General features: G+C 44.4%; 2 protein-coding genes across 2 annotated transcripts; both read left to right on the top strand.

The window, feature by feature from the left end:
* Nucleotides 1-56,757: 56,757 nt before the first annotated feature.
* Nucleotides 56,758-159,612, top strand: LOC116453598 (protoheme IX farnesyltransferase, mitochondrial). The gene is made up of 7 exons (XM_032129222.1): nucleotides 56,758-56,868; nucleotides 57,996-58,120; nucleotides 59,592-59,916; nucleotides 67,306-67,430; nucleotides 124,960-125,030; nucleotides 143,220-143,452; nucleotides 157,311-159,612. Exons 1-7 carry the CDS (start codon nucleotides 56,826-56,828, stop codon nucleotides 157,751-157,753), a joined length of 1,365 nt encoding a protein of 454 aa, XP_031985113.1. The 5' UTR covers nucleotides 56,758-56,825; the 3' UTR covers nucleotides 157,754-159,612.
* Nucleotides 159,613-172,223: 12,611 nt separating this feature from the next.
* On the top strand, nucleotides 172,224-202,521 carry HS3ST3B1 (heparan sulfate-glucosamine 3-sulfotransferase 3B1). Its single transcript, XM_032129223.1, has 2 exons — nucleotides 172,224-172,826; nucleotides 198,329-202,521. Exons 1-2 carry the CDS (start codon nucleotides 172,384-172,386, stop codon nucleotides 198,945-198,947), a joined length of 1,062 nt encoding a protein of 353 aa, XP_031985114.1. The 5' UTR covers nucleotides 172,224-172,383; the 3' UTR covers nucleotides 198,948-202,521.
* Nucleotides 202,522-288,358: the final 85,837 nt, after the last annotated feature.

Raw genomic sequence — 288,358 nt, 5'->3', positions numbered from 1 at the left:
CGTCTGAGCGGTCAGGGAGTTGCAAATGCTCGGGCTTTTGGAGGAACTGGCACTGCCATATGCAGAGCGTTGGGATATCCAGGCTGACTCTGGCTGTCCTCAACATGCTTGGGGTAGTGATTTTCCCTCTCTCACCTACAATTAGCCTTCCCATGACTGCCACGACAGAGCCGGTTGCAAAGTGCTCTGAGAGCATCTGCTGAAAAGCATTGGATAAACGCACTGTAGAAACAGCACATACTTAAACCTTGCCCACCACCACTTCCCTGCTCCATGTAAATGTATATTTGGGGGAAGCGCATGTACAAATAAAAGCCAAACTGTGATACTGAGGTGCCTGCAGTGTGTTCTCCAGAGAAGAAATGTTTGAACAGTAACTTGGAAAGAAGAGGTTGGGAGCCTGCAGTGGGTTTGACCAGAGAGATGAGTCTGTTACTGGGAATATTGATTGTCTCAGAGGTTCAGTGTTGCCAGCCAATCTGCACATATGGTACATGCATAAGATTAAACATGACACCTCTGTCAAACGAATCCCTGGGTACCATTTAACTAACGCCTAAAGCAGCTGCTTTTGAAAGATTACCTTCAGGCACAGCCCACCCAGGCAGAACAAGATCATCACCTTAAGCACTTTCCAAGTTGCCGACAATTGGAAATTCTTGCCTTGTAGCAATATAATCGCACAATATTAGTGGAAGTTGAGAGGGCATTCAGCACCTGATTGTGCTCTCTGGCTCTGCGGGGGCTTCACTGGTTTTACTGATGTCTCCGTGTACAATCGCATGTCCCTGGGTATTTGGTGTCCTTGAGTCTCTGAGCTGCTGGCTTGAGATTCGGTTGTTGGTTTGCAAGTAGAACTTACTGTGAATCAAGATTTTGGGCTACTCTACGTTACTGTTTAAATAAAAATTGATCACCTTTTTATAGAATATTCTTATAATGACAACAGGAGAGGAATTAATTTCATTTCTCACTAGGAGCGATAGAGTGAATTAAGGATGTGTATCCCTGTTCAATAACGAGCAAGTTTTGTGTGAGCGCAAGAAACTTCTTCCCATACTGAGGATACTGTCAGTTTTCTTTTTTCTGACTTCTCCTCAGGCTTCTGCTTTCTAATTGTTAGTCAGCACACAGGAACAGGTGCCAACAGGGAGTAATAGCAGAAAATGTATGTTTCTTTTTGGCAAGGATATTTTTGTACCAGATCTCCTCTAGGATGGGGCAACACGCTTCAGCCCTCACTTCTCTGTAGCTGACAAGGGTAAGATGGGTAGGGGACAGAGCCATTTACTGTCCAGTTCATAGCTCCACTGTCACACAGCTGGGTAGCTGGAGACTGCTGTGTGTGCTGACCACAGGGATCAGCTGCTTGGGTCTCCATTTCTGAGCTTTGTGCATCCCTGTAACTGGAGGATGTGGGAGAGGCAGGGGGAGAGTATCCAGCCACCTCTCTGTTCTAGAAGTCACCTATTAAATTAATAACCTGTTTCATCTCTGTACATCCAATGCCTATCCCTCTATCTAATCTCTCCACCTCTTTTGGTAAATCATCCTTCTGTTGGAACTGCAGCGTTCTTCCTAGGAAAAGGGTGAGTGGTGATGGGTGGTAAACTGAAAGCAGAAAACAGATCACTCATGAGATGGCTATTAGTACATTTGCTATTAGAAGTCAGATGTTCCTTAGAAGTCCCTTAAACACTATATCCTGATTACAAGCTTGATAGCAATTCATGCTGTTTATGGTTCTTATTAAATGAATCTGCTTCTCAACACCAGTTTTGAGCTAATGGAAGACCATCCACGTGATGGAAAGTTCTGCTGTCTTAGACTCCGACTCCTCAACGTGGATCTCGCTAGGAGATCAGGGCTTACCCTGCAGAAGATTTATATGCACCCAAGAGCTTTAGGAGCATAAATCCTGTTGACCGATCAGCACAAACTCCACAATGTGCCAACGCCTTCGGCAGAACACAACAACCTGCCCCACATCTGTGGGCAGAGAGCTCATTTCGAAGGAGCTGGTGGCCATAAATCCTCTAAATACTTTCGAAAATCTTTTACAGAGTTGTTGAATGGACAAAACAGGTTTGTGGGCTGCAGGGAGCAGATGTATTCTGCACACATCAGAGGTGTATTGGCTGCATCGTGACCTCACGAAACTGCTGAAGCTGGCAGCTCTTCCCCTTTTTCTGGCATGGGTGCAGCTTAACGATAGATTCTAAGTTTGTTGAGCTACTGGAGTAAAACGCACAATAGGGCTGAAGATATATAGCTTCGGCAATTGCTTTGTGCCCTTTGCCTCCCCTGCAAGCTCCTGTCTTTTATCCTCCACCTGCTCCTGCCGCTCTCCTGCCACAGCTGGTGAGAACGGGGCCAGGTTTACGAAGGCATCACCTGACTGTGTCAGAAGTGACACATCCCAGCGCAATCTAGAGCTCCCTGTGTCCTGAGCCTCTGATGATTATATTTATATTCCAATCATGCTGAAAAACACAAACATAACTTCTGTCTGACCTTCTCTATTAAACCATGAGGACTTTTTTTCTGCTAGGATTTCTAATATCTTGACATACACCGTATTTTGTCTGGTGGCATTTCCCCTGCTGCTCTTCTTATTATTTCCGTGGCCAGGCTATGCATTGCAAAACTCTCAGCTTCAGCAAGGTTTAAGAGTGCCTTGAGAAGGTACCCACCTAATTCCTGCTCTTACCTTTTGTTTCTAAAATCAGGCACTTCTCATGAATTTTTCCTCTGTTTATGGAACTATGTTCAATATTATCAACAAAAACCCTTCAAAACACACTCATGCAAGGGAAAGTGGGTGTCTTTTGATCAGATTTTTCTGCACCCACATAAATGACTGGTGGCAGAGGGTGGTGGAGAGCCCACCCTAACCCTCCTCTTTCCTGCACTGATGTGCATTTGAAAACTGGTGTGAGTACATGCTGCTCTGTTACTGCTGGTTTCATCTATGTCTTCTCTTCTGGACTACTAAAGACCTCTTGACATCGTGCTGGTACAGGTCAGACTAGGTGCCGGCTTCTTCCTCGGTACAGCTGTTGTCCGGCCTCTGGGGCCCAGGGTTGAGCAGACATGCAGTGTTAATGAAGACATCTGTCTACATGAATATCACCATGCAAATGAGGCCTTGACCTGATTTCCTTTGGACTAGAAGAAATCTCAACACTAAAGTTTACCAGCTTTGCCCAGTATCTGAGGGGGAGGAAGGCAGTCTTTTTCTGGATTTGGGGGTTCCCATCCTGCACTGGCCTGGGCAGTCTCGTGTGAACTATGTTGTTTGTTGATTCTTGTAATTAGTCCCATTTTTTGAAGCTGGTGAAGTCATCAGCTTCCATTTGAATGTGTTACCTCTTCTGTTCAGATCAAACTCTTTTAGAAGCTATGCATAATTTATGGACTGGTTATACCCACTTCCGAAGAACAAACGAATGAGTGGAATTCCTTTGTAAGCTGGGTCATACATACACTAGCACCTCTATCAGAGTAGGAGGCATGAAACCTTCTCCTGATATAAACTGCTGTATTCAAGTTTGGCTGAGAAGCTATATTTGACCTTGCAGCTTATGCTGTCATATGTTGGGACGGTGCAAGTCGGGTAAGTAGTGGTGTTGCAGTGTTTTCTTGTATATGAGTGTATTCAGATACCACTGAACGTTATAGATAAGCCTGGCCTAAATTGCTGGTGCTGTTATGTCAGCAAAGAGCATGAAATGCCTGTCCTACCTAAGAGCGCTGTGCTGGCAGGGCTCCTGGTGCAGGGGAGGGATTCTAGCTCAGGTCTGTGCTGGGAACTCTGACTAGTGCACGCCTTGTCTGCTGCAATAACAAGAAAATTGCGTTTGCTCAAGCCTTTAATTAAACACTTAAATCAGGCTTTGGTAGGTTTGTTGCTTTTGCCTGTTTTCCTGAGGCAGGGGAGAGGGAGTGTGTTACTACACCTGGGGACTGCACTTGACAAAGTTAGCTTCTGAACCAGCCCAAACTGAGCACTTTTCCCCATCTGATGTTGCTCCGCTGCCAGCAGACTCTGCACTGCCCCAGAAGAGCCACAGCTATATGGGATGGGCTTCCCTACGCCACATACGCCTTCACACCGCAAGACAGTCGGAATGGGAGTTGCCTTTTCACACGGACCATCCTTTTGCATATCCTTTGCAGGAAAAGAGGATCCTTATCTGTGGTCTCACTGGCGGTGTCCAAAAGCCCTTTAGAAATTCATCCCTTCTAGAGTCTCTACAGGCTCTTCTGACTTTTGCATGGCCACTGCCCTCTGCAAGGTCCATTCCAGGAACGTTTCACTGCTCTGGACTACCATAGCCCTGTGGCTTGAGTGTTCCTCATGCATTTAAAATATCCTTTATGGCTGTTAGGAAAGAGAAAATTAAAGAGAATGGCACTTAAAGGACATCAAAGATACAAAGGGCCTCTTTATCCAAGAGACATCTCTGCATTTGGGGCAGTATTTTACCTGGTTAAATGGCTTCTTTTAGAGCCCTTAAGTACACCATTGTGCCAGCTAAGTATGGATTTTTAATTAAGCCCCCCCCCTCCTCCTCTCTTTTGCACATCACTATAATTTTAGAGGTTAAGAAATCCCCTTAATACCTAGTGAGAGGTTTAATGCTCTGTGCTGTTTAAAGAGCCCCCCAACCACTGTGCTGTATTAATAGCTCTGAGATTATAATTTTTACAGTCTTCTAGGACTGATGTCTGGTGTTAACATTTCACGATCATGTCAAAGGAACAGGGGGGGATGGGAGCTATACCTGTCAGCTGATGTTTTAACATGTGGCTTTAATCTTTTTAATTTACACACCTTCATAGGAAGAAAAAAACCAAACAAAACAAACCAACAAACACCTGGCAGAACTCAATACACAAGCCTTTTTTTTCCTGGGGAGGGTGAGTGGCTCCCACTGCTGCAGCGTGGATATTCCTCATTCACAGCAATGGAGCATCACTGCAGAGCCCCGTGTTAGGCCGTAGCCATGGGGGTCTGGGGATACCTCAGTGACAGATGAATGTGCAGCAGAAGATGACTTCAGATCTTTCTGTTTGTGTAATTCCTACATCAAGTTAAAATCTGAGTAAGGTTTCCATAGTATCAGGGTTGTATATTATTCTGGCCACGCGTGCATTTAGAAAAATACACAAAAACTGGCAGAGTACCATGTTTTGACAAACAAGACTGAAGACAGAATTCTGCTCTTGCTGTGGATGAGGTTTTGTGTCTAGGAGCACCATTGCTAGCTGTGGTCATGATCCAGGAGAGATGATTCTGCCATCCTGGGTCAGACTGGATCATCTCCTGCAGTGATTGGTAGTGGATGTTTAGGAAAAATAGAAGGGAGAGGGCATGTGTGTGGTGCTGCTTCAGAAACACTCTCTCACAAGCCTTTCCTGCCCAAACCCAAGGCTGCCCTTGCATCTGCCCCAGCCATTTCTCTGGTACTGCACTAATTAAGGCTGTCTCTTCTCTGCGTGTTGTGACATCCTGAGGTCAGTGATGAGTCCTTGAACCACGTGTGTACATTTCATGAGCAGTACATTTAATGAACAGTACATTTTCAAGCTGACCCAGCCAGTCTAGAAACTCGGTGCTTTGCTGCTGTCTCCACTTTTCAGTCATCACTGTGCAGATTTTTGCAGCAATGTGCCCTGGCAGCAGCCCTGGGGAGGGCAGGTAGCCCTGGACCTGAACACCATGTATTGGTCCTCTCCCTACAAAAATGAAGACTTGTATAAAATACATATTAATGCTGAAAAGCACCAGGGATTTGGGTTTTTGCCTTCCTCTTTACCCCTTAACCCCCTTGTGTACAAGGCCTTTGGGGTCTGGAGATGCACACCCTCATTTTGTGCCCTGCAGAAGCATCTCTGCTTTACTGTTCCCCTCCAGCTGGTCTGAAGTCGGACGGGTTCTGTCTGCTCATGCTGCAGACACCTCCACTTTGTTTTGTGGATGTCTTTAAAGCCTGAGTGTGTGCTTTGCTGGCAGAAGTTGGGCTGGGGCTGCAGCCACACACCCTGGCAGCAGTGGCAGCCCCTATGTCTCACCCCTGTGATCTGGGCTGCCGCTGACAAGAGCCTCCGCTTTGAAGGAGCATTCAAAGCCTCTCGGGGCCAGTCGGGAGATGACTTCAGACCTCTCCAGTTTACCACACAGCATTCGGTGGGCAAAGATCCTTTCATTAAAACTGATAGATGACACATTTTTGCAATATTTACAATTCAAAGTGTTCTTATCAAAGTGCTGGAAATTAGGATGTTGATGTGAGATAAGTGCTCCTTTCCCAGCGTTCGCACCAGAAGAGAGCGTGCAATCCGCTTTCCCTTTGTGTACCCCGTGTCAGTTGCAAGCATTTCTACATAGCTAATGCCTGTAGATAGATTTGCTGACTCCTAATGTCAGCAAATCCCACTGTGATTAGGCCTTGAGGTGACAAAACAAAACCTTGACTGTTACAAGATAGGTAGCTCAGTGCTGAGATAAAACCTAAAAATAAACCCCCGTAGCCTTTTAATGGAACTGAGCACAGCACAAAATAAATTTTTATAAGTTGTTAGGTCCTCGCAGCAAAAGGGAGAACTATAAAATCCTGTTTGATGGCTTTTTAATGGCAGTTGTTTCATTTAAAGCTTTTAGTGAAGCAGGTTACATGGCAAAAGCAGAATAATAAACAGTAAGAGAATGCATTCACCCTGTGAAATGACCACGATTAAACATTCAGCAGAAACTTGGGGATACCAGCTCCAGGTTGTCTGCTCAGGCTTCCATCCCCAGCTTTCCAAGGAGTACAGCTCTCATCCCTAGTCATGTCCCCCTGGTTCTGTCTTGACCTTCTCAGAATCATAGAATGGTGTAGATTGGAGGGGACCCTAAAAATCATCTTGATCCATCCCCCTGCCATGGACAGGGGCACCATCCACTACACCAAGCCCCATGCAACCTGCCCTTGAATGGGGCAGCCACAGCTTCTCTGGGCAACCTGCTCCACTGTCTTACCAACCTCATTGTAAAAATACTCTCTCTTTTATCTAATCTAAATCAACTCCCTTTTATTTTAAAGCCCTTACCACTTGTTCTGTCAAAACTTGCCCTTCACCTTGGTCCACTTTATAACTGTTTTCCTGCAAACAGTCTCCAGAGCTGAGATTTCTCTATGGGATATTGCCCCGTTGCAGCACAGTAAAACGGTCTCTCCCTGGTTTTGCTGAATCAAACAAGAGGTGCGTGAGGTGGGCTCAGCACCTTGATCTTCCTGATTCAGGTCTTGCTCTGGACTTGGCAGGTGAAATTCAAGCATCAGCAATAGCTGAACTAATAACAAACCTGCACGCAGGGATTTCTCACTCTGTGCAACCCTCATGCCTCCGATGTTGTGAAACCATGTGCCATGGAAAACATACACGGTTCGTACATGAGGAGACAACAGGCAAGGCAGGAACTGTCTCTTGCAGCCCAAACCCCCTCCAGCCAAAATGAAGGGTGGGGAAAGGAGTGGCTCCTCTGAGCATCTCCTGGTCACCAACAAGCAGCGTTGGGTGGTTGTGTTTTGCGTGTGGGAATCTCCAGCACTTGTCTGGGCTTTCCTCCTGCTCGCTGTGCTTTAGGTGCCAGTATGGTGGGGCCAGCTCAGTCTCCTGGGGTGATGCCAGGAAGAGGAGCCCTTCTGAGAGGGGGTTTGGAAATTCATGTTCCTCTCCATGTGAGCTGAAGTGGGCTTTGCACCTGGTTTGAAAGAGAAGACTGTGATGAGTCCAGCCCTTCTTCCAGCAGAAGACTGCTCTTGAACAGTTAAGGAATAATACTCTTTCACCGGGGCTTTGTTTAGAAATGGACTTGGCTTTGAAGATATCATAACACTGATACTGGATATAAAGAATGAGAAATGTCTGTGAATGCTTCCCTAAAATATTTATAAGTGATGTGCTGGAAACCCTACCCACCTCTCTTAACTATTCCCATCCCAGAGATGTCATAGGCAGCTTTGTCCTGGTGGTCACAGTCCAGCTGTCTCTGCTGGATGTCAGGGGAGGATCTTGGTGCAAAACATTTTCCTTACAGTCATCAGGAAATTCCTTCAGCTTGATTATAAATGTTGGACCTAAGCTTTTTGACAGCATCCTTTTAATAGAAACCAACCTTCTACCTGAGTCAAGTAACAATTTACTCTGGGTAGTTAATGCCATTGGAAATGCTTTCTTCTTTTTCTTTGTCTTTTTCTTTGAAGAAACAGAATATGAGAAGCAAATCCAAGCTCACATTTTCCATTGATCTCAGATCAGAGACACAAACAGCTGGGATTTTAATGTCACACTTTACAGCGATGTAATCAAACTGAATTTCTGAAATCAATTTCTTCATAACTGACCTTTCCAGATGAATGATATGTTGCTACACTGCTCCATAGACAATCATTTCCGATGGAAAGACTAACCATTCAGATCACTTTAATTAATCTTTCTCCATTCTGCACTCACCCAGTGGACTCACAGCAAAGTTTAGGAGGCAGCAGCTCAGCTGTTGAAACTCATCACCAAACCAGAGATCAGCGATCAGTACAGGGGAGAAAATGTCTTTCTAGGCAATACAGAAAGAATGTACATACACAAAGAATTCTTTTGAGTCTACCACCTTCTGTGCTGTCACCCTCTTTACCACCTGGCCACAGCCTCAGGACACAACCGTCTGCTGATGGTAGGGGAGTCATTCTCATAGGAATGGACAAGAAAGTGACAAACAGTGCTTGGTGGCCTCTTAACATGAGCGTGAGAGAAAAATGGATGAGCTGTGCAAACGAAATGCCATGTTTATGAAAAGTTGATTTTTAATAACTGGCTATGGAGGGTGGTCAGCAGCTGGAAACATATTACTGGGATCCTTACTATGTGTAAACACAAACCCGTAGTATGGATAAACAGTAACATCACACTGAATTTTCAGCCAAGAAGCTCCATTAACCCTTCAGAAACTACAGGCAGAGACAGTCTAGTCAAACAACCATTCGTCTCCTTTGGGCTGTCAGCAGAGGAGTCACCAAAGCTTGGGGTGCGCCAGCTGCTTGTCAAATGCAGTTTTTCACCCCAGCAATGCATCTTTTGCCTGATTTTTGCAGGCCTAACTTTGGAAATGCATTTAAGACCAGCAGTTTAGATGCGACGTGACTTTCCTCTGAGATCCCCAGAGATGGTGCCAAAAGTGCAATGTAAATAGTGATTTGGTAGAAAAGTGGATTGAGATCACCAACCTCCGTGACAAACCCCATTTCAGGGGACACCTGAAGACCACCACTGTAATTCCTCACTGGTCTTTCAGCTCATCCTGCTCCTGTAGGTAAATGCACACACATCAAAGTTCCTGCAGTGCCATCATTCTGAGCAAAACATCAAAGACAATAAAAGATCCCTCGGCACACAGGGCTGGGGTAGAGCAGAGTGCTGGGAAGAGCCTTGCAAGGTGTTGAAGGTTAGGGCTGACCTAGGATCACCCCTTCACTGATAGCTGTTAAGTGTTTTATACTGTCAACCTCTCTGCTTGATGAAATTCAGAAGTCCATGAAATTACACCCTGAATTAATCTGGTCCATTGCCAGGAGAGTTAACAAGTTGTAAGGTCCAAACTTTCTGTTACAAGTTGGTTGTGTTTTTCTTTTTGTATCCCTCATTACTGCCCAGGTAAGATGTAATGCAGCCAAAGGCATACAAACACAAACCCTTTTGACAGTAATTAAAAAAAAAAAAAAAAAAATAGAAATATATCTGACAATAAATTAGTGTCAACCAGCCAGGCTGTCTCCTTCAGAGGGAAGTTGAGGGGCTTTGAACTGCTGCTTTTGTATTGTGGTATCGGTGTTCAGAGGGTCCCTTTTGACATCGCAGCCTCTCATCTCTGAGTGAAACGACAAGCAGCTTGTCACCAGCTCTGCCAGACGCCACTGGGAGCAGTCACAGCACACTCCTCTGCCTTTGGAAATGCCAATCATGGCCGCGTCCTGTGTGGGGACTCACTTGTCACTCCCCTTCAAAGACACCAATCTCCCCGGGGATGACTCCAAGCACCCCTCATTGTGGAGGACGGGAAGGTAGGAGAAAACCAAGCTAGAAGAATTCTGGCTGTTCCTCACTGTCGTATAGAAAGTCACCTTTGCATTCTGCTTGGGGCAAGCCAAAAAGCCCTTTGCAAGCACAGAAATAGCTCCAGGGGGAAGGTGTCTACAGTAGGTTGTGGGATCCTCTGGTTGGTCCTCTGTGCGTGGTTTTCTCCGAGAAGGCAAAGGAGGTGTCTGCTGAAATTGGTGATGAGCCAGTGGAGAACTGGAGCTATTGGGTTTTGTGGAAAGGAAATGTCTTTTTAGGTCCTTGAGAAGCAGTCTGTTCCCTAAAGCCCTGGCTGTTCACTGGCAGCTGCTTTTCCTTTAAGTGGTGGTGAGAAAGGAGAGGTCTGATGTTCCTGTGAGTTAGATTACTCTGGGTGAACTCCTTTGTCATTCCTCGGCTCTGGTGCTGTGACAAGAGCTCTGCTTCAGGCAAGCCAGGGTTTTACTCCAAGGGTCGAAATTCTGGGGTGGGATGCAGTGCGAAAGGGGCAGGGGTTTGAAGCAGCAGTGGGTCCATACAGCTCTGTATGATGGCACATGTGATGCAGTGTGTGAACAAAGAGGGTGTGATGCACAAGGCTTGTCAGACCTCTGAATCCTTTAAAAAAAATGATAGCAAACAGATGGGGAATCTCCACTAGGTCCACTGCAGACAGCACCTCTGGAGAGATCCTCTATGAAGAGGCAGCTTCAGTCCACACCCTGCCAACAGGCCCTTAGTCCCTCTGCTTCTGGTGACTGAAGTGACCTTTCTCCGTGCCTACTTCTGAAGTCCTGCTGGGGGATGAAATATGCTGCTCGAGGGGAGGGTGCGTGGCAGTGGTCACAATAACAGTTTCAGAGCATGGCCGCATGCAGTGGGCATATCCACATCTGCGTCCTGTTTCTGGGTCCCTGGCTCTGCTGGATGACAACAGTGTTGCGCCAAGAGGGGTACAAAGGCCTTTATGTGCCAGGGTCGCAGGGAGGTTGTGGCGTGAACAGTAGGATAAAATGGAGAAGGTGAAATGGGACATGTATCACTGTTCGAACAGCAGAGAAGTGACCAAAGCCGGGGCAGAACCTGGATGTTCTGTGGTCCCATCCCGTCTGTGGCTCCATGTTCCCCTCTAGGCCAAATACTGTTCTGTCCCTACGAGAAACTAAGGGAAAGGTAGTAGTGGCTTACCAAAATATTTTGCATTCAGATGTCTTTCTTTGTTTTAACTATTTCACATACAGTCAAATAGACATCTCAGTTACTTAGGAGTAAATAAGCCATAAGTCAATTTGCATCAGTGGAATTGGATTTATACCAGTTCAGCTGAGATCAGGTGTGGCCTGTAATTTCAGGGATTTGAGAACCGAAATACTTTTTTTATGTTGGGTTTTTTTTAAGCTCCTCATTACACCAGTAGTGGGGTTTCTCTGCCCTTTACAAAGTACCTGGAATGAGGTCACATTTTTGCAAGCTTCTGCCAACATTTACTAAGAACAATAATCTAATACTCTTCTGCTCAACCAATCCCATTACCTGTAGATTCAGATGCAGAGCAAATCATGACCTTCGGAAGAACTGGCCATTTCATGTTCCTGGCAGTCCTGGTTTCCTTGTCAGGGATGACGAAGCTGGTGGGGCAGAGTCCTCCTGGGGTTAGCCCTCATCAACTCCTCAAGAAGCACTGTCAATCCATGTGATTTCTGTAAACCCTGGAGACAGGGTGTGTCACCTTCTCCAAACCCTGCCAGGGATGGATGCATGGCTCAGACTTTGGTCATGCTGATGGCAATCCAGGACAGCAGTGACAGTGGTAGAATTACCTGAGTTTTAAAGGGACCTATAAATGAGATCTGGGGGCAGGTTAGCCCATCTGCCAGGTGACCTGATCTGGCAAAGGATGAATCTCCTTTCCCAGGGTTGTCCTCATTTGAGACAGATCCCAACTCACTCGCCGTGCAGGAAGGGATGGGGCCACAGCACCTCCTGAGGAGGGAGTGACAGGAATGTGTACTTGGAGTAGGGGAAGCTGCACCTCACTTAAAGGTTATTGCTTAAATAGATTACCAAATCTCGAGTCCAGTGCTTGGGCTATTGTAGGAGTTGGTGGGATTTTTCTGCCCAAATGTGTTTTTTTTTTTTCTCTAACAAACTACTTACATTCATTTAAGAACTCCACAAAGCAGCCGGGGCTGTGTGTGCTGACAACTGACACAGGAAAATAAACTCCACATAAGCAATCACAGATCCCCTGAACCCTGAGAAAGGATCCCTTGACCTTGCCTGGTAGATAACTTTTTAGTTCAGGAGGAGCGGGGTCCAGTCTCCCTTCCAGCGGGTGTGTTTGGGGTGTTTAATTCTTGGAGCTCTGGATGCTCCTTGCAAATGTGCAGGCTTGGAGCTCTTGGAGTGTGATAAGGATTTGGCCTAGCTCAGTGCAGGGTGACACGATGGGAAATGGTCAGGTTTCCCACTCTTGCTGGTTGTGGATAGGAGCTCTGTGCTGAAGCCGTGTGCCAGGGGTGCCAGGGACAAGGCTGTCTCTGGCCATGCAGAGCAGGGCTGAGGTGTGTGTGGGCATAAGCAGGGCAAGACAGATGGAAATCAGGGAATGGCACGGTAGTGAGGTGTTTGTAGGCACCTATGGCTGCAGTCAACAGGCTTGAAATACTGATGCTGGTGCTTAGTTTTGACAGAAAAGGGCCAAACAAGTGGTCATGCATGTAGGTCCCCTCTCCAACCCGTGTTTGGCTTGGAGCAAAGGAAGCTGGAGGCTCAAGGAGGGCTGAGAGTTGCTTCTTGGTATTTGCTGCCACCGGTTAATAACACTGTTTCCTGGCAAAAAATCCCTCCAGCAGGCAGAGTGCCTGGAGGCGGCCAGGCAGCCTCCATGGCTCTCCTCCGATGGACACGAGCTGGAACAACAGGCACTGCTCCCAAAATAAAGAATGAGTTCCTTGGGACACCCACTGCATCCGTGTCAGTGCAAAGGGAAGTTGCTGCCAGTGCAGGAGCATGGAAAGAACAGCAAATGTGAAGGAAAACACAAGAAACAGCCCAGGCCAATGAGACAGAGCAGGACTGTGAGGCCCCCGCTGTGACACTGAGATGGAAGATGCTATAGTAATGCATGAATTGGAAATGTCCAGTTAGGAGACTTGACTCAAAGTCATTCTAGCAAGTCATTACTGCTGTTTTCTAAATCAGTGTTTCACTAGAAAAGAAATTAAAGACTGTCAAAGTGTACATACATACATTCAGTCCATACATTTTTTCAGCTATTTAGTCAAATATCATCTACTCTTCAGGGGAACATGTAAAGCTTTCACACTATGTTGTTATTACTGCGGCAGTAGTTATCAACAGCTGAAATCCTGACTAGGAAAAAAGCTTTAATTTTTGGGGGGTGAATTTGAGTAAGAAATCTCAAATTTAATTTAGGTAAAAATGCTGCGATATTTAAGGCAGGTTTCATACTTTGAGGTAGTTTTGATACTGGAGCACTGGGGATTAGCATAACTATGTTGATTTAATAAAACCAGTTTAAATGCTGACATCAGTTGCAGAACATCGCTTCCCTCCCCAGCCTGGCATCAGATAAGCTCCTGTTTTCCAACTCAGTGGACACGCTTTGCAAAGACTAGATGAAATGCTGGACTTAGGCCTCCCAACTAACCTTAGAGGAGAGTAAAATATAATTTACTTGTATTTAGCAGCAGCTGTTTTGACAGTGCATATTAAAGTGATCGGCAAATATGATAGCAATTTATCCCAAGTAGTAACTGCCAGGTGCTATTTTAGGTTCATAAAAATGTAGTTGCAAAATATCATAACACATCGAATGCAACTATTTTATGGTCTCATAAAAATAACACTGAGATGTGTTGTCCCATGGAGCGCGGGCGCTGCCTGCAGAGCCGGGGCCGTGCCTGTCGGGGCAGGAGTCTGGGCAGGCATCACTGCCCTCAATTGCAGCTTATTCCAAACTGCCTTTCCCTAATTGCAGGACGGGTTACCTTTCATGTCTCAGCATCCCATGGCTTCCAGCACCATGGTCGGACAATGGGGTTGGATTCCCCAGGACCTGTGGAGACTTAAATTGGAACCAGCAATGGCCCTAGACATGTAGCACAAAGGATGAATCTGGGAAAATTGCTGCCAAGGAACATTTTTCTCCTCTACCTAAGTTAAAAATACACTGAAGGTAGTGTAACCCTTTGGAGATGGGTAGTGTCGGCAGCAGCAAGAGTCACGTCTGAAGAGCTTGGAGCCCTCCTTAAAACTAAGAAATACTTAGGCTTGAGGAATTTCAAAATACCTCTCTTCAGTGCTCCCGACTGGCAGTGCTTCCTCCTTAGCAGAACTTGTGTCCAGACAAAGGGGAACTGTTGGGAGCGGGAGCTCAGCATCAGCCCCAGCGTCACCAGCAACAGCCACAACCGGTAATTAACCTAGGCTGCCGTGTAGCTGGCAGTGGTCTGTCAGCTGAGTACCTCCTCCAGAGTCTGTGTCCAGTACACAAATGCCTGTTTTTCCTTTCCACGCTCAATTTAGTGTTTAATGTAGTCACAAAGCAAAGGCTCATCCTCGCACTGCTGGGTGTGTGGCTTAATTGTATTTAGACCCAGCTCTGAGCAGGACAGACCTCATTAGAAATATTCCCTACAGGCTGGAAACCCTCATATGAGGTAGAACTGAAAGGAGCTGATGTGCAGCTATGGTGTTTGGGAGCTTCAGGCATTACCTTGCAGTTTGGGAAAGAAAGACATGAAAACCAGCAGCTCTTTCACAGGATGTGCCTGGAAGTGATGCAGATCAAAACAACTATTTTTAGGTGCAGTACTGTCTTTGCAACTAGGCCTTCCCAAGAACCTGTTCCCCACAGCCCCTGCTTTAGGGTGCAAAACTTGGCCCAGGGAGGAGTGAGGCCTTGATGGGTGGAAGAGGCTTTGATTCAGCCATAGCCTGGGGCTCTGGCTGCTCACACTTCTGGGCAGACCAGTGTGCCTTCCAGCATGGCTCCAGGAGACATGGGAGAGCAGCTCCTCCAGGAGAGGACATGCTTTTTGCCATAAGGCAAAAAACCCCAAGGGCAAATCTATCAGGAAAAAGCAGCATTACCTCCAGAGGTTTTTCATCCAAGTTTGTGTAGAGTGAATTTCGCCCAGCATAAGGTTAAATGGAACATTAGTTAAAAACATGGGGATCTGGGGATCACCTGAGTTTTAGGGGATGCAAACAAGAAGATGAAGCAATAAATATGTCGTTCAGGAAAATTTCTGAGCCTTTGTCTTGTTGTTGTCTCAATTCCTGAGCAAATCCACAAATCATCTCCTGTTTAAGGGAAAATCCTCCCCCACTGACCAGCCCTAAAGTATCAGGATAAATGTCAGCCTTAATTTTCAGTTGTCACTTGCAGGGAAATATCATCCCTCCATATTTCATAAATACAGGCTGAAGTTTGAAATCCCTGAGAAATGAAAACACTCTCAGCTTTTCATAACACCCAGGAATGGCTCAAGAAGAGCAGTAACTTGTCCAGCAGAAGGCAGGATGGCCTCCTTCACAGCTGGCTTGCTGTCGTTTATCCAGCAAAAGCTGTCCCACAGACAGGGAATATATTGTGCAATGCGCTCTGTTACTTGACATCCTGATAATGAAAATCTAATTAGTGTGAAAGTGTAGTTTGTTGGATCAGCTGGTTCAACAAACATCTTCACCCCAGTTTTACTCGAAACCAGGAGCAGGAGTGAGGATGAGGAACTCTCTCTGCTGCATTTCCCACTGCAGCAAGAAAATATACAGCCAGATCTCTGCAATAAGGCTGTTGCTTACAAGATTGCCAGACCATTTCTGCGAAGTACCTAAACAGCAGCTGCACATCCCAGCTGTGGAGCCAGATTTAACACACTCGAGGACGTTACGGAGTGGTTGGGACCTGGGGGTTTTGGCCATGTCCGTGTCTTGGTCCTTCAGGATACTCCCATGCCCTCTGTTCATCAAGGTTTTGATCTAAGTCTCTGTATAATGACTCCCAAGCAAGGGTGGAAGATACGACACTGTCCTTTTTAATGAGTGATGGGGCTCAAATTAATATTCAGAATATGAAAAGGAAGGACTCTTGAAAGAGTGTCTCATTATTTCTGATGTCAAATGCTTTACAGGAATACCCGAGATCAGAGAAGATTTGTGGGGAGTGGGTGCGAAGTCGGGTTTGTGAGTGAAACTGGGTCCTTCATCAGGGGTCTGAGTGGGGAGGTGATTAGCTGAGAGTGCATGGTGATCTCTCTGGGCTTTGATTAATTTGTTAATGAGCTTATGATAGCTGACGCCATGTCTGTCTCACGTGTCACCCTTGCTATGTGTCATTTATCCCTTGAAATTTAAATCAAGCAAAGATGCATTTTAACGTAATTTTGGACTTGGGGAGGCAGCTGTGGAAACAGTTAATTGTCACTGATTTTCACTGAAATTCTGGACTGATTCAAAGCTCAGAGCTTCTTCTTCCTTGACAACTTGCCAAAAGGGCCATAGCTTGATCCCTTGTATGAACTTCCCTGTTTTCCATTTGCAGCCATGTTTTGAGCTTTGCTGACCACAAATGCAGCATCTAGTTTCTTTTGCACCCAACGACAAGATGCATCTATGCCCTGATCCTGCAGGCATCGATCATATCTTGCCAACTTTGCTCATTAAATATTTCTACTGATTTCAGTGAGACTAATAATATCCAATGAAGTAGATACAATAATGTTTAAGTGTTTGGGACCTTAAATTGCATCTCTAAAATACCTTATTTCCCCAGAGATTTTTGAAAATAATGGATCAACTTTTTGAATGCTGCAAGCTCCGTGTAGATAGAGGCAGAAAGCCTCATGTTTGCAGACAAAAGCAATTTAAACTAAAATTGACCCAACAATACAAAAAGTGATTGGGTCAGTAGTCTGGCGAATAAGAAGGATGAGTTCACTCCACGGGCATTTACAGTGGATAATAAATTAGATTTGGCTGAAATATTTTGACCAGAGGGTAGTTTTTTGGGGTTTTTCTCAATCGTAACCAAAGTACTATGCAAAAACCTTTTAATTCAGAGCTTCAGGAGGATGAAACTTGGGTCCAGGTGATGTTTCAAAAAAACTGTGTATCTGGATAAGAAAAGGAAATGTAGTGCCAACTTACGGATAAAATTCTGGCTGAAGTTCAAAACCTCCTGTAAACTGCAAGTATTCTTTATATATACTCTAGTGATCATGTAACACTCATGAACAACAGACATAATTAGAAACATTTCAAGGCTTTGAAATTGCTTTGCTTCTGGAGGAAAATGGAACTGTTGTTGCAGTGTAATAGAGACTGAACCCCTGGGTCAGGACGCTGCCTGCATGACAAACAGGCAAAGTGGGGACGGGGGTTCTGCTCTAAAAAAGGCTTGTGAAAGAGACTCAGCTGCCTGTCAGCCAAAACTTCCTGGACCTCCTGGTTTAACTTCTGCATCCAGGTGAAAACAACTTGCAAAACCTCAAACTGTTTCACGAAATGGAAATAGAGGTTTCTGATCAGCTGCAGCTTTTTTTATTGTTCACAATATTAAGAAAAGTGGTAGATTGTCAAAAAGTTGACAGACTAAAAATATTTGTCACGTTTTAGTCTGCATTCATCCTGGAAACTGCTTAAATACCTCTTACCTGTCCAGGGATGTAAGGGGTGAATTGTAATGCAAAATATAAAGCCAGGATTTCACAAATAATGAATGTGGGTTGATAAGAACTATTCCATGCTTGTTGCAAAGAGTGTCTGAGAAATGGATCTTTTCATGAAATGGGGCTTGGTTATGTTCAGTTTAGGGAGGTGTGGTATGGGCTGAGTTAGGCACCAGCTGAGCAAGGCTTTGGGACTCTGCTGACCTATGGGATGATGTGGATCTGGCCCTTTCTCCACAGCTCCATCTCACCATCCTAACTCAGAGTGGGACATAGGCCTGCAGGGGCACAGCATGAATTAAGTGCTTCAAACACTGTGCAAACTGCAACAGAACGTGTTGGGTTTGCGTAACGGCTGTGTTTTCAGGAGTGGGGATCGGTCACAGGTTGGACTTGATGATGATGGAGGTCTTTTCCAACCAAAATGATCCTGTGATTCTGTGTTTACCAAACTGTTCAGCCTGCTTGAGTTGTGTTCTTCAAACCACTGCTAAACTTTGAATTCTCTTATTAAGGTCAAAATATACCAACAACTGAGAAACAGGTACTTTGGCAATAGATGGCAAATGCAGATGGTTCTAATCTGACTCTCTCAGTAAGTGAATGCAACCTGGCAAGAGTTTGTAATTGCAAACGCTGCCCAAGAGGGTTTATCTATGAACTATTGATTGGTAAGAAGTAGAAAAGGAGTGGATATAATGGTCAGCTCCAGGGAGCAGGTATTATGTGTGGTTCTTCAGCTGGGTGAAGGGAAGAGCCATCGATGTTCTTCCTCTGCAGGTAAACTCCCCAAACTCAGACCTGCACAATAAAGTCTACAGAAGAACTTTAAAACATCAGCATCAAAATTTAAAAAAAGTCTTTCCCGACATAAGTTTTTTTCATACGGGTGGATGCATGTTGTGAAACATTTTTTGTTACAGTATATGATTTGTAAGTATGGAACCTGACCTAGTGAAAGTAGTGAGATCAAAGAGGAGGCTGACTTTGATTTCAGCAGCCTTTGGAACTAACCATTACCTGATATTAATCTATCTGTGCATTTGTATTTGGTTAATGTAAAATTTTTACTTCAGTAGTCAGAAAGGTGGGTTTTTTTTCCTTGGAGCTTTCGGTTTTCATTTTCTTAAATATTTTTCACTGTATTTGAGTTCAGAAGAAAGGCCTTGGCAGCTCAGCCAGCGAGAGGATGATGTGAAGGCTTTGTCCCATTCAAAGCATATCTTGTGTTAGGTTTTGAGTTGTTTGTGCTCTGGTTGTTTCTGGATGCGTTGCCATCTCAGCAGGTGGATGCTCAAAGGTGGTGGATAAAATTCAGCTGTGTAGGGATGGGGTGAGGAAGGTCAAGGCGAAGCTGGAGCTGAACTTTGCAAGGGATACAAACAACAAAAGAAGGGCTTCTACAGGTATGTCAGCCAGAAAAGGAAGGTCAAAGAAGGTGTACCCCCCAATAAGCAAGGCTGGAAAACCAGTAACAAGGGATGCGGAGAAGGCTGAGCAATTATTTTGCCTCAGCCTTCACTTGTGACCTCTCTCCCCACACCTCTGGAGTGGATGGGCAGCAGGATGAGGACTGGGGGAGTAAAGTCTTTCTCACTGTAAGTGAAGATCAGGTTCATGACCACCAGACAAACCTGAACATACGTAAGTCTATGGGACTCCATGAGATGCATCCCAGAGTCCTGAGCGAATTGGCTGATGGAGTTGCTCAGCCACCCTCTGGGATATTGGAAAAGTCCTGTCAGTCAGGGGAAGTCCCAGGTGACTGGAAAAGGGGCAACATTGCACCCATCTTAAAAAAGGTAGAAAGGAGGACCGTGGGAACCACTGCCCTGTCAGCCTCACCTCTGTGCCCAGGAAGATCACGGAACAGACCCTCCTGCAAGTTTTGCTGAGGCACATGGAGGGCAGGGAGGTGATTTGGGACAGCTAGCATGGCTTCAGAAAGGGCAAGTCCTGCCTGACCAAACCATTGGCCTCCTATGATGGAGTAACTCCATCAGTGGACAGAGGATGCCACCCCTCTGGATTTCTCTAAGGCCTTTGACATAGTCCCCCATGACACCCTTCTATGTAAACTGGAGAGAGATGGGATCACCATTCTCTGATTCTGTTCTATGATTCTAAGCTGAGACCTCGTTGGTTCCGTGCAGAGGACACGTCCCATTGCCTACACATTGGCTAAAACCCCACTGACCTACAACTCTCGCAAATACCTTTTTCTCTTTCCTGCATCATTAGTCTGTGCTTAGGATTAACTAGAAAATTACTTGAGGCATCTTCCTGTTATTTCTAGTTTTCAGATCTTGACGGAACTGGGCAGTTAATAAATGCATGGACTTAAACTCAGCAGCCTGTAAAACCAAATACTACTGAAAGTTCTCAAGCCTTGAAGAAGAAAGTTTGATTTGGAAAGAGTTTTGACAAAGAGGTCATTGAACTGATTCCTGTGGTCCATATTTCACATGGAAAGCAATGAGAGTACCCTAGAGCTCTACACCCTGGAGCCGCAGTGATGCTCACAGGGTGTAGAGCTGCTCACATCCAAGAAGCATCACTGCTCATTGGTCAAGTCATATTCTAAATCTGAAATTTGGTGGTTATGGCAGATTTAAGCCAAAAACATCTCTCTGACAATTTGCACCAGATTTGGCCAAAACTACCTCTGGCCAAATACAAAGAACAAACTAAAATCTTCCATTTGGAAACTAAATATTCCAAATCTTCATTTGACAAATTTTTATAATAATTAAATTTACTTCTATTTATGTTTCTTTTAACAAAATCATTTCAGGTTGGGCAAAATGACCTAAATTGATTCTTCTTTCTGGTATTTCATTTCCGAGCAGCTCAAATACCATTATTTGAGAAAGGATTTGTTTAATACACTGAAACAGGAGTCACAGAGTTCTCTTTTGTGTCACAAGATGGGCTATAATAACCCATCTTCCAGTTAAACATCTGTAATTCACATCAGCACTAACCAAGTCAGGAAGTTCTTGCTGTCTCTGACTAACCTGTGCATTTCTCAGTAATTCTTCCTGCCTGTAAAGAAGTTACCAGCCCCAAAACTGCACTGCTCATCCTTCTCACTAGTCAGAACATAGTCTTACTAGTCTTGGCATAAAAACCAGGATTCAAACCTCTGGAGACAGTCTGAGATCTCAAGACATCTCCCTGAGGCCAGGCAGAGGCTAACTTGACCTTTGCCAAGAGTCAGGGCACGGGACTATGTATCTGTATTCATTATGGCATGGAGTAGGAGGTGGGGAGCACTGGTCATCCCAGTCCAATTCCTCCCTGCAGCGGTGGCAGAGGGGCTGCTCATGGCAGTGCTGTGTTTTCTGCAGCCACCCGGGCAGAAATCCCCCATCACTCTGTGGAATGGCACGGCGGTTTGGGAAGGCACATCTGGAGTTTTGTTACATACTAAATCAAGGCCATGGCAGGTGTGTAAAGCTGAGATTTCAGAGCCATTCAGACAGCTAATATATGTGGCAGTTGTTTATGCAAAGGAGTGACTGCTGAAATGAGGTCTGGAATGATTTGTTTTGGTTTTTAAATCCCCTGCTCTGAATTCATGTGGTATTTGTGCAGCCACAAGGGAACAACTGAGTAGAATTTTCTGAGATGTGCCACCTCCCTGCAGGAAAGTTGCTCTACAAATTCTTCTTTGAAGGCAGAAACGCTCTCGGTTTCTTCCCAAAGCCAGGTCACTTCTTCATGCTTTTCAAGAGGCAGGAAGAAGATGCAACGGGACTGAAATATTTTCAGGCAGAATTCTGGTAATGCATTCCCTTCAGGAAAGAAATTACATATTTGCAGGGTGAGCTGGTCATGGTCAGGCCAGCCCTCAATCACACTCCTAGTTCCATTCCCAAATGCCACCTTAGTTATTCTGTGTGTTCTGCAGCGACAGAAGCATTTTTGTGGTTGTTTTAAAAGCTAGGCAGACCAAGATGATGCCCTAGAGGCTGATCATCCTCTCTAGGAAGAGACCTCAACTCATATGGTGGTTGTTTGTCTTCAAGGAACATGAGTTGGGGCTGAGGGGATTTTGAAGATTGCTCTAATGAGAATGCACATCTGAGGATTTGCCTGGCATCTGCCTGGAGGCATCTGCTTTTCTGGCAGGCCACACTTAATCACATTTTCTGTGTTCTCCTTTTAAGAAGAAACAACTGAGACCAGCACGAACCGGCCACATTTCTGCTTTCCAGAGTCTGGTCCTGTGTTTGTGCCAGTGACGCTGCAGAAACCATGACAAGCTCTTGGCTTCATCAGTGTGGTCCTTACAAACCTCAAGAGTGAATGTCACTGTAAAGACAAGTGCAGCCATGAAAAGAGGAGGCAAACTAGGAACAACACAATTTAATAGTCTTGCATGCTCCTCTCCATCCGCCCCAACCTGTCTTTCCTTCCATAGCAATAGCAGCTGCTCCTGTAGGATTGCTTTGCTGTCTCTGTTCCCCTCACTGCCATAATGTGCGAAACCCACAGAGGATGAAACAGTAGCAGTGCTAAACTGGCAATTGAGAAGAAAACGGATTATTTCAAAAACTGTTACAGTGCTAAAACCATTGCTGGGTGACATCCTCGGAGCAGGCACGTGTTACACTGACCAAGGCATTCACCTGAACAGGTCTGTGCTGGAAATCGTCTGTGGGGTCATGCCTCAGAAGTGATGTGCAGAAGAGAGGTGGGAGTGTGGGTGTCCAGTGTGGGCTGCTCAGAAATGCCCTCTCTGTTTACTGCCTTCACTTCCATGACCTGCTTGTGTCTCACTCTGTGCGCATTAACAAACTGAATATTAGAAAATTCAAGAGGTAAAGACCACTGTACCTGCTCTAAATTGAAGCCGTAAAAGCAAACTGAAGCCCACATCAGCCAGTTCCAGATACAGAAATTCCCCATCCTTATTTTTGTGATCACCTCAGGAATACCATTCCCTGTGTGAAAGTGTGTGATTATTTCTGGAAAGAAAAGCTATCGAAGACTGAGTGCCAGCATTGGCTTCATTACAAATGCAGAAGGGAAACTGTCAAATAACCAGTTGTGTTTTCAGATGTACCACATGTGACTGGGGCCGTGTTAGAAAACATGATCCATCCCATGTAAATCACAATCCAGCGAACAAAAGTCCTATTTGTAAATTTGAATATTGGCAGCCAGCTTTCAAACTCTCTGTCTTGAAAATAGTTCTGTGATGCTTTGAGCAAGCACAGAAATGCAGTGGGACTCCGCCAGATTCCCTGGACCTTGCCAAGTTTTGACTCAAACCTTCTTTGCCTGCATAACTAGGAGAAAAACCAGAGTAAGGATCCCCAAACTTGGCCTGACACACACATGAAGCAAAATCTGGCTCTAGAAAAATTTATTCCAAACAATATAATCTGTCAGACTGACCATATACTGTAATTTACGAGTCACTCAATCACTTTTGTAAATTATTCCTGTTGATTTGCCCCTTTTGAGAACACACAAAAGGGAGAAACCCCGTAAGTTAATTGAATCACAGTTTTTATTATGTGGGTTTTGAAAACCTCATTAGGCCTCTTTTTTGTGGGCAAAAGGCTTAAGCAAAAAGCCAGAATACCATGTCCTGAGATAGCAGGACATCTAAGGAAACTATTTTTTATTTAGAGTTCTGAGGGAATACAAGCTGAGAATGCAAACTGAAAGAAGGGAAATTTAGGTCAAATAGAGGGAAAAAATCCTTCTCTGTGAGGGTGATGAGGCCCTGGCACAAGCTGCCCAGAGGAACTGTGGCTGCCCCATCCTGGAATGGTCCCAGGCCAGGCTGGATAGAGCTCGGAGAAACCTGGTCTGTGGCAGGGGGTGGAACTGGGTGAGCTTTAAGGTTCCTTCCAACCCAAACCATTCAGTGTTTCTGATTCTGATTTGAACGCAGTGATTTCACCACCCGCCTGCCATTGAAGGCCTCTCATGAAGGTCTGGTTTTACTCCAGAAAGGAACAAAAGTGAATTTTTATTCTTCAGTAAGCTGTCATCCTCTGGGCAAAGCTACTCATCAAAAGGAGGATTAATATGGGCAAGCCAGCACTGAGCCATGCAAGCATCACACCCCTAGCAACAAGGATAAAAGGGATCCTTCCTGAACACTAAATCACTTTCTAAAAATACAGCTGAAGCAGAAATCAGTGTTTTTTTCAGAGAGGCCCGTGATCTTGGATTCAGATTGCAGTGTGAAATGTGTAAGAATGCTGAGTCGTCACCCAAATTGCACCTTGCATGTAAACTTAAGCAAGTTGTTTTTTCTCTCCATGCTGGTATTTATGCATGGAACTCTTGAAAGATGCTAAAGTTTTCTATTTATATGCAAAATCCATTCATTCCAAACTCCAAATAATCTAATTTTGGAGATTTTTATCGAGCATAACTTTTTGGATTGTTATTTAGAGGTTTAAAATAAGTAGGCATGTATTTTTAATTGAGAATGTTAAGGAACACAAGGAAAAGGGGAAAGAAAGAGGGGGAAGTAGGGATAGAGTAGAAAAATCAAGCTATTAATAAAAGAAATCAGAATCTTTTCTGAATCCAGAAAGGAGCATTACAAAAACTTCAGCCGTGACGGTGTTATTTCCAAAATGCATCCAGTAGCACCTAGGGGCTCCAGTAACGCTTGCTGAAAGAGGCTGGGTTTCTTTACTGCTTGAGACCCTGAGTGCCAGGAGATTTTTTCTCTTCAGTCATTATTTGTGGTGTTTCTCTGGTTTTGAGTTTATCTAGGACAAATTGGAGAGCTCTTGAATAATGAAGTAATTGAAAATCAATCTTGAAATATCTTAGGACGATTTGATGGGCTTTTTATTTAATGAACTGCTTAAACAGATCATTGAGTAAGTTTCCTCCTGCAAGTTTCTTCCCCTTTCCTCTGGAGAATGTCACTATGGCCAAGGACAGGGTGCACGATGGACCCACGGTTTGTCCTTTCCTGGTAATGCCTTGACCTCCAGATAACAAAGTGTGTATTCATTTTATATTACAGAAATTCTTTTTATTGTCAGACTTTGATTTTGCCAGGATAAATATTTAGTTCCCGGTAAACCTGCCAAGACCTGGAGGCAAGTGTGCTTTTATGTCTTTTTGCATGTGCAATTGAGTTTGTGTAATAAATGCGGGTTATATTCTACTACTGAGGTGAAAGTGGCAGCCAAAATGCCACTTCTTACCCATTTCAGTGCCAGCCTTCCTCTCACAGGCAGGTAAGTTTCCCTGATGTTATGAAGTTCCACAAGGCACAGAGAAACCATCCCCAAAAAACTCCCACTAATCACTTTGAGATAAAGCTGAATTGAGTAACTGAGCTTTTCATCTGACATAAAAAGACCAGAAGCTTCATTTGAGACAAAAGCAAAAAGTTTAACAAGTTACATTGATCAAAGAGTTTTCAAAGGAACATTCAATTATATCTGCAACACCTAAATGGAAGGGTTGTTCTTTTACTTATTTATTTTGCAGTAAAGAGGGTTATTAGGTCTTGTTATCTCTTTTCACTTTAATGCATTCTGCTGAAACCCTCAGCAAAAAAAGTGAGCTTTGTGAACAACAAAACGACAAGTGAAAATGAAAGATTAAAATTAGTTCAAGGATAAAAAGGAGCATATATTTTACAGTCAAAATCTCCTGGTGTAAGCATTGATGCATTCAAATGAAGAGAACAGATCTTGATTACGATGCAACTCTGCCTTGCTGCACCGAGTGCCTGGCTGTGATCTTGCTGCAGACAACTGAAATGGCTTCAGAACTCTGACTTTGGAAAAAAAAAAAAACCAAACCCAAAAAAACCCCAGACCATACAAAAAGAGCTTACTGCTTCTGGAATCACCACGTGCATCAGATGAAAACCAAGAATGCTGCGCATGCTGGAACAAAACTGACAAGGGGAAACTGGGAATCATAGACTTGGGAAGCTGAGATTTTCCTGTCTGGGAAGATGCTGTATCCAGATGCCAAGTTATGGTTTAAAGTTACTGAGCATTTGTGGTGTGAAGGCTCTCAAGTTTTACAGCCCTTGGTCATAATCCTTTCCTGCCTCCAACCATATCCTTTTTTCCTTAGACTCATCTTATTAATTACATTTTTTTACTCTTAGAGCCTGATGCAAAGCCCAGGAAAATCAATGGAAAATTTTCTGTTGACTTAGCTGATCTGTGGTTTAGGCCCCAATAAGCTTTTAGTCTTTGCCTGAGATGATGCTTGCATGTTTTTGCCAGCACAAATGTGAGAGAAACTCCTTCCCTAAATAAATATATGAATTTTAAGTTTGTTCTTTGTCTCCCTCCTCTGAAGCCTGAAAAGAAAAAAATTATCTTACTCCAAACCAGAGCGCGCATATTCTGCCTTGCAGAGCCAAGTCTTCTCATACAACAGAGTTTAGAGCAGTGGCACAGGCACCCACAGCACCCACAGCAATTCCATAGCTGTTTTCTACCAGCCCATGTGGTTCCCTTGGACTCCTCCAGGTGCTGGAACACCTAAGCAAGGGCAACACAGCTGTTGAAGGGTCTGGAGCACAAGTCTCATGAGGAGCAGCTGAAGGAGGGCTGGGGGGCCTCAACCAGAAAACAAGGAGGCTCAGGGGGAACCTTCTCACACTCCACAACTCCCTGACAGGAGGGTGCAGCCAGGTGGGGTTGGGGCTCTGCTCCCACAGAACAAGGAACAGGACGAGGAAACAGCCTTGAGTTGTGCCAGGGGAGGGTTAGATTGGACATTAGGGAATTTTTTCTTACTGAAAGAGTGGTCAGTTATTGGCACAGGCTGCCCAGAGCAGTGGTGGAATCACCATTCCTGGAAGTGATCAAAAACCATTTAAATGTGGTAACTTGGGGACATGGTTCAGTGGTGGACTTGGCAGTGCTGGGTCAATGGTTGGATTCAATGATCTTAGACATCTTTTCCAGCCTAAATGGTTCCGTGGTTCTTTCCTGGAGGTGGAAATCCTCCAGGTGCTGGTCCTCTACCATTGCCAGTGGTGCAAAAGCATCCAGGATGTTCACAGAACCTCTCCTGCTCTATGTGTAAGATGAAACGTTCCACAGGGCACAAATACTGACCCGTTACTGTTTTTGGTGCTGGGTGAGGACAGCAGGTTCCTTGTGCCAAAACGTTCCTTCAAAGCTCTATGACATTTCAGGGAGCAGGAGAGCACTCCCCATACCACATTGTCCTTGCTTGATGAGGACACTGCATCCTGTGAGACGATAAACAAGCTCTCATGGTTTGGACTGTCCTCTCAGCTCACCGGAGGCCATGGCAGGTGGAAATATCACCCGTCAGATCACACACAGTGACAGCAATGAGGTTGCTGCTGTTAGCATGAGCTTGGGAGGAGATGACGTTGAGGAAATGGGACTAACAGCTGCATAACAGGGGAAAAGTGCTGCTCTCTGCATTGATAGTTACACCTGATTTAGCTACTGAAAGACGAAGGAGAAGCCATGAAGACGTTAAACCTCTTATCATCCTGATGGAGAGAAATTGAAAAGAAATAATCCCAGTTACTTGGCAGCAAATGGGTTTTTTAACTTCTAAAATGGTGTGTGTTTGAAGGCGATAGGGAAAGCAGCATTCGTCAGTGTTCGCCGCATCAAAAGACAAATTAATCCTTTGAAGAGAAGTAGCTTTTAGAAATCTCCCGCGTTAAACAATCTATCAGGAGACTGAGCTGTGGAGCCAGGCACTGGTCTCTGTGCAGCACAAGGACCTACAGGTGACACAGGTCCAGGTATGGCTGCCCTCCTGTGTCAGGGTTTGCTGGCTGAGCCTTACAAACCATGATGCAGCACCTACTTACAGGCTGTGTATTCCCTTCCAGCTCTATCTTAACTCCTTTCCTGCTACAGCACCCACAGGGCTTAGGGAGTAGAGCCTAGCTGAGGTGGTGTGAGGCATTTTGATGGCTCCCTCCCACCCCACCCCCTCCTCATCACAGTCCCACCAGACTTCTCATGGTTCTGCCACTTTCTCCCTTTGGCAGCTGGTCAGAAATCACTGTTAGCGACTTTGTAAATATTCTTTGAAAGACTTCAGTGAGTCACGTGTTGCAAAAGGCTCTCAATTTCCTCTAATAATAACGCTCCGCAAGACTAATACAATTTTCTGTCATGGAAACTGGTGTTCTGGCCTCGTTTTTTTTTTTTGCTAGGATGCTCTGGTTTTCCAATCTGCTGCTTCCTGTGAGACGCCTTCTCCCCTCCAGAGCATTCCTCTGAAAGGCAGCCTTTGAGCCACAGCAGCACGACACCCTCTTTCACACTAAAAATTAAATACGTGAGTGGTGTCTCTGCAGATGGGAAAGTAACATCAGATATTGTGTTAAGAGGAATGATGCAGAAATAGAAGATTTTGCTACCTACTTTCTCTTGCCTTCTGGAGGGCTCATAGATTCTTCAGGCATCTTTCAGTGCACTTATTAACCTCCTCAGGTACCTTGACAGCTGCACTTTGTCTAGTACAGAGCAGTAACAGATAACAATAAAAAGAAAACAGGTAACAATAAAATCTCCACACCACAAAATGAGCTCATGCAACCACTCCTTTGCTGGCAGGTAAACCCGGCAAATGTTTGAGATCCTGGCGTATGTCCACAGTGCATTGGATTTGCTGCGATTCCTCGTTGTTTTGATTTACCTACATCCAGGGATGGAGACTCCACCTCTTCCCGGGGCAGCCTGTTCCAATGCCTGACAACCCTTTCGGTGAAGGTGTTCTTTCTAATATCCAATCTAAACCACCCTGGCACAACTTGAGACCCTTTCCTCTTGTCCTATCGCTTGTTACTTGGGAGCAAACAAATGCCCTGGAGCCTTTGGTGATGCTGGGACACCCCACTGAGGCAAAGTTTGTGTCCCTGCTAGAGACATGTGTCCTCTGCTCAGGCAGGCACAGAGCAACCTCTTACAGCTCAGGGTGTCCTCACCCCTTGTTTGGCTCTATCTGATATCTGTCTGTAATTAGCACTCGAGTTTCAGATGATGAATAAACAGCTTTTTGTCCAAAGGGCTAGCAGTGAGGACAGAGATACTTCTGCGGTTTTTTTTCAGCCCCAACTCTAAATCTTGGCAAGGATAAAATATTCATTGTTTATCAGCTAAGTTTCCCTTTAGGTTGGAGCACAGGCAGTGGCTCCTCTTCCCATTTTACACGTGTGGACAGGGTGCACTGGAAAAGAGAGAGGCAGAATTAGATCCTGATCCCATGAATTCCAGGCTTCAACTTCCAGACAGCTTTGCCAAGCATGGATAACAGGATAAGATCACCCTTTTAGAAGAACTGGTGGGAGAAACTGATTTATCGGTTTTCTTAAGATAAGGTTGCCGACATGTTAAATCAGCTTTCCTTCTTTTGGGGGGGGGGGGGGCAGGGGAGGGACTATTACAAAAATTGAGGTCAAAACTGAAGCATGTCCCCTTGCTCTATTTCTCACTTACTATGCATTGGAGTGACACAGGAAAAAACCCCAGAGCTAGTGTCTCCAGCCTGGAAAGTCTGGGAAGCCCAGCCCTGGCAGTGCCAGAGAAGATTTGGGCACCATGTTTTTCCTGGGTCCATCCAGGCACACATACAGCTCTGCAGGAGCTCAGCAAACTGTCTGGTTCCTGGGGTTTGAAATATTCTTCCCCTGCTGCCAAGGAAGGGAAGAAAACAGCCCTTTGAAGAGGCTCTGAAACTCAAGTAGAGCGAGGGGGGGAACATTTACTTTAAAGTACAATAATGTTTAGGTTACAGACCCTAATCCCCGAGCCCTGTCCCAGCAGGGTGTCTCCGGGGGAAAGGGCTTTCGGAGCAAGTGTGACGCATGCAAAAGGCTCCCAGGGAAATGCTCTCACATTTTTTCGTACTAAGATATTTTAAAAAGCAAGAGCGAGATGGCCTGTGTGGGAAATACATTCTAACAGATGTGTAATATCACTAAAACTGACTCTAATATAATCTAAGATGCAGCTTTGTGTATTAATGCTTTGTTTATCTTTAAGCACAGATGGATATTTTTATTAGCATTATTTTGTTGATGCAACTTCTAGAAAGGTCAGTCCGGAGGGCAGATGTCTATGTGTAGACAAAGTGTTTATACTGGGGCAACTAATAAGAAAGGTGCAGCTTTTCTATGAAACTTCAATTAGAAAATTAAACCTTGTAAGCACAAGCAACTGGGATCTGCTGTTCAGTCCACATGGCCAATTAGAATGGGTCACAGAAGTCCTTCCTCCACAAACCCATCCTTTGGGTTGGGTGTCCTCGTCACCTTTGAGCTCTTCTCAGATCAACTCTGTCTTGTGTCAGTGGTGCGAGAGGAGGGCTGGCAGTGAAACGGGGTGCTGAAGGTGCTGGGGAGCCAGGGAAGGACAGTGGATACTGGCAGACGGATGGGTGCCCGGGGTCTTGGGTTATTGGGACCTGTGATTTTAGGGATGAATGTGGCTCTGCTGATGTACGGCCATGTGATGTGATGGGGCTGGGACTACATGGGGATGAAGGGACTTGGCTGAATGTTCACACTGGAAAGAAACAGTAGAACTGCTCTTAAACACAGGGCAAACCAGCTTTCTACATCCCCTGGTCTCTTCTGGAAATATAACTCATAATAAAATGTGCTGAAGACACTTGTATTAGCTCCAGACGCAGATTACTCGCTTTGCCAAGGATGGATAGCAGAGTCCAGACCCATTACAGTCTGGGATGGCTGCTCATTAAATTAGATTATCAGCTAGGGGCTGGTACTAGTTTCCTCAGAGTTCATTGTCCCTCTCTGAACAGATCACACCTGCTCGGTTGGAGCAGTGGGAGACACACTGAGCTTGGGGATCCTTTCTCCAAGCCCTGAGAAAAGCCCCCAGTGCTGGTGATGGAGGAGCACAATCCTGATTTTGGCTACTCTTAGTGTGGCTTTCTCCTCTGCAGTGTCCCTGGGATCTGGGACATGCCATAGCACCACCACATCTTCCCCTGTAAAGCTAGGACAGGAGGCAGTAACTCAGTTACAAGGGAAGGAAGAAGTGTGAGCTCTGTTTGTGTCATTCCATTGGCTGAAGGAGAAGGCAGATATCGCCCATTCTGAAGAGATTTTCCAGATTCTCCATTTTCTTTTACTGAGCAGAGGGGGAAAGCAGTGAGGTCTCGAGGCAGGACAGCTCTGAAGGGATCTTCTGCTTTCTTTAACCTGCCAAAGGGGCTTTGAAATTTTCCCCACCTGAGGTGCTGCTTCAGCTTAGGAGGTATCACAGCAACAACCCCTTGTAGCTGAGGGAAAGCTGAAGGGAAGCTGAAGGGAAGCCAACTGGAGCCTTCCAGACAGCTACAAATCCCAAAATGACCAAGCGTGAAGTTGTGTCTGGGCTGAGCTAGAATAGAAAAGGCACAAACTTCAGGAGCACACCAGCAACCAAGCAAACAAGCAATGGTGTTTGGCTCTTGAGAAGAAATTATTGCCCCCTCCCCATTCTTGATGCAGCTGCTTCCCAGACTGCCTGGCTGTCTGGGTCTCCCCCAAATCACCCAGCACTGAGGAAAGGTCAGGCTCTTGCCTCTCTTTTCTCCTGGCTCGAGTTCACTGTAATAGGACCTGCTTTGGAGAGCCAATTTGTTTCTAAGAGAGTACAATAATCATGGGACTCCAACCATGGGATACATCATGCATAGATCTAAAAGGAGTCAGGGATAGAAGTGTTAGTTTTCTGGGCATTTTCACTTCTCTGGCCCTCCCCCCCTGGAGGTCAACCAACTCTTCCACTGCAGTTCCCATGAAGCAAAATTTCAAACCAAAGGGAGGCTCAGACACCCTAACTCCAGTTCCAGTGGCTTTCTGCCACAGCCCAGTACTTGGCAGGGCATAATGGGATGGGAGAACCAGGAAAAAGGTGCCCTGATTGTTGCACCCTGGGGAGGCAATCTGGGGTGCCTAGAGTCCCCCCTTTTTGGCAGCACAAACAGTGAGAAAGAAGAAAGATGTGCCTCTCTAAAGAGGCAGAGGCCACAGAAGAAATCTCATTTAAGCTATCGCAGAGGCCGTAGCGTGACTCCGTAGCCCAGTTAGTGTTTGATTTTGGGGATTAAACTGTTTGGTTAGTTATGGAGAGCACGGGGCGGGGCATTCCGTCAGCTGCACGTCATTGGTGGAGAGCTCAAACAGAGCTGACATTCGCCATTGAGTCTGCTACTTTGTTTCCAAGTTAATTTGCGCTTTAAAATAAGGCTCACACAAGATTCTTGGTGTGCAGCCTGTCAGCAGGTTATTGCCCTGATCCAAAAAGCATAGGAAAAATGGACAAAACCAGCAGACACTGGAGGTTTGGAAAAAGGAGAGAATAATAGAGCGGGAACCTCCAGTCCTGTCCTGTGAGGAGGAGGTCCCACAGCATACCTGGTGCTGGTGTGGTTGATTCACAGCCAACCTCAGTTCAGAGGAGATGAGATGTGCAGATAGAGATTCACCCCTATCACTTAAAATGTTATGCTAGTCTCTCTCATTTAACTGGTCTATCAGGAGCACAGAGACTGCTTTTCAGGCATTGCCCCACGAAAGGCAGAGGCAGATTTGTTTTTTCAGTATCTCATTATACTGAGCATATTTTCTCATAGCTTTTCCTATCTTTGTATGATTTCTAGACTCAGAGTTAGCACCTTTCCTTAGTAGGGTGTTCCGGTTTTGGTTTTTTCTTTCTTTCATAGCTGCCTCAAAGCAGGCTGTCTTGGTTTCTAAAGTCCCAGATTTGTCCCCTTCCCAAAATCCTCTGAAAAGTCTGGTGGTCAAGTGGAGGCAGGGTTATTTTCTTTCTCTCATGTGAACATTCACAGCATCATAATCCCTTTTACAGGAAAACCAGAGCTATCGCAAACACATACAGGAGCTACAAACAGAAGTATATTTCTGCTGTCTTATCACAACTTTCTCAATCTTCACTGTTTGTGACTAAGACAGACTGATTTTGAATATGTGGTCCAAAACCAGTGGTTGAAATCTCCATTCAGAATAAAATAAAGAATCCTGATGTTTCTGGCTAGACATGAACTAGCTATAATGAAGCAGAACTGCTCACCCAAGCCTGCAGATAGCCTGGACCCAGAGCTATCATTCATGAATGCCTCATTCATTTCCACTCTGAAGCCTAAATATGGTATTTTAAGGAGGGATTTTATAGACAGTCAGTGTTAGTTTGGCACATTGCAAACTGAAAGTAAGCAACTGTTGGCCTGTGTAGGAAAGTGTGATAAAATGCTGAGTGCTCTAGAAGATTCCAGTTTCACGTGCCTGCCCTGGTGCAAAGCTAATTCTCTTGCACATGCAGAGTGTCCCTGTATCACAAAAGCACATCCTTCCATTTGGAGGCAAAACTGTTTATTTTCAGGTACCTCTAATTCTCCTTCTGTTAATTTTCTATTGGGAACCCCAAGCATGGGCAAACATCACTATTTCACCAGATGAGGCTGTTTCAGTGAAGGTGCATAATTACGTTCCCTCCTTCCCCACCACTGTCTCCTGCCATCCACAGGTGGCAAATGAAGCCAGCATCACTCACATGTTTTGCATCCATTTGCATCCTCTCCCACAAAGCTCTTACAAATGAAACTGTCAAGCCTTGCTGGCACCTTTCAGGATAAATGATGTAAATTGGGGGCTGTGTGAGGCAGTCTGTGCCCACTGTGCCATCCATGAGTGCCTCCAGCCTGAGGAATGTCTTTGCAAACATCTGTTGTAGTTTGAGGAGACATGGCAGAAGGGGGAGGGGGAAAACCCTCAATAATAGATGTTTTTGAAGTTTGGGGAAGCTCAGTGGGAGAGAGGAAGTAGGTTGGGGGAAATCAATGGAGAGAGGGAGACTATTTTGCCTGGCAGTCACTCATCACTCGAGCCAGGTGATTATTAATTATCTCCACGCATTCACACAAGTTGTTAGTTTTCTGGGTAAATGGGTCCTGTGCCTAGTCATCTAGGCATTTTTAAAGATGAATGAAGAATTACCCAGGATGAAGAGTCTGGAATGAGAAATAAATAACACCAAGAAGCTGATCGCTGCCCATCTGTTATAAAATTTCATTAGTTTTGACAGACTGTACATAAGCAATGAATGAATGCTAACTACACTTCCTTTCTGTCTGCTTTCACTCGTATTGCTTAGCTCAGAAAAAGAGCTGGCCAGACAAGCCTTGAAGATGAAAGGAGGTGCTGGATGATTCACTGGATTAGGATGATACTTAGAACAGGGATAGAAAGGGGTTAAATTTATTAGACTTACTTTGCCAAGAGAATTTTTCACTGGGCACCACTAAAAACGATAGATGTTGGTCTGTGGAGGTATCCCAGAGGATGGTTCTCCTCACAGCCCTGCAGAAGAATGAAGGAGCTGAGGAGACTTTATCATTTCAAAGCCAGATCTTTTGCTGGGGTAACACTTCCCCCAGGTTGAAAACATTGGAAAAACAAAGTCAGAGAGAAGGAGATGAGGATCCCAACCATACTTAGGTTTCATGATAGTGTGTTTCTATGTTCTTGGTCCATGCAAGAGCAGCTGTCCTGGAGCCCTGGCCTTTGTCATTTATGCTTCAGGTGAAAAGTAACAATAGATACCTGAGACTTTACTGAAATATCCATCACCCCTTCCTGTCAGAACTGCTCTTCATTTTGAGGCATGGAGGCAGATGAGACAAGTGAGGATTCTCCCACCTGCAGCTGTATGCAGAGCTGCTGCTACCCCTTGCATCTTTTAGGTCCTTAGCAATGAAATAAATATTACAATGTCTATAATAATGATATGGAATGGGATGTTTTGATCATATTAATTGCTCAGGCTGTTGCAGTACAGGATCACAAATCAGTGTTTCCCCAGTGACTGGCTCAGCCTCCCTGTGCACATTTAAACAGATGTGACCTTGATGAGCATAGATATAGGGGGCTTGAGGAGAGCTTGCAAGACAAATGAATGTGCTCTGGCAGATTTATGAGAAGTTATTCCTCAGTGTAGAAAAGTCTATCTACTTTCACCTAACTGCTCCTCCAAAAGTGACTTTTCCCATGTACAAAACATGAGCAATCTGCAGAGCTAGTGACAATGTCAAGAGGTCTTTAAGGAAAAATGTTTCCAGGGGGCTGGAGCAGAGAGGCAGCAAAGTGGAAACAGAGATGTGATTCATGCAGAACAAGGTGTCCTCATTCATTTATAGCACTTTGCTCTCCCCGTAAATGATATCCTGCTCGGACAATGTGGGTTTTTTCTTTTAATATGTCCCTGCATCAGAAGAGATCTTGCAACTGAGACTCTTTCACTTCATGTCACCTTCCGTCATGCCAAGAAAACCCGCAGGTTGAAAGGGGTGTCTGTAAACACATGTTTACTGAAACTACTGGTAAATCAGCCCCTGAGTCATCCTGTCCCACAGCTCTGTGTTTCAATTCTTCTTACTTTTGGGCAATAACATCAGGCTTTCACTAGTTCCTGATGAAATTAGCAACTAGAAACCCAAACACTGTGGGTATGTGTGAGAGAGAATGAGACAGGAGGTCTGCTTGTGACCAGGAAGAAAATGCTTTGCCTCTTTAACCTCCTGAAAAGAAAGAGCCAAAGTAAATCGGTAAATACAAATGACAGATATGCCTAAGAATAAGAGGCTTGTTGGCATATTTAAAAACTCCAATTAGCATCGCTGCTGCTGGCATGTGGGTTTTCCAGGAGCCCATCTGATTCTAAGGATGTGGAGATACCCTCAACGACTTATGAAGGTTCAAATGTTGAACAGGACCTGTTCTTCTGCCATGTTCCCCCTGGAGCCCCTGTCTCTGTGAGCCTCATGCAGCAGCATCTCACAACTTCAGAGCCCATCTTCTGGAGTCAAATCCAGATCAGTATATCCTCCTAAAGGTCAGTACTGATGTGGTCTCATAAACATTAAGGGGTCAGGAGGATTATCCAGGACTTCTGTGGACTCATTGCTGTTAGAACCACAGCATGGAAAAGCATCCCATCTGGACCTCAAAAATTCCAGTGATGGGAAAATCCACCTTAACTTCTGAAAATTCTTCCAATAATTAATTACAGTCACTGCTAGATATTTTTTTAAAAAATCATCTTGGTTATAGTCTATATTTTTATTTCAGCTTTCAGGCCATCTGAGGAGAGTATTGGTAAATGTCTCAGGATAACTCTGGTTGAGAAGATTTTCTACCACTACCAGGTCGAAAGAGAGGTCGAAACGAGTCATACCGGTCAGGTGACCTCCCACTGAGAGGCCTAATTAAGATGATGGATGGGGTTATAAAAGGTTAAGTCTCTGCAGGGAGAGGTAGCCCTCCTGGAGAGGGAAGCAGGGATTTTCTGGCTTGAGGGACTCTGGCACACGGCTTTGGATGGAGGGAGGCTGAGGTGTGGTTATCATGAAAGAAGGGGTCAGAACTGGATATATTTGTGAGGGGATGCAGCGAGGGCTTGTGCTAATGTACTGTGTGTCAGGAGAGAGAGAGAGGAATGGAGGATATGGGGCTGAGATTCAGCAAATGGGGCTGCCTGTGCTCCTAATTCATGGTGAGTCCTGCCTGCAGCTGCTGGGTAAAGGTGTTTCTATCTCAACACTTGAAAGCAGGGTACTTATGGCCAAGAGCAGCTGAAGGGCCTGCTCCGCTCCCCATCCCAGCTAGAGCACTCCCAGGGACACCGAGTGCTTCAGAGAGGGATGCAAGGACACAGAAAGAGTCCAGGCTGTTGATCACACGGATGTAGAAAACTCCCAAGGTTTGTAGACTGGAAACAAGACTGAAAAGAACTGCACTGATCTCACAAGGCAGGTGGGAGCAGCAGTTTCCCAGTGCATATGGTTTCTGTGGACTCTTGGTGCATGCTCACAGTACCTGAACACTTGCCCACGCTGGGCTGGCCCCAACCTCACTCTGCTAAGGCAGAGTAACAAAGGCAAGAGCAGAAAGGGAACTTCTTGCACTTCAGTGTAAAATAGCCTTGGGTTCTATGATAATACACATGGATTCTGCCTGCAATGGTTGCATCCAGGAGTCTCACAGCTGTGCCAGAAGGGAAATTCTTTCTAAATACTTCTGCAATTTGTTGACATGTACATTACCACTGTAAGAAGCAATATCCCTTCTAAATCCTTGTTTTCCCTCTCTTTACTGTACCATCTCGGGCTGATGTTGATTCACCTCACCTTTGATTTGAATCCTGGGCAGTTCATTCCCTTGATCTTGTGGAAGACTTCCCCATGCAGTAATTCCACCATGTAACCTTATCCAGTGTAACAGCTGATTCTGACTACTGCAAAAAGTAGACCAGCGAAACTCAAAAGAGGGGAGCACATTACGTGGGGTAGATTCATTAATTCCCCAGTTTTGTCTTTAAACTGAAAATATCCCTAATTGACACTTTCCCACTCACAACGAATATCTTCTCCCTGACAGGCTGCAGGTTCATCAAGTAGGGGTAGAGACAGAGTCTTTCCTTACGATCACTCTGCCTTCCATTAGTGAAAGTTTAATTATCAAAACAATCATTTGCCCAGTGTTGAAAAGCTGCGAGGAAAGAAAGAAAAGTCAATACATTTGACCTTGCTTCTGGGAGAGAAACTCTTGGGAGTCATTACAAGTCAACTGTGGAAGTAGCAACACACTGATTTTAATGGATGTGTCTGAAACAAATTCTTTCCAAGAGCCAACATTCTTCTGTCCTTCAACCCACACCTGAAGGAGCAGGGAATAGAGGTTGTCTGCCACAGAAAAAGTCCTTTGCTTCCTTGGTTATTTGAGAAGAGAGCAGAGGGATAAGTGGAAAGTAAATTATCCGACCTGCAGGGAAACAAAGTTCATCAGGATTTCCTCACAGTTGCAAAGACAGCAGCAGTATATTCAAATGTGGTTAAATGACACACTCATTTTTCTCACTTAGGTCATGGTTCTGGAAAACATTTTAGAAAAGCAATTCAGTATGTGCTGATGCTTAAACCTGGGTGTCAATCCCATGCAGACTAGTGAAACTCAAGCATGTGCTTTACAGATAAGCGTGGATCGACTGAAGTGCTGTCCTCATTAGGGCTGGTGTTTAAATGGCTCCCTGAGCTGGAGCCTCCAGCTTTGAAAAGGCTCTCCTATTCTTTGTGTGCAATGCAGAGAGAACTAACTAAATACTCACTTGTTTTCTATACCACTGACCAGAACCACCTCAAGTGCCAGGGCAGCAGACATACACAGGAAAATTGACTCTGATCATCCCTGGGGTCATTTAACTAAAACACACATTTCAGTGGAGCCAAGTATTCAGTGGAGCCAAGTGCTTTTCAACTCCCATGGTGTCAAAACAATTAGCAGATCACAGCAGCACTGATTCACTGGTGCTCCAAGAAAAGCATCTGGCCAACATATGGAAATTTAACAGAAGCACCGAATAACCTCCTTCTCTCACTGTCAGCTGCCTGCAGGACAACACAGTTCGGATGATTCTTATATCACGGGACAGGTTATGCAATTCAACTTAACCTTCTGAAAAGAGATCACTGCAGAATCCCAATTATGTATTGATATCACAAACCTGCTTTCCATGCATTACCCCTGTTAGAATTCAGAGAATATAAAATATCCTGAGTTGGAAGGAGCCCAAGAGGATCATCAAATCAAATTTATTTAGCAAGTCGGGGATTTAGATTTAGATTAGATATTTGGAAGAAATTCTCCCCTGCGAGGGAGCCCTGGCACAGGTTGCCCAGAGAAGCTGTGGCTGCCCCATCCCTGGAAGTGTTCAAAGCCAGGTTGGATGGGACTTGGAGCAACGTGGGATACTGGAAGGTGTCCCTGCCCATGGCAGGGGTTGGAACTGGATGGTCTTTAAGGTGTCTGCCAACCCAAACCATTCTGTGATGTTTCTAAATCCAAGACCTTCTGTCCATTTGCTATTGGTTACGTATCCCTATCCCACCTTGGCAATTCCAGAAAGTATAATTTGGTACTAAAGCAATCAGTACTCTTCCTGGCTGGTGGATGAAAGCATTGCTGTCAGATTGGAAAAACGCTACAACATGATAATGAGCCTGATCATTTAAAAGGCACAGGCAGGGAAGTAGTCCCTGTGTGGATGGCAGGTAGCTTTGAGACAGTTATGCATCTGACATTATCATATGGAAACAGGAGAAAAAAAAAAAAGGGGGATGTAGATGATGCTTAGTGTTCTCTGAGGCTCTTTCGTTAGGAAGGACTACAAACCCTGGTGGTAGGATGGTCAGTCTGTTTCCAGTTAATGTGCTTGTCCCCTTCAGTGGGACTTCCATGGGTTCATCAAAGAGATCCAAGGGCCCCAGTGCTGCTAGACAGGGGAGTCACCCCAGAGTTCCCTGTGTTTCCAGCAAAAGGTGTCAGATGGGGTAAATGGCAGCACCAAATACACTCTGTGTATGGTTCTGGAAATACTGTTCCCTCACAATGAAAAGAAAGAGGTATGTCATCTGCTTTGGTGTAGTGTATATTTCTTCGGATGCTTGAATTATGTTCTAGCATGGGTGGAGCAAACTCTGTGCACACCTTGCATCAACTGCTGGATGACTTGCCATGTTGTTCCCATCTCCAAAGGGGATGAAAGGCTGCCGGTGACCTCCGGCATCTCCCATCAAGCCACTTATGAAAAAGGCCAACCAAAGAGCAGATCTTGTCAGATAGATCATAAAAAGCTGAGCCCATCAGGAATAGGACACAGATGGATTTTCAGTTGATTATGAAAGTCCCATTCAGTCAGAAATGGATTTCATTAAACAAATGCATTTTTTACATAGCTTCAGACCTGGCTGAAAATGTTCCTCCTTATTTTATTATTGGCATTTATTACCACAGCTATTAGTTATGTTAATGCAATCTCAGTGGTATTTTCATTGAGTCCTAACAGACAGTTATTGTGTATACCACATAGCAAATGTGACCAGAAGGAATCTGACACAACCAACCCTTCCTTTGGAATCAATGTGGGATCCAAAACAAACCTCTGGTGATCCCAGCATCGCTGCCCAAGGAACCAGGCATCCTACAAATAAATACTGAATTGCAAATCTGTGGCTAATTGAGAATAAATCTGCTTCACCGGAAGTGGAAGAGAAAGCAGAGTTCAAGGCTGCTACTGAATTGGTGGCCAAATGCCAATACCATTCACTTTAGGGCAGTATAAAATCATTCATCTGACAGGCTGACCCTTGAGGCCGGGAAAATAAAGCCATATAACTATCCTCTAAGTCTTGCAATAGTAGTTCTATGCCCTGTTGAATGGCAGCCATCTCTCTCCATGGGCTATTCACTCGTGCAGGACCTCAGCAACACTTCCAAAATGCTGCTGCTATTCAGTGTTGTTGGTGGGTTTTATTTCCACACCTCTTTCCTGCATACTTCCTAGAGCTCCTTATTTACAGCCCGCAAGCTTCCTTGCTCACTTTCTCCATTTACATATTTTGCTTCACTCATATGCTTTTCAGACTGCTTTGGGTTTGGGTTTTTCGCTTCCTCCTCTCCCACACCGTGCCCTGCCCCACAGAAGCAGCATGTGCCCATTAGGTGCAGCTCACCAGCAGCAAATGAACTAGGTCATAAAACATGCATGGGGAGGAAAGTAATTATAAGATCATATGCCAAAACATTTCAGATCTGGATTTTTCTTTAAAAAGCCACACATGCAAGCACTGCAGTGCTATCTTTGCATGTAATTGCTATTTTTCTCCCCTCCATTGTCCTTGTGGTAGAACAACTGTCCTCCCATGGCTCTGGCATCTCTCAAGAGCATCCTGCATCATGTAGACATTGTTGTCTCTGGTAACCTCTGTGATCCTTCAGTGTTCCTTGAGTTTGGCACCAATCACTGGCACCAATCTGTCCTATTTCAAGACCTTTGTTTGACTCATTCATCATCGGTGCAATAATGTGATACCTTAAAGATGGTGCATGGTATGCTGAAAAAACCACTGACATTTCAATTGGGACACCTACATACATACGGGCCCTGTCTCGGATACCCACAGTCTTGTAGGACCCAGGTGAACCATTTAATCTTTCCCTTCACATAAATTTGTTAGCACATGAACATCGCATGTGTTCCTGAAGGGTCACTGAAAGGAAAGTAAGCTTGGGTTCTGCTGGTGCTCATCGTCAGGCCCCCTGCTACTCAGCCCTTCCTCTCTAAACTCCAAATAAAAAATCTTTGCATTATTTTCTTTTGTCCAAATTGTCCATCTAACATTAACATGGACAGACCTTTGAAGCCTTGGTACAGTACCTTGCCCAAAGGTGCCATGTAGGGCTATTGAGGCAACTTCAACATGAGCGACACTGTTTTCTTCTTCATCACCTTCTGTACAGACACCTTACATGTGTTCAAGGCATGAATTTAGGAGAAGAATTGATATTTCCATGTTAGAGATCAGAAAATTTGAGGTGCTGGAAGGGTCTTCCCCTGTATCAGCCATGACATGCCTGTGGCCATCAGAAATAGGACCAGAATAATTTATAGGACCACAAAATATTTCTTTACTGGGTGGGTGGTCAAATCCTGGAACAGGCTTCCCAGACAGGTGGTCAATGCTCCAAGCCTGTGAGTGTTTAAGAGGCATTACAGTGCCAACAGAGTCCATTCCTATGCAGCTCCCTGGGCCTGCTGTTCCAATTTTATCATTGCACCTCTGAAATACCCTCCAGATTTTGACACTCTCACTCTTCTCTACAATTCACTTCTGCTTCTACATCTACCTTTACAGCTGTAGGTTTTGCTGTTAATTTTTTGTGGGCACCAGGTCAGATTTATCTCTAACAGAAGGTGCCTGTTCCTGATCTGTCCTTAGGGCTCCTTGTGCCCTGCCTGTATTCAGGGCTTTACCTTGCTGTTTTCCAGAAGTGCAAATGTTACAGTGTTGGATCAGACTGGAATCTGTCTAGCCCTAGCATCCTGTCTGTCACTGAAGGCTTTGGAGTTGCAAAAAACCCCCAAATCAACATTTATAGGCCAGCAACCCCCATCCCCCCAGTCTCGCCAGCAATTAAGAGCACATGCAGGGGCTCTGTCCCGCTGCACTTCTATTTTTGCTCTGCAGTTCGCACTGGCTCTAGTTCAATTTTAAATTCTAATCCTTGGATACTAAGGATGCAGTACTTCTCTTTGACAAGATTTACTACTAATCTCTCTGATGTCTGTGACAAAGGACAGTTCCTCAACATTATCCCAAATGTTAAAATATTAATGAGGGAAGAGTTTGGCATCTGGCAAAGGCTGTCCGTGCTAGCACTGGAGATGGACTTAATGATCTCTGTGCCTTTGCTACTGCAAAATGAATATCTTACACAGGAGAGATTAGATAGACCTTTAATACACCTTTAATACATGACACCTTTAATAAAATATGGCCTCTATTTCTACAGATGTATTTAAAGTCATTTTAATCCTTCAGTGTTTTATGAAATAGCAAAGCTTTGAGTGAATCTATTTAGAATGGTCTCTAAGCACTGCAGTAGGGTTTTCTTTGACCCAGCTCCCATTTGTAATGTGCTCACTCTTTATATCATGTTTATATAGATATAATTTTTTTCCACCCAGATGACTTTTTGAAGTGAATGCCCATAAAAGGTACATGGTTGATAGCATGACACACCAAGAGTTTGGAAATGAGCTGCCTGTGGGAATCTTAAATCTCCACTTATGAGCTGAAACAAGCAGCCTGGTTTTCCTCTACTCTTGGCATCAGTGATCCCACCAAGCCCCGTCTCTGCCAGGTGTCACCTTGTACCAGGACACAGCCACTGTGGGCACAGACATCTTTGAAGAGAGACTGGCCACCACGAGACAGTGCTTGACCACTGTGACCACTCTCAGCCTGAATCAGTACCCAAAATGGTGCCTAGGAGAGCCTGGAGGCCTTGCCTTAGTATCTCTACTGGTTTCCCTGATTAGGGATGAAGACAAAGCTGCTGTTATTGAAAACTCTGCACACTCCATCCATTTGTACCCAGGGTTCAAAGGGGGAATGCAAGGCAAGGCAAACACTAGGTTCCTTCCAGCATCTCCCTGCTGACCCTAAAGTCAAGACATGCTTTTGGTGGCACTGTGCTTCCACTGATTCTGCTACAGTGCCAGTAAGGTGGATCCCTGCCCCTTGGGGAACACTGGCAACCTATTCTTGAACAGAATATAAACATTTCAGCCACTCACATAGAAAATTATGGCTCTGAAATGTCTCAATAAGCAAAGATGGGTCTGGAACAGAGAAGCTGCGGAGAGCAGCTGGCTGCTGAAGGCAACAGAGAAGCCCTCCTTGCCACAGGCATGATTAGCTCCATATCAACCACCTCCCTATCCACAGGTCTCCGTCATCCCCAGGCTGTGGCAGGAGAGCAGAGAGAGCGTTGGTGAGAAGGGTGCTCACCTGAGCTCTCTGAGCTCACTGCAGGGGGGTCAGGGCTTTTAAATTCAAGGGTTGTCCTTGTCACAGCTGGGGTCCTGGTACAGTTTTCAACTGCAGAAGTGGAAAGCCCCATGCTTCGGGGCAGGGAGTAGGAGGGGAAGGCATTTCCCTAGCAGGGATTAAGGAGAGGAGAGGTAAGAGTGAGGTCCTCAACCAGGAGATGGTGTGACTTCTCCCTCGAGGAGGTGGGGGCTGTGTTGTCCCCACAGTGCAGAATAGTACTGCATGGACACTCAGGGCTCAGCTCCATGGGCTGGCCTCAGTGACAAAACACTGACTCTGCAGCTCCACTGTGTATCACCAGGGGCTGCCTGTCCTGAGCCCCGAATCACAACCCTCCTCACCCGTCTGCCCACGCAATACTGGGCCAGGTGGACATCTGTGAATAATTGATCTTTTAGTTAATGGGTAATTCTGAAAAAAAGCCCTGTAAAAGCTCTGTGGCTTCAGCTGTGTTCCCAGAATTCAAACACTTCTTTATAGAAAAGGAACATAATGTGCCCGAAAACTTACATGAAGGATCGGGAATTTCTCATTTCCCTGCAGCTGGTCAGGAACATGGGAGATTAAGTTCAGTTCCCACAACTGCCTGATTACAATTTGAACTCTTTTCTCCTACAAAACAACTCCAACAAGCAGACCATTTATGCATGTTCAGGCAAGCTCCATCCATCCCATCAGTGCCACCAGTCCCACTTCATGCAAACCATTTACCTGGTCACTGAGACAAGGGCCAAAATGACGTGACTGACCCTGTGGGTCTCATGTTTTAGACTGCCCTAGGAGAGAGTTACACAGCACACGTTCCCCCTGACACACAGGACAGATGAGCTAGGGCTGCTCACACTGCCCTTGTGAGCAGTCCCAACCCTCAAGATGCTGGTAAACCAATACTCTGTTTCCCCCGCTCCTTTGAAGCCAGATTTGCATTTCACTAGCTTTTGTTACGGTGCCTAAAATGAGCTTTTTTTTCCTTTCCTAGAGGAAGCTGAATGGAGCATTGCACAGCCACACATTTTTTGTGGATTGGCTGAGAAGAAAAAGCTATAAAATCAGGCTTTGGTTACCTCCAGCCAAAGGCTTGGTTTTGAGTGCTGGGAGCTGCAGCTGTGCCTTCCTGCAGTCATAGGGCCCTGTGGAGCACTGGGCTTCAGTCCTAGAAAGAAGTGTGGTCCCCCTTGCACGTAAATTGGTCAAACCTTCAGTCTTTTCCCCCAAAAGAAGCATAGAATCACAGAATAGTTTGGGCTGGAAGCGGAAAAAAAAAGATCATCTTGTTCCAAACCCTCTGTCATGGACAAGGACACCTTCCACTAGACCAGGTTGCTTCAAGCCCTGTCTAACCTGGCCTTGGGACACTTTCAGGGATGGGGCAGCCACAGCCTCTCTGGGCAACCTGTGTCAGGGCCTCACCACCCTCCCAGGGAAGAATTTCTACCTAATACTCATTTAAATTTCTCCTCTTTTAGTTTAAAACTGTTTCCCCTTGCCTTATCACTAAAGCACAAGTGACATCTGATCCGCAAACACAGATGGCTTTATTAAAAAGAGCAGCTCCTGCCAGTAACATCACTCTTGTTTCTATAGTTTTTTGCAACATCTTAGGATAAAAATATATATATTTATTTATACGTGAGCTTATAGAGAGCTGCTTTATGTAGGCACAGCCTCAGTCTTTCAGGCCAGTTATGGCACAGCTGGTGTGTTGTAAACACCAGGGCAGTGGGTTAGCAGCTCTCCTCATAAAACCAGCTCAAAGCTTTTCCCTGTTGCTATGCTTTTAATTTCTCCATTCAGAGGCTGGTGAGATCAAAGGTGACCTGCACATGGAAACTTTTAATTAAACTACTGATGTAGAATCGAGTCATTTCTGGTGGAGGTTTAAGTAGTCTGTGGAAGAAGTGATGAGTTGTGGAAGAGGAAGGCAGCAAACTCCAGCCCTGGAATTTGTTCATTCATCAGTCATCCCAGGACTTGAAGATGATCCAATTGCATGCCAACAACATTGGCCATTCCTCACTAGAAATCAGTTGTAAAAAGTTTTTTTTAAAGAGCATTAATTAATCTTTTTTCTTTTTTTTCCCCCCTTTGCTGTGGATTTTCATCACCCCTAGTGAGAATTTTTGGGGAAATTGTTTTGTAAAGGCTATTTTCCAGGGGAGACAATTTCTTTTTTTCTATTAGAAATTCAGATCAGTCTTTTTAAAAATGAGTATCTAAAGTCAGGCTCCTAAACTCACAGCCTAATTTGCAAGTTGAACAAGAAAAGGACATTAAAGGAGCTCAGAAGTCCAAATATCACCCAGTTCTTGATGTGCATTGCCATGAACTCTGGAGTTCCCTGTTTTTATTACTCCGGCTTAGCCTTGACAATACAATAAACCATTGATAAATGGCTCCAGCCAGATCTTCTGAATTTTCTTTGTGACACTGACTCTACTGCAGAGACAGTATATCAGGTTACCACTTGGGGTTGGTGCTGTCTTACTTTATCTTCCTTATTCAGGGATAAATGGATCCATCAACCCTAAGGAACTACAGGATGTATTTGCGGGGAAATCTTTCACACACCTTCTCATCCCTGTGCAAATGACTGTGATGGGCTTTACACTGGTGGCTTTTCCCCACTGCAGCTCTACTGACCTCAGCAGAAGTGTCTTCTAATTTGCTCTATGGAGATCAGACCCTGCCTAAATTCACTGGCATTTTATGCCCCTATTAGTTGCTCATGGTCATCCAATGGGACATGAATTCTCTTTGTACATGAGGATACTCTCCACGTCAGGGGTTTGCATGTTCCTGGAGGTGCCAGCAAGGAGCACTTTCTGAGACTTCTGAATTTGGATTTCTTTCATATTGGCATGCAATGGAAGCTTTCCTAACACCTTGTATGGAAGTGGGAGCCATCTTCATCCCAGTCCACTCTACAGTTGAGAAGCAGTGAGTGGTCCCTCTCTGCTGCGCAGCAAAAGAGTTTTCCAGCCAGGAGACGGGACCACTTATCTATCTCCCATAGAAGCACCACCATAAAAAACTCTCACTCACAAAGGCATGGAAGAAATCAAATGTCACACACACACACTGTCTCCCGGCGCTGGCTCCTGGCCACGGGCATTCACATGGGGATGTGCCGTGCGAGACTGTGAGCTCTGCAGAGGCACTTACCTATTGCTGGGAGGTACTGAACTTTTATTTACTATTCTTTGTTCCTGTTTATATTCAAAAACCTCATAGCATTATTTCATTAAATGAGTAGTTGCTGCTCCTCAAAGAAAACATTTAATTTTCTACAGCAAGTGTGTGCTCCTAGCATACCCAGCCCCTCTGGTCACACACTCGCATGCTTGAACCCATTTTAACTTAGCTAAGGAACAGCTTTCTGTTCCTTCTGGAGCAGGAACTAATATTCTCTGGCTCTGGCTTGCAGCTTATCTTTGCACAGTAAAGAGAAATTCCGCAACTATCAGTTTGCTACCAGGATTTCTGAGCAGCCACAGGACACCTTGGCCTAATAGAAGGTCATCACGCTGAAAGGCCATTTGTTTAGGAAGGGACAAAATAATTCAGCAGGATGAGGAGTGGATCCAGAAGAGGAATCCAAAACTTTAGCAAACTGAAACCTTCCTGGCATTTCAGAAATACACAAAGCAAAAACAAAAGGCTGGATCTGCCAGAGCAGAGGTGGCTCGTGACTTGTGGTACCTGCACATGGGCTGGAGGGCTCTGCCAGCCCCTCTGTGACCCGGGACAACTCACCTAAGGAGGATTAACAAAGGCAATGCCATGAACTCAGCTCTGCGTGAGCGGTCAGTCATTAGAGGTGATTTTGAACTCCCCCCACAAACCCCTTCTTACTTTGCCCTGGTATACTGGGACAAAGATATTTCCCTTCTGGCTCATCTGTAGCTGTAAATGCTTTGGGATAGGGACTGTGTCCTGCTGTGTCAGTGCCACCCGCATCAGATCTGGGCCACCGTGAGGTCCGTGAGGACTGAACTAAATTACAGGATGGCTAATTAATACTAAATGACTGCAGTGGTTACAGTTCTGTGATAAAGGCGTAGGAGAATTAGATTTCAGACAGGCGATTTGGGGATTCTGGTGAACACTGTGTGCTGGGAAGGATAAACTTTTCTAAATAAAGGTGCGTGATGGTCCAGGAGAAAGTAGGACAGATGCAGAGCTGCTGTCTGCTAGCCCAAATCCCTGCAAGGGGAAGGGGCTACACTGCCAGTAGCCATTCCATTCCCATCCTTAGGGAGATTTTTATGTGGAGAGAGGCAAATGCAATGGCTAAGAAGCAGCAAAAAAAGGAGATGTTGGGGAAGTCAGAAACAGCACAAAGTTTTCTGGCAAGAAGGAGTGGATGCTGAAGCAAGCGCATGCCTTGCTAAGGAGGGGAGGTTTTCAGGGAGATGGCAAGGGCAGCCAGATGAGTGACTGCTCCCAGAGGCATCAGGAAGGTTTTTAGAAATACATCATGGGAACACAAAAGACAAGAGAGAAAGTAGCTCTGTCAATAAATAAGGAGAAAGATTAAATAAATGGTGACTGAAATGGCGGAGCAACTGAACTGTCTGTTTAAAAATCAGTCATTAACAAGAAAAATAAGGGAAAGCAGTGCTGTACAGACAATGACTTTGAAGTTCCTTTCTAGGAGCCTGGTAAGCTGTGGCACCTAGCAATCCTCCCTCTCTTAAAAAGTTAAAAAAAAGCTCTGATTAAATTCTTTATAGGACAAATCAGAAGGGTTTCTCTTCCCTACCCAGCTGTAGGGATTGGTTGTCCTGTCCTGATGTCATTTTCTGAGTATGCTTTGCACCCATGCTTGTGCAGTGATCCTGTGTTTATATCCTGCAGGGGGGGCCTCCAAGACCCTCTTTTGTGGTAGGGCACATTTGCTCTTACACTTTGTTCCTCTTTGAAGTCCTTCAGAAGCCCACCTGCGTCTCCTCCTTCTCCCTGAAACAGCAATTTCCTCATTGCCCAGGGGAAATGGTGCCATCACCATCGCTGGAAGTGTTCAAAAGTCATGTGAATGTGGCACTTTAGCATAAGGTTTAGTGGCATTTATGGTAGTGCTGAAGTAATGGTTGGACTTGATGCTCTTCAGATCTTTTCCAAATGAAATGATTCTGCGATTATGGAGGTGATGGGCTGGACTGCCTTTAATTGGAATAGGGATTGTTTCACTTCCCTGGAGATGCAGATATTCCAGACTATCTCCCGAGCTGGCTAATTAAGAACTCCTTATCTTCGCAATCCCCATCTCTCCAGGTCTCATGGGCATGTTTGTGTTACTGAAGCCTGTCTTACACTGACCCTTGTACTCTGCATCCATCTCTACACTAACACACATAGTTGGCAGGAGAGTCTTCATGAGCTAAATTATTATTTCTTACAGGCTGAAGCCCAGCATGATGTTTATGAGGATGATAATGATGGACCTTTGGAGGTTTCAGTGATGTGCTGTGACAACATCACAGTCAGGGTGGTGGGCTCCGTCCCACCACCACTGCAAGGAGCATAGTCAGACCCTCACTGGGGTCTCCTCTCTTACATCCCCTCCTTCAACCTCTGACTGATGTGAGCAGCCCCTGGAAAAACCTCACTAAGGGTGGAGGAAACCTGTCTTCTGTGCTTGGGCTCCTGTGTTTTGTGCTTGAAGTCATTTAATGTGAACAGTCCCTTCTCCATGCCCTTGCTCCCCATCTGTAAAGGGGCGATAACAGCACTTCCCTCTTCCCTTGGTTTTATCTGCTTGATTTTACTTATCTGTGGCCTGGGCTGCATCTTACACTGTATTTATAGATCACCTAATGCCATGTGATCTTGACCTTGGCTAGCGAGCTCAATTCAGCTAATATATAGTGAGAATAAAACAAACCCTGGCCAAAGTCAGAACATTCCCTCCCCGACACAGCCCACAGACACCAAACTTGGATTTGCAGTGCATTTCATGAGTACTGAAATGTACTTTAAAACACTGTCATGAAATAGACTGAAATAAGTTTAGAGGGGTTTTTTTTTATTATTTAGGAAGGGAAAGTTTATGATAAAAAGCTGAATTTATAGAGTAGTTTTAAAAGAACATTTATGAGGATTTTAAAAACCCAGAAAGCTTCCTTAATGCTGTAGTAATGAAGGTGCCTTAAGGGATTTAAGTTATGCAGTAGCCAAATTCAGGTCAGATTGCTAAAGTTGCTAATGTTAATGATACAACTCCTTCAAGTTTCTCTGTGTAACAAATTCATTTATTTCTGCACAAATAGAAAAGAATTGGTCAGTAAATACCAAAGGCAAACTGTTTGGACTGCATGGAAAATTACAAATGTCTCCTGAAGGTGAATATGTGAACCAAAAAGACCTGGGCCACAATCACATATAAATAAGTGCTGTTAGCCTGTTTTGAAAAGAAAGAGTACCTCGACAACATGCTGCAGGACTGGTTGATACTGGTGATGGCCAGACTGGTTTCACTCAGTCTCCGTATTTGGTACAAATAAGTGGAAAATAGTTTTTCCTTTATAAAAACCTTCGTCTTTGTTGTTCCACCTCTGACTGCTGTGATTGCCCACTGTGAAGTGTGGCTGTCCCCTTCCTGTCTCTTTCTCAGAGGTTCAGATAGGGCAACTCAGTGATTATTAGTTCTTAAAACCAGGGTCGTGATACATATGGGAAATGGTCTAATGGGCAGAGCACTGAGGGTTTTTCATGGTATTTTGGGTGAGTCTGAGCTTAATTTCCCTCTCTGTGTGACCAGGCCGATTACAATGAACTCAGAGCTCTGAGGCAAACGTGCTATGTCAGTTTTTCTTACTGCACAATCACCAGTCACTCCACATCGACAGGTACCACTTCATGTTCTGCTCACACACAAATTCAGTTGTTTTCATCAAGCTTGTCTCTTTCTAGTTTTAATGGACACTAAACCTGGTTGTATCCAGGCTCCATTTTTCTCCAAATAACCAACAAACCTCTGAATTTTTTTTTTTTTTTAAATTTTCCATCTTCTTCTTCCTCCCTCTTACACTTAGAAGGAATGGAGGACACTTTTGATGTCTTCAGTAGCTTCCTATACCGCTGTGCACTTTTCAGCCCAAATACTGTGTTTTATGTTTTGTGCTGCTCAGCACATAGGCTGGACACCAGTATGATGAAAACTTTGTGATTCATCACACTGATGAGGTAGGGTCCATCAGGTCCCTCCTTCCAGAATGTGGATAGTGAGTCACTTTGAGAAAATAGCTCTCAGGAAGCAATTTTGCAGGCTCTTGCTTTGTTTCAGTGGCCCACAAAACTACCATCCCCTTGTTCAGATGGGGATTTGGTGAGACCCTTTTCACAGAACAAGGCCTGGACATTCCATATTGCTTGTCATGGCACAAAACACAGCTTTTTACACCTTTTAAGAATCTTTAAATTATGGACTGATAGACCAGGCAGGGAAGAAATGTCAGCCTTGATCAGTGAATTAAAGCATTCAGCTGCATTTACTGTCTTACGTTTCTTTCCGCTAGGTCAGGCCAAGCAAAGCTGATGCTAATCAGTTGAAAGAACTGCAAATGTTTTGAAATACTGTGGATTAGGGAAAGTGCATGATTTGGGCAGTCATGAAATACTGTGCATAGATATAAATAAATATTGTTCCCAGCTCAGCCTCCGGCTAGTCTCCAACATGCCACAAATTCATCACAACCTGAACGGGGTAGTGTGTTAAGAAGTGCCTGACAGACTATGAAAACTTCCCAGGGGCTGCAGATGCTGTTGACCAACTACCCTTGTTTGCCAAAATTAACCCTTGGAATATGGCAGCACTGAGGGAACCAGCCCAGGGAAAATAAATCTGAATTTGATGTGTGCTAAGGCTTGTCTCTTTGGGGGTGTTCAGGAGATGAGGGTGGGTGTGAGTTACATCGAGCTTGTTTCAATGTCAATGTGATAGCTTCCAGAGTGAAATAAAGAGGCCTAGGTGGAAGAGAGCTCTCACCCTGATGAGAACAGCCCACCTTGTTATCTGCAGAGTAGAAGGGACAGACCTGTGATAGCTAAAACTTGACTTTTAAAAACTGTTCTGAATTACTGAGGATCTCAAAATGGCTTGTCTGTAGGCTGTCTCTTTCATCTCTTGCTATTTTTAATAGCCCATTATAAATCATTTTGATATGTTCATAAATGTTATCCTTTCTCCAAGATCTTTGCTATGGTTGTCAGCTGCTGAGGCTAATATGAGCATGGTTAGTTGGACTGGGATGTGAGAGCTTCAAAAAATGATTGCTTGGCTGAATGATTTGTAACAACTCTGCCCTAAATGTCCGTAAATAAGGAGAATGTGTATTCTGCTTTTCTATGATGAAGAAATCCTTGGAATCCTTTGTTTAAGCTGAAGAGAGTGTGCTGGACCTGGTTTGTCTCTCAGGATGATGTACCACATGGGCTCCAGTTGGAGTCAGTAGTATCCGCACATATTTTTGAAGGACGTGGACCCACTGCAGCAGCCAGAAGTCCAAACAGGCAGCCTCTGAATGATGTAACTTGCCTGCCACATAAACCCCCTCCCCTGCTGAGGGATTTCTGCACAATCTGACAACATCTCCATGAGACACTGTTCCATGGAGGCTCAAAGTCAATGGCGAAGATGCTCTACAACAACTCTGCTCCCTGGAGCAGGACTGCTCAACCGGCACCCCTGCAGCCTCCCCCATCTGTTATTCCAACCACAGGCTCTCCCTTTCCTGAGGACCTGGTGGGAACTGTCTGCAGGCAGATGAATTGTCCTGACCCTGCCAGCCTTCTACTGGAATCAGCTTGCTTAGGGGCTTGGATCTGCAGCCTGTGGGCCAGAAACAGCTTGTAGAGTTTGCAGTCAGTAGGGCACATATGGTATTTCTCTAAAAAAAGGAACTTGCCGTGTCTTGAATGTATTTTGTGAATGGAAACACAAGCAAGGCATTCATTTACTTTGCCCATGTAGCATCTCAGGCTGTAAGATGCTGGGGAAGGACACAGATTACTGCTAAGAGCAGTAGGGCTGAGGGGTCTGTGCTGCACCTCCTGTTATGAACTCTGGTCTGTTTCTCTTATGTGACATTTTTTTCCTCAGAACCTAAATTGATTCTCTCACAAATCAGAAACTAGAAAACATTCCTCCCTTCACAGCAAGGAGAAACACTGGAGTTTCTCACTCTTCTCCCACGAGGACTCGTCTAGTTTTACACCCAGGAGCAGGAGGGAAACGAGACAATCTTCCTCTCCCATCTCCCATTTGGGAAGGCTGTGCTCACTGGTGAGGTAGGTGTAAAGAAATTATTGCAAGGAAGTGCTGCTTCCCAGGGAATCCAGAACCCAATTAGGCAACAACTAACCAGCAAAGATGGAAAGGTGAAAGTGGAGTAAGATGATGAGTGATTATGTGACCCCAAAGCCTCCCACCACACTGTCACCCCGTAACATGCTTGGGCACAGGCTCAGCACTGACTCAGAGGAAAAGTGCCAGTGTCTGAGTCACCAGGACCATTTCTTTTGTACACCAGACTGTGCCAAGCCCCATCCAACCTGGCCTTGGATACTTCCTATGCTTCAATATTGGACTGATGTAAAAGCATCAGTGCATCACAATGCTGAATTGTAGAAAATCCCGGAAAACCCCAAATCCGTGGCATTACGAGTGACTCAAAGAACTACTTAACTGATCATCAGGATCACTGGGAGTCTCTCAGTGACAGAAGCTGTGACAAGCCCTGACTCAAGATCTCAGCAGGGGTGTAACTGAGGTGTTGAGCAGAGATCGTTGGCTCAATCTAGATGCCTTAAGCAGTCAATCAACTTTCTATCATTAGAGTTTGGCCTGGCCTTTAATACTTCCTTAGCTTTTTCTATCTGTTATTTCTGTGTTTCTGATATGTCCTAGTGCCCTTCACTTTGGACACCATTTCTTATTTTACATCCTGGGCCCCCAAAATTAAATACAGTTGAGCTTCACCAACCAATTGCTCTAAGCTCCAGCTTCACCCATGGTGGGTTACTAAACTAAACACCGGTCACCAGTTCTGAAATGATCTGCAAAGGCTACCACAATAACAGCAGGATGCCAACTTACTTATTTTGCACTTGGCTTTCAGAGTTCCTTATCTGAAAGTACATCAAGTCTCTGTGGAGCTCTAACATCAGTGCCACATTCTATGAAGTAAGAAAAACATAGTATTTTTACAGTTGGTCTTTAAATCATTTTCTGACAACAAATCAATCTTACAAGAAGCCTTGTTGTTGTTATGAGTAAAATTTTGAGATTAAAGTATAATAATAGTTTGCCACATCTACAAATTTGTCCTTCTGTGTATCAAACGATTGCATTCTGCTGCTGACACCTAATTATGCCCCACCAATCAGATTTATGATAGAGCTAATAGGAAAAAGGATCTTATAAAGCTGTTAATATGCGCTCCATGATTAACATTAATGACAGTTGTATGGTTAAATGCCCCTTGCATTGCCCTAAGAACAAACCTGTCGGTGCAAAGTTTATAACCAGGGGAAGCACCGTAGATGCTGAGCAACTGCCCATCTTGGCAACTAGCAAAATGTTGGAGATGCTTCAGGAATTGTTCTGACCCACAATGGTGCCCTTGGAGCCCCGTGACAAGAAATGAGTTTCCGGCAACCCTACCCCTGGTTCTGGGACAGAGGTACTGGGCTTTTGTGAACTAGACGGTGGGAGCTGAGTGGGGAGGATGCTGGGAGCTCCCTGCAAGGGCTGTGCTCTCCTTCTGTACTCTCTAATTCCTGCTGTTTTCTAGAGTACTTCATGGGGCCAGCTCCTGTGGAATCAGTGCGGTGCAGAGACAAACCTTCAGTAATGAGATCCAAAGCCTGTGGAGCCCTTTTGGGCTAAAATACAACTCTGACATTTGGATACCCGTGTCCACTAAAAATCCTAAAATTATTTTCTTTCTCTCTAGGAGTAGCTTTAGTGGTTCAACCCAAATGGGTATGTGACATTTTGTGTGCCCTAAATCCTGATTATTGTTTCACAAGGAGGTATTGCTCCATCTCGAGGTCCATGGATAGCATTCTCTTTAATTAGAAAACTAGTGTTATATCGCCTCTCTCCAGGGGTGCAATTTATTGACCAAGAGAAAGGCAATGAAAATCATTAAACCTTAAATCTCAGCCCTGACACTAAACACCTGACTACCTCAACCTTTTCCTCTCTGACCCAAACTGCCTTAAAACCAACCAACCATTCTGGCCCTCTATGCAACCCTTGTGTGTGTTTGCTGCGTGATGTTTGTTTTATTTTTGCAGGTGTAAATTTGAGGGCAAAAAAAAGGGCAAAAAGTAGAGATGCAAACAGGAACTGCAAAGTGATATATGCTCAGTGATGAAAACTCAGAGTAAAACTGGGTATTAACTGTAAGAAATGTGAAGTCCTAATTTCTCCCCAGCTCCCCAAATAGAAGGAGAGTGGAAATAAATGCTTTGAAGTAGGATATCCTTGGTGAATTAGAGTGAGTGTTTTCATTTTATCTTCCTAGTAATGATTTAAGATGACTTTTGCATGAATTTAAGCGCTATAAAGAAATGAAAGCCTGGGAGGAAGATGGTTCTGAGGAAGATTTCCATGATAAAATATTGAGAATGACTTTCAAAAGCATTTAAGTGACTTATAGCCTACATCTCCTGAACTTAAACTCTTAAGAGAAAACATTTTAAAGATGCCTGGGGGTGCAATTACGCCTTACAGCTGGAGCAGTCCTAACCATTCCCTTCCCTTTTTGTTCAGACTCTGGTCCAAGGCCCTTCCTCTGTGCTCTGCTTGAGCTTTCAACCTATCAGTGCTTGTGCAGGGCCAGTTCAAACAGTATAACCAGCAAAACTAGCAATTTCTCCCTTTCAGGTCAGTAAGTTAAATCAGCTTAACAAGGAACCCAGCCACCCCCAGAATATGTATGAGGGCGGGATGAGGTGACAGCTGCATCAGCTCTTCAATGTGACCCCCTGAAATGCATATTTTTACTAAATTCTATACCCAAGGAGTATAGAAATCAAACTTTCAGTTTAAAAAATGACTTTAGAAACGAAATACGGATTTTTAAATTTTTTTTTTTTTTTTTTAACAAGCATTTGGCACTTTAAAGCTCAGGTCCTTTTGGGAATGAGACTCCACAGCATTATAGAATTGATTCATATTTTATTAGCCCTCCCTTGGCTGTCTTACAAGCATTTTGCGATGTCCCCAAGCACTCCTGGTCACCTTCTTGCTGTGTCAGGTATCACATCCTGGCCACAGCTGTTCCCTGAGCCCAGGGATGCAGCAGAGGGAACAGCCCCAGTGCCTGGCAGAGGCCATGAGGATGCTACAGGCAGGCTCTGGGCACTTCCTCATGGGAAAGGTGACCAAGGTCCCCCATCTGGCCCCAGCTCTCACCTGAATGCTGTCCCCTGTTCCTGTACCCCAAAAATGACACCCTGGTTCTTCCCTCGGGGTCACTGATTGGTTTGCTGTGTGGGAAACTGCTCTGGCACTTGTTCTGCAGGAACAATCTCCCTGCAAGAACTGTTGTTCTTTGCCATAACAACTTTTTATAATAGAAGTCCTTAATTCAGTTTAGTTTTAGAAAATTTTTGTTTCATTGTTTGCTTCTCTGTGGAAAAGCTGTGCTGACCACACAGAGTGTATAACGGTCATTTATATTTTCATCTCAGTGTTGATGAGTCATCTCATGTTTTGAACTTGCACAACTGATCTTGTTTGTACGTACAAATTTTCTTCCTCATTATCTGGAGTGCTGTGTCCAGTTCTGGACTCCTCAGTAGAAGACAGACAAGCTACGGGAGAGGGTCCAGTGGAGGCCACAGAGATGATGAGGGGTCTGGAGCATCTCCGTATGAGGAGAGACTGGGGGAGCTGAGCCTGTTTAGTTTGGGGAAGACTGAGAGGGGATCTCATTAATGCATATAAATATCTCCAAGGGTGCCAAGAGGACGGCGCCAGACTCTTCTCAGTGGTGCCCAGTGACAGGACAAGGAGCAATAGCCATCAGCTGAAACACATGAAATTCCACCTCAACTTCTTTCCATGGAGGGTGGCCAGAGCACTGGAACAGCTGCCCAGGGAGGGCGTGGAGTCTTCCTCTCTGGAAACATTCCAAACCCACCTGGACGTGTTCCTGTGTCACCAGCTCTGGGTGATCCCTGCCTTGGCAGGGCGGGTTGGACCGGGTGATGTCCAGAGGTCCCTTCCAACACAAACGATTCTGTGATTCTGTTATTTTCGGTCCTTTATTTTGTACTGGTAGAGAGGTGAAAAACATGCCTTTTGACACTTACCACGCCACTTTTATATATTAGCCTGGGGAATTTCAAACTTCGGTATAAAACACTCACTAGCTCGGGGGACAGCCACTCCTCACTGGAGCGCAGCGCTGACAGACCTCCGGTATGGTCTCGACACGACCGCCCCTCGCGTCGGGACAGCCCCGCAATGGCCGCTCCGCCTCCACGGTAGCGCCGACCCGGAAAGCGTTTGGAGGTCGCGACGGGAACATGGCGGCGCCCAGGCGGTGAGGGGAGAGCGGCGCAGCAGCCGCGGCCATGAGCGCCGCCCGCCGCTGCCGCCCGCCCCGGGCGCTCGCAGGTACCGCGGAGCCGGGGGCGGGAGGGCAGGTGTGCGGGCAGGGCCGGGGCGGCCCGGGGCTGCTCTGTGGAGCGATCCCCGGAGCCTGCACGGCCATGTGTGTGCGTGTCCTCGTGTGCGGGGCGTCCCCGTGTGCCACACTGCGCTGCGTCCTCCACGTGTTTGACTTTGGTGGTGTCCTATGGCAGCTGCTTCCTCTCAATGCTGTTTTGACAAGATAGTCTTGTTGACAGTGTGTATAGGAGTGGGACAGTACTATTCTACGATACTTCATCACCACGGCTGCGGGAGCTCAAGCAGCTCTCAAGTTCAGGGTGGGATTATTGGGGTGTCCTGTGAAGGGCCAGGAATTGGACTTGATGATCCTTGTGGGTCTCTTCCAGCTCAGGATAGTCTGTGAAAATGCATCTTATGGAGCTCAGGAATTTGAAAGAAACACCCAAAATTATTAGGACATGTCTACGGTTCAGTTTTTGGGCCCCTCGGGATAAAAAAGAAAAGGAGGGGTTGGAATGTGTCCAGGGAAGGGAACGGAGCTGGAGAAGGGTCTGGAACACCAGAGGGAGCTGAGGGGCCTCAGCCTGAAGAAAAGGGGGCTCAGGGGAACTTCCCACTCTCCACACTTCCCTGACAGGAGGGTGCAGCCAGGTGGGGGTCGGGCTCTGCTTGCAGGGAACAAAGGGCAGGACTAGAGGAAATGGCCACAAGCTGTGTCAGGGGAGGTTTAGATTGGATATTAGGGAAATTTTCTTCACTGAAGGGGTGGTCAGGCACTGGTACAAGCTGCCCAGGGCAGTGACGGAATCACCATCCCTGGAAGGGTTCAAAAAACATGTGGATGTGGTACTTAGGGACATGGTTCAGTGGTGGACCTGGAAGTGCTAGGTTAATATTCAGACTTGATCTTAAAGATATTTTCCATCTTTAATGATCCCAGGATTCTGCACTGTCAGGTCTTTTACCTGGAGCAGCAAACATTTTCCCTCACCTGACCCTGGTTCCCATTTGTTGGGGTGTCCTGTGTCACAGCTGACAACAGACACTGTAGTCTCAATTAGAAGCAAAGTCAGTGGCAGAGAAGAAACTGGAATCTACTGTTATCTTTTTTCTTGTTTTCCGTTAAACAGGATTATTTGTTTGGCGTCTGAGGAACACTGGCGTACGGCAGATTCCATACCGGTTTGTGCACCTTTACCATATAGCCAACGACAGGTTGATTACCTTTCAGTACTTTAACTTTCTCAAACGAATGGTAAGTCAAGGAGTGTATTTATCCCATGTTTCTTGTTCATCCCATGTGATAAATCAAAATGGAGATTAGTTGATAAAAGTAAGATTTTTCTTATCAGCCAAACTCAAGGCAATTCTAAGCGTCTCCATTTTTCACGCAATCAGGGTTAAAGCACTTGGTATTCTAAAACCTCTGAGGCTGGAGGAAACCTTTTGCAGCAAGGACAGCACCTTGTGCTGCAAAGTCTCCTCTGCTTGACATTAAAAATTATTTCAAGTGCCTTGAAATAGGGCACTCATCTCCTGTTGAAAAACATGATATAAAATTATTTTAAAATCATGATTTATAAAAATGCTAATAAAGGCACATCTTGGCAAGCTGTCATAGAAGTGGTAGATGGAACTCACTCGTGGAGGTGGTGTGTTCTGAGTTAATCAGTTTGAGTCAAAATTCCTGAGCTCGTTAAGTTAATGGGTTACATTTACAGTGTACTGTTAGTTTGAGGTATTAAAAGAGCTGTAATTATCATTCAAACCCTTGAAATTGCATCTTCTTCTTTGACCAGTTGTATCACACGTAAGTGGATGGTAGTAATTTTCTTAAAATTGTATGGCTGATTTGATCTGTATCCACATCACTCATTCAGAGTTGCAGACCACTCGTCCTTACTGTAATTATTACTGATTACTTGAAATCAGGATTGGTTGAAAGTTCTGTCTTTTTATGCCTCTGGTACTTGAAATATATAGAATATTTTGGGGAAGAAAATATGAAGGAGAATCTAAATGCTCTTATTCTGTGTTTATTCTGAGAGCTCTAAACGAGAGCAAACAACTGTCTCCTAATTTGTTGTTCAATATATGTTCCTTTGAAATTTGTTGTCTAATTAATTAACATAAAGTTTGGCATAAGTAATAGTAGACTAATGTGGGAGATGATTATATCATAGGTGATAGATTGTATTTTCTGGCATGTTTTTAATTTTTTCATTTCTTAAAGATGCACAACTTTAGTACTTAACATTTGGAAACTGAAGTTGTGTGGGCATTTGTATATTTCTCTGTTTAAAGATGAATTTTGTTTGGTCAAAGGTTGGACTCAATGATCTTGGAGGTCGTTCCAACCTTTATTATTCTGCGACTTGATTAGTTGTAAGCCAAGTTGTATTACCTGGTGGTTTTGCATATGAACAAAGAGTTCGCTGTTGTAGCTATGGGGGAGGAAGTAAACTTACTCAAATGGGATTCTCTAAGCTTAAGTAAACATTATTGATTCAGCTGTGAGTTGTAAAGCTGCTTTTGTAGTATCTAGGCCAACTTCAGATGCCTTTCTGTGTGTGAAATAAGTGTCTGAAATTCAGACTAACTCAGTTGTGTTATAGAAGTAGTTCTCCTAACAAGAATAAAATAGCAATAATATTGTTGGTGCTAATAAAGTGAAATGGACAGAAATATCTTTAACTATTTGTTTTAACATTTCTCATTGTATGTAGTATGTAACACAGTACAACAAAGACCTCAGCCAACGAGCCAAACCCATGTCCGATTCAGTTGTGTCTCCCTTTCACGAGCTTCAGCAATTGGATCAGGAAAAAAAGGTTGTACGCAAAATTAGCCCAGTTTCACCTGTCCATCAGTCGTGGTCTGAGACATCAAGCAGAAATGAGTTGAGAGAAATTAAATCAGCTGCAGAAACTGAAGACTCAGTCATACCAGTGGGAGCCAAATCCAAAGAAGATAGACAATGGAAAGAAATGAAGCTACGGCTGGATGATTTGCCCGGAATTTTGGCACGCTTGTCCAAAATCAAGCTTACAGGTATTACTGGTCATTTTTTCTCATTTCTCTGCATTCTGCTTGATGGCAGAATTCTTTGTAATCTTACTGGTACGGCTTAGGTTTGCATGTGATAATTCCCACTTTACTGGTGCTAAGTTGGATCAATTTCATCAAGTATGTGCTAGGAAAATTGTTTTATGGAAGCATTTAATAGTTTTCCCATTAAATTTGTTTAAAAACAATGAGAGGAGCTTGCATCCTGTTGTCAGCTAGTTTTTGGGAAGTAAGCAAGCATTAGTACACAAGCTACAGTGAAACTGGATAAGGAAGTGAATTTACAAATAATGTGTTCAGTATTTGAAGTTGTCTTGCTTAAGTTTAGCAGTGTTCTGTCTTATTTATATACCTTTCATTGCAGTACTGCTGGTTGTGAAATTAGCACTAGAAGTCCTAACATAAGCTAATCCAAATAGTTTCCTATGTTAGAAAGGAAAATGTTTTGAGTCTGACCAATTGAGTTTTATAAATGAAGATATAATTTACTTTTCAGTCAGTTGTCTCTTCAAATCAGCAATTTGTTAAGCAATTGCCTTGCAGCCTTAACTACATTTTGTCTTGTCCTGGTAGTAATACTCAACAATTACAAGTTATTCCTTTGCCAATAGGTAGTGCTATATATACTTTTATTTCTGAGGAGCCTCTAATGATCTGACCAAAGCCTTCCATCTTGTCTATGGGATAAAGTCCGAGAAGGGAAATGTAATTTCCCAAGTCCCTGCCTGGGTGCTCTCCAGTGGGTCAAATGAACTCCTGATAACAAGACTCTTCTTTGCCATAAAAATTTGTTGTAATGAATGTCCTGAATTCAGTTTACTTTTAAAAGCTTTTTTATCTTCCAATATGTAAGTTTTCATTGTTATTCTGTGGAAAACTGACCACATAGAGTGTATAATGGTGATTTACATTTTCAGCTCAGTGTGACGATACATCTTGTGTTTTGGATTTGGCACAACTGATCTTGTTTGCGCATCCAAATTTTTTTCCTCGTTGTTTTTAGAAAGCCTGAGGGCATTTATTTTGTGCTGGTAAAGAGTTTGGTGAGATGAAAACATGTCTTTTGATACTTTACTATGTCACATTAACATATTAGCCTTGGAAATTTCAAACTCAGGTTGTATAGCACAGTCAGCAATTATCAGGATTATTTGCAGCAACTTTGTGGTACATACAGCCTCAATTACTACCTCGTGTTTCTTTCTGCATTATATAGGTTTTGCCTTTTTCTCTCCCATGCTGTTCAGTTTTAATAATACTTTGTTTGTGTTGGGCTCACCATGGGTAACTTGGAAATGCTGTGTGAACAATTAGATCTGGCACATTTTCATTGAGATGATTTTATTGAAATGTCTTTTATGTGAAATTGAATGCTGTGCTAGCTGTTGAAGTAGAACTAAATTTAAAAATTTCACTAGATCCAGAAATGAAAACGTACAATGCTATGATTAAGGGACCAGAGAGAGAAAATTGACTATTGTTGAAAGCGCTTGAAATGGTTTTTCATGTTTCCTGATGGATATGCTCAGTGCTCGTACCACATCTCAGTGTTACTGGTAGTCCTTGAAATCGGAGTTTCAACGACTTCAGCAAGACACAAGAGTGTCATTTTCAAGAGAAAACAATTTCATGTGATACTTTTTTGCGTGGTCTCGGAGTTGCTGCAAAACTCTTCAACAGTTCCTGGTAGGCTCTTTTAACTAGGCAAGCACCACTCTGGATTTAAAATAGGGTATAGAAGGCAAAGGTTAGGGAATTTCATTCCCTTCAGGACTATTTTTTTGTATGAAAATGCCTTTTAAGATGTAAGCTTAACTGCTAATTTCTAAACAGCTGTACAATTATTAATCCAGCTTGCAAGCTTGTTGGGAAAGGGACTGTGATTTTAGCATATCTCTGTCTCTGCTGTTCTTAGAAGAGTTCTTGATCCAAGGTAAGTGTGGTAAACTTTACCTCTTGAACAGGTATAGAGAGATACAGAAAAAATCTTAACCTCTTTTCTCGTTGTGATCTTCATGTGTTTGGTGTGCAGATTTTTTGGAAGTGGAAAGTGTAAAAGAGTAAGTTGGATGAAGAGGGCTTTGTAGGAGGGGAGTTCTGTTGTTGGTCTTTATTGGTCATGGGATAGTGTAGGAGATGAGCAGGAATAACACTGTGTGTAATATGAGGAGCAAGGAAAATTTTTTCCAACTTGTGTAATCATTTATACAAATTTTATACTCTGTAAAGAGTATGGTGTTGTAGTTCTTTGATTTTATTTTTTTTAAAGAAGAATAAATTCTCCGAGGTCAGTTTTTAAGTTGCAAATGTCATACAACTTAGTTCCTTTCGCCCATGAAGTTCTGATAGATCTCATATCCTGTATATTTCTTTTGGCAGACTCTTTATTTATACTTTTTAGAGTATGAAATAACAAGAAAGCAAACTCTGTGTTATGCTAAAATGGGACTTCCTTATGCTCTATTCTTTTCCCACTGCTGATGGAAAGAGATTTTTTGTTTGTAGTATGAACTGTACTTCACCTTGGAAAGGAAATGAGTTTTGCTATTTCCATACCCTCCTGCTTCATGTAAACTGCAGCTTTTGTGACTCTGCCATTAGAAGCTCTGCCTTAAAAACAGGAATAGATTTTGTTTATATTCTTTCGCCATAGAAAACAATTAGGGAACTTTTAATTACATGTCACATAATCTACCTTTTTGGGTTCAATTTCCATCCATTCCTGTCTCTGTTGTGTTTTATGTTGGCTGCTCTCTGAACAGCTGTATCCTACCATCCAGGCGCTTGGAAAGCTAATGCATCCATCTGGCAGGTTTTCAGAATTATAAATGCATTGTTTTCAACTTGATCCTGAAGTTGATGTGTAACTGAAAATAGGAGAGAGACGAGGGAAGGTATGGGAATAGGAAGAAATTCTAGTGATTTATAACGCACACACACTAAGAATTTCACGTTGTCTCGTCTTCTTAAAATTAACTTCAAGTTTAGATTTAAGTAATGTTTACAGATTACAGATGAAAACTCAGATGAGCTGTATGTAAAACCACAGGAAAATCAAAGTTCAGTTTTTAGTTTGGGCAAACTGATGAAAGCATGATACGAAAAATGCCGAGTATTCCCTTAGATATCTCTCTAGGGTTTGTGAACATTTCCTCTTTGTTGCTCCTGTAGCTTGTTGGTCTTTCTGTGAGGACAAGCAGCTAAATTGGAACAGGCTGTCCCATCCCTGGAAGTGTTCGAGGCCAGGTTTCATGGGGCTTGGAGCAACCTGGGATAATGGAAGTTGTCTGCGCATGGCAGGGGGTTGGAAGTAGATGATCTTCAAAGTCCCTTCCAACCCAAACCATTCAGTGATTCTATGATTCTGTGATGTACAGCAGCCTATGTATTTAAGAAAACACTGAACATGGCACTCAGTGCTCTGGTCTGATTGACAAGGTGGTGATCAGTCAAAGATTGGACTTGATGATCTTGGAGGTCTTTTCCAACCTAATTAACCTAATCTGTGATTACATAGCACCTGTCTGAGAACTGGATCAACATGTGTGGACAAATATGATAATTTCTGAACATTTTAAGTTTTGAAGACTAAACTAGAATTTTTTTTCATATGTCTTGTTATAAGGAAATAATTCTGTTGTATGTACTAGGAAGCAGCTGGAATTTATTGGATGTATTGCTTCTGTATGGATTTGTGTCTGTGCAATAGTGATCCTCTAGCACAAATGTGCTGAACTGAAAATCAGAAGCCTGAGATATTTGGTACTGATTGAACATGTGATTGTGAACATCCTGCTTCATCTTTGTTTGTTGTGTATTGGTGACATGAAGATGATGAAGATCCAGTTTGGCATAATGACTGTTGAGTGTTACCAAACTGCAGCAATGACTAAATAAGGGGCCTGTGTTGCGTTTGTAGGCTAAAAGTCTGGTAACAGCTGCTGTAGTAAAAAAATGCATTTGCTTTAGTGGAGTTCCAGTATGTTCCCACTTGATTCTGGAATAATGGCATTTATTCTTTAAATTGTACCTTCAGTATAGCCAGAAACCTTGACAAAGATTTATTGGTAGTTATTGTTCTGATTATTAATAGTCTACATTTATTATCAGTTCTAAATATATTTCATAGACTTGTCAAGGTGGTTCTTCTTTTGTGTTTATTAAACCAGTAACTATTACCCCTTCAGAGAAACAAAAGCTGAATAGTGGTAGCTTTCTGGCAATTTGTTTTCCATGCTACAAGAAAAATAATGAAATAAAAATAAACCATTATTACAGTTCGTTTTTAGCAAAGTATTTTTAAATTGTTTGACGGTAAGAAGAGGTTGTCTGCTCTCTTTGTAATATTGCACTTGAATTTTGCATGATTTGATGCAGACTTGTTTCAAATCCCAAATTTAAGTTTGCTTCGGGAGCTTGGCCCTTATTAGTGTGCAGGTTATAATCTGTATCAAAACTTTGATGTGTCCAAACAAACCTGAGCTTACAAAGGGCATGTTGGTCAGGTGTGTAGCACTAATACTGCTGCTACAGTTGGCTTTCCAGAAACCAAAGTGTGAAAACTTGGGAAGGAATATTTCTTCAGCTTTTGGCAAAGTCCTTTCCTTTAAGAAATAAATATTAAATATTTGCGGTAAAGCAGTGAAATTGTTTCTTAAAAAAAAGTACAAATATATTTGTTTTTGTCCTTCCTTATGTACTGATATATCACCAGTACAGGAGTGGAAGGGAATTCTAGAGCATGATTGATTTGCTTTGGCTTTCTGTGCTTTTATTTTGGCTTGGCTACTTTTTAATAGTAGGTAAACAAAATACGGCATAGTGATTCACATGCTATGAATACAAAGGATTTATAAAGGCAGATCACGTTGTGATGAAGTGGAAAAGGAATGTAAAGAACACACTAAACTTTTGGACTGTGTTTTTATGCCAGAAACATTATAATTCACTCTTTGTCACCAATCCAAATTAGCATTTTTTCATCTACATTGAAATGGGAGACAAATGTCCCCTGTTAATTTTTGTTAAAGCTAAAAACGTTTAAAAGACTGAAAATAAGGCTTAGGCTGAGATCATAAGTTTAAATATTGGCTTCTTTTTGAAGAACATGTATAATGCTAGCTCTCATCAACAAGTCTTGAAAGGATCGATTCCATTTACTATGCAATAAGGTGAAGTTAACTTGGCCCCTAAAGCACTAAGCTAACAGGGATTAAAAAGCAAACAGAGTCAGTGACCTCACTCCCTTGATGTGATCTCAATTAAATATACTTTTCCTCCATAAGGGAAGTTGAAGAGTAAATTATTGCTTCCACAGTTAAAGAAAATAAACTTCCCAATCCAAAGGGAGCATTTTCCTGTTTACTGCTAATGTGTTGTATTGGGATATCTGGGTGATGAGGGAAGCAGGGGATGCCTGGTGTACAAACCCTGCCCAAACAAGGAAAAATACCTGCTTTAATGGGATATGGGAGAGGATGTACTGCACCCTTTTTAAATGAGATCCTGGTAAGTCACGTTAAAATGAGTGGCTAAAATTAATCTGGAGAAATCAATGGGGACTTTAATTAGTGCTGTAGCTGTACAGTGTTAGAATTTCTTTGGGGTCAGGGTAGCGGTAATGTTACACTGACTGTTTGCCAATCCATTCCACCTTTCTTCTCCAGTAAATGAGTTGGTGTTTTCTCATAATAAATTGGTGTAAAGTGCTCTCTAAGGTAAGTTTTAATTAAATTCTTGTCTAGAAGCGAGCATGTGATTTATTATGCAAAAAAAAAAAAAAAAGAATGTAATCACTCTTGGAAATACAAATGCCACTGTTCACTGTCATTTTCAGTGCATTTTTTTAACTCTCACGGTTGTACCAAAGCATTTCGTGGTTTTTTTTGCATTACTGAGGAGGATCCAAGAGTTTGGAAACTAACACGGTGTTGTATTTATATAATAAATAAGATCCAGTCTTTCAGAATTATCAGTACCTTCATGTTCATTTGTCTGGGGAGGCAGCAGAATCTGTGGTTGTTTCAGAGCTGCTCAGTCACAGCTCTGTCACAGATCTGCTGTATTGTAGAATTAGCCTGTGAATCCGTAATGAGCCTAAATAATTAAAGCTTATTTTAATATTGTGCGTGTTACTATAATCCTATTCAGTCATCAATGGATTTTAATACTTAGAGAAGAGTTTTGATGAGCAGCAGGTTTTCTCCACTGTGTTTTTAGGAGTAAATCCTAAGGGTCTTATGCAGGCGCAGTTCTTGAAATGAGCACTTTGTATGTGCATCCTTGCTGGCAGGTCTCTGCCATGACATTTAGTTTTTTGTCTCAAGAAATGCTGCTTAATAGATAATCCAGGTATTTTCAGTTAGCAAAGATTACTTATTTGTCATTTAACTTCAGACAAAAAGGAGACTTTGTATGAATCAGGAAGATAAGAACATTTCGATGCTTTGATTTAAGCTAGCTGAGGTCTGAAATGTGTAACTACATGCAGAATATAATTAAAATACTTTCTGTTTAATAAATATTAATTTCAGATTGTAAGGCTCAAGGTCATGAGCAAGATATTACATAAGTGTGCTGACTTCTATAGTATAAGAAATTTGTCACATACTATTTCTTGACGAAAGTGAGGTTTGTGAGACCTATTATTTGGCTAATTACAATATTAGGATTGAAACATGGGTAATTCTTATTTTAAGGATGTGGTTTGCAGTACTGTACTAAAGTTACAATTTTGGGTGACAAACCTGAAATGGATTTTTATGAACCCACTCAAATTTTGAAACCATTAAGTGTCATGGGGTCTCTGTGATGATGTGATTGTACTTTCAGCCCAAAGTGTGCGTGTCAGATAAGAGCGATGGGAACAGAGATTGTGCAGTGAAATTACTGTAGCTGCATGCCCCAAGTCTCTTTTTGACTCTGCACTGCTTAAATTCCTGCTATAATTTGATATAAAGCATGTATCTCAGTTTGGGATTTTTTCATACTGGTTTTCTTCTGCGTTTGCAGTAACATGTGAGTTACTGGAACAAATACTTGTCGGGGGTGTGTTGTGTGGGGCAGTTTGGTCCTGTAGCAAATCCATAAAGTAGGGAATACAGAGATACAATTGTATCCTCATGTCTTCTGCTAATGTGCTGCTGCTTTTGGGTTTCTTATTTCATCCCTGGTAGTTCTCCTTCTCATTTTTGATATCGTTATGTAGTGTTGGTTTTAACTGTCCCCAGTTCCTGGAGCTACTTTGAACCATAAAAATAGCATAAAGTTAACCTGCACAAGAGTCTTTCGGGGTTTGAAAGCCGTAACTCTAGTGTTATGTACAAAGATGGTTTCTTGTTGATGCTTTGAACTGTGCTCTCCCTTGTGTTGCAGCTCTGGTCGTCAGCACTGCGTCCGCTGGCTTTGCCATGGCCCCGGTCCCTTTTGAGCTCACCTGTTTCCTGCTTGCGTCCCTTGGAACTGGCCTGGCATCCTGTGCTGCCAACTCCATCAATCAGGTCAGTCCATCTCTTCATCCGTACAGCAAACTGGTGTGTCGTCCTGGCTTCTGGAGCACTGCCAGGAGTGTGACTGGATGACCGGGAGTGCCTTGCCTTCAGCTGCTGTTTGAGCTCTGAGCTGCTAAAACTGACACCACAAAAGCAATACATGCCTGAGAATTCAAGTGGAGTTGCTAGGCACAGTGTGTTTACGTAGAATGGAGTTGATGAGGTTTTAAGCTTCCCAATAATAATGTTTATCTTTGTAATACCCAAGCCTGGGTCTCTGGAAATGACATAGGAAGAACTGGCAGTGGGGCTCCAGTCTTATGGGCTGGATTCTTTGGTTGTGTTGTCGTATGACCTTGTTGAATCTGTCTTAAGAGTGGCTCAGAGCCACTCTAAACATCTGTAGTGGGACTTCAGTGGGGTTTTGTCCAGGCTGGGATCATGGTATCTCCTGCACATCTGCAGAATGTACTGAGAACCTCCATTGTATGGAGGTTGTTCCATGCCAAACACGTTCCAGGTGCCTGCACTTGAGCTTCCCTGCATGTGTCAACAGCCTGTGGAGCTTGATAATGATCTTGGCTCTCCTACACTCAACCGTGAAGCATAGTGGCTCTTGGGCTCTCCCTACATCCCAAAGGAAAGCCTAACTAGTGAACAGGTAATAACACTTGTGGCGCTGAACGGGGTTGCAAAGTGTAGTAGCCATGGTCACTTTCAGTTGTAAGCGTGGCCTGGAAAAAGAAGGAGCGGCAGCAGTCCGCGTTTGACAGCACTTCATGGTTTCAGCAATCACTTGTTAGTCCTGGGACTCCACTAGTGGAGATTGCCTGTGATCTGCACCCTGGAGTCACCTTGGTTGAGTTGGGCCCTTTGATGTCTATACCGTGTAACACCTCAGTTGTAGACATGTGATGTCATTTTTGAGATTGCACCCATCAGTACACGTTTTGCTCAGCATGAAGTAAGTCCTGTTTACTGTTTGTACAGGGTTTAGAGTTTGTTTTCAGTGAGCTTAAAACTGGGGCAGGCAGCTAACTCTGTTTTCTCTGCAAAATGGGAAGGATGATGCATGATTTTTAATTACTTGGAAATGTTTAGGTAGCCTATCTAACTTGGAAACAGATGGATAGCCTTGAAAAATAATTTTGAGTAAGTCCTGTTTTTTTCTGAAGAATACATTTAGTTATCATGTACATATTTTTCACACAAAGGCTGAGTAGAAAGGCTGTCATAACTGAGGTGAAGTTTTGTTGGATTTTGATACAATTTTAGATGCATCCTTTTTTCCTCCCTTTTTTCCTTTACTACCTTTTTAATAATAAAAATTAAATTTATGGGTTATCCTTTGAAATATTTACTGTTATACATACCTTCACTTTTGGTTTGGATACTACCGGACTACGAGAATTAGTGATTGCTTATTTAGAGACTCCTGTGCAACTTGTCTTGAGATTTTGCTAGATCTTCCAAGAGCTGACATTCACACACGAATAACTGGTTTTCTCTGTCTTCAGCTTCCATGTGTTGCTCGTTGTATTTTGTCCCAAAAGTAGCTACTTTTTAAACCCTTGAATTACTCAGGAGTGCAGGAATTCTCTGCTGTAATTTGGAGTTGGACACTTGGGATAGGAAAGGGGAGTTAGGAGGAGTGCAGTAACTTTGTGCTGGGGGTCGTAATTCACTCTTTACTCACTGCAAGTTACTCCAGCCTCACAGTGTGTCAAACTGCCTTTCACGATTTTAGCTGAACACTTTAAATTTTCACCCTTGCTCATGTTGAGCCACTTGCCGATGTAGAAAGACCTTGAAGGTAGATTACGCCTGCTGAAAAAAACCAAAGGAGCAGAGTTGGTAATGAAGCAAAAGGAGAGAGCTGTGTTTAGGGATCTGTTGCTTATCAGTGGATCCTTTCAGTCGTTGAGTGTCCTTTTCCCAGTGTTACTGTGTCTGAATTGGCTGGGAATTTAATTTTCCATAAATACTTTAGGCTTGGGTATCTGTCTCGACCTTTGGGAAGGAGCACATTTGACTTGGAACTTCCTTTATTGCTACTTTGCTCTGTCCATTGCTCCCCATACGCATCCACTTCTCTGGCAGCTCATGACTCATGTTTCCCCTGTTGCTCCTCGCTATCCCTTAAGGACCTTTTTATATGATAACTGTCTTTCCGCTTCCCATATTGCTATAAATCTGTACATCTTTAAGGGCAACTCATCTTTCCCACTCCTCATTTCCCTGATAAATCTATGTGCACAATTTACAATCCCTACATATGTTGCGGGAAGGTGAGGTGTGAATTGTGTAAGATTCTTCCCTGTGATTTAGGACAGGATGTGAAGAGTCTGGTCCTGTGATCTGTAAAATTCATGGAAGTATTGATAGAAACTTGTAACTGGTCAGGTTCTGAGGTTTGAGGGTTTTTTTCCTTTTTTTTTTTCCTTCTCTCAACTACTTGATTTTAGCAATCTGGTAGGAGCTGAGATGGTTTTACCCACAGTGAATTGAGCTGAATTAAGTATTTAAGTTGACTTAAGTACTGGGGCAGGAGCCAGGCCTGTGCTAAGTAATACACAGACACCAAGACATTGTGTTCTATTTCTTTACAAAGTTGGTCTGAAACAATCTTCTAATTACCACTTTCTCCTTGTTTTCAGATGGTTGTGTATCATACTTTAAACTTACTTTTTCCTGGCTGCAAGAGCCAGAAAGTTACAAAAATGTGCCTAAGTGGAGATTCTTGCCCCACTTTCATTGTTTTTACAAGAAAGCAATAAAAAAACCTGATGCAAATCGACAACTCTGTATTTTTTCATTGTTTATAGAAGTAGAGTCTGGATATTTATCCAGGTGTGTGTTTAGAAAAAGGTTTCACAATCCACAAAGTCTGAATTCTAGCAGTGCTTTCCAAGGCAAGTAGAACATACTTTGATGACGATTTTGTGAAATTGGGTAATGATTTTTAAGGAGCTTACGACTTACTGTTTTGTGACTTGAGAGTGAAAGAGTTGTGTTGGAAAATACAGACAAAAAAATACAAAAGGGAAATGAGGTGCCTGCAGTACAGCAAGGTCATTCAAGAAACATTTGTTTAGAAAGTGTCAAGAAAAGTATCTTTGAATAATTTATGTCAGAGAGAAGTTTTAGAGAAACAGACTCAGGCTGGTGGAAAATGTTATGAATTCTGGGGATCTGGATAAATATCAGAGGGTCCTTGGGTTTTCTCATGGAGTGTGTTGGGTCTGTGGGCTGTGAGGGAGGAAACTCCTGCGGGAAGGTGCCAGGGAACAGATAGTGTTTTATTTCTCTTGTCCTCCACCAGCATTTCTGCCTCTGCCTCACTCCTTCCTATCACAATACTTCAGAGTTGTACCTCACACCTAATCCAGCATTGCAGTGGCTCCCAGAGCCAGTGCTCCCTGGTTCTCTTCCACATCATCCAACACCACGTTATGTCCTCCAGCCCTTCGGAATTGTACTACAACATGTCACCACTTCTCAATCCCACCTGCTAAAACTCCTTTCGTCTTTTTTTCCCTCTCTTTCTAATGGCATTCTTTATTTTTTCCATCATTGTAGTAACTTAAAATTATTTTGGACAAGTGTTCTTTATTGGTATTCTGTCTTTTGAAAATAACCATTATTTTACAGTGGGTTTTAATAAAAAAAAATTTTAAAAAATCTCTTAATGCATTTACCAAGGACTGGATTGAGACACATTGTGTCTATAACATTACTAAGCTAGCCAAAACCTCCAGAAAATCTCATAGGAAGAGATCAGTCATATTAGTCGCAGTTGTGGTAAGGAAATGGAAATATATTCTGGGTTTCACCTTGTAAACACTGTGTGTTAATCTTGAATCAAACAAATAAATGCTCCTAGTGTATAATTTTCATACTGTCTGCTTTCCTGACTCTTTCAGTGTTGTGTATTGGTATGGATACACAAGAAGGTATTTTACCTTAGTGCTGTTCCTTACAGGTTACAAATGAATTAAATAAACCCCTGGTTTTCTGATTAGTAAAGACTAATTTTGTAACTTCTTTTTTCCCATACTCCAGGCTGTCATAGAAATGGAGTGGGAGAAAATCATATTAAGTTTGTTGATAATCTTTTGCTTTTTCATAGCTCTGGTTTTTGATGATTTTTGAAAGCTCACTCAAGTTTCAAGGAGTGGAGGCTTACATTTATATTAGAGAGAAAACATGTCATTTTTGAGACTTCTGAGATAGTCACCTCTGATTTATGGTGAGGGAGATAAAACATGAAGAGATGTTTACAACACAATACACGGCATTAAAATGTTAAAGGAATCATGTGCACATTTTATGTGTCACGTACGTTCTTCTCTAACTGCAGCTAGGTTAAAAAGTGGGAGAGAATTATAAAGATGAAAGCAGGATGTTTAAAGTGGTTTGAATTTAGTAATCAAGAGATAAAATTATGTGCTTGGGATTGACTGATGGTACCTTGACAAGGAAGTACACTGGGCTGAATGTCTTAGCTGAAGTTAGAGAGCTGAAAATGAGGAATACAGTAAATATATTAACCAGCATTAGAGAACAAATATGAGTTAACATCCCTGTCCCTTCAGGGTCTGATCTGATGGCTGTGTTTTGCTCTTAAAGTCTCATCCTCTCTTGACGGTGGTGATTCCTTAGAAGTGTAGCTGTAAGGAGTGGGAGGGATGGGTTGGTGTTAAAATAATGGCGTGAAATTTGGGGTTTGAGTTCAGTTACCAGCCCATGGAACCTGTATATGATCTTTGGTGTAAGACGAACTGTGAAGGTCATTTGGGTGCTGCACCAGGCTGAATAAAGTTAAAACAGAGCAGCCTCTCCTCTAGTTGTCAGTCCACTTACTGGATTATCCTCATTGAAAAAAATTGTCTTCCTTTTATTTGATCTAAATCTATTGTCTTTGGAGTTTTAACACCATCACCCCTTGTCCTGTCACAACAGGCTTTGTTAAAAAAGTCTGTCCTCATCTTACAAGTCTTTTTTAAGTATTGAAAGGCTGCAAAGAGCCTTCTCTTCTCCAGGTGAACACCCTGTCCTTTCCTAGCCTGTCTCCAGAGCAGAGGTGCTCCCTTGGAGCATTTCCATGGCCTTCTCTGGACTTGCTCCAGCAGGAGCTCCACATCTTTCCTGTTCTGGGACCCCAGAGCTGGAGGCAGCTTGGCAGGTGGTGTCTCACCTGAGCAGAGGAGAGGGGCAGAATCTTCCCCTTGACCTGCTGCCCACAAAAAAAAAAAAAAAAAAAAAAAAAAAAAAAAAAAAAAAAAAAAAAAAAATTAAGAACTCTGTTACAAGGATAGGAAAAAACCCACCACCCCAAGGGTTAAAGTAATGCATAGGAAGTGGTGGCTAGTGATAGATTCCTGGGTTATTGATGAAGTGGAAAATAAAACTAGCAGAATCCAGGTAGTCCCTCTGTCCCCTTTCTCTTTAATCCCAGTAAAGAAAAAAGAGAACAGCAATAGTTCTGTTCCCAAAACCAGCTGTGTTTTTGGTGTTATCTTCATGCCTAAACTTTTCCTACCAAAGAAGTGTTTTATCAAATGTCCATGGAGTGGGAACTTGTTATTCTGATGCTAATGTTGTTAATATGCTCTGCTTCAAGTTGGAGGAGCTGACCTCTGTCAGATCATGCAACCCACCTCCACTCAGTGCAGGAGAGTTTTGCCAAGTAAACTCCTCAAAGTTCTTTCTTGCCCACTTTCGAAATCTCTGAAAATTTTTTTATTTTGCTCCTTCCCCTCACAGATAACTGTGCTGTCATGTTGGAATGAGAGAACTCATTTTAAATGCCAACAAGATTTGCTCCCTACAATGTATCTAAAAATGATATAGTTGAATAATTGAAGTGATTTAGAAAGAGTCTAAAATGACTTTCCAAGGTTTTGGCTTTCCAGATCAAAATAATTCATGCCTAGCTGATACCACCTTTCCCCTCCTGCATCTGGAATGATCCCACTGGCAGGTGCTTACCCTTTTCCTGAGAATGGTGAGTGTCAATCAGTCAGGCCACACTCCAGGTTGCTCGTTTGGGATTCACACCTGATGCATCTCTGTCTCTCTCTGAAGTCCCTTTGTTTTGACTGAACAGATCTGCCTGCAGCAGCCGCTTGGCCTTTCATCTGCCCCCCCTGCCTTCCCACCAGCGATCAAACAACTGGCAGGAGGGGTTATTAAAACCTGGTGTTGAACTCTGTACTTCAGGACTGTCAGTGGCAGAGGCAGCCTGGGATGTAATTTACAGTGGATAATAAATATAAGAAAAGTGCAACACTGGAAGTCTATCTTGTGCTCTAAAGTGTGTTGATATATGCTGCGTTGATATTTTAACTGCTAGGCAGCCTTCATTAGTGGTCATTGAAGATCGTAACTTACGGCTCCAACAGATGATTCATAATTGCAACAGTTGGATCAAGTTAGCGTGGTGGAATCATTGATATGGAGCAGGATGGGCTCAGCTTGTGAGGATGCATTTCATGAGCAGTGAAAATGATGAGCACTAATGAGAACCAACCTCTGAAGGGACTGATAAATTTTAAATGCAAAGATTATCTTTGCAAAGCATGAATTATTTGACCTACAAGTGAAGCCTGATAAAGGGTCTTGGAAAAATACTATAAATTAATGCATATCATTGTTGATATGCATTAATATATAGTTGATATTGAAAGAAATTCTCTTTGCTCGCATGCATGTTGTGTGAGTATGGCAGGCAAAGAGTCTTAAAGTAGAGGGATTCACGTAACCCTTAGGGACTTAGACCCAAGTCACCACTGTGATGTTCAGCAAAGACAATGAAAACAAGTGTAATGACACCTTTGCTACTACTTTCCCACCCTCTGTGGCTCTCACTATTAGCATAAAGCTTCAGATTCTAGGAGAGTTTAAGTCAAAATGTTTTGATTTGATTCTTACTCTTATGTTGCATCTCATATATATTAAAATCCAACAAAGACATAAATAGTGGATAAAAAAATGAATTTAATGTTGTGCCCCTTTTTTATGGATCATCCTGCTTCCTGATTTGATAAAGACATGTTTTCTGTGGATGCACAAAGTAAGCATGTGCCGTTGTTAACAGGGCAGTTGGTATTGGGTACTTGCTTTCTCTCCCTGCTGCATTTGTTGATGAGCAGCTGATTTCCTAAAGGAACGCCAGCAAGGTGGTAGGGTGATAAAGGGGAATTTTGGAGATGTCAGTATGTCAGTGTGGGGACTGCAGTCCCCTTTGTCCTGCTAGGACCAAGGGAGACGGCCTCATGGTCCTCTGTTTTCTTTCTAGCTGAAACTGTCCTTTGATTTGCACAGGCATTGGTAGTAGACATGGGCTGGGAGTGAAGACAGATTCCTGTTTTTCTGAAGTACCAATGTGATGGACAGCAGCTTTCAGGTGGCAACCACAGAAGCCCCTTAACTTCTGTGCATACAGAGATCCTCAAGATGATGCACTTGGATGCAGCAGGAAGTTTTGTCTCATTAGCACCCCACTTACAGGTTCTGTGGAAATACTGGGTGCAAGCAAGGTAGGGGGTAAGAAAGAAATAATTTACCAAGTGATGAATTGTCAGGAATACTTCAGTGGTGTGGGGGTGCCTTTAGATCTGATGCCAGATTTCCCCCAGAAACCCTGATCACAGGCAGAACAAAGGAATTTTGAAGGGCTGAAATGGTGGAATGTGAAGAGAGGACTAGACAAAAGGGAAAACTTAGTACTTAAGATTTATCTGGCCTTTTGATCCATGTGGGTATTGCCTTTCTAAGCTTAGAAAAGGAAAAGTGAAAATAACTATTATTTTTTGTTAGTCTTTAAATACATGTTTTGACATTTCCAAATAGCTCCAAATTCCTTCAGCAGTGCAAGTATTAAGTTCTAACCTTATTAGATAAGTAGTGAAATGTCACTTTCTTTTTGTAATTTAAATGGTGCCATATTCAACCTGTTCATTGCCTTGAATTAGACTCCTGACAGTTTCAGAAACAGCAATACAGGACCTTGTGTACTGTGCTGTATGAAAAATAGCAACAATGTGGCGAAGGGTTTGGGAAAATTATTTCCTGGTTCCCTGAAACAGCTTACCGATACCATTTCTTTAGGGAATAGCTCATTGAAACACAAATACAGAGCATTCTTGCAGTCCTTTTCCTTTTGAATTATTTTAGAGTTCTCTTCAAATTTCCATTGTTAAAAAATACTACATAAATGCTACCAGTTCAGATTCTACTTTGTCGTCTTAGCATTGGAAAAGATTTATGTGCAGTAAAATGGAGTAAAAGTCCGCTTGCTTTAATTTTCCATGACTGTTGTCGCTGTTAAGATAAAGTTTCATTCCACTTTGACTTTTGACTTTGTTCCACACTCTGGTTGTCAACTGCCTGCGAAGAGTTGACTTACCTAGGAGAGAGCTCATTGTGCTTTGCTGCAAGCCTTGGCTGGAGCAAGCACTCAAATGCTCTTGTTTGTATGGGCTGCAAGAAGTTCAGTTATCTTGTGTGGCTTTTGACTTGTTTTTTCCAAAGCTGCAAGGTTTTACAGGAAAGTGTAGTGCAATGTTGGCTTTTCTGACCTGATCTGCCACAGCTTGGGACAGGCAGGTATCCCAAGGGAATCATCCCTTTCTCTGCTGTAGCTTGTAATGGAGAGAAGAAAGAAGAGGTGCCTCTAGGTTATGAGAAAAGGGACAGGGAGGGTCTTGGCACACCTTTTCCTAGGAAAGAGTGAAAGAGCAAATGGTATGAATGTTCCCCACTGAAAGGGGAAGGGTTCTTTCTTGTGCAGTTGCTGGGACTGCTGGAACTGTGAGACTAAAGAAACGAAACTCTTGTTTTCTAAGGGTCTTTCATGTGAGGAAACTCGAGTGACCATTTCAGTTTTCTGTAGGGATCTGGTGTATATGTGGGTAAATGTCTCTGTAGCTCATGTAGTAATCATAGAATCATAGATTCATAGAATATCCTGAGTTGGAAGGGACCCATCAGGATCATGGAGTCCTGTACAGGTGTGTTGGTTTTGCACAGCCTGGTTTTTGGTAGCGGGGGGGGCCACAGAGGTGGCTTCTGTAAGAAGCTGCTGGAAGCTTCCACTGTGTCCAGCACAGCCAATCCCTGGTGGTTGTAAAGATGTACATGCCATGGGCCAAGCCTGGGCTAATTAGAGATGATAGTAACTCCTCTGTGATAACATATTTAAGAAGGAAATCAAAACCAAGTGGGGCACAAGGTTTTTTTTTCTAGCCAGAGAAGGAGAGGAGGTGAGAACATGTGGGGGAAACAACATGGAGACACCAAGGTCAGTGGAGAAGGAGGGGGAGGAGGTGCTCTGGGCGCCAGAGCCGATATTCCTCTGCAGGCTGTGGTGAGGACCATGGTGAAGCAGCTGTGCCCCTGCAGCCCATGGGGATCCACGGGGGATGCAGAGGTCCACTTGCAGCCTGTGGGGGAGGTGCCCACACCGGAGTGGGTGGATGCCTGGAGGAGGCTGTGATCCAGTGGAAGACCTGGTGGACTGGCAGGGCCCTTGCTTCCAGGTTGGAGCAGCCTGCCTTTGCAGGACTGCACCCTGTGGAAGAGTGACCCATGCCACAGCAGTTTGGGAGGACTGTTTGCCCATGGGAGGGACTCATGTCACAAGAGTTTTGGGAGGACTGCTGCTCATGAGATTGGACCCGTGTTGGAGAAGTTCACGGAGAACTGTCTCCCATGGGAGGAACCCCATGGTCTCACAGGGGAAGGACTCCTCTCCCTGAGCAGTGGAAGAAAACCTCGGGTGACGAACTGACCAAACCCCCCACACCCTGTCTCCCTGCACTGTTGGTGGGAAGGAGGAAGGGGTTGAGGGAAGAAAAGGTGTTTTTTAAGGGTTTATTTTACTTGTCATTATCCTCCTCTGATTTTGTTAGTAATAAATTCACTTTGTACCTCTAAATTGAGCCTGTTTTGCCCTGGGAGTGTTTTCTCCCGGTCCTTATCTCAGCTCATGAAGCCTTCATGAAATTTCTCTCTCCTCTGCCCAGCTGTGGCAGGGGAGGGTGAGTGAGTGACTCTCGTGGGTGGCCGGAGTTTGGCCACTGTCAAACTGTGACAACAGGACACCCCAACAATCCCATCCTGTGCCTGAGAGCTTTGTCCAAATGCTCCTTGAGCTCTGGCAGCCTTGAGGCTGTGACTATTCCCTGGGGAGCCTGTTCAGTGCTTGACCACCCTCTGGAAGAAAAACTTTTTCCAAATATCCAACCTAAACCTCCCCTGACTCAGAAAGTGTGATGACACTGTAGTATGAAGTACTTAATTATTCCAATTCTTCTTTCTTCTGACACATTGATCCTTTTTTATCTTCATACAGAATTTCACTGTCCTAGTAGTTTGGCACAGGTATCACAGTGATATAATTATTTTGATTTTTCCTTCGAATGCCATAAACAGTTCGTTGGAAAAGCCTTTCTAGGATTGTCAGGGTGGCGGGTCATGGAGAGCGTGATAAGGTACTCTCTGACAGAAGGGATGCACTGATGGGTGGGTTTGGTTCCAGTGTGGAAAACTCCCTGGCATATCCAATACCAGTTGTCCGCTCCTGTGCCAGTGCTCATTTAAACATTTTTGAAGGCACTGTAACAGGTCCTTGAGGTAGAGTCTGTGAGTCACAGCAGATACAGGTAACAGAGGAGCCTTCCCTTCATGTCTGTGGTGGTAGCACTGAATTTTCTTATTTATTATCTGTATTGCAATACAGGCTTGAGTGTCTGGTGGTTTTCCAGCATAAGAAGGTAATGAGGTGTGTCCTGCAGAGTTTGCAGTCTGGGAAGTTATAGAGTGTGAAAGTATGTGGGTTTGCCTCTAAAAGCCAAAACACTTCTGTGAGTCACACACTTCAGTTTTTCAGGGGAGCATGGAGAGAAGATTGAAAACTGAATTGATTAGTCTGTAAAAATCAAAGAAGGTAGTTATTGTTGTGAGAGATGTAGTCTTGAATGGAAACAAGCTGCTTTAAGCATGTAAAAACTCAAGGACCATCCATCTTCTTTCTGGACATGACTTAACCTTGGAAGTGTGGCAGGAAGTATTAAGATTTGTCAAAGCTTGTGAGTGTTGGTATAGCTACTGACTAGTGCAGCTGAGAGTTGAAAATCAACACACGTCACATCCTACAAGAAACAAGAAACTCACTGAGAGTTGATTTAAGCTGATTAATATTCTTACTCATAGAATGCTTTTTAATTTTTCCCCATATTGCTGCTCACAGATTGGGTTGGATGTTGCTTGAGGCACTAGTAAGGTATGTTGATTCTTGGATTCATGCCTGCACTGTGCAGGGGCTTTCCAATATGTGGTCTGCCTAATTTATGGTAGGATGAGCACACGTGGCATGTGCAACATCCATGTTGCCAACTCCTGGGGCATTTGTCAGTTGTCCTAAAAAGATCTCTTTACCCACAGTTGCTAACAGTTGGATTTTTTGTTTTAAAATTCATCATTCATGACACATTCTTTGGGAAGGTATAGATTTTATATGTATAGATACATATACAGACATATATATATATATGTATATATGTTACTCCATAATTTCTTAGATTCTGGTGGGAAATGGCCGTCTAAATTGCACCAAAAAATTCAGCAGCATCCCCAGTGGGATTATAACACTGGTATGAATAGAAAGATGTAGTAAATTTTTTTAGAAAAATTTTATTTGTAGTGTTGAATAGCCATTTGCCATTAAGTGACTTTTTAAGAGGATTCTAAGCGTAAGCTGTTTAATGAACAAGTAAACCAGAGCTCTGGGCAGTAATCCATTTCTTCTGGCTTTTATGAGATCTGTATGGAAACTGAAGGAGGAGGTTAGTTTTCAATACCAAAATCATTAGGTACATCATCCAGATTAAAAAGCACACGGCATGTTGGAAGTATCGTTAAAGTAGGACAAGAAATAAAATGGGACACATGAATGGAGATATAAGAGTTATAGCAGCTTAATAATATAAGCTTTGACTTTAAACCAGATGTGTCTGCAAATCTTGGAGGTTTGGTATTCTCAGGTCACTAAAGGCTAACTGCCTGGATCTGTATAGATTATGTAAATTTTTGAAGTAAACCAGACTTCTAGAAGATGAAAATCTGTCCCTATAATTCTCCTTTTAAGACTTCTTACTTATTACAGTCGAGATTTATGTTGGTGCTCCCAACAGAGACATGACAATCCATTGTAACTTCCGAGAGTACTATGAAGGTGCTGGCATTTGAGAGCAGGCTGGATAGTTCGGCCTCAAACTCATTTTTATGTTCTGAAATTAGATACTTTTAAAAATAATAACCTTTTACAGGCTGCTTAAAGACTTGGAATGCCTTGTGTTTGTTAAAGGGCATTAAAAGCAAAATACTATCTTTGAAGGGCATCCATTATAAAAGTGCTTATCTGAAATGGTCTTAGGCAGCAAGGGAGCAGAATTGGGAATAGAAAATAAAGTTGCAGTGAAGGGAGGTCTCTGCTGTGTTTCCCTTGCTGCTTGTGCTGGTTACAGCCCGATTACCAAAGTTTTTCTACCATTATTCTTGGCCTCTTCCTGGCAGCGGGAGTGTGCAGCAGAGCCAGCCCTGCTTCAGGCAGGCTCCTTCTGCTCAGCTGAGTTTTCCTCAATGAGGAAAGTTCCCGTTGGCATAAAGGTGAGTAGCAGAGCCGTGTGTGGAAGGGACAAATGGAGAATATCACCTGGCAGAGTTCCAGCCGTAACAGGGAGACGTTGAACTGTGATCTGTGTGTTGAGTTCACATTCTTCATCCCTGATTAAAGTCTTCAGGGCAAGGACCACTCCTGGTGGAAATCATTCGTGCCTCCCCTGTAAAATGACAGTTGACTTCAACTCCCTACTGATCTGGATGTTTCTAAAGTTTCTTTTGAAGTGAGGCCAAGAGGTGATGCAGAGGCTTATGAGCAGAGCAAGTTTTGTAGGGAGATTTAAAGTATTTTATTAGAATTACTGCTGGAGTCAGAAAAAAATGGATAACCTATAAAGCACAAACTTCCTTCAAGTTGTCATGCAGATGTGATTCCATAGCTCTGGTCATATCTAGGATTAACTTGGAGTAGAGTTGGAGTAGAGTTGGTTTTATGCCAGAGTTGTGTAAGAATAAATCAGTGGTATTATTACAATACCATAATTAGTTTCCAGGTAGCATTAAGTAGGTGACAGTGAAGCAGAATGTCATGAAGGTCTGTAAAAACACAACTGACTGGGAGAAGATGTTTAGGAGATGGTTATTTAGTGTCTCTTGAAAACAGGAATGAGAACATTTAGCAAAAGGCAAGTTAGAAATGAACAAAAGAGTGTGGTTGGGCACTGAACAGGCTCCCCAGGGAATGGTCACAGCTCCGCGGCCGCCAGAGCTCCAGGAGTGTTTGGACAACATTCTCAGGTTCAGAGTGGAATTGTTGGGGTGTTTGTGCAGAGCCAGGACTCCATGATCCTTGTGGGTCCCTTCTGACTCGGGGTATTCTGTGATTGTGATTCTTCAGACAGTGTGCAGTTGCAGTGCGACTCCTCAGTCTGAGAGATTTGGATGTTCAAGGTTTTGGTGATGGTTCTCATGTCTCATTTGATGTCTTTGGGATTGGCTTTGTTTATTTTTCAGTTTCATTACTGACCACTTGAATGACATTGAGACATAAAATCCAAACGCAGGATCTACAAAAAAATCCCAACCAACCAAAAACTGAACCCCCCAACAAATCCCACCCCTAACACACTGCTACTGAAAATTAAAGGTAGTAGACAGCAAATTGCTTTTCTGTCCAAAAGTCCAGCCGTTGGATTCACTTGACTCTTAAAATCTTTGCTTCTGCTGCTGTCACTGCTAACCTTTTGTTAGGTTAGCTTGGAAAGCTGTAATCTTTCTTTTTAAGTCTGGATTTTGCTGCAAGTGCTTGGGTGGGTTTTTTCTGTCTCTTCTGTTACAGGTTGTGCAACTTCTGTGGGGTTTTTTGTGGTTAAAAAGAGAGGTAGGAAAGGCTGGTTTTAAGTATTTGTCCCAAAGAGAGAAATAGAATAAAGAGCAAGTGCCTAACTGCTTTGGAATGAAACATACTTATCACAAAGGGCTCTTTATGTTGCTGGAGAATGTGAAGAAGTGGTGCTTGGGGATGCTTTTGGAAGATCTGCCCTTTTCAGTGGGATCTAGAGCAGAACGATGAGTAGAAATGGTTGGTTACGTCTAAAAGTAGGCTTTCTCCCTGCTTTGTGTTTAATTCTCTGTTACTGCTGAGGATATCAAATTTAACCTAGCTTCAGGCAGTCGTGATAGAAGCTTCCCCCTTGCTGCTTTGCCACTCTTTCCAAGAAGAGCTCTCCATAGGGGCCAAAATTGCGGAGTATTTCCTTAAGCCACTCTCTCCATGGATCAGTGTCTGTTCTGGTGCTGCTTTGGTGATACAGAGTCCATGTGTAAGTGTGACTGCCTGTAACACTTCCAAAGAAACCCCTTTAAATAAGTTATCCCATGACCTATTCATTGTATAGTTCTGGTGACTTCGGATTTGCAACACAAGTGCAGAAGCCGTTTTCTTCTGTCTCCAGACACTGGAGATATACTAGACACATGTCCTTGGATATGTTTTTTTAAATGCCTGTGAGTTCTGTGTGAGCATTCTTTCTGCAGGCAACAGTCATTGTATTTCAGAAAGCGGCATTAATTGTGATAATGTAGCATAGAGCTCCTCTTTGTGAAATTCAAGTCTTTTTAACATCACCACCTTCAAAGACAATAAAAATTCCAGTCTACGTTTATCTATTCCCATGTGAGGAGTTACTGCAGTGTATATTGTATCACTCCATATGAAATTCTTCTGCTTAATAGTCTCATTTATACACAGTTGTCTGAGGTCAGTTTTCCATTTTGCAGTTGTCAAACAGCTGTCAAATTAAGAGACCAGATCCTGAAGTTCATTTACATTTTATGCCATTCTTTGGGTGCCTGTTTCATATCTTAATATAACTAATGATTTATCTACATATCTTAGTCTTCTTTCTGCACTTGTTTTTCAAAGATGTTCACATCCTCTCTTTCTTCAAGAGCAGCCCTTAAAATAAAACTTGTGTAACATTTCATTTGGTGAGGCTTAGTTATACAGTGAAAGGAAGACTGTTCTGTATCTTCAGTGCAGGCAATGAAAATGAAAACAGTTTAAATTCTGCCTCATATTAATGATAATTTGAATTTTGAACTGAGAAACAGAACAATAAAAAAAGTTTTGAAATGTGCTGCTAGAAATTACAGAAGAGAAAATCTCCATTTCATTCATTTATTGTTGGTTTTGGCTAGTAATAAGCCCAGCTATTGATTTTCCCCTTTTAACTTTAGATTTCTTGTTCTTCAATAGGAAACCAAAATAAAAAGAGCTTTGTTCAGAAATCATCTTTGTAGTAAAACGTATTCATTTTTCATCATGGGGAATATCAAAGGCTATCACATGAGTGAGAACACAGAGACTAAATTGAATACTATTTGTGGTTTTGTAGTATGATTCTTACATCGGTGAGTTCCAAGCATAAATTTATATGGTGAAGATTTAGGGGTTGTTTTCTTATTTTTTTCCACTGGTGTAATGATCAAAGGAATATCTCTATACATGCCATTGATGTCTTACTACAAAGTACTTAAATAGCCCAAGGTAGCCATCTACTTTATAAAAATTCCTTAAAGACAGGTAGGACCCTTGGGCGTTAAATGTATACTTTTGAGCTCGGTGTGTTGTCAGGGGAGGAAGGCAAGAGAGATTCTGTTACAGGCCTCAGCAGTTCTCTGTAGCGCTGAGATTTAAAGGGCTCTTTTAAAATGTTGCCTTAAATTATGGTCACTGGGGGAAGTTTGTCTGGGATATGCTGGGCTAGAGAATGTTCCTGTGCCATTTCAACGTCATTCACTAACATATTCAAGCAGTGTAACTTGATTAACTCTTTCCAGGTTTGGGGGGAAACATTCTCGTCTACACATATGTATTTGTAGCTGCTTTGCATTCTGGAAAGAGATCGCTTCAAGGCTGTCAATCCTCCTTTGTGACAGTCTCCTCAAGACCCTGTGCTTTGCTAAGGAAAGGGAAACAATATCCGTGCTATTTGCTGCATTTCATAGGCAGTTATTAGTCTTTTCAGTTGATGGGATCCGCATTGAGATTGTAATAAAACACAAGTCAATGTGAAATTGGATGCAGACTAGGAGAGAAGATACAACCAAGTGAAAATTAATGACAGATGTAAAAGTTATTGGTAATAACGTGGTCATCTTTTTACAATCTTTTTCCAAACTATATTTTTATTTCAGCAGATGTCACTTGAAATCTTCAGGGTAAATCAACTCTTTGATTTTGATTATGATCTTCAATACTGAAAGTCGCCTAATTGTAATGGGTTTCAACTTATTTATGAACAGGTTTTTACATTTGAGGGCAGCTGCTGAGTTGTTCTGAACGGCAGGATGCAGAGTACTCCAGTGACTGTCTGTAAGTCTCTTTCAATGGCTTCAGGTACCACTAGTGTTAACTGCAGAGTCCACAGAGCATCTCTGAAGCTGGGGATCTGTCGTTGTCACAGTTGGGACATGGGGAGTGGTAGGGCTAATTTGCCTTGTGTTCCCTAAGGAAAATTTGGGAAAGCTTAACCTTTGGTGCTTGTTCAGCGCTGAGCATAAACAGCACTTCTACAGGCAACTGCAAAAAGCCTTCCCCACTTGTTTTAAATTATAAGCAAGCTTTGTTTTCTTAGTTTCTCACTTAAGAAAGACCATCCCAGAGATGGTCAAGCCAAAGGGCTGTCTCGTGCAAGGATTCTCTCTTCAGCAGTATTCATGGATGACCCTCTGTCTCAGACCCATTTGGTCTTCTCATTAATCTCCTCCTGGCCCTGTTGCCTATTGGCAGCACTGGGAGGAGGATGCTGGACTTGGGAGTTCCTAGGAGCTGAGACTTTCTTCTTGTCCTCCATGAAGTATAACTGGGTAGCTCCCACCCACTCCCTGGGTGCCTGCAGGGATGGTGGGAATTCCTGGAGAGTGAGAGCCTGGAAAAGGCTGGTCGGTGCCTCCAGCCCTTCCCCACTTCTGCACTGTTGAAGTTCCTTCTCCTTTTCATTGTTCCTTGAGCTTACCCTGGAACACTTGTTTGGAGTGGAGATGGAAAAGGGTATTTTTCTTCAGAAGGTGAAATTTCCTAACAAAATTACATGGTAGTGGAAACTTACCCTTAAGATGTGTACAGACATGAGGGGATAAGTCTCCAGCAGACTTTCCAGCAGGTTTTGTGTCAGAGACAATGACGGTGTCTGTATCTGCGTAAACTTCCCTCCATGGATTTGTCCAATTCCCCTTTGTAGCACTGGGGGAGGCAATGGCCACTCACCTCCCTGTTGGTTCTCTATGCCTTTTATGATTTTATGGACATCTCTTGTATTCTTCCTCTCTTGTCCTTTTCCAAGCTGAGGAAAGCTGCTCCATCTTGGTTTTCCTATATGGAGCTGTTCTGTACCTGCGATTGTCTTCATCTTTGCTTGGTTTGTGAGCTTCTCTTTGGGAAAGAGGGACCCAAACTGCATCCCCAGAGGATGAAGGCCCGGATACAGGACGATTTATACAGTGGTTGTGTATGTGTAGGGCAGCATCCCTCCCTCAGCAGGCACATCCATGTGTACACACATGCACACACACACACTGTTATTGAGTACAACTGAGAACAGCAAATTTGATTAACCAAATCCTTAAGATAATTAAAATGTAATCAGATCTCTTGGGACAGCAGTCAATCACAGCAATCAAGTGTCTCTGGTACAGTGCCTCTAGCTTTTGTTTTTCTTTTCTTTTTAAAAATAATTTCTGAATAGTGTCTGACTCTTCCACAGACCCATCTACTCCTACCTTCTGGTGACCTCCAGGAAAAAAGTTGGAGTTGATTGGTTTCTTTTTCATGGGTAACAGAACATTGACATTTATACCTACACACCAGTTTCTGCCTCTCAGTTGGTATCTAAGGTACTTCTGGAATTCTTCACTATCAGCTTCCACCTTTAAAGGTCTGGAATTTCTTATGTGTCACAGAAGCATTTAGGACCATTGTTCAAACCTGTAGTTTATGCATTAGGAACCATATATTTTAAAGTTAGGCATGAGTTACACACCTAGATAGCTCACGCTCTCGATGTGATCATGCCGGTAAGAGATCTGATTTACACAGGCTGAGCATGTGCAGTTTGTGCTGAGCTTAAGCAGAGCCAGCTGGGAGGTGTGAGCCCAAGTCTGCTGCAGAAGATACGGATAACTTCAGGCAGCCTTACCCTTATGAGGGTGTTCCTTGCTTTTGCTGCTCAAAAGTGACTGAAATGTTGGTTTTGACATGTGGGAATAGTGATTTTATTTCTTTTTTTAAATCACTGCTGTGAAGTCAGATGTTCAGCTGCTGTGTGGAGGGAGGGAGGGAGGTTCAGCAGGTTTCAGTGTGGTGATTTCAACCCATCATCTAAGGGATCCAAAATGTGCTCCATGTGACTGGCTCAAAGAATGGCTTCACTTTTTCTTGGTCCTTAGCGCCCGTTCCAGAATGTTTTTTATTTGGTGGAGGAAATACGCCCATTTTAGCTGCCTTCCAGAGTGTTACTGCTCTCACCCCATCTTTCTCACCCCTGTGTTGACTTCTCTCATGAGGCTCAAAGAGAAAGTGTCTCTCTCCTCCTATGCCCAACTCAGCTGAGCAGTTGCATCTGTTTCAGATCTGGTGTGCTCAGAAACTCATCCCTTTTTTTCTTCTCCCCAAACTATATAATTTGTCTCAATAAAACATTTTTGGTTTTTTTCTGTCTGCTATTCTGTAGTAGCCTGGAGGCAAAGAGAATTTTAGAAATGTGTCCTAGCTACCTTGTACTGTTGTGCCTCCTATACATGGTTTACCATGTTTGTGTTCACCATACCCTTTTATCTCTTTATTTACCCCAAATGGACCCAAAACTGAAGCTGAATCAGTGTCAGGATAATGTGTGAACCAATGGACCAGCCATGTTCCAGGTGAAAAATTACATTGGTGACCCTGCTGACAGAGCAAAATAATGAAGGCATCAAAAAAGTTTAGACATGTTAGATAGATTGGCTCTATTTGTTATGGTTAATTACTGAAATTAAAGGTATTAGAAAGGCAGGAACATTTTTCTCTCATGATTCATTTGGTTTGGCCCTGAAAATCCATACTACAAACTGGATGCTGATAAATTATTTTTGCACAGATCATAAAATTAACAGTAAATTTATATTAAAAGATATTAATTAGAGTATTAAAATGTTATTTTTATGGCATATTAGGTAGAATTATTTTAGTGTAAATGGTTTATTTCAAGAAAGGTGTGAAATTGATAAATAAATCTACTCTGTTCCAGTGCTAAACATATGAAATGTAATCTTCTTGAGTCTTACATTCGCAGGCCCACATCCTTGTGTTTGGAGTAGGATGTAGGTGCTACTAATGTGTGTAACAGGTGCATGTAATTTAGCTGTGGAACTAGTCAAAATACCTTTAATCAGTTAATGTTAAGTCAAACCATATGTGTCCAGGCTGTTTTTCTCGTGCTCTCCCATCGGTGCTTTTGTGGCTCAGTGTCGTGCAGGATCCAGCAGTGGGATGGAGGAAGGACCCGGTTGCTGAAATGTTAATCTTTGTGCTCCAAAGTAACAGCTGCAGGTACTGGAAGTGCACAGTGATCTGTTTCAACTTTTCTGCTTTTATGTAGGCATTGGTTTGGGAAACTGCAGGGGTTGTGAGTGGTGCCCTGAGCAGCACAGACAAAGACCAGCGTGTTCCTGGGACTGTTAAAGACACTTCGGCATCAGCCTGTGTGAGAAACATAGCTGAGACTTGAATGTGGAGAGAACAGGGTGTTTGTATGGTCAGTCGCTTTCAACACCAAGTTTCTGGGATATTTTGAAACAGATGCAGTGAAAACAAAGCATAAATATCATGGAAGATGGGACTGCTCACCATACAGGCTTTTCCTGCAGTGGAAATGTGTAGCAACCAGAACTTCACTGCTTATCCAAGGCATGGATATGTTTTTATGCATGTAAAAGGCAAGTTGCTTTCTCACTCTGGAATATTAGTTTTGCCAAAGACCATTTGAACTGGGACAGAAACAGATTTTCTGTTTCTGGAGTACCGTGAGCATCTGGCAGCACTGAGCAGTAAGTGGGTTTAGTTTGTCTTTCTGCAGTAGGTGGACTTTTGCTTTAAATTGTTTGCAAGGATTTAATTTTTCAGGCACTGTGTTTGGCGTGTATATTCCCTGTTAGCTGGTGCTGCTGGAGGAGAGGTGTTCAATGGGGTTGTCTGTCTGGGTGGTCCTTCCAAAGCTGTAATCAACGTACACACAGCGGATCTTGTCAGCGTGGGGCTCAGCGCCACAGATTTATCATGTAAGAGAGCACCAGCCAGAGTGTGCGGCCAAGGAGCTGTTCAAGGATCCTGTATACAATTAATAAAACTAACTTCTGAAGCGGCCTTTTTCTTTCATTTTATTAAAACAATTGGGACCATCAGGTTTTCCCTTTGAAGTTTAATTTTAAGTGCATTGGCTGTGCTAGTGGCCTATATTTCTGCATATCTCAGATTCAAAAAAATCAGATGGTAAATTTACTCCTGAGACATTTGTAGAATTTGTTTTCTGGAAAGCTAACCTTAATTAACATTTAGCTTCATCTTTAGAGTCTCCTCAGCGATAAGTTGCAAGCAAATGCACACAAATAAAAAGTTTCTTTGACAGATATATAAAATAGCCATGGTACTAAGTACAGTATTAAATACAAAAATACTGTCAAAATAATTTTGAAGGCCATTTTTATATTTTTTAAAACCCTTTTACTTACAGTAAGTATCTTCAAGTCATTAATTTAATGACTTAATCTTTTTTCTGCTAATGCAGTCTAAAAAGCAAATGTTGGTTACCATTATTAAACTGTTTTTAGGAAAACTAACTTGGGGAGCTAGAGAAAATATATTAGGTGGCACACTTAGGCAGAGTCAGAGAGACACAAAACCATAAAATAATTTTGATTAAAAAATTACAGGAAAATAGCTTTAGTTGCTGGCTTTAGTAAAGGAAAAAAAAAGCCAGTGCAGCAGAAAATAAGGCAGAACTGTACTACAGGGAGTGTGTGCAAGAATATTGGCATTTCTTTTATGCCCCGTGTGAAAAGATTTCATCTTTATTCTCTGCCCTCTGAGAAGACTTCAGCTCTAATGTTCTGGGTAGCAGAAGACGTCTGCTCTACTTTCAGCTTTTAAAGCACGGTCAGCACTTAAGTTGGGTAGACAGCAGCACTAATCATGTTAAGCACAGTCTCCAAAGGCCGGGGAATGCCGAATTAATGCATTGTTTTAGGGTGCCGGGGCTGGGGCGCAGGGCAGGGTGTGCAGCTCCCTGCCAGCGCCGGCCCAGTCTAGAGCTCCCTAAATCTTGTTGGTTACACCTCCAGCAGGAGCCAAGCCGTCAAGGAGCCCCCATTCAAGTGTTTGCCACGCCGGGCTCTGGGGTAGTAAATGCTAATTTGGTGTCAGTTAGAAAAATGCCAGTGATGAGGTGCTGCCATTAATCAGAGGTGCTGCTGTTGATTCCTGGCTAGGTGGGCTTTTTCCCACTCCCTGTATTTTGTGCATCTCTCACCACTTTGCTTGTTCAATTTTAAGCAACTTCAGTGCATTTTGCTATTTCATCTCCATTTTAGATGTTACCCCAAGTTTACTTTAAGCAGTATGTCCTTTAATCACCTAATGCAATAAATTGTTGTATGCCCTCTGTTCAACCATTAAATGTCAGTAGAACCCTTGGATCCGAGTGTTTATGGTTGTTTTTTGAAATCAAAATTTAACATTCTAGAATTGAATGTTAAAAATTTGTGGCAGACTGTGCTACATGAACATGGGGGTACTTTACTGATAAATTTACTCCAAAGTGAATCCTAGTGTAAACTTTCATCCCCAACTTAACTTTCAAAAGGTGTAAAATGTATGTCGCAGATACGTGGTGCAGTCTGGCATTTTTGATTTTCTTTTCTTTTTTTTTTTTTTTCTTTTTTTTACATTCCTGTGACAACATTGTTTCTCCAAGTTAGCCAAGTGTTAACCTCAAAAATGTTAGTTTATGGGCAGTGTTGCCCTCATAAAACAAAAATGAATGGATAACACTTTAAAGAAAGTCTGCAGAGGAAAAGGAGTTTGAAATAACATTCTGCTCTGGCTTTCTTGACTAATTTAAACTACTGTTATATTTTTGGTTAAAGGTTAATGTTCCTTTAATTGGCCTTTTAATCAGACATCTGTGTTTGGCTGGGGGCGATCGCATCAAACAACATGCCCTTAGCATTCCCGTTTCTCCCTAGAAGTCTCGTGGGATTCTCCAGCCTTTCTGAAGTGTGCTATCTGAACTAATTGCCTCCATGCCTGGAACAGCTTTCTGCCACCAAATAGGAAAATATTTTAGAAACTAGATAAATTCTAGCATTGACTTTTAAATCCTTTGAATAGCACGTGTCTGAGCTTTCAGATGCTCTTTGGAATGATTTGGAGAGGGGGAGTATAAAAGAAACTACTTCGAATTAGCAAAACGAGATTTTAATAAAAAAAGTAAGCTGTTTGATTGTATCGTGTGAAAGGTCTGAGAAAAGGATTGATTTTTTTTGATATTTGAAGTTTATTTATGCCTTGTGTAGTGCTATGCTTTATCTCTTGCATAGACTAGTGTGTTAGTTCATTGTATTCACATTTGCTTTAGCCGAAGTCTGTTTGGACAGAAATCAGTGGTAGATTTATGCTGCCTTTAGCAGGCATAGGATTGATCCTGCAGAGCTAAATATGAATATTTTTATGTGCTACTAGAAAGCAGGAGGACAGTGAACCTCAAAAGGAGACATCTCCTAATGAAAGTATATTTAATTCATCCACCCATTGGCATCACTGCAAACATGGGAATGGCTTTGATTTTAAAATTGGAGTAATCAAAAGTACTCGGAGACAGTCAACTTAATTTGATTTTTTTAATTTTTTTTTTTTTAGATCTCTGAATACTGATGTGCTTGGTGTGTAGCCAATTTCGGTTTCCCATTGAGAAGCATGTACTGCATTTTCCATTTGATTGTGTAGGCCTTTCTTACATTAGTAGGGAACAGAGATAAGTTGGAAAAGAAAGGAAATGTTAGCAGGCAGTGTCAGTGATTTCGTAATGCCTGAAATAACTTCTAATTGATTTAATGCTATTTATCTGTTACAGAATAATAATCTCTCTGTAGCATAATTAAAACGTGAATTAAATCACTGGTTTTCCAAGAAGATGAAAAACTTGTGAAAACTGTGTGTTAATTGCTGGAAATAGAGCTTTTAGTCATAAAAAAGTATTTTGGGGTGCCTGTATTTTTATGCCTGGTAAACACCAAGCGCTTCCTGGTTTTGAAAACTTGAACGGATCTGCTTTGTCTCACAGATTTACGATTTGCATTATGCTTATGCTCTGCATTTCTTATAGGAATAATGATACATTTATTCTAGTGAATATGGGGCCTGTAAAATGAACAGTTTTCTTCAATGCAGTAAATAATAATAGGGAGAAAGATGCAAATCAAATACCTGCTCTAAAGCTCTTAAAATTTTCGTCCCCAGTAACGTGGACAAATACAGCTGTTTGTGAGTGTTTATGCCCACATGGAAAAATCTTCTTTGTGCCCTGGAATGATGTGGGGCTGTGATTTCATCCTACGTGTTTTTTCTGTCCATGGCATCACGTGCCTGACAGTGGCTGGAAGTCCTGCTCTGGGTTAGTTTATTACCAATCCACTACTGTGTAGTGTCTGATTTTTCTCCAGTGCCAGAACAGCCTCCAGGAAGCCACATGAAAGTTCAGTTCTCCTTCCCACGAGTGTTCTTAATTTATTCCAAAGTCACATTTCTAATAGTGGTCTAAAGCTCCGGCGCTGTGTGTGGTTTTGGAATTACAGCAGCAAACCACAAAGACAAAAAGCTCCCAGCCCAGATCCTGTAGTTCCTGGATGTAAAGCTGACTGGCTTCCCTCATTTTCTACAGTGGAGGAGTTTAAAAGGATTCTGTCAAAATAACTTAGGATCACAATCTAGGTTGTGGAGTGTGGTGGAAGAAGTGATTTCCTGAATAGTTTGGAAAACTTGGTTAAATAGCTGTTGTAAGTCGCTGGGGTGTATTGTCTACTATTACCTGCGCTGTAGATGTGCAGAGGTTTGTGGAGGTGCCCAGACTCCTATTGCTGTCTGGAGCTGGGAGGGTGCATATTTTGCTTGCACAAGCTGGATCTGGGCTAGAGCTTGTTTCAAACTGAGAAAACTGCCCTGGCTCCAAAATCCAGAATGAGAAAAGTCAAGGCTTCTGGCAGTGTTTTCCCTGTTTGTGTTAAAATACCCAATCATGTTCTACACACACTGCCAGAAACGCTCTGCTGAGTATTTAATGTCTGGGGTTTCTCAGTACATTTTAAAACTAAAGGTACATTTCAAGATTATTTTTTTGAAATTAACAGTTACTCCTTCAGGGAAAGTTTACTGCTTAAACTTCATCCTGGGCTGCTGGAAAGCCTCCAATTGCTGCAACAGGTAGCATGACTTTATGGTTTCAGCAGTGATTTGCATTCAGCAGTGAGAAGTAGAAGTTGTTACCTGATCAGGAGAACTTGGCACGTAGGACACAACACAGTTAGAAAACTCTTATGAAGATTTTATTTTTATAGTCTTAAATTTATTTTTATTAATAAGTTAATTTTAGAAGTGCTTTTTTTTCATGTATACAGTGGCTAAGTACAGAGCTGTACTTAGCAGATGAACTTTGTTTTCTCTTGGCATGGTACCTGATGCTGACACTGCTGTGATCCCCGTGGAGCCCACACTGAGGGTATGCAGCCCTCAGAATTTGTCCTCCCCCATCCCAGATCTCTCTTGCTGAGCTTGCGACAAGGCAGACACCAGTGTCAGGATGGGTTCAGAGATATTTTGCTCTAGCAATGTGAAATGTTGAATCCATTCTTGTGTTTTTTTCTTGAGCAGCCCCTTCTCCTTTCGTGGCAGCACTGACATCTGTGCAAACCAGCCTTTCTTGTGTGCACTCTGATAGCAGTCACTGATTTAAATCTCTGAGTGAGCTCTGGAGGATCAAAATCATGAACTGGCTGGGTTAGAATACCAAAGCTGTTGCCCTGCAGGGTGATGATGCCTGTGTCCTACACCTCCAGTGTCGTGGCAGGGCTGGGGGCCTGGGGCACAGGAAATATGTGCCGAGGAACGCCAGGCTGCGGGCAAGGGGGAACGTGAGCAAGACACACTTCTGTGGGCAATTATCCTGCTGTTGGGTGGTGTCAGCTTTTAATTCAAGTTAACAGGGTTCTTGCATGACAGTTGCAAAGTTATATTTAGACCACACTGGCATATATTGCTTACAGGACTTTATTTTTCTATTCTAATTTATAGAAGTGCTCATCTTCACATATGGTAACATTTTCTCATTTTCCAGTAATATAGCAGTTTTGACTGTTGTATTATACAGGATATTATGGATTATGTATTAGTCAGTACTTTTCATAAGACTTAGAATTTCTGCACTGATTCTGACTATTTTGGATGGTTATTTTGAACAGTCTTTGTGTGTGTTCTTGAGGCTGCTGGGAGGGACAGATTACAGCAAACCCTTAAATCATAGGTAGCTCCACACAGAATGAAGTGCACGGCTTCAAATTAACCATGTTAATTGTCAGCTTCAGAAGAGAAAGTCCCTTCGTCTGTGCTCAGACTTCTTTTATAAAGTTCGTTTTCTTATGTGAGCAATAGTATTTTAATGCATAAAAGACACACCAAAGTATTTATCATTCAGGCTTCTGTGGTTTTGCTTTGCTGGGTGCTTGCTGAAAAAAGACTGAATTTTAGATGAGAGCTGGGTACTGACACACATTTCTTTATAACAGCCGTGGTGTAGGATTAAAAAGACCACCTTGTTTATATCCTTACATCAGCTCAGTTTATTCAATCCTTGTGTTTTAATTTACAAATATTTAGGAATTCAGTCATTTAATCGCAGTGGAGGAACAGAGAAATTCTGAAAATGGTTTAAAGGGGATTTTAAGGGAGCAGGATGTGTCTGTGTAAATATTTGGGTATGTGTCATTGGAGGTCCATACGTGTGGGATACAGGACCTGGTTTCCATTTGGTTTCAGGTGAAGACACATTCACCTGCCTACTGAAGGACCAGAATGCTGGTGGCTGTTCATCCTCTTTCCTTCATATCAAGTCTTCTAAGGGATTGTCTGGACTGGGAAACTGAATCCCATCTGGAACATATTTTAGACTTTAGGGCTGTGCAGGCAGAGTCAGTCATGACTGACTGGAAGAGTGATGGTGGCAGGAGTTGGGGTCCATCAGCATGTGGTCCCTGGAGCCTGTCCCAAATTCTCACGTATTGTGCCAGCATGAACTTTACCCACCCATTTTACAAAGTGAGAATATTAAATATCTTGGGGTTTATTGCAAAACTTTTCAAAGCAACCTTGAAGTTTCATGGGTATGGTTCAACACTGAAGTCCAGAATGGCCAGTGACAAATTTCAAACAAATCCTTTAGAAAACCTTGCCATTTTAAGTAACTTCTACTGGTTTTTTTGCTTTTTCCCTTCACTCTTTTTCACACCCTGGCTTGATGTCTCTGGGCTGTGGACAGTGAAACTTCTACATCTGCTTTGTGTAAATTCTAGTGAGAAAATTAATCTATTTATGGGAAAACTCTGCAGAGATAATGTGTAGGGAATGGTGAAGTTAATGTTTATTTAGTTTGCATTTTAATAATTGCTTTAAGAATGAGTTTGCTTCAGATTTTAAAGAACTTCATAAACTAAGCTCACATCCTCTTGGCAAGGAGGCAATTATCTAGATTGTGCTCCTCATCATAGAGTGGGTTTTTTCCCTTGTTGGTTTTTTTTTCCTCATTTGGGAAGAATTATTTGTTAAGGATGAAATTGCATTTAAGCTGACAAATGTTTCTAAGAATTAGATTAAAACATGTGTGAATGTAAGTTAGGTTTTTGAAGAAGATGGCATTATAGCATTTTTAATTAATGTGAAAGATGCATCCTATAACTTAGAATGCTGTGTGGAGACTTCAGGTTCTGACATCTGTAAAATATACAGAAATGACATTTAATCAACCTCAGCTCTATTCTGTATAAACGTATATCTAGAAAATGGGTTTTGTTCTTCTGCAGCCATAGGCTGGGAGGTGGTGGTGTTTTTGCAGTCTCCTGCTAAAGGTTTATAAGAAGTAAGATTTGAACATGACGGGTCTTGCTTTGAGCAGTCCTATGGTGAGCAACCACAGCTCTTGTATTTCCCATTGATTCAGTAGTGTCAAGATCAGTTAAGCAGAACAACTGAATTTTCAGAGTTCTGACCTAGCATTGGATGCCCAACTTCCACACCTCCACCAGACAGGAGCCTTTTCCATACTCGGTCTGTGGTCCATTGAAAATTGGAGATGGAAATCCTGGGCTTCAGGGAGCTTGGAAAGCATTTCCTTTGTCATGCCCCATCATGTGTGTGCAGGCAAGTGTGAGCTGAAGGTTTCTGAGAGGGAGTAGTGTTGAAGAATTATTTCTTGGCTCTCCAGCAATGGAGATAAAAAGCCAGTTCCTCTCCCAGACATGGTTTCCAAGCACAGTGGGGCTCTGCAGGGAGGCTGGGTTTGCTTTGTGTGTGCCACAGATGAGTTCAGCCCTGGAAAAGGGATGCTGTTGCACCCAGGAAGACATCGAGTTTGTGGAACCCCTTGGTGCTGTACCTAGAGGTGAGTTTAAAAAACTCAACAAACTTAAAGCTCTGAAAACCAGCTCTAAATATAATCGCCTGCGGCTTAAGCATGGAAGGGTATGTTCTCAGGGGCAATTGGATGGTTGAAGTAATTTTGCATTCCTAGGGTGTAAAATGTGCAGTGCTGAGGGAACTGCGCTGCTTTGCAGAGGAAAGAAGAGTGGCTTTTTCATCATTCAGGAGGAAAAGGTTTGTCTAAAATCCAGATAATTATGTTCGTCAGCTACTAGCATTTCATAATTTAAAAGTTTAATGTTATAACTGTGACCTGGATAAAAGAGAAGAGTTTGAGTCACAGAGCTGCTGTGGCAGCCCTGGTTTGTCAGCCCAGATGTGTTTGTCACACCTGAAATAACGCATGGCCATGCCTGAACCTCTCTGCAATTTTAGGTACAAGTATTTTAATCACAGCTAATATGCTGTTGTGCTTCAATTACTCTCCTTGGAAGCTTCTGTTACTGCTCTGGGGTAATAAGGAATTTTTATCTCCATTCCTGAAGTAATACATTGATGACATTAAATGGGGGCATATGAGTAACTCACCTATTCAACAATATTTTTTAATCACTGAAATCTCAATTTTTGCAATCAATCCTCTTATCCTTTCTTTCTGTTGGATTGATGGAGCTGTTACTTTGGGGACTGGAAGTGGAGGAGTTATCTTTTAGGTAGACAAGTGATTGATTTTAGGCATTAGACATTGGCCGTGATGTTGTAAACATTTACCTTTTCCTACTTCTACTTCGAAGTGACCTAAAGGCTTGCCCAAACAGGTTAGTTGCCTCAAAAAGCTACTAAAAACATCTTTATACTTTCTTTGCCATACTATTTTTAAAGCAGGGTGGCTGGGCAGTTGTCTATCTGGAGTAACCTTTCCTCCTCACCATATGTGCATAACTCTCATTATACTTGGAAGAGAACTACATGTGCATTGAGGAGAAAAATAGGTCCCAAGTGTCAGAGCTGTCAGGAATTTTTTCTTCCACTACGTTGCTTTGCTTTCTTTCTACCTACAGGAACTTTGCAGTTTTTGCACCTTGTTATCCGCTGCCTGTCAAATGTCACATTTTCTAATTCCTTGTTCTCAGAGCTGCCGTGGTGCCGCGAAGGTTTCAGGAGGATTACTCAGGCATATGTGTGTTGCTCTAAAAAAACTGCACCACAACACAGAATTTCAGCTGTAATAGTAGAGAGAGAAGTCAGGAACACAGCAAATACAACATTATAATTTGGTCTTTCCTATTCTGAAATAGCACACCTTTCTGATGCCTGCCTGACACCGAACGTGAACAGCAGAGCTTCACTCCCTTCTCCCCTTTGTTTAAAAATGTGACACAGAAAAATCTAAGCTATAAATAAGAATCTAATCATCTCTCCTAGATTGTTTTAAGAGCTATTTTAAACATTCATATAAATAAAAACCAAGCTGGTGTTTATTCAGCATCTTTACCCTCATAAGAACATTGGGGTCTTTTTCAGAGAACCATGCATTTGTGGAGGCAAGTAGAGATAAGTTTCAAAAAAAATATTTGACTTGGTGAGGATCTAGATTCAGTAGGAAAAACGAAGCTTGACAGAAGAGGAGATACATGTTTCTGTGGGTGGGGGTTCAGTAAGAGCATTTTGTAATGCACAGAATTTTAAATTATTTTTACAATAAATGTGGATTAGTTTTTTAAAAGAAATGTGAGTTGTGGAAATCAGAGCTTTCCTTCTGTTGTCAGTTTGCTCCATTCTGCTTAAAACTTTTGTTAATATGTCTGACACAACTTTCATATTTTTCTCTCTCTCGCTTTCTTTGTTTTCTCTTGCTTTTCTTTGGGGAAGATAAAATAGGAATGGTTAAGAAAACATATAATATTGATAACTGTTCGTGTTGCTCAGGAGAGTTAAATAACATTGGTTGTAGTGCTGTTCACTCTGGTGACCTTGTTAGACAAAAATGCAGTGGTTACTTCTAAAATTTCTTTATCTGGTTTTGCTGATTTGACTTCAGATTTTTGGGACCTAGGTGATGGACATGAAAGTCTTTCTTTCATCTGTAGCTGTGATTGCCTGAGGAGAGGTGAAACCACCATATTTTCAGTTAAATCCACTATGTGACTTGTAAAGGAATTCCTCTCATTTGGAATGGGAGATACTAGTAAAAAACCAATCAGTTCTTAGTAGTGTTATCCAGGGTTCGGACTTGATTCGGGATGGGGTATAAGCTGTTGTGTATTAAATGAGTTTTGAGCTCTGTGTTAGTATGACTTAATCCTGCCTTTTGTGTCTGTTTTAACACTAAGCTTTTACACTGACCGCTCAGCTTCAAAATAATTTCCAAAATGTGGCTGTAATTTTACTGGGGAGAGCAGTGAAGGTCCTGCTTTCGATGGCGAGATTGTCTAGACCTGCCCATATGTGTGCTGCTGGCAGTGCTGGTGCCCATTTCTAGCAATAAACACCTGCTAAATTAACAGCATAAATTTAACTTCTGGATTTCTGCAAGGAATCGATGGCAGCACAGCTTTGTGTTGTATAAACACACTATTCCTGGAGAAGCTGAGGTTCCTTGGGTAGCAAGCAGGGTGAGGAGCACCATTCCGGATAGTGAGATGGCTGCAGGCAATCAAGGTAACAGAAAAATCAATACAATTTCTGACCCTTAATCATGGTTTGCAAAGATGAGAGGTCCCCCCAGTGTAAAAGTGCTAATTGCTGCAGAGAGAGACTATATTACTGTTTTGCAAGTAAGCTGTATTGAGAGGGGAGTAAATCTAGCAGGAGATTTTATGGAAACGCAGCAATTTTATACATACAGATTTGCTTGTTTGTTTTTTTGTTTGGGTTTTTTTTTGTATGATAGTGTTGTAAGACTGTATCTTTTCAGTGCTGAGGACTTGTCAGCCAGGTCACGGCCGAGGGTAACCCTGCCTGCAGAAAACAGCTCTGCTTGCTCATCTGTGAGTGCTTGCAGGATAGAGCTCCACGAAGGTAGTATCTTTGAGCCACTGTTAGATCCCATCAAGTTTTATTGGTTTTTATTAAGAAGTTAAATATGCGTGTTACTCACCCATGCTCTTATATGTGCGATTTCCTTTAGGTTTTACTATCCATTGTTTATTCTGCTGTTTTACGAACACCTAGAAAACCCAAACATATCTTTTTATGTTTGATTCCCAAAAGTTTGCATAACAAACTAGATAATGAATAAAATGGCTTAAGCTACCTTCCCAGTCTGGCTAATATGAGATTATTTCTATTGGTTTTCACTAATACAAGACTTGAAAATTATAGTTTCTGTATCTCAGAGTGAAAAAGCCAATGGTGTAACTTCAGCAGTGCCTTTCCTGTCAGCTGTTTTTCTACTTCTCCCTTTTCTATCAAGGCATGGCTTAAGAAATTAGAGGAAGAAAGCATGGATGTGAGGGGGCATAAACGTTTGCTACGTCAGTGATATCTGTAAAATTTATAATCTTGAAAAATCAATGCAATTCAATGCAGAAATATTATCAGATTACAAGCAAAATTATTTTACTGAGGGGAAAATTACTACTGCTGTCTTTTCTAAGCAGTGATTGAAAACTGTGAGCGAAGTTTAATATTGAGACTTGGGTTCTTAGAGTGTACAAAGCGCTTGAAATCAAGAGTTTTTGTTGCCTGCAGTTGAATCATCTGTCAAGCAGCTTTAGATGAGTTAAATCAAAAGCCAAATCCTATATTGCAGTGTAATTTAATTAGAATTGTAAATAATTTGGTCAAAATTATAATTCATTACCAGCTCATTAGTGTATGTGCTTGAATGAAAAATGTTTTTAGCTCAAGTTTTTTTAAGTAAACCAAACCCTTTCTGTGGAGCAAGAGCTCTGGGAATTCCATTAGCTAACAGGAGAATTTTGTTCTGTATCTGCTCTGTCAGCAACTTGCAGCATTTCTCAAAAAGATGTGAAAATCTACTGTTCCTGTTAACATCTGCCACTTAATGTTTCACATGTTCTGCTGTGTTACAAATAATTCATTATATCTGTATATTTTTATTTCACTGTAATGATTGTATACAGGGGATTATACTGGGAAGGTGCTATATGGTGCAGAAGTGGAGGGGGTTTGGGTTTCTAGGGTTTGTAATAGTGTTGTAAGGCATAAATCCCGATCCAAGTGGAGCCCAGAGTGATATTTTAATTTACTTTTGAACTGATATTTTAATTGATTCCTGTTACCTTTGAATTCTTTTATAAAAGATCATAAATATTGATAACTCTTTGTTCTACATAATTTCATTGGCAGCCTGTAACTGTTTCCAGTTGACTACAAGAAAGAATTGCTTCCTGTGTAAGCTGCTGTGGTTTTCCCACATTATTTCTTGCAATGGCCAGTTTTTTCTTTGGGGTGTTTCATGTTTCCCTTTTTAGCTTGAAACCAAGGTTTAAAATTATTGCAGTTCCTACAACTGAAAAATTGCATTCATCCTTTTCCCTCGCCTCATAAAACTTTTTAAGAAACCACAAAGACTTGGCCAGGAACTTGGAAATGATAAAATTCATTGCAAGATTAGTGAATTTATCCAAATCTACATGTTGATTTTTAATACTCCTAAATTAGATCCATCTTCTCATATTTACAAAGAGAAATCTCCTTCCCCACCAAAGCCTTGGGTGTAAATCACTTTCCATCCGTCTGGCCAACACCTGATCGCACATGCCATCACCAGGAAGGTTTCAGCACTGTTCTTTATTATTTAATGATTGAAATACTTTTTTTACCTGCTCCCAGGGGCCAGAAGATTTATAATCCTTCGGGGACCTCTGGAGCTGCAATATTTCCTTTCACAGTTGCTCCTACTCCGATTGCGAATGGTACTTGCAGGGTAACTAATATTATTTCCTCCTCCTACACTTTCCTGTTCCTGAAGCCATCAGATAACTGTTTGTTTGCTCCTATGTGCTCTTGCAAGGCACTCTACAACTCCAGTTTCTCAACTGACTAGATTTCATGTGCTTCCATTTGAGGGAAATGCCAGCAGGGATTGGGTTTAGAGATCATGCTCCCTCTTTATCCTAAAATCTTTGTTTCCTGTGCCTTCCTCTATTGCAAAGGATGTGTAGGAAATAGCTGTCCAAAGTATCCTTGAAAAATGTCATAGAGTAAAACAAAAATCACTAGCAAATTGTCCTTATAGATGAGATTTTTTAGTATCTTGTATGTGATACTGGAAATTTTATGAGTCTTTCTTCGCTGCAGTTGAAAATTTGGAATCTGATGAGCACAATTATAACTGTATTGTATTATTTTCTTTAGTGAAATACCTACAGAGCTTTGCATTAAGTAATCTTCAGCACTTGAATCAAATAATAGTGCTTTTCTCTCACTGTAGTGCCTGCAAATAATATACTAAAAATATTTGCAGCAGCTTCTGGACACAGTCATCAAATATTTTAGCAATCCTCTGAAGATTCCTGTTGCTTAACATTACATGCTCTTTGCATTTTTCTAAAGTCTTTCAAAATGAGAAAGAAAAAAAATAAAATGGAGAAAATATGAAGAAAAGTAATATACAGTATTATGTTCAACTTGGAGATTATCTCTGAGTGAAGCATCATCCCTTGGAAAACTTCATGAGATCAATGAAATTATGCAGAGTTGAACATCTTAGGTGAAGCACTTAAGGAAAATAAGTGCCAAAGAAGTCTTTGTTTCAGCTGAACAAGTGATGAAATGTCCTTTAAAATATCTTTTAACACTCATCTCAGTGGTTGAACACCAAAATGTTATCCATAAGCTGAGACTGTTTTGAATACACAGGAGTGGCTATAAGAGTGTGTGGTACTTCAGGATGGGGGAAACTGTGTGTCTGTAATAAGGAAAACAATTCAACATTGTATTTTGTATATCATAACTATATCATGTTTTCTTGAAGGAATGAGTTTTCACAAAAATTTAATCAGTTTTCCCTTCTGCATCATCAAGAAGCATTATTGTTAGAATCCTGAATCTCGTGCTGGTTTACTCTTCTTTTTAGTTCACTTTTCAAACTTGAGTGGTAGTGCACATAAACTTCATTTATTTTTAGTATTTTATCACTCTCAAAATCTGTTCTGTTCTCCTTCCTTCCATGTTGTGACACTGATCCAACCTAAACCTCGCTCTTGTGGTTTTTTAAATTTGATTTGGATTTGAAAAACTGGAGTCCTAAATATTGTTGTGAGTAACTGGATGACATAAAAAGCATAACTTATTAAGCAATACCCTTCCTTATTTCGTTACACTAATATATAGGATTTAATGCATTTTTTCCTGTGTATTTTTTTCCAGAGCTTATAAATTTAAGTGTTAGTATGTGGTACAGACTCAATTTCCTCATAGCTTTTATGGATTTAATTACATTTCGGCTTAATTTGGTTTAAAAAACCCTGGTTTCCTCACTTGTGGAAACAGAGGATAATCAATTTTTTGCAGTTTCTGCTCCTTGTCCAAACTACCGTGGTGCACAAGGACACTTCCGAAAATCTCACTGAGTCTTTAACCTGGTGCTTTTGACTGTCTTCATCATAGCAGAGGATAGGGGCAGAGACCCAGCAGCATGTAGCCAGAGCATGAGACACACATGGCTGAAAGCAGCTTCTCCAGTTCCAGCAGAATTGTTTGAATCAAATATTTGGAATCTTGAATGTGGAAACAGGTCCCCAAATTTTTCAGATCATGATTTGCTTTATTTGGGAATGGCAGGGAAAGGGCTGCTGCAGCTCGGGTGGGGCTGTTGGGTTGGGAAGTGCAAATGCCAGTACTCCCCTTGAAAAGCTGAATTCAGTTTTGTTTGTCTGATTTGTTGTTTTATTTAACTTCTTTTCCAATCCATTATGAGAATCTGAAAAGTTTTATATTGTTCTGTTAGTGTAGCTCAGATCTTGAACTGTCTATGAAAACTCACGGATTCTTGAAGTTGTTTTGTGTGTTGGATTTCAGTAAACTGTTGCTGCTGCTGCTAATTCTGTTGGTTGTTTTAGGCAGTGTTTGTATTTTAATTCTTATACATGGTATTAAATAAAAAGTGGTTATGCCTTATTTTAAGGCACTAAAAAGCTCAGCATGTGACCCCAAGATCTGATCCATGCCAGTGGCACCAGGACTTGTGTCTCCCCTCCTTGGGCAGGTCCCACTGCAAGTGGAACAACCTTCCCCTGCCCTCCCTCTTCTTTTCCCATCATTCTGGAAGATGACAACACACAACCGACTCTTTCAAAACACAGAAGCTGTTCTGATACCACGTCACATAATTTCACAGGGATTTTTTCTTTCTTCTTTTCCTCCTTTTTTTTTTGAGAAACAGGCATCAAGTGTAGTACACCGGCCAACCGGAATACTGGGAAAATACTCCGTCCTATCCATTATGCATGGCAAGTGTCCTTCATGCTGTGGGACACATCAGCAATTTCAGACCTTTCAGCAGCTCCTCCTGTGGTCTCAGTCCTGCCCGTCTGTCACACAGGCTGCCAAGGTTGCCCCATCTCTCTATCATTTGATATGGGCTGAGAATGACAGGCAGGGGAGCAAGGGCAGCCACAGGCGGGCGGTGGGACTCTGAGTACAGCTGCCGAAAGCTGTCAGGATCTTGCCAGCTCATCCCCTAAATGAAGATCTTCCATTATGATCCTTCTCCATAGCTGGAGACTTTTCCAAATTCACTACGTGCTTTTCCAGAAGCCCTGAATGGAAGTTGCTGTTTGTAGGGATGAAAATGGCAGAGATTTTCCCTTCTGTGCCTTCGGCATTCAAAGGCATCTTAGCCCTGTCTCATTCCCACACACCCTGGCATTGTTCAAAGCCACCTTTATGTGTCCCTTTAGATCGCGTTACCACAGTTTGCTTTTCCATTGTTTATTTCGTGCCATCTCTTGTGTTCTGGAAAGCTTCCCCAGTGCTATTGGACAGCCACACTCTTTCTCTTTTCCCCCGTCTCCCCTGATCTCCCCAGATTCCCTTTTCTCAAAGCACAATTTGAAGTGAGACATAACATTCCCCCATATTCTGCTCCCGTTTTGGCTTACCCTGTTTTTCCTATTAGGGCAAAGCCCTCCTCCTCCTTTTTAATAACAAACAGAATGCTGACAATTACAAACCTTTCCATGTTGCCAAGAGTCACGGGATTAGTTTATAAACCACTCTGTCAAAAAATAGAAATTAAAAAAAGCAGTTTGTGTTGATATAGCATTAGAAATATATATTATTATTTACGTCATAATCCAAGGCAGTAGTAGCTGGCTCCCAGTCTGCAGTTTCCTTTTAAGCTTATGATAAAGGCACAGGACTTTTGAGTTGGAAAAAAAACAAGGAAAGGCCCCCAAAATACCCAGCCTACATGGTGTGCTGGGAGTGTTAGTGGGGCACCCCATAACAGCCTGGCAGGGTGGACCCAGACCTCACATACCCATTAAAAGAGATATCTTGTCCCAAGACATTTATTCATTAAACTGTGTTTATCCTGCCTCCCCTACTCACCCTGCAGACTAAGCTACTACACAAGTAGTCCTATTTTTAATAGGAATGTTCATAAATAAATTAGCCTCAGGGGAGGATGGGGAAGAGGTTACATCTGCGGTTATAGATGAAACAGCTCCACGAGGCCAGGATGATGTTATTTACTGCTTGGTTCTGTATTACTGCTTACTGCTTTGAAATGCACAAAAGTCGCAACAACTTCAGCACTGAGGGTGGCTTGTTTTGCAGCTGGAAATCCTGATTTAAAATAGCGTCAGTACACAATCCTGCATTTTGCTGGAAAACGGGCACTTGGTTGAGCCTTTTTCTTCCCTGGGTGCCCCAAGGAGGTAATGCATGTGCTGATGATAAACCCAACAGGTGCCAGGGTTGGTGGGTACTGGAGCCAGTTGGCTTTGTGCCGGCAGCACACAGTGGCTATATTGTGTCCCTAGGTTTTTGTGTGCTTCCATGTCCTTGTGAGGGATGGTATAAACCAGTTGAAATACATACTTAAACTCCTGAGGGATTAAGTGTGTTTCCTTTGCTTTACAGTTCAGAATTTTACAGTTTCTTTGTTTGGGGGTTCTCAGATTGCTTAATGATTTTTTTTCTCCTCGTTTTGCCCAGATGTGTATAATAGCAGTATTTGAACCTTACTAGGTTTGCCAATTTTATTACTCAACATATGGTATATCCTTTTATTTTTGTCTAGTATATCATTCTTCTGCTGAGAAATCCCTTGGTACAGGCTTTTTCCTTACTATTCTTCAGTGGTTCAGTTTGTAACTTGTCTGTACTCCAAAATTCAGCTTTTTGCTAGTGATTCGAGGAGACAAAATGGCAGATGTTTTGCTTCTGTCTGAAAAGTATTGTTTAAGCTGTCATTTACTGGAAGTACCATGGTCAGTTATTGTTAAAAGAGCCCTTTTTCCCACCTCCCTGAGAAGCTATTGCTCTCTGATAGAGGAGAAGCGCCAGGAGAAGGCCTGAGATGATGTAGGTGCTGCATCAGCCCAGGAGCACGGGTCGCATCCCAAGCCCACGAGTGGCTCCTCTGCGTGTCTGCCATTGGGTGTGCTGGAGAGCCCAAACTTCCTAGTAAGGAGGATGAGCCCACAGGGGTCTGCTCAGCCAAGGCTAGTGGTGTTTCAGGTGCACCTTCAGCCCCAGCCTGGATTCTGCAGAGGTTTGGGGAATCAGTGTTTATTTCCACTTCTAAAGCATTCCCAAACTCAGACTCTTACCTGCTCTTCTCTTGGCCGTATGGGGGGGGCTAGAAAGGCAACTCACATGGGCAAGTTGGTTTCCCTTTATATGAAGATACATTCATTGCTCTAAGCATTATATCTGTGCTTATGAGCACATAATAGTCCATCCAAATCCCTGCATGGGTGGCTCATCCTTACGTATTTATTCTGTATTTATAGTGACCAGCATTTGCAGAGAATGTGAGCGGGGATTGTTTTCCTGGTAGGCTTGGGAGCGGATTCTTTTGAGGTTTACATCTCTATAACTCAATTAAATGGCATTAGGATAGACTAACATCAGCTGAGTTCTCTGCCCGGAGTATAGTTCTTAATAATGATGGTTTTACAAGTGATTTTTCTTCATAAAATTTTATTAGTGTTTTCTTCTGAGTGGTTTCCTAAGCTTTTCTTCCTTTGTAGCAAAGTCCGTGTGTGCAAGAGAGTTCAGACTAAGAACATTTTATTTGAATCAGAGACTCAGAATAATTTGTAGTCTACTGAAACTATCCCCAATGTCCTATTTGCATGGTAACTCTTGGGTAAGCTTCCCAATTCAGTTGTAAAGGCACAAATCACTTGAATTCTATCATTTGTTTCCCACGCAATGAGAGTAACACATGGCTTTCTCTTGGCAAATCATTAGTGTTTGTATCTGAGTTTGGAAATTTTAAGTTGCTGTCTGGTGCTAATTGCTAATAATAATAATAGCAACTTCTTAGGTAATCTTCATCTTCAATAATGAGAAATAAAAATTATTTTCTTAAATCATTCCTGATATTCACAGTGGAGTGGTTGTCTTGTTGTTATATGCCTTGAGAAAAGGAATTAAATTCTGCAGCTACCAAAAATGTCAGTCGTGTATCAGACAGGAAGACCCAGTTAGAAAAATCCTTTTCTTTTCAATTTCTATAAAGAATAGACAGAACGAGTTGTGTTTTGCCATTAAAATATCTATTTTTCAAACCACTAATAATATCTGGCTCCCCTTGGCTGGAATTCAACTGTTGACTTCCCAACAAGTCCAGTTATTTGGGAGCTGATGCCCAAACCACTGAGCTGTCATCCAAGTGTAATTAATTCCTAACCTTTCACCATGATTAGGTTGGCTGAGCTTTTGGTTGCCATACTGGGGTTATCCCATTGGTGATTCCTACTGGGATGTCTGCTTTCTCTTCCTGCAGTTACTCCCACAGCAGACACTCGAGGTTAGGATTTTTGCCAGACTTTTCTTTCCTACAGGCATTTAAATTAGTAACTGTGAATGAGGGTGAATACTGAAGATGGGCTTAGCCACAGAGACAAGTGGTGGGGAGCTGGGTGGCTTTTTTTTTAGCTGTATTTCAGGGCAATGTGTTGTTGAGGCAGAACACTGGAGTCCAAAGTGTATTTTAAAATCAAATAGGCCTTTCACAAAGGCGCCATGCTGGGGCAGTGTAACAGCGTGAGTGTGAAATGTGGGGTTTGTAGGAGTGATAAGTAAGACAGAGCAGGATCAGCTGTTTCCTTCACTAAAACCTTGCATTGAAACTCCTCCTTAAGCTTCTTGCTCAATGTTCCTGCCATTTATTACTAATAATGCTTAGATCTCCTGTGCCCTATGGCAAGTCCAGAATGATTGGTTTCCTCTCCTCGATATACCTTTGGATAAGAGGGCTTTATCTAGTGCTGAGGGTTTTTTCCACTTTTTACATATTTCCTTGTGATGACTGACTGACTGACTGTCAACTTGTATAATTGGTAAAAACTTCTGAAGAATATCCAAGAAGATCATCCTCTCTTCATCATTTAATTTTTATGATGGGACAGTGTGCTGGGAGCCTGGAGTAATCCTGACCAGTGCTTTCCCCATCTCTTCTGGTTATACAGCAGACATTGCAAAGTTCTCAGTGGATTTATGTCTCCCAAAATCCAGCTTTCCTTCTGATTTTCAGTAATCTCACAGCCACTGCAGTCCCCCAAAGGTTGCTCAGTAATGGACATTTACGGGAACATTCTCAAAAGTAACAGAAAACTTGCAAGGTCCTGGAAATGCCTTTGGGTTTTGCCATAATTCAGTGTGCCATTAGCAGCTCGCTTTTTATTTACTAATACCACCCCGTTTACACATACTTGTGTGGCTGTGCATTAAAATACATGTCTTTCCAAACAATGACAAACCAGGAAAATAATTGAGAGTTAGATAGTTTCATGAAACTTTCGAGCTTGGGAGGCATGAGGATTTTTTTCCAGCCGCAGGCAGAATCGTTTTGAGGCACTGGGGTAATTTAGATTAAGAGGTGATGCTTGGCCTCAATGAGTTCTGGATTTAAATAGGTAAGTGTGGGAATGAAAAAATAAGAACATGAAATGACTTCTTCAGGAACACTCTGTGGGCTATTAATACCCGACCTAGGTTAAAAGCCAGGTTTTTGCTTTTTAGTTCAGAGTTTTATCTACTCTTGGATCAAGCCTGAAGGTTTCTCAGGCAGAAGGAACAGAAAAGGAAAAAAAATCTCCTTGTCTTTGAGCATGACTGTGCAGTAGTGTGAAAAAGGCAAATGCAATCTTGACTCAAGCAAGGCATTTCCATGGAGGCTGGGAACCATTAATGCCATTAGCAGATAGTCATCTGTAAAACTGCACTATTCTGGTCTCCCATATGCAAGAAAAATTAATTCAAATGGGAACAGGTGCTGAAAAGGACTTGCTGGGATGTGGGAGGGAGCGAGGAGACAGACTTACAAGAGGTGACTGAAAGAGCTTGGCTTGTGTGGCCTGGTAGGACAAAAGCTGGTGTGGATCTGACTGCTCCGTAAATATATCCAAGGGTACGTACTAGGAGGGAAAGGACCTTGCTGTGGCTGGAATGCAGTGTTGGCAAAAGAATTAGTGGGCTGAAATTAGCTAAATTTAGGCTGGAAATGAGACGAAGGTTTCCAGTTGTCATAAACTTCTTAGCGATTTATGAACCAGTGATCCATTGTGTATCACATAGTTCCCTGTGCTCCAGGGGCAGTGCAGCCCCATCCCCTTATTTAGCACTTTGTTCACCCCCTATTTGTTCAGCCTCCACAAGATGGTTGAGTAACCTGCTCAAGTTTCACACCCAGCCGTTTAAAACAAAAAACTCCCATAAAACCTAGCCTGTTGTCTTGTCTTTTGATGAAATTACCAAAAAAGTGTGAGTGTTGTTTAATAGGTCTGTTATTTGCCTGTTTATTCCTCTAATAAAGACTCATTCCATTTGGAAATCTAGTTTTTGGTAATTTTTTCCCTATGAGTGGCCCTGAACTGAATTTAAAATGTGATATATTGGCATCATGCAGAGCAATAGCTATTTGAAACAGCTAAAACCTGTCATGTTTCTTCAGTCCAAAGAGCTGATGCACCTGCCTGTACCAAGAGAATTAACTAGATAAAACCTGGGAGCTTGGAGAAGCTTTTCTTGAGCCCCTTTCTTGTGCTCGAGGTTTTGGGGTTTGCACATCTTCCAGATCATCACAACTGCTGTGTTTGAGAAACCCTGTTCCCTGTCATAGCTCAAAGCTACTGTCTCATCCATGCCCAGGGTGTCCCTGGTGCCTCCTTCGCAGGTGCAGCAGCTGCTGCTTGCAGAGACCTGCGTGATTGATGGTGCCACCTAATTTTAAATTGCAATTGAAGTCTATTAGAATCAACTAATCAGAATGAAAGTTGGTTTTTGTTGGCTTTTATTACTCATTTCACTTTGTCCGTATTAGTTACAGGCATAACGTGATTGCTGCTCTGCTTTGCTGATACGTGGCATTCCCAAGGGATCCCCTTCTCTAAAATCTAGATTTCTCTTCACGGCTTGACAGGTTGCTGTTACAGCCATAGAATGCTTTTTAATACTTTATAGTTCTCAGTGTAAAAAAACTTGATGTTGTTTTCATAGGTGAGGGTAACATAAATGTTAAAGTGCCTCCTGTTACTTGATATTTAATTATGAAAGCATCCACTGGAAAAATAGTATGAGCCTGGTGTAATCAGCACTGGGGCAGACCTGCTAATCTTTTCATTTGGTCTAGACATCAAGGATGCTTTGTACTAGTCTGGCTGTAGCCTGATAATCTAAGACCTTCTGGACTAAAAGTTTCGTGACTCTTTATGAAGGGAAAAACTCCTCCGTAAAACCCCTTAGGTTTGCGTATTCCTCTTTCAGCTGATAAATGCCTGTTTGATTAGTTCATGGAAAAGGTATTTGGATGAATCTGACCATGGAGGCAGCTTGGCTCTGTGTTAGTGCCTTGATGTCTGGGAGAGCAGCAGCCCCTGGGTGTCAGGACAAGGGTGCTGCTCCTTCTTCTCATGGCTCTTTGAACTCTGATAATTCTGATTAAACAGCATTTCCATGTTACTTAGAAAATATTTTTTTAATTAGTTAAAGAGATCCACAATTCCTGGCAATCGTTTGGAAGTGACAAATATGTTTCCTTACTCTTTTCTCATCTTTCTGTTGTTAAATAGCAACTATTCTTCTTGTTACCTATTTTAAATCAATTTAAAGAGTCTAAATAAACACCAAAATAATTGCCAACAGTCTGTTTTCCAAAACCTATCCACATACTTACTTCTCATGTATCACAGTCCAGTTTTAATCTGTAACATAGTTTATGTCAGACCTCTGCATCTTTAATTAAGGAGTGGGTGGGAGGGCAGCAGCCGGAACCCCCTTCACCTGTAAGATGCATTGGGAAAGTCATTCAGGGTCGAAACAAAGAAATTCTGTCTCAGCAGTGGCCAAAACTGAGTGCCTGAGGAGGAGTATCAGAACATAAATGAGGTCTTGTATTTTTGATGAGTATTTTAGTTCTTTGCATGGAAAAATTTACATTTTATCTGGCCTGGAAGAATTCCAGTGCTGTCTAAAGAAAAATCGCTGTCTGAATGAAACCACTGTCTGGTCTGGCACAGCACTGGGAAGCGCTGGTGCGGCTCATCCTTGGGGAAGTGGTGATGACGTGAGTGCTGGGATGGGCGAAGGACGATGTGCCTGGACTCGCCTTTGCTGGGGCAGGAGCAGGAGCAGCTCCTGGTGTGCCCGTGCCGGTTGTGCTGACCTGCCCCAGCCAGTTTGTATTGAGATAAAACCCAAGTCCCCTGTAATCTGATGTTACCTTAGAAATAGATAACTGTAATATTAAGGAAATACAAGCTGGGAATGCGCAGTGGGATTACTTTTTGTCCTCTGGATAAGAAGGCAAAGCCTGGCTGTGGCATTTCTGCAAATCTGTCACCATGGACTGTGCCCAGTGTGGAAATCCAGGCGAGGGAAGAGTTGGAATCTTGCAAGGTTCAGACAGAGCTGTGTTGCCAACCTTGCTGGTTCAGACTTGGTTTGATTTTGTGCTGCTTTCCTGTAGTACCATGGCTTGGTGACAGTGGAAATACCAGTGTTCTGTGTTCAGAGAATTCTGTGTTTGTTGTTCTGTGTTCAGAGATTTTCAGGGAAGGTGCGGATACACATCTCCTGCGCTCCCGGTCTCCCAATAGAGTATCTTCTGTAAAATGCAGATCATAATCTACTTTTTTGTGGGGAGGAAAGACAAGAGGATACAGCAAAATTAAATAATGGTGGTTTTTTTTGCCTTTGCCATGTTTTGTCATGGAGTCAAGCAGGAGAAACAGCCCTTCTGAAATATATCTATATAGAGATGGTGGAGCCCTGGCGCACATTTCCCAGAGAGGTTGTGGACTTGCCAGCCCTGGAAGTGTCCAAGGCCAGGCTGGATGGGTTTTGGAGCAACCTTGTCTAGAGGTAGGTGTCCCTACCCATGGTAGGGTGTTGGAACAAGATGGGCTTTAAGGTTCCTTCCAAACTATGCTATGATTCTACAATTATGTATCTGTAAATATGGTTTGTTTTGGAGACTATAACTTCTTGGAGCAACATTATCTTTCTTTAGTCAAAGGCTGTGTTTGCTGAGAACCAAGTGGTGCTGTCTAATGGGATAGTTAACTAAGGTGAGGTTTGACTGAAGTACTCTGGAATGAGAGGAGAAACACCTCACGGAAAGGCTTGGGGCTTGACTAGGTCTTTCTGCGACATCTCACTATTTGCAGGCCACTGTGCCTTTCTCTTCTCTTTAAACTTACCAGATCTCAGTGCTAGATTATCTCCCTGCCAGCTTTTAGAAGCTCAGCTTAGCTGTCAGCAGCTTGTCTGCTAATAGGCACAACTGTTCTCCATCAAGGCTGTCTGAGCAAAGCATCTGGAAGTGTGGAAATTTGAAAGAAATATCACTGGTGAAACCCAATGGAGAAAACCTGTGCAGGTTGGGAGAGGGAGCTGCCAAACTATAAATATTTATCTACTAAATGCATATGCTGGTGTGTAAATGAAGTGCTTGTAAAGCCTATGAACAATCTTTCAAACCTGCCTTGGGTATGGTTTAGTTTAGAAAATATATTTTAAACCTTTATTTGTATGAGCATATGTTTAGAGAGACAGTGCCAAGGAGTGTGACAGGGACGAGTGTCCAGCATTCCACTGGGACAAGGCACTTGGTGCAAAGTTCCTTTTTCCTCATGGCACTTTTTTTTTTTTTTTCCCCTACTTGCTAGTCCTGGGACCACAGTTGGAGCTATTTGTGTAATTTCTGATTTTTTTTCAAAACTGGAATTTTTTTACATAGTGAAACTGAGAGTTTTACCTCAACTTTTTAGACAAGCGCCCAAGGGTAGAGCTAATAAAAAGATTGTATTTACTAAATTACAAAATTCTGTCAGTTATTTTCATGATTTGTTCCGTGTTTAAATGACTTGTAAAATGCACTTAGATTTCTTTCTAATTTTAATACTTCAATTAAAGAAGTGAGTGGGCTGAACATTGCCTTCTGCAGCAGTTCTGGTAATATAAATATCTGTGCCTAGATATTTATAATTTTCAATGATTATTTAAATTTATTTATTCCTTTTTTTTTTTTTCCCAGTACAACATGCAGATATGGTAACCATGTGCTTTGATTGTTTTATTTTGTGCTTCCTCTATAAATCTTAGTTCATAAGGAGCATTACTGAATGCTGAATGTTGCAGTTCATTTCACCACTTAATATTTAACGATTATCATGTAAGAGCGTCTTGGGACTTGTCTACACAGGAACTACAATGTATTTAAATGGAGGGATACGTTTAAGGACTTGCCTACATAGGGAAATTAATTTGAATTTTAATAGGATGTGAATTTTTTAAGCATTATTGTTTTTTTCTTGGGACGTCTTTTATGGGTACTTTTATTTTGGAGTAAGAACTTCTTGTTACAAGCTTGTTTTGGAATTGCAAAGTTAGTGTTTCTCAGGTATCTGCACACACTTTCCTCACTGAAGAACTTGAAATCTGGTCAAAAGTAGATGTTTCACCATATATTTTTGGTCATAGAAATATGGCAATATTTATTTGAGTTTCAGATTGTAATGATTTTTTTTCTTTTTTAAATTTCAAGAGTTTCCATTAGAGTAAGTGATTTGATATTGCAGTCCTTTTTTCAGAGCACCTAATAGCTTTTTATGTTTTGATTTTCGTATGATTTTCCTTTTCCATAGGTACATATATGTGTTGGGTGGCATGACATGGATCTGGGCTTGGAGATAAGCAAATAAAATTCTTTATTTTATCCTCTACTTGTCAGCAATGATCAGTGGAACCTTGATGCTGGACTTCCAGTCCTTTGTTTTCTTCTTCTTACACAGAGTCCCAGAATGGTTTGGGTTGGAACGGACAATAAAGCTCATCCAGTTCTACCCCCTGCCCTGGGCAGGGACACTTTTTGCTATCCCAGGTTGCTCCAAGCCCTGTCCAACCTGGCCTTGGACACTTTCAGGGATGGGGCAGCCGCAGCTTCTCTGGGCAATCTGTTGTAGAGCCTCCCCACGCTCACAGGGGAGAATTTTTCCTAATATCCCGTGTAAGCCTGCCCTGTGGCAGTGGGAAGCCATTTCCCCTTGTCCTGTCACTCCAAGCCCTTGGAGGAAGTCCCTGTCTTTCTTTGTGTATGTATTCTTACTTGCCTAAATAAAGGTTTTGTTGCAGGATGAGATACTATAATGCACTTCCATTACCACAAAAAGACTTTTCATGATTCTGGGTTTAGTTTCATGGAAGGTGAATACAAAACTCCCATGGTGCAGTCTGGCTTTAATGCCTTGCATGAAGTGCCTCAGTCAAATGTCCTGTTGAATCCAGATGATTTTTTCCTTTTTTTTCTTGTGGTTGAACAAAGCGCTAGTCCCAACCATCCAGCTGTAGCAAGACCCATGTAGTCAAAGCTTCCACATCCCTATGGTGGCACCAACAGGAAGGAGTTGGAAATAGTACCCCCAGAAGCTCTTGGATGGATGGATGGATGGATGGATGGATGGATGGATGGATACTGGCACCCAGGGGAAATCAGGCCACTGAGGTGCAGGGTTGGTTATTTTTTTTCCCAATAGATACTCAGAAAACTTCATATTGGACTAACACTTAGCAAACAAAGGTGACATTTGAGGCACCTGGAAGACAAATGTGAGAAGAGTGGCATTTCCGTGTCAATATTAAAAACTGCTGGGAGTTCACTGCTCTGGTAATATCCATGGCATGAGCTGCAGGAGCTTGAGCCCTTTGGCTGGGCAGGGAGTTCCTGCTTTAATAACCTTTTTCTTGTGTGCAGTTTTGGACACTTGCTTTGATGTGGAGAAGTGCTGCTGCAGCAGCACTTGTGAGCAAGAAGCTGCAGTGGGGCTGAAGGGGACAAAAGCTACCCCAGGTTTCATGTGGAAAGCACCAGTTTATTCCAACATATTGATGTTCATGCAGTGCTTAGAACAAGTCTTGCTTATATGTCATTATGTTTCTTATTATGCTTTTAAGAATAGCCTTCTAAGATAATCATCCTGTTTCATCCATATCTTTGACCGCCTTTTGGCAAAAACCTTCCTGTTGCCAGAAGTCAGATTAAAATTAATGTTGTTTAAGCTTCTAAGGCTTTTGAAAGGATCACTGGCACAAAATAAATAAATTTACCAAGTGAATAGGTCATTATACCTTAAAAAGAGGGGAGGTAATTTGATTTGGTGTCTTAATTGGTTTCCAAGCTAAAATTAATAGTGTGTGGAATCCCTCTTAGTAACATGACTCAGAACTATTTATTTTTCAACTCCTCTTTTAACTCTAGCTGAGATTGATGGGTGTGTTATCTTAGCATTTGGGAGATGCGAGCAGTACTGGAATGACAAACATTTCTCGACAGCTTTAGAAAGATGGATGGTGTGATGCCCCTGCAACAGGTTTGGGTGTTTGTGCTTTCCAATGGGTCATCGTGAGACTCTTGCTTCACTTTCATTCTTAATGAAGGGGAAGGAAGGGTGAGACCTAATTATGAGTTTGAGATGTCTTTGTAATGTGACTTCTCAGTTTACAGGTTTGTCATCCAGGCCTCAACAGGAGAGCGTAGTGATGGTCATCCCCAGTTCATGGTCCAGTTTGTGCATTTTGCTTTTAGAAAAGAAGATGGTTACTGGATTTTACTGCAAAGCTGGTGCTAAGTGGTTAGTTGCACCTTGGATATTTGTTGTTATATTGTACCTTGTTACTTTATTTGGCAGTTCTACACTTTCTGTATAAATTCATGTTTTAATGAAGAAAAATCCCTTACCAAAACTAACCTGCTATGGGCAAAATCTTTAGGCTTAACCAGAATCTTTATACATAGATACTTATGAGCATCTCTCCCATGTCTTTTGATCTGCAGAGTTGTGATAGCCTTAGGAGGAGAGAATGCCTTAAAAATACCACACATGTGGTCTGCCACATCAAAGATCTGTGAAATTAGTAAGAGAAAAAAGATGTTATTAATATATTGATAGCTTTCTGGTAAGTTCTGTACAGGTGGAAGAGAGTGATTTCTTTTAATTTGCTTTATTGCCAAGATTTAGAACTAAATAAAACCATTGTCATACAAATGAAGTTGCAACATTGCACTTATCAATGTGCCTGTGGTCTAACAATTATAACTCTTTAGTATATTAGAAACTGGGCTCCTTTTGGCTCTGAGAGCACACAGTGGAGGGGAGCAATGAGGCTATTCTGCCAGTGCAGTGTAAATCCTGAAATGCCCCACAGGGTTCCCTTGCTCTTTTTAGACATTGGAACAACAGGAGAAAGTTGGGTTTAAATTTTGTTGTAAACTCTCTCCTATAGACTTGATCGATTCCCTAAGTGTGCTGTATATAAAAATGTGACTTGAAGCTCTCCCTCATATAATCTGATATTTAAAAGGAATAATTCCTGAGGGATGGTTTTATTAGGAGGTTTGAGCTATGGGTCAGTGGAGCAGGTCAGCTCGGTGACATTTGGACAATGTTAGCATGCTGTATTGCTCAGGCGCGTTGGTAAAGGCCTATGCCACTTCACACCCTGGTTCACATTTAAACTTTTTTACTGACTCTGTTACAGCATTCCTGCATTTCATCCATTGTGGGCTTTGGGAGTTTGAGGTTTTTAATATTTTGGCCAGAAGGAGCTGTAGATTTTGATTTTGCCAAATATGGCCAGACCAATGCAAATTCTCTTTCACAGGTGCCAGGAACTTCAAGTATGAAAATTAATTTATTTCCCAAACTAAAAGATATTTTGAACAAGCAGTTTATATGCTTGCATCTACAGAAATAACCCCTGCCTCCCCAAAAGCAGGCAAGCCTGCTTCTGTATGTATGATGCTACTTTTGTCTGTCTTGTAAGAAGAAAAGCCTCACTAATAGAGTATGTCAGCCATGAGCTGTTAAAACCAACGCACCTCCGTGTAATATAAGAGAAGAGTTTATGGATTAATATTGAGGTTCCTGGCAGGAAGCACACTGCGGTGGATTAGTATTCTTACAGTTTGAGTGACAATTTATAAAAAGGTGATTAAAATAACCTGGATCTGGGACACATGGGTTGGAGCTAGGAGATGTGTGGAAATGATTTAAATCTCAGCTTCCTACTTCCCTGCTCTAATCTCCTGGTCAAGAGCAGAGCACAGCGAGGCTGCTTGATTTTATAGCTCTCTAGTAGTCACAGGGGACTGAAAAGCAGCTGATAATGATGGTCTGGAGGGCTCTTGAGTGACCTGCTCCTTCTGCAACTGCCCCGGCTAAAGCCAGGAGCTCAGGATCCTGCTGTAGTTACTAGGGAGAAATAAAGGCTTCACAGCTCCTGCCTCTCTTCTCACTCCTCTGGAGGAGATTTGTGTCTCCTGGTTGACTCTGGATCTCCTGCTTGACTTAAGCACTGCATTGAGCAGCAGAAATACTTCTCCAAGAGTTCCTGAGTAACAACTTTATTCTTCCACAGGAATTTGTCTAAGCCATCTTCAGTATCAGATTTTATCTCCAGTATTGCTCAAAGCAGCTGCACTGTGTCCAGAGGACCTGGCCTGGTGTATTTTAGGACATACAGTAACTTAAACCAGATACTGACCTTGTGCAACTCCTATCTTCAGCAAGGAGATTGTTATTTGAAGTTTTGTTTGTTTTTTAAATTATACATTGCACTCATGGCATGCTGGCTTCATGACAAATATGATTTAATGCAAAGGAATCTCTTGAAGAAAACGTCTTTGCAAAGTGATTCAGGGGGTATTTTGGTAAGGCATAAAGGTGGTATTTTTCTTCAATCCTAATAATGGTTCCTAAAATACCTAGTAATAAAATAGTTCCTGAAGAAGCCATGTTACAGATGTCAGATGCCTCTGACATATATTTAATGATGATAATTCATCATTAAAAACATGCAGGGGTAGGGAACAGATGTGGGGTGATCAGAGCTCAGTTGTTGAAGTGTGTGTGGGGAGGTGAAGTTTTCCTTTCTTATTCCGGGGCAGCACAACATGGATGAATGTTGCTTCATTGCCTTGTCTCTGTGACCCTGGAGAGAAAGAGCACTTTAACCCCTCGGTGGGAGATGCACCATTATGCTGCCGTTTCTCTCCTGGGTTCCATGATTCACCAGCACAGAGGTGGAAGCTGAGTAACAGCTTCATCCTTTTCTTCTCCTCTTTTTGTGTCCAGGGTGACCTGACCCAGTGACACAGATCAAGAAATGGAAAGATCCAGAGGGAAATTAGCTGATTTTTGGCCAGATGAGGTAATTCTGTGGGTGCAGTTGGTTGGGTCAGCACAGGGGAAGGGCATGAGGTGTTTACCTAACTAAAACACATTTTTTAGCCATTTTCATTTTAAGATGAAAAGGAAGATCCCGACAGCAACAAAACCCAAAAGGATGGGAAGATATTCAGTGCAGCATGTCCTGCACTTGGAAATTGCCTCCTTTGATCAAGGAGCCCAAAAGCATTGATGGGCAAGTGTCCTCCTGGAAGAGGGGCCAAAGGAAGGCTTGGAGTAAGGAGCTTTGTTTGTGGATGCATTAATTGTGTGCTAAATAAATAGGGCTTGGTGGTGGTAAATTATTATTAGAAGTCTTTGGCAGCTGGCCAGAAAGCAGTGTTCCTTCCCATGGCAGTTACTTCTCTGGGGTGGATCACATGAGGTGAGCCTGTCTGTGGTATCCAGTTTTCATTTCCCCTGAAGCCATGGCTGACCTCTGTGTGGCCTTGGGAATACACTACTTAGGTGGCTCACTAAGTCAGCAGTTTTCAAGATTAAACAGCTTGTGAGGGCCTGGTTTTATTTTTATTATTATTTCATTTTTGTTACACTATCTTCTAGCAAAATATGATTTTAGTGAGAAGATCCAGGCTCATTGGCGGTCACTTGACCTGTTTCTCATTTACTAAACCAGGAGATTCATGTCTTTTCTCCCATTTCAAGCCTTGGACATTAGGTGCATTGAAAAAATGAGGTTAAATGAGCTGTTTTTTCCTGCACTGGTACTAGAAAACTTGATTCAAAGATGAAGACAAGAAAAATTTTTTATGTGGAGTAAAGTAGATAAAGAATTCTGGTGCAAATGCCATGTTATTTAACTTGTGAAGTTATTCATACACTGAAGATGACATGTACTCCTTAACTATTGTTAATTCCTTGCTCCCTGCAGCAGGCTCGGACACATGCAGTCCCAGGGTCTTTCCTTCGACCCTCGCTCCTCTTCCCCAGGTGAGTGCTACAAGCACATACACACCTGCCGAGCCAGTGGTTTATCCAGCTGGCTTCCCTAATTACCAGCAGTGTATTTCAGGATGTGTCCGTCATCCTCTCCTCTATCCCAACCCCTCACTGCTGTGACAAGCCCCACAGATGCAGCAGCAGCATTAGGAACATGTTGCTGTGACACTCCACATTATCACAGCTGTGAGCTTTTCAAGCTCCTTGTAGTGGCACTTGTGGTATCAGCAAAGGATCTTGTTCGGCCAAAGCGTTGAGAAAGGGGCCCAAGCTGCAAGAGCTCAGTGACCACTTGTTTTGTTGTTCAGAGCCACTAAAAGGCTTTGGATGAGCTGAAAACAAACACAGAGCACTGTGCCAGGCATGCTGGCAGCTCCAGCCGCTGCTGCCAGTTCAGGATACTGAAATACTAACTGCCACGTAAAGCCTAAAAAATGCCCCATTCTGGGGACAGTGAGTGTCTCTGGGAATCCGTGGAAATCCATACTTGTGAGTGGTCAAGAGAAAAACATCATCACCTCTTGAGCACTTAAAAGCAGAGCTGGCACAAGAGGTTGTTAGTCCAACAGGTCCAATGGGTGCAAACCAATGCGTCTGCCTTCTCCATCCTGAAAATCTCTAAAGTCACAAATATCAACATTTCCTAGAAATTCCCTCCTGTTCTATTCCGTATACAGAGCAATGGGCTTTTAAATGCTGGCTAATAAGAGGAATGTGTCTTTTGTGGGGAAAAAAACGTAATAAACTGTGTCAGATCCTTTACATGGCAGACCTTTCCAGTTTTGTGGGACATGACAGTCTGGGGTTTAGCTGCCCTCCTCAATCTGTAAGTAACGTTGTTTGGGCTTGCATCAATCTTGTTTTTAATTAGAATCCTCTTTGAGATGGAAAATATTAAAGCAGATCTATAGTAAGACTGGGAACTCCAGAGCCAGAGGGTTTTCAGATACTGCCTTAAAAAAAAAAAAAGAGAAAAAGCTATTTTTCTAATCCCTAAAATATTTGCCTTGCTTTATTTTCATATCTTGAAGACAAACAGGTGCTGTGTGCCCTTTATGATTCTCAAATATACAATCTCCAAGCCAGCAGTCTCCAAAGCCTTCCCTTGTTTGTACAATTAGTGTGGGATTTTCAGAATCACTCAGTGTTGGTCTGTCTCTGCTCTCATTGAAGTCAAACTGCCATTGACTTCAGTGAGAATCGTGTTAGATCAGCACAAGTGTTTTTGAAAATCCTTCCCTCCACTTTTTTTTAGTCACATCTGTGTACAATTGAGTAAAAAGACCTTTGTAATATGCTTTAATTATTCTTTGTCGTTTTCATATAAAAGTGATTGAAAGGAAACTAGAAGGAAACCTATAATAGTAATCTTGACTTTGATCTTATTTACCATGTATTATATGTTCTGTTTTTCTTCTCCATTTATGTGATTATATATTACTTTATGACAATGTAAGATAAATCACTGAAAACATGAGGAGTAGAAATAATTAGGTAATACAGGGGGGAAGAACAGTCTCAGAGGAAGGTACTTGACACTTCGTGGTCTGGTGGGTTTCCAGTGTTGCTTAAAGCAACTTTCCTTTGGCTTCATGGGAAGACCAGGAGACTTCATGTGAAAGGCTAACGCTGAAACCTGATGAATTTGGAGGCTGCATGGCCAGCTGCGAGGAATGGCTTTCTGGATGTCACCTTCCCAGGAAACCGCAGGTTATTGCCCAGGTATGCACAGTCTGCTCTGCCACTGTGCTTTCCACACAGTTTTGGTCCACCTGCTCCTCCTTGGTTCATGCACCTTTTCAGTTTCCAGCATGTGTTTCAGTGGTGTTTCTGGTTAACTGTTTGCTCTTGGGCAATACCAAAGAAAACCAAAGAGAATCAGAGCTTTCTGTACCTTAGGGGAATTGGGAAAACTCCAGAAACACCTAATTCAACAAGATCGGTATTTTCAAGACTTGCCCTATACAGCCCAGCTTACCTCTGGCTGTAGATATTCAGTGAAGTGCTGTAGTGAGGCATCCAGCTGTAGTGGTTTTTATTTATATCATAATAATACTTGCTTGGGTCTGTAGCAAGAGATTTTAGCTGAGATGGGGCTTTGGCTCATCTTTTGTAGCTTTTGTAGCTCATCTCCACGTCCCTATGCGGTATAAAGCAGGGAGGATTTTGGACCCCAGAGGGAGGAGGTGACTGCTTCACTCATTAGTGCTGAAGATTTACCTGAACTGCCCTTACAGGATGCTTTTAAGAGAGCACATGGAAGCCTGCTTGGATTCAGGGATGGTTTTGCAATGGGAGGACCTCAGAGTTATGTTAAATTAAATTGTCTTTTAATGGCAGGGTTCCATTCCATCTTTAGGCTCCTGGGATTATCGGTTCTGCTGTAAATGTGTGTTTAGCATTAGAGTAAAATGTTCTGTCAGTACATGGCACACTGGTTGCCTGTTTCAGCTGCTGCTGTTTCCACCACATGTCACTGATTAGAGCTGGGCCTGGCCAGTGGCCAGGCTGGCGCTTGATACACTTGAAATCCAAAGTGGTCTATGAGAGATGTTTATTAGCTGAAGTGTAGCAGATCTGTTTGATAAACTCTGTGGCATGTTGTTCCTCTTAGTGCACTCTGTCAGTGTTTTTATGTGAACAGGAGTAAAGGTGTTGGACTGTTTGTAATTCAGTAGATGCAATCTCTCCTGCATGACCATGGATGGCAAATGTACTATGTGCTCAGGGCTCCGCTGGCCTAATTAACTGAAAATCGTCAGGCCACTGTCTTGGGAAACTTAATAGGTGGTCTTGGTGTTCAACACCCAGAGGGTGGTTGGGGCACTGACCAGGCGCCCCAGGGAATGGTCACAGCCCCAAGGCTGCCGTAGCTCAAGGAGTGTTAGGACAATGCTCTCATGCACAGAGAGGGATTGGTGGGGTGTCTGTGCAGAGGCAGGAGTTGGACTTGATAATCGTTGTGGGTCCCGTCCCACTCAGGAGATTCAGTGATTCTGTGAACTGATGGAAGGAGCGGAAATCGCCTGCAGAGGCACTGGACACGCTCTTGTCTTTCCCTACCATTAATCCTCAAAGTGCTGGCATAGTGTAATCTGCATCTGCAAGGTGTTGTTACGGAAATCTTGGTGTAGTCTTAATCAAATTATTAGTCTGTGAGCCCTCCGGAAGGTCTGAGTGCTCAGCTGTCCTCTGCAGGCACTGCTGGTTCCGAGAGGTAGCTTTAAATTAAATGTTCTTTAACATTTCACTTCTAAACGAAGTGGAAACCAATGTGAAGAAGCTGAAGGACAGAAAGCCCATGGGCATAAACAGCTCTGAGCAGTAATGTGACAGCTATGCTAGGAATTGTGACATATTTAAGATATAATTACTGTATATTAATGAGATGAGATCTGCACAAAAAGCATGATGAGCCTGCCAGAGAAATAAACCACAGAGTACTGGCTGGCCTGATTTATTTTTTTTTCCATCATCATGTTTTAAATGTTCATGCATACTGATTAAAATTTAGGTTAAGCTCTTGAGAGCTGTTGCCAAGTTTGTCACTCAGGGCCTTTTAGATGCTGTAGATTTAACCCTCAGTCTGCCCTTTTGGTGGCCCAGAATCAGTTTCCCAGATACTGAGGGCGCATAATATTTTGTCATGTCCAACTGAACCGATGCATTCAGACTTCCTGAAGAAAAAGCCTCTTGAGTGCTTCTAAAATATTTATTTATCTAGGATTCATCTTACTGAATTTACTGTTTACTGAAATAGGCAGGACTTTGTTGGCCTGGCATGAGATAATATGTTTGACTTCACTCTTTCATTCCTGTGGAATGATATTTGAGATGCATGTCTTTCTAAATTTTTTCTAGAATATCAGGGGAAAATAATTTCAAATGGAGAATTTTGCTGAACATCTGGGAGCAAAATGGGAAAAGTTTGATAAATGACATCTTGCTGACATGTAATAGCAACTAGCTCAAGTGAAGGAATCTAGGGCATTGCAAGTAAAAGGATTTTTTTAAACTGTAGTTCAGTTGGAAATACAGCGCCATGCTGTATACATACACTTGGACGGTAACAGATGATTCCAATTGTCAGATTTAAAAAAGCGAAAAAATTCAGTCTTAAGTCATGCAGTAATCTTAATTTCAGGAGCAGCCGTGTCTGTATACAATAGACACAGACATTTTTTGACTACTTAAGTCAGCAGAGGAGATTCTTGTTCAAAATTTATATTCTGTTCAGAGGTTGATTACTGTATTAAATATATGGAAATATTTGATACACTAAGCATGGCATCATCAGCTTGTATTGATAACCCAACTGCATACGTATAAATTCTTTCAGATGTTGGCTATCCAACTGTTCTTCATTTTAGCCATTTTATGTCTGAGACACATTGAGTTTAAAACTTAAACCTTATTTTGATTTTATCCATTGCACACAGATACCTTTATGCATAAGCTTAAATGCTGTCAAATAAGCCAAAATCTCCTCTCATGCACAAGTTTAAACTGGAAGTAACTCAAAGCAGTCAAACCTTTGTGAGTAGAAGTAAGACTTGTGACTTATGAAAAAAAGTAATTGTAGCCCAAATATTTTCTGGAGAACAGACTTTAGCCATATAGAGTTTTTCCCTTGTATTGCTCTACCAGTCTGATGTCAAATGGCATTTTTTCTTCATTTGCTGTAATCATCTCTGAAATATAGCAGTGAAACAAACCATTAGCAAAACACCGAGCTGTCAGAGGCAATCACTGGTTTCAGATCCAAATGGGGCGCTTTTCCTGCTCCAAAGAAACTTGTGTCTGTATCCTATAGAGGTTCTTTGTGAAACATCCAAAACTTCCAGGTTAGTGGTGTAGTTGAGAAGATCTGACCTGTCCTTCCAGCATGACGTGGGGGGCAAGGACCCCTCAGTGCTTTTCTTCCAAACCAACATCTTCACCAGCTCCGATGGTTGTTGGGAGTGACCCTGAGCACTGCACATCAGCTGTAGCAAATAGTGGATGACAAATTCCCTGTCAGCTGCCTAAAAATCACTGTAGGAGCTGCCCAGTGCTGTGCCACAGAGTTCAGGCAAAGCAGAAGACGTATGAACAGCCTTCCTTCCTTCCTTCCTGCCTTCCTTTCTTCCTTTGTTCCTGCCTGCCTTCCTCCCTCTCTCCCTCCCTCATACCTCTTGGCTGAGCAGCCTGAGTTTGCTTTAGGAATATCAATAATAAAGTTGGAAGGCAGAGATTTCCAGTTGTTATATAGTCGTTATGTGAAGGTAATAGATGGGAAAGGTAGTTCCTGAAACTCCATGTGCCTGGAAATGGAGCAGCTTTCCCTTGATGTGCATCTGGAGCGCTCTGACAGGTTCCTACTGCTCCCATGGTCTCTGTCCACTGGCGTTCCCATTGGAGTGCTCAGTAAATAGCAGGACCAGTAACATGGCACTGTCAAAATGAAAATGTTTGTTAATTGAGTCTTTTGTAGCATAAAATGTTAAATCAACTTGCTTGAATAGATTTTATCATGTAGTCATTTATCGTATGATCACCTAAAATCTGTCTGCAGTTTGGCTGCACTGAGCTTACTGTCAGTGTGACTGTTCGGAATTATGGTTTGTTATGGTACTTTTCCTGCATATCCACTAAAATTGGGATCCTACCCCAAAACCTCAGACATAACATCACTAGAAAATACTCATTCTGTAAATACATCCTACTCTTTCTGTAAGCAAATCTCTGCTTATTACTTGTATTATTGTTTTGCACACATAAAACTGATTGGCTTTAGATTTGCGTGGATGGCAAAGTACATTCAGCTTTTCCAGTAATATTCTTATAAAACAGATCCTGCAGAAGCCTGAAGGAATTCTGAGTGGGCAGATAGTACTGCCTGAATTTTCCCATAGGCCATGTCTGAAGTCAAATTGGGTTGTGACATTAAATAACACCATATGGTGTGTTCACTCCCTCCTGCTCCAGCTGGAGGCTTAGAGCTGTTCCAGTAGCGTTTTGCAAGAGTTGATTGATTTTGGGGTGGGTTATAGATTCTGGCAAGGTAGATGATCTTCGAAAAAACCGTAGTGTTTGTCTTTTAAAGACTAGAAGTGCAACATTTGCAATGACAGTCTGTATTAATATAAAACTGGGGTCAGGGAGCTGGGGGGGCTCAGCCTGGAGCAAAGGAGGCTCAGGAGGGACCTTCTGGCTCTCCACAACTCCCTGACAGGAGGGGGCAGCCAGGTGGGGGTCTGGCTCTGCTCCCAGGGAGCAAGGGACAGGATGAGACGAAACCGCCTCAGCTTGTGCCAGGGGAGGTTTAGGTTGGGCATTAGGGAAAATTTCTTCATTGAAAGGCTTGTTGGGCATTGGAAGGGGCCACCCAGGGAAGGTGGTGGGGTCACCATACCTGGAAGCGTTCAGAAAACCTGACATTCTCAAGTGGCACTTGAGAATGTAGTTTAATGGTGAGCACAGTGGTGGTGCCGGTTGGACTGGATGATCCTGAAGATCTTTTCCAATCGTAATGATTCCATGATTTCCATGTATGTGTATGTAAATGTTAATTGTGTATGTCTAAAAGCTGTGTCAGACCTGTTGAGAAAAGAACTTGGAATCAAACTGTACTTCAAATGATGAACTTTTGGAGTCTTGTAGAAACTATTTTTGTCCTCTGGGTGGTTTTCTTTCTAAGGGCCTGCCAAAAGCATCAATGCAGACTATCAAAGCTCCATAAAACCCATTTACCATTTTTGTTGTATCCTTGAACCTTCAAAAACAGAGATTAAAGCACCTGCAAAGGCAGACAGGACATTCCACGCATGGCATGTTTTCCGGTATCCTTTAATTCTCATTCTTCCTTTCTTTTTTTAAATTGCAGTTCTTTGAGGTTCCGTTTGATTCAAATATGAACAGGACTAAAAACAGACCACTGGTGCGAGGACAGATCAGGTAAGGCAATGCACACCTGCTCTGGCTAAGGAGGAATAGACCTTTTATCTATTTCCAAGTTTCTCTCCCTCTTCAGATGACAAAAAATAGCACTTTTGAGACAAAACGCTTGAGAAAGAAATGCACCTCTCTGTTCCTTGCTATTTCTTCATGTTTATAATTTTTGTGTGAGGAGTTTGGGTACTCAGCTGTAAAATACTGAATTTTTCAATACAATAGAATTTCCCCTCACCTTACACATTTCTTCATGTGTTATGACTACGTGCATGGTGTGGCAGCATGCAGTTATGTTCCACTGAACTTTTGTTTTGTAATAATAAATCTTAAAAGTTTCCCATTTAAGAACAAATACAAAAATGTGTGTTGCTTCTTTTGCTTCTACATGTTTAGCTGGGTGAGAACTCACAACTGTGGCATCTTAGGAAATTAACTGAAAAATTTGTCATCATCCATAAGTAAATTCCTCCCCCCACCATAAAAAAAGTCCTGTATTAGCATAGGAAATTCCTTAAAAAAAAAGTCCTCCATTCCCTCTGTTTTCTTGATTATGTATCAGTTCAGTTTCTTAAAGGCTGTTCGGCAGCTAAAACAGCAAAGTGAAAAAGAACATCAACAAAAACCCTCTAACTTATTTGCAAACTGAAACTGAAGGCCCAATTCATAAATGATTCAACAAACAATTTTAGTATTGCATTTCCATGATTTGTGCCAAAGAGTATTTATAATAAAATTATGTTTTCCCTTAGGCTTCTGCGAACAGTTGGTCCTATTCATTTCTGTGTTTTATCCATTCACCTTTGGAGGACTGAAAAAAACATGATAGATGAAATTACAAGAAAATTGAGACAAAATAGTCAAGTGAACCTTGGGGGTAAATTCACTCGTGTGGTAAATAGTTAGAGCACTTCAATAAACTTGTTCTGATTTGTTCTCAAAGGTAGTGCTAATTGCAGATTCCCAAGTTGAGTTAATTTTATTTAAAAACATATTTTAGGGACCACTGCAGTGAGGGCATCTGTTGGATATACAGTAAGTCAGGCTTAATTGTGTGATTTAGGGGACCTGCACTTCTGCCTCCCTTGCATGTGGTCCTTAGGCCCTGGGAGAAGGAACGCTTATTAGGAAGAAAAATGATGGGGGGGATTTTTAAAAATTATTTTTTATTTTTATTTTATTTTATTATTATATACCGTTTTGTCATCGCCTGCTAGCATGGCTTGCAGTGCTTCTGGAGTCAAAGATATAACTAGGAAGCTTTCTGTCAACTTTTGATTCAGAGAAAGCAATTTATTGTATGTTTCCTGTGTCCTTAAATGAACTTCACTGTCATCTGAATGCACCACAGATTGGCAAAAACCGTATTTAATGGATTTTCTTACTTCCCCCCCTTTCATATTTGCTTTCACCACAAAATGGGAATGTTGGGGACATTGAGCAATCACTCACCAATCTATCTACCTGCCTGTCAACAGCTAATTTAAAGTTCTTTAAAGTGTCACTTCCCTTGAATAATGCTGCTCTCGCTCTCTGCAGACCATGGAACACGTAGACCTTGACTGGGGTTATTTCTTCTGCAGTGTGCCAGGGGAGAATAATCCAGTGCAAGTGATCTAACCTTGTTGTATTTTGCCACATATTTCCTGGTGTTCCTCGAACTCTTTCCGTCCTGGCTGGTTAAATAAAACTGTAAATGATTATGCTAAAACAAGTCAAAACCGGATGAGACAGGGATGGATAAATAGCACATAAGAGACTGGTGTCTTGGAAAGAATCCAGAGTGTTTGGGGAGTTCTTGCCCAAAATTTGTCTGACATTTGAGTTGTGACATTTTCTTCTCTTCAACTGCTTCATTTAATGAAACATTTGCTGCTTTTTTAATTCTGCTGTGTTACAACATCTGTGCTATCCAGTGCAAATAAGGCATCATTTTCTAATCCATCTTCATTTGCAGTTTGTAAATACATTCTCTTCTTGCTTTCCTTGCCTTTTATTTATTTGGCATAGTCGTTGTTACAGAACTGGACAATATGGGTAGCAGTTTTTGTCCTGAGCTTGAGATTCCTTTTGAGAAGGCTGTTAACTTTCCATCTGGTTGGCTCTGCACCTCTTGGAAGGGCTTTTGGTGGTGGTTTTGATGTGACTCCTGCCCACTGAAAACTGCACTGAGGCCAGTGAGAGTTTTTCTAGAGGCTGTGCCATCACAAACAGAAATCTTACAAACTTTGAACGTAGACCAGAATCAAACTGGTAACCCCAGTGAGAGGTTCTTGGAGTTACTGAGTCATGCAGTCCCTGGATGAGCTGGTGTCTCCATTTTAAGTAAGAGAATTCACAGAGCTGGCTCATTAGGAAATGTTAAGCTTTTGTAGAGAAACTATTCCTGTGTATTTTGCTTTGTGGCCTCCATTTGCAGCTTCAGCCCCCAGTTTGTTTAGGGTTAAGACCAGCTGTCCGTTCTAAGTGATCTTGCTTCAACATTTCTCCCCTTTCTTTCTGCCTGAAACTTTGAGAAAACACCACAAGTTCATCTCAGGGGTTCATTTCCCTGCGTACACATTCATGTGGTTCCCAAACCCTCACATGTCACCCTTTTCTATGAGTTGCTGAGGACTTCCAGTTTCCTTTGGCATTGATGAGGAATCTCAGTAGCTTTCAAAGAAAGGCTCTTTGGCCAGGGCTGCGCTATGGGGCGTGGAGGTCTGGCTGGAGACAGTATTGTTCTTTTACTGGTGGCATTCAAGAACTGTCTCAGTTGGGCAGCTTTGGCCTGTCCATCGCTCTCTGTGAGCCAGGAGCCAGTTCTGCAAAGATCTCTGGAAGGATGTGATTTGGAAAAGTAATTTTCCTCCATCCTTTGTGAAGTCTCTGTATTGCATCATCTTGATGACTGGGACAATTACTTAGGGATGCAGTGTGCCCCTGCTTTATATTTTGTATATCTGGGCTGGACAATCCATAAAGGCAACAACACAGAAGGATTCTGCAGAGCTGGGGCTGCTGAACATAGGGACAAGAGCACATTTACCTTATTTGCCAGCCCCCAAACCCACCTCTGGTGCCCCCAGAGAATCTTCTGACGCTGAGATTTGGGAGATTTGTGACAAACACCACCTGATAGTTCATTGACTTCTTGCTTTACAATGTTCTATTTAATTTGTAAAGCTCTGAAAAAATGTTCTCTTTGAGCAATGAGACGTAACCATCCTTATTCTCTATTCAGAGAGTAATCAGAGACATCCTGTTGCAAAAACAACCCGAGTAGACCCAAACACAGCATGCCACTGAGCGCCATCCATCATCCTGCCTGCCCATATGTCCTCCTCCCTCCTCTGACCCCTGAAGTCTTGTTTGGAAATACAAACAGCTTGAGAAGTTCTTTATACTTGGGCTGCAGTGTTAAACTCATTGAGCATATTTGTGTTCTGCATTATAGTAACAGCTGATGCTGGTTTTACTTCTATGAATTGGTTTTGTGTCATGGACGAGGAAAAATTTAATGTGCTCACACAATCTTAGATTCATCTAAAGTGGCAGCAGCTTTTCCTGATTTCCTGTTGGGTATGATTTATTCCCTTGCTTTTTAAGGTAATGGATTTAATTTTCCTGCAGATTAATTTAAATAAATCTCTGGTATGAGCTGCTGTGGGAGATCAAACTCAAGGGTGACAAGTGTCCTGCTCTGTTATGTTGTGCAAAGTGATAGGTTTTATCACCCTTTACCCAGAACTGCACACACTCCTTCTAAAAAGTGCCTGTTTTATGAACTTAGAGTACTGCTGGATCTGCTGTGCTAATCAGTCATAAAAGTCTTCATAGTTGTACAAGAATAGTTTTTCATCTTAAAAGAAAAAAAGACCTTGAACAGTATGTTCTGAATAACCAATTCACAGCCGTGTAGACATTGTTCAATTCTGCTCCTGCGGTAATTTGCAACTTAGAGCTATTTTCTGTACCCAGTCCTTTGGCTTTGGCCTTAGCAGTGGCTGCCTGGAAGTGGGGTTGGGGCTTCTCCTTCGCTTACCTGGACCACGAAGCATTGTACAGGCAGTTTTGGAGGATGGTCCAGGCTGAAAGGGGCCCTGGGAGAGTTAAGACCCATCTCCTGCTCACAGCAGAGTCAGCTCTGAGGTCAGACGTGGTTGCTCCAGGTCTTGTCTCAAAACCCTTCAGTATAATGGCTTCAAACTGTGAAAGAGTAGATTTAGATTAGATTTTAGGAAGAAATTCTTCCCTGTGAGGGTGGGGAGGCCCAGGCCCAGGTTGCCCAGAGAAGCTGTGACTGCCCCATCCCTGGAAGTGTCTAAGACCATGTTGGATAGGGCTTGGAGCAACCTGGGTTAGTGGAAGGTGTCCCTGCCCATGGCAGGCGGGTGGGAAGAGTTGAGCTTTATGGTCCTTTCCAATCCAAACCATTCTGGGATTCTAGGATAAGACTAACATGCTGTGAAATTTATTGTTACTCTCCTTATGCAGATTATTTGCACTCAAGCTACTTTTCTGTACACATTTAAGAAGTTTAAGTCTATTAAAATGGCAGAAGCGGCACAACACAGCTAATGCCTTGAATGCTTCAACAGAAATAAATCTTTGTGTCTTTTAGAGAATATTTTTTCCAAGAAGCCCATTAACCTCTTCCCTTAGCAATGCCCAAGGAGCTGTGTTCTGTGAGCTTTCCACTTCTCATGTTCACAGATGATGGTTACTGCAGTTAATGGAGGCAGTAACACTTCTGCTTACTGGTATTTCTGAGTGGAGTGTTGACTCAGTTTAAACTGCAAGCCAAACTATTGAAGCATCAGACCAAAAAGGGCTCCTTTGCTAGTATTGTTTCTCACCAATGGCTTGTATTTGTGAGTTGTAGTTATAGTTGCAGATATGCAAGTTTGGATGTTCATGAACTAATAGAAAACTGCAACATGTGAAACTTTATTTATTCAAAAACACATTGTGACTCAAGACTAGTTCTATGTAAAACTGAGTTTTTCCACTCTGTTGCCTGTAGCAGACCTACTATTACAAGTGTAACAAAACCAGTCCATGCTGAAAAAATGTGTGCATTTTAAAACAAAATTCCTCCTGTGATCACTGTGGATAACTCAGGGTAATTAGCTTCATTCTTAGCTTCTTAACACTAATGTAAATCAGGAACATTCCTGGTAATGTTAGTGGAGCTGCAGGGATATAAGTGAGGGAAAATCCATGTCCTGGGCTTTCACTGAGACCTGCATTAAGTGTTTTGCTAGCCCTGGTTAAGCCAGAGGTTTAGAACCTCCCCCCGGGTCTTGCTACAACTTTGGGTCCCATTTAGAGCTTAGCCCCTGCTTAGCTGGTGGCTCTGCTCCTTTGGGTGGCCATTTCAGACAGGTTACATTCTACTTAAGTTAAAACAAATAAAACAAAAACTCCATAAATCTACAGTTCTTTAAGAATAATCATTTTTAAGAGATCAGATGCTCATTCCCTCCAGGGGAACATTCTGATACTTTGTTTAGAAAATACCTCATTTTACAGGGACTGCCCTGAGATCTTTTTGAATGATAAAAATGTTTCTTTTTTCAGTGGGAGGCTTTCCTCTTGTTTAAACAGGGCACAATTCAAAGCAGACACCATCATGGCAGCCTTTTCAAGAATTTCTTATCCTGCTTGTATTCAGGCTTTATTATTTGAAAACAAGTAAATGCATTCCTTCCCCACCACCACCCTCCTGCCTTCATTTTTTTTTTTTCCCCACCCTGTGTTTTCCAGGAGCTGTCGTTGACTGTGTTTGGTAAACAAGAAATTTAAAAGGCAGCTTTAGATTTTTGACATGTACAATTGCTTGTAAAAATGTAGTTCTTGCCTTTTGAACAGGGGGCTATTTTAAATTTTTTTTTCTGGCATGGCCATGTCACAGAGAGGTTGGGGGGGAGAAACCTTGGGGCTAAAACATAGTTTAATGAGAATAAAACCCACATCAAAGGATGGTCTAATGGAATGATATAATGCTTACTGTGTCTCTTTCCCAAAGGGGATATGGATGACAGTACTTATATTTCAATTATCTATTCACTGCCTGCATGGGATGTTGATTAAATGGTTCTAAGGTATTAGAGGCCTTTTGTAGAATGCACAGAAAAATGGTGATACTGCACATTATCCTCAGATCAAAATGTGTGTTAGGAGGAAATTACATAGCTCTAACTACGTATATATTTTGTTTCTTAGGGCAATAAAGAGGGTTGTTTTATTAACTCCACATTTGAATTTGTTTCAGTTGAAATGAAGCAGTCTCTGGTTCTCAGCTCACTCCTGCCCGAGCCTCATTCTGCCACAGCTCAACACAGACATTCCTTTGCAGGCAGCTCTGTTTGGTAAATACAAATCCTGCAGAAACACTTGACCCCTCATGCCTTGCAGCTTTTCAGCTCAACCTATGGGTCTTTACCCCCAAATTATTTATCCAAATATTTAATTGCTTGCGGGGCAGTTGGTAAATCGGAGTCCATTGTGCCTTGCCTCCCATTAGGAAACATCCCAGATGCTCACGTATAAAGCAGGAGTCACGGTGCATTTTGCTAAATAGCTGCTCCATCTGCTTGGGGAGAACGCTGCAGAGAAGTGATACGGGCTCCTAATGGAGTTGTCTTATCCTCTCATGTCAGCTCCTCGCCGGGGGGTAGAGCTGCGGGAGCTGGAGGGAACCAAGCCTTTGTGCACTAATCCTGCCATCTTTGCGTCTAATATGAATGGGCCTCTTGGACATTGATTGTAGCCATTGCCTCTTTCCTTCTTTAATTGACTAGTGACGAGTTATTTTCTCCAAAGGTGATGTTAAAGTGAGTTTTTACAAACAAACAATATTTAAGATCGAAGCCCAAGATCCTTTCCCCGGCTTAGAGGCAGTGTTCTCCTGATGGCTCTCCCTCCCATTTCTGTCAAACATTTCAGGTTCATGTTTGTAAATTCTGGCTTAATGCAGTCAAAAGCCCAACACTTAGTTCCCTGTATTAGTATTGAACCATATCTGGTTTAACCACAACAGCATCATCATTCACCCTGTGCCAAGTGGTGTAGGAAATGTCACTGCTCAACAAGTCCATTATGGAGCTGCCTCTGATTAGAAGCTGCTATACCTTGAGATCTGTTTACAGTGAGTCATGTTAGAAGTGCATTTCTCTCTGTGAAGGACAGAGTTTGTCATGTCTCATACAAGTTATAACTTACATGTTATCAGCTTCGCAAGTCAGATATAAAAGAGGTTTTTCTTGTGCTTTAATTAGCTGTGTGAACACAGATGCTTGTTCTCTGGTCTCTATGACTAGAAAAGCTGCATTCCTGAGGCTGAGATACGTGGAAAACTGCTTTGATGTGTTTTATTTAGTTCTTTTTGCTAGGAACATAAAATCACCAGGAATACAAAATTATAAATCGTGCTGGAAAGGAGACACGGTGACTCCTGTTGCTGCCTGTGTGACAATAACTATGTTCTATTCATGCACTTTGATGGTGTATGAAGGGTTTTTCTTTTTGTTTTTCCACTAAAAAAACCCGTAACTCCAGATGGTAACTGTAGATAATGTACCTCAATAATAATACAGGAATCCCAAAATACAGGCATCCTCATCCTCTTCACCTCTGAGATGAGACTTGGCAGCTAAGAGTTTGCTATAGAGTGTTCCCATGCTGTGGCTGTCAAAGGCATGTTTGCAATGGTGCAGGGGAATCTGCAGATGGGCAGAAAGAATCTGGCTGAACTTGGAATTTGTCAGGCTCAATCTGCTCCATTGCTCTTCCACTGGCTGGTGTCCAGAGACTGGTCCTCTTCCCATGGCAGATCTTTGCTTCTTATCCTGCTCTCTTTGGCTGTAAGGAATAACTTAATTCCTTAATTTTCATTGCTCCTGGAAAGGTATTTAGAAGCAGTGTTCCTGTGCTGAGATGACTTGACTATCTTCTCTCTTTCAGTTTTTGAGGAGCAGGTTGATAAATACTCTAGAATGTCAGTTTTCTCTGTCTGAATGGAATTGAGATCTGGCCTGAGACTTCTTTACCCACTGCTTTCCAAATGGGAGGGCTCAGCAGAAGCACATGTTAGATTTAATCGTTCTAAATCACAGAAAAATGTTTCTGGAGAAACCAAATTATCCATCCTGTTAGTCAGGTGGTATCTGGCTCTTAAAGAGAAAACTGAAATTTTGAAGTAGAATGAATGGATCACTTAACTGCCGTGCTCTAAGGTTAGGTTAAAGAGGAGGATTTAGTTTAAATATTATGGGGGACATTTTTCAGATTTACTGTAGGTTTGTCTTGTAAGCACTTTAAAAAAATATTTACATTTTCATGACTGCAGGGAAGCTGTGAATGTTATTATTCACCCTTTCACTCCTACCTAACAAAGCCATATACCACAAGCATGTTGACGCTCCACAGGGTTGCTGAGGGTTGTTATGATTAACATTCTGGTGTGGATGTCAAGTGTATAAGAGCATAAACATTTTGTAAGTATAGGTCCTTTTCATTTGTAATTCTTTGCTTCCAAGTGAAGTGATGAAGCCCAATTGGAGTGTCTGCTTCATAACAAAGGGCAGCATAAAAGTTTTCGTTTTGTCTGAACTGCAAGTCTCCCCTTGGTGCACTGAGCTGTCTCATCCCACCTGGGCTCAGACCTCAGGTCAGGCTCATGAAACCATGAAAAAACAGATCCTGATATCATTTGCAGGGAGTTAAACTGGTAAAAATGAGAGCAGGACATGTGGAAGAGAAAGCTCGATGCTAAGGGTGGGACTCTTGAACTCTCCTTCCTTGGCTGAGTTGAAATTCTTGCATCACCTTAGCATCCACATGGCGCCTTTGTGGAAACCTTCAGCAAAATCAATCAAGCCAATTTTGATTTACTCAAGCATAAAAAAGAGAGATATGTCCCTTTCAGGATCAAATGATTGTTTTATATCAGCCGTGTTGTTTATGATAGTTTTAAAGCACCTCGGTCTGGGAGGGGAGACAGAACATCTGCAGCTTGGGTTCTTGAGGAGTGAGAGAAACAAATTGCCCCCACTTTGGATAAAACACAGTGTTGATTATACTTTTATACAATGATACACAGCCGTGGCAGGGCGGCCTGGGCTCCATGCTTGGTCTGTTTCTTTTTTGGGAGAGAAATGAATTGACACAGACAGGCATTGTTTTATCCTAGTCTGTGTTTATTTACGCTAAATACACTTCTGAGCAAGTATATTTGATGGCAAAGCCAGAGCTGGTGGCAATTGAGAGGCAAAGCTCAAAAAGGCAACTAACTCCATGATGAGACTTAGCCAGCGATACGTGTTTATCCATCACTGAACTCCCTTTATGCCAGTTTCTCACTGTATGACATTCCTTGGGAGATTTAGACATCACTCATTGCATCCTTCCCTGTTTCCCTGTGGATGGTCCAGCTGTCATTCAAAGTCACGTCCAGGTTGATGCTGATGGGCCTGGCTGGGCCTTGTGGACAAAGGAAAGGTATTAGGGGTGATTCCTTTCAGAGAGGTTGGAATTTTAAAGAGGTTTATTTGAGGATCAAGTCTATAAACTCTTTTTCTGCAGACACAATTGCTGTGGTGTTTAAGTGTACTTAAATTCTACCCGTTAACCCAGCTCCTTAGATGTTTTGGGAGCACTTACCAGTCTCATACTTCCTCTTAATGCTGAATTCTTCCTCAGCTCAGATTTTATGTTACACGTGAGGTTTGGAGTTTTTCCATTATTTTCCTTTTTTTTTTTTTGGCACATTTAGGGAAAAGTACTGTCTAGTCTGAGATTAGCAACATCTTTATCATAGTCATTACCAGAAATCAAATCACAAAAAAGGCACAAAACCACAAGTGAACAGAATTGCAACAAGTGTATTCTGGCAGTCTTAAAAATTGTGGTACACCCAGTTAAAGGGGATTTGATATAAAATTCAATATTTGTAGTACATGTAGAGTCTGATCTGCCACAGCAACATGTTTTTGGGAATGAAATACCAGACACTGACATAATGTAGATACTTCTTCTTAAACTGTGAAGACGAAATAAAATAATTCATTAAGAAAAAAAAGACTTGACAAAGCTCCCCATTTGCTTGTCTGTCTTCAGTGCTAAATGATAGACAAGCTGTATTCTGATACTTGCAATTGATGGAGAAAAATTGAATTCCCAATTAAAAGTGTAATTTAGTTTCACGTTTTAGTTCTAAAGTGCGTCATCCTTCATCCCTTCTCATGACGCATGGACTTTCTTGCATGACTGAAAGAGAATAAATGGATATCTATTAAGATCTTTCTCAACATTTTCTCCCTTATAATAGTACCATTTTAGCTCATTGATACATATTGTTCAGTTTAATATAATTCTGGTACTTTGGAAGTTTAAGCTTCAGTCAGCAGGTTCTTGGGCTTTTCATAATATTCAGCCACAATGTACCTGTAGAAGAGAATATCAAAAGTGAGAGTATGAATTGCTTGTGTTAAGTAAAGCTTCTGATGATGCTGAATCAGAAATATGTGAAAGAAATAGAGGTCTGGCAGTATTTCCATTCTGCCAGTGTCACAGCTATTTTTTTTTCCTTTTAATTGGAAAAAATATCTTTCCTTGAGACTAATCCAATCTGTAATTGAAAGTTGTAGTTGAATGTAAAACCATTTTGCTTTGAGTCCTTAAAAACTGCAGCCTCAAAACTGTGCTAATTAGGGGTCATGATGTATTACAGAGTCCCAGAATGGTTTGTGTTGGCAGGGACCTTAAAGACCATCTAATTCCAACCCCTCTGCCATGGACAGGGGTGCCACCCACTAGATCAGGTCATCATGTAACCACTTTAATTCAGAATCTTACATCTGAATGTGGATGTTTTTTCTATCAGGTATACCCTCAGTCTGGCTGTAGAGCTCTTTGGGAGTTTTATCTAATGTTTTTTGTAAAAAAAAATTGAATAATTTTAGTAAAGTCATCAGCAATGAAGCTACTGATCCACGCAGTGTTGTTACAGTTCTAGCTCCCATTAGTAGTGTTGTTATTACGATAGAACTTTTACAGCTGACAGTGGTCATGAAGATGGTTTTTATTACTAAATATATAAATACACAGCCTGAAAGGGTTTGTGTGGAAAGTTAAAATTTCATTTCAGACTTGGTAGCTTGCCATCATTCAGCATTCTGCCATGATTACTGATTTCTTTTGAATGCTCTGGGCCTTACCTCAAACATAGAAACTGTATGAGGGGATTTTTTAATCTTCCGTCAGAAGTGATTTCAGGGATGCTACCATTGCTATCTGGGGCAAAATGTGCCTTTTCCAGCCTTCTGGCTCCTTTCTCACAGTCAGCTGAGTTGGCGGCACTTGTGCCAGCAGACGACCCCCTTGCCAGTTCCAGGCATCTGTCCATCAGGGGGAGCAGGCTTGGAAATTACACAAATGCAGTCCAGATGTGTGCTTGAAGGAGATGGGCCTGCATCTCCGTTACCTCAGCTGTGGGAGCAGGAAGGCTTCTTGCAGTCTTCGTAACATCCTTGGCTCCTTTTGTCTCTTCCAGATGGGATGGGATTGCCTGCTCTAACTCCTGAGGTTGATGGCCCTCCCTGATTTTTCTGGTGGATCTCTAAAAGCTGCTGAGCAGAGTTCAGCAGTTCTTGGGTACTGATCTTAAAGAAAATAAATGTAAGTTTAAAAAAATACTTTTGGCTGATGCTCCTCCCTCTGAGGGAGGTGATCAAGCCATAGCTCAGTTCTGTAGGACAGTCATGGTGACCACAGGCGCAGCTCCTGTCCTGGGACTTGTTTTTGGCAACTCTTAATATTGCCTGGCTGCAAGAATTGAGAAGATGCCAGGAGACGAGCAAAAGTAAATCAGCAGCTAGGGAGAAGTATGGTTTTCTGCATGGGTATAGGTGGAAATCTCCATGGATGTCTTCCCGCCTTCATGACTGTGGGCGTCAGCAGCCACGGAAACAGTCAAAAGGGTGGTACTTTAACTTCTGTTTGTGTAGCCTCTCATCGCTGTTGGAAAAAGGTGAAACCTTCAGACTGATGCTTTTGTCTGAGTTTGTAAGTGGCATCAGAAGCCTTAGGAATTTATTACTGACATGGAAAAAATTAGGAAAAAGAGGAAGGGGGTTCCTCCAGCAACTTTCTACTGACAAGTAGTCTGGGGACATTTTTAGTACCTAGAGATTCCAGAAATAATAAGCAACTTATGATGCTTCCTCCTGAAATCTGATTTTAATTATGGTTTTGGAACAGCACTGGACTCAGCCTGTGATGGTGAAATGTAGTTGCAGATGAGGATCACACTTGTTTTCTTTGTCTGCCAAAATACCTTATCTTGAGCTCCCGCTATTTTCAGCCCATCTGTGCAGGAACCTAGTTCAGGCTGTCCCTCTTCTTATTACAACAAATTGTTTTGACACTATATGCAGATGGAATTTGGGCCCACAGTAGCAATACTGAAATTATTCTGAGCCATCTGTCTCACCTCTATTGTCTCAGCATTGTTTACTTGCCACTGTGGAAGATGCTGAAGTCAGGGATAATTTAGTACTATTTCTGTGGGTGAGTGAGGGGAGGAAGCACAGTGGTCTTGCTGAACCTGTGTCTTGGATGACACAGAAAACTCACCAAAACCCATACCCAGTTTTTGTCTTGTAGAAAAGTAGGTAAATTGCAGTTTAAAGGGCAGAGTCTGTGCAGAGTATTTGCTGTTACTCAAATCCCACACAGAAGAACACAAGGATATGTATTTGACTTCATTTGGATATGGAAATTGATCTAAATAAAGTTTCTTCTCTTCCCACCCTCCTTCCTTGTCCCACAAGCCCATGCCTGGATTCTTCCTTCACCATCCCTGCTCTGCTTATTTTAGAGCATTACCCTGCATTTGGCATAGCAGATCCATGGTCTTGTGGCCTGAGGGACAGTTGTCAATAATAATGAGATCTAATACAGAATAATCAGCTGGGAATTTAAATGTTCCAATCCATTAAGGTACTCCAGGCATGCTGCAGCTAAACAAAAGAGCATTGTTGTTTGGAGTTTTTTTAGTTTATCCTTTTAGAAGTGAGTGATGTGTCTATGAAAGGTTTTTGACGGACAGGGAGAAGACAGGATTTATTGCCTTTTGTATTAGGCTTTGAATCTAATTTTCAAATATACACACTTATACTTCACCTGCTTTTATGTAAATATGTTTGGCGTGCCCAGTTTCCCGTTAACACATGGTCACAAGTTAAGTTTCTGATGTATTTACATAACATCTGAACATGAATTGCATACAACTGCTGATTGTATGAATGCATGTTTTCAGGTTTCATATGGACTTTGTGTCATCATTTGTATGGGAGTGTCAATCTATTCACAGGAATAGGTTGAAGCATGAGATGCTGATACAGGAATTTTCCATATTTTTAAGTATTGATAGGTTTTAAGAGGGAATTGTGTCTTGCTCTTTGTTGTTTTTTTTTTTTTGTTTTTTTTTTAATTTGTTAAACTTTTGCCCATTTTTAACACCATTTTTTAGATTGTAGTTCAAACTCTACTTTGACAGTCGTCTTCACAAAATGTTTTGGCAAAGACAGCACAGAAAAGCCTGTGTAAGTAGTCCCACTGTTGATCATTACAGATATGAAGCTTGCTAATGCTGCTGTGAGATAGGTAAGATACTACATTAATTTTATAGATGGGCAAATGCTTTAATTTGTTTTCGCCTCTTAATTTTTCCGAGTAAGGCTGAGAGTCAGTAAGTACTATTATCCATGGTTCCAGAGCCTGTTAAATATATTTATTTCTTGCACGTGTGTGTAAGCTCATTATTTATGTATAACCAGAACATCTGTAAGTGGCAACTAGTTTAGGGGTTATGTTATTGCACATGAATTAAAATATGCTGCTGCATTGTCCAAAGTCTCCTCGCTCCTCAGGATGAGGGTCCACATGGATGTCTCATGGTCATGTGTGTAGGAGATACCTGAATAGCACCCATGTGGAATTTCTCCTGCCTGTTCCCATTGCCTCCAGCAGCTCTGGGCTGTCCTTGAGCAAGCCTCACCAGCCTAACCAGCAGCATCTCTCCAGAGCTGAATGAAGAGAACGTGGTCCTCATCTTCCTCCTGCTTCTTGTTCTCCCCTTGGATGTTCTCAGTGAAGTGCGACTGGGGTGGGGGCTGTCTTGGGTGAACTCTCTGGGAAAGAAATGACAACACAGTTCCTTTGGATCAGGAAAAGTTTGATTATTCACTAGTCAAGCTGAAATTCTCAAAAGCTTTTAGTTGAAGATGGATGTCTTTTAGCACTTTTATTAGGCGGATTTTGGCATATTTGCTGTCAGTAGAGGAGAGAACAGGGACGAGGCATAACTACCAGGTTTTGGTTTGCCTTTCGGAGGTGCCCTTTGTGGTGACATACTGGGTATTTTAGAGTTGAAATTTGAAGAGAACTCATTTGGCACTTCTAGTATTTTTCCAAAGCCTGATTTTAATCAGCCAAATAACTGAAACCAACTCCTCCCAAGAATCCATCATAAAACCTAGTTTCTTACTCGAGATGTTTGCTTTCTGAGATAGCACAGTTTTCCAATGGAAGATTGCCTTTTTTTTCCCATGGGAGCGATTCCGTCAGCAAACATGAATGCCCAAGTGAAATGAGGCGTATGTACCAGCATCTGTCACCAGCCTGGGCTTACTGCATGGGATGGTTTAAGGATGAAGGAAACCATCAGAGACCCCTCAGCCACTTTCGAGCACCATGTGAAAATTCCCTGGCGTTGGGTTACCCAGGGCTGATATGGGCTGCATGGTAGTGTGAGGCTGTAGTGGAAGGAGCTGTGTGAGCATTAGGTGGTGGGCTAAATCAGTGTCACGGCCTTTCTCCTGCTCCAGGACGAGATGCTGGTCTCCTATGGTTCCTTGGTGAGATGTGGGCAGCCTGGCAATGGAGAGTGCATCAGGTGAGCAAGCATCACCCCATGTACCTGAGTACTGACAGACAACATGAGCATGGACATGCACACTGGTCCCTAGAATACATAAACTAGTAGAAATCAGAATACCCCTTGAACTGCTGTGCTTTAAGCCTAGGCTCAGTCTTGTCTTAAAATCTACAGTGTCACTGAAGCAGAAAGAGCATCACCAGTGACTGAAATCTCTCTACATGTTCATCAAGTATTTTCTTCTTCCCAGTGAGGAGTTGCTTATCCTTCTCCTAAACCTTATAAACATGACAAGTTGACATGAGAGTGAGTTGAATTCTCCTCTACCTCATGTCTCACCATGAAACAAAAGTTCTGATTTCTGATTGCAGTGTCTTTGTGATGCCAAATAGTATTTTAAGAGGCAGAAATAACAAAGCTGAGTCATCAGATCACAGTTTGACTTTCTAATCTCAGTTGGAGTTTTAGGAGCAGGCCTTTGTTAAGTCAGACAATTACTCTTCTTTGTTGAGGAAACACTAGAGAGAAGTAGAAAAAGTGAAGTAGTTCAGCTGCTTAAGAGGAACCACCCCATTGACTTTATGCCCTCTCCTGAGAGCATTAGGATGATTACAGATGCTGATCAAACTGCCTCAGATTGCCCAGAGAAGTTGTGGCTGCCCTACCCCTGGAAGTGTTCAAGGCCAGGTTGGATGGGTCTTGGAGCAACCTGGTTTAGTGGAACATGTCCCTGCCTTTCGGGTAGAGGTTGAAACAAGATGGGCTTTAATGTCCTCTCAGCACAAACCATTCTGTGATTCTGTGATTACGTACTGTGCCTCCAGGAACTTCCCTTAAAGAGGAGAGGCAAAAAGGAAGAAACTAAAACAAAAATGTGTTCTCATCCACCAGGATCGCATCAACTCTTCTGAAAGTCTCAGCCACATAATTTCACCCTTCCCTTTTGATAAAGCCTTATTTCTTAAAAGTATTTTTCTGGTCCATTGGTTGGAAATGAAGGCAGCAGACACTGGAGATCAGGGCTGGCATTGAGGGCTGTCGGTGCTGCAGGGAAGCAGCGTGGGAGAGAGGCAAAACAGGGTTCATACGTGGAGGAAGGCTTTACGCTCCCACCCTTTGCCTTCCTGTCTGAGAAGAGACATGAAGGGCTGGTGCCTGCTCATGGTGGGTAGTGTTCATTTGGATTGGAGACATGTAGATAAGTCTTCACTCCTGATTAGTGAGAAAAGTGCTCGTTGCATTAGATCAAACTGTGCCTTCATTTATGTCTGTGAGCCCTGCAGGGCGGATGTGGGCAGCCCGGCCTCATAGGGTCACACTGGTCTTTTGTCACCTCAAGAGTGAGTATTGTGTGAATCTGGTGTTTACTGTCTGACTGTGTTTTATTCAAGAATCAGTCAAGATAGATTTGTTTAACCAAGCCCAGTCAGGCTTTCACTACAGAGGGGCAACATCTACAAAGTACTCCAGCATTTGTGGTCGGCATTGGGACCATTTGCAGTACGCAGTGTGTTTTGGTGCCTTTCTGCAAAGGAGCACCAGAGGCTGCAGAACCACGGGGCACAGTTCCGTATGGCTCCTTTCCTGAAAACAGCCTTAAATTTTATACATCTCTTTGTCAGTGAAAGGCAATGAAAGGGACGTACCCTCCCTCTGCTCCTGCTGTATTGGTTACACCAGGGCTGGTAACGCTGAGCAGAAAGGTGCTCTGTGCACACTGCATTACCTAAAATCTGTTGATGGTTTGGAAAAGCTGGATAAAATGACTTAGTCAATTTAATTTAAATTGAAGGCAGATCTTTAGCATAAGATTTGCTCATTTTAGTTCTTCCAGGTATTTAGGATCTCTGTACTATACTGGCCTAACAAACATCTTAAATATCAAAATTTGAGTAGCAGGATTTTTTGCTGATAAAACTCCCATAAAATTCATCCCCACCAGCAAATTTTTCTTATGAGGATTGGAGCAGTGCTTGCAAGACGTATTTTAGGGTTAAGGATTTGGCCAGAGGGCAGAGTGGATTGTAGAACACAAAGGCTGCATGGTTTTCAATTAGACAAAAGGGGTAAAGCTAAACTCCACGCAGAGACCTTCGTTGCAAGCACACGTATTTTCTGGTCTTACATGGATGACTACAAGTGTGTATTTAGCCACATGGGTTATTAAATACAACTCATTTAATGGCATTTTCTTCCCTTCCAGAGGTTGCCCACACCACATTATTTCTTAGAGGCTTTTAGTTCTCTCTTCGTGTTACACCAAACGCCTCAAACAAGCACACGAGAGGAGATCCCCACCAGCAGCAAACTTGTTGATCTGGCACAAGGAATCACAACTAAAGCTTCCTTAGCGTTGCATTATCATGCAGCCTGTCAAGTGTGGTTCTGGTAGCCAGACAAAAACTCCTTGTTCATCCTATTTGGATGTTTGTTGTGGAATTTATTAGAAGAAGTTTACATAGCTCCAGCCACTTTCTGACAGATCTTAATATGAGTTTCCAACCTTCCCAGAGCTCTCAGCTGATGCGCAGTAGAAAGCCACAGAGATAATTTGCGTATCTCTTGTTTGCTGCTTTCGACCAAACCTAAAATACCTTCAGTTAATTTCAGTCGTGCTTACAAGATAATCAGTTTTGGTTCTGCTGCCAGCATTGTTTTGGTGTGCTCTCCCTACTCAGTACAGTGCATCAGATAAATGGGGGTGTAGAACATTCAGACTTTTTTTCAGTAAAGTCAAAGAATACTTTATTCCTACTGATGTAATTTTAAAATGACTGAATGTACTCTTTCTCATAAATGCTTCCTAATTTTGTGTCTAACCCTGTTGTGTTTCAAAGGATCCCTTGGATAACTGCAATCAGTGAAAAATCTGACAAACTGCAACCATTTTAATTTACTCTAAACTCTGAGTGCTTTCTCCAGAGGTTTATATTTACTAAAATTAAAATGAAGGAGGAAGATCTGCCGAAAGCACCAGTTCTCCATAAGGGAGAAGAGTTCTCCATTACCTACAGAGTTTGGATTTCTTTGGTGAACACTGTGATCACAAGTTTAAGAATCACCTCCGATGCAGAGCTGTAGCAAGGTTGTCTTAACATTTTGGAAAGGCTTTTGTTAGGGTGGGGGCTCAAACAGGAAAATTTGGGATGGCTGAGTAAAACAATAACAAAAATTCAATCGTAACTTTGCGGCAGAGACCGAAGGAAAGGGACGACAGCCATTCTCTAAGACCAGCTCCTGCTCAGCATGTGCCACATGTCTCCCCACAGCCCCCTGCTCGCTGTCTGCTTTGCTGCCTCCTGTGGAGTCCCAGGAATTGCCCTGCTCACGCTGGGAGTGAACCCTCTCACCGGGGCCTTGGGAGCCTTCAACATCTTCCTCTACACGTGCTGTTACACACCCCTGAAGAGAATGAGCATTGCCAACACGTGGGTGGGAGCTGTTGTCGGGGCCATTCCCCCCATCATGGGCTGGACTGCAGCTACTGGGAGTCTGGATGCTGGTGAGTATAAAACCCTTTCATCAGGACAAGTGATTGTCAGGGTAACTAAAAAAAAACCTACTCAAAAGGCAGTAAACTTAGTTTGTTACGCTTGTTGACCTGACCAGGCCACGTTGGACATGGCTTGCAGCAGCCTGGTTTAGTTGCAGGTGTCCCTGCCCATGGCAGAGGGTGGAAAGAGATGATCTTTAAGGTCCTTTCCAACCCAAACCGTTCTGTAATCCTGTGGTAGGGCTTCAAAAGCATCTAATTCTGCTAACATTCTCTTTACACAGGGGTATTTCAGGGCAAACGAGCTGATAAAGCAGCAGGTCCTATGGAATATGTGTTTTGACCATCCTAAAAAAAAATCCAGAAGGAAAATAGCATCTTTGGTGTTCACATAGGAGAAAATGTTACATAATTTCAGGATTCAAACCATGTTCAGGATTAAAATCCTATCCAGTAAGATCCAACTTGAAAGAAACTTTCAGCTGGAAAATTCCCAGATGTGTTTTACTGTCTTTCCACAAGCCAGAAAATATCCTGGGAAGATTAATTTATTGGTGTATTTCTTAATTACCCATTGCTAAATTCTAAGCTATAAATGCTCCTTTCCCCCCCTCCTTGAAAAGCAAACGAAGACTTCTATTTTAGTAACTGTAAACCATTTTTACATCCCTTGTAAAACACTGATCTCTTCAGCTGCTCAACTCTGACACAATCAGGGCTTGTTTTTCCTGCCAGCTAGAAACTTAAGAATCAAAGTGGCTCCACAAACTTATAGTCTGAAGCAACTAATGAAGTGCAATTAATAGGTCTGTTAAGAATTGTTTTAGTGCACACTCATCCCACAGGGGGGTTGAATAATACTTTCAACAACAAGGCTTTTAACCAGAAATTACCAGAATTTGTGCAAAATCTGTTCTTTATGCGCTTCCTAATAAAAGTCAGCCTGAGTTGGCTTTGTGTCCACATGTTCCCACACAGATCTAAACCAGAGCAAGGATGGATGGCATTGGGGGGGGGGGGGGGGGGGGGAGGAGGAGGGGGTGTTTCAGTGTGTGCTGCTTCTGTACAAATATTTGCTTCTCTGAAAGTTACTTAGACCTAGAAATTAATGTAAGCGTATGTATAGTGTCTTAGTTAGGGAGCGCATAACAAACATTGTTAGCAGCTCTGTACTTTAGAAGAGAAGAGGGAACATGACAAAAAAGGCATTGAGGGGCTGGAGCGTATCCAGGGAAGGGAATGGAGCTGGGAAAGGGTCTGGAGCACCAGGAGCAGCTGAGGGAGCTGGGGGGACTCAGCCTGGAGAAGAGGAGGCTTGGGGGGACCTTCTGGCTCTGCACAACTCCCTGACAGGAGGGGACAGCCAGGTGGGGGTTCGGCTCTGCTCCCAGGGAACAAGTGACAGGATGAGAGGAAACAGCCTCAAGTTGTGCCAGGAGAAGTTTGGACTGGATATTAGGGAAAAAAATTTCTTCACTGAAAGGGTGGTCAGGGATTGGAACAGACTGTCCAGGGCAGTAGTGGAGTCACCATTCCTGGAACTGTTCAAAAAACGTGTGGATGTGATACTTGAGGACATGCTTTAGTGGTGAACATGGTGGTGGTGGTGGGGTGATGGATGGACTTGATCTGAAAGGACATTTCCAATCTTAACGATTCTGTAATTCTATAGAATTAAATAAAAACAAAATGTGTATTTTTAAGACCCTTATCATTCTGGCTGCAGATGCTTAGACCTTGGATCTAACATTGTTTAGAGATTTTTGTGTTGGTTTTGCCACTTTATTGCAGAGTTGGTGTCTGAGGATGACTCTCATGGGCCTGTGCTTCACCTGCACAGTTCAGCCTGGAGGAGCTGGAGCGCAGAGCTGCATGTGTCCAAAAGCCCTTGCTGTAAAGGCCAGTGAAAGCCCAGCATGTTAAGCTGGCACTGATTGTCATTAATTTGTCAACTTGCTCTTTGAGACCTATTTCGCAAAGAGCAAAACTGTCCCTGTACAGCAGCAGAGAGGGCAGCAGGGAGCCCCACTGGCCCAAGTAAGCTCTTCTTCTCTAATTTGCAGCTAAAATGTTGGTATTTGTCCCTGTGCCAGCTCTGTTGTGGAGGGGATGATCCCTGGCAATGATGCCACCAGTGGAAGATGATAACTTTAAACCACCCAAGCAGACTTTGTCAGAACACGATAATCTGGTGCATAACCAGTGTGTTTTGGGCAGCTAAAACGTTTTATGATCACCTCCCAGTCTGTGTCAGGGAGGCCAGGCAACTTATTTAATAGAGAAAGAAATGTTATTGAGCTGATACTGGTGTTTGTAATGAAGCATACCTGGGGAGAGTCCTGAAAACAGGGACTGGAATGTAATACTTTAGTGCATTTCAGTATTAAATGAAAACAACAAAAAAACCCCAACACAAACCCTACAAACACTTTTACAGAGAAAAGAAATAACTAGAAGAAAAGAATGGCATTGTAGACTATGATTTTCAGTGTTAAACATTCTACTTTTGCAAATAAGAGAGTTCAGCCCCTGGCAGCATCGTGTCCACGTGGAATACGGGTGCGCATCCATACACAACCTGCAGACCTGCGTCCCTTCCCTAACCAGCCTGGTCTCAGTTGTTGAACTCATTAATCACGTGTAATTAGTGCGGAGACTTAACCTAGTTTTAGGTAGAGGTGTGAAAATGCCTTTGCACCTCATTTTAAAAAAATCATTCTACTCAATAACAAAGAGGAATGTGAAGGAAGGGAGGCAGGAAACTAATGAGAAGGGAAGTTCTCACCGCTAAAGTGGTGGCCTTTTGAGTTTACATTTTCCTGTGGATTTTCTCTCCTTGTAATCTTCTCACAGCAGCCACATTGTTGTACATGTTTCTGGTTGTAGGGAAAACAATATTTTGTAGCCCTTTCATTACTGTTTGTGGGGGGACCCAAGTGTTAAACTGTTGTGTTTAACAGTTTGGACAGTCATGTCCACTCTGTTCAGGAGTTCCATGACATGGATGCTATGAGATATCTTGTGCTTGGGAGAGTTGGAGATGGTCCTTAGACAGCTGAAGATGGTTCCTCGTTTCCAATTCTGAAGCTAATAACGAAGTATCTCAGAGTGGAGCAGCCCTAGTTTTAATTTTGTCTCATTTTGTTTATGACTTTCTTATCTCAAAGATGAATACCTTGGCAGTTTCTTGCACAAGAACAAATACTGTGTAGTTGCAGATGGAAATCTGGGACCTTTGTATTTCCAGTGATGCAAACACTTGCCTGTAATTTATAGAACAATCATAGAATCATAGAATGACTTGGGTTCATAAGGAACCTTAAGGACCATCTGTCCCACCCCCTGCCTTGGCAGGGACAACCTTCGACTAGACCAGGTGGCTGCAAGCCTCATCCAGCCTGGCCTTGGACACTTCCAGGGATCCAGGGCAGCCGCAGGTGTTCTGGGCACCCTGTGCCAGGGCCTCACTGCCTCTGAGCAGTTTCCTACACTACACATCTTTGCAGATCTTGTGGTACTTCCCAGGAATGCTTGCTTCCATTTCTGCCCCCCTTCTAACTTCTGTGTAGGTAACTTCTGTGCTCCTAAGCCTGATTGAACATCCTGCCCCCCAACCCTGGATTTTGTGCCAGCGTAATTTAGGGAACACCTCCCATTTCAAAAGTGAAAGATAAGGTTATCTCTGGGAAGATGTGGAATTCTTTGTTGTGGGTTTGGGGAGGGGGTTGTGTTTTTTTAATGGCAGCTGTTTGAAACTTATGAAAGATGGAGGATGTTAACATTTCCTTGCTGGGGGAGTGAGTGCAGGTGAGACCGTCAGAAGTGTATGATAAATGTCATTTATCACATGGCTATCACTGCCACGTATCTGGGGTATTTATGCAGAACTTAACTGCCAGCCTGTGATTTGCAGTAACATGTTTGCTTCCTTGAAAGCAGATTTCATTGCTCCTTTGTGGGACTACTTGTTTCTGAAGAGATTTGTTTATCTAGTAAATCAAGACACCTTCAAATTGTTTTACAAAGGAAGGACTAGCAGGAAAATAATGGCATTCACTTAAAACCTTAAGTGATAGCAGAGAGACAGGAGAGAGGTCAAACTCCTCTGTGCCAGATCTTTCCTCCTGTATGGGATCCACACGCAGGAGAGCTCCTGGCTCTGCCACGATGCTGCTGAGCTTGTGCACAGGGATCCTTAGGAAGAAACAGAGCTGTTTATTTTGGTGTGTAAGAGGCACAGTGTATATATGCTTTAAATTACCCTCACACTGCTGTTCTCTCTCCCCAGACTAATATCCATTTAAACTTGTTATTTCTAGTTAACAGGAAAACTGAGTCTGGAGTAAATGTCTTCAAATGCCACAGCCTCTTTTTTTTGCCTTACACATTTTCATAGAATCCTAGAATGGTTAGGGACCTTATAGATTATCTTGTTCCAACCCCCTGCCGTGGGCAGGGGCACCTTCCATTAGACCAGGTTGCTCCAAGCCCCATCCAACCTGGCCTTGGACACTTTCAGGGATGGGGCAGCCACAGCTTCTCTGGGCAACCTGTGCCAGGGCCTCACCACCCTCACAGGGAAGAATTTGTTCCTAATACCAAATCTAAATTTCCCCTCTTACAGTTTGAACCCATTCCCTCTTGTCCTGTCGCTACAGTTCCTGATGCAGAGTCATTCTCAGACGTCTTTGTAGCCCCTTCAGGTCCCGGAAGGTGCTGTGAGGTCTCCACACAACCTTCTCTTCTCCAGGGTGAACAGCCCCAATTCTCTCAGCCTGTCCCCATTGGGAAGATGCTTCAGTCTCTTTATCAACTTTGAGGACTCCTTTGGACTTGCTCCAACAGTCCCATTTCCTTCTTATGTTGGGGGCCCAAGAACTTTTGTACTTCTTCCACTGACCATGCTCTGCTCAGGTGCTGAAGGCTGGATCCTGCCGGCAAGCAGGATCAGTGTCGCGGGGCAGAGCAATTTGGTGCCACGGAGTTCATACAAACCACCCAGTGAGATGGAAGTGACAAGCAGGGCTCCTCAACCTAATGTGCTTATCAGCTAAAGGGATTTATTCTGAATAGGTGGTGGTGGCAGAGCAGATAAGGGCCCTGACAGTGCAGCAGACATTGCAGAGCCGTGGTGGCCCAGGAGCCATAGGTATTACTGCACCAAAGAATGTTTATCTCAAGAGACTGTTTACTTTATCTCAGATGCTCCACTCCTGGTCTCATTTCCCTGAAAGACATCTTGTACTGATTTTCATTCATTTTCAGAAATTTAAATAATTCCTGGGGCTATGGAATTTATAGACTCGGTATCAATTGTAATCATGTGGAGGCTGATTTTTAAATTGCCTTTACTTTGTAATTCAAATTGTGTTGTATGGTAGACATTAATTATGTCAGCCAGCATCTATATACAAAAGGGGATTTAAAAACGGGCAGTTCTTATCAGCTAGTGACATTTGGCAGATGGATGGTTTCAGTAACAAAAAAAAGGAGAATAGGATAGAGGGGGGGCCTGTGCCCAACCTGTCATGGCTGGAGTCTCTCATACCTTCCCTGGTGTAGCACTTGTCTGCCAGTAGGAGGGAGAGCAAAACAACAACTTAATTGTATGCAAAATAAGCTTGGAGGTCTTTGTGTCTCTTCCAGTTAAGCACTTGGAGCTTTCAAAGCCCCTTGATGTGGGAGCAGGTCTGGGAGCCAGCCGCCAGAGCAGGGCAACTCCAGCGTCCTGCTGCCGGAGCAGAGGACGCTCCTGCTATAAACTCCCACTGGTAAACTCAGCTTTTCAGGGTTTCACTTCCCAGATGAAAGGGCAGAATTTGTGGTCTGTTCCAGAGGAAATGGAGATATTCATGTCACTGACATATGAGACTTGAAGCTGGGGGCCCAGGAGTATGCTTTGTGGGGGTAAAAACTGTAAAAAATGAGGTAGAGGGACAATACTAGTGAGCAGCTGGTCTGAATTTAGGACAAAAGCCAGTGGGCTATTTTTTTCTTCCTTTCCATCTTCATAAGAGACAAAAGAAATGGCAGTTCGACTGCTGGGGCACCTGGGGTTCACAGGCAGCGTGCCCTTTGCCTGGTTTTCTACCCTGTGTGTGGCTGATGGGGCAGCCCCATGCCCCTGGGTGTGAAACACAACACTCACAGAGAAATCAGGACAGGGGGGTCTGCAGGAGGGGCTCCCACCCTTGGGCTAGTGGGAGCCCTGCCAGAGCCTGGACGAGGTGGCTGACGAGGAGCCCCTGCATGGCTCTGCAGGTTTGCAATCCTCTGCTGAGTCTGGTCCTTTGGTAAATACTTCCTAAACATATTTGCAGAAGAGTGTATTTTCATCTTACTCAACAGGCTCTTCTTTTATGGCATCTGTTGCTGGGGTTAGCTAAGGTGAGTTATGTATGGCGTTGTTTTCTCAGCCTTGCCTGTGTAATGAAAGGTGTTTCCCTGTGAGGCTTTTGGCTGCAATAATCTGTTGTGTGTCACACAAGAAGTGCGCATGCCTGTGTGTATCCATACACCCACAGCTTTTCTCCATGTGGCGAGCGTACCTGAGGACATCTGGCTTCCTTCTGTTAAAGGCAGAACCAGGAACACTCTCTCGAGGTGAAAAACTCCACAGCCAACTTCATTTCCTATTCCTGGTGGACACTGAGGATCCTTTTGTTTTGCAGACAAGCCAAACACATGGCCAACTCCCCTTCCCTTTCAGTGCTGTCGCAGAGGAGTCTATTGCAGCCCTTAGACGCTCCTGTTCCACAGGCCTTCTGTGCCACCCTTCAAAAGAAGCAGCTATTGAAACCCCTGACCATGAAGCTTTTGAGTTTTCCAGTGTTTTCCTCCTCGCCCTTGGTTTCCATGACGGTGTAACCTTGGAGGGGCACAGTGCGGGCTGGCCTGTGCATCCCACGCTGACAGCCGGGACCATTGTCCCAGCCCAGGGACCTTGTGCAGAGCTTTAGAAGTGATACTTTCCCTTTTTCCCCTCAAGGCTGCTTTGCTGCTCCTGCGGCATGCAGCAGAAGCAGTAGCATCTGCTTTTGTTTGCCAGTGGAAGCAGAAGTGCTGGTTGTTGTCTTGCTGTGGTGCTGATGCGGGCAAAGTAGAGGGGAATTGCATCAGTTTGGTTTAGGTTAGTGTCTAGGTAATTCCCAAATGTCTTTGTGTTTGAGAAGGCTTCATAATTGCAAATTAGGATGTAAATTTTGACGAGCTAATCCTGTTCTTAATCCTAAAGACAGTGGGAAGAATTAAGTAGCTGGTAACATTTCTCCTCAGGAGGGATGGTATCAGGACAGTATCTTGAACAATTGTAACCGGAGGTCAGTTGATTTAACAATCAGTTTCCATCACTGAAACAAACTGAAGCACAGGCAGTAATGATTGTACCTTCCAGCTCTCCTTCACAAACAGAAAATGCAACCAAGAGCTGAACAAACCAGTCCTTATGGATCAGGACACCACTGTGAATCTTTGTACCAATACCCCCAAATAATCCTTAAAGATTACATTGAACCTGAACTAGGCTTTGACAAAATTTTAAAATCTTTCTTTCTTTACCCCCATAATTGCTCACAGAAATCTCCAGGGAAGACTACTGTGTTAAACTTGTGAATGAACACAAAATAAAAGACAGAAAATAAAAGTTTTGGACAGGTATCCTCTGCACTTTTTGCGAATATGTAAATCCTGTAAAACTCATACAGGACTGTGGTGAAAAGTTTGGGACTGGTTATGTTAAAATTTCTTGTGGAAAAGGCAGCCTGAGACAGCACGATTGTTCACAAGCAGGTGGATACAGCTGGACCAAGTCAAATCTCTGATCTCTAATCTACCTTGTCTGGATTAAAGAGGAGTAATTTGTTCAACATCTTTTAAGGGAAGAGAGCCAGTTGTGCGCTATCAAGTAAAACGGTGTGTGGCTGTTTCCTGACTACGATCCATTAAGAGGCTGAGCTTACACTGCCAAAGCCTTCCCCTCCTTACAGCAGCCAAACTCGTACCCGTTTCCTAGAGACAAAAGGCCAGTGCTTTTCTCTCATAAGTCAGAGCTACCAACGTCTGGAAATAATTTTAAAATTCTTTCACATTATTCAAGGCAGAAGACTTACTAAAATTGTGCTTTAAGCAAAACAACATTCTTAGGTTGCCAAGGCAGTAAACACCAGCTTTGGGAAATGCAGTTAAGATTTCAGCATCTGTTTTGGAGCTGATATTTAACTATTCCATGTTTATTTTAATGGCTGGTTGGCCACTTCCCAGTTATACATGCAGCACAAGCAAAGACAGAAGGAGCGAGTCTGTTCTTGAACTGATGCTACAGGTTAGCTCCCATTCCTTATTGTTTTTGTTTTATTGATTAGGTGAATAGGTGTTTGTCCTGCCCGGAACCTGAACGTGATCTGAGAGGTTTGCAGAACTCTGTGCAGTGGGAAAGCACTGTGTGTTCTTTACAGAACAATGAGAAGGGCAAGAGGGGAGCACACATTGTTCCTCTGCAGTGTGTTTTCAGGAACACGGTGTTGATACAGCAGTCCCTGTAGAAAATCTGGGACATGTTTGTCCTGACTTGTGTGGACAGGCCCATGTTCACCTGCCTGCCCAGGCTAGTCGGACTCTAGCTGACCCTGCTCCTGAGGCAGGAGCTTCCACCAACACACACTGTGCTCCAGCCTGTGCCCTCCTGTAGCTCAAGTCCTTTTCTTCCCTGGAGAAATTTGTCTTCAGAAATTTTTTTGAGAGTTTCAATTGGACCATCCCAAACTGTTGTGTCTCACTTAAGGCAGACAGCTGAAATAATTATCTGTGGGTGAAACCATCGCAGTGGCTCCATGTGCCAACTGAACAGGTGTAAAGCTCTTTGATGATGAAAGGTATTGCCAGCATGAAAGAGGCATATTTCAGATCATTACTTAAGAGAGTGGCATCCTCAGCATGAGACAGTCAGGCAGAATTCAAACATTATTTCTGCCCTTTAGTGGTTAAGAAGGTAGGTTTGCAGTCCTCAGGTTGCTTGGTTTGCTCAGAAAGAGTTATGCTGGCACTGATAACTCAGCAGCTGCATGTACTTACTCTTTCTTGAATAGATGTTGTATGGACTTGAACACTATCCTTTGTGGGACGTGAGAAGTTTGAGGAATTGACATCTGCATCTGGAGCTTTTCATTGCTGTGGCACTGATGTTACTGTGAGCCCAGGGTGGGCAGGACAAGGAGCTGTTGCTGCCTGAATGCTCTGCTCTCCTCTCCTCTCCGGATGTTAACCAGTGGTCAGAGCTCATGGTCTGCAAGGACTTACACCCTAAAAACCATTTTCCAGCCTCCTGCTCTTGGGGGCTCTTCCTACCCAAGGATTTCGTCTGGCTCTTGCACTGACATTGCTCTCTCACCTGAGATTTAGACCATTCAGCAAATGAGATCTTCATAAATTGCTCTAGAAGGAACAAACCATGAAATTTTAATCAAGATTTCTAAAAAGCCACATGGCCTTCTTGACACTTTAAAGAGCAGAACTTCAGAGGGGTGTGCTTCTTGCTCTTGTAATTCTGAAAATTAGACTGTCAGCTGCTGTAGTTTGCAAACACAAAGTTACTAGCTGCTTTTGGAAGTCTCATCTCACAATTATTTCCAAGTCTTACCCAAATTTATTGAACTGTCAGACATCCAAGCAGTTGCTGAATGACTGTGGAATTTAGTGTCCTGTTTGTTTTAGGAAAAATGCAATTTATAAAGCTTCAGTATTTCACTAGATAAAAATATATTTACAGAAAAAAGGAACCATTTTCTACCTTCTTCAATGCCAGTTGACATTTTTGCTTTATCTTAGATATTAAAATAAAATAAAAATCTCAGCTTGTTCTTGTTTATTAAAAAGGAGGTCTATTTCTATTTAAATAAATCACAAAGAAGAATTTAAGAAAAGAAATAATAGCTTAACCTTAAAATTCGTGAGGAATGATAAAACCTGTTATCTTGAGCTCCGTGGGTGCTTTAGGACCTACCTGGTTCTCTGCAGTCCTGGAACTTCTGAGATTATTTAAGACAGTGAAAAGAGATGAAAGAATAGGAACTCAGGAAGAAAATATTTTATTCCTATTTTGCATACATGAGTGAAAGAGTTCTGGAGACCTGGGCCCTGTTTTCCTTAGTTGACTTCATTTTCTCCAAAATCAAACAGGACTGATCTGACAAGTTACTGGGATTTCTAAGTGTCTGCTGGATCTGTCCCAGGCTCTCACACTTGGAGAGAAGAATTGGTCATAAACGGGCTCAATTGCAGCAATTAAAAATTTGGCCAAAAAGGCCTAGGAGTTTGGGATACCCATGAGCCAGCCAGGTACTTGTGGTCCTGCAATTTATGAACTATTGCAAAAAGCAGAGAGATGTGAGTTCCTGTCAATCTGCCTGTTCTCAGATTTCCACAAGCTGTGGAGGAGCCAAGAGACCCCAAGGTGCTGGATGTCCCTCGGTGTCCCTGGGTGTCCCTTGGGTGCTGGCTGTCTCACGCTGCCCAAGCAATGACTCTGTTCCGACAACCAGCTTTGCTTTTGTGAACCCTGCACCAGGTCCACATGTTCCAGTTGGGAACAACCTCGTCTGATGTTCACTTAATTATAAACTCTGTAGAGAAAAGGGAGATTTGCAGTGATTTAACTGAGTTCCCAAACTGTTGGGAACGGCACAGAGGCCATAGAGTAGACTCAGCTCTGTTTGGAAACAGATTTGTCTCCAGAGTTCATCTCGCTGTAATATTGCTTAAAAACACTGCTGACTTAATTATGACATAGTTAACATTCATCTAGTAATTAATGAGTATTACAATGTCTCCTCTGGGCTTGACAGGATTCCTACTGTGAGCTCATTTGATGCTGAACTGTACTATACTATGTGCCGTGCTTTGCAAGTCATCAGTCTTATGTGACACTTAAAATTCTCTGACAACCCGACAATCTCCGCCTGGGCCAAGGAAATTACAGGATGTCCCAGCACATGGGAACCTAACAAAAAGATTGGGTCAGTTAAAGTCCTCATAATGGGCTATTAAATAGTTTCACTGTTCAGCTTCTCTGTAAAATTTCAATTATCTCAATGGTTGTAATGTAATCAAAGTAATTAAATTCCAAAGGCTTGCATGTAAAAACCAGAGCTTTGTAAATGGGAATCCAGCCTCAAGTATTTTAGTTGGTCTGTTTGTGTTTAAAAGTTTCTCCAGATGACTTTTTTTTAATGGTGTCATAGTAAGGGAACTGTTAAGGGGCTTTGTGTGTTTGAGGTTTAGGGTGTATTTTGAGCTTGGCTGCACACAACATTTGAACAACTGAATAAGCAAAACCTGTGTTAGAGCCGAAACACAGGGATGCGGACACAGGTCTGGAGCTGTGGGAAGCAGGGACAGGCTCTGCTCCACGTCTTAGGCCCTGGCTTCATCTGCTTAGGTGTCCTCAGCTGATGGATAATTGTAGCTTACCTTTACCTGAATTCTGACAATGACAAGCTATAGTGTCTCTAAAGCACTTCAGATGTGATACTTGAAAAATACTGCTCTCTTAGGTGCAGCACATTTAGGATCTTGCCTCCGTTAATGTGTTTTACAAGAATAGGAAAAAGCTAAAGAGTGACTTATGACAAGAACATTTCCCCATTGTTTCTCCTGGTGTGGGGAGAACTGCTCCTTCAGTATGTTTAATTCTGGTTTATTTCAGCAGAGCTGCTCCCTCAGGTTTCAGCAGAACTGAAACAAATACTGTTCTGTTAGGACCAAAAGGACTTTTCTGGCCATGATATTCTGAAATGATTGGTAATTTTGGGGTACATCATTTTCAACTGTCTTAAAAGGTTCCAATTGAGAAAAGGTGCTAATACCCGCATCCAAAAAATCAACTTTAGAAGGACTGAATAGCTGGATTTGAAGCATTTTGGGCCATAGACCAGGAAATTGAGTGACCTAATTTGTGGCCTTCCAGTACCAGGAGGGGCCTAAAAGAAACATGGAGAGAGACTATTTACAAGGGTCTGGAGTCACAAGGGGGAATGGCTTCACACTGACAGAGAGCAGGTTTAGATTAGATGTGAGGAAGAAATCCTTCCCTGTGAGGGTGGTGAGGCCCTGGCACAGGGTGCCCAGAGCAGCTGTGGCTGCCCCATCCCTGGAAGTGTCCAAGGCCAGGTTGGACAGAGCTTGAAGCAACCCGGTCTAATAGAAGGTGCCCCTGCTCATGGCAGGGAATGAAATGAGATGATCTACAAGGTCCCTTCCAAACCATTCTGTGATTCCATGAAATCACCTGGAATCCATGACAGACAATGTTGTTCTGAAAGCTGCACACCTAAGGTAAGTGTGTCTATCTCTGTACTTCAGGTAATCAAGTTCGAGAGGTGCACACTCACCTCAAGGAGTATTTGTTACTCATCCAAAAAAGCAATGAGATGGGTCTTTTACACCACTACTGGATTTATAAGCCACTGGAAACCTGCGTGAAGTCTAATGGAGAGTTCCTTCACTGGTGGTAAGATACAGGAAAAAAGGCAATTTGGCAAACTGAGATTATTATTAGTTGCATGACAGCACCAGTGGGAGTTGTGCTGTTAGAGACAACAACTAGGCATGCACAGCTTCAAGGAATAGATGGAGAGGAGATCTGAACCATGAAGCTGTTCAGAGGACACAGTGATTTGGGCTTTTTCAGAGTTGCTGGGGAAGAATTGAGTGTTTGGGGAAGAATTTAAATACCTTAACCTGTTTGCAGATGAGTGTTGCTGTTTCTCTCAGGTCATTAAGAAAATGCTGGATGCGTGGCTCCAGTTGGAGAAGAAGTTTCCATAGAGAATGAGCTCATGGAGGCAGGGAGATACAAAGAAAGCGTTAATGTGAGAGCAGAGGGTTTGGGAACTGGGGAAACAAAAGGAAAACCCAGGAATGCTCATAACATTGCAACAGCCTTGGGGGATTTTTTTGTGTCTTCAGATAAAATTAGTTTAGGGAGTTTGGTCTGAGGGCTTCCTGGAGGTTCACTGAAATTAGCACATGAGCTGCTTCTGCTTCAGTAAACGCTGTAATGTGTCCCAGGAAGAGCTGTAGAAATGTGGTGCTTCCATAGCTCCTTTTTGAGTGTAAAAGGAGTTAATTGGTGTGAATAGAGTTACTTGATCAAACTGATTAGAAGTTTCTTTGGTTTGAAGGAGTAAGTTCTCCATCTCCTGTTAGTACATTAACAGCTTCTGCTGGTTCTGTCCCCTGCCCAGGTCCATGATGGAGCTTGTCCCATACTGGGAGCAGTTCCCTCCCTCCCTCATGCAATGGGCAGACAGAGGGCTTGGCCTTGCTTCAGCCTACCAGGGTGTGGTGTTTCCCCAGGTCTCAGGAGCAGCAGCTTGTCCTCCTTTTCCTCTGTCACTGAGCCAGGCTCCCTGTGTCTGGTTGATGTGACACTGCTCTGCCCACTGGCTTTTTTTCTTCTCTGGACGCACCAAATCAGGAACCTGAGAGTAGAATCTAGAGGCTCCCAGGAAAACAGTCTCTTGTCCAATTTTGCTTCATTTCCACCAATCTTCCCTCAGATAGAGACAGTTGGTGCAGGAACCAATTAGCAGTAGCTCATTAGAAGGAAGCGACTTGCCGAAATGCTTTTCAAATTAAGTGCTCCAAAACCAGGCAAACCACCGTGCTCCAACCCCATGTGAATGCTATGAAAACCAGAGGTTCCTTATCTTACAGGGCTGCCCTATCCCTGTACAGAGCAGTGTCACCAGTGTGCGGTGTCACTGGTGTCACAGGTGGGTAGCACTGCCCGCCTGCAAACAGGGCGTGACAGCTGAGGTCTGTGTGTGCCACTTCCTGCAGGGACCCTCTAACACTCTCTCTCCCCCTGCAGGTGCATTACTGTTAGGAGGGATCCTCTATTCCTGGCAGTTCCCTCACTTCAATGCCCTGAGCTGGGGTCTGCGGGAAGATTACTCCCGAGGAGGATACTGTATGATGTCTGTCACTCACCCGGGGCTGTGCAGGCGGGTGGCTCTGCGTCACTGCTTGGCCTTAATTGGACTCTCAACGGTGGCTCCTGTCCTCGACATCACCACGTGGACTTTCCCCATCATTTCGCTCCCTATCAACCTCTACATCTCCTACCTCGGCTTTCGGTTCTACAGGGACGCCGACCGCAGCAGCTCCAGGAAGCTCTTCTTTTGCAGTCTGTGGCACTTGCCAATGCTGCTGCTTGTCATGTTCACCTGCAAGAAATCGCTCCTGGAGAAGGAAGACAAAGGTGACCTACAGGGGAGAAGTCGTGAGAGGGCTATGGAAATTAGATTGCCTTAAATGTCAATACCTGTCATCCTTGTGACACATCAGGTAGTATATTTTAGTAATTGCAAGGGGGGATCCTTTGGGAATCTGTTCTAAGAGGAATCATTTGTGCTTAGCGACCACTTCATGTGATAATTTTCTATTTTCTTTTGACAGGGAATAGTCAGGAGACCTTAAAACATTCAGGGCCTTAGGCCCCTTAACTCATCACAGATTATGATTTAGCCTATGCCAGGAGCACATCATTTTGGGATGGCCTTCCAAAGTCCCCATGAGTCACAGCCTCTTTTCTCACGAGTAGTTGAGGTAGTTAAGTTAGGAAGTCGCATGCGCACACGTGCCGCTGTCAGCCCTGGCAGCCTTGGTGAAGCCATCAGGAAGTGACCAATGAATGATTTCTCACCCTTCTCCCCAAGCACGCCTTCCTTTAATTTAAACTTTGGGCACATGAAAGGGTGAACTCTTCTTCTCTCAATCTGTGCTGTACCTGTACTGGTATTACACCAAAGCCTTCCGTTTTAGGGGCTTTTTTCAATCAGCTGCTCTTCCCAAGGTTCCCATTCACCTCAGTAGATTTTTAGCTCTCATACACCTGGCACAGTGCTAAAGGAGCGAAGAAAACTCTCTTTCAGCACAACACACACAAGCATTTAAACAGCTCTCCTGTAGTGTATCCCTTGGACACACTGAGCCATTCTACTGTATTTCCGTCACAGGGAACTTCTGACTCCCAAGTGATTTTACGTCATTAGTGTTTGAGCCCTGTGTGTCAGATCTTCAGCTGGTAAAAATCACCATTATTGTTTATGGCAGAGAGGCTGTGAATTGTGGAGGAGGTGAGAAGCATATGCCAGAGTCAGGTGGTTGTAAGGCTTTTCCATGTTAATGTGTCTTGTGCCAGCCCATTCAGTCTCAGCATCCTTAGACAAGCTCTGGACTGGCATCAAAAGCTTGAGCTATGTTTAATGTCACAGTGTGAGTGGTGGCTCAGAAAGGCTTCACCTTGGGGGTGATTAATAGGTAAGGAAACACATTTTACAGAAAAAGAGCTGGGGATTTTAATCTAACATAATGTTCACTTGCTGATGCAGCCAGTGTCTCTCCAAAGCAATTATTGTGGATGGTCTCCTGAGGAAAGTGCATTATCCCTGTTAACTGATATGCTGAAGAACATTTCTGGTCACAGTCTAACATGCTTGTGATCCTGCTGCTCAGCTGTGGCTCGCCCTCATCCTGCCTGGAGCTGGCTGTGACCTGCTGGGGTGCTCCCAAACACAGCAGCATCGGAGGCAGAGACAGCGATAGTTTATTGTGGTAGTGCCTGTTATGACTTGATGTGTTTTCATGCCAAGAAAACATATCAAGTCAAAATTTCTTTCCCATGTGGAGAGGGACTGGGCAGCAGGATGAGCACTGATCCAAAGATACAGCAATACCTGAAAAGGAAGACACTGTCTTGAGCTTGATCTCAAATAAAGCCCTTCAGGAAACGTCACAAATCTGCCACCAGAGGTGTATCACACTGACATAAAACCTTCCCTGGCTGCTCTCATGATCCAAGCCTGGCTCCTGGTCTCAGTTATGCTGGTGTAAATCAGGAGTGACACGGTTTAACCTCTGTTTTCTGGCAGAGGTGCTCGCAGGAGCAGGGCCACCTGTTTCCATGGCTCTTAAATGATTGGCTGCAAGATTTGGTGACATGAGTGATTGCAGGTGACAAGATGGAGCTCCCTCACTGACAGACTCCACTGTGCTCAAGTTACTGTGGGCGACACTTTGTGGAACTGTATAGAAACTGTGCAACTCCTGAATTTGTTTTAAAAATGCATCCAGTCTTCTCTGCAATAAAGTGCATACTGTCCAAAAAGAGATGAGTGCTCCAAATCTGTTTTAAACTATTCACTTCTTGTTGAAACTCTGGTCGGGTTCAGTTAATTGCAAAAGTATTTGATAGTTTTGGGGCACTTCTCACAGCAACAATGTTTTTGACCACTGCAAGAGCAAGGACAGCTTGTGAAATGCTGATTTATTGTGCAAGCAGCACACTGAAAATAAATTGCGTGTGAGTGGAAAGGGCTTGTGCGAAACCAAAGAATTTGGTCAACCTTTAGGTGGGAGACGAACCTGAAAAGAGCAGATGGCTCATAAAAAACCACAGATTTTCCTCCCAGAGGCAGAAAGTGGTGCTGACGCAGGAGGGTTGTGGGTTTCTCCTAAGTCATTATGGAGCCAGGCTTCAGATGGCCTGCAATTCCTGGGTGCTGCTGAGGAATTCCATTCTGATTAAAGGTCTCAAGGACATGCCTGTGGTTGTGTCCTGAAGAGAGTCAGCTTCATTTCTTGGGCCAAAATGTGTAGCATTCACGGGGTTTAGGGCTGGATGGGAGCTTTGTAATCATCACTGAATGTCTGCAAAATGCAGGTCACTGGGTTGCACCATTATTTCCACACCCAGTGGGTCTGCCCTTGAGGGAAAGCATGGCTTTAGAATCAGTGGATCTGGGATTTAAATGTAAGATTATACCTTATTTAAATTTCTTATTTAAAAAGAAATGCTTTCTTTACCTAGAAAGTGTTCTCTGCTCTGCTGCACGTTGGCCATGTGTCAGGTGTGGATGAAACCATCTGCTGCCATTTTACTGCCTTTAGGAGATTTTGCTGTTGCATGTGCTTTGAAAATAGACATCTTCCCAAACTGAAGACTTGGTGGCAGACGGATATTGAAGTAGGTGCTCTCAGGTCTGTTTTTCAATATTGCTGGTGCCACTATGGAAAATTAAAAATCCTGAACTGTCTGCCGTCACCCAAGGATGTTTGTGGTCCCTGTGACCCTCCAGGGGGTACTAATGCCAGCCATCCCCCCCCTCCAGCACTGCTGTTACTGCTGCAGGGAAAGAGGCAGGTGAGGTGCATGAGGTGCCTTGTTGGGATGGATTTGCACAGGAGATAAACCCGGGCTTTCTGCATCTCTGTGCTGGGCTGTGCAAACATCAGGCTTTGAGGGCTCCTTGAACCTGGAACAGCAGTTCCTGCATGGAATTGCAATGTTGTTTTTTCCTTATCCCATTTGGATAACTTGAATATGGTTGTTCACCACTCTTTATCCTGGTTACTCAGGAACTCCCCATGAACTGGCCCTGCAGAATCACAGAATGGTTTGGGTTGAAAGGAGCCTTAAAGACCACATTGTTCCAACCCCCGGCCATGGAATACCTGCTCTTTATGTGGTAGTGAAAAAAATAGCAGTGTTGTGCTGTGTCCCTCCTAGCCCTAGGTCTGCTGGTAGCTGAGAGGGTCCCATCTCGGTGTTGCTGTCACAGGAGGCAGCTCTGCACCACCAGAAGCCTGGACTGAAGCTCATGGAGAAATCTGAACCAGCGACTCAAGATGATGAAGCCAGGTTTTGTCTATTTGGACTTGAAACCTTTTGTGTGGTTTTGTGGATGAAACAGTAGCCCTAAGGCTCAGGGAATCTTCATTCTTTCCAGATCTCTGTAGAAGAAATGCACCAGCTGTTAAATAGGGATGGAAATACTTCTTGTTGGAGGAGGGAACAGCTCATGTCTCTGTCAGCCCATGCCCATTGTTCTGAACAGCCTGGCAGGGTGAGTGCTGGGTAAGGCTTTGAAGAGTTGCAGGGGGACTGGGGTCTCCCCTCCTCTCTCCTTTGCCCTGACATTCAGCAGATCACGGAGCACACCACTCGCAGGGTGGTGTGGGGAACTGGGCTACATGACTGGGAGTTGCCCTGAGCTCTCAGGTTCACAAGGAGCCCCAGGTCTTGTATGAACTGTGTGTGGTACCCGAGCAGGGCAAGCATCCTGGTACCCCTGCCAGGGAGGCATGCCAGCACAGCAGGCAGTTGGTGGAACAAAGTGCTCTGCTCTTTGTTCCAGCATGAGTGAGGAAACCCAATCCCTGGGCTCACAGCGTTTTCCTTCTCATTTCCCCCAATGGGCTTTTTTTTTCACATTTCCTGGATCAATCTCTGATATAATCTGCCCCAGCAGAGTCACACATTCACACTCTCCTGGCTCCAGCAGCATTTCCCACTCAGCCAGGCCACGGCATTTCAGGGCTTACACAAAACACACGTCCTTTTCAGTTCTGAGGGTCCCAGGAGAGTAGGAATGGAAACAGTGATACTGTTAGAAATCATTGTCATTACAGATAGAAAGCATGTTGTCCCAGTTGCTCTCCAGAGGTGATTAGATATTCCCTCTTCCTTGGAAGTTCAGGGTATCTACAGAACACTTTCCTATTATAGAGATATCAGCACTATTTCCTACAAGCAGCTCTGCTGGAGGTGGTAATTCTAGGTGCTCCATTGCAGGCTGTCCCCAAAGGCATTTTGAGTCATGGAATTTCTTAACCAGGCAAAGAGCCAGTCCCGGTGAGGGCACATGGGATGCAGGATGCCACTTGTGCTGCCCATGGGACCTTGAGTCAGTTACTTGCCTCTTGGTGCTGCAATTTCTTCTTCCTGTTGTGGCAAGGTCAGTGCTGCAGGGCAGGGCTTGACCCCCAGGGGTACATGTCCAGCACTTGGCCTCGCCCAAGGTAAGTCAGAGTCTGATTCTAATGTTCATCATCTCCCAAACAGCTTGGGGTTAGTTTGGAGTCAAAGGTCACACCTGTGTTGCAAGTTCAGAAGTGTCATCGGTGATGACCCTCCTCCATGAGATCCCTCAGACTGTGCCCTTCTGGGTGATTCCTGCAATGGTTTTTAGTCCCCTCTGAAATAAAAGTGCTACAGGCTTCTGTGGCTCCAACAGGAGGTCTAGTGAGCTTCAGAGCTGCCTTCGAACCCTTCTGTTCACAGAATCCCAGAGTAGCTGGGGTTGGGAGGGACCTCTGGGGATCATCTCATCCAGTGCCCTGCCAAGGCAGGGTCACCCAGAGCAGGTGACAGAAATGTGTCCAGGTGGGTTTGGAATGTCTCCAGACAGGGAGACTCCACACCTTGTCTGGGAAGCTGTTCCAGTGTTCTGCCACCCTCTGTGGAAGTAAGTTCTTTTTCATGTTGAAGTGGAACTTCTTGTGTTTTAGTTAATGGCCACTGCTCCTTGTGCTGTCACTGGGCTCCACTGGCTCCATCCTCCATCACCTCTGCTTTTCTGCTTCCAGACTTTACCTGTTTGCACTGAAGATTTTCCAGCCTGGGTCAGCACCTTGGGCTACTTTCCAGTATTTCAAAAAAGTACAGTTCATCTGTTTCACAGAACAGGGTTGGCAAAACGAGCTGTTTTCCCACAATGTGGAGATGTTTTCCTGCCGTTCCTAACCAGCTCTGGCACCCCCAGGCCTTGGAGCGAGAACTGACAATTTGGCAGCGGGCTCAGGCTGGCGCATTAAACCATTCTGGGAAGGTGCTGGGTGTTTCTCCCAGTGCCTGAAGGGTCGTGGCTCTCAGATGCTTGTTTGAGCATTGCTGACCCTTCCTAAGAGATGCTTTGCATGTGGTGGGCATAGACAGTCCTGGGGAGGTGGTAAGGAGCTGCTGCCATGGCCCATGAGCTTTGGGAGAGCACAAAGACTTAAAAAAGGGTGCTAGAAAGGAGGGTGCCTGGCCCTCACCACTAGTGCTGGAACAGCTCTAAATTCATGCTTGTATTCCCATTTTTCTAGGACACTTGACTCTGTCTTGCCCACTGAGGGACTGAGGTACCTAAAGGGAGGTTTCCTTGTGTCTCCGAAGTGTGGGCAGCCCCCAGGACTGGGGCTGTTTTGTGGTTGAGGTTTTTCCCTTGCTTTTGCTGTTCCAGATGCATCCCATGGTCCTTTCTGCCCCCTGCTCCCCTTTGTAACACTTTCTATTCTAATTAGAGATTCCCTTTCATACATTTTTTTCATTGAATACGTGCTGTAACACGCACTGCCTGTGCCCCTCAGAACTGCGGCTGTAGCTGGACTCTGTTCTTCAAGGGAAATACAGACTTTGGGGAATTGCCCTGGGTGATTGGAAACAGCAGGGATCTGATCTCCCACACTGACCAAACTGTCCCTAACTGGGACCACTGGGGACATCTTGCCCATCTTCCTCACCCAAAAAGCAAGTAGAGGGAAGAGGGAAAGAGTCATACCTGCAGGTAGGATGCACAGAGACCAGACCATGGTGCTGGGGGATCTCCCAGCCTGGCAGGATGGGCTCCAACACTGAACGCCTTCTGGCACAGAATTGGATACACAGCACTCAAAGCTCATTTGCAAAGAAGTGTCTGGCCCAGAGACCCATCTTTTGTTTTTTTTAACCAAGGAGAAAGATCAAGATTTTTGCTGCTGAGAAAAGCTGGGAGATGTTTGGGGTTTTGTTTATTTTTTAAATTTTTTTTGGCCATGGAGAGGAGACACTGTATCAAAGTTTAAACAGAGATGCCAACAAGGTAATTAAGGCATTTCTGCAGTGCTTCCAGGGGAGCTGCTGGATGGCATCCAGACCTGGGAAAGGAACAGCCTGAGTTTATCAGGTTAATTCCAAGGTTTGGATGGATATTTGTGCTGCAGAGCTGCCAAGGCCATCCCTGCACTGAACCACTCCCAGCAGCACCAAAGGGAAACTCAGGCATGCCAGGGGGAAGCAGGGTGGCTGGGGCCACGTTGTCACCCAGCAGCAGAGAGGAATATTATTTAGATCTCTTCTGTCTCATCTGATTGCTCTGACCTGGTTGTTACATTGCACTTGGCTTTCAACGGGAGCAAGGACTGGCAGGAGCTGTCAATATGTTGGGAGTGAGGCTGATTAACCCTCCTCACTTCGAAAATGAGCATTGGGAAGAGTGTAGTGCAACCATCTGCAGGCAGATGTTCCCATGCTGTCTCTTCACTGTGCTACTCAGAGCTCTGCACAGAGTGCAGGTCTGTCCCCACCCTGGACCCCATGGACCTTGGCCAGGCCAGGCAGTGCCTCCGCGGCTGCCAATAGATGACAAACGCTTCTGGTTTGGGGTGGGAGGGGGTCTGTCCTCTGTGGTGTAATTGCTGCCCGGCAGGTCTGGTCCCCAGGAGTCACCCAGCACTGCATCCCACGCTCCTGCTGGGAGCAGCATCGCTGGGCTTCCTGCAGGGCTTGCTCCGTGGGGGTGTTTGGGAGGTGCCCGTGGGTGAGATGAGCCCCCAGGCTGGAAGAAGTGCAGCTGAACGAGGTACCTGCAGACCTGAGCCTTGGTGACGTCTGTCTCTGGAGCCGTGACTGTGCCAGAGACGCTGTCGGACTCCACAGCTCAGAGCTCTGGAGACTGTCCAGCGCCGCCCGCTGCTTGTATGCCTTTCTTTCAGTGGGGACTGCAGGAAGGCCGTACTGGACAGATGGCCAGAGGGACAGGGATTGCTCCGCGCGGCTGCCGGGATGTGCGGGCCGAGTCTCGCTTGGCCGCGGTGGCGGGAACTCCCTCTGTTGACTTCTCCCGAAGTTGCATCCCTTCATCCAGTGGTGTCCCTGGCTTTGGTAGTAAGTAGCACCTTCCGTAATGTCTGTAGCCCTTACTAAACCACAGACCGGACTGATTATTGCTGCTTTTGTAGCCTTTGCAGAGCTGTTTTTATTTATAATTGCACCCCGCTGGTGTGTTCATAATGATTTTCCCAGCTGCATCCCATGCGGTCCGGTGCTGCAAAGCCACATTTTCATAGTAGCTGTTGTTGCTTTTAATCACTTGTTATTTGGATGATGTATTAATAGCAGTATCTCTGTGAAGCTTTAGAGTGTTTTCTTTTTCAAAACATTTACAATAAAAGCTAAGTGTTAGCCCTAATAAAACCTGTTTCCTTTGGCTACCTCCTCCAGCAATGAATCCAATTAACTGAGTGCTTAGTGGAGAGCCCGTCTCACCCTGTCCTGTCCCACCTCCACCCTAGAGCCTCTCCTGAATTTCTGATTAAAAGGTGTTTAGGACCCCAGTGGGAATTGGAGGGGTGTGAACTTGTAATTGCCCATGTGCAGACTGTAGGAGGCTGTAATAATCCCACCTATACTTTGCAGATGTTCATTTATGCCTTGTGATTCTCCTAAACCCCAAATAACCCATCACACCGTATTTCCCAGAAAGGAAGGATGATGAGGCTGGGTGGTTTGATGCTCTTGAGATGAGAAAGCACTAGTGAGAACAGAAATAAAACCAGAGCAGGCTGTTGCCTCCTGAGAATCCTGAGCCTGTGAGTGGGGAGGAGTGGGGTGATGTTCTTTATTTTAGCCATTTATGGGGGAAACAACTCCCCAGCAAAACCTGTCTTTGCTGGAAGTGGTTTAAATGGAGCACTAAACTCACTGGGGCTTGTGCCTTTAATTTCATTCAGAAGGCGACGCTGAATGGACTTCTCACCCACTTCAAAAGGCTGTGGCAGTGTGTCCACTGTGGTGCGGGTCATTCATGGACACTACAGGAGATGTGAAAACATCTGCTACATCCATGCCTGCTCCTTTCAGTACAGTTACTCCCCTTGCTAATAATTGTCTGTGTTCTGTCATCTAGAAAGGGACTTTGTGTTCCGTCCAGGTATTCTAATGCTAATTTGTTTAGTTAAAAAGAAGAGGCTAAACAGATGTGAACCATTTGGTTAGGTTGTAGTTCATTTGTTAGGAAGTGCAAAGGATTCTTGGCAGGGTATTAAATATTACCTTGGCTGATCACAAACACTTCATATTTCAAGAGAGGAAGGGAGGTAGGGACTGCACTCCATAAATCAGCCTTTTCAAAGAGACAGAAAAAGGCAAACATTTGATAAATCTGTGTCATTATACTTAGAGATCAAAGGGGGTTTTACATATGTATTTATGCAACTGGCAACCTAGGAGACAGTAATAACAAACATAGATCTCTGACAGCTTTACAAAAATAAAAATTAGCCTGTTCTAATCTGTAATTATCTGGGAACTGTGCGAGGTAGGAGGTTACTCACACTAGAGCTTTGCTAATGCTGAGACGGTGAGCAAATGTTAAGTCATTCATAAATACATTAGGAAGTTCCGTGGGCAAGGGGTTGCCAAAGCCACTGGGTGGTAGCAGGGCAGGGCCACTGCATCTGCAGCCCTGGTTTTATCCACAGAGCCCAGATTAGGCAGGCAGGGGTTACCAGAGCCAGAGGTCACCAGGGAAAGCAGCGTTTCCCTACGTGCCTTGATGAAAATCATTCCTTTATGATGAAAATATATAATGATGGAAATATAAAATGATGGAAATATATAGTGATGAAAATCATTCCTTGATGATTTTCCAGAAAATTATCTATGAGGAATCTACCTGAAGGATCCCTGAAGGCAGGAAGATTTCCATCTGGGGGCTCTCTGCTGCTTGCCAGTGAGCTCCATGTCTGGTACCTTCCATAGCCCCACATGGCATTGTTGGCCTGGATGAACCCTCCCACTATTCCCAATGGCTGGTCCATTCTATACAGCTCAGTAAGTACAGGACTGGAGCCAGAGGCTCAGGAAAGTCAGGGAAGAAGCCTGAGAAGACCCTAGAAGGGTTTTGCAAACAGCAGAAGTAAGAGGAGGACTAATGGGGGCTGCAGTGGGTATTGCTTTAATCCAGGGCAGAATTTAGCAGAAGAATTGAAACTTCTCCAAAGCAGCAAGGGCCATTGCATCACACAACAAGGAGAAATCCAGTTGTGTTAAAATAATTTCATGGACAAAGCAATGCAGCCACAGAAATTAGAGATGGAGAACTAGCATTATGTCATCTCTCCTTTCCTTCTGGCCAGTCGCTGGGCTGATTTCCTATTCTCTTGTGCTGGTTTAAAATGACTTCAGCAACTTGGTTTCTGCTCATTCCCATGGGAAACTTCCACAGTCTATAGATTTCGCTGGTAGGAAACTCTTCTTGACAGTCAGACTATATTTTCCTTTACTCAATTCCATCACATCACTCCTACTTACACCTCCTTGGAGCACCCTAAATGCTCTTCTCCATTGAAGTCAGTGCAGTTAAGCGAGCAGTAAATTTGGTATGTGGCACTTGGAGAAATAGATATTAAAACCCCAGGGATGAATTAGGGAGCAAGGGGAGGGAGGGCAGTGGGGGAAAGGAAATGGTTTCAAGTTAAGAGAAACAAGATCTCCTCTTACATCTGTATAGCGGTGCTGCCCGTGGCCCTGGTGGGAGCATGCCCAGGACAACGCAGAGGGACACTGTGAGAGGCAACGATGTCCCTTGGATGTCCCTGGGATGTCCCTGGTTGGTGGTGGGGTTACGAAGCCACAGCTGAGGGCTCTAAGGCATTATGTGGCACTTGGACTTGGGTGCAGAGGGGTTGCATAAAGCCCCGGGCACTTGCCTTGCCAGTGGCTGAGCTGTTTTGAGTCCCAGTGATGGTACCTGCAGTCACCCCGTGGCCTGTCTCCCCCGGGGTGGCCCAGTCCCACCATTTGGCTGTTTGCAGCTGGGATGGCCACTGCCTCTACTAGTCCAGCAATCCTGGTCCAAGAACACTCACTGCAAGCTGCATATCTATGGGTTAAAGCACATGTGTTTCTCAGGACAAAACCCCAAATGTCCTCATGCCTTTCTCCCAGCTCTTACCTCACTATTGTGACATTAAGACAAGTCCAGCAGATGTGTGCAGTGGTGGAGAGAAGGCTGTTGACAGACACACAAGATTTATCTGTCGGTGATCCTCATCTTCTGTGTGCTCTGGAACAGCACAGGATACGCTGCACAGGACGTGTGGCAGAGGTGAGGGGAGGAGACAGCAATAAGGATTTCCTAGGGTGGGAAAAAGTGGAATAAGGAAGTGCAGGACTTCTCTTCCTGGGGCCCTGCAAGGGGGAGAGAGGGCTGAGACAGTTCCGTGACTGAGGAACATCTCAGAGTATTGCAATAAGGACAAAATCCCATTATAGATACATATGGATGGATGAGGAACGCAGAAGTCTCACACCAAAGCCCTGCCTCTCAGGGTTCTGGGTGCTGTATGTTCCCAAAAAGGGGGTGGTGGTGGCTGGTCACCTCCTCTCCGGCCAGGTCACTGTACAGCAGAGCACTCCAGGGTTACACGCTCTAGAATGCCTCATTTTCCCATGATCATGATTAACATCATGAAATGGTGAATTACTTTTCTCAAAACAGAACTTTAACCATGTCAGGCAAACTGCATCCTGTCTGGATTGGGACCAAGAGCACATTAACTTGATTTTGGGTACTTGCTCCTATTTATCACCCCATCAGGCTTGTTCCTGCAGACCTCTGAAGAGCTGGGTGTGAAGCCTTCATCTTTCAGAAGAAGGAGCGTTTCAGAAATGGCCTCTTCAGTGTCAGAAAAATAACATTTGCTGAAAGGACATAACAGATTTTCTGATTGGAAATAGAGAAAGCAACAAAGTGAAACTCAGCATCCCAACAGGACTGGAGAAGCAGTGGAAACTGCTGCCTTGTGTCCAACTCCAAGAAAATACTGGAAAGCACATGGCTGCATCTGTAGGACACATGGCCTGGGAAGAGTCACCCAGAGTGGATGTTGGTGAGGTGAGCCAACAGACCTCACTCTTCCTCTCTCCTCACTGTGGATTTGATCACAGGATCACAGAACAGTTTGGATTGGAAAGGCCATTAAAGATCATCTTGTTCCAACCCCCTGCTATGGGCAGGGACATCTTCTGCTAGACCAGGTTGCTCCAAGCCCCATCCAACCTGGCCTTGAACACTTCCAGGACTGGGAAATCCACAGCTTCTCAGCAGTGCTCCACTAAGTGCTACTGTGACCTCTTGTCAGGAGCTGCACCTTCCCAGTGCCATCTGTGTAATCAAAAATCATCAAGAAAGAGGATATGGAGACTGTACTGATGCAGCTCAATTAGTTACTGATTAACCAGCCAGCAAGACAGCCACTGCTCTGATCCCAGGGCACAGAGCAAACCCAGCCGTGCATTTCTGGTTGTACCCATTCCTTTCCAACTCTGTTTCTTCAAAATATTTCTTGCCCTGTGCCCCGCTCCGTGGCCACAGCACACATGCTCCTCCCGCAACTGCTGCATGGGGCACGTTAAGCAAATTTCAGGAGCCAAGAGCAAGTGTTGAGCCGAGCTGGAGCCCTGCTCTTGAGATGGCAGCAGGAATGGAGGAGACCTATGTCCTGCCAAGCAGTGGTGTGGGCTCCTGCTGGAGGCAGTGGGTCAGTCTGGAGGATGGAGCCACAGTTGGTTCCCAACCCACTGGTCGAAACCTCTCTCATGCACACTCCTCATTCCAGGGAGAGCCCAGCCCTCCTCCTGACCTACCTTAGCATGGATGCTTTTTCTGATCACTTACCCATTTGCCATTCCTTGGGAGAAAACTCCTGCCATCCAACTGTTGAAGATACAATTACAGTAAAACCTGTCTTGGGGCTATTTTTCTTAAAAAGCCAATCCAGTTTTTACAAGCTACAGCTGACATATATTAAAAGCTTAAACCAAACTTTCTGTGACATTTTGTTGATGTTATCCTGGCTGGTGCTGGTGGATGTAAGGAACAAGGAGAATTATTTCATCTGAAGGGTTTCCCTGTTAGCTCATGGGTGTAGGAACGTGCAGTGCAGCAATCAGTGTGTGGAAGCAGCAGATTTTCTATTTGGAATTGTACAAAACACCAAGTGCAGAGGTGAGTAAGCCTGGGTGCAGGAGAGGCACCCGTGGAATGATTGGTGCCTACAGCTGTGATTCATGCAATGCCTGGAATTGTCCTCTTTAATTCTCTTCACAGTTTCCCATCTGGGGAAGCTGGCAGAGCTTTGCCAGCACACAGAGGGAAACTGGAAAGCAATTCCTCCTTCCTTCTGCCACAGCTTGGCGCCTCCATCTCTGCTTGATTTGGGATCACCCTTCACACCACAGAGCCCAGCAGTGCCACCTATTTTATCTCACAGCAGAGAAATGGTGGAATTGTTGGCTGTTGACTCTGTAGCAGAAGTACAAAAGTTCTCCTTGTGTCATCCCAAAATCTACTTTGCAAATACCTGGTCCTGGGGAGAATGGGGACGAGTGACACCGGTACTGATGGAGATCTGGGTGGCCCAAGCTCTGTGTTAACCCACTGAGTATCTTTTACAGAAGTCATACACCTCTCACGGTCTTATTTCCCCTCTTCAATCTGCTTGGTTTAATTAGTTTGTAAACTCCAGTTTGTAGTTTCAGATTATTTTACAAGATTCTCACACCACAGCCAGTGTGATGGAAGCAGTTCACTTTTGCATAACAGGGCAGGAATTGATGTAAAGTTGATATATGAATAAGTCAGGATAGTGCTGTTGCTTCTGACACACAAAATTAAGGCTCTTCATGCTGAAAAGATTCTCCTCTTGTTTGGGGGAAAATTTAAAAATAAAGGGGTTTCAGCAAAACCTCACTCTCCCCTCAAAGCAAAAGTGCTCTGAAAGCAGAAAATTCTGTACAAAAATCTATACATCTTTTAATAAAAACATGGTAGAAAAGTAGCCCAAATGCATTGGAGTGGTAAGTTACATGATTGCGGGGAGAATAGCAGCTAAAGCACTTCCATGGAATGTGCAAAATCTGCCTCCCTGGAGAACGCTGGAGTGATCTTGTCCTGGAAAGGAGGGTCCCACAGCTAATGGTGTTGCGGGAAGGATCTCCTCAGACAGATGCTCTTAATTTGCCTTTCAGGACCTGTTGTATTGGGTTTGGTTTCTGTGCGTTACTCCCATAATGTGGACCATGGCAAATCTCACCAGGAATTTTTACAGGCAGCGATTTCAGAAGATACAGCGTGACAGAAGGTGCAGCTGATTGAAAAGCCGACTCATCAAAAGAACAGGCAAAGCGTAGTGTCACAGAATAGTTTAGGTTGGAATGGACCAACCTTTAACAAGGTCATATAGTCCAGCCCCCTGCCATGGGCAGGGACACCTTTCACTAGACCAGGTTGCTCCAAGCCCCATCCACCCTGGCCTTGAATGTTTCCAAGGATAGGCCATCCACACCTTGTCTGGGCAACCCAAGCCAGTGTTCTATCACTCTCATTGTAAAAAAATTCTCCCTAATATCTAATCTAACCCTGCCGTCTGTCAGTTTAACACCATTATCCCTTGACTGTGCTAAAAGGTTTGTCCCCACCCTTTTTATAATCCCCCTTTAGGTACTGAAAGACCACAATAAAGTCTTCCTGGGGAGTTTGCCGTCCAAGTATTTGGGGGATAAAGAGGAGAAAAAAAATGACTGAGATGCCCCCAACACCATGATGCCCCCAGTGCCTGGCCCCCAGCTGGCGATTCCCTGCAGTCGTAGGGGGACAAGGCATGGGAAATCCAAGCCTGGAAGTGGATGTCCAGCACACGAACCCCTGCGGGAGCCGCAGCGACCTCCCGACCACGGCGGGCGACGGAGCCGCTGCCCGACGGAGCGGCCCCGCCCCCCCGCGCCATCAGCCAATAAGCGCGCCCGCTGCCCCCTTGGCCCCGCCTCCCTCATTATGCGCGAGCCCGCGGCTGTGATAGGCTGAGGGCGCTGCCCGTCCCCCGGGCTCGCGCCCCGCCCCGCTGCTGCCTTTGCCTGCGCTGCCGGCGGCGGGAGACGGCGCCGGGCGGGTGGCAGCGCCGGGCACTCGGCGGCGATGGGGCCGTGCTGAGGCTCCGCGGGTACCCATGAGGCGCCGGGCAGAGCCGAGCCGAGCCGGGCGGGCTCCAGTCATGTATCCCGGTGCGCCCGCGGGCACATGGGGCAGCGCTTGAATCGCTGCCTCGATGTCCCCGTCGCGTTGCCGCCGCTGAGGCGGAGGCTGCTGCTGCTCTTCATCATGCTCTTCCTCTGGCTCTATATGTTCTACTCGTGCGCCGGCTCCTGCGCCGGGCTGGCGGCCCGCGGGTCACCCGCGCCGCCCCGCGCCGCTCCGCCGCTGCCCCCGCTGCTGCCGGGGGAGCCGGGCGAGGAGAGCAGCCTGGAGGAGCAGCGGGCAGCGCCCGACGCCGGCAGCCCCATCTCCAGCTTCTTCAACGGCTCCGGTACCAAGCGGCTGCCGCAGGCCATCATCATCGGCGTGAAGAAGGGGGGAACGCGGGCGCTGCTGGAGTTCCTGCGGGTGCACCCCGACGTGCGCGCCGTCGGCGCCGAGCCCCACTTCTTCGACCGCAACTACGAGCGGGGACTCGCCTGGTACAGGTACGGGCCGGGCTGGGGCGGGCAGCGGCCCCGCGGCGGGACGGGACTGAGAGGGGTCCCCGCCGTCCTGCCCGCCCCGGTGTGGGAGTGCGGTCGCCCCGGGCTCCGGAGCAGGTTGTGGAGCGCCTAGGGCGAAGAATAAATGTTCCGCTAAATGCTTTCCCCCGAAAACACAACCTCTAAAAATATAATAAACCCAGCGCGCAACTTGCGCTCCCCGTTAGCCCAGGCGGCGGCGGGGCGTCTGCAGGTTTTACACGAACCAAATAATATTTAATCTGTATATAAAGGTTAAACATTAATTTATATTTTTAAACACTCTTATTCCGCTGTACTTCCATATCTTTTGCTGGAGCGTTTATTTTTCCTCCAGCTCAGGGTGTTGCTGAGGGATGACCGGTGTGTCTCCCGGGTCTGCATGGGCTGGCGGGCGGTGCGCTCAGCGACCGTATACTTGCGGGGTTTTTGACCTGTTTGGTTTTGGGTTTTTTTAACCCATTGGGGTGGGATTTAACCCGTGTTTTGGGGGTTTTTTCCCCCCCTTTTTTGGGGGGGGCGAGGTGGGGAGGGTTTACCCGTTTGGGAATTTTTTTGACCAGTTTGGGAATTTTTGGATGCGTTTGGAGGGGGTTTGACCCGTTTCGGGAGCGCGGCGGCAGCTGAGACTGGCAGGCGGCAGCTCCACTTTCCAGATAAAACTTTCTCACTCGCTCCCTGCGTTCCGTCTCCGTTAACTTTCTCCTACCCCGTAATCATCTCTGGAGCTGATCGATTGCCCGAGGTCGCGATCGCCAGCCCGGCGCTGGATTGCGGGAGCGGTGTGTAGTGTAGTGGGTAACGGGCGCGTCGGGAATGGGATGAACCCTTGGACTGGGAGAAAATTATAAATTTCTGGCTTGCATCCTGTAAGGATGGATGTAATTCTAAGTGATTTTGCGAGGAGCAGCGCGGTGCGGGATGTCTGGATGCGGGTGGGCTCGGCGGAGCGGGCGGCGGTGGGCGCGGAGGAGAAGCGCGATCGGACGCCGAGCGAGGGCGGCCCCCATTTCGGTACCTTTCTCACCCTTTTCCGATTGAAGTTCCTTTATCGGGAGTATTTTGAATATGTCTTTCTACTGAGTGTTTACAGGAATACTAAAGTAGCAGGGACGGAAACTTTGAAGCTAGATGGGAGCTGTGAAGTTACGAATTGTAACCTCTTTGTAGTCTTGAAACTCCCACCCAGCAAGTCCGATTATGTTTATGTCTCTTTTTTTAATGTGGCCATCCCTCAGCAGCTAGTGAAATGAGTGCAGGATAAGATCTGATGAGGAGGAAGTAATTTTTGAAAGCTGTTTCGTTTTAGGAAATTCTGTCATCTCGGTGGAGGATGTAGCATGTTGTCCCACAGCAGCCCGAACGAAAACTTTGTAAATTCAGCTGAGTTTAAAAAAGTATTAATCTCGCATTTTGAAGGGGAACTTGCATATAACAGAGCAGAAAACCTGTCAGGATTTATTAGCAAAATGGTGTTGTATGTGTTGAACTCTGTTTTTAATTAGGAACCTAAATTAGACCATAAAATGGTTGATTAATCTTTTACAAGTAAGAGGTGGAAGGGGAGAAGGAGAGAATAATGCTATTGATTGAGTTCATCTGTTATCCCAGATATAGTGGGTGAAAGCCAATATTTAAAGGATACACATTATTTTTAAATTTGGAGAACAGGTATCAAAGTTGTGTTTAACTTCCTAAAGTTTCGCCTTATCAGCTGCTGAATTTTGAGCAGTGCGGGCCCTATCCCTGCAAACACACTATAGTTTTTCACTAGTATCTTTGCAAAAGGGCTGTTTTAGCTGAAATCTGACAAATCTTGAGGTCTGAATGTAGATGCTCTGAAGCAGCAAGAGTAAGTGATGCTGGAAGTCTTGAAATCAGTTGTGTGTGATTCACCCCGAAGATGGGAGTTTGTCTGGCTCTCTGTGGGACTGGGACCTGGGTCAATTAAGGAGGACTAAATAATGCAAAATACTTGGGGGAGGATAAAAACCAGCAGACAAGTTGTTATATATTGTGCATTATTTCTAACTTAATTAAAATTAGATGCAGAAGTTTGTTCCTAAACATTTTGTCATTAGAAGTCAGTTCCTATATAGTAGTAACTCCAAGCTCTTGCTGACTTCAGTGAATCTTGGCTTCTCAGCACTCCTCAAGAACATGCTTATTTCTCCCAGACCTAATGAAGCTTCTATTTATTATCTTAGTATCAATAAGGAGATGTGTTTATATTTTCTTGTTAGTGGTTCAATACAGTTGGATTTAAGATGCCATAAAAGGTGCGTGGTGTCAGCATCATGCAGTGAGCTGGGCAAGCCTCATCTCTGCTTTTCAGATGCTTATGCTCAAATCAACTGAATTTTTGAACTAGGGGAGTTACTGTGTCCTCAGCACCCGGAGTGCAGTGTAAATCAAATTGCCTGGCTTTGACAAGATGAAGATAGAATTTTTGACCCATGTCTCATTTAAAGTGTATTTTAGCTAACAGGCTAAATTTGTTTGTATTTGTTAGGAGTTTTTGTTTGTTTAAGTTGTTCCTGCCATCCAAAATCTTCATTTTCAGATTTTCAAGATGCAGAGTCATCACAGATTTACTTGTTTAGCTTGATGAATTCTTATTTTTGGGAGTGTTTGTGATTAATCCTGTTTAACTACTTATTTCTGCCTGAAGTTTTCATCTATCAAAAATAACTTCAGAAGGAGGGAACACAAACTTGTTCCTTGCTCCATGTTCTGTCAAGTGAAATGAAATCTGTTGGTTTGTTTCCTTTGTGTGGAATGCAGAACAGCATCAAGCGGGCTGAGTACCATTCCTGAAAACAGGAAAAATTAAATGCTTTTCTTCAATAGTGAGATAACTAAACTTTGGTGGAAATAACTTCTGTACGTACATTGCATGGTTTCCCCCCTGTAATGACTACAGCATGTTAACTGCTTCCAGTGAAAATACGTACCATGACAGAAGAGAAATGGGATCCAGCCACTATTGCAAACTAATTTTATGAAGTGCCTTGAATTTTTGGGTAGTAGAGAAGTTCCCTCTTTGAGGCAGTAGGGAGTTCAGCTCCGCAGCCTGTGTGCATGTGTCTGGCTGAGCAGCCTGCAGGGATGTCGTTCTTCTCTTTGGGGTTTACTGTAGGGCTTGGTGGGGAGGAAAGAAGTGTTTCTTGCAAACCTAGAAAATCAGCTGTTGAATTTATTTTATTATTTCCTTCATTTGATTCAACAATGATGCATTTTGAAATACCCTAAGGACTTGAAAGCCTGTTGCCCTATAAATAATGTAAGAAAAAAAGATTTTCATTAGCGTTATGTGTTTTGGGTTTTTTCTTTTTTTATTATTATTTTACAGCCCAGTGGGCTGTAATGCCCAGTCCCTCCTGCCTTGGGCTGGGCGTTGCCAGCCCTACTCAACATCACTGATTTATATTTTGAGTCTGTAGCTCTCTGCTAGGACCCCCTGTGCCGTGGTGCCGACTGTAACTGTGACAGCAGGGCTAGGCTGAGCTCCTCTGACTCTAGCAGTGCATCAGGGAGACCTCTTGTCCTTTTTTTCTTCTTTTTTCTTACAGAAAATTCTTAAAATGCTGGTGCTTTGTCTTCCCACTGCTGCTAAGTTGCCTTAATTCATTCTCCTTGCTGAGACTGGGTAATTTGGATCAGCAGGATCAGGCCCCGTGGTCTGGTGGTGTGTGATAAACTGTTTCAAATATGCCTTTCTCAGACTCCCAAATTGCTTGGACCTTAGTGTGCAAAGTGCTTCTTGACAGCAATTCCTGAATTGGGAGAAACGTTCTTATTTTTTTTATATTTCCCCATGAGCCTCCTTTTTTTTCCCCAAGGAATGCATGGGGGTACAAGCTGGTGCTTGCAATTGGCCAGGCTGGGAGCAAGGGAAGAATAAGGAAATGATGGGTAAAAGTTCAGGGTGAAAGCCATGATGAACCAAATCTTGAGCAAGGCAGAATTTTGCCCCTGTGTTTGGCCATTCTCTATAATCTCAACTTTAGTGAATGTTTAATACCTGCTTGCTTAATTGCCTCCCCAGCATGGGATGGACCGGGCAGCACGGACAGAACCAGGTGCTTGAAATGTGTTGTTTTCCGCTGAGTGTCACACGGTTTGTTGGCCCCAGGAAGTTTGGGAACAGGCCTGATGCTCCCGACTGGACTTTGGGTGCAAATGACTGCATCTGAGCAAAGACCGGCTCCTACAGCACATTCCCGTGAGTTGTGCTGGGTCAGAACTAGCATCTCCTAAAGCACAGTTGCGTTCTCTGGAAAGGTTTTGCCAAACAATTTTGGTATTGAGATTTTCTTTTCTTGATGTGAAAAAAATTTTAAAACTCAACTGTTGACCTTGCATTGCATTGTGCTTAAGCAAGTGGGGACTTTTAACAGTCCCCTCAGAATGTGCATGGAGTTCAGTGCCCCCTTGGCCACTGCAGCAACTCCCTATGACATGTCCTGAGCTGCTGAGTAACGCTGGGAGGAAAATGGCCCCCAAAAAGAAGGGCTGGGCTGCTATAATCAGTCAGCAAGGCCCTTATGTTTGCATGGGATCATTCCTTTAGATCTGAGGAGGGTTGAGTTGTTCAAACAGATGGCAAAGATTATTCGTGTTGCTGGGGTTTCAGTGCACTGCTCTGTTTCAAGCATGTTGCCCGGTATGACGCACGTGACAAGTTCTTCCCAGCACGACGCTAGGGGGGGATGACATTGTCTGTTGTGATCAGGTTTCATGGCCTCACCTGTTGAGCTGCTGAACTTTTCAAAGTTGACCAAGCGTTGGGGGTGACGGATGCGGATGGTGGATCTGCCTGGCTAATCGCGTTAACGCAGGACCGCGCAGCTTGCTGGGGAGCACTGTGCTCCTTGGCATGAAAATGATGGGAATGAAAACCCACAGGCTCAGCTCCGGGTTTGGCATTTATTATTTTTTTCTTTTCAAGTGGGCCATGGCAGGTGTCTGTAACACACACTGAACGTTGGATATCTCAAGGCCCTTCCAGGCAAGGCTTTATTTTTAAAAGCATCCAGCAAGCCCTGGGTACAGTGGCTATAGGAACTGTACCCGAACCACTGTTCTTTGGAGCTGTATTTCCAACCTGCCTGATGGTAGGACTGTCCTGTATTCAGGCCTCTCTTGCTGAGCTTCTCTGTTCACTTGAGCCTGAGTTTGGGGCTATTTATCCATCCCAGCAGGGAAGAAGTCTTAATTTAATGATCATTCAGCGTGGGATTCATGTCTCCTGGTGCTGTGACCATGGGTGACCAATGGGTTCAGGGGATAATGAATGAGCTAGGGCTACGTGGGACAGGTAACATATGGGTTCAAAGAACAACAAATAGTGGGACATATCTCAGTGGTGGAATTAGTGGGTCAGAGGCTATCGGCTACTACTTATCACCATGTGGTGTGTGAAGACGGGCTGGAGAGGCTTCTTCCTTGGTTTGTGTGAAATAGTTGACTGAGTGCTGTGCTGGGTCCTGACTTGCTGCTGATGACTGTACTGGGGCTTGCCCTCACCCTTGCAATTCCAGATCTTTCAGCAGCTCGCTGTGTATTTAATTAGCTTGCGAGAAACACCATGTGCTTTTTAAAGGTGCTCAGCCCAGCAGCAGCCAGAAGGCAATGGAGTAAATGGACCTTATCTTAACTTTCTTAATAGAAACAAGGGATCCTGTGACGAAACACTGATTATCAGCAGGCTCAGAGGAAAGGTGGGGTGAATTCAGGACAGGCATTTACTGGTGGTCTAACTTTGCCATCAGGGAGTTGCTCCCAGTCTGGAGGTGGCTGGAAGGTGCGCAGAGACAAATGGAGAAGGGCATCACGTTGTGCCATGGGTCAGATGAGGGGAAGAAATGGAGGTCAGGAGCACAGTCCCTCTGTCTCCACCTAGGGAGAGCAGGGTCTGCTTGACTGGCATGTGCAGCGTACCTTAGTCCATTCATAGTAGTGATCCAAGTGAAACAACCTCTCCTGGTGCCACGCTGGCTTTGAGCTTTCCCCATGGTGGTTTTCCTCTTTGGAATAGCACCGAATGAGGAGGAAAATGAACTCAGTGATGGTGATTTAGCATGTGGTGCCCTTGTACTGGGAAGGTCCAGAGGTGAGGAGGGACTTGTGGGAGCTGTGAGCTGGCTTGCTTGGCTGCCTGACTTTTCTTCCTGTCTCTGTGGCCACGGGAATTATTCAGAGAGGACCAAAAACTTGGGTGTTTGGGACTTTAGATGATGTTGGTGGGAATGTTAGAGGAAAAAAGGTGTACAGGTGCTGCTGGCAGATCTCACACTGATTTCTAGTAAATGAGGAATTCCATTTTAAAAATTTTTCTGTCAAGATATGTGAGCATGGCAGTGCCCTGCTACGTGGTGGCTAGGGGAACTTTATTTAGAGAAAAATAATTCCAAGTTCTGCTAAATGCCTTACATCTGTGTTAACCTCCTTGGAAACGCCCTGGAACTAGCCTGCTTCTACAGCAGTTTTGTTTTCTCCTCTCCACACAGAAAATGGAGGGAGGAAGAACATCTCTACAGGGGGATGGCATGACCTAGCCCTGGCATCAAGGGAGTCATGGCTCTATTTGGCAGCAGGTCTGACCCAGAGCTTAACTTGCAGCCTGTCTGGGATGCAGTCGTGTGGCTGACCCTGCCCTCGATGTGGCTTGTACAGTGTCACCCATGGAGCCTGGCTTTGCTATCCCTGTGCTGGTGGGGGTCATCCTTCCTTGTTCTGGTCTTGTTGTGAGTGTTGTGCTGCTAAAATTCCATAGGTCAGAGCTGTAATTTGGCCAGTCTTTTCTGCTGGTACTGCTGGGGATTTCTGCGAATCTACCAGTGAGCAGTTGTAACCTTTCCCTGAAACTGGCACAGACTTTGCATTCCTGGCAGTGCAGCAGGCAGCTCTTCCAGAAGAAAGGGAGAATTATTGTATGCGGTCTTTCATCTTATATGCCAATGTATAACGTTATAGGCAGATGGGTACATTTGATAGATCCTTCCTAAAAATGATTGCAAGGCCAAATCCTGTGTTGCCACAACAGTACTGAGCATGACTGTATTCTGCTACACCATTTCCCTTTAAAAAATACACTTTTCCACGTGGGAAGTTAGCTCTGATTAGGAGATGGGCCTTCAGCAGCATGTGGTGACAGAGACTGAACCAGGTCCCCAAACGTGACTGTGTTTAATGCAGTCCAAAACCCTTCTTAGGGAAGGGCTCCAGGATCAGACCCTCAGTGTGTATCCGTGTGACTGTGCAGGAAGTGTCCCCACAGAAACCAAAATCCATTGCAATTATTAACTTCAATAACGCAGCTTGACAAGCTTTATATTAAAGCCCTGAGCTCTCAGCCTCTTTCAATTATCAAACGTGAACTTGTGTTAAAGCTTGAAAGTCTTGAAACTTGAAAACTTAAAACTTCAAGTGTAGGTGAGTGGCACAGGGAGGCATAGGCAATCTTTGGAAAAGTGCTCATTTAGTGAAAGGGCAATTGACTATGAGCAACACACTGCACAGGAGTTAAGCTGCAGTAGTACTTTTGATTCAGAATGGGGTCCAGGGACTGCGGTGGCTGAGCAGGCTCAGAGCATGGATCCTCCTGTCACTAGGGGGAGGACGAAACCCCAGCGTCTTCCTCATAAAGTGCTTTGCTGCTTCACCGAGCTATTAAATATTTGTTTAAAAACTGGCAAGGCCTGCAGCTTTGGCATGCCTTCAGTTTGTTTTTCTAAAGGTGTATTAGACTTGGAAGGAAATCAGGAGGTGTTGGAGTAAACAGGAGGTGTGGCCCAGCCCTTTGGTCCTGGAGTGACTGTACACAGTCCTCAGCTGGTTTGTACACAGGGCTGGGAATGCTGTTGCTAAATGTGAATTGCAGAGAGACCCCGTGACTGTGCTGTGCCCTGTGTCGCTGTGTGTTGGAACAAATGTGATGCCTTACACTGAGGTGCTGTGCCTCTGCTCTGAACCTCCTGCACACACCTCTGCCACATTTAGTGAATTGTGCCAAATCGGAGCCAGTCTCCAGAGTGCTGGGGGGTTCCCATCTTCCTCAAGTGGGTTAGAATAGGACAAGCTCATGAAGGTCTCACCTGGGACCAGTGGGGCAGTGGTAGATGTCTGGGTGTCTCTGAGCATCCCTGGGCTCCTGCTCTGACTTCACTATGGCTGGACCAACAAAAGTGAGCTGCAAAAAGCCAGGCAGCCTGGGCATTGCCCCTTCTTGAGGACATGCTTAGCAAAGCCCATCTCCTTCCTTTTTCCCAGTACAATGCACTGAACTTGTTGCAACTTAACACAAAGCTTGTAACTTTTTTTTTTCCCCCTTTTAATTTCCCTCTTGAGCTGGTCGGGTAACTAATGAGCCTTGAGCTGTCTGCACAGCATGTGAAAAAGCAGAGGGAATAGCTAAGGCAGGGTGTTGAGCCGGGAAGGAAGCCTAGGGAGAAGATATCAGCCTTGCCAAAGCAGAAGTGGAATAGCCGGTTAGGGTTTCAACCTGGGTTTGCTGCAAGCCGAGAGGGGCCGGGAGCTGCTGTCTGCTCCGAAGCCTGGTAATTACAGACTGGCGCTGCCCGAACAGCCGGACGCGCAGGAGGAGCCACCAGCCCCACGCGGGTGTCCAGGCACACACCGGAGCCTTGGCCGGCTGCCCTGGCTGCACTGCCACTGCTGCCTCCTCCTAGAGATGATTTCAAGGTCAAACTGCTCAGTGCAGTATAATAATTAATTAGGCTATATATAAACAGAAAGCTCATGTGGTCCTAAATCAGATTAAGAGCCCGTGAGTTTCCTCTTCTCCGCCTTCCTCCCCACAGTCTTCCTCTTCTGGGCTTCCTCTGTGGGTGAGCCCTGCAGTTGTTGCAGGCTTGGCTATTCCAGCAGGGCTCACCAGTTGGGCTAAGCAGCTGCACAGCTGGGTTGGAGCCCAAAAATGATAGGGGCAGAGCAATGCCTGCTCTGCCTAACCCAGTTCCCCCATCAAACCCTCTCCTCCTGGTGCTGGAGGACAGGGCACATGCCAAATCTCTGCCCTCCCAGAGTGAATCACTTTACTCAGTGGTGGTGCCTGATGCTGGGAATAGCCCTGTGCTGGGAATAGCTGCTGGCATTTGCCTTCAGTAACAGCGATTCCAAAGTTCCTATTGCTTTAAGGCTCAGTATAGCAAGAGCTAAGCTGGACAGCCAGTTCCCCGTCATGGGGAACATGGAGAAGCTACAGTGTGGGGTTCAAAACTTCCCCGAAGGTACGTTTGTGTGGTGTTTGCAGAATGGGGGGCAGGGGGGAAATAAGCTGGGCTGTGTTTCCTGGAAGAGCTACAGAAATTTAAGTTTGTAATGAAGCTTGGAACTAAACCCAAACAATTGCTTGACTTGTGACTCCTGGGGAGCTGAGGTTTGTATGGTCTCAAAATCGATAATGCTCTTTTATTTATTTTCTCATGTATCTATCTAAAGCTGGTCAAAACTCTCTCCAAATTCCAAATGTAAAAATCTAGGGATAATGTTTATTTAAGCTCTGTGTTATTTTCAATGTAGCTGCAGAAACATCTTAGGGAAAATTAAAAATCAGATTTCTTAATCAAGCATAAATGATTGTGTGCTGTCGAAGCAGTTGGAGAAGAGCAGAGCAGCTTCCAGCTCTTCCAGATCAGCCCACATGGCCATGTGCATGCCCTGAACCCATCAGCAAAGTCTGATCCTTGGTTTTGCACAGGGAAATCTTTGAAAACCAAAGAGACCCCGTGTCCGGCTCCAGGGGCAGTGGGGGGAATGAGCATCGTCACTGCCCATGTTCGCTCCGGACCCTCTTCTGCTGCTGCCTAGGCCATCTCCTCATGCACATCCAGTTGATTGAGGGCCACCACCAGGAGTGAGGACTGGTGGAGGAGATGCCCAAGGTGATGGGCTCCATGTGAGAGGTTGCATTTTGGTAGTGCAGGTTGTCCATCTCCAGCTCCCTGGCTCTCCAAGGCAGAGCTGGCTTTTCTCACTTTTCAAGCACCAGGCTGCATCTACATCCAGGGGATAGAGGCAGAGAGAAAAGACTTTGTGAGGCTCACAATGGAGTCCCAGATCGGTTCAGCCTGGGTCAGAAGGGGTTGGGCTGTCTCTTTGAGAACCCAAGGGTGTAGAGATCAAAGGTGTGGGTGAGTCAATTACAATTCACATTTGGTTCATCCATATGTTTGGGTATTTGAAAAGCTTCAATGGTCACCCATTTTATATCTCTTATGCCCATTGATTTGTTAATCTGACACTTGGTTTAATCTGAATAACAATAGCTGTCATTCAGAGTCTTCAGTGTTCAGGGAAAAGTCATTTCACTTGGGTTGTGATCTAAGGCCTTGGCAGACTGGCCCATGGTGCTCTTTATGTAGAAGGGCTTGAAGGACTTGGGGATAATTCAGCCCCATGGCTGGCTCTGGAAGGAAATTGGCTCTGAATGAACGAAAGCAGGGTGGGATGCTGGAGGTTGCTGATGGGCTTTGGCACGTGTAGTTTTGCTCATAAGGTCCTTCCTGGTTGCCATCATAGCCATGGACCTGCCATTGCAGTGTGTGGGGTGTGAGGAGATGGCAGGGTTACACACAAAGACAACCCAAGCTGTCAGAAGTGGGAAGCAGGCAAGAGCCCTCTTAAATACTGCCTGAGTGCTCTGGACTAGATCAAATCATTGGTATGGCCATGTGAAGTCTCTAATTATGTGAATACCTTTTTAATGAGAAGCAGTGCCTTGCATCTGTTGCACTTGCAGCAGAGCATCTCCACCAGCTGAGCCTGCTCTTTAAAGAGCTCTTGGCTGGATTTCATTGACTGTTTATGACCACACCATGATCCCAGGTAATGACTGGGCAGAAAGGCAGTCTGCAGACAGACCTGCTCCTTCATGTTTCCCTAATTGGCACCTATCTGCCTTCTTCACTGGGAATTTCTCCCCTTCCCAAGGCTGGTTTGGTTCCTTCTGCTCTACTCCAAGTCCTGCAGTGTCACTGGGGACCCAGGGATGTGATGGCACCACAAACCTGCAGCCTGATTGCCTCAATGGGCGTGCTGGGTTTTTGTCCTGGAAATTAATTGTATTTTCTGCCTTTGATGTTTGATGTGAGGTTTCAAAGGGAGGGGAAAGTCAGGAGCTTCATCCTGGCCTGACTAGAGATGTTGGCAGAAAAAATCTCATTCTGGACAAATGGACTCACTGCCCTGGTCTGTTTACCATGGAGAGATCTTAATTTCCAGTGCCACTCCTTTATGAGTGCAAATCACAAATCCATCAACAAATGAGTTGAGGTGACAATCCCATTTGTGTTAAAATGCATTTGGGGATCAGTACTGAGAGGATCACCGGTGTATTAATTTGCCAGGCCTTTTGTTCCAGTTGGTGGCAAAATTAGCTCATCCCAATGAGGGTCACATTGACCTGGCCAGTGCCCAGATTACTGACGGTTCAGGTTGTGGTTGGTGCCACCCCTCCCTTCTGAGAAGGAACCAGGAGACTTTCAGAAGTTAATTAGGTGGCTCAACTGGGAATAAAGTCTGAATCAATTTTAAATTCTTGAGCCACTCAATGAGATGCTGAGGGTAACGAGCGGCTAGTGAGTACCGGACATGCTTGGTTGGTTGAGCACCTTCCTGGTTTTCCTCGATGGGTTTGTTCTTCCCTGCTGTTACTGGCCACTGGTAAGGCCCTCTGATGGTCAGAGGGGCATCCCCTTCCCTTTACCACAGCTGAGGAGCAGCCTCAGTGCTGTATAGTTTCCAGGCTGGTTTGGGTGTTGCTGAAGAGGCAGGTGGAGTCGCGCAGCTGAGGTTTGGCAGCACCTTGTCGGCACTGCTTGGCCTGTGGATCATGTGTACATGATCAGAAAGGGCAGAAAAAACCATAACTTTCTTTTTTCATCATGAAAATGGAAAGCTGGCTGTTTTCTGAGCTGTTGTTTCAAAGGTCGCTGCTGTTCAGGTGGTGCTGGATGCCCATTGGATCCCTTTAAGTGCAGAAAGTGAATTCCTGGAGATCCTACATGGCTTTTTTGAAGAACTGTAGATGTAAATGTGTCTCAAGGTTTGTTTCAAGCCTGGCCTGACCCTGGCCACCCTGTGAGATACCTTCCCACATGCTATGGAAGAGCTAGTGGTCTCTGGTTCAGATGTGACGTGGAAGATGTTCCAGGGGCTGTCAGTGCACAAAGGAAAGTGCTGCTTGGGTGAATAAAGAAGTGTCCCTGCTCCCCTCCCTTCTTTGTTATGTCCATGGTGAGGAAGAGGAGCAGGAGCAAAGCTGCCGCCAGTCCCATTTTGGGATTCTAACTCAGCACAGTGGTTTAAGCCTGACTTTAGCATGTCTTGCCCCCAGGGTAGACAAATCACTGGGAATACTCCCCCAGCATTGGTTATGATCTGAAGGGTGAGAGCTGGGGTATCGCTCAGGTCTCCAAAGTTTATCAGGAGGCTTTTTTCTCTAATCATGGCTGTAAAGCCCCAGAGCAGGAAGGCTGGGCTTAATTAGGAGAAATGTGTGTCAAGGTGGCAAACTAAGTCCTCCCTGTGCAAATGCTGGGCCACTCATGGAGGTGTTTAACAAAGGGCAACATTATCAGTGTAACTCATTACCTGCCTGTGCAGGCACACAGATTAGGGCATTTGTTTCTGTGTTGGGGAAAATGCAAAAGGCCTCTCAGCAGGGCTGTGATTTATGAAGGTTGCATTAGTGGAACATGGTCCTACCCATATCTTGCTGGAGTGACTGTTGACTTGTATGTAACCCTTTAGGGGTTGGTTCTTTGCTATGTGGGTTGGGGTTTTTTTCCCCACCTTCTGGCAGAGTTGGAGCAGGTGAAATGTGGTGGCTTGGCAGTGCCCCAGAGGAGAAGCAAAGCCTGGGAAGTTCATCTCCTTGTAGTGCCTTCCTGGGTAGAAATTTGTCAGGTGTTTCTGAGTGTCAGCTGAGGTGGACCAGGGTTGGCCACTCACATTCAGCTGCTTTTTGGTGGCTCGAGAGAGGCTGCTGCCATGGTCACTGTGTGGTTACTTAACCAGAAAGTTAATTTGTGACTGCATGCCATAAAAATATATACCCATATAGCTGGTATGGACCCCCACCCTAGAATGGCCCAAACCAGCTGGTTGTTTTTTTTTTTTCTTGAACTGACTCCTTTTCTGGGAGACTGGCGAAAGTTCCCTATTGCAGCATGGCTACAGAAACAGTGTGGCAGTGTGTTGCTGCCACAGAGATGACTGGAGGGTGTGAGATGTGACCATCTCTCCTGCATTGATTACACCAGATGTGCCCTTTGGGTCCAAGTCGAGGTGTGCCCTGCTTGCTGGGCTCACCACCTCCAACATACAGCAAAGCAAGTCACTGGAGCAGGGCCTGGAAGAGGAGGTACTGTAGGGATGAGGTTGGGGGGATAACCTCCTGTGGGCTACCTGGATTAGGAATGGTTCCTAGTGTCCTAGCCAGGGGCAGGAGCCCCAGAGTGTTCTGGTGTCACAGGTGGGATAAGCCAGGAAGATGTTCTGCTCCATGTGCAGTGGCGGGTAGTTTAGCCCTTGGATGAGTTGTGGTGCTACTTGGTTTGGCCATCTATTTCCTGAAACACCTGGTGCTTCTGGGAGAGCAGCAGAAAGCCAACTGGCTGTACTCTTTCTGCAGTGCCAGCTCTGTGTGTCTCAATACCCACTTCTGCCTCCCCCAAATCCCAGAGCCTCATATCTCTGGGGCTTAACCTGATGATATTGCTCCCTTTGCTGCAAGGAAGCATTTTCCCAAGACATAGGAGGAAGAGAGATGTCTTAAAGACCTGTGAGGAGCAGTGCCTGGGGTGGTTTAACACCTTTGAGAGCATTAGCGCTGTTGCTACAATTAAGAGAGCAAATTCTTGGGTGTGGGCGCTGTTTGGGGCTAAGGACTCGACAGTTGAACATACCACCAATACTGGCTGGTGCTCCTGCCGCATTAGTGATTTGTGCCTGAGCCTTGGTGACAGGGGAGGGGTGAGAGGGAAGAGGCTGTGGTGTGAGCAGTGGGCATTGGTGCCTCTTGGAGGTGCCTGGGTGGTTGCTGCAAGGCAAGAAAGCTTATAGCAAGGTGTGGGCTTTGTTTGGAACTTGTGGGAACAGCCCAGTTGTTCTCCTGATGGAGTTGAAGCCAAACCCCTGAGATCAGAGTCTCTGTATTAGTGTGGACTGTGTTAGTCCCACATCCTCTGCCACAGGAGACCCTCCTGTCATCTAGGTACCAGGGATGTGTTTTGGATGTCCCACCATTATGATTTCTTCATCTGCTTTTAAGCCTCTTCCAAGCCAGGCTTCCCTTGCTCAGGCCTACTCTGAGCTAGCAAAAGCCTTGAAAGTGCTGTGGAGGTTTTGTCTTTTTTATTTCTCTCCACAATTAAGCCAGTAACTCCAGACCCTGACTCTCTTTGCTGGTTTTTTTCTGGACAAGGACATTCTGTGCTTGCAGGTGCTGACCCAGTCCAGATACTGGTTTCAGCTTCCCATGAGGGCAGGATTGGCGCTACCTAAGTAAAGCGGAGTTCAAGAATTCACATCTCTGGTACAAGGATGTGTTGAACCAGCACTCTTCAAGAGCTTTGTCTTGCAATGAATCCATAAGTGGATCTATCAAATCTTTGTATAGTAGGAGACTAGTACACATAATGTTAACTCTAGGCTATAAATTCTTGAGGAAGGAGAAGTTGCTGGTCTTTCTGGTTGCAAAAGAGTAAGACGCAGAGGCAGTCCAGAGAATTTATTTTTTACCAGGAATGAGTTGTAAGCACGGAAATCTCTCCCGATGCCTAAAATTCTTCCTCTTTCCTCCCTTTCAGGCTGTTGTCTATTTAATTTATTGAGAAAAATGTTTCTACTTCTTTGCGATAAACTGTTGCACATTGTGACGGTAATCGTGGCTTGTTCCAAGCCTGCAAATGGTGCATCTCTGGAGTAGTTGCTGATTTCCCAGAGTGAGCAGAGTTGAGCTGCCTGCTTTTGGTGGAAGGGCTGAGGACTCACACTGGTGGCCTCCAGGTGCCAGAAGAGAGGGAAGAGGATTACACTGGTGCAACTGAGGCACTCCTGCAGGGATAAATTCCTGTTAAACACTCTAACGGGGTGTACAAAGAGGTGACATGGAGCAGGAATAAAACACACAGTTTGGTGTAGACAGTTGGCGTTGCGATCTGCTGATAAAGGGTCTTTAGTCCCAGTTTGCCAGTTAGCTCAGTCATGTTTCCTGCTGAGTTCAGGGTTTTTTCCCCCCTTTAAATCATGAGTTTCACAGAACTTCCCTCTCCCTGCTCTGCGTTTAAACAAAACCAGTCTTCTTGTCCTTTTTGGGCGAAACGGAGACAGATTAGAGTAATCTCACATGACTTGACCAGTGGGCAGCACAGCCCAGTGATGCTGGGCAATATTCTAAAGAACTCACCCATAAACAGCAATTAGCTTTTAATTGTGGCAGTGCCGCCGGCCCGAGGCTGCAGGAACAGCACCGGGTGCTCTTTGTCGCTGGAGCGGCACTCGGGGGGACTCTCGGCCATGAAAGGGGAGCGGGGGTGACTGAGAGGAATAAGATGCTCATTTCAGCCCCACCCCCTTACTGCGCTCAAAAGCTCTTACTTTCAGAGCAAAGCACTATTGAAGCGTCGGGACAATGGAGCCCAAATCCTGCTGGGGGAAGGGAGATGCTGGCAATTGCATCTTTTGTTGCTTTTCCTTATTTTCCTTGCCGATGGCCTCCCCCATCCCACCCCTCCAAGAAATCCACATAGATGCTCGCTAGATGATAATGCAATCACTTTCTTGGGACCTTGCTAATAGGATTATAATTATTACTGGAGATGAACTGGAGTGAATAGAATATTTACCACTTCATCTTAAATTATTGTAAATCCCTCCAAAGCAGCCCTTTGATATGTAAAGTGCTGCTCCTCTGCCCCCAGTGAAGATAATTATTTAGTGGAAGTTCAGAGCTTTTAAGTATGAGTAAGGGGAGTAGAAAGAGGCTTCCATGTTTACATAAAGAGGAGGGCCTGTGTAATGAACTGGGGACATTGATTAATATCTTGCCTGGCTCCAGCAAAGGAGGAGGGAAGGTTCTTGCTTAGCAGTTGTAACATCTTGCGCTGTTATTTGGGGAAGAGGTGAAAAAATAATTGGAAATTTGGCCCTTCATAACCCAAAGAAAGCTCCACATCCCTGCAGCTTGTGTTCAGTTGGTGCATGATCTACCCAGTGACAGTAGCAACATTTTAGGTTTGTTCTGTATGGCTGGAGGAATTTCTATTTGAGGAATGACCAAGTAGCCTGGGAGTCCTCAGCCTGGCAAAGAGCTTTCCTAGGGGAAGGTATGGTAGACTTGCCAGACTTGGAGCTAGGCTGGAAATGGAGGGAGGGATGGACTGGTGTGATGGTGCAAGGACTGGGGCTATGGTGTAGGGGCAGGGACTGGTGAAAATGGGCAAAGCAAGGAGCCTGGATGGGCTGTGCATGCCGAGGTTCAGGAGGAATCATAGAACGGCCTGGGTTGGAAGAGACCTTGAATATCCTCTCATGTCATCCCCCTGCAGGGATATCATCCACTAGACCAGATTTCTCAGGGCCCCATCCAACCTGGCCTTGAACACTTACAGGAATGGAGCAGCCACCTAGACACAGGGTTGGAAGAGAGATCAACTGAGGATTATTAGGTGTATGGAGTGCATCAGGCAAAAGAGAGCCTTTGGAGCTGAATTTGGATGGAGGCTGGGAAAGCAGTAGGGGAGCAGTGTGCTGCTTGCCCCATTCTTTCTCTGCCCTTTCCCTTCTCTGGCCAGGGCTGGAGATCCCCAGGAGAGGAGAGGGCCACAAGGAGAGGACTGCACCCTGTGGGCACATCCATGTGAGCATCTGCAAGGAGGATGCACTTCTCCCAAGTTTCCAAGGTGGTCTCAGCTCCTTGAACCCTTCCTCCCAGAGGCTGCCCTGCATGGAGCATCAGCTCAGGTGGGAAGGGGGATCGCTCCAATCAGCCACCTCCAAGACAACTTTTATGCCTTTGCATCCTTTGCTAAGGAATGGGCGTGTGCCAGGAGTGATGGTGACATCACCCATCAGCCTCCCAGGAGTCTTTGTGGAACCGGGCTTCTTTATTGTGCTTCCTGGTGAAAGCATAAGCCTGTCCTGTGCAGACAAGACTCCCACCAAGTGTTTCTGCTGATCAAAGTTATTGCTTCCCTGTAGGTTGCAGCTATGTGGTACACCATATATGGCACTTCAATACAGAAGGCAGAAGCCCTGTGAGGGATAGCACACAATATATTTGTTATGAGACTGCTTCTAATTAACCCATTTAATCTCATGTGGTAGGGGAAGCATTTGGGTGAGAGATGGGTTTTGGCTGGCACAGGGTGGGAGGCTGCCTTTGCAGCAGAGGTTGGTGGAGCTCATTACACCCATTGCTGTTCTCGGAGGCACAAACCCTCCAGGTTTTGTGCATGGATCAGGCCCTGATTTATCCAGGTTGATGCTTGGATGCTTCTGCAAACTGTCTGCTCAGCTCTGTGGCTGGGTTAGCTCCCCATTTCCCAGCGTAGAGAGGGTCAAACCTCTGTGGTGGCTCCTAGGTCTGATTTCAATGCAGTGACTTTTGAAGAGGTGGATAAAGTCTTTTATTAAAAAAAAAAAAAAATCCTAAACCCTGGTATTTGCAGCAGCATATTGCCCCCTCCTTGAGGCACTGCTTGCTTTGATTTGCCAGGGATGTTTGGTGCATCCCAGCTGTGCCACATGGAGTGGGGACGAAAGGGCCATCTGCCCATGCCCTGCATCTCCCCGAACCTTTGATGGGGGTTTTTATCTGCATCAAAGGAGCTTAGAACAGACTCCACAGCCAGACCAGAGCCTGTTCCTGTGGGGTACATGGTGATGCCGCCTGTGGCCACCGGCTCTTTGGTCCCATTGAAGTCCCAGAGCACCTTCATGATGGGGACTTTTCACACACCATTACCATCCTCTCCCTCCTTTAATCCCCAAAACTCCCCAAGAAGTGAAGGGCACCTAACAGATTAGGGGGCAGGGAGCAAGGAGAGTGAGAAAAACATTAATTTTGGGCAGACATTTTTTTTTCCTCCTTTCCCTCCTCCTTCATCTACTCCTTCCTCACCCCCAAAGTTCATTAATTCCCATCATCTGGTTTGTGTAATCGTCGTGGCGAGTGTTTGACGGAGCTGGATAGGGTTACATCCATTTCAAAAAGGCCGAGGCTGGTTCCCAGCCATTCCCTTTTATTGTTGTATAATTTGCCAACCCAAACAACAGACGCCTGCTCGAGAGAAAGGCACACGTGTTGCTCTTACCACTGGTCATAAAAAGAGGAGAGACTGCCTGCTACTGTGCAGGTCTGTGGTGCAACAGCAGCTGAAGTCAAGGAAAATTTTGGTAAGATGATGTATCAAATAATAAAAGCAGCAAGCACTCACAGCCCCAAAGAGGAATTTGCGATTGTTTCTTTTCTCTCTGTTTCTTCCTCTTCCTCCATTTCCCTCATTCCCCCATCCCATTGCTGCCACCAGAAAGCAGAGTCAAAGCCAAGAAGGTAATTTTGAAGCCAGTTGACCTGCATGCAGGTGGCAAGGTTAGTGATGCAATTAAAACGCTTTATTACTTTAACAGTCTTTCCCGGAGCTGGTCAGGTTCTTGCTTTTAAGGAGTATTGCTGGGATTCGATGGTTTTGTGATCAGCCATGTAGGGGAAAGGGCCTGGTAGGGTTGGGATGGGACCAGTGTGGTGGCCTCAGGAGCTGAGCTGGTGATGCTTTGGGGTTTTGATTACCAGAGCATCTCTGAGCTCTTGCTCATGGTCAGGTGCCACTATGGGGCTACAACTGTGTGGTTTTAATCCAGCCCTTACCTGTGGTTTTAATCCAGCTCTGACCTGTACATTTCTTCTGCTTTCTGACAGCAACCTGCTGCCTCAGAAACTGGGAACAACTGGGTATCGTCCTGGCAGAGGGGGTGAGCTGTAAGGCAAAGTTGCCACCCATGGAGGCACCACCCACATCATTCCCTGGGTGTCTCTTTTTCAAGATATTAGAATTAGCTCACTTGGCCTAAATTTATTTATTGAGATGGGGAGGAGAGAAAAGGCAGAGAAGCAGCAGGAATTAGAGTGAGAATTGGCTGTTGCAGTAAAGCAAGCCCTCCTTAAAAATGTTTGACTTAAAGTGACAGATGGACAGATAGACTGTGGTGTGAAATGAACCCTTTGGCTTTGGTGGGATCCTGACTGAAGCAAAGCTGAACAGGACCATGCTGGGATGAGAACAGGATACCAAACTGCCCCTGGGATGGGGACAAGAGAGAGGGAGATGCAGCAGGCTGGAAAGCATTGACTTCTGAGGGGATGCAGCTTTAATCTGCCTCATCTTCTGCACTTGGTTCCTCAGAGCTGTTCCAAGTGGGCACCACTGGGCCTGTTTGTTTTCCAACCTGTAAATTAAAAATGCAACAAAAATCATAAATTCATCACGTGCATTGAATTGTACCATGTTCTGAGTTGTTCTGGCTCTACTTTAGCTTGGTGTCATCTTGGGTTTTCAAACCCCCTGTCATTACTCCGGAGGCTAAAAAATCTGTTTTCACCTAGAATGGGAGAAGAACTTTGGTGTTTACCTTTTGTATTTCTATTCACCTTCTCACCATAACTTTTCAGTCTAATTTATGCAGTTTCTTGGACAGCCTTTTGGGAGGATTTGGGGGCCGTTTCCCCAGAAAAATATCAGATTGTCAAAATTTGGTTTTCTGAAAAGGAGTCACTTTTTGTCTTCTTTAAACATCAGTGAGGAATAGGGTAGAAACTGGCCAGAAATAGGTTAGTTGCTCAGTGTGTGCAGTGCGGGGCTGCAAAGCAAATTGTTCTGGATTACAGACCTGAATTTGGCATGGATGTGGCTGATGTCCAAAATAGTTTGACTTGTTTTTTCTCCCATTTCCCATATTTTCCTTGCTTCTAGGGAATGGCTGGGGGGGGGAAAGTCTAGAAATTCTGCACTGAAGGTGGTTCTTGCTGTATTTGCTGGCAGAGCTGCTGTGGGGACTGCTGTGAGTGCTCCCCAGCCTCCATCTCATAGCTGCATCCAGGTGCTGTGGTGTTTTAACGTGACCATAACAGCACTTCTCTTGCTTTTTCAACACCCTGTACACAGCTGTCCATCTCCTCCGGGAGAGTTTTGTCACCTTTGCTGAGGTAAACTGAGGAATCACAGAGGATTGAGGAAGAAGTGGGTTGGTGTGGAACAGAGCGGTTTGAGACTGGAAGGTGCCATTGCTGCAGCTGCATCACAGGACAACCCCATTTTAAGATTTACTTGAGGGACTCATTACTTGAATTTGTTGGAGCAGGGGGACCATCTCCCAGATTGATGCTGGGTGGCTCCAGGTGCTGGATAGGAATATATCCAGCACAAAACCTTCCTCGGAAAGGAAAGCTCACTTGCCCAGCTCTGGGGCAGCCGCATACCTGAGTGTGCTGGGTCTTGGCTGGGCAGGCTGACAGTGACCCCCGCCACGGGCAGACGGTTGTGTCTGAAGCCCCTCAGGCTTAGCCCTGCCATGGGCTCCGGCAGAGTGGGAGAGTTTATCCCAGCAGGTGTTTGCCATGGCAGGAGGTGCGTGGGGGGACCAACAGACGTCCCCGGGGATAAAACCAGCCACCACTGCTGTGCTCTGCCCTGCACTGGTCTGTCCTACCTGTGGCAAATAATGCAGCAACAGGTTGTGGGGGTCCCCTTGCCCCCCTGACTGCTCGCCTGTTCCTCCTTGAGAAGTAGCAGCAGATTAGCCTGGAGCCCCTCTGTGCAGACAAAAGCTGCCACAAAGGGCATTAGGCTTCAGGATTGGATTACCATGTGGCCACCTGTCATCCCCACTTTGTAAATTTATCTCACTCTGGGTCCGGTTTTCACATTGGAGAAGTTTGCACTTAAAAAACCCCCATAAAATGCCCTGCCCAGTGCCTCTCCAAGCAGCAGCCTGGCTGAGTTCATTTTAGTATCCCTTCTTATTCCAGGCTTCAGAGCTGTGTGGGGCTGGGGATTAGGGCTGTTTGAATGAAGAGAGCCTTTATTACATTAGTTTAAGTGGTTAATAGGTAAAGTAGGCCAATCCATCTTTAGACTAAGCCTATCACTTCACCTATGAAGGGTGCAGACTTCACCAAGGAAATGTTCATTAAAGGAAAAGCTTTTCCTCTGTCCCTCTTGACATGTTAATAGCTCAGGGTTAGGGGCTTGCTCTTCGCCTGTGCAAAATTCATAGCTGTGCTCACACAGCAGCTCCCTCCCCTTGCTGGGACCCCGTTGCTGGCAGCTCTGCCATAGTCAGCAGCGCTGAGCCCCTCCAGTGCTTTGCTGGCTGGGCTGGGTGGGGAATAAAGGATGCTGGGAGTCTGCTGGTGTTCCTCATCCTCACTTCCTTCTTCCACGCTCAAGAAGCAGGTGCCTCATCCCTTCCCAAGCAGGGAAGTGGCGAGGAAGTTCAGATGGCAGGTAGAGGCAGTGCTTTGGTGCTGGGACTCTCTGCTGTGGGATGTTCTCAAGGCCAGAAGTATTTGTGGGTTTGAAAGGATTAGACAGTTCATAGTCGCTATGAAGTGGGATGATTTGGATGCAGATGCTGTCTCCAGAGGTCTTTGAACTCCAGGTTGCCAGAAGGCAGGAGGATAACAAGGCAGGAGGGATGGCTTGCCAAGCTTTTCATGCTATATTTTCTACTACAGTTTCCGCTATGGCCGTCAGTGGTGTCTCCATCCAGCCCTGGGGCTCAGCTGAGCTCCCTGTTTCCCACAGCCTGATTCCCTCTGTCATCTCCCTTTGCTCTCCCCTACGGACAGCAGTGGTAGCTGCACCTCTGCCTTTCTCACCTTGTGCCAGACAGTGCTGGCAGGAGCTGCCCATGTCTCCACGGTGCCTGTGAATCCTCCATGGAAACAGAGGCTCCCCAGTGGCCACAAGCTGTTCTGGGGTGATCTGTATCCACCCCTGAGCTGACAACGGGTTTCTGCTGGACCCTACTCCTTTCTCCCAAGGGGCTGCATCCTGCCAGGGCATCATGGTCTCTCACCATCACAGCTCCTCTTTCCCCTCCCAAAGCAGCAGCTGTAGTTTAGCATAGCCCTTGCTGTCTTGGAGCCCCAGGAGCAGATATATTTGGCTCTGGATCTGGTCCTCCTTCCACCAAAACGTATGTCCAGTGTGTTGTATTGGAGCTGCAGTACTCTGCTGGGCCAAATTGCCCTTCTCCCGCTGTGGCTTGAATGGGAATAAATTCTTCTTGGTGACTTTTCCACCACTGTGAGTTCAGACTAGCCAGTGTACCCGTTCCTTCTGTCCCTGAGGCTCTGCTGTCTCTGGCTGCCAGCATGATGGATGGTGCCTCTGTGGGAGATTATGGAAACCATGGGAAAGCTCCTCACAACTCACATGCTGATGCAATAAAATTTTGCTTTCCTGGATGTGGTGTTGTCAGAGGCTCAAACCACATCCATGGGCCACAATATTTTGCTTCACTTGCAGCTGTCTTCCTTTCATGCAGCCACTTCACAAACAAAGCAGAGTCTGAGATAATCTTGAGGGTCTTAGTTTTGGGCTATGCCTGGCACCTATGGGGGTACAATGAAGGGAGAACAGGAGCAAGGGCCTGAGGGCTGTTTTTGTTGGATCCAGGTCTTGTACATGGGTTGAAGGTTCTGTTTCTACCTCTGCTCACCTCAGCCTGTGTTGGCCAACCTGAGGGCAGTAGGTGTGTCAATGTGCCTTGTTCTGCTTTGCTTGCTGTGATGGGTCACCAGCAAAATGTTCTTAAATTGCCAAGAATTCAGGCCCTCTCCAAAAATAACAATCTGGGAGGTTTAGACCCGCCCAGAACTGAGTGCTTTCAGCCACAAATGCAGTTCAGGAGATAAACTGCTCTGAAAAGGGACTGACACCAGGCCAGTGGCTGCCTCTTGGGTAAAGAGTTGCTCCCTGCTTTCTTCCACTTATAGTGTGCTCCTCTGTATTTGCTGAAATGCTAATTAGGAACCTGTGTTTCCCAACTGGATCAACTGACTTGGCACTCCATCCCCAGCAATTTCCTCCTGTTTCACAGCCCAGCCCTACCCAATGCCTTTCTTGTGCAAGGAGGGGAAAAATAAACCTTGCATCATTCCCAGGAGACTGATAAATACTGACTGTAGTAGTCCTGGAGGACAAACCAGTCCCAAAATGCAGGGCCCCATATAACCAGCAATCCAATGAACATGACCTAAAGCTGAAGGACTTCAGTGCAGTGCGGGCAACCTGAGAGTGTTTTGGGAAGCTTTCGCCTCTTTAGGCAGGTCCCAAGCCATTAAGGACTTCATGGGTGGAAAACGACCTCTTAAATCAAGCTGAAAAGCAGTTGGTGGCCAGTGCAGGATGTAGAACTTGGGTTTAATGCAGCCATAAAAGGAGACACCACTTAATGAGCAAATGTCAAAATCCACATCAGCCCACGATAAATTTAAGAGTTGCTCTGAGTGTTATTGACTGGCCCTATTCTGTGACAGCATTATGGGGTTTCAGAGTTGGCCAGAAAGGTGAAGGATTAGTCAGAGTTTTATTCTGGTTGCTGTTCTTGGCACACACTGGCTCCTGCCTTCCAGAAGCTCTCACATCCCAGGTATCTGGTAGACCAGCGTGATTTTTATCTGCATGTGAAACTCCACTTGTGTGGACTTGAAATCCCAGCCTTCAGGGTTGCCATCATGCCTGGGCATGACTGGAGGTTTTCATAAGCTGATATCCTCTTCCTCCGCAGTCCAGCTTGTCCATCACCACTTCTCCCAGAGTCCCATGCAGGGACAGGGACTGTCTCCCATCTTGGGACTATGGAGAAGGGGCTTTATGGGCAGCCTCCAGGCAGAGCTCACCTGTGGGATGGAGGAGCAGCCCCTGCGTGCCCCTTGCCTGTAAACGCATTGCACAAAGGTAATGCTGGAAGCTGATGAAGTAAAATACCAGGTACAGTGTGAGCTCACCAGTATTTGCATAAATAGCTACTGACCAAATTTCGTAGACATGGGACGATTTTTGATGCAAACAGACCTCTCATTCCTGGGTCCCCTGTTACTTGCCCTCAGAACACATTGGTCAGTTTTCTTCCCTTGAGTTCTTAATCAGGGCAACCATTGGCTTTAGCACAAATTATCAGTGGCTGTTTCAATTGCAAGAGCCCTGGTGATCTTTGCTGTGGAAGCATAAAAGTAGTGAGGGAGGAGATGGCTGTTGGGAACAGCCTCCCTGCAGTGTTGTATGGCTGAGGGAAGCACAGCTTCAGGCTTGCAGGTCACACACTGGCTGCTTACTTCTCTGTGCTGGGTGGATGCTTTGAAAACTTAATCAAGTTTTATAGCTTTAATTTCGTGCCTGACTCCCCTTTTGCCTTTTCTTTTCAACTGTCTCACAACCCAGAGCAAATGAGTCCATTTGGGCTATAAAGGAAAAGAACTGGCAAACAGTCTAAAATATTTTAGCTTGCCTAGTGAATGACAGGAGAAAATGACTCTTCCTGCTTCATGCCACTTCCATCATTTCTGCAAGCTCCCTCATGCTTTCCTATGTGATTAATTAGAAATAGCCAGGGAATAAGGTGGTGTTGCTGAAAGCTTTAAGTTTTAAAAGTACTTTGTGAAAGTATGTCCTGCCCATGGTTGTGTTCTCCATGGTTGTATTCCACATCCTGACCTGCTGTAACCTGTGGGGCGGTGCTGGGATCCTCATTGTCTCCTGGACTGGGATGTGCTGAAGATGCCACTGGCAGCTCTTGATGCTCTGTCTAGTTCATGTGAGGGAACAAAGTGATAGGGAATAGTAAAGCAGGGGCTGAAACTGGGTGCAAGAGGACACCTGTGAGTGAAGTCCTGCTGTTGGCAAGCCAGGGAAAAATTGCACCCTCTTGCCTGAACTGGGAAAAGATTTGCATTTGGGATGCTGAGGGAAAGTGAGGTAGATGTGCTCCAGTGAGCTGCTGCTTTTCTGCTATACCATCCTCTCATTCCCATGGGGAAATGAGCTCTAGATTGGGGCTGAGGTCTCAGTGGTGTTGACATGAGCCAGGACAGCCACCTGGTGCAGCTCAGGATCCATCCTGACCAGTCTGGAGCTGGTGTGGTACATGTAGACACGGTCCAAGCACACAGTGTAGCCCAGCTAATCCATTCGTGGATAACTGGGAGATTACTCAGATGGATTTCGAATATAGTTGCCTTTAATAATAATCCCCCCCCTAATCCCTAAATCAGTGGGAAATGGATTTCTCTGTATGAACCAAATGGCCTGTGAAGGCATTTTAGGGAGAAGAATTCTTGTGTATCTATGTGTGAACATACATGTAAATGCATATGGATATTTTTGTTCCTCTTCCTTGCTCTTCTGACCCATGTCTGTGTGTTTTGCTGGCAGGGACCTGATGCCCAAGACACTGGAGGGGCAGATCACCATGGAGAAGACCCCCAGCTACTTCGTCACCAAGGAGGCCCCAGCCCGCATCTCCTCCATGTCCAAGGGCACAAAGCTCATCGTGGTGGTGCGGGACCCCGTGACCAGAGCCATCTCGGACTACACCCAGACGCTCTCCAAGAAGCCCGACATCCCCACCTTTGAGAGCCTGACCTTCAAAAACAGGACTACGGGCCTGATCGACACCTCGTGGAGCGCCATCCAGATTGGCATCTATGCCAAGCACCTGGAGAACTGGCTCCTCTACTTCCCCATCGGGCAGATCCTCTTTGTCAGTGGGGAGAGGCTGATCAGTGACCCCGCGGGGGAGCTGGGCAGGGTCCAGGACTTTCTGGGCCTCAAGAGGATCATCACTGACAAACACTTCTACTTCAACAAAACCAAGGGGTTCCCGTGCCTGAAGAAGGCGGAAGGCAGCAGCAAACCCCACTGCCTGGGGAAGACGAAAGGCAGGACCCACCCTGACATCGACCAGGAGGTGGTGCAGAGGCTGCGGGACTTCTACCGACCCTTCAACATGAAGTTCTACCAGATGACAGGGCAGGACTTTGGCTGGGACTGAGCCTGGCACGGGAAAGTCCCCTGTAATTACTTGCCCAGCACGGTTTGCTTATATAAAGAGAGATATATGTATGTAAAATGTACAGAAATCTATTTTATAATAATTTATTTTTAATTCCTAAGCAATTAATTCACTAAGCTGCCTAACCACACTGGCTAGAATGGTAGCCTGTAACCTGTTTAACATTCCACGGTATTTTAATTCTAATATGTCTCTCCTTTCCTTGTTTTTTTTCCCTTCTGCTTTCTCTTTGTTTTGGTTTGTAACAGACAGTGCTTCCACTTTTCCTAAACAAAATTTGTATTTAAGAATCAAACGAAGCAAGGGAGGGAGGGAAAGCACAAGTTTATTTTTGTTACGGGTATCTGGCCTTTATAAACACTTGCTTTCCCTATTCCAGTGTCCCAGTCTCTGCTCCAGTGTTGTGCTCCCTCAACCCACAGTTTTCTGGTTAGTTCCATGGCCCAGGGGGGGTTTCTCTGTGGTGGGTGGGAGGAAGGCTGGGCATCCCTGTACCCCACATACCTCTGCTGAGCAGCAGCATGTTTTCCCAGTGGCTGTAAGCATGGGAACCCCAAGCCATAGGTCTCCTGCTCAGGACTGCCGGGAGGGCAACGTGCTCTTTTTCCAGCAGAGAAGCTGCAGAGCCTGTTGCATGGGCAGAGCTCTCGTCAGTACAGTTTTCCTTCCTGCTTTTTGTCCAGGAGGTTCTTTCCCATGATCCCTCTATGCATTTAAAATCTTTACTGCAGGACAAATGTGAAATGCTGTGTCTGTGTGTGACACGTGTGGTGCTGGTCAGAGTGACCTGCAGGAAGTGTCGCTCCAGGAATACTCACGCACGCCAGGCACTGCTGGGAGATGGAAGTGCCTGCAGCACGTGGAGCACCCTTCATGTACCAAAGACACCAGCAGAAAACCTCAGGTGTCTCCCTGGCATCATGCCCAGGAGCATGTCCCAGGACATGGCACAGGCAGTGTTACCTCCAGCCCCAGGGCTACCGCAGCACCTCCCAGTACTGGAGGTACTGAGACTGGGGAACATCACCCTTAGCCCTGTTAATTCCCATCACTCTTTGGTCCAACACCCTATCTGTGGTCTCTCCCAAGGAGCATCATTTGCTTAGAGCCAAGAAGAGGTGCTGCTTTACCAACAAGGGTGAATATGTAGGAAGGCAGGGGGGAATCTGGGCACGCTGGGGTTGGGGTATTTGTGGCAGTCTAGGGGTGCCCTGGCTGAGCACAGGGGTGGCAGCCAGGCAGGACAGGAGGCTCCAAGCATGTAACCATTAACCTGAATGAAATCCTTCTCCTTGGGTGGAACCAGTGGCTGTGGGACTCCAGGACAGGTTGGGTGGGCTGTCCTGAGAGCTCTGCCAGTGTTTTGTGAGCTGAGGAGGTCCTGATAAACACCATGTGTGTCCGATGCCTTATCGTTACTGTCAGAGGTTCTGCCAGCTTGACTGGAACACTTTTGGAGCAAGGTAGCAGCAGAAGTGATTTTCTCATTGAATTTTTAACAGAAACAGAGCTATGATGTCTTTGGGCAGCAAAACTCCTCACACCTCACCTGCAGCACTGAAATGATGCACTGCACTGAGCATCTCCTGGTGTTGCAGTTCCATAAGCAGTGTGAGTGAAACTGGAAACAACAAAAGCACCAATGGGCAGAACATCTAATTTCGTATGCATTGCCTATAGAAATCTGTGCCCTGCACCTCTCCACAGTTACCCGTAGCTCCTCCTTGGAGCTGCCCACTGCTGAGCTGTGCCCAGCTGTGGTGGGGCCCATTCAGTGGTGTTTCCCAAATGTTTGTTTTACTTTTGCAGCCTCCTCACTCTTGCTTGCCTCTTCCGTCTCTCTGCTGTGGCTGTTGGGTGATGAAAATGTTCCTCAGAGCCTGGGCTTCTCTGTCTGGGTCTCGATCTAGTCCTGCTCCGGCAGACAGAACAAAGAGCAGACTTGGCTCTGGGTCTGTTGCAGGGATCTGCAGGTGCCAGGGAGCTGCCCTTAAGAGCTGTTTAAACCTGAGCTCTTTTGTCTTGGCTCAGCAGTGTCACGTCTCCAAAGGGATTTAGGGACTTGCACTGCCATATGTGGGTTCACATTTGGGGTGCAGTGCATGTGGGTGACCTCAAGGAAAGGGAGATTTTAAGCTTAACATCATCAGGCTGAGCTGCCTACGAAACTGCTGTGAGCAGGATGCAAATCCCTCCTTGGGGTTTGCCTCCAAACACATCTTCCCACAAACAGAGAAGTTCTCCTTCTTGCCCTGAGCCATTTCTAGTGAAGAAATGACAATTTGGGCCAATACAGTCTGACTTCAGGGGGCACAGGTGGGATGCTGGACCTGCTGGGCTGTGCAGGCTGATAACCCCTGCTTTTCCCCAGTCCTGTAAAATCCAGCTGCAGGCCTGAGCGGCTGGGTGAATCTATGCACTTTTGAGGGGTTTGGCTTCAACTCCAGCCAGGTCCCTGGCTCTGTTCCCTGCTGCCAGGACAGGTGATGAATGCAGGAGTGTGTCTGCTTTATCCCAGACCCTGCCAGTCTTGGGTGGCTGAGGGAAAGGAGCTGCAGGCACTGAGAAGAAAATACTTCCGTGGAAAAACAAGTGATTTATGGTTCTCAAAACCTTGGTCTTCCTTCTAGCAGCTTATGCAATGCATAGAAAGAAGCTTGACCCCTCCACTTGGCCTTTGGGTGAGCCCCCAGCCGTGGCCATGCCACTTCCCAGGGCGTTTCACTGGTGGAGCCTCCAGGCCCTGTGTGTCGGCTTGGGCTCCTTTCCAGGTGCTTCCCTCTGGAGCAAGTGCTGGCTGCTCAGTGCTGCAAGAGTTTTGCATCCCTTACGTCTTCCTTCTTGCTCTCTTGGAAACAAGTTTTTAATATCCCAATGCCTTCCTCGGCTGTACAGCAGAGTGTGGGCTTAATTTGTATAATCAAGTCCTGCTGCAAAAAGCTCTTGTGGAGCAAACTTGTTGGAGAGTGGAAATACAGAGAGTGAATAATAACTCTTCTAACCATAAGCAAATTGTTAGTCCTGACTCGATATCCTTCAGGATGAAATCTGCATTAGACTTTTAATGTAAAAAAGCCTTACCTAACAAATATGACAATGAAGGTGAATCATCTATGGTGTTCATCTGGTTGCTAATATTGGAATCAGTGCATTTTTTTTTTAAATACCCCTTAAAAAAAAAAAAAGTTAAGCTTGGAAGTGTGATTAGAAGTTTGGTTGGTTGATTTTTTTTCCACATTGTAACATTAATTTATGGCTGAGTTTCATTCAGTCCTGTATCCAGAAGTGTAGTACAGGTATTAGTGATGTGTTGTCTGTAACATGGTTCTATAGTGTAGTAGCCAATTTGTAAAAAAAAAGAACAAAATGGAAAGCAAAACAAACAAATAAAAAAAGCCACAAAAAGGAAAATCTAAAAAAAATGTATATGGAGTATTTTGTGGTATGTACAACACAAATTAATTTTACACAGAGAAAGATGTTTCTAAGAAAATGAAATTCTGAAAATTCATACTATTTGTATGAACAAATAAAACTCTATTTTACTAAGTGACAGGCACAGCTGTGTTCATTTGGGGGGGTTGGAGGTGCTGTCCCCTGTACTGGCATGTCCATCCCAGGGCTGTCCGTGCAGCTGTGCTGGCCTGGTGGCAAAGCCCAGGAGCCTGTGCTGAGGCCAGCGGGACATGATCCTGAACATGGGCTCCCATCCAGCACTCAGCTGTTCTGGAGCCAGAGGCTTTGCTGGGGGTGGATGTGTCCAAGTTTTGCTCAGGCTGTTGTGTGGGGGCTGATCTGTCGTGCTGGACACACCTTCATCCAATGCCATGTCAGGGAAGAGATCTGAGAGATTACCCTTGGCCCTGCTGCAAAAACTGGATGGGCTCAGGGATGCTGCAGGACAAACTCAGTCCTTTACAGCTGCAGTGGGGAACCTCTCCAGTGCCAAGTTACTTTTCCAAAGCTTTGCTCTTACTGTAGTGATGCTGATCCAGCCTCTGGGGGCAGTGGTTGCTGTTGCTCCCTACACACTCAGCATTTTTTTACATAAAACTTCATTATCATTAAATTCAGAAGAGTCCCAGGCCAGTGCTATACAAAGCAGCACCTGAAGAATGATACAGATTTATGTTATGTACCAAATGCTGTTAAAAATCAATTTAAATAATTTCATTTTTCTTTGCAAGCCTTGCATCTGGTGCAGAGTAATTGATGGGACTCTTTCAGATTGTCCATTTTTCAGAGACCTTCTAGAGAAGGAGTCAAAACAGAGCACAAGATTTAATTTAGCAATTTAGGAAGAATTCAACCAGGAAACCTCCAGCTGGTCAGGACTGTAATTAGCTGCTCCCAAACTCTGGCAAAGCTTAAACTCCATAGGTGTCTCATTTTTAAAATATGTAGATTTTGCTTTAACATTCCCATGTAACTTTCAAGCAGCACAGCTGGATGACCTCAGCTTGATGGAGTTGAGCTGCTCCTTACCTCATTCTCACATCCCCTTGATTTCGTTCCAAACCAGGTGTGAATGCCCCAGCAGATGTCAGTCCTGGAGGCAGCCTGGATCTGAGCTCACCCTGATTTTGCAGCAGCTCGTGGACCCCTGTCCCTCATTTCTGTATTTTATATGAGCTGCTCAGTTCTGGGTTGGAAAGAGTGTGGGTGCTTTTCCTTCTCAGAGGGGTTGGTGCTGCAGAGGAAAGGGAAGGTGAGTCCTTGTGGGGTTCAGCATCTGCCCTGTCCTCTGTATCTCCCTGAAAACTATTCCCAGTTGTATCTGGGCTTGTGGATATTGGGAATTCACTCCCCAGTTTGGTTTGGGGGCCATTCTCAGGTGCTGTTTTGGCAAGAGCACCTAGAAGACAAGGATAAGAATGTCTGTGGTTCATGGGGCTCTGAATACAGAGAAGGGATTACTTGGAAGAAGATGGGCTAAAGGGTCTCCTTATAGATCTGGGAACATCAGCTGAAGGAGGAAGCTCATGAAGAAGGCAAACGGATTGATAAAGAGGTAGGTGAGGCTGTTGAAAGGTTGCTGCTAAAGATGGTGATAGCCAAGGTGGGTTTACTTTTTCTCTTGGTTGATACAAGAAAGGTGAGAAATAATTTCTTTAACATAGAAATCAAACAGATCTCCAGGTTGTGCAAGTGACCGTGGCATTTCTAGGGGAGATGCTTAGGCTGATGGCAGCATCCCAGAGAAGAAGCATCACCTTGCAGGGATGAGAATACACAGAGCAGGTCGGAATTCACCTGAAAGGGTACAGGCTGCTGCCAGGAACATCTCTGTCTGGCACTCAAAGGCTGTGGAGACCTCCCTGAGGAAGGTGAGAAAAGGTTGAAACAAGAAACGATAATCTGGAGAGTCTGTAAGCACTAGGGAAAGGTCTGGGGAAGATCTGTGAAGGCAAGAAGGGCTGGTAAAGCTTGGAGTTGAGTCCATGCTAACAAAGGCAGTGAAAAAGTTGGTAGATTTCATAGGTAGAACCACATTTATTGAGCTTCAGGCCAAAATGATTCATTTAAAAGCACCTTGAAGCTTGAGAAGGTTTTCACTGGGGCCTGTTTTCAGGAAAGTCTTTATTATATATGTGTATTTTCCTTGTGCCTGGTGTTCAGATGGCTGTGAGTTTGTGCTGCTGGCAGTCCCAGATCCCCAACTACCATTGTATTGCAGTTTTTGTTATTTTTTTCTCCCCTTCAAAAATGTTACCTAGCCACTAGATCTGCCTGTAAATTGCTTTATTTGAAGCTAAACTGTTATCCTCCAGTTTCTCTCTGTGGTTAAGAATCATGGTGTTAAAACTTTCCTAATGCATATATTTAGAAAGGTAATTTGTTATAAATCGTTCAAACATTTCTATTCAAGGCAATTGTTCAGCACCTTGTTAAATAGCTTCTTTATTAGAGAGAGGAATTCCTGTGTTAAATGTTAGTGCTGGTACCTTCAGCTAGGATAAAACCTTATGGCCATTGCAAGTCCTCTGACTTTCCTCTAAATCAGGATTTCCTCCCTTTACAGATTAAAATTGATTTCATTAAAACACCTGATTGTTGCAGGTTCCTACAGCCTAATTCACTGGGAGAGCAGGTGGTCCCAAACACGCAGTAAGTTGGCTGGTCTCACTGTCTCTGAGCTCTTCTCACCAAGCTGTTTATTCTCTTTTCCTCCTGCTGCTTTCCCTTATCTTCCAGAGACCATGATTCCATCCTGCAGGACTTTTAGATCTCAACTTCTGCCTCTGCAATTTACTCTTTCCCCATGAGAAGGGGCTTACAAATAGGATTGCAAGAATCAGCCACTCTCACCAGAACAATTTGCTTAAGAACTGGAGAGCATCGTCCTCCAGGAATATTATTTACAACTATTTATAAAGTCAGCTCTAATTGTGAGGTTTAATTCATGCTCATTAAGTCCTCTGAGATGCTTGATGAGCAGCACTGCAGCAGTGCTAAGGGTTCCTGGCTATTTGAGCTGCTCACAGCAGTGAAGGCATCACCATTTTTCTTGCCTTGATCTTTTCCCCATCCCACCAGGGACTGAATAGGGAGAACATTGGTACCAGCTGTGCTCAGGAACAATCCGGATATTGGGCTTTTGCCAGAAATTACAGCCCATGTGCTGGTAGCCACCAAAACCCTAAAAAAAAGGGATGAAGTTTTAAAATAATATGCTCCAGAAATGGCTTGGCAGAGAAGGTACAGCTGGCTGCTTTGACACTGAGGTTATTTAGCTGGGAATTCATGTGTCAAAACCTTAAAAGCTTCACCAAAGAAAATTAAAGAAAGTGCCATGATTCCAGCTAATTAAATAATGTCAGCCAAATATAATTTATTTCTCACTATCACTCATGTCTACAACAGAATTATCTCATTTTTGATTTCTAATGACTTATTCTCTCTCATTAATCTGGTCATGAATTATTTTTATAAACTTTCTGGCATTGAAGCAAAGAATTTTTTTCTTTTTAATAAGGAGAGAATCCCTAGATAATTCTGCATCACCCTTGAGAGGGAGCAGGGAGTGTAGCTTAGGTTTCATGGCACAAGCCCAGCCTCCCTTCCCAGAAACTCTGGTAGGCTCTACCCCAGGTCTTACCCAGGACTTCAGCTTAGCCTTGCTCCCTGAGAAATTCCTTCCAGTACCACACTGCATATTCAGGCTCTGGTTTAGGCTTTTATTCTATCAAAAAAGAGGCTTTTCCCTGCAGTTTTCATGGAAGCTTTTTCAAGTGCTTTTCGCAGAGCATCACTGGCTTTTTTGTTTCTCCCAGGATCCCTGGCTCTTCTCATAGATACAGGCTGTTTCTGAGGTTTAAAATTCGGTTCCTTCACTTGGGTCATCCATGGTTCTGTCCCAGGCATGTGTGTCCTGGTTATTGGAAGTGTTCATGTTTCTGCTTTCCTGCTTTGGTTTGTGTGTTGTCTTTTTATCTCAAGTTCAGCTTGTTTCCAAGTCCCCCGAGCAAGTCCCGAGGATGCTCCCAAACAGGACTGGATCAGATGTGTTGTTTTTATCTGATCCCAGATAGCTCCAAGGGCAAGGAACTGGAGATGAACCTTTGTTTTCTGCTGCTCATGGGTGAATCTGTAATGCGGAGGTCTGTGCTCTGCTGGGTTTCTCTAGCCGTGTACCCCTTGAGCATAACCCAAAGACACCAGCAAATACCCTTAGTGTGAAAGGGCCAGTCCCGGCTACAGAGCAAAGTAACTCAGGTGATTTAGAAAGGCAAGAAAGTGTTGGATGCTTTACATGTATTGGCCTGACCTCCAAAAAAATCTCTTTGTTTCTAAGCGCTTCAGAAGCAGAGCCTGCTACCCTCAGGCAGCAAGAGCTCTGCATCCCGTGGGAGGAGCTGCCACTTCCAGCCAGCCTCGGCTGGTGCAAGGTAACCTGGTTAGCAGGTGACCCGGGCAGACAGCAAGAGTTGCTCCAGCACCTCCCTGGGGAAAGCAGGAGAGAGCACAGCCAGGAATGCCAGGCAGGCAGAGTCTCAGCTGGCAGAGATCCACTGCTTTCAAAGGGCGAGCTGGGAGGAGGCTGCAGGCAGTGAACAGATGGCTGGAGGGTGGTGTGGAGAGTGGGAAAGGGAGCACTGCGCAGGGACAAATATTGATCTTCTGTGTCCTTTGCATGGGCTGGGGCTGGTTAGAGGTACCTTATATGTAAGGGTACTTCTGTAACTCAGCAGGTCATGTCCACCTTAACAATAAATGTGTAATTTAAGTTGGATATGGCTGACTGGCCACAGCTTGTGGAACTCACACCAGGAGTGAACTTTGGATAGGAGGAGTCACCTACAGTTCAGCATTTCCCTGGTGCTTCACCAACATCTTTCAAGGGCTATGTGATTACAACTGGCTTGGATTTACCATTGTCTTCTTCTCTGACGTGATTTAACCCCAGCCAGGATCTCATCCCCACTCACTTACTGTCCCCTGGTGGGATGAGGGACAGAATCGAGAGAGCAAGTCTGAGAAAACTTGTGGCTTGAGAAAAAGACAGTTCAATATGTAAAGCAAAAGCCATGTTAGGAAGCAGATCAAAACCAGTCACGCATTCCCCGCTTCCCAAGGCAGTCAGGTGCTCAGCCATCCCCAGGGCAGCAGGGCTCCATCAGATGTAATGGTGACTTGAGAAAACAAACACCATTCCTCCAAATGTCCTTCGTTTTTACTTGTTCCCCAGCTCTATATGCTGAGCATGATGCAATATCGTCCGGAATATCCCTTGAATCAACTGTCCTGGCTGTGTCTCCTCCCAGCTCTTTGTGCCCCCTCAGCCTCCTAAGTGGTGGGATGGGGCGGACAGCAGAAAAGCCCCTGACTTTATTCCAGCCCTGCTCAGCAGTAGGGGAAACATCCTTGGGTTATCAACATTGTTTCCAGCACAAATCCAAATCATAGCCCTGTACCAGCTACTATAAAGAAAATTAACTCTATCCCCGCCCAAACCAGCACACTTTTTCACCTGTGCCCTCCTGGATGACCAGACAGGCTCCAGTGCTGAATTTCTAAAGCTGAGCTCAGGGAGGAACAAGGGGAAAGTGAGCGGGTAAATCAAATTCATGTGGTTGCAGCCCACATGGCTGGAGGACTCTGGTTGCACCATGATCTGTCACTGCTGAGAACAGGGAGAGGCTCTGGCAAACCTGCCCTCAGTCCAGGATCCCACATCTCAGTGGGCAAAGGACAGACCATGCTGTCTACACCCTGCTGCAGGAGATGCAGAGCTGCTCTACTCTATGTCCCACTCTCCCCTCCTCCTAAGCCAAAACAAAACTTGAAAATCAAAAAGCCGAACAAGGAAAATGCCTCTAAAATCCAAAGGAGTTTCTGATTCATTTCTCCTCCCCAGATTTTCATTATTTCCTATGGAAAATCTATTTCACCCACAAAAACCTGCTCTGCAGAAACTTCCATGTAGTTAAAAACTAAGAAAACATCTTTTTGGAAAATGGAATATCACTAACACTTGTGCTAATTCTGGCACAGCAGAAGGCAGCCAGATGGGGCAGTGGGAACTGGGAGGTGAGGACCTTGACTGCTGGATGTGTCTGCAGCAGGAGGGAGGTGAAAGCCCCATGTCTCAGCTGATACCTGAGCAAACCTGCAGCTGAATTCTATCAGGCAGATAGGGAGATGTGCTGGAGCCACTGGGCTGTACTGGTATCCAAATCCACCTGAAATGCTGTTCAGTCATGGGCTAAAACAGGATTGACTGCAGAACTGTCAGACAGGCCTTGGCTTTCTTTGATGATGAGAATCATGGAAAGAGTAAACTTCAGGCCAAGTATTAATACAGCTCTTCCAGGGTGAAGCTCCAAAGCACAAATCTCCTGGGGACCATCAGCACCAAGAAAGCACAGAGATGGCACCCCTGCTGAAGTGCAGTGTGGAATTTAGCAGACACCTACCCAAAACCTGGGGTCACAGTCCTGTGAGCAAGGTGGAATGGCTTCAAAGTGAAGGGGGGCAGGTATACACTAAGCATTAGGAAGAGATTCTTCCCTGTGAGAGTGGTGAGGCCAGCTGTGGCTGCCCCGTCCCTGGAAGTGTCCAAGGTCAGGTTGGACGGGGCTTGGAGCACAACCTGGTCTGGTGGAAGGTGTCTCTGCCCATGGCAGGGTGTTTGGAACTAGTTGATCCTTGAGGTCCCTTCCAATCCAAACCATTCCACGATTCTACATGTTGCATCTCCATCTGCAGCATGGGCTGTGGTCTGCTCAGATGATCCTCAGACATGGGCATAGAACATTACTGTATTAAGTTTTTCTCAAGTCTTTGTATCAAATTCCAATGTGGAGAGCGAAATCCTCATTTTGGTATAAATCAGCCCCATTTCACATGCTGCAGCTGACGTTGTCCAAGTAATTTCAGTGGTTCTTGCGGGGCTTACAGCATCTGGTGGGATCCGCTTTTATGGAGCTTCTAAGCTCAAAACACAGCAGCAAACGCCTGCACAACCAGTCCTCAGCTCCATCCTGAGTAGCCCTGTGGTACTGATGGAGACTGGCTACCTTGACAAGGCCACAGATGTATGAAGTGATAGAGTTATACAAGAAATCCAGCTTGCTGTCAGTCCTCGAGGAATTCATATGCCATGTGTCAGGCTGGCATTATTCATCTCTGGAGGGGAAACAGTGCTGGGATCTCATTACATTACTCTGTGTATACTTGCTTTATGCCTCTTTGTTTGAGAGCATGTTTGGCAACTCAGTTGCTCAAGTATTGTGCAGGAAAATAGTGTTTATGTATCAGCAGTGAAAAACTGTGTGCAGACGGTCAGGGGTGCAATTCCAACGGGACAACATTGTGAGGGATGTGGGGGTGAGGAGTCCTGTGCAGGACATCTTGGAGTAAGCCGGTCAGGATGCTGGGATTTGGGGCACAAAGACTGGAATACCTGTAAAACGGGAGTCTATGAAACATTTGTTGAGTGTCTGCATTGCCATTTGTGGCAGAGCCCACACTGCCCGTGAAAGGGATCAACCCTTGTGCTTGTGTGTAGCTCTTTAAAGATGACGCTGAAGGGCTGTGTTTGGGTCCGCACAGACCAAACCATGGGGTCATTGCAATTGCAGAAGGTCACCTCCAGGAGTCCTGGCTGTCTCAGGGACTCCACTTTCCACCCTCTCAAGGAAGGATAATAGTGGGAAACTTTGATCTTCTGGGTGTTTCTTGGCATTTTGCAGACACTCCAAAAGATTTGTAATGAGGCACTTTTCTTATTCTGTAAATCCTATTTTCAATGGCAACTTGGTCCCTTGGCACTCACTTTCCTATGGAATACTGATGGGGACTAGTTTTCTATGGCCTCTAGCTTCAAAATACAGAAGAAATTTGCTTACACTGTTGGTTAGAAGCCTATTTATGTTCTGGGCCTCAGGACCAACCATTTCTGAAAATGTTACCTCAAAACACTTCAGCCCAAGGTGTTCGGGTGGTTTTGCTGGCTCTTCAGAGGTTCACAACCCATTTAGGAGGTTATCTAGAAAGTTAAAACAAAATTCTGTGTTTTGGGAGGCTTCATTTATGCTCCTGGATTGTTTTGATGGAGTGTTTTTGGCAAGGTGCTTACCCTGCCAGACCACCTTTGTGTTGTTTCCATCCGGAGAGCAGAGGTCCCAAATCAGCCTTACCATATCCTGACAGAATCGTTAGTTCTGAAGCAGCACTTAGATACTACAGATGGATCCATGCGTATCTTTTTTGCAGTTCACTGCCTTCACTCTCCCATTTTAAAGTTTAAATAATGATGTAACCTGGGAATAAACAGTAAATTCAGGAACAGCTTATAATTTAGAAAAGATTGACTAATTCTTGGCAAGGGCAAGTTGGCATAGCTGTGTTGACTTCAAGGGAGCAGAATTGATTGATGTTAACAATGTGGCTGGCCCTGTTTCTCCAGATGTTCTGGTGAATGCCTGCAGATAATGAATCCTGTCTGGAAATCTGCAGAAATTTATGAATATTTGTGGGATAAAGATGTTGTTACATGGATTACTGTGACCTCTCCAGGCATGGCTCAGTGCAGGGCAAGAAGCAGCCCTGCTCTGCTGGCTGAGGCATAAATGCTGCCAGAGAGACCCTAATTCAGTTGTGGAGGACAAAGCTGTTGCAATCACTGCTGAGGATGGATTTATCAAGTGAGTGATCGTAGCTTGCTCTGCGTGTGTGTGTGTGTGACATAAACATCTCTTATTTTCATTTGTAAAATTTCTCCTTGGCTCACCTCAGGGCAGATACTTCTGAGAGCTCAATTACAGGCAGTTGTAGTTGCTTGACAACACTTCTGGCAGAGTGCAGGGCTGTGTCTCTGTCAGAGAGCAGGTCTCTGTTTATTAATGTACTGACATCAAGCAGTGCCCAAGTCACCTGGGAAGCTGCTGAGCTTCTCACAGGGATGGAAAGAGATGAAGCCTGGAGTGTGAGGTCCTTGTGGCTGTTGCAGGAATTGCCAATAGGTCTTTGGTCACTTTGATCCCATTGGGATGGAAGGGCATCATCCCTGTGGAATGGTCAGTCCTTGTCTCCAAAAGCATTGCCATTCAGACAGGAGAAATTTCATCCCTGCACCACAAGTGCAAAGGGATTTACCCAAAGATGTGCAGGGAGCCTGTGGCACTGCTTGCAATCAAAGGTGGATTCCTGGCTCTCAGCCTGCAGTTCTTTAAAGCATTTCAGCAGATACAAATCCCATCTGAGGATTGGACTTCTGCTCTCCGGAGGGATTAGAGAGTGGAAACTGTCCCTATGTGTCAGAGCAACCAACTGGCACAGTCCCTATGGAGCTTGAGGGGATGGCCCCTGCTGTCCTTCACCAGTGTCTCCCCACCTGGAGGGGTCTAAGGTGAGGAAGGGTCTCTGGAGGTTTACAGCACCCAAATGATGCCTTTTGAAATTGTAATTGAAGAAATCTTGTTTGTGAAATCTTCAGCATAAGGGTGGCAAGGCTGGGTTAGAAACAGGGGGTTTCTGCTGCAAAACATCCGATTTGTCTTGTGGCTGTCTCTGCTTGGAGTAGCCTTGTGCAGTGACAGGAAAACTGAAAGCAGCTAATCTGTTTGTAAACTTCTCTTGATCCTGGAGACTGGGCTCACACGGAACACTGCCTTGGAGAGGAGGGTGTCATTGGGCTGGAGAAGACCCTGAGCTGCTCATCCAATAAACTTTTGAAGTGTTTCCTACCAGAGGATAAAAAATTCTCCATCACAGCATCACAGAATATCCCAAGCTGGAAGGGACTCACAAGTATCAACAGGTCCAACCTCTGACTCTGCACAGAAATCCCAACAATCCCATCCTGTGCATCCCTGGCAGCGGTGTCCAAATGCTCCTGGAGCTCTGACAGCCTTGGGGCTGTGCCCATTCCCTGGGGAGACTGGGCAGTGCCTCTGAGGGAGGCCACCCTCTGAGGGGAGAACCTTTTTCTAATATCCAACCTAAACCTTCCATGACACAGCTCCTGCCATTCCCTGGGATCCTGTCCCTGATCACAGAGAGCAGAGATCAGAGCTGTCCCTCTGCTGTCCCTCGGGAGGGAGTTGTGGCTTCTCTGAGGTCTCCCCTCAGCCTCTTCCTCTCCAGCATGAACAAACTCAGCACAAAACAGGAGAGAGAAAATAAAAAGTGTCACTGAGACAATATTCCTCTTCAATGACCTGCAGAGGTTTTGTGTCTCCAGTTATTCTTAGACCTTTCTTATTAAAATGTTAATACAGAGTTCACAAGAACAGAACCCTAATCGACACACAGTGTGTATTAAATAAATAATAAATGGGAATGAAGTATCAATGAGTGGTGTCTATGGCAGACATCTGTTTTCTCACTGGCCTGCAGCCATCCTTTCCTGGGCTGTGATCGCACCAGCCAAGCGAGGTCAGCCAAGTTCAGCTCTTGGATGAGGATCAGCTTGTGGATGCAGTGCTATGGGAGCTGTGTGCTGGTACCTGTAGGCTTCTTCACTGGCATCTGCCCTTCCTGAGAGCAGAGGTAATGTCAGGCAGGTCATCAACCTCCCTAGGATGATCATCTTCAAATGCTGTACTCACTGACAAAATCAGTGTGCAGGTGTGGCTGCCCATGGATTAGGAAAAGCTTCTGGCTAGAGATTTTTCCTGAATATTGTGATATATTAATGTTTTTATGTGATGCTGAATGACAGGCACGAGACTAGCTTCTTGGCAAGCAAAGAGCATGAACACCCAAACAAATGTGGATTGGTGCTATTCACAGGAAGGAACAAAAGATATAGAAGATTTCAGAAGAGTTTTAATAAAAAAGAAAGAAAAATCATGGTTTCACAGTGATGAAGCAGTTTCAGATGGTGCTGACTGATGTCAGTGGGGCTTTGGCAGAGTGAGAGGAGAGCAGTCCCTGAGATGGCCAGATGTGGCTCTGATTCCACTTAATCTCTGTAGCAAGAGAGGTTTTGGTTCTGAGAACTAAATTCTCCTGTCTAGAGCATAGATATGAATAGATGCAAAGGCATTTCTTGAGGTGGAAAAGCATTTTTTTTTTCAGCTTTGCCCCCTTCCTCCTAGAAGTAGACTGAGCTGTGCCTCCAGTGCCATTAGAACTGTGGAATTGCCCACTGGAGGAGGCCCGCAGCTGTCGGTCAAATGTCCCTGTTCTGTGCACCTGCTGCCAGAGCTCCATTAATGGAGTATTAATGGTAGAAGTGAAGTAAAATTAGAAAGCTGAGAGTTGCATTGTAATAGTGTGTGCCCTTGTGGTAGGGACTGATGGAAAATGCCAAATATAATGGATTTCATGATAAAAATTGCAGGAAACAATGGTTCTGTGTGATGACAACTCCTGGAGCAGAGCAGAAGTTGCGTTGATGTTATCATGTACTTAATGAGATGTTTTGAACCCAAAACACTTTACACTGGGGATGTCACTGGCTTCATGTAGTTTTAAGGGAGGGTTCACAAGTGGTATTTGGCCTCTGGAAAAGGCCAATTAGTTTAAATGACACTTCAGCCCAAACAACAGAACTTGAGCGATCGCCCAGGATCTGGGTAGCTAATGGTGCCTTTCAGTTCGAGCCTGTCTGTTTAAACACTGTCAGGAACCTGGTGTTGAGACAAGCAGTTTCTTGGTTTTGCCTTCTTGGGGTGATGGGAAACGGCTGTTCCTCTCTGGAGTGTCCCGGGAGGTGCAGGCACATCCCTGCCCCAGGGATGGAAACGCAGCCAGAGCCTTCTGCCTGCAGCTGGTGAAGGGTCAGGGAAAGATCCAAGGGGCTGAGCAGTGTTACAAAGCTCATTCATATTCAGGGTCTACTCAGTAACATCAGGATGAAATACCTGCCCTCTCCATTGTTTCCTACCTTCACCCAGCCCCCCGCAGCCCAGGTGGTGGACAACACCAGGAGACAACCTCACTGGGCATGGGGACATACCACAGCAAAGCATCAGGGCACACAGGTATCAAGTTCCTCCTCAGGTGTTTATCCTTGCTGGTTTCTCACTGGAAGAGGTCAAAATGAGATAACTTCACACCTTGGAAGACCTGGGTTACAGCCCATGAGTGGAGCAGAACTGGGAGGGTCCTGGGAGAGTAGGTCTCTCCTGGCTGCTGAGATGGGCAGCTCTGGAAGTTCCAAGTCTTAGGGATGGACATCTGGGGAAAACACTGATCTTGGTTTTGCCAGACTGATGGGACGAGCATCAGAGCAGCTTCAGGTGCTCCATCTACACTGTGTATGGAGGTAAGTCAGGTCAAGATGTGTATCCCTGATGTGTTTAATTCAAAATAACGAGCTATGGAGGTTCACCAGTCTATGAGGGAATCTGAACATTTCTTCAGGATGCTCACCCAGAGAGTAGTCACTGGTTTTGGAGGAAAGATGTCACACACTGTGTCACCTTGATGGGAAACAGTAACCCAGCAGGACCCAGCACCAGAGACTCCTGTTTCAGTCACCAAGCACTGCAAAAGTGAGAATGAATGGGAGCCTCGGCGCTGATTTCCCCCTCTTGAGGCTGATAAAACTCCACCAAGGTTATAACCCAGCAGCCAGGAATGACAGCGCTGAAACCTCAGAGGGATAAAGCTGGTCTTCCCCCAGCCTGACAGTAACAAATGGGCTCAGGTGGGTCCTTTACCTTGGAATCACAGAATCACTAAGATTGGAAAAGACCACCAAGATCGTCGAGTCCAACCTTCCTGTGCTGCTGTGATGAGCTCTGTAACCTTCCACTTCTCTAGAAACTTGCATCTAGGCCTAATCTTCCTTTAAATTTATCTTAATTATTAATGCAACACATCTGTTAGAAGTCATGTCAGCTCAGAATAAGGGAAGGGATTAAGGTAAGCTTTGGGATATGCTTCAAGTGTCTGTACTTAGCATTTCTAATACTGAAATCTTTAAATGGACAGAAAAGTTTGTCCGGAGCCCAAAGTCATCAGCTCATTACTGAATTTAATGCACAGTGTGACTAATTAAGATTTAGGAGCTTGCATTGTATGTATTAGTGCTCTTCCTGGGCTTGCGTGTAGGAAGGGACCCAGCATCAGAGAGGGGTCTCACCTGCCCAGCCTGTGTGCTGCTGGGCCTGTACCATCCCCTGAGCTGGGACCAGGCACCCGCCACCAGGGGAGTTATCCTGCACCTCCCATGGAAGGGCTGGCGTCCCCAGGGGCACACTGGAGCCCCAGTTCTGCCACTGCCCTTGGCAAATGGTTCATCATTCCCTGCCTGCAAGTGGGGGTAATTTTTTAGGCTGTCACCCAGCTGTTAAAAATTCTTGCATCTTCCTAGGAAATAGGGTTGCATGTAAGGGTGAGCAGCAAAACTGAAGAGGAATTGTACCTTTGAAATAGCAATGACAGAGCCAGAAATAAATTTCTATAGCTGTGGAATCCCAAATCCATGCTCCCTCAGCAGTCAGCAGGAAACTGGGGATACTCCCAAACTATGGCTGAGGAGAGCTGTCTGTGAAAGCAGAGCCCTAAATGTTGGCCCTGATACATTCAGGCCAAAGTTAATTATCTCAAAAAGAGTAATTCTGTTGGGTGTAAGCCAAATACCGTTTCGGTTGCATTTACATGTTGTCTGAAATGATTTGTCAACAATCTTCTGTAATTAGATCTTGATTTAGGCTAATCAGGGTATGTCTTGTTAACTCAAAGTGTGTATTTAAACCTCCATTGAACGTAATAGGACACAAGCACATGCTGAGGAAATATGAAATATTTTCACAAAAAGACTGAACTGAAATACTCAGCCTTTTTTGCTGTTTCAACCATTCTTTCCACTGTCAAGGAAAAAAAAATCCATTATTCTAATATCATGAGCTGTCTCCAATTATTTTGCCAAGCTGGGAAATTTGTGAAAATTCCACTCTGGAAATGTGAAAGCAAAACACGTTAGTATGTTAAAGTGGTTTAAAGCCACTGCTGAGAAAGTGGTGACATGGTGGCTTTGTTCCAATTTTCTATCTGTGTTGGGTTTTTTGTTTTGCCTTTTGTCCCTACAGGAATTCCAGGACTGACTCAATTTTATAAAAGTCACTTGGATTCCACAAGGACTGAATTTGCAGCCTTGCTAATGTAATTAACATCTATTAGTGAGCGTGTGCCACGAGCAGCTTAATAGGAAAATCTAATAACGTGTCCTATTGGAATGTTCCCTGTTAAATCGTCAAAGTGCTTTAGTGTATGTTTTCTGTAGGCAGCACTGTATAATGGAAATGTTACACAAATTAGTATTAGGCCCTTGGTGAAATGGGATCTTTTATTTAATTTGATTTTACAGCCCGGATGCAGAGTGATTGCTGCCTTGGCCTTGCCAGCATGTGGCCAGGCAGAATTAGGTTTTGCTGGGATCACCTTTGGAATGACTCCTCCACAGCCCTTGCCTATGGAGTGGCTGGGGTTCTCTTTTTACCTGACCTGTAAATGGCATTAATAATGTCCTTGTGGAGCAATAGCATGGCAGGATGGGCTCCATAAAAGCAGGAATCCTGTGGCTGACCAGTGTTGTGTTTTATTTTTTTAAGGTGGGTAATAAAAGAAGAAAATTGAAAGCTCGTGCCTTTGGTTTTGTTTGGGAGCAGAGGTGCAGGTGTTTGAATAAAGCCCCCCTTGTTCTTTGGGTGCTGCTGCTGCCCCATTTGCTGGAGCCCCATTGGGTTTACTCAGGGTCTTAGTGGTGGTTAATGGAGCAGGAACAGTTGGACCCTCATGCCAAGTTCTGGGACTGCAGAGAGAGCAGCTGGGTCTCCCGCTGGGAAGGGACAGAGGGCTAGGAGAGCACAGCCACTGCTCTGCTCGTGGGGTGCCAGCCATGAGTGCCCACAGCTGGGCAATGTCTCCATCATCCCTGCTTTACTCCTGGGAGAACTGAGTTGTGAGGAGGGTGATGCTCCCATCCCCTTGGACTTGGGGAAGGGGTAAAATCCCAGAGGAGCTGCTTCTCTTCTCAGTAACTACATAGTAACCTCGGTAAGTCAGCAGTATATGCCCACATTAACCTCTTCCCTCCAAAATCAGAGTGGCAAATGTTCGTGCTGCATGAAGGAGATGATGGGTTGTCTCAGTCTGGGGTGGTGCAGCTCTGAGAATTCAGTCTCAGCAAAATACTTAGTGAAAAGTGAGATTTCTTCCTCTTTTAGTTGTTTCTCTTCTGGAGAGGAGAAGGGATGAACATCCCCCTGGAAGGAGAAAAAGGAGGGCAATTTGTTAAGAAACTCTCTGAGGTGGGCAGCATATCTGCAGTTAATACGTAAGGGGAAGGGTTTGCCTCTCTCTTCAGGCTGCTGCTTTAACTCACCCCAGGAGGAAACCACCAGGCCAGGGGCTCTTTAATTTTTCATCAGGCAAACCTGTTTCCTTCCCTATTGAGGAGAATTTCTTCTTTAGAGCAGACTGATTCTGTCCTATGCACCATCTTGTACTTGGGGCTTGCAGCACAGCTCCTGCAGCTCCTTCTGCAGCATCGGGCACTTCTCAGATGTGTCTGAAGTCGAGATCTCCTCCAGGAGCAGCTCCGGGTATAAACTGGGCTGATTGTGCTGCAAGAATAGCAGATTATGGAAGACTTTGCTGAGCAGCCCCCTTGAGTTCTGCCTCCCTTGGAGCAGCAATATGCCTGTCAGCAGCTAACCCTGGGCTGCACAGCCAGCGTCCAAGTGTCCCTGAGCCTGAAATAGCCACGTTTGGTTTGGATTTAATGGCAATTTCCCTCAAAGCAGTGGCCCAGCAACTCACACATAAATTTGAGCAACCTGGTCTAGAGGAAATTGTCCCTGCCCATGGCAGGGATTGGGAATGAGATGGTCGTTAAGGTCCCTTCCAACCCAAACCATTCTGGGATTCTGTGTCTAAGGCTCACTGGGACTCTGTCTTTCAGAAAAGCACCATGAGCATGGCAGGAGCTTCTCTGGGTACAAATCCTCTCCCAAACATCAAGATGCTAAAATGAAACTGCAAACTCAGGAGCAGACCCAGGTTTCCTGGTTCAGTGAACTGTGAGCTGCTGTCCTGATCCAAAAGAAAACAGGAAAACCGGACTTTCCAAAAATACTGTCAGGATTCTGACAGAGTTTTCCTGCTGGCTTTCAACAGCATTTAAGCAAAGCTAGAGCTGAATTGATAGTGCTGGTATGCAAGGGCTGGGGAACAGGGAGGGGGGATAGAGAAGGGAAATTATTTGGGCAGTTCTCAATGGAAAATGATTTTAACAACAACAAACCCATTCTGTCTGCTTGTAAAACAATGAACTTTAAATCCTTGTGCCCTCTAAGTGAAAAGCCCCTGGGCAGGGACAACTTTGACCAAAATCATTAAACAGGGAAACCTACACTTCTTGTATGTTCCCATTACCAGTTGCAAGAGCCTATGAGTGTCTTTATAGATTTCTGCTGTTGTAAAGGAAGAAAAGAGTTGTTGGTTCCTCATACTGATGAGTCTGTAAAACCTTTGCTTGGATTTTTTTGGTTAGTTCTGTTTTTTTGGGGGGAGGGTTTAATGTTGTTGGGTTTTTCTTCTATTTTTATTTCTCCATGAATATTAAAGCAGTTCTCAGAAGCTGGCTGGGTTCACTTTCACTTTGAATTAGATAAGCTGAGGCAAATATGGGGCTGTACCTTGCCCAAGATCGTAAAATGGATAAATGACAACATTTGGGGTAGAACCCAAGTTTTTCCTGGTTCAAGCTGGCTGTGCAGAGACTCAAGAGGGCTTCCCTGGAAGCAGGTCAGGACTATTTCCCTCACCTGTGAGCCGAGCTCTCTCCTAGCAGCAGGGCCATAGACCCCACTTTGTACCATTTAACTACTGATTTATATCTTCACTGGAAGGCCTTACACACAGGCAGACCTGGAAGTAACAGTACTTGATAAAATCCTTCAATTTTCTTGGTTTGTAATTGATGTCAGCAGTTTTATGCCTGCATAGAGCATCAGCATGAACCATGTGGAAATGACTGATGAGATGTTGGGTCCATGTCAGGAGAAGGGGCAAGAGCTGCCTTTCTCTTGAAGTATTTGGCTTTTATTAGCTACCTGTAACTGCAAACAGTCATATTGGGGCTTCTCTGGCCAAGAACCACTTGGTTTAGGTGCAGCATAGAGAGAAACCTTTTTTCATGCCTGTGGTGCTGCTGTCTTGCGTCCCCACCACGTTATGCTTCTCTTGGTTGAATATTGCCACTCAGCAAAATTTAAATTAATTTCTATCTTACAGGACATTGTATTCTCTGACGGAAAGTCTTAGTGAGTGCTGGGTGAAACAGGCATGTGGGTCCAAGGACAGTGCTGTGTGTTAGTGTGTCTGTGTGTGTGTCCTCACTGGTGTCACCTGGGCCAACTTGTCCTGGTCTCACGTCTCCTGAACGCGTGAGATGGCTACAGAAACATGACCTCTTTGAGACCTTGGAGTCAATCCCATGCATTTGAGAGAAAAACATTGCTGTTCAGGAGGAAAAGTAGTAGAAGCTGCTGTCTGGGGCGGTGGGACACAATGTCCCAGCCACATCCTGGCCACGGCACGTGTTGTGGCCCTGGGTCAGGCTCTCCAAGGACATGCTGGTGGTATCTGTCCTTGTAGAGCCAGCAGCTGAACTTCCTGATGCACTGTTTGGAAGCTTTCATGGTTTGAATCTTCCTGTGATCTGGGGCAGTGAAAGTAAATGTAGAGGAGTGAGAAAAAGGGGTGAAAGGTGGAAAAAGAGAGACAAAGTGGAATATTGTGCTAGGTTTTGTCTTCAACCAAACCCCAAGCTGTGTTTTATCAGATGCTCTTGTCACAAAGACTGTTTTCTGCAGGGACAGTGTCTGGGTGATGCTGATACGAGCAGGAGTTTGGGATTTGTGATGGGATATCTGGTTTGAATCAAATAAAGAATCACTCTGAATCCCTGCCCAAAGCACAAATGAAGCCTGCAGCATGTTAACAAGATGAGAAAGTCTGGCCAACTCACTTAATCTATTTCAGGCTCCTCTTGGCTTCCAGGTGTTCATCCTGGATCACAAGCCAAAACATCCTGGGAGACGCTCTTGCTGTCATATTTTCAGCCCATCTGATAAGGCTCTTGCCTCCGAGCCGGCATGCTGCTGCAAGATTCCCACTCTGCCCTAGCCAGGGATGTCAGCTTAGGGCTTCAAGGCCAGATCTAAACTGTAAATAGAAAAATAGAGGTTTTGTCAACTAAATGCCTCACCAGCTGTATGTCTTCAACCTCAGAGTTCCCTTTTGGGATATGTGCTTTTTCCATGGATGGGCAACTTATTTTCTTGTCCAGAGCCCTATCAATCCTCATGTCACTTCTCTCTATTTTAAAGGGTGTGCAAGGAACTGGGCAATGCTGGTTGATCTAAGGGAGGTCCAAGCTCACTTCTGTCCCCAGACAAATCTACCTGACAGCCACATGCTCCCTTGTTGACAAAACCATGCTAGGACATCTTGACTGTGCCTAGGATTCCAGATGGTCTTAAGGAAGCAAGGAGAGGCCCATGCTAAGATGGGAATGGGTTTGGGGCTGATGATGGTCATACTCTTCAGACTACATTCACAATTCACAGCTCTAGACTTGGATTTCCTTGTTCTTCCTTGACTCTCTGGGCTCTGACTTGCTTTGCAAAGAGCAATGTAGTTTTTGGCAGGGCTCAGTAGCCCCTGCTGGAAGGAAAAAGCCCCTGAGCTGTGCCCATGACCAGCCTTCTCTGAGGAACCTGGTTAGTGAGGGAGGAGGAGAAGACGCAAGAAAGAGGAAAGCCTCCTCTCTGATGATTTTCCCAAGCACTTGATGGCGATTGGACTGCCCCAACAAGGCTAAAACTCAACCCAAGGGGCTTGTCTTTGCCACAAACCCCTGGCTTTTCCATAGTTAAATAGAAGATGCTTCAGACTGACTTTTCAGTGTTTCTCTGAATTATCTGTGTTCTCCTGTACATTACAAGTACTTGCTTTTTTTTCCCCCAAAGAGCTGAATCTAGTCACTTTTTTCCTCTAGGCTTCAGAGGAAATGGAAAGGTACTTAACTTATGTTTTATTCATTGCAGTCACTATCTCTTGTTAATTTACTTACATTATTTACAGAATTTTAAAGTATTTTGTATGTCAGGCAGCATCCCAGGCCCTATAAAATGCTAATTTTCAAACTGTATCAGAGGCAAACATCTTTCCTGGGCCTCTAGGTAGACAAAGGGTCATCCCCATTCCTAATTTATTTTTTATGATTCTATATTTAAATGCAATAAAGCCTGCTTGAATGGCAGATCTCAGGCAACCCACTTCTCGGTGCAGTTAAATTTTATGAAGATCCATTGTGGTTGTGCTACTGGTACAATAAATTTAATTTTTGATCTAGTGCCCTTAATTACTAAGGATGACTGAACCTGGTTTAAGTACAGGAATAACTATCTTGGATTTTTGCCCTCAATGAGAACGAACACAGGGTTCCGAAAGTTCAAGTAACTTTCTGAAAAGAAACTAAGTTTTATTTTCACAGTGGCTTCTTTGCACTTCCTGGTTCCAGTGAGAGAGGAAGTGGGGGTAAACTCAAACCCCAGAAGGGTCTTAATGTTTTAGGTTTTAATCTCATGTCTGTGAGCTCTCGGCAAATTGGTCCATTTCCCAGCCCTGGGGAGTTGGAATCCTTCAAAGTGCTGGGGCAGTGGACACCGTAAAATTGAGCAACACATGAAGATTGAGGGACATTTTAAGATAGTCTGAATCACTGTGACATGCCTGAACCATGTGTTTCCTACTGCTCAGTTCACTCTCAAGGTTTAAGGCCTATCAATAGGAAACATGAGACAGTAGATTCCAGTGGCTTTTGTCCTGGCAGAGTAAGGCCAGAGGTGTGTGGTCACCACAGCATACCCTATGAGTGTCTCTTGGTCACAGTGGTTGTCACCACTGGTGTCTGCTGTACTTCTCCAGGTGTCCCTGAGGCATGCTCTTCTGCCCAGCTAAGAAGATATGGTGGTCCCACTGTGGCAGGGAGAACAGCTTATCCAGGCCTCTCCTGATAGCTCTGGAGAAATCTTAGGTGAAAACGAGATGTTCTGGTGTGAAGTATCACATTTCTGCTTGCTGAATGTGGGAACAAACAACCCCACAGGTCTGGAGCTGCTTCAGGAGAAGGGAAGCCGAGGCTGTGGTGCAAAGGAAATTAACAGTGAGGTTAGTGCAGGGTCAGGCATGATCCCAGGAGTGGCCAGGGCTGGATGGGCACTGGAACACCATCCAACTCTCCCTTGCAGACACAGTCCTGGGCTCTCGCCATGGTTTACAAGACAGACAATTTCTCCTTGGCTCCTCCTGAGGTCTGCCTGAACCAGGATGCCTCTTCTCCGTCTGTTCAGCCTCCAGCAGTGCTGGTGTGCCATGGCAGCAGCTCCTCCCTTCTCTATGGAGAGGTCACATCATGATAAGTAAAATGACCTAATCTCAAAATTAATGTAAAGGTGGCATTGAATGCTCTGACATAGTGTGTCTGATCAAAACATGTTGGCAGACTTGAAGACTGCCAAGTTTGAGCCTTGTAGCCGCCCTGAGAAACATTGCAGCGTTACCACACATTGTCATCACAATTATTTTTCTGTGCTTGGAGTTTCAAGAAAGTTTCAAGATTTTTCTAGTGAAGGTATCATGGAATTTAATGTACAAAGCTGCTGTGACTGCCTCCTCCATTCAGTGCAAGGTACAGGGCTTCACTGGGCAGGTGATCCTGTTTGAGGTGTAGCACTGCAACCTGCAACCTGAGCTCAGGCAGCCTCTGGATCACCTTCAACCCTCACTCCTTGGAGGCCAAAGCCAAGTTACCATCGCCTCACAATACAGATATTGCTTCATCTGTAAAAGGAGGTCAGTGACACGAAACGGTGTGAATAAATGGTGTCAGCAGAAGGGGACGTGGCCCTGCTGAGACACTCGTGATATGTGATATTGTGATGTGAAAGGCTCGGCCCCAAAATAGCACCAGGGCATCCTGTGGGTGTGAGCAGCTGCTCATGGAGTTCTCAGCAGAACAGCTCTGCCAGCAGCCGGGTGGTGATGATGTCCTGCTCTATCCTATCCCAGTCACAGCCACCTTTCTGGCCCAGCTTCTTCCTTTCATAGCACTTTTTTCAGTACTGGGGTTGTTTTAGGCGGAACAGGTAAAGTTCTCATGAGGCTGGGTGATGCTCCAACACAGGTTTTTGGAGGGAGCAGCTGTGATGTTTCCAACTGTTATGATATCTCTTTTGGAAAAATGACAGATACTTTTTTTGGAAATGACTGGGAAACCTTGGAGCTTTTCTACTGCTGGAAGCCAGGGAGGTCTTGTGAGGCTGTTACACTCTTCCAGTACTCACTGTGAAGAGAAACATCTGAAAAAACACTGTCCAGTAGACACTGTGGTCCTGACCACCATCTCCAAAAGAGCACAAAATCCTTTTGTAACTTTGAAGTTCACTAGTCCATGTGTCCATGACGGACACTCACAGGACAAGCTGTTCCATTCTCCTGGACTCTAAGAGGATCTGGGTGAAGTGCAAGGCTGTGCAACACTGAGGAGTCTGCTCACCACAGCTAGCTCAGGTTTTGAGTTGTGTCCTTGATGTTAGATTTTGGTTTTTTGGGGGGGGGCGTATTTTCTAAGTCAACAACCTGCACATGTGGCATTATGCTGCTCAAAATTTCCTTGTGTGTGCACTGTAGCCAGAAGGAATACACTTAACATACAAAAGCTGTCATTCTACTGAGGAAAAAAAAATCCCATTTACAAGCTTGTTTGAAAGGTTTCCTCCCCCTTTCATCTTAACCAAGAAATTGGCATGTTAATAAATGCAAGCCCCAAGAATCTGAATGCTGCTCAGACACTGTGAACGGATTTCTCTGCAGCAGTGTGAGGCTCCCTGGGAGCCTGAATGCTGCTCACCCAGCCCAAGAGCACGCCCTGCTCTGGAGCTGGTTCTGCCACCTCCAGTCAAGTCAGGGACACAGTCCTGGCTTAGGATGTGTTAGATTTATCTGCAAAGCAGAGCCGATAGTATATGAACTTTGGTAGGAATTAAGAATATGATAATTTTTCAAGTCATTCTGTATGAATTCCTTACGAAGTGGGGAAAAGACATCTAAAGCTGCCCATTGGAAATCACTGGCAGCTAAATTTAAATATGTTCCTCTTCCATCCACAATCTTGTCACCATCTTGCTGCCGTATTCCAGTGAGCCCATGGATCCACGTCACCTTCTTTCACCATCAGTAAGACCACCAATTCCTGCAAACATTCTCTTCAAGTTGACTCAAATATGCATTGCCAAATATTTTTCCTTTTCCCTGTCTCACTATGAGGAAGAAAATCCTTCCTGATGGTTTCCTAAATACACACTATGTGGCATTTACCAACATTGGTTAAATCTAAATAAATAAATCCTTCTATTCCCCAAAAGAACCTGTTTGTTCTGTGATGTCAAAGCCTGGCCTTGGTGACATCATTAATCATCACAGGAATTGCTGTGATGCCCCAGGAAATTACTGGCTAAAGAAGTCATGAGCCATTTACTGAATGGAGGAAGAAAAAGATTCTCTTCAGATAAGAGCATGGGAAAAGAAAGAATGGAAATTTAGGATAGGTTAATGGATCTTTTAATGTGCAGAATGTAATATTTCCCTGTGTGTGTCAGAGACAAATTCTTTTTTTGCAAGGTAAAGAATCTCCAAGGAAATACCTTCTAAATAGGCTTATGTATCCAGATACAATAGGAAGAGAATGCTATAATTATGAATCTATGTACCTGGAGATAAATGAAAGGGGGCCGCTCTTTCTCTGAGGGCTACACTGGAATGCTTCCTGATCCCGGAAACCTCCTTTACGCACATGAAAGTTAAGATATTCCAAGCTGGATCTCCCATCTGATCATTTCCAGTGCACTTGCTGCAGTGTATTATACATCCAGGATGTAATTTGCTTTAGTGAAATAGTCATTTTTATTCCTAAATAGCTGGTGACCACTGGGCTAAAGACAGCTCTCCAAAAGCGACCTTGAAGATCGCACACCATTACCGACGCCTTGTTTAAATTGCAGAGAAATGCTGGGGCTGCATAATAAGATGCTGATTGTCAGGCTGAGCAAGCAAACTGAGATGAAAATGATGTTGGGAAGAACTGCTGCTTTGACATCTCCTCCTACACTGTTCAAAATGCTTTTCTTGATTCTCTGTTCATCCACTATCTTTCCTCTGCAAACTTCCTGGAGATAAGTTTCTGCTCTTGGACAAATATTTTTCAGAATAAACAGGGAGGCAGAGGGAAAGTGTTTGTTTTATACCTTTGTGAAGTGATGAAAAAAATCTCCATGTTCTGCAGCCCTTGAACCATTGTTCTTTTGTGTTTTTGGCAGAAATGTTTGAGCTGTATTGATTTCTTGTAAAATGAAATGTTAACAAATGTGTAGCAAGAATGGAAGTTGTTTCCTTCTCTTTCTTGTGACTTTTCTGAGCCTGGAGGATTTTTTGACCTTTATTCCCTAAGCTCCTGGTTGGAAATTGAATGAAGTTCATGGGAAAACTCAGTGTAGCAATTAGTGGTGTGTTCAGCTGGCTTCTCCCTCCTTGTAGTGTCTGTGTCACACGAACCTGCCTGACGTGTCGAAAATAACAACAATTAAATATCCACAAAACTTTGGATGTGAGGCAGCATAATAATAATGTTGTTAACTTTTTTTTTCTTATTATTTCAAAATTTATTAATAAATATTCTCTTGGAGGAGGAAGCTCCTTGACAAGTTAATCTCATTCCTGGCTTAGCACTGGGTTTTCTGCCATGCTATGAGCCCATACAAGCTTTGCAGTGCCCTGACAGCAGCCTGGGAGCAAAGCTGGTCCCACACCATTCTCCAGAGGTGCCAGCACCTGTGGCGGAGAAAACCTGAACCTTCCTGTGCTATTTTCCATCTCCTATCAGAAAAAAATGCAACCAAGGGGAAATTAATGGGGATCAGCTCCTCCTGGTGCCCCCTGACCTGTTGGTTTTAAGCTGCAGAATTTACCTAAATCTTGCAAGGTGCATCCAACCCCTGTGCTTTGTGTTGTAGCACTCAGCTCCTGAGCTGCCCTCCAGCACTGCTGGATGTTCCCTGCTCTGATGAATCAATCCCATAATATTCCACTCCTGCATGCGTGACCTCCCTGCACTGTAGGGCTGTTTGCAGGGTTATCCAGGTGCACCGCCGAAAGTACAAGCTCCCAACACTCTCTCCTCCTGTAGTTTATAGCTCTCACTGTTCTGGCAGGGAACAAAAGGATCTGACCTTCCTGAGGGCGAGCAGGGAAGTTACTAAATAACCGAGTTCTCCTTCCCCCAAAAGGCTGTAAATTGTGCTGAAATAGTGTTTTCACGATATGCCAGATGAGAAGCTGTTGTCGGCCACAGAATGATTTTTAATTGAACGTGAACCAGAGGAAATGCTTTACCCTGGAAAACTCCCACCTTCTCTCTCCTGCAGAGCACATGCGTGCTGCCTGCTTTTCTCTCAACCTGATGGAAGCACTGCCAGCATCCCCTGGGTCAGGGAAGGTTCTGGTCCACCCCCAGGAAAGGACACAGAGATACCATCCAGCTTTCAAATTGCTGCTGGTGTCTCCTTGGAGTGCTCAGGGACAGCTCATGGTCTTTGGACCTGCTGAAGATTTGGACATGTGATGGGGTCAGGAGGGCAGTCCTGGAAAGCCCACAGCACCTTGTGGGTTTGGGTTGCTTGTTATGTTTTGTGGACAGCCTGGAAGGGGCATTGAGCAACCTGGTCTAGTGGGAGGTGTCCCCACCCACGGCAGGGAGTTGGAACAAGGTGCTCTTGCAGGTCCCTTCAAACTCAAACTTTTCTGGGATTGTGTGGCAGGCTCACTGTGCCAGAGGGATGAGGAAAAATAGAGGAAATGCCTCTGCTCTGTTGAGAAAACCTTCATTAATGGTGGCAAAACAAGGCCGCAAAGCCAGAAGGTGAATGAACTGGATTTGTCCTCCAGCTGCAGCTTATATTTCTGAAGAAGACAAGACAAAAGTGCCACAGGACACTTCTCTTTTTACCTGTGCGACTTTTATTGGACACCCTAAAAATCTTCCCTTCTTTAGAATTTAATCCTACAAAAATGGCTCTTACACACTTTTTCTCCTCCTCTTGGTTATTTTTTTCCATGCTTTGACATTATTAAGTGAGGAACACTACTGAGCTCCAAAGTGTGGAAGAAATGGTTCACAGCCAAAATGTTCCGCTGGAAAAAAAAAAAAGAAGTATTTCCATGGCTCCTCTAAGTGCAGCCAACTTGGTTTTCTGTGGCTCCAGTTTTATAGGAGAGATTTCTGAAGTCCTACCCTGAGGTCACCAACTTGTGGGAAAGTACTTGTGATTTCTCCCTCCCCAGCCAATAAGTATCAGTGCTACTTTTCACACTATTGCAGAATGACCCTAATTAGGCTTATTAAAGTTAGTTCTATGCTAATGTTGTGGCCACAATCCTGCAAACACCTCTGCATATGTACAGTCGTTATTGATGTTAAGAGTTCCTGCTAAAGCCAGTGAGGCTGTATCCATGCTGAAAACTGGGTGTGTTTGTCAGGTTGTCAGGGATGGTGAGAACAAAAGCTGTGGCCAGATATTCACTGCATTTTGTTGTAAGAGAAGACTTTCTGATCACTGCTGAAGTGTTTAAGATTGGTTGTCTAGAGATGGAAGCAAGAGTTTTACATAAAATAAGACCTGAACCAATAATTTCCTCAAGTTAAAGCAGAATCCCGAGGGTTCATTTTTTTTCCTGTCAAGGAAAAGATGAATTTAACATTTTTATACCATGTTATTGTGTCTGAGCACTATACTGGTGTCTTCATTCCTCCCTACCAAGCATTGCTGCTGCTGCACCAGCTGCAGTTTCCTCATGACCTTCTTCTTCTTCGGGGCAGTTTCCCAGCACATGCAGGAGCAGCACTGGGAAGGCTGGCTCGTGCCTCATGCAGCTTTACGACCCAGAAATTTTGTTCGTGCCCATCCTGGTACCCCTAAAGTTAGCAGTAGCTGCGGGAGGTGACAAGAGGCTTGAAGCTGTGTCAAGCCTGGGTGCATCCAGCTGACCTGTAAGTAACGCTGGCCTTGCACCCTGCAGGGCTGGATCTCTGTCTTGGCCTGGGATCAGATGTCCCCGGCGATGACAGTAGCCTGTCTCTCACTCGTTTCATGCTTCAGTAAGACAGAGCACTTTTTTCTCATGCAACTTTTGAGCTTTCTCCTTATCAGGTCTCTGCTGCTGGGTTGTGATTTCCAGGAAAGGCCTCCCGGTGTCTGTCTTTGTTCTTTGGCTAATTGGACCCTCAGGAAGGAGATGTGCATGGTGGACATGAGTGTGCCCCAGGTTTGATTTGCTGTAGCAGGTCCTATTGAGAACTTGTCAAGCTTCACCACTGCTGTGACTCACCATGTGTTTTCTCCTCTGGGTTATGGTTCATTAAGTGATTAAGTAAACTTATTGCTCCTTAGACAGAGGCTACATGAGAACTTCCCATTGAGTTTCTTAAGAGTTCTTGGTTTTGGTGGTTCTGAGCTATTCAGAAGCCTGGTGTTGAATGTGTTGGAACAGATGGAAAGAGTTCAATTGATTTTGGGGAGAAGTTTGCTTTAGGCCACTCATGAAGAAGGAAGGACCCTACTTAAAGATGTTCCCTGAAAGTATTTCTTCCTTCCCACTAATTTCCCAAGAGCTGAGGAAGTGGGCAGTCTGATTATGCAGAAGAGCCACCACAGGTCAAGGGAAGCCCTCAGCCCTTGCCCAGACCCAGAGGGCAGCTGCATGTGAACAGTGGCTCCTCTCACAAATCCATTGCTACCCTTTGCTGTGGAGATCCCTAATTAGACAGGAGCACTGGAATCTTTCCAACACGTCTCCCCTGCTGGCTGCCCTCCCATTTGGTCATGCTAAACGAGTAGGTAAATAGGCTTTTCATGAAATCTAACACCCGCCCTACCTAATCCCCCCTGCCTTCAAACTGTGGGGCTAATCAGTTGTTTTGACATAACTGGGATCCAAATTCCATAAGGAACATTGCCAAGAAAAGTTCAAATCCAAGACCAAGATTAATGAGAACTTCAAAGAAATTTGCCACCAAATGTTACTAATTTAGTACACCCTCTGTTTGAAACCAATGACCTAATTGGAAACTATATTCTTTAAAAGCCTTTATGTTCCAGCTCTTTAGTATTCAGGAGGTGACTTCTGAGATCAGAGTGGGTTTATGTCATTTGGTAGGACAGGACTGTTGATTTCCACTCCCACCTCCCTAAAACTGGGATACGATATCCTGCATTAGGTGATTGTGCTCTAAATGCACAATAAATAACAGATTTGTAATCAGACAAACAATTTCCTTCTTCTCTCCAATAACTGAGTATAATATTACAAATCCCTTAAAGCTGGTTAGAGAAATGAAAGGCCTGACTGACTTTGCTGCTTAACATGTTGCCAACAAAATCAGCACATCAAAAAACTGTACTTAGTGTAAAAATGCACGTTGTTTCACAGGGCCATTGATAGTACCTCTGCCTTCCCAGAGTTTCACCGAGGTCTAAATGACTGTATCTTCTGCACTTGGCTATGGATTTGGGAAGAAAACCTGAGGAGAAAATCAGATCATTGATGCCTTAAGCAAAGATCAATCAACCTGCGGTGGAAGTCAGGCATGCTGCAGTCAGCTCAAGCACTTCTCTGTGGCTTGTGTTCTTCCTAGTACTCCACAGAGCTCCACATTTTCCTGAGAGGGTCCTGCTGTCACCTGTGACGGGGTTGTTTGCCCTGCATCCAGCTATGCTGATCCTCACCCGTTGGTCCAGGACAGAGGCAACTCATGCTGGAGACCCTGCAGGGTTTTCCCAGCAGATGAACTCAGATAGAATGAGGTCAAGGTGGGACTTGTGTCACCTGCTGCTGTAGGTGGAAGTTTTGTGTAAATATACATTCTAAATCACTGCTTTCTGTATATTTGGAGGAGGAAAATTTCTCTACATTGGCCACCTACTTTAGTGTGAACTGTACCATCCTCTGGTACTGGCTGTTTCTCTGGTCTGACTGCAGGGAGACTGTGTGACAGCTGAGGGTTGTATCTTCGTGTCCTGAGCATCAGTGAGGATCAGAGAATCACAGATTCCCAGAATGGTTTGGGTTGAAAGGTACCTTAAAGCTCATCCAGTTCTACCCCCTGCCATGGGCAGGGGCACCTCCCACTATCCCAGGGTGCTCCAGGCCCCATCCAAGCTTGCCTTGAGCACTTCCAGAGATGGGGCAGCCACAGCTTCTCTGGGCAACCTGTGCCAGGGCCTCACCACCCTCACAGGGAAAAATGTCTTCCCAATATCCCATCTAAACCTACTCCCTGTCAGTGTGAAGCCATTCCCCCTTGTCCTGGCATTCCAGGCCCTTGTGAACAGTCTCTTTCCATCTTTCCTGTTGGTTCTTCAGGCACTGGAAGGCTGCAAGGAGGTTACTCCAAAGTCTTCTCTTCTCCAGGCTGAGCAATCCCAATTCTCTCAGCCTTTCCTCACAGCACAGCTGCTCCAACCCTCTGGTGAACAGGAAGCAGCTATGAAGCAAAGTCTTCTCAAAAAAAAATCCTCATTGGTTAACTGGGCAGAATAACAGCTCTGGAAGGATTTGTAGAGAAGATTTTGATCCATACCCCTGAATAACCATAAAGTGAATTATTTGGGATGTACTGCAGCTCATTTCAGACACTAGAGGACCTGGGATACCTAATTTGCCCACGCCGCCATCTCCCATGAAGTCTGTACCACAGTGCTGAGGCAACAAACACACTGTGGAAGAAGTAATGTCATATTTTGACATAAAGCCAGGCTTGAGCATAAAGCCAGATTCTTACCTGCCACTGCACAGGGGGGCAAGAAGCTTCTCTGGAGCCAGGGGACACAGCATTCAGACCTGACACACTATGAGGATTTTGTAGCAATTTGGACATAAAAGTTAGTTTTTAATGGAGGTTACATGATCTCTCAGGCTGAGAGCTGGTGTTTTCTGTTCCTAAATCACAGTGGAATTCCCCCTTTCTGCATTAATTAAACTGCAGAGAGTAGTTATCAGTTTAAAAATAAATAAAGGAATAGCAAAAAAGAAAGGGCTAGAGCAATTTGGATACATTCAACCTTTAAGAAAGATTCCTTGTTTTCACATCAGTGATATTTTGCCAATAACAGCTTAGTGAACATCAAGGAAGGTTTTTCTTGGGTTATTTTCAGAAAACAGTTTAAAAAAAATTTAAAAAGCCTAAACCAAATGTGGTCCTTTGCTGGCTGAGGAGCTGATTCCTGCTGGGTGTATGTATGGTTGGATACTCAACCTGATGGTAATCGGTGAGGTTTGAGCAAGTCCAGCTCAGCTGCAGGATTCTCCCCCACCAAAGATGTTTCTGTGCATGTCCAGAATTACCAAACTCATTTATTAGATGTTTATTAATTTATGCTCAATGAGGATCCTTCCCCACTGCAGTGAGGGCAGCATCCCCTGGCAGTGCTCAATGCTGTGTTAGCAATCCTGCATCTGCTGAGGAGAGCTGGATATTGGAGTGATTTCCTCTTCAGGCCTTACAGGCCTTGTGGGGTTCATGCCACCTTAGGAGTCTGGGCAGAGTTTGAAAGGCTTAAGTGTAGGAGAGACCAAATTTCCAAGGAAAGGGAAATTTGTGTTTTATAAACCCCGCAGTACCCATTTTGCTCACATCCATTTTATTATTATAATTACTTAGATTATTTTTTAGAAGAAGAAAAACAATATTGAAAGAGTAACTAAAAAAAAGCTCAGGAAAAAAGAAGGAAAACACTGTGGTTTCTGTTCAGAAATTTTAACCCTTCAGCAAGAAGAAAGGCTGGGTTTTCAGAGGTGAGGGAAAAGGCTGGTTTGTAGCTAAATAGATTCCACTGTTTCAATCTGCTCTTTTCTTCATTCCTGCCATTAAAGAAGGGTGAATCGCCCATGCCTTTTCTGTGCTTAAATGAGTTATGACTCTCCAGATGGCTGCAACAAAATTGGGCATTATAAATACACATATATAATAAATATTAGATATATGCACACGCATGATAAATATACATGCATAACGCAGTTCAAGTGGGTTTAGAGGGCAGGTCCGAACTCCAGAAGGTCCTTTCTGCCTTCACCTCTGTGTGATGGGCACTAGAAAAAGCTTACCCATGGGGAGTCTGTGCTTCTGGCTGCTCCACCACAGGCAAGTTACTGGTGCACAGGACTGCTGCTGTGGGGGTTTTGAGGGGAATAAACCCCAGAATTTTCTGCCAATGGGAGGTCTAATCCCACAGGAATGCCTGTTACGGGGACACTCACTGTGTCCATCCTGGCTGGGGTGCACTGAGAGGGGAACACCGGAGCTCAGCCCAGGAGAAGTGGGATTGAGAAGGGGATGGGGTGCTGCAGCAAATCACCTCTGTCGGCTAATGGAGCATTAATGGATCATGCTCAAGCAATGGAGCAACTGTCTCCACCCCTGGCTCATCTTGTCTGATTTCTTGCAGGGCTCACTGACTGATGTTCTGTACGTGAGGCAGCACCAAATGTCTGTGACCCCCTGCCAGGGCTGCCTGTTAGGCTCTGGGTCTGAATGAGGATTTTCAGCCTCAAACAAGTGATTTTATGTGAACTAGATAAATAATTGATATAATCATTCATCTGTTGGTGTTTGAGGCCTCTTTTCAGATTCCAGCAGAGAGATTATAATCCTGTAAACGCTTTGGAGTGTGATAATTTCCAAAGTAAGTGAAACCTCAAACCAGGGATGATGGTTGCTGGATACCCTGTGTCCTCATAAAGACCTCTCATCCCTTTTTCGGTTCTCTCCGTGGTGGAAGCTGCTCTTCCTTCTTGTATAATACCGAAAACCCCACAATGTATAGGAAGCTTGATCTTTCCGGGGGCTTCCACCGCCCGGGGCTGTGCTTGAGTGTTTGAGATGCCCAGAAGTCAGAACATCACAGGTATTGCCTGAGTTGCCTGAGTCAGGTTTGCTGAATTTTATTGATCTTTTCTGGGTGTTTAACCCAAAAAAAGGACACAGCATCCTCTTCTGGATTGTGAGCCCTGGGAAGCAAATGCTGTGAACCTTTACACCCACTACAAAGGGCATGGCAGGCTGCAAGGAAAGCAAGCAGATGTATTGGTTTCTCTGCAGTGGCAATCAGGAAGGGAATTAAAATTATGATGTGTTGCCATGGTAATGAAGTCCCAGGATTTGGCTAGGAGGAAAAGTGAGGTTGTAGCTAGTTGCTCATGAATTCCTCAATAGGCTTTTCAATACTATGTTTCCTTTAAATGAAATTGGAGAAAGACTAGCAGTTCGTAGTGGGGATAAAAATTTTATGAAGCTAAATCTAGGCAGTGTTTTAGTGTCAGTCAGCATTAACCCACAGCATGAACACATAAATAATTGAAATTTCAAATACCCCTGGATTAGAGCACTGGCAGCACTTGAGGGCCGGTGCTCCATGGGCATCCCAGAAGCTCTCCAGCTTCTTTTGCAGCATCCTGGGATGAAAACACCCATTCCTGCATCCTCCCCTGCCCCACCTTTTACAGTATTTCTTCTAGAAGAATAAAACAAGACAAATCCGACAGTTCCTCTGGCTTGGAGCGGGTGAGTTGAGCTGCTCAGGGAAATATTTGCAGCTCTCCTGAAGACCAAGTTTCTCCTTATCCATAGGATCCCAGCTGTGGTCAGCAGGATGGCTGTGGGCTGGAGTTTGTGTGTCTGACATCCACTCTGCCCCTGCCAGAGCCCAAATAAAGACAATCTTTAGACAGACGAACAGAAAAATAAATGCAATTAATAAACAGAGGGAAGAGATTGCAAAGCAGTCTTTATTTGTGAGGAGGGTGATATTTGGTTTTGAAAATGAATATCCTATGGAGGTTTTTAAAAATTTGAAAAATGTTTTTGTTTTTTGGACCAATCATGGCCTTAGTTCTTTCCTTACATCTATGACAAGTCAGACAAGCTGAAGATTAATTTGGAAAGAGAAAAAATAATGATAAGACCCAAGCTTTGAATATTTTTGGTAAGAATAATACCAAGAAAAAGAAACTGGCCCAAATATTCTCTCAAAAAAATTTTTTTTTCTGATTTTCCCTTCCCATCTCCCCTTTTTAGAGGCAAATGAGGAAAATGGAGGGTGAAAACAGATCACTCATCTGCAGGACAGGGCAGAGAGCCAGTGGGAAAAGAAAGGGGGTTGGAAATGGAAAATCACTATGAGGTAATCTGTGGTGAGAATCTTTTGTGTAAATTTTTTATCTTCCATAAACCTCCAAATTTGGCTTGTTTTATTTAAATTTAAAAATCAGAAATGCCCCCATTAACCTGCTTTATTTTTTTTCCATTATTTTAAAATAATATTTCTCAATAACTGCTTAGATACACTTTCCATTTTCAGTACAAACGTGAATATCAGAATAAACTTGAACATTTCAAACAGAAACAGTTGTGACAGGCAAATTTACAAGGTGCTGATCCTGGACAGAGATTTTTGAAAACTCTTCCATTTGAAAGGTTTGTCATTCAAATGTTTTCTAAGTCAAAGCTGACAATCATAAATCTCTAGTAGCATGTTCAAGAAAGGTGTGTTAATAAATCTGAGGTTGGGGTTGCCTCTAATTTCCTGCCAGTGACCACGGTGCATAAGCTAAATAAAATAAACAGGGAGAAGTTAAATCTGAGCAGGACTATAGTGTTATTTAAGAACAATTTTTACTTGGGCAAAAGTTTTCCAAAAAGTTTTTTTAATGGCCTTGTGTGATAAAAGCTCCCATTTAGGTAAGTTTCTCTCTAATGTTTTTTCAAAACAGTAAAATTAAACTGTTAGAACCCAAAAGGTAACAACATGCCACTTCAGCCAAAACAACTAAAGTTTCCAGCTTAAAAACAAACTGTATTTTACTGGAAGAATGAAAACTTCCAAAGGAAATATGAACTGCTTCTTCAGAAGAAGTGGGAAATGGGAAGACCCCCCACTTACTGAATGTGTTCTTCCAGCAGAAGCACTCTAAAACATATTCTCATTTCCCACTGGAAATGTGCACATCTCCTGTCAGCTGAAGGACATTGTGTTTTGGCATTAAAAGTAGTTGCTAAAAGATCTTAACCAGAAATTGGATTGGATCAAGGGAAACTCCCATGGGATGTGTGTTGCTTCCCACTTGCTGGAGTGTCAGGAAGGGTCTGACTGGAGGTGGCAGGTCTGTGGTGTGGGGCTTAATGAGGAAAATTGGTACACAAATGCAGGTGTCTCATGGCAAGCCTGCAAGTGTCAAATCTTTATTACACTGATCATTATAATCAGTGCCTGGATGGTCAGATCAGGTCTGTTTGCTCTCTTTTGTGAAATCTCTGCAGTTCAGCATTAATGCAGGTCTAATTTTACAGTGTTATTGTTACAGAAGGTAATACAAGCCCCAGAAACTGCCAAGGAAATAAACTTTTGAGGTCCATGCCAGTAGTTGTTCTCTGAACTAGTTATTTACTAACAGGTAAATGAGATCAAACAAAACTTTGACTTTCAGCTCAAATGGAGGCATCATCCATTTCCATTAAGTCCTCCCCAATGTTTTTAAATTATGTTTCTGTTCTTCACAGTTCTCTGGCAAGAGAACCTCTCTGCAAGGGTGTTCTGGTGAATGGATGAGTTGGTCCAGGCATTACTTGTGAAGGTGGGACTAAGGCTGAGTGGACGCCAGGATGGGTGGTGGTAAGTGTCTGGGGCTAATGGTGATGGCTGGCAGCAGTAAGTCTGAGCTCCCTTTCTCTTGTGGGGAGCCTGCATTGAATTAGAACGGACTTGGTCAATGCTTCTTAAAAATTTTCTTCGTCCTGTGCTTACATGTCTTCATTTCCTCCCCAAGTCTGTCCTTATTATAAAAGGAGATACCAAGGTGAATCCAGGCATAACATCATGGACATCGGTTTCTTCAGAGCCTGCTGTGTGTTTTACTTGGGTAATGTTTCTTTCTCAAGATCCATTAATGCCCATCCTGTTTGCCTTTCTCTGAAGAGAAAATAGATAAAATAACCTCCCTCCCCACTCCTCCTGGGATTAGGTTCCAGATCCGGCCAGCCCAGCTGTGACAAAGGACAGGTGTGGGTCTGAAGGCAGGTTTGGGCACTGGGAGGTCCCTGTGGGTGCTGCTCTTGTGAGATGAACAATCTCCATGACCAGTCCAATTAGGAAGGGCCTCTGCTCCCCGTCCTGCTCAGCAGGCTCCTCTTGTTTGGGGAGGAAAATTGGAGGAGGTTGGAAGACATTACTGTTTGGGGGAAGTATGGATGGGAGAGCAATAGATGTGAGGAAGGGGGAAAAAAGGCAAGAAAATATTCCAAGGGTTGCATTAAGAATGGATAAACCGATAGTGTGCAGTGTGAGGCAGGCAGTGTTTCTCATTTTGGTGGTGTGCTTGTTGCTCTAAACTCTCTTATTTCTCAGACTTGGTTGTGTGCAGTCCTGTGCTTGTTGGGAAGGGTCTAGAAAGCAGAGGATACCCGTGGCTCTGCAGTGTCCCTAGAAAGCCAAGCACAAACCCACTGGGGCTGCATAAACTGGCAGAGTTACAGCCATGGAGCAACCAAGACAATCGTGGTCTAAGAGGTACAGCCTGATGTAGACGTGGCTTTACTCCTTCACTCATCCAGGCTGAGACAAAACCCAGAACTGCTTGCTGTGGGCCAAGGAAAAATCCAGAGCTGAGCTGGGACAAGCTCTTCTTGCAGTTGTGTGGACCAGGATGCTCTCTTACACTCTAGTGCCAAAATTAATCTCCTTTACCTGTGTCAGTGCAGAGTCTTGCAACAAGGCTGAGCACAAACCCCATACTGAAAGATTTTGGTGAAATAGATGTGACTTGTTTTTTCCTGCACTGCTGTATAGTTTATGTGTCACTATAGATGTCCCTGCTGTGGTCTAACACCAACAATGCTGGGAAGACAAAGCCTTCAAAAAACCCCCAAAAATGCAAATTCCCTTGACCAGTTATGTTTGGAGAAAGGCAGAGAAAGCAGAGAGAAACTGCAGAACTTAACCTAGGTTAACTAAACAGACTCTTAAACTCTGTTTCAACATAAGACTTCTAACATTACCTGCTTGGCATGTCACAGCCAGGGATAAGAGCCACCACCCTGTGCACAGTTAATCACAGAGCCAGCTGCCCCCAGATGCACAGGGATGTAAAGCTTGTGAGGGAGAAAGGGGGAGCTCTTTCTCTGACGTTCTTCATGACACAAGAAGAAAAATGAATAAAGGGTGGGAAATCTCACGTGACAAGGGCAGACACCAGTCACTAAATGGAGCTGAAGTGCAAATTCTTCTACAGCATGTCTTATGCCATAAAGTCTGGTGGGGTTTTTTTCCCCCCTTTATTTTTTCTTTCCTGACTTTGTATAGCAGTGTAAAAGGTAGCCACGAACTTAGTCCTTCAATTCTTTTGACTCTGCCCAAAAGAGGTCCCACTGTCTTTTTAATGTATCAGTCTTTATCAGAAATGTGGAACTAAACCAGGCATATCGTTCTGCTGTCATTGGCACACCAAAGGCAGATCAATTTAAGCTCTTGCATCATCTCATCCTGCCCTAAATTCTTGCTCTTATTTCTTGGAGAGTGACTTCTTGACCACCACATCCCATTTTTTTCTGTTAATACGGACACTGAGGAGTGGCTCTGGGGCTGCTTTTCTCAACTTGTGTGTTCTTAGCAGTAGAGTCCAGACTTGCCAGTTTTGGTCTCTGCTTTTGGACTTAGCTTTGGTGAAACTTCTGCTGTTTATGCCATTTCCCTTTCAGAAGTTCCTCTTGGAAACTAAACCTCTCTGAATGTCTGCACTGATTTCTTACAGCCTCCTTTTCTGTGCATCTCTGCAGGTACCTAAATGAAACGCTGGAGGAAATACAGGCTTTCTTTGGGCAGCTTCATGGTTAAAGACACTTGACAGAGACTTAAGAGTGTTCTTTCCCCAGCTCTGTGTCACTGACCTCCAGCAAACCATTTTATCTTCCTGTTTCCTATCTGTGACGATGATAGAAATGTTCCCTTTCTTTCTCCCTTTGTCTGTCTTATCTATTTATATTTTAAGGTCTTTGGGGCAAGGACCGTCTCTTGTCAGTACAAAGGCTGACAGACAAAGGCATTGACCTTGCTTGGGATCTCTAAGTGTTAATGTGATAACAGTACCAGAGCAGTGGATGAGTGCTAAATAGTAGCACAGTCTATTTTGGAAAAGAAAGCAAAGTATTTTCCCTTCCTTCTAATAGCTTTGGAGATGCAATAATTAAGGCATCAAATAGAAAGTACATAGGGCTACGTGAAAAACTGCACCTTCTACAAAACACTCTGAGTGAAATTGTTTGGTCAAAATTGAGGTTATCTTCTTCAGATTTCTAGGGGGTTTGCTTGTTTGTTTGTTTGTTTGCACGTTTTTGGTGTTTTGGTTTTTTTTGTTTAAAGCAAAATCCGGTCTCTGAGAAGGGGAACACTTGTAACTTGCTAAAACCTTTAGGTCACTTTGGCTGTTGAGGACTCTGAGACAGCAGCTTTGTCACTGAAGAAAGCTTTTGGGAGTACATGGTCCACAATCCCCTAGCTGAGCAGGTGCAGGTGTGTGTGCAGCTGGCTGTTACCTGGCACTGGAGAAATGGCTTAGACCATTTTCAACCATATAAACATGTTTTGGAGTTTACTCCTAGAGGAGGTTTTTCTTCTGCTGCAATGCAGAGAAAAAACTTGCAAATCTTGCTGGAAAATGGAGTTCTTCCCCTCGAGAAGGAAAATGTCCTCTCATCTCCACAGGTAACTTATTTTTTCACACAACCAGGAGAAAAGTGCTAATATGCTGCTCATTAGGAATCTAAAATTTCTGCTATCCTGCATCCTGCATCCTACTCTAAACACATTTAATCTCTTTCTTGTACAGAGATCTGAACAAAAATTAAAATGCTGGTTTTAAAAGTAAACTCAGCAGGAAATCCCGTTTCTCTCTTCAGCTGTAGATGTGGTTTTGACCTCCTAAAATGTGACTTTTTGTGTTAATTTAATACTAAATTCCCATCAGATTAAGCACAATCTGAAGACACAACAGGAGAATGGCAGAGGAGGGGAAGCGAAGCAGCACTTAACGTCATCTTTACTTGTGTTTCCTGCTGAAAGATCAGATCAGGTAGTGAATTATTAATGCTGCAGTCTGGCACAGTCCTGGGCGTGCAGCCTGCCAAAATGTAAAAAGTCCATTGCAAAGGCAGGATATTGGATCCCATCGGTGCAAACAGGCGTGCTTCCATGTTTGAAAGTTCACAGTGGGAGAATTCAAATCAACCTCTGAGGTTGGCTGCAGATTAAACTCCTCTATTTTTAATTAGATGCCACGCAAAGGACCTCACGTCAGGAAAAGAGTAACACTAAACCCATGGAAATATCCGTAATAATTGTCCTACAGGCTCAGTCATTGTCGGTGGGGTAAAACATTAACATCCTTTTATCGTGCTTAAGCATTTGCTTGGTTTGGGTTTTTTTTTCAACAACTTTAAAGCCTAATGAGTTAAGAATTGCCCAGGATGATAATGGGGCTGCTCAGAGTCTTTAATGATTGGCACGGCTCAGGAAGGGGAGAAACAAAACTGGAGGAGGCTCCCTGGGGAAGGGGGTAAGGCCACAAAGGGTTGAGTGGGCAATGTGGAGAAAAGGGCTATTGCTTTCACACTCTTTTGTGTTTAAAGGAAGAAAAACCCTGGCCACAGCTGACTAATTTTGGCTAATTGGAACCTGCCTGGAGGCCTAGCTCCTGTTAGGTCAGGGCAGCATTCATCCTTGGGCTCTCCTCAGAACGTGGTCCATCCACAGCCTGTGACAGCAGTCATGAGATGGCAAATGGGTGGAAAACTATTCCTTGTGGAACATCATGTTCCACCCAATTGTCTTTGCTTTCCCATAGATTGGATGGACCAAACTCGTGGGCTATCCTGGCTTTTACAGGCTCATGTGGTGACAGGACGAGGGGGAATGTATTCACACCAACAGAGAGTAGGTTTAGATTGGATATTACAAAAAGTTCTTCCCTGTAATTGTGGTGAAGTGCTGGAACAGGTTGCCCAGAGAAGCTGTGGCTGCCCCATCCCTGGCAGTGTCCAAGGCCAGGTTGGATGGGGCTTGGGGCAAGCTGGTCTAGTGGAAGGTGTCCCTGCCCACAGCAGGGGATAGAACAGGATGCTGTTTAAGGTCCCTTCCAACCCTGGCCATTCGATGATTCCTTCTGCTGCAGGGCCAGCAGGTCACTGCGGAGCCTTCCTTCTCTGATGATTAATCAGTTGCCATTCACCCACTGCTTGTCTCCTGCTGAAATCCTCATTAAAAGCTTTAGCTGATGCTGGTGGGTTTTGGTCCTTGACAGGGGTGGCTCCAGTCCAGGGCTTCATCTTGGGAGTGGAGCTGAGTGACTCAAATTGCCCGTTTGCAGTTTTGCTTCGAAACTGTGAATAAAAGAGCCTTTCTTAAGTAACAGCACTTCCATAAATGTGGAATCCTCCTACAAAAGGTGGAGGCTTGCGTGGGGTCGGCTACAGGGAGAGCTGGGTTCTGAGGATGTGCCTACTCACTCCTGCAGTGTGAGGACTGGCCTGGTTTGGGGCTGTGATTTTCAAATATATTAATCCTAAAACACATCAGGGAAAAATATAATTTTAATGACATCTCTGCTCATTTTCACTGCCAAAAGATTATCACATTGTGCACTTATTTGGTAGAATTCATGGTTTTTGGTAAACACAGTGAACTACTTGGACACATTAAAGCCTGTTATTTATTATAATTAATAATAATAATTAATAATAATATTTTGACTGCGGTGCAGGACAGAGGAGGAAGGATTTTTCAAGTATTTCCAATAAAAATCTCATGGTAACCTGAGAATTATAGTTAACAAAGAGTTTCAGTCTTTCTTTTTTAAATGCAACTAAAGTATTAGTTTAGGGGGATTTTGTCATTGTTAGTAGGGTTTTTTTACTTGTTTTAATTTTTTAAAGGAAATACCAGAAGGACTTGTGAATCTCTCTAACAAACTTTAAATCAAATCCTCTTCTGTGCTCTTTTTTTCATATAAATCAAGAAAAAGGGGAAGCTGTCAGATAGTTTGGGATGTCAAAAAAATCTCTATGTAGATGTTTCCACCTGCCACTTGCTGGTATTCAGTACTTCATGGGATTGGACAGTGATACCAAATCAGAGCTTTTCCTCAAAATAGCCATGAATATGAAGTAAACTTAGAAGAATTTGAATGAGGGATGTAAAACCATTTCAGATATTATTGGTCCCCACTGTTTCCTTTTTCAGCACTTGGTTTCTGCTGCAGTGTTGTTGCCCTTTGACATTGCTAAAACCAGAAAGTGGAGGAAATGACACCGTGGTATTTATTAACCCGCAGTGTGGATGTTAAACAGAGGAGATTTCCCTGAGAGCGGGATAGAGCTGCTCTGTGAGAAAGTCCTTCAGTGCTTACCTGGATGAAAAATACAATAAAACAGGCTTATGATGAAAATAATACTGGGCTGCAATTGAGTTGTGATTACAACATATTGCAGCAGTTCTTTAGCCATAACAGGTCTGCCTGGTCTGGGAGTCTGGTCTGCTTTATTCAGAGTTTCAGCTCCAGTTATCTCCCTCCCTTGCAGCTGACAGCTCAAGTGCCAGTGAGGACTGATCCAGCAGCCATCCCACAAGGAATATGATGGCTTTGAGATGGGGTGGTCAATGCCTTGGAAAGCCATTCTGCTTCCCTTTGGGTCAGGATTTAACATTTCCATCAGACATTGTTCTCGTAAGAATTTCAGCGGAGATCAAAGCAGCAAAGTTGAAGGGAGAAATGGTTCTGGCTTGAGTTATGCTTTTTAAAATAAAAGAAAATCTTCACTTTTATTTTGGGAGTTGAGTTAAAGGTCTCGTTAAAAACAAGGAAGGTGTGTGATGCCTTTTGTGTCCCAAATCCTTGGGTATCCAAGACAAAATGCATCAAACTGGATTCTTCTTCTGTTCCATTCTCCAAGGAGGAGGAAGTCAGAGATAATTGTGTTCCCACAGGATGAGCTACGGGACAGGGACAGGGTGGAGGAATACATTCACATCTCAGCATGGCAGCAAGGTCCCATCCTGGGGAGGCTCTCAGTGCCAAGTTATCCCCATGACTGAGCACCTTCTGGGCAGGATTTAGGCCGTAGGATGAACGCCTGCCAAGTGTGTTCTCTCGTTCTCCTCCTACTATGAGGCTTTGAGACTTTGAAGCTATTGCTATTTGCAATTGTACTAAGAAAAGTCAAAGAATTACCCCTTATGCTTGGAGGTACAAGAGCTCCAGGAAGTTCTTCTCAGCCAGGATAGATCTAGAATCCCTTAATATAAGGATAAGAGGATCCTGGCCAGTGTCAGAGTAAACAATGTCAATGCTAAAACAATGTCAGAGTAGAGTTACATGAGAGAATGATCCATTTTCTCCTCGTCTCACCTTCCCAGCCTGGTGGAGACCTGCAGGGTGCTTGCTGGAGGAGGAGATGGGAGGGAACAGGACTTTCCTTCCTGGTGTTTCGCTCAAAAGACCTCTTCTTCCTACAGAAATTTTTCCTCGGCATGTCTCCCTGGTATCTTGCGGGCAGAGGTGGCACTGCTCACGGGCTGCTGTCCACACTGCTGAGGGTCTGAAATCCCAGAGGGATTCCCGAGAAACCTCAGCAGTTCCTGTGGGCTTTACAAAGGAATATTTGTGCAGAATCATGAGTTAATCTGGTTAACAGCAAAGGGAGAAGAGTCTTTTCCTCAAAGTGTGGCGGTTATTGGAACAGCACCCAGCAGGAATGAAGGGTTCAGCTCTCCAGAAATGCAGCTTGGGTTCCACCCTTTCTCCCAGGCCAAAACATTTGTTTTGGTTTGCAGTTTGGTGTATTTATTCACTTTCTCCTCTTAACCTGAATTCTCTTTTCTTTGTTTTCAAGACTACTTCTGCACACCACATTTAATAAAGCTTTAGATTTTTTTTTTCTGTGAAACCTTCCCTTTTGCTGATTGTTAGTTTTGTATATAGGTAAGTGGAACACAAATTAGTATTTCATATTTCTTGAGTGTGTAGATACTCATGGAATACAGATATATTACCACTGCCTATGAGATTGATGTATGTGAGCCCTCAGGAGGAGTAGTGACCACTTGAAATGAAATTTGAACTGTTTCAACTTCTCTTAGGGTTCAAAAACATGTCAACCAGCTCTAAAGCTGCCAGCTGTTTGTGACACAGCATTTTTACTCTCTTTGAAGGGAGTAGAACTGGATGCTCCAGCACTTGTGGGTGGACATGTCCACATTGTACAACCCAGCATGGAGCTGGGATTGATGAGCAGGATCAGACTGCCTCTGGGATTGGAAATACCTTGGTAGCAGGAGGATCATCCTGTGTCTGGAGGACTTCATGGTGCTGAGAAAAGCAGCTCAGAAAAAAGTGACATTGGGATTAGGAAACTTTGCAGCATCTGAGACCTGAACTTGTCCCCTTGAGCTCCTCACTCAGCGCTGAGGTTGTGCCAGCACAGTCTTTGTGGTCCCCTTGACAGCACATGTGGCCAAATTATACTTTGATCACTCATCTTTTAAAACTAGTTCTGCAATGAAATAAAATTAGTCCTGTGAAGGCCAAGGTGTACCTGGAGAAGGTGCTGTAGTAAAATAGGAATGGAAAAGCTGCTTCCTGTGGCTGTGACTTCAGTTTGGAGATGAGAATGCTGAAATGCAGTATAGGAGAGGTTTGCAAGATGGTGAAGGTGGCAAATCAGCAGATTCAAAGGGGAGTTTTGAGAAGTCATGCACAGAAGCTTAATAAATGGACACTAAAATGGCTGGGCAGGGATATGGTGTTACAATCCCACATCCAGCAGCTGGGGATGCCTGTTGTACAAAGGGAAGGAGCTGCAGGAGCGGTCAGGCTCGCAGGTTTTCTCTAAACAGCATCTCCTGCTGCCACTGTCAGACCAATGACTGTCCAGGGCAAGGGAGTTTGAGCCAGTAGAGTATTTTTATGTGATACAAAGCAGCTTTAGGAATTGTGAAGGAGTGAAACAAATCTGTGTTTAGGACGTGTGCTGAAGGCAAAGATTTCGCTGGCAAATCTAGTTTAGCTCAGTCCAAACTCCTTTGCTGCAGAGCAGCCCAGAGATGGCAGGTAGATCTCTTTTCCATATGGAAAGCTGGAGGGAAAGGGCAGATGTCAGGCTTGTGTCAAGTGTTTTATACATTTGGAAACATTCAGGTTTTATATTGAATCACAGCTTTAATTGGCTGGTTTTTAATCACGCTGAGCACTTGGAAAGAAACACCTTTTTATTAGATTAGATTTTGTAATTTCTCAGCCCTACTTGAAGCAGGGAAACCTGCAACATTGCTTTAGTCTTTCAAATCCACCAGCTCTTCTTACATAGTCAGAAAATCTATGCTGTGTATTTACTGATTTAGGAGCTGAAGTAGCTAAAAGAGGAAAAGAGCAAAGCAGAGCCTTAAGGTTTGTCATTTATCTGAGGGGACACACATTTGTCTGCTCTCTAGAAGTAGCAGTATTTTAAAAGACTCTAAGCCCGAAATGATTAATCAAACAGAAAGAAAAGGGTGTTTCAGAGAGTTTGGCAAGGCATACTTGAGAAACTATGCTTTCCATCCCATTGAAATGTAAATACTCAGAAGCACAGTCCCTTCAAAAGCCCACCTTTTTTTCCTGGGGATCCTTGTTATGTGGTTATTACTCTTTTTCCTGTGATCACAAGCTAGGTAGGGAGTGTTTCTGCCTAAGCATGGCAGTAAGAGAATTAAATTAATGTCACACCACCAGAGACCCTATGGCTCAATTTACAAATGATTTGGCTCCTTATCATGAAGGTTTTCATGTTATGTCTCTTTTTGCAGACCCAGCCTTCTGACACCAAAGTGGCAAAATCTGTTTCAGATGTGACAGCTGTAAACAGCCTGGAGTCAAAATGATTTCATTTTGTAGACATATTTAAAGAAGAAAAAAGCCTTAGACTGTGCTGTGATACTTTCACTCCCCATCCTTGAGCACCCTCTGTGCAGTGATCCCTGAGCACTGGGAAAGGTTGGCCCAGGGTGCTGGTTCAACAGGCTGGGCTTTAGCAGTACCCACAGTGGCTTTTAGGGAAGCCCAGCTGTTGGCATCTGTTCAGGTCCTTGCAGTGTTGGTTTTGGGAGGTGGAAAAGCAGGGAGAGGGGGATCAACATCAGCATTTATGGGCCAGAAAGGCTTGTAGAATGAATGTCACCTGTTTGTGCAGTCTTTGTGTAAATTAGCTCAGAGTGAAATCCTGGGTTCCCCAAAACCTTAGGGTCAAATATGTTGTGGACCGCATCGTTCCGGGGGGAATGGAATAAGGACAATTATATCTCTTTTATTACACCACTGTCTGTGCCCCCAATCTGGGTTTTGGTTTTAGCGAGACTTGCTAAAGCTGAATTGGATTGATCTGAACTTTTTTGGGCATGGAAAGAGGGAAATCATTGCAATGAGTTTGATTTGTTTTTTTTTTTTAATTTAACCATCTGATCTTGAGTAATCCAGAAAATATTTTGTTGTATTTCAGTTTTCAATTCTTTTAATTTCTTTCTGTAAATAAAGATTGTTCTCACCTCAAAAACAAGGACACCATTTCAGAAGAAAATGGAAGTATTTTGCTTTGTGAACACCAACAATTTTATTTTATGGATTTTTCTTTCCCGAGCAAGATATATTTCAAGTATAAACAATTTGAGTTTGCAGAAAAGTGTGCTTTTTGATGGATAATACATTCATTGGGAATGCTTGCCCAGCTCCAGATGGCAAATAACACCTCTGGGAGGTGGCTGGGATGATATACCTTGAAATCAACCCCAGAGCTGGCTAGGGGGAGCTGGGGACGTTCAGCGCTGGGGCTCCCAAGCCCTGGTAACCAGCACTGCGGGTTGACATATGGACAGGGGACCAGTGGGGCCAGATGTGGGCACATGTAATTTACTGCCTTGCCTGGGGAGATAGGCCTATCAGGGGCTGTGCTTGTACAGCAGGGGCCAAATTAAAATCTTTTGTGATGAGGAGTCTGAATTTGCTGCCAGGCAGCAGCAGATCCCCATTTTTGCCTCTGGCTCTGAGCTGCTTTTCCCCCCCACCACCACTGAATTTTGTAGCCTTTCTATGTGTGGGTAGGCTTTAGTCCCAAACAGGTTTTTATTTCTCTGGGTAAAAGGCCAAAATTAATAGAGTTTTGTAAGAGTTTACGGTGGCCCAGGGAGGTCCATCATGCCAAAGGCAATAGCATTCACCCACTAAACAACCTCAAGTGAGACCCTCGTCCCACTGATGGGAATGGCTGTGATCCTGTAGCTTTATGGGGTCAGGTGTTCACCCTCCTGCTCCATGAATGGAACTTGGGCTCAGCAAAGGAGGTAATTCTGGGATTAGCAGTAAGACTTTTGGGTGCTCCTCCTGGTACTATTTAGGAAACTTTGTTTTGAAAGTTTCCCAACAACTGCTCTTAGCACAAACACAAGCTTTGTGCTTTATTGCCAGTTGAAATGGTAGTTGGCTCCTTTATTCTTTCTTTTTTCTTTTTTTTCCTTTTCCTTTTTCTTTCTTCTTATAAAAAATGCAACTGTTTAAACTCTGCTTGGTTAGAAATCTTCCTGTGAGCAAAACCCTGAGGTGGACTGTATGGTTTCGATCAGGAATATATTGCATATAAAAAGGCTGGTAATCCAGAGATCTGGGTGATAATCCTAATTCTTTTGTAGGATTTCTGTGCAATACTAGATAATGCACTCGAGGACTCTCTCCCTCTCTTTCCACAGCTAAGAAACCATGATGGATAATGCTCAGCCCATCCACACAAGGGTTGTGAGGCTTAACTGTATAGTGTTGACAAAGCTTCTGGAAATCCTCAGATGTGGACTGGTCCATGGGTGCTCCAGTACCAGTGTACCTGTACCAGAGCTGTGTCTCTGAGAGGTGGATGCTGGCTAAGCAGGATGTTTATACTGAGCTGACTGCAGGGAGGAGCAGGAGGAGGCCAGGGCTTCACTGGCAGCATGGGGCTGTGAAATTGCAATTTGAGGACTTGTTTCAATGGACTCGTGTTTAGCTTTGTCTGGAGGGCTCTTCTTCCTCTTGTCCTGCCCGGGAGCAGTGTGTGCTGTCTGTCTCTGGAGGGTAATGCTTAGAGGAGAGGTGACATTGGCAAATTCTGTGCCTGGTCCTGCTGTGCCGGCAGGGAGCTCATGTCCATAGTCTCACTTTCACAGCGATGCTGAGCCCTTGCAAAGAGAGCTGGGAATGCAATAACAGCAAAACATGCTCCTTTAACCTACTCGGCACCAGTGTGTAAAATAATACCCCAGATAGGTACCCTGGATGCTTTTATAATTTATTCATTCAACAATATCTTTTGATGTAGTTAATGTTGTATTTCCCTGGCCAGGGCTGGCACATGAAGCGTGAGAAATCCTTATGGACAGATTGCTTTGCCTTTCCAAAAACAAACTCGTGTTATCTGCTGAGTGGCCTAAATGAGCTGATTCCTCTGGGATGTGCTGCCAGGCCACGGGGGATGCACCGGCTGGCTACTGGAGTGCTCAGGCTCGCCTTTAACCAGGGAAGGGGTAAAAGAGACCAGCGTCCAGGGAATTCTGATCCATTTTATCCAGTCTGGTCAGCACCTGAACTATCCTTCTCTTCTCCAGAATTTTAGATTTATGTAAATACCAATAAATGAGAAAAAAGCATGGTTGATGTCCCCAGTGCACAAGTCTACATCAGCTTGCATCCATGAAAACATTCCCTTTCTCCCATTTCTTTTCCTCACTAAGAGATTTCCCTGTACAAAATTCCGCTTTTATCCTTGTATTATCCTTATCCTTCTGTCACGTTTTGTGCTGCCTTTGTCCTCCTGCAGCAGTGGAGTGCAGCAGTGAGTGGTTTTCTCCAGTTGAATTTGATGAACTTGGTTTCCATGGTTTAGGTATAATCCTTAAAATGTCAAGCCAGAGGAATCAAAGAGGATGAATGTATGTCAATGGTTTCCTTTTGGAGGGTGATTTTTATTTTTTACTTCTCACAGCCTGTCCATTCTAGTCCACTGAAGAAACTAGAGGTATTTTTAGACAAAGAGGTCCCTGAAGCTGTATTTTACCCCCAGAGTGAGAACTCCAAGGGTAAGTGTTAATCTCAATCTGATTTCATGTGCAAAACAGCTGCTTGCGTCTCTTGCCCTGCATCTGTCTCAGATGGGGCTGGTTTCAACCACTATGGTTAGTGCAGCCAGAAAGTTAATTTAGTTCATATTGGGAAATTCCTCAAACACCATGAGACTTAACACCCTTTTTTCCATCCAACCCTTGAAGTTTGTGTTGATATTTAGAGGTGTGAGACTGCAGGGCTGGGGAGTGGAATGTTTCCCTAATTTATTGGAGGGAGTTGATCTGGGGTGTTATCTCCATAGACCAAGCTGTTATTGTTTCACTTACAGGTTAAGTGCAATATAACTCAAAGTCACAAAGTGTTCCCTGTAATGCAAGCCCCCTAACACTCTGCTGTGGCTGACACCTGAGGTAAAGAATGTGTCTGCCAGCCTCCTCGAATAACTTGCCAGTGTATTCTAATTTGGTTTACACAAGGCCCAAGTTTATTTATAAATGTGCTTTCAAGTGCATTATCCAGTGGTGAAAGTGCTACTTTGGGAATCGTGAGATGGGAGCTCTTGGGCTGACTTTGCTCCTGCCTCTGCTGTGATTTTGGGTGACTGTTTGATGACAGATGTGCCTGTGGGTCTTTCTGGGGTCTCACAGCCTGAGCACCTTAGCCTTACCCAGCACAGTGCAGTCCCCAGTGCAGACAGTGGGAAATGCCAGTAACATAATTAGAGTTACAGAAACGTCAATGTTCCTTCAAGGAAAAGGTCTGAGAAATCTGATTATGAGAGAATCACTCTCTTTGGCTCAGAAGAGGAAATGAGGGTCAAAAAGCACAGAGCTGTTGCTCTGGAGTTCCCAGGGCTCTGTGCAGGGGAGGTTTCCAGGAGGAAAGTGAGGAGCTTGGCAGAAGGGAGAGAGGACCCATCTGGCTCTGTGTGAAAACAAGGGCTTGTTTGGAGAACCTGATAACAGTTCAGCACAAGAGCAGGAGCTGTGTCATTTCAGTCCCCCCGACCAACTTCAAGCTCAGGTCACTTCTGGCCGTGCCAGGGTGCCCCACCTCAGTCAGTTTTAAGGCTGGATCTGTGTGAGGAAGTGCTGCAGGGAACAAGCAGCAGTCAATAAAGGGGTGGAGGGCACCAGCACCTGCTGCACATCAGTGTCTCTGCTGCAGCTAATCCATAAAAACCGTGGTTATTACAGAGAGGAAGAAAACTGGAGGTGGCCCGGAGGAGACAGCAGATGGGAAAGCAGCAGGAGAAGGAGCAGTCTGCGAGTGTTCAGATGTGCCCAGTGAGGGGCTGCTGGACAGGGTCCAGAGTCTGGTACTTACAGCAGCTCAGGGTCATCTCCAGAGGGTTCACAATGATTGAGAAATGTTCCTGTGATAAACAGGCACATCAGTCCCTAAACAGGGATGCACTTGGGGGATGGCAGAGGGCAGGGATGGGCTGAGAGGTTATGTACACCTTCCCACCCTGCTGCTCTCCCAGTCAGCAACCGCAGAGTGCCCCATTATCACCTGGATCGTTGAATCCATCCAATCACTGTGGGGTGGGAGAAGGTCAAGCTCTGACCTCAGGGTTGTTAACTGGGATACCTTGTGCCAGCAGATGAGTGGCAGCGTGACTACATGTATACATGGGTTGTTATCTTCTTCTTCCCTCTCCTCTTCCCTCTCTGCAGGGTGGTTCTGCTTTTTTTCGGAGAAAACCCAAAACCAACCCTGACTTGTCTTCCCATTTTTCAGGCAGCATGGAGCAGGTTTAACATGCTCAAAGATGGATGGGCTTGGGTGTTTCAGGGGCACTTTTGCTCCTGCTCTATAAAGCACAATCTCAGCCCTCTTTGTCTTGGGACCCAAAAGCTGTTTTGGATCTCAGTCCTACCAAAACCCTGCTCTGAGGATAGCTGATAGGCTGAGAGCAAGGCAAGCAAGCTGTGGAGACACAAAAAGGAGCCTCAAGATCCTGATTTGCATATAAACCAGATTTTTTTTTTTTTTTTAAAGAAAAAAAAGCTCAATCCCACTCACAGTTTTTTATGGGGATGGAGGAGGTTATTCAGTAACCCGCATGTTCACAAAGGCATTTTTGTTCCTAATAGGGCCTGAAATGTTACGACCTATTGTGTAACTTCCCCATTTACTCATGTAGCAGCATCGAGGTTACTCTGTAAGGGCATGAAATAGCTGCTCCTTAATGACACTGCAGAGCAGTAGCCCCGGCACCTACTTCAGGAGGAGGGATGTGCCAACCTGGGCATGCAAACAGCAGCTCCTCTGAGCTCAGGCAGGGCACAGTCGTGGCATGCTCCTCATCAGCGGGGCTGTCTGGCTCTCAAAAACCTGCTTTGTGCACGGGCTGGGACAGAGGAGCTCAGCATCCAAAAAACTGTGGTATGAAGCCACCTGACCATGCCTGGGAGTTGCCTGCAGATGCTAAGTGGGAACTGGCCCCTCCCTGCAGCCAGGGGTGGTGGCTTGTTCAGAAAAATCCGAGTTCCTTACACTTGTAAGGTGCTTTAGATTTTTAAGTAGTTTAAGGCTTTAAGGAAAGGTGAGGCACCCCCATTAGAGACAGGCTTCCTCCACTACATGGGAAAATAGTCTGGGAAAACTAAAGTGGTCCATTGGAGAAGTGAGTACAAAACTAATGCTTTATCTCCTTCCCCAGCCTATGCCTGAGCCCTCCTTATTACCTGAAGTTGTGACTGTCACTGAAACAGAGATATTGTTTGCTTTTCTAATCCCAGCAGGGGATTAGTTCGAAGCACAGGGACCAGGAGCCTTCATAATATGAGACCCAGGCAGCGAAATTGCAGCTGATGCTGTTATTCAACTCAGTAACTGAGTCTTTGAGGAATCATTCTGCATTATTTGCTTCGCCTGTATCGCATGGCAGGAAGCGCCACAGGATAATTACTCGCATTAGAAATGCTTCCTTTGGTCTGTTTTGAACATTTCACGTTTCATCTTCCCGGGTGCCCTGTGTCAGAGAAGGGTCCCAGGGGCTGCAGGGTTCTTTTGGGGTGCTACCGTGGAGAGGCCTCCTGGAAAGAGCTCAGAGAGACCTAAAATGCTGGTGACAACAGGGCAAGGATCAGGGAAGGTGGAGACAAGATGATGCCATCTGGTCTGTTGCCAGATTTTGTATTAGCTTGTATTTTACTGATAATGTCTAATAATAGACACAGCTTTTCACACCTTTATGGGGAAAATTTACTTTGTTAAAGAAGGTGAACTGGGAAATGAAATGGGGCAGGAGGGCACAAAACTGCAGAAAAATTAATTTGGGGGGCTTTGTTTTCTTTCTTTTTCTGGACATACTTTCAGTGCCTTTTATCAGGATGCTCCATCCCTGGAAGTGTCCAAGGCCAGGTTGGATGGGGCTTGGAGCAGTCTGGCCTAGTGGAAGGTGTCCCTGCCCACAGCAGGAGGTGGAACTGGATGAGCTTTAAAATCCTTTCCTCTAACTGTTCTGTGATTCTATGATCTTTTTATTTTATCAAATCCAAGTTTAGAGGAAAAGCAAATTTTCTTGGGTAATTTCTACTCCTGTCCAAGGACCAGTCAAGGACCTCTGGGGCACCATCTGCAGTGTGTGGTCTAGCAGTGCCTGTCCATTCTGTGCCCCCGAGTGTCTGGAGAGGTGTCATTAATTCCACAAAGTCTGCTCATCCCCAAGGCAAATTCCTGAACAGCATCAAGCGTCAACTTACCTCCAAGTGCAGACTACAGCCAGTGGGACGAGGTGAACATCTCCTTCCTGGCAGCAACAGCAGTGCTTTTCCGGGCATATATCCATGGATTTACTTCATACAGACACTCCTGACCTTGTTTACTTCTTTCTTTATCTGCCTGGCCTTCCCGCAAATATTATTGCATTTGTCAGAATAGACCAATTAAGTGGCCAGAGCCCTTAATGAAAACCTTGACTTTTCTTTAACCTTCCTGAGGAATTGCTCATTAGTGGGAAATACTGCTGCTGGTTTGTAAACACGGGCAGAGAATTCTCCAAACCCATATCCAGGTGGGATGGCACCAGCTCCCAGCAGCAGGAATCCCAGTTGTCCCATTCTTACGGATGCTGATAGCTTAGAAATGGCAAAAATAGACCTTTGGTGCCCTGCCAATAAAGTGCACCTGCGAGATCTTCCAAAAGAAACGGCTGAAATGAGTGATTTGCAGAATGATGGCATCTCTGGGTTCAGGTCTTTAGTCATAAAGGGATCCCACTGATGCACAGGGAGGGGAAAAACTATTTTGCTTCTCCCTGTTCTTCTTCCTTTGCACCTCAGTGAGAAAATGGGTCATTTTGTTCTGTTCCAAAAGTGAAATGGTAAGAAAAGCTTTTTTTTCCTTTTTTTTCTGCCTAATTTTAGACTCTTGAGTGCTTTGAAATGCTGGACTCCTAACGGAGAGCACAAGTTTCCTTTACTCACTTCATCTCCAGCTGCTCTGGTTTCTCATGCAGGCAGAGGACTCCTGCTCTCTACCCGCTCCCCCAAAAAAAGAATTAAACCCCACATATGCATAAGTCACCACGGAGTCCAAGCACCTGTGTGAAGTTACTGAAATACTTCTGACAGAGAACTGTTCATAATAGTGAATTTTTTTAATGAAGCTTCTTTTTAAAAAAAATCATTAATCCTTGAGAAAATATTTCTCATCTTCCAACTTGTGTTGATATAATTTGGAAACAAATACTTTAGCAAAGCTGTTAGAGACAGATCTTGGAATAATTGGAATCAATGCAACTGAAACGCAGTTTCTCAAGGCTGATGTTTTTCCCTTCCTTTCTCTCCTTATGCTCCACACAGCAATTGTTCCAGTGGGAAACAGGTGGAAGGAAAATTGAGTTTTCATTGCATTCATTTCTAATTATTGCTTTTTATCTCTAATGTGTGTGGAATGCTTAATCTTTGAACTAAAATATCAAAACATATTTGCTAGATAGATCAAATTAAAATAATCCCTCTCCTTATTTCTTCCAGCATAGTAATTGCTCTGTTTTATTTATATATCATGGACAGATTAACAGTTAATCACTCTTGTTGCATTCATATCCCAAATGACTGTGCCCTGCTAGGAGAGGATGAAATGGCAGCAGGTGTGTTACAGCTCTGGGGTTGGGGATGCTCCCCTGTACCTGCGATGGTGACTGAGTGACACCGGGCTAGGTTACCTCTGACGAGGTATCAGAATTACAGAATGGTTTGGGTTGGAAGGAACCTCAAAGATCATCTCCTTCCAGCCCCCTGCCATGGGCAGGGACACCTTCCACTATCCCAGGGTGCTCCAAGCCCCGTCCAACCTGGCCTTGAACACTTCCAGAGATGGGGCAGCCACAGCTTCTCTGGGCAACCTGTGCCAGGGCCTCACCACCCTCACAGAGAAAAATGTCTTCCCAATATCCCATCTAAACCTACTCTCCGTCAGTGTGAAGCCATTCCCCCTTGTCCTGACACTCCAGGCCCTTGCAATGGAGACTTCATCTCTCATCTCTTCATCTTTCCTCTTGGTTCCCTTCAGGCACTGAAGGCCACAATGAGGTCACCCCAAAGCTTCTCTTCTCCAGGCTGAACAATCCCAATCCTCTCATCCTTTCCTCCCAGCAGAGCTGCTCCACCACTCTGATCACCCTGGTGCCTCCTTTGGGCTCCCTCCAGCAGCTCCAGGTGCCTCCTGTGCTGGGCCCCAGGGCTGGGGCAGCTCTGCAGATGGGGTCTCCTGAGATCAAGATAATCTCTTGTACTGAGGGATGGAACCAAAACTGATATGTGTTAACCTCTGCAGCCTACTTTATTTGCATTCATGTCTGGGATCTTGGTTCAGATTTTATGGTAATAAACCAAAGCCAAATCTAAATGTGGTCTTGAGCTGAGCCTTGGTTAGACTAAATTTAGAGACAAGTGTCTGGATGGGCAACGTGGTCTAGTAGAAGGTGTCCCTGCCCAGGGCAGGGGTTTGGAACGAGATAAGCTCTAAGATCCCTTCAAACCCAACCCGTCCTCTGAGGGCGCAGTGCTTAAACGTGGTTCTAGTGAAGAGTGGAGGTTTGAGAGGCTTGTCTGTAAGACAGACACAGTCCTGGCCTGACCGTGTGCCCTTCCCAAATGCCCAGATGCAGGACACAGCTGTAGAAATCAAAATATTTTTCCACGCAAGATGAGGGCTGTGTCGAGGGATAGTAGATCTCCTTTGATCTTTATTTTCTATCTGTAGATGTAAAGGGCCCCTTTTCCACTTCTGTTTTCTGGGACTTTTTGGGTTTTCCTCTCTACATCCCTGACCTGGAACTTTGAGGCTGCATTTGGGAAGTCTCCTAGGTGTTTCTCTGAAATGATTTGTTTTCTATTGCCTGATCTAGCCCAAGAGGGAGCATTTGGTCAGTGCACCCAAGCAGTGTCCACTCTTTGTTACTTGTGCCCTCCAAGGCCCCTCAGTAACCACTGCCAGAGAAAGTTGGCCCCTAAGGCTTGAATTACAGCGAAGCCATGGATAGAAAATACACCATGAAATTTTATGGCTCCTGCAAAGGGGCTGCCATCTGCTTTTTCTTCCCCCCCTTTCTTTTTTTATAGCCATTCCACAGTCTATTAAACCATTAGTGTCTGCTCCTCCACTTCCCGCCAAGATCTGTGTCCATTTCAAAATACAACACTTTGGATTTCAAAGTAGCCCTTGGGAATTCCCCAGATCATTCACACTGTACAGACCTTTACTGATCCTTTTTAAAAAACTGGAATCTGTTTGTTCACATGCATAAGTACATATTGTTCTCAGCCCCTTGCCCCCCTCCTCCACCTCCTCTTTCTTCACACAAAACAGAAAAAATCTTGCTGAGATGAGCCCGACCAAGAATTGCTGTGTCTGGTTGTGCTTTGCTGGTCTTGCATAGAGGGATACTCTGAATTTCCAGCCTGAATGGTGCTGGTTAGGCTCCTCCTGTGATGGGAGGCAAAGGCTACAGGTACTGCTGGGGCTGCTTTGCAAAATTATTCATAATCCTATGAGCTGCAGGACTATGAGTACTTTCTGCCTGAAGACATATTGGTCTCCAAACATCAGGCATGATCCCAGGTGCTCTGTCTCCTTTTGCTTTCCCGTGCTGTTACTATTCCATCTCTTTCCTCACTGTTGTTTTATGAAGAGGGAACTGGATTCCACTTGTTTCTGGAAATCACTTTTTCACATGGTGAGCTTTGCTATGTCTTGTGATGGGAGGATTTTCCTTTCCTTTAAGCCCTGGAGTAGGTTTCATATCTCCCTCCCCCGAGTTTTTTGTTCTGGAAGGTGGAACGAAACCTCTTCAGCTGTGACAGGTGGGCCCAAGAGGGAACATACAGACTCCGCCGGGTGCCGGCATCGCTCTGCAGGGAACTCGTGAGGTTGTGCAAGGCATTCCTGCCAGTTCCCTCCTTAAACTGATTCGGCTCTAAACCAAACCAGATTTCTGTAGCAAATCTGTCTCTGCAACTCACACACCTATTGGAAGGGGATTGCAGGTGCCAGAGGTGTGATTTGCCTTTGGTTACAAAATAGCTCCTTTGTGATCCCTGTGGAAAAAGCACCCGTTTTTCTGAAGGTGATTTTCTACCTCGTCCTTGTCTTCTTTTCCTGCTGGTTCTGCACCGCACAAACAGCCATAGGGATCTGGGCAGCCTGGAAAAGCCCAGGGCAGAGCTGCTTCTGTGGTTACACCCCAGCAATGCTGCTGACTCCTCTGTAGCAGCAGATGGCTCAGATGTACTCAGTGATTTATGCTCTGTAGTCATTTTGAGATGCTCTGTGATGGTTTAGGGCCACCTGCAGCATCCCAGGGAGGAGGAGAGTCTCGGTGCTTCACCAGCCAAATAGAAACGCTTTTTTTAATCTCCAAGCTGTGCAAACGGGGCTCTGGACAAGCAGCTTGGTGCAAAACTCTGCTTCCCTCTGGCTCCTTCTTTCCACGACGATTCTGCTCCACAGGCACAGCTGTCTGTTTGCAGCACAGATCCCGTGCCTGGCCCCGGGGAGCTGGGGAACCGCTAGAGGGAGATGGGAATGACTCTCAAGATCTGTAATTCCTATGTTTTCTCTAACGAGAAAACGGCTCACGGCTGGAACAAGGCTCCAGCCACTCTCCAGGACCTTCTATACCTGGAAGGAGGAGTTCAGCCAGGGCTGCTGGGTCTTGATTTTGGGAAATGTCTTTGGGTTTTTTCTTAACATAAATCACACAGCCTCACTTTGTGCTTGGATTCCGAACCCAAAACTTGGTTGATGCTTCCATTTACCCTAACTGGGAGTTACTCATGTTCTCTGAGAAGTAATATATGGGACTAATTTGCTGTTCTTCAGCTTTTTTACCTAGGATAAAAAGTGTTTGGGGACATCTGTAGCTGCAGGCAAAGTACAAGGGTGCCTGCATTACCCAATCCCCGATTTAACTCAGAATACAGGGTTTGTCTTTAAGGTAAAGGCTCATCTGTGCTGCCAGACATTAACCAGCAATTTGAAAAATGAAACTTTAATGACAAATACTTCCCATCCGAAAATGTGGATCTTTCTTGGTAATACATGAAAGCACACAAAAACATTGGTTTGAAGTAAGTTCATATGACTAAAATGAAGAAAGTAATTGTTTTCACTGTGTTTCTCTCAAACATGGATTTTCATTTCTTCCCTCTTTTTCATCTTTCTACTGTGATTAAAAAAATAAAGAGAGAGGAAGAAACCTAGAAGCAGCAGTGTGTGAGTGTGTGAGAGAGAAAGACTGTTGAAAACTGAGACACAGTTTCTTGGTTTGAAACAATGTGAGAATTTTCATTACTTGCATTTGAAAAAAAACCCCAACCAAACCCTGAGCAAACCGAAACCTCATGTGCAAACTGTCAGATCCTTTCAGAAGCTATTTTTCACTTGAAAGCACTCGCTCATAGAAAGCATCTTGCCCAGCCTTATTATGAACACAAAAGCTGCACCTAATTGGTTTATATGTTGACAGGCATCTTATTACTGAGAATAACAGTGCGTGTGTTTTCCCCCTCGCTGCGCGGGATCGCCGCGGCCGGACCCTGTCATCCACCAGCCATGGGATCTGCTGCTGCAAGAGGAAGCAGCAGTTTGGTGGCTTCATTTCTCCCTTTTCCACTGCAAATCAGCTGTTTGCACATGTAACCTGGGTGCTGGGAGTTACATGTGTCTGATGTGATGGTGTTTGGTGTCTGTGCCTTCAGGGTTCATTGTGGTCCAGCCGGGACATCAGGTGTCCTGCTGGACACTGGAGCTGCTAAATGGGGGAGGTTTGGGGCTGAACTGACGCAAATTGGTGCCCGTTTTGTGAATCCATCCTGGAACTGTGGTGCTGGATTGAGGAGAGCCCAGAGGCACCACACTCTGCCTGGATTCTCCTGGTTTCCTCTCTATGCAGTCAGAGTTGACAGCTTGAATACTACAATACAACCCTAAATACAGACAGCATGTAATTGTGTTGATTTACTGTTCTTCAGCTTTTCCACCCAGGATAAAGAACTATGGGGGCATCTATAGCCACAGGCAGAGTACAAGGCTGTCTTCATTTCCCCATCCCTGATTTAAGCCAAAATTCAGAGCTTATGTTTCAGGTAAAGGATAGTCTGTGCTGCCAGTGGTAAACTGGCAGTTTGAAATCTGAAATTAGAAAGATAAACCACTTCCCAGTGGCATTGTGATGGCTGAGGTTTTACCTGAGGATCTCAGGAGATACCAGACGAAGGTTTCCTGCCTGCTGAGCACTGGCATGCAGCTCACACACTAATTAAACATTACGTGGGATTTTCAGCAGTGTCTGCACGAGGAAGGCAGCTGAGATCTCAGCAGCTTTGGTGTTTTTAAAACCCTCTTTGCATCTCCAAATTGTAATTCTCTGCTGGGGACTGGCAGCCTCCACTTGGTGGCAACTTGATGGCCCAATGCAGCCTCCACCTCAGAGTAAATTAGAGCGGGTGTAAACCCGAGACAGAAATCACACTTGAGCACAAGGCCATTACTCCAACCCCTTTAAAGAACTTGGTCCTGGGAGGTTTTGCTGCCCAGCCAGCCACATGGGCTTCCTCTGCCGTCTCTGTGAACCTCCAGCTGGTGCAGAATTGCTGCCTCCTGGTTCACCTCATTGCTCCCAGCTCCAAATGATGAATATCTTTGGGGGAAATGAAGGGCTGTGTAGAAGTTAATGGTTTCAAAAAGCCATTGAACAGCTGACAGGTGGATGAGAAATGTGTTTGTGTCATTGCACAGTTCTCCTTCTTGTACCATATTTACAGGATCCCAGGAGCTGCTACATATTTAATATTTACTGGAAATCAGAAGAACTAGAGGCAGTTCCAGGAGTTACAGACAAAACTGGGGCCTTCTTTGCACAGGGGATTCACTCCAAACCCACCTCCTGGCTTGTGAAACCCTCAGGGGTAGCAGAGGACAAGTAATCATTACACCAAGCTTGGTCTTGATAGAAGCTGTAGTGTAAACCATGCACACAGATTAAACTCATCTCAAAGTGACACAAAGAGAAATTCAGAGACTGTTCATTAGCTACAGAGCTAATTAAAAATCACAGGTTACAATGTTCCTTAACTCTCATGCATCATAGTGAGATTCTTGGGGGTGTCACATGCAGTGCCAGGAGCTGGACTCAGTGATCCTTTTGGGGGCCTTCCACCTCAGGATATTCTGTGATTCCAGGAATTGGAGGTTTTTAATTCAAATCTACTGCCTGATGTGACACAAAGTCTTTGCTTGGTTGGAGAGGTCAGTGCCTGGCACTGATGATGAGCTAGGGTGAGTTAGTGACCAACTGTGCCTGTGCTGCCCACAGGAACATCCACCAAACCTCTGTGGCTGGGACAGAGCCAGTGGAAGGGTTGTCAAAACATGTAGGAATTTCTGCACCTCAGTGAAGACTGACGCTGCCCAGCCACAAAGCCAAAGCCCATCCAGGGTAGTTGTGAACCTTTGACCACTTTGACTGCCTGCAACAGTCTTTTTGTGCAAAAATCATGTCTTTGATGTAAAATAGATATATTTGCTGGCATATGCTTGACCGCACAATGAAGATGCATTGTGCTCCTTCTGTCTCTTATCCTTTGAGCCCCTGACCATGTCCACTGCCAGTCAGAGCCATCCCTGAGCAGGAGTGAACTTGGGCTGGCAGACACATTTAATAAGAAGATGGATTTTCACACCAGGCTCACAGGCTCTTGTCAGCCTTTCCACAGTGCCAGAGAATGGGTGGTTCTGTGAATACCATGTGATGTTCCCAAGGCTGTGGCATCTTTTAAAATCAGTCAGATGTGGCCTTGATATAACAGCAGTGAAGCTCGCCAAGGATTTACTGCCGAAGGGGTTTCAGTAGAAAAAACATGCTTCCCACAAAACCAGAATTTTGATTAAAAAACAAATTCCTATCAGGAAAAACATGCCAGTGTCTTCCACTCAGCATTTGCTGAAATGTTTCATTTCTCAAATGGAATGGAAAAATTTCAGTTCAAGAGTAATTCATGTTTACTGCCTGCGAGCCACCTCCTGACCTGAAATATGTCCCTGAGGACATGCCTGGGCTTTGCTGCTGTGAGAGCAGCTGGCCCATGGCCTGGGCAGGACACCTGGTTCCAAGAGGACACAAGCAGGAGGCATCATTATCTGTCTGGGTGCAATTTGGGGCTGAACTGGCCAAAACAGGCAGTGAAACAGAAATTCTTATTTTTGAGCAGGCTTGGGTATTGGTAAAGCCACAAACACATTTACAGAGTAGTCATAATTTCAACCTCCCAGTGAGAGAAACTGGGTTTAAATGGAATTATATGCAGGCAGAGATGGGGGGATGGGCATGAGCATGAGTTTATAGTGAGAGATCCTCACTGTAAGGACCTCATGTCTCTGGTAGGATTTCTCATCTAATGCCAACCTCCAGGACTGAAACAAGAGGATGTTTTCCTTCAGGCTGCTAAGGGAAATGTTACCCTGGAAAATTTTTAATTTTAGGTGTTGAAATTCAGCTATTTCCTGTGCTATACATTTGTGTGACATATATATGACATAATTGAAACTTCTGGAAACTCTTAGAAAATTAACCCCAAGTCTCGACATCATATAAACTGGAAAGCTGTTTGGAAAGTTGAAATAGTGTGTGGGATCTGAAATTAATGCATGTGTGTAGAAAATCCTTGTTGGTGAAGGTGAAGGGTTTGGTTTTCCCAGCCTGGCTATTTCTTGCAGTGGCCAAACACTGCTTTAGGCCAAGGCTCTGTGCATGGGGCTGAGATCTTGCGTAGAATTCAGCAATAAAACTGGTGCAGACAACAAATCTTCTTTTCTCATTCTACTGATAAAATAGTCTTGCCTGAGTACATGCCTAACCATGCTCTCCAATTAGCCTGCTAATTAGACCCCCAGTATCTGTTTAGATTATTAATGGAGCTGAAAGGCTTTTTAAAGCAACATTAGATATAGCTGAAGTGATTGCTTCAGGGGGTGGCAGATATTGCAAGTGTGGGTCACTGCTTTGCTGTGCTGAGTTTGGGAGATGTTTGTTCAAGCATTGTGGGGTGAAATGGCTCCCCAAGTTCATGGTACTGGTGGTGCTGGGAAAGGTTTTTGATGGGAGTAGTTTTTCAAAGGGATCAGTCCTGGGTTGAAAATAGGAGCATATGGGAGAAAGAACTTTCCATTAAGTAATAGGAAATTGAGCTGGAGATTTTTAGAGTGCCATTTTAAAATAGAATATTTCACATAACTCCAACAAAATGAAATATTCCTTCTTGGCTTAAACTTGTCCAAAAGGAAATGTTTAATTTTGATTTGCCCAATGAAATATTCAAATTTTTTTTGGAAAAAAGTAAAAAAATAAGTGTTTCTCATTACATAGTTTTACTTTGTAAAAATGTAATTTTCTATCAGAAAAAAAAGTTCCAGTAGAAAATTCCCTGCTGACTCCTGGTGTAACCTGTCCTGGCTGCTGGAGAGGAACTGGGGCTGGCTTCTACAGCCTTAAAGGCTGACCCTTTCCCTTTGATCAGTGCTGATTCACTTCCTAGCAGTGGGTGCTCCACTGCCCGGAACACTCCATTCTCACTGCTGCTCTTTGTTTGGGAAAGTTGCTATAAGCTTTTAGCATCCCAGTGGGCATGGAGAAAGGATCTTTATACAAGTTCCCACTTGGCCTGAACCAAGCCTGGCTCGTTTCTTTTACACAGGCTCACCCCAAAGGAAAAAACGAGCTTTTTGTGACCTGCTGCCCCCAGAGCTACCTTTGTTTGGACTGCACAGTGTGTCTTTATCAGCTCTGGGCACACTGGGCCACCTTTGCTGGGGCAGCAGGAGGCACGGCCTGTGCTGAGCAAGGACAAGCTGCCTGTTCATCACCAGCACAAAAAGGATCTTCCTTTCTCAGTGACTCTCAGAGCCAAGCATGGCTGGGACACGGTTCCACCCTGGGACAGCTGCCTCATGGGTGGCGTTTCCTGGGGCTGCCCTGGGTTCATAGGAAAATAGAACCATTGAATGGTTTGGGTTGGAAGGGACTTTAAAGTCCATCTAAGTCCAGCAGGGACACCTTCCACTATCCCAGGGTGCTCCAAGCCCTGTCCAACCTGGCCTTGGACACTTCCAGGGATGGGGCAGTCACAGTTTCTCTGAGCAACCTGTGCCAGGACCTCACCACCCTCACAGAGAAGAATTTCTTCCTCACATCTAATTTAAACCTACTCTCTGTCAGTTTGGAGCCATTCCCCCTTGTCCTGACACTCCAGTTCCTGATGAGGAGTCCAGCTCCATCTTCCTTGTAATCCCTTCAGAAGCTGGAAAGTGCTGTGAGGTCTCCAGGTTTGGGTGGTGGACATCACGCTCACAAGCAGTAGAAGAAAGGGCTGGAATATCAACAGAAATTGTTGCAAAGTTTAACATCTGCTAGTCCCTTTTCTTGTTCTTGTCTCCATGTGCTTGGGCTTGAGACGGATGAGAGCACCTCTACCTCAGACCCCATGGATGCAGAAAAAGTCAGCCTCATCCTCAGGTCTATTGTGTATTTAGATATCAATTATTATAATTTTTTAAAAAATAAATGTACATATTTAGACACGGACTCTAAATAGACATCTTTAAGGTCTGTAGGGTACATGGGATGGGGAAAATGGGGGGAGCGACTTGGGCACAGCTCTAGGCCACCCTTAGCAAACAATCTGTGGCTTTTCAAATGGAGGGTTCCTAACTGTGTGGATGCAATCTGAAATTTAGCAACAGAGGAAAATACAAAGTAGGCTGGAAAGTTTCAATCCAGCCTTGTTGTTTGTTTTATTGCAGAAAAACCAAACAAATCTTATCAGCAGGCCACACATTTTCTTCCCAAACTTACATTTTTCATCTACAGTGATGAGGTTTTGTTAAAAGAGAAAGAATACAGTTTTGGTTTGGGGAGATGAGGAACTGGGATTTTGGGGGTTTTCTTTCTTTGTTTGCTTAAAATTGAAATATTCTGGGGACCTGCTGCAAAGCAAGACCCAAATAGCACCAGATCTTGAGAAGGTTTGGAGAGCTCCAAGATCCCTGAAAGACCATTAAATATTTCAGTGTTCAGATCTGAAGACAATTCCTGCCTTTCCTCCTCAGCCTTTACTTTATCAAGTCAGTCTCTTCTGTGCTTATAATGAAGAAAAATTGAGCAGATTTGGGCGGGGGGGGGAGGGAGGGACTGAAGATATTAGCAGAAATATGGGTTTTGTCTGGCACAAGATGCTGGAGTCTACTGGCATATTGTGAGCTGTCTTAAGGCCTAATAGGAAATAAATTGGTTTTGGAGTGCTGCTGAGAACTCACAGGAGGTCTGGCTCTTTAGGAGACCGTGGACTCTCCCCAAGGACAGCCCTTATCATGAAGGGGAGGCTGTTTGCAGCAAACACTGGGTTTCTTGTCAGTCCGAGTGCACATCCCTTGCAGCCAAAATTAACAGCACAAATTGTCCTGGTCATGAATTGTAAGGACACTGACCTGGAGGGTGGCCGTTTACAGTACCCGGCATTCTCTCCAAGGTCTCCCTGATAGGGACGCTGGGGCTTGTTTGTTTGTGGCCAACAGCCTTTCTCCTCTTGACCCTTCATCTCGGTCCAGCAGCATCACCCTGAATTCTTCTCTTTGACTTCATTTTTTCAGTTCAGAAATCCAGAAACTCTGACCCTGTTTTATCAGAGATAATTTTTCCTCTGTTGTTCTGGATTGGGAAAAACTGCACAGCTCAGCTCTGAATCAGCATGACAGCCAAAACACTGATTTAGAACCACATGTTTCCAAAACACCCTTTCTGTTTATCTCACTGCTGTGTTTGCCTGTGTTGCCCTCCCGTGCACAACTGGAAGAATTGGTGCCAAAATACCTTGAGCAACTTGCTTTACAAAATATTGCCTTTCAGAAGCCTTTCTTAAGTGAACAAAAGCCAGATCTCGGGAAACATTTAGGGTTTTACTCAAAGCAGCATGAATAACACCTTGTAATAATTGTTATTAATAAATAGCATCTTTTACTATGAATAACATGATTTTAAATTGAAATCAGTTTTGGTAAAACGTTATTAGTAGCAAGTTGAAAGAGATGAAGTTAAGTGTGAAAAAATCCCAGCAGCTGTGTTTGGCAGCGTCTAATCAAACCTGCACTTTGTCCCAGCTCTCCCAGGGCAGCCTGTGGATGGACTTCAACCTGCAAAGAAAATCCATGGGCATCACTTTTTAGTTCCTATATTTTGAACTTGAAAAAATAGTTTTGATTTGCAGAAAACCTGCCAACATTCCAACAATTCTTCTCTCAAAGGTGTGAAAGGTGTTCCTTTTGTCAGCCTTTGGGAGAATACAGGCAGTGAATTGGAGTTTCAGTTGATCTCATGGAATCACAGAATCCCAGAATGGTTTAGGTTGGAGGGACCTTAAAGATCATCTCATTCCACCCCCCTGCCATGGACAGGGACACCTTCCACCAGACCAGGTTGCTCCAAGCCCTGTCCAACCTGGTCTTAGACACTTCTAGGGATGGGGCAGTCGCAGCTTCTCTGGGCAACCTGGGCCAGGGCCCTCCCCACCCTCTGAGAAAATCTGAATCTCTTCTCTTTACATTTAAAAATTATCCTCCCTTGTCCTATCACTATCTGCCTATTGTAAAAAGTAATTTCTTTGACTTGACACGGCTGTGGAGTGATGTGTCACCTTCACAGGGCTTGCGTCTCCAGGGTCACATGTGGAGCAGGAAGGAAGCATGGGCTGCTGTGGCTGATTCCCTGTCTGAGACACTGCCCAGCTCTTTGTCCTCTCTATTGCTGGTGTGCAGGAGCCTCAGAAGGAGCCATGGGGCTGTGCTGGGGAGAGCTGCCTTCTGTGCGCCATGAGCACATCAGTCAGCCCTGGACACGCCGTATACATCAGCCATGCCTTATCTGGGATCTCCTGGCATCACTGGGCAGGAGAACTTGCTCCAAGCCATTTCCATGCCGGATTGAGGGTTTGCAGCTCTTGGTGACCATGATCAGATGGAGACCTGGTGGAAAAGTGCAGGGCTGCTGTGATGAGAGCTCTGTTTACTCTGAGGCTGAATTCAGCCCTCAGCTGCTTGCTCCTCCTGTTGAACAGGATTGCAAATCTCTCCCCAAACACTGTAACTAGGTTAGCCTGAGGAGAGGGCTTTGTTCAGCCCTCCAGATGTCTATCTGTCTATTTTTTTCCCTTGCTGTTTTTAGTTTTTCCAAAGCAGAAACTTGGCAAAAACAGAGACCTGGAAGTTTCATAAACCTTCATCTTTCACCTTTCAGCCACACAGTATAAATAGATCACCTCAGTGGTTAAGCAGAGGTGTCTCTTTTCAGCACTGCCTTGAGCACAGACACTCACCAGGTCATGTGGGTCCAGTCCATGAGCAGCCTGTAGTCCCATATGAGGGGACTGGCATAGGAAGCAATTTCTTGCAAATCACTTCAGATGAATATGTTCCCCTTTGGATGGTTCTTGGGCTCTGAATCTGGGGACGGTCCTCCCATTCCAGCTCCTTTGCCTTCCCTGAAGCTATGGCCGGTGTGTGAGCTGCTTGGTGTGTGAGCAGGAAATTATTGGAGTGTAGGGACAGAACCTCAATTCAAAACCTGACTTTGTATAATTCTCTAAATGTAACTTCTCTGCCTGTTCCCAAACCCCAAATGCCTCTGCCTGCATGTTCTATTGACAAGAAAATACTAAATCCCAGAGCAGGGGGCTGACAAAGGTAGAGGTCAGGGGTGGGAACTGGGTGGTGGTGGTGGATGAGCAAGGTTGTTATGAAGCACATTCTCAAAATGTAATCAGGGCAGTGAGAGGGAGAATGAATCAATGTCACCTTGAGTAAGCACGGAGATCAGCCTGGCCACATTCCTGAGATAGCTGTGTGCAGATCTGACACCGGTATTCATGGGAGACTTAAAACAGAGTCCAGAACTAAGGGTGTAACCTAACCTTGGGAGCAGTGGGAACATGAAGAAGATCAAGGTAATCTCAGGAGGTTGGAAAGAGAAGGTCAGATGTGGTTCAGCAAGTGCAGAGGGGCTCAGATTCAATTCCTCTGTAACATCCATGGCTGTGAAAGGAACTGCCATGCTCAGCCGTGGAAACACAGCCTGTCCTGCAGATCAGTGTCCTGTTTTCCCCAGAGATCATCAGCTGGAAGATGGGCGTGAGATGAGCAGGGCCTGCAGTAACTCTGTGAAAAGGGAAGTCTCTTTGTGCTCTTCGCAGAGTGCCAAACGCTTCCTTTGCAACCAAACCTTCATGGTGCTGCTTTAGAGAGCACTTCCTGCTTTAGTAAAGGGGACAGGGAGCAAAGGTTGGTACCTTTGATTGTCTGTTGGGAATTGTGTATTAGATACCTTTGAACTGGAGCTGTCATGGCTTTAAAAGGATCAGGATTCATCTCATCTCTAATACGCGTCTAGGAAAGCACCAGCCGAATGGCCTTGGGGACTGACCACTCCGTAATTTCTCAAATTTTGAGTCTTTCTACCAGGATGTGGCTGGAGGGAGCTCCCTAGGTAGGGTCCTGGGAGCTACCCTGGAGCTCACAAGACCATTGGTCCTGCTTAGGACAAGAAGACTTGGGCAAGAGCCTCCACGTGGGTCCCATGAGGACAATCAGTTAAAGCTCCTGGTTGAGCTCCAGTTTACCTTTAGTTCTGCTAATACAGCAAAGTCCTCCCAGCCCTACTAAAGGCCTCCAGGCATCTTTGCTGCTTATGGGGGCTGGGGGGAAATCCATCCCATTTCTAATTGTCACGTTCGAGTCTTGTGCAGGCAAATTTGTTCCATATGGCAAAGGGATCCGAGCTGCTCAGCTTGGCACAGCCAGGCAGTTGATGGGAAAATGATACATTTAATTGTATGGACGTCATAGGACTGGAGTTGTTTGCTTAATCCTGGAGCTGGAAATAAATACAGAAAATACTGAATATACAGTTGGCTGGGGATGACTGAGATCATTCCAACTTTCCTTGTTGTGTGTATGTAGTGAGGATTTGGAGGGCATCATGTGAAGGAGATTTCCATTTTCAAGCTGCACAGTACATATCTAAGCTGGTTGTAAGTTTGCTGGGTTGGGCTTGCGGACATTTCAGCCAGCTATAAATGTGGTCCCATGTTATGAAATGAGTCAGATCAGAGTCTCTTCTGATTTTCAAGGAAGCACTTTTTGATGTGTGGAATTGGATTATAAAACTCAAATAAGGGAAAGCTGCCCTGGACCAGAGCTGATCCCTTCTGCTCATGGTCAACATAATGTCTTTACTTTTCCCTAAAAATCCAATGTGTTGATCAGCTCTTGCTGCCTGCTAGAAAAAGCTATCCCACATAAGAGCCAAAATCCCCATGTTTTACAAGCTTCTCCTCCTGTATCTCTGCGTTTGCTCCTCTCCCTTCACACACAGCACCTTTCTCCAGAGTTATTTGCTGGTGGTGGCAATTCTTGGGGCAGAGGATGGCAGGGCAGTCTTTCCATGCAGTCTCCCAATGTATAGGTGGAAACCAAAGTCCCTGTGGTAGGACAGGCTGTACCATGAAGCAGCACTTTGTGAGACCACAGAGGGGGGTTTAGGCATGGGAACAGAGGTGTCAAACCTGGTGTTTTCCATCTGGCTGCCAGGACCCAGCACTGCTACTCATTTGTTGAGGGTTTCCCAGACAGATGTGAGCTCTGGGGCTCCTGTCCAGCCTTTCTGGAGGCTGATGTGCACTTGTGGTAAGACCAGCATTTCCTAGAAGTGCTGGATCTACCACATGACACAGCATTTGTGTCTTGCTAGTCATCAGCCTGGCTGGGAACACAGCACATCTGCTCCAATCAGGAAACCTGGAAAACCACAAACACAGTTGTATCCCCCTCAAAAAAAATCTCAGAGGAGGAATGTCCAGGAAAACCTGAAAAAATTAATCTTCTCAAAACTGCTACTTCTGCCAGACACAGATGTGAAACGCCTGAAGAAGACAGAACGTGGTTATCTGTAACCCACAGTTAGTTTCTAATAGCGATTATTTTGAGCTCTGGAGTGTGAGGTTTAACTTCTCTTCCAAACTGTTTATTCTACTAAATACTCCTGATAGCCATATCAGCATCCCACTTGGGTTCCCTTAGTCTTGACACAATTAACAACCCCAGCTCTTGCCAGGAGTGATAAGAGAAATGGTTCTGACCAAAGGCTGGTTACTCTTAGGTCACTCCAAAGCATCCTCTCCATCAGAAGTGGATCAGGATCTTCTGAAGGGATGGGAGACTGAACACACTTCTCAGTCTGTGCTGTTATCTCCATGAGTTGCAGCCTTTATTATTCATATGCAGCTGCAGACCTTGCGGCTCAGAAGGTGCTCTGCTGTGCCTCGATGAAATTTGGGCTGAATTTGGCACAGGGAGCAAGGCAGTCACTGCAGGGAGGGATCTATCTCCTCACTTTGTGAGTGGTCAGGGCTGCTGACAATTGTATCGGTGACCCACCTTCTCTTCTGCTCCCAAGCACTTCATATTCGTCCTCCTGGATTCATTCTGCTCCAGATCCTTGGGGCTGTTTCCTGGGAATAGTGAATGACATGGCTCTCATTTGTTCCCTTTCTGAAGTCCTTCCATTTGGTACCAGCTCTATTTAATATTTCATTTTGCATTTTCATAGCTAGGCACTTATAGACATTAATTATTTAATGGCCACATTTCTTATATTAAATGTATAGATCAAGACATCTGCTGGTGTTTTCTAAAGGGGGTGTTCACTAATCAGGATATGCTGCTCCTCCAACTTTCAAATAAAAATCTCAAAGGTCCCTTTCTTTTTCAGCATTTTCAAAGCCTCACTTTCTTGTTCATTGCCAGATGACACCTTCAAAAGCACTCAGCGCTGATCTAACCTTGTTCTCACCACAGTCCCTAAGAAAATAGGGCTGACCCATTTCAGAACCCTCTCCTCTCCCCCACCAAATCCAGCACTGTAGCAATATTCCCAAGCTTTTATCTGCAGTTACATCAGGGGTAAGCAAGCAGGAAAGGCTGGCTTTTTAGCCTCATTTCTGTTCATTTGGAGCAATTCTGTAGCCTCAGAGGAGTTGCTCTGGAGGCACAAAGCGTATGAGGGCAAAGTGTGATTTTTCCATCTAAATAAAGATTTTTCGCCCCTGTCCCATCAGCTGGCCTGGGTCAGGCTCAGATGGCCGGGGCGGGAGAGGGTGGTGGGACAAGCACTGTTATGAAGGTGTGTGAGGGTTTGGTTTTCGTGTAGATGGAAGATAACAGAATGGAGGAGACTCACTAGTGGGATGGGAATTCTCAGCGTGCCAACATCAAAAGGCAGCTGATCTGAATATTGCTCTCTGACACAAATTCCCCACTTAATGTTTGCGACTGTGTGATGCCTCTGTCTTGGGGGTTGGGTGACATTTGAGGCCCCATATTGGCCAAATAGCTGGGCCCTGCCTCTCTCACAGTGGGAGCTGCCTGGGTGGGCACAGCACATGGTCTGACACAGCCCCACAGCTCCAGCTTAGCTGGAAATGCCACACTGAAACTGCTTTTCTTTGGAGAAAAAAACTCCTCTTGAAAAAAGCTTCCTCTTGATAACTGATTTTACTCAGACCTTTGTGACTGAGAGAAAGTAAGGCAGCCTTGTGAGCCTGCCTCCTCTCCAAACTCGGTCTCCTCCTGGTGATGACTCTTCTCGGTTCTCCATCCAGCCCCACTGGGTTTTGGCTTTAGAACTGTGGAGACTTTGCACCTTGCAGTTCCAAAGAAGGCGCACCTTTTGGGGGAGTAATCCAGCCAGGTCCTGGGTAGGGGAGACATCTCCAAAGCTTTCCTGGAATGTCAAGCTCACCGTGAGTAGTCAACCTCCCTTCATTAGTCCCAACATGATGGAGGAGGACGGATTTGCTCATGGGTGGAGCTGGAAGAAAGTAATAAACTCCTCTTAATGGAGGGAGCCCTTTGGTTTGCTGTGTCTGGCAGGCTGCTTTCATCTTTGTACTTCTGGTAGTTGGCATCCCGGGCAAGACGGAGGGACTGGCTTTGGGATGGGTAGGCATGCACTCAATTTGCTGCCTACCCCTGGCAGAGGATCAAGGCTAGAATTTTCATTACACTTGCTTTGCCTGCCAGAAAGAAGTACTTTGATTTAATTCTAGTGGCTTCTTGCTCAACGCCAAGCTTGGAATGTGATGCTCTGATGTCTTCCAGCTTCTTAAAGCAACCACAATGTCCCGCCAAGGAAATATATATTTATACAACAGAGGAACTGCACTGGAGTGTGGAATCACTTTATTAAGAGTGAGCCATATTAGAGGTGGATCCCATGGTTTGGAATATGAGACTAGCTCGTTTTGTAATCCTATGTACCAAGCTCTGATATGATCAGAAATTCCTGAATCCTCAATAATTATTCTTGGTAAGCTCATCTTGTTAAAAAGCAGTCACCGTGTCGCTCTCCCAGAGAGGGATGAGGAATGCTAACAGAGCTGGTGGAATATTTCCTGGCATGAATGTCCTTTAAGAATGGAGATTGTGCTTTTGACAGGATGACATTTTTCAATAGAAAGCATCTGCTGACCTCAAAATGTTGCTTTTGTGCCAAAAGAATACCTCAAAACTCAATTGTATTATTTTGTGAACAAAAATCCAAAAGTTTTGGGGGTTTGGCAACAGATTTCAAGGATTCAAATGAAAAAAAGGGTTTTGTTTTTGAAAAACCAAGAGGCCAAAAGATTTTTTCTTTTTAGTTCTGTTTAAAAATTTAGGAAAAATGTGAACGTTTTCCATGTGATGGAAGGGACCATCTTTCAAACCAGCTCTAGATATCCATAAAAAATAAGTGTTAGTGGGTATTTCACTACAGCCAAATTCTGTCACAAATCATGATATGGGAGGATGTGTGGGAACCAGTACAACCTTCAAGATTTTCATTCCTTGCAGCTCTCTCTGAGGTAGTTTAAGCTGATTCAATGTGGGAGGAGCAGATGAAATAAGAGGCAGAAACAAATTGTGAAAATGTCTGAGGCCACGAGAAGTTTCAATTTCTTTTGGACTCACACATCTGGTATGTGCACTATTTCCATTCATTTTGCATTGATTGTTACATTATCCCACAATATTAATGTATTAATATATTAATAGAATGTCAACATTTATATGTAATACAATTAGTATTTTAATATAGAAGTCAAAATGAAATTAATCAACATGACACTTAAAACAAAATCTTTGAAAATTCCATCTGTTGAAATAAAATGGAAAAAATAAATAAAAAACCTCTTATAGAAGAGGTTTTACACCTCCTGTTCCTCCTCCCACTCCTGCCAGCTGTTTCTTTCCAGATGTGGTGGCCAGGCTTTTTTTGTCCAATGACCACATTTGATAAGACAGTCAGCTGACCACATTAAAGTCCCTTTCTTTGTGTTGCTCTTGCTTGAATTTGATCTCACTTGATCTTCCCTGTGAGGGTGGGGAGGCCCTGGCACAGGGTGCTCAGAAAAGCTGTGGCTGCCCCATCCCTGGAAGTGTCCCAGGCCAGGTTGTACGGGGCTTGGAGCAACCTGGGACAGTGGAAGGTGCCCCTGCCCATGACAGGATGCGGAATGGGATGAACTTTAAGGTCCCTTCCAACCCCAACCATTCTGGAATTCCATGATCTAAACTTCCTAAACAAATAGGTCCAAGGTACCTGATTTTCCATGGCTTGTCTCTATTGAAACACAGCTGGCTCATACCCCAGGTAGGAGAGCAGGTGGTTCCTGAACTTCTTTCTATGCTGATCCAAAAAGGTCAAACACAACTTTAGGCGTGATTTCCTTTCTTTCCTCACCCTGTGCCCTCAATTTCTTCTCAAAAACTCTGTTTGTATTTTCTTGGTTAAAATACTTCTTGTTTGTTGGTGCAGCCATATCCTCCACTCCCCATGAAAACCCATCTAGAAATCCCCTATGAGCCCATCCAGCGTCTGCCCCCACCCTATGGTACAGATTCCTACTTTGGAATTTCAGCAGCTGTGAAATCCCATACCCCAGGCAACCCTTTAGCTCTGCTCTGTCTTTCCTTTCTTTTACTTTCTATCCTATTTGGACCATGACCTAGAGTTCGTATTAATTTGTTCTGGTTAATACAGAATTGCATACAATCCAAACATGATGTTATTTTCCAATGGTTCTTTCTGGGAAAGCAAAACAGGAAAAGATAAAGACCTTTATTTTTTTATTTCCACTGAGAAGCCAATATGGGATCTGTTACAATCTAGTCGTGCTGGATAGGAGGCTAAGGAACATAGGCAAGGAATTAAAGACCACTGTTTTCACAGCAAAATAATAATATACAGTTATTGAAATATTTATATACATATGTTTATGTGTATTTATGAAGAACCCAACTCTCTTTTCCTTGGCACTGGTTTTGTTCTACCACAAGAGTCCATGGAAAGAATCCAGAGGGTACCATGGTGTACAGGAGAAACCCTTGGCATTTATTTATGCTGTCCATCCTGTAATTTCAACCATTCTTCAGGTTTCCCTCCACTTATTTAGGGATTTGGGAACTGCAGCCCTGCTTGGGACACACCACATTAGGTTTGGGGTTATCACATTTCCACGTTACAGCAAAGAGCCCCCATTGTCCCTACACAAATAGCAGCTAAGAGAGCACTTGCGAACCAGGGCATTGCTCTCACCACTGCTCTCTTAGTGCCTGTTGACTTTATTTCCCCCCAAATCCCAACTCAGCTGGACTGACCCTGGACTGTCCATTGCATCCTGTCTGGCACTCAATGACTGATGTAGTCTTTCCTATGGAGTATGAGGGGCAGGCACAGAGCTCCTGGGTCTGCACAGAGCTGTGGCCATCCTGCTCAGGGATCTCTGAAGCCGGGCTGGGAACACAGGGCTTGCACCAGTCTCGGAGAGCCCCGAGCTTTGGGAACTGCACCCAATAGCACCCGACACACGGCAGGAGATAGTATGCCCAAGTATTCCACTGCATGCAGAAAGCACTTAAATTTAATGCTTATTTCTTGATGGAGAGGCCACTGCCTTCAGCTATGTTTCCTGAACAGGCCTTTTCTCTCTGTCTGGGAACATCAGACCTTCAGAGCACTGGCTTTGGAGATTGACAGCTCCTGAGCAACAGAGCCACACAGCATGAACACCCAGAGAATCCCAGAATCCCAGAATGGCTGGGGTTGGATGGAACCTTATAACCCATTTCATTCCAGCCCCTGCCATGGGCAGGGACACCTTCCACTACCCCAGGTTGCTCCAAGCCCCACCCAAGCTTGCCTTGAGCACTTCCAGAGATGGGGCAGCCACAGCTTCTCTGGGCAACCCTGTGAGGGTCTCACCACCCTCACAGGGAAAAATTTCTTCCCAGTATCTCATCTAAACCTACTCTCTGTCTCAGCCTTTCCCACTTTTCCTGTCACTCCAGGCCCTTGTAAATAGTCTCTCTCCATGTTTCTGGCAGGCTTCTTTCGGTACTGAAATGCCTCAATGAGGTCACCCCAAAATTTCTCTTTTCCAGGCCGAACAATCCTAAAATTCTCCCAGCCCTTCCTCACAGCTGAGCTGCTCCATCCCTCCGGTCATCTTGGTGCCTCCTCTGGGCTCGCTCCAACATCTCCACGTCCCTGCTGTGCTGAACCCCAGAGCTGGATGCACACCCCATCCGCATGGAGGTGGAGCAGTGGTTGTGCTGCTGCTTGGAGCAGTTGGACTCATTGACTGTGAGCTTCACGGTGCAAGCACAGACATTTCCAGCTGGGGAATCCCAGATAACATTATGATAAAAGTGCTTGTGAGCAGCCCTTCTCTGCACCAGGAGCAAAATCCCCTTGGCATGGGCACAGTTTTCACTGACCTGTCCTGTGTGTTTGTAACAGGAACACATTTTCTTTTAAGTCAAAGCTATATGAGTGAGTCCCCAAATTTGTACTGTTCACCCTCCCAAGTGATTATAATTACATTTGCATATATGATATGCAGATATAAAGAGATTTAATCAAAATGTAGCTGCCAAGGGGAGACCCAGTGAGTATATGTTCATCAGAAAACCATTATTAAAGGCTTTCCAGGTTGGCAAACTTCAGTTCAAAATTAAAAGTGAGATTTTTTCATTACCCCTTTGAATATTTTCAGTTATTTCAAATGCAAGAGCCAAAAAAATAAATCAGTGCCAGCTTGCAGAAATATGAGTTGATAGAATGGTTATTATTATTATTTATTGGATTGCAGGGAAGGATCTTGGGGGAGGGATTTCTTGATGGGTGAGTTACAGGAGTATTAGCTCTGTAATGGGAGGTGGAGGGAAAGGCATTTACGCTCAAGGCACTCCTCTGTTTTGCCCACATCAGATTTAATTTCTGTAGGACAAATAGAGGAAACTCCTGAATAGATCTTTGAAATTGCAGCTGCAAACACAGAGTTTTGGTTCAGATCACTGGGGGAAGGATGGGAGGAGGAGGAGAGAGGCACCTCAACATAATTGCAAAGAGAAAAAGACACAGTGTGTTTCTTACACCTTGCTTTTGGTTCAGGTATGTTGTAATACCTGTGAAAGTATTTCATGCCCTCATAGCTGGGGGACATTTAGGGCACAGGAGGTATGGTGATATGGGAGGCCTTTGATGAGACTAAATGAAGACAAATCAAATTTATGGTTCTGCTTAAACACTTGTCTGCCAAATCTTTCTCACCAGGGCTACATTCAAAGAGAGATCAGACAGAAATCCAGCGAAATGAGTACAGTTCTCCATGAAGAGGGAGGCAAATGAGTGAGTTTTGTACAGACTCTGATGTAGGTAAATCTATTTGTTAGAGCTCATTGTGCAGAACTGAGGCTGCAGTGGTGACATGACAGATGGACAGCTGGATGGACAGATGGATATTGGTGTCTACCTGAACATGCTAATCACACATACTGCACCACAAACACGAGAGTGGAATTCAGCCATGGGAATTTTCAAGCAGTAACAAATACTATTTCCCAGATGAGATAGGGATGAAGGGTCTGGTAGGCGAGGTTGTTGGTCCCCTTTGCAGAAGATAAAGAAGGTCACAAGCACAGAAACAGTAGTATAAACAACAAATGTGTACATTTGGCTCCAAATGAGGTCGAGATAGAGTTGTTTTGGTACAGCAGACCTCACACAATGACCTGAAATGTCTGAGAAGCAAATATCTCTCCCCAGCAGTGGTAAATTGTACAGCACCAGATATTATGGATATAAGAGGTTCATTACAAGTAGCACAGAAAATCCCCCTCTGTAGAAAATATTTCAGTGGCACCTTTTATTAAGTGAGATCCAGGAGGAGTTAGACAGGAATAATAGATACTTGCCCTTGATTAAGAAGTCATGTGAGCCAAAAGTCATGAAACTCCTGATTCTCAGTGCTGGAGGCTCCTGAGGGGTTGCTTCACTTTGCTTCTCCTACTGTTTTCCATTCCTTTACATTTCTTCCAGGGCCCTGCCTGGCCAACCTGAGACTATCTTGCTTTACTGATCTTAACAGTTGATCTTTAATTAAGCCATGGACTGTTTTGGTCATTAATTTAATGTATCAGGCAGGGAATTAAACCTCATAAAAACTCCATCCTAGCTCTGATAGATCACACTGAACCTCAGGGGAACATCAGGGAAAATGGGTGCTCCATGGGAATGCCCATGGGAACAAAATTTCTCTGGAACCTGACCCACTGCCACGCTGTGGGTTTCCCACATCCCTCCTCAGGGAAGGTTTTCCTAGAGCTGGAGATCAACCAGTTTGGTCAATTTGTGATTATTGAAGTAGGAGGTTTGTTGGGTACTGGCCAAAAGCTGATTGAATAAGAACTGCCTCAGAGGACTGTGGGGCAGACCCAAAGCTGAATGCAATTACCAGCTTAATTTTAAATTAATATTTTCTTAGGGAGTGGGATAGACTTTACTCTCCCCCACCCTCCCTCACAGCACGCACCACTGATCTGGGTCTGTTGAGCCTTGCAGGGTGCTCCAGGTTATACTGCCTGTGGCTGAGATTGTTAAAACCTGTGAGAGTTGGGACCGTTAAAAATCAGAGCAAAAAAAAGGGAGGAATATAGCTGGGAATGGGTGAACGTCATATAAATAGCAGTAAAACTGTTAAATCTATTTGCATTTCACACCCAATAATTTTCAACTCCACCTCGAGAGCACTGCTTGAAAGTCAGCACTTTTAATTGTCCAGTAAATTTCCTTTCAGGCAGCTGCTGCACAAACTGCCTCTGCCTGCAGTGAGGAAAAGCAGAGAACTGATTTGTCTGAGGATGGAGGCAAACGTGGCCATTCGTGTATCACGAGTTCCCCCTCTGTTTCGTTTAATTCAGCGCCTGAGGGCACTTGGCTGTGGCTCTGCAATTTGTCCTCAGGCACCAGCAGCACCAGCTTGCACATCTGAGATGTCACTTGGCCACCACAGCCTGGAACAGTCCCTGGAAGGTCTGGAACCCACCCTGCCCACCCACACAACCATGAGCTCACTGTGTCCTGCTGCACCAGTAAATCACCCTCTGCCAGGCAGGGAGTATGTGGGATTTGGAACAAGCAGCTCTAAAATCACGGCTTATAATTCAATTAGAGCTCAGGATAATCAGCTGAGTTGTGTTGTGTCTATTTATTTTGACATTGGTTCCTTGGAGGTCTAAGAACATGACCAAAGGGCAATTGAGCTACTTATTTTGTTTGGGTGTTTGTTGGTTGGGATTTTGGCGGGGGGGTTTAAACACTCTACTTTATTTAAAAGAAAAAACCAAAAGTTCTGACCATACTTTTTTATGGGATTATTCCACCAGTTGTGGAATTATTCAATGTTCTTGGAAATGGGTACAGAAAGGGCCAGACTTGTTTGATTTGTAAACAGTTTCAAAGAAAGCTTTGGCCACTGGTGTTTCTTATGTTCCACCTCAGAGCCTTTATTTGTAATTCTTGGTTTTTGAAATGTTCATTTCTCCCTCTTTCACTTCGTCTTCCTTTCTCATCATCTTGCCTGTCTCTGCCATTGCTGCCTTTCCTCTGTCCCTGTTGAAGCAGAAACTGCACTGCTAAGCACCCCAAATACGATGGGTTTTCCCAAGTTCTGCAGCGTCACGCAATGATGAGCACTAATAGCTGGATTGTCCAGCAAGGTAAAATTAGATCTGATCAGTAAAAGGAAGTGTGGTCACCTGTGGAAAACAACATTTTAGCTATTTCAGTGGTAGAAGTTTCATCTGAAATCCAGGACTTTCATGAAAATCTCAGGAAGCTCTTTATCTCCAGAATCTGGGGTTGTGTTCAGGTTTTTGTTTAATTTTCTTAAACTTTGAGGAAATCCAAATGAATGAATGGGAGCAGTAACATTATATTGGATGTGGGATATGTTTCCTTGGTGCCAAGTCTTTACTCACCAAAACAGATGGGAAAGCAGGCAATCCACACCAGCAGGGGCTGAGGACACTCCTTGTGCTCCCATCCAGCTGCTCCGCCCTCATCCCTCCTCACCCAGCACCCAACCCAACCCCAGCTACTGGTTTTATTCCAAGTTGTTTCATCTTTGGGTGAGTGTGGATGAAGGGTAAAACCAGGCAAGGCAGATGTTTGCACACAGGTACATGATGGGGGCATGAGGGTGGGTCAAAGCCAGAGAAAGTGGCCTCCAGCACCACTTGAAAGTGAGAAGGTGAAGCAATAAAAACCAGTGGGACTGGGAGGCCAAAGGCTGGGAAGAAGATCCTGCAAGACGTCACAGTGAAGAGAAATTGGCTGGAGAAGGTGAGGAGAGGCCAAAGTGTCACTGACCAGGTGAGAAAGGCATGATTTAGGGATCCTTTCACGACTATGGACATGCTCAGGCATTTTGTTCTTTTTCTTCATGCACTGCAGGTGGGGCAAAAATATATATATTAAAGAAAGGAAACCTTTAATAGAGCATGATCATCCTGCTTCATCCCAGAGGCTGGTTGAGTGGAAAATCAGTTAAAAGGAAAAAAGAGTAGAGAAAAATCATCTTGCATGGTGTCCTCTGGGCACCTTTCCCTGCTGCTGGAGATAAGACCTTGCTCCCATGTGCACACACATATCTGCACACACCTGGGAGAGGCCACAGGGGCTCTGTGCAGGTTTGGAGGCAGCTTGTTTGCAATCTGAGCATCTGACCCACCTCTGTCCTGCAATCACAGCTGCAAGAGCAAAAGTTGTGTGTGTGCACAGGGTGGTAATGCTGGCAAAGTATTCTTTTGTGTATATATCTGCTAAATAATTACTGCTTCCTTATTCCTCTTAAAAAGTCCTGCACGATCACAAATAGATTTATTTACCAGTTATTGTTTAGATAGGTACAGTAAAGTAACCACCAGCCTCATCTATTGATGCCTGTGCTTTATCATGCATTTAATGATCTTATTTCTCCATAATGAATGAGTCCTCCAGTGGGAAACAAATTGAAATGCCGGTGTGGGGATCAATCAGTGCACACACACAGCCTCTGTAATGGGATGTTCATGTTCTGTAGTGAAGGTATTTTTCCGGAACGGCTTGGCTGCACTTCGATGCCACAGATTTTGGCTTTGTTAAGGTACAGGTCTAGAAGAAATGTTTTTTTTTTTTTTAAATCATTTTTAAAAAAAAATTCATAAAAATATGCATGGCCCTGAATGATAAAGATACAGTTTCCCATTGCCTGGTGTTTGTGAGACATTTCCTTCAGGAAAAAACAACTGAAGTGCTTTGCTGAGGAGGAGCCTTGTCCGCCTTCAAAGGAGTCCTGGTTGAGACTCAGGGCTGAGGTCTGTGGAGCCACTGAAATGCTCCATGTACTTTAAACCAACTCCGTGTCCTTTCAACCATCAGTGACCAAATGTCTGCAGGACCAGACAACATTTCCAGAATAGAAATAAAAGCAGAATTAGAGGATGGAACTTCAAGATCTGTTGGATGGCAGCAGATGAGAACTTGCTACAGTCTAGAGGTCATGGTGAATCCCTCACCTCTGACTGAGAGCCTGCACTGGGTAGGGCTGGGTTTATTTCCAAGGTGCCCTGTAGGCCTGATCCAAAGTTTGTTTGAATTGATGAGTGTCTTCAGTGACTTGTTTTAGGGGTCTAGCAGGAGCTAAAGGATTTCAGTATCAGTTGAGGGTGGGGAGGCCCTGGCACAGGGTGCCTCCAGAAGCTGTGGCTGCCCTGGATCCCTGGAATTGTCCAGGGCCAGGCTGGATGGAGCTTGGAGTAACCTGGGGTAGTGGAAGGTGTACCTGCCCATGGCAGGGGGTGGAACTTTAAGTCCCTCCAACCCAAACCATTCTGTGATCCAGTGGTCAACAGACCAGAGAAAAATTCAATGTGAGTTTGGGTGCCTTTGCTTTCTGTGGGGCAGAGACTTCTCCTTGGGGTAGGGTTCATCTCATGGAACTAATATGAGCTTTCCTGGGCTTCCTCTGGAGTCAATCAAGGCAGATGAGCAAAAAGAGAGGGCAATTAATCTCTCCATATTACACTAAATCCCTTCCAATGCCATGGGGGAGCTGCCAGCCCTCACCCAGTACTGTCCTTGCAGCTGGTGAGGAGCTTGGACGTTATTGGACGTGTCAGCTGTGCATGTGATCTTAATACAAGGAGGGAAAGAATATGTTAAAAGTTAATTTGCCATAAAATATGTCCACGTCCCTTTTTAGCTTTTACAAGGGGTTTTTAACTGGGTAGGTTGAAGTGGCGTACGGCAATAACAGGTCTGTCATAGGGGTGATAGATTTCATTTGCTGATGGGAAAACGATGTGAATCAGCCTTGTCTGGCAGTGTGATCACCTCGTTGTAGTGGGAGAGTTCAGCAAGGCCACGGCTGATTAGAGGGAGGCTGTGGGTGATTCCTCTCCCGAGCTTTATCACTCAGCTTTCAAGGCTTGGGAGAAATATATCAGGGGCTGTCGGGGATGAAATGAACTGTCCCAGCAGCGGGCGAGTCTCCTTCCAGGACTGAGGGGAATACCCTTGGAAAGAGATGGAGTATGGAAAGCGTGGCTGGGGAAGGGAGGGGTGGGAGGAGGATGAATGGGGAGAGCTCTTCTTGCGGCTTCAGTTTTATTGATCTGGTCATTAGTAATGCAATGAACCTTAAGTGAATTTCAGGTGTCAGTGCCAAGGCAGGTTATTTCTGCCGTAAATGGCATGTCAGGCAATCTGAGAACACAGATATTCAGTGGATGGAGAGGAGAAGGGGAGAAGGAGATGGTGCTTCTTGGGAAGCCCCTGTGCTTCACCTGTGCTTTGCAGGTTAAGGAAGCTGCGTTCACCTTGGGCCAGGGGTTCAGGGGAAGTTCAGTGCTTCTCCAAACTGGAGAACTCTCAATGAAACAGCCTAAAAATTCACAAGTGCCCTCATTTCTCATTTTCCAACAAGTAACTGCAGCCTCTCCCAAGGCTGTGCATCAGCCTCTCCCTCCCTTGGACCCAGGCCCCGAGAGTCTCGTGCAGCCTTCCCCGCTTCTTTCCGTTGTCAATATTTCTCATTTTTATTGTCATTTTCCTTGACTCCTGGGAGTTCTTTTCAAATACTACAAAATTATGATGCTTTTATTTTTGTCTGAAAAAAATTCAGGTTTCCTTTTCTCCTGAAAAAGAACTGAACAATTCTTTCAAAAGCAGTATTATTTGCCAATACATTTCTCTGCATAGTAGACTGCTCTGGTCCTACAGTGCTAGATTGTCTTTCTGCAACCAGAAGCCTGAAGGTTCTCTAAAATACTGTGAACTCCTAAATGGAGATGAGTCCTACGTGGCTAGGAGGTCTACAAGTCCTCTGGGTTCTCATGCCTGTTTGGATCACCAGGTAATGATGAGTATCTCAGAGTATCTTGGAATAGAGTCAAACTTCGGGTTGCCCACTGAAAGGCTCAAAAATCTGCCCTCCCTGTGCCTACAAAACACAAACTGTCTTTCATTATGTTCCAAATTTATGTTTTTCAGCTCTTTAATTTTAGGCTTTATTTGTGGAAGGGTGGAAGGTTTGGAAAGTGGACAATGGGATGAGTTACTGTATCTAATTGCTATGCTGCATAACATGTTTGCTGATTTTGGGTGTCTGAAAACAAATTTGTGTAGTTTATAGCCAGCACCCAGCTGGGGACATGACTTCAGGCTGTGGGGTCTCTTCTGAATCTCCCACTAAATTGTCACCAGCCTCCACAGTATCTTGTTGGAATATTTAATCCCCTTCCCCTCGAAATTGAGCCTTGTTGGTCAGAAGATAAGGAACTGGAATAAGTAGCTGGGTAGCTAAAAGATCCCGGTGGATTTGGCATATCAGGATCCGCTGGTTGCTGACTGCATGGAGGCCACTGAGGCCTTTCATGGTATTTTGCTGTTCACTGAAAAATGTGTACAGGTCATTGACATGCCAAATCTTATGTTTAATCTCTTTTCCTGTTGCAATCCTTCCTAAAGGCCTTTGCTGTGCAGTGTTTTGTCCTTCTTCTTAAGGTTTTTGGAAGACATGAGAGACCTCTAATATTTCTGATGCTTTAAAAAAACACTCACTGGACCCTGCAGAGCGTAGCCTTAAAATTTCCTTCCTGGAGCAAATTTCTTCTCTTTTAGCATTCAATGAATACTCAGATTGCTTTTCTGGGGACACAGGGAAATGTAGATATGTGCTCCAGATTAGATGCTGATACAATGCAAACACACTACAGAGGAAATCCTGGCAGGGTCAGGTTCCCTCCTCAGATTGTATCTTTGCAGTGGGTTACTCAGTGCAGTAACACAATCTTATTTAAGAGTCCCCTTCAAACCAGGGTAATGCTGTTTCCCAAAGCATTAAAAAGCTGAAGCTAATTACATCTTTATTTCGTTAAATATCCCGAGCACTGCCCATATATTTCAGGGAATGGCATGACCTGATCTACAAATATATCACCACATGTGCAGTGTCCATGAAAGCAATTTTATAAATATTCCTTTGCTGATTCCAGCTTTCTGCCTATTTGCAGCAGGGCTTGGTGGAAAGATCCTTGGTGGAATGAACCTTGGTGTTTCTTTCCTCCAGGAAAGCCAAGCAGTCCTGGACATCTGTCCCTTGGATAACATGTCTCTTTGGAGAGCTTTGAGACCAGCAGCCCAGGAGAGGCTGGAAGTGCAGCCTGGCTGGAGAGTGTCTGCCAGTGAGGGGGGAAAAGATCTCAGAAACAGATCATTTCAGAGCCAGATGTTGTCCTTTGGGATATGGACAGGGGAAGTGCAGCACCTCCTACATTACTGTTGGGCAGGAGTAATGCAGAGGTGAGGGAAGAGGGGAGAGCAGGGAGCTCCTCAAAATGAAGCTTTGATTGTCAGGCCATCCCTTGATGGTGAGAGGGATTAACACTGTGATTCTGGGACAGGGAGTTGTTGAAAAAAACACCCAATATTACTAGAGTGAGGATAAAAGTCTGAGATGAGCTCATGCAAGTGTAGTAATTCTGCTGTTTTCCTCCAGTCTTCAGCTCCTGGAGTCTTGCCTTTAGGTGAAAGCACCGATTTTCATGGTTGTATTGAATGTATTTTTATCACAATGGGGGAGACAAAGAGCCCGTTCACGTCAGGGCCAGCTGATGCCACCATCCATCCTAAAGCCAGTTGTTACCACAAGCCATCCTAAGCCTGAAGCAAGTTAAACCAGCCCATAAGTTACATACTTGCTCAAGCTCCCTGTTTAGGAGTTTTTATAGCCTCTTACAGGCAGAGTCTGATCACTTTGTGCTCTTCTACTGCTCTAAACACTGCAAGTTTCAGATTTGGTGCTTGTGCTCTGGTGGGATTTGGGCAGACGCCCATCACACCCCTTGCCTTGCCATGGGACGGGGTGCTGGTGAGGTGGATTTATCCTCCTTCTCCTCATGGCAAGGATCCAAGTGCTGGGAGTTGGGATTGCTCCAAAGCTACCCTCAGTGTTGCAGTCCTTAGAGGTAAAATCCCCCCACCAAAAGCAGAACCAAATGTAATCAAATAAATATTATTCCCTTTATCCCTTCCAAGCATTTTCTTACCAAAAAGTCATCACCTTTAAAAAAGAAATGAAAAAATCAAATCAGCTGCCCTCTCCAAGCAAAGCTGGTATTTATCTCCTGGCAAAGTATGACAAAACCATTCCCTTTTTTTAACCTACAAGAAAAAAGCCCTTGCTTGGCCCACCAGCTCAGCCTCCCATCCATGGCAGCCCCTTTCCTCTCCCAAACAGGCAACAGATTTCAATTTAGCTTTGAGCGAGGGAAGCTCAATTGGGTTATTAAATTTCACACACTAATTGACACGCCTGCCGTAAAATATAACTTGCACAAACACAATTTATACTAATGACACAGGGAGGGAAGCTTTCTGCTTCCAGTGCCCCTCTCCTTCCCCTCTCCCCCTGCTCCCATGGGAACCCGGCTTAATTGCCCCTCCAGCGCAGGGAGGTGAGCAGGGCTGGGAGGTTAAAGAGAAATAAATACTGAAATGCTGATGGGATACTTCCTGTTTCAGCAGTGAGGGCTGTGCAGGTTTCAGAGCTCACTCCCCTTCCCAAGGCCTCCCCTGGGCTTTGACTTCTTCATCTGTGATGGCAACAGAAGGACCTCAGCTGAATGCCCTGGCACGAGTTCACCAAGGATGTGTTACAGGGAGGCTTCTGCAGGCTGCTGGAGATCTTCATTCCCTGTGACAGACAGGCTGGCAGCTGCCTGTCACCCTGCGGATGCTCATCCTCCACCTCCTGCTGCTGTCGGGGAAAACCCCGCAGCAAAAAAATTCACTCCCAGGGTTCTTTGTTGCTCCATTGCAGAACTTTGGACACAAAGCTCACAGCATGTTCTTCCTCCAGTTTCCCTTCTGGACAGCAGACTGGACAGAGGTGAAGTGGCAAAGTGCTCTGTTCAGGTGGGTGACAACCCCAAGGGATAGGGCAGATGCTGACAAAGCTCCCAGAGCATCTCAGCTGTTTCCTCAAAATTTCTTTTCCCAAAAAATTAAATCACAGCCACTTTTCTTCTGGAAGGTGTTTCTAAATAATTGATGACAGATTCTTAGCAGTGCCTAGCAGTTTAACCTATTCTGCTAGTTAAATGTTATTTTCCCCAACAATCTAAAATAGACCCTCTTTTTTAAGAAATCGAGAAATAATTTTTAAATTTGATTTTTTCAAACATGTGCATGTGTTCTTGCATTTTAAATTCCACTCCCCAAGCCCAGAGTCCTGCTGGGTAACACGGAATGGAGCTGGCATCCTTAGGAAGGGGATATTATCATAGTAAGGCCATATTCCAGCAAGAGATGGGGCTGCAAAGCTGGTACTTGAGAGCTATTGGAGATACATCTTGTGCTGTAGCATGAGAGCTTTGCCTAAGTCACAGAATTCTCTTGAAGCAAAAATCAAGTGACTTGCAGAGCCATGGTCTAATTTTAGCTGTGTCACAATGCCAGAATTTAAAATTGGTTACAGAGGCTGTGATTAGGAAAACTTTGAGTCACTTTAGCATCTTTCTCCTGCGCCTTTTTTCATGCAAAGACCTTTCTCAATAGCATAGAATTACAGATTCCCAGGATGGTTTGGGTTGGAAGGGACCTGAAAGCCCATCCAGTGCCAGCCCTGCCATGGCAGGGACACCTCCCACTGTCCCAGGCTGCTCCCAGCCCCAATGTCCAGCCCGGCCTTGGGCACTGCCAGGGATCCAGGGTCAGCCACAGCTGCTCTGGGCACCCTGTGCCAGGGCCTGCCCACCCTCTCAGGGAACAATTTCTTCTGTATACCTAACCTAAATTTCCACTCTCTCAGTGTGAACCCATTGCTCCTTGTCCTGTCACTACAGTCCCTTTCCAGCTTCCTTGTGGGTCTCTTCAAATACTGGAAGGTGCTCTGAGGTCTCCACACAACTAATGTCTACCAGGGAAGCTGTAGGCATAACTCCACACTCTTCGTGCTTCACCCTGATGTTTAAAGAAAAGAAACCAGGAATTTATGGGGTATAACAAACCCAAACCTCAGGTGGCCACTGGGCACCTGGCCTGGGTATGGCCCCATTTTCTGGAGGGAATGACAAACTCATCTCGATTTCACCCCTTTTGCTCATCCTGGGATGAGCCCCTGCTGCCTCAACCCCTCATTAATGCGAAGCATGGATTTCATTACACTGATTGCTCAATTCTGTTATTAACAAGACATAAATCTCTGCATTAGTCACTCTCAGCCTTCAGGTCACAACCCCTGGGAGAGGTCAGCAGTGAATACCCAGCCCAGGTCATGGCCCTCAACCCATTACCTCTCCCATTAGCTGGGGCTGCAGAGGTGGGCTGGGGGCAAGTACTGGGGCTGGCTGCCCCCTTTACACCCATTTCCAGCTTTTCCTTGCACATTACTCTGCTGGAGCTTTTTAGATTTTCCCTGTCATGGCTGGGATCCTGGGAGTCTGCCATTGCAGATCTGAGCAGAGTCTGAGGGATGGGTACAGAGAAATTGGTCTGTCCACCTTCACCAAAATCATGCCTCCCACTCTCATGGCCACCCTGCAATGTCCCAGAAAAAATGGGAATTCAGATAAACACAGAGAGACAACAGATACCTGCCACCAGGTTCTTTCTTCCTCCTACTACTTTCCTTCTTCCCTGTTGCTTTTTCCCCTTCCTCTGCTCTGAATCCAGCCCTGGAGCAAGTTATTTGGTGTTCCCCATAGATTTTGTCATTAGAGCATTCAGCAAACAGCTATGCACTGCTCATATTCCCCCTCCAGCCATGGGCTGAAGAACCCCCAGCTCCCTGCACAGCCCATCTCACACCTCCAGCCCCCACCAGCTCACGCCCTGCTTGTTTCCTGCATTGGTGTGTGCTTCCCAACCACAGGCAACATTCTCAGCTGGATGATGCACCGCAGACCTTAAGAGGGGAAAATATTCAGGGCTAGGAGACACCTGTTTCCTGCTGCATTGACTCTGAATTTCTCTCAGCAGGCAGATCCAGATCCATCCCATCAGCCACCCTGGAGTGCAGGCAGGGACACGGGCAGTGCCATGTGGAGTTATGGGTCACAGCGGGATTGGAGTCCCCCTCGGCACGGCTGCTTCCACTCAGCACAAATTCTACCCTGCAACAAATCTGCTTTATCTTGGCAAGTTTTTTGTCACCCAGTGGGGGAGGAAGGGCAGGGGGACCAGGTGGCATCCATCCAAAATGGGCAAGCATTTCATTTTTGTCTTTATGGGCACTTTGTCAAGCAGAACTGCAGGCGGTAACTCTACAAACAGTAATTAACCACAAGCTGTGGGCAGTGTTAAAGTGCTTGCCCCGTAACTTGCTGGTACACAGGAAATCTGAGATGCTGCTAATAGGTTTTCAGCAGCTGAGTCTATTTCTGGCCCAAATCTATTTGATATGGCACTCAGATAACACTGTTGATTATTCTCCTGAGCACTCACTGGACTCTTCCTGCGTCTTGACTCCAAGTACGAACAAACAGAGGTGGCAGGGAGCTGGGGAAACCCACACCCCAGCCCATCAGCAGGAGCTGGTGTTAACCAGAAATGCAGCTATGCAGCAGCATAATTAATTCCCTAAAATGTGAGGCAAGCTGAAAGATCCTAATTAAGATGGGGACTGACAGTCTGGAGGTCCCTGGACTGCCCACTCCATTTTCTCAGGGCTTGTGAAATATGGAGACATCATCCCTCCTGCCTTCCAGGTGGCCAGATGGGAGAGGACAGGGCTACCCCAGATCAATAGTTCATCCCAGCCATGCCCTGCAGCAGCTGCTCCATGAAGCAGAGGAAGGAGAAGCAGGCCTGGGTGGTTACAGCAATAACATCCTCCTTCCCCTGCTCCATCTACAGGGAATTTTCCTCCTTCCTCCCCATGGGTGAAACTTTGATTCATGGCCCAAAGCAAGAGCATCCAGCACCAAAGGGGTTGTTGAATCATCCCTCTTTAACTCTGGCTGCTCCAGTTACTCTTCTGAAGGTCCATACGATTTGTTTCACAGTGCGTTGGTCGTACCTTGTAGCAGAGAGTACCACAGAGAAAATATTTCCTGGGAAACTGTTTGACTAACAGTTCACTCTTCAAATTCAGACTCTTGATCCCCTCTGTGCTGGGATGAGCTCTGGAGAGTTACACCTGGGTATGAAACATCTTGGCCAGATCCCTTCCTGTCCACAGGCAGAGTTTGCAGGTGCCAAAGGTGGATCTAAGCTGATGCCCTGCCCTTGCCCAAATCTCTTGTGTTTCTCACCCTCCTGCCTGATTCTGCCTCACTAAAACTGCCCAGAGCCTCATGTCCAGGGGCTCATGACTGACTTCTCTGGGCACAGGATCAATCCCAGGAGGGGGATGCTTCGTGTTTCTTTTTGACAGTCAGATGTGCTGCCTGTGCTGGTCCTGTTTCATGCTTTCCTTTTAAATACTATTGTTAAGGTGGCATTTCAAGGGATTACCCTCCAGAGCTGACAGACAGACAGGTCTGTCAGTCTGTCTGCTTAGCACTCTATCTTTTCTGTAAACACCCTTGCTCTCTAGCATGTGAGCCAAGGATTAAATGCACAGAAAGAAACAATTCACTGTGACTTGGCCTGCAAAGTCTTTTGAATGTTAAGTTATGGCTGTTAAATGTTAACACCGTATAATGCCTGTCTTTATCGTATCTTTGCAATAAAGTGATGACATGGCTCTATTATGAGCTACTCACACAGAAGCTCCCAAACCTACAGTATTGTAATGGCATTTAATCTCCCTTCCAAGTGCCCGAGATTTTCACACAGGCTTTGCACTCGGCGTTTCTCTGGGATCGCTGAGCACTCACACCAAGGCAAAGACATTTTACAGAGAAAAGATGAACTCGTCAAACCACCCCCAGCTGTGCGAGGCCTGGGAAACCTCACACTGTCCCCGAACAGCCACAGTGCTGTGCCTGCCTCACCACTGCCACAATACCTGTCCTTCTCCCGCCATCAAGGACACTGCAAAGCTGCTTATCAGCCTGTAAATCAGCTGTGGCAATAAAACGCTGGCATCCAGAGCAATAGCTTTTGTACTAATGTACTACTTTGCAATTGCTGTGCAAATCCAACATATTAATGACACAAATTCATTACAATAAATGAAGACACCACTGGCCAGGGGCCAGAGGCAACTAAAGACCAGAAAGAAAAAGAAAAG

This window comes from Corvus moneduloides, chromosome 19 (assembly GCF_009650955.1).
Source record: "Corvus moneduloides isolate bCorMon1 chromosome 19, bCorMon1.pri, whole genome shotgun sequence".
NCBI classification, from domain to species: Eukaryota; Metazoa; Chordata; class Aves; order Passeriformes; family Corvidae; genus Corvus; species Corvus moneduloides.
This window is presented reverse-complemented; position numbering and strand designations above follow the sequence as displayed.

Coding starts and splice junctions, on each gene's coding strand:
- LOC116453598 (XM_032129222.1), top strand. CDS start 56,826: ATGAGCGCCGCCCGCCGCTGCCGCCCGCCCCGGGCGCTCGCAG. Junction 59,917..67,305: donor GTCCAAAATCAAGCTTACAG/GTATTACTGGTC, acceptor CTTGTGTTGCAG/CTCTGGTCGTCAGCACTGCG. Junction 143,453..157,310: donor TACTGGGAGTCTGGATGCTG/GTGAGTATAAAA, acceptor CTCCCCCTGCAG/GTGCATTACTGTTAGGAGGG.
- HS3ST3B1 (XM_032129223.1), top strand. CDS start 172,384: ATGGGGCAGCGCTTGAATCGCTGCCTCGATGTCCCCGTCGCGTTGCCG. Junction 172,827..198,328: donor CGGGGACTCGCCTGGTACAG/GTACGGGCCGGG, acceptor TTTTGCTGGCAG/GGACCTGATGCCCAAGACAC.